The 231,698-nt window shown below is 37.7% G+C and overlaps 6 protein-coding genes, 3 long non-coding RNA genes and 1 pseudogene across 14 annotated transcripts; 4 read left to right on the top strand and 6 right to left on the bottom strand.

Annotated features, from left to right (window-relative positions):
• Positions 1 to 7,796: 7,796 nt before the first annotated feature.
• Positions 7,797 to 9,873, top strand: LOC136257058 (uncharacterized). Its single transcript, XR_010701787.1, has 3 exons — positions 7,797 to 7,887; positions 8,208 to 8,275; positions 9,520 to 9,873. It is a non-coding gene; the product is annotated as an uncharacterized lncRNA (long non-coding RNA).
• A 15,041-nt stretch (positions 9,874 to 24,914) lies between these two features.
• Positions 24,915 to 161,066, top strand: LOC136257055 (broad substrate specificity ATP-binding cassette transporter ABCG2-like). 2 transcript variants are annotated; one of them, XM_066050173.1, is made up of 7 exons: positions 24,915 to 25,106; positions 27,494 to 27,728; positions 28,134 to 28,193; positions 32,184 to 32,298; positions 33,040 to 33,192; positions 33,311 to 33,410; positions 160,971 to 161,066. In XM_066050173.1, the coding sequence occupies exons 2-7, from the start codon at positions 27,505 to 27,507 to the stop codon at positions 161,051 to 161,053; spliced, it is 735 nt and encodes a 244-aa protein (XP_065906245.1). In that variant the 5' UTR covers positions 24,915 to 25,106; positions 27,494 to 27,504; the 3' UTR covers positions 161,054 to 161,066. The 2 variants fall into 2 exon arrangements, with proteins under 2 accessions (XP_065906245.1, XP_065906246.1); XM_066050174.1 differs by lacking the exon at positions 160,971 to 161,066 and having other exon boundaries at positions 33,311 to 33,472.
• On the top strand, positions 34,345 to 47,169 carry LOC136256425 (broad substrate specificity ATP-binding cassette transporter ABCG2-like). The gene is made up of 12 exons (XM_066049380.1): positions 34,345 to 34,361; positions 34,521 to 34,672; positions 35,221 to 35,304; positions 36,902 to 37,071; positions 37,190 to 37,255; positions 39,020 to 39,102; positions 39,149 to 39,238; positions 40,206 to 40,330; positions 43,563 to 43,717; positions 45,021 to 45,110; positions 45,596 to 45,657; positions 46,788 to 47,169. Exons 1-12 carry the CDS (start codon positions 34,345 to 34,347, stop codon positions 46,939 to 46,941), a joined length of 1,248 nt encoding a protein of 415 aa, XP_065905452.1. The 3' UTR covers positions 46,942 to 47,169.
• LOC136257033 (broad substrate specificity ATP-binding cassette transporter ABCG2-like) lies at positions 51,386 to 74,651 on the bottom strand. 4 transcript variants are annotated; one of them, XM_066050133.1, is made up of 17 exons: positions 74,571 to 74,651; positions 72,092 to 72,356; positions 71,547 to 71,606; positions 70,630 to 70,744; positions 70,235 to 70,387; positions 67,683 to 67,840; positions 66,670 to 66,821; positions 60,229 to 60,312; positions 59,864 to 60,042; positions 59,314 to 59,379; positions 58,111 to 58,193; positions 57,968 to 58,057; positions 56,468 to 56,592; positions 56,210 to 56,364; positions 55,153 to 55,242; positions 53,322 to 53,407; positions 51,386 to 51,652 (listed from the first exon to the last, which is right to left on the bottom strand). In XM_066050133.1, exons 2-17 carry the CDS (start codon positions 72,328 to 72,330, stop codon positions 51,502 to 51,504), a joined length of 1,986 nt encoding a protein of 661 aa, XP_065906205.1. In that variant the 5' UTR covers positions 72,331 to 72,356; positions 74,571 to 74,651; the 3' UTR covers positions 51,386 to 51,501. The 4 variants fall into 4 exon arrangements, with proteins under 4 accessions (XP_065906205.1, XP_065906207.1, XP_065906206.1 ...); XM_066050135.1 differs by having other exon boundaries at positions 72,092 to 72,340; positions 74,571 to 74,588; XM_066050134.1 differs by lacking the exon at positions 74,571 to 74,651 and adding an exon at positions 74,262 to 74,482.
• On the bottom strand, positions 79,904 to 98,565 carry LOC136257030 (broad substrate specificity ATP-binding cassette transporter ABCG2-like; annotated as a pseudogene).
• LOC136257056 (broad substrate specificity ATP-binding cassette transporter ABCG2-like) lies at positions 116,549 to 121,156 on the bottom strand. Its single transcript, XM_066050175.1, has 4 exons — positions 120,990 to 121,156; positions 120,802 to 120,891; positions 117,232 to 117,311; positions 116,549 to 116,891 (listed from the first exon to the last, which is right to left on the bottom strand). Exons 1-4 carry the CDS (start codon positions 121,107 to 121,109, stop codon positions 116,738 to 116,740), a joined length of 444 nt encoding a protein of 147 aa, XP_065906247.1. The 5' UTR covers positions 121,110 to 121,156; the 3' UTR covers positions 116,549 to 116,737.
• Positions 121,025 to 157,902, bottom strand: LOC136257051 (broad substrate specificity ATP-binding cassette transporter ABCG2-like). Its single transcript, XM_066050167.1, has 13 exons — positions 157,824 to 157,902; positions 152,869 to 153,113; positions 152,644 to 152,703; positions 151,464 to 151,578; positions 151,133 to 151,285; positions 136,338 to 136,495; positions 135,285 to 135,436; positions 128,179 to 128,262; positions 127,464 to 127,642; positions 126,612 to 126,677; positions 123,019 to 123,101; positions 122,863 to 122,952; positions 121,025 to 121,144 (listed from the first exon to the last, which is right to left on the bottom strand). Exons 2-13 carry the CDS (start codon positions 153,096 to 153,098, stop codon positions 121,138 to 121,140), a joined length of 1,377 nt encoding a protein of 458 aa, XP_065906239.1. The 5' UTR covers positions 153,099 to 153,113; positions 157,824 to 157,902; the 3' UTR covers positions 121,025 to 121,137.
• A 4,525-nt stretch (positions 161,067 to 165,591) lies between the features above and the next one.
• LOC136257057 (uncharacterized) lies at positions 165,592 to 167,749 on the bottom strand. Of its 2 annotated transcripts, none has more exons than XR_010701786.1 (10): positions 167,390 to 167,749; positions 167,205 to 167,248; positions 166,978 to 167,154; positions 166,868 to 166,928; positions 166,629 to 166,816; positions 166,163 to 166,568; positions 166,026 to 166,112; positions 165,885 to 165,974; positions 165,763 to 165,831; positions 165,592 to 165,711 (listed from the first exon to the last, which is right to left on the bottom strand). It is a non-coding gene; the product is annotated as an uncharacterized lncRNA (long non-coding RNA). The 2 variants fall into 2 exon arrangements; XR_010701785.1 differs by having other exon boundaries at positions 166,872 to 166,928.
• A 4,142-nt stretch (positions 167,750 to 171,891) lies between these two features.
• Positions 171,892 to 184,653, top strand: LOC136257061 (uncharacterized). The gene is made up of 3 exons (XR_010701789.1): positions 171,892 to 171,989; positions 184,223 to 184,306; positions 184,507 to 184,653. It is a non-coding gene; the product is annotated as an uncharacterized lncRNA (long non-coding RNA).
• A 6,764-nt stretch (positions 184,654 to 191,417) lies between these two features.
• LOC136257041 (broad substrate specificity ATP-binding cassette transporter ABCG2-like) lies at positions 191,418 to 224,313 on the bottom strand. The gene is made up of 17 exons (XM_066050155.1): positions 224,151 to 224,313; positions 222,004 to 222,238; positions 221,376 to 221,435; positions 221,020 to 221,134; positions 220,099 to 220,251; positions 219,788 to 219,945; positions 218,551 to 218,702; positions 206,994 to 207,077; positions 205,603 to 205,772; positions 205,426 to 205,491; positions 204,226 to 204,308; positions 204,090 to 204,179; positions 200,585 to 200,709; positions 199,206 to 199,360; positions 195,529 to 195,618; positions 192,746 to 192,807; positions 191,418 to 191,692 (listed from the first exon to the last, which is right to left on the bottom strand). Exons 2-17 carry the CDS (start codon positions 222,225 to 222,227, stop codon positions 191,539 to 191,541), a joined length of 1,941 nt encoding a protein of 646 aa, XP_065906227.1. The 5' UTR covers positions 222,228 to 222,238; positions 224,151 to 224,313; the 3' UTR covers positions 191,418 to 191,538.
• Positions 224,314 to 231,698: the final 7,385 nt, after the last annotated feature.

The raw sequence follows: 231,698 nt of genomic DNA, 5'->3' as shown, positions 1-231,698 counted from the left end.
TGTTATGATTCCAAAGCCAACTACGTGTAGCATATGCGAGATCGAGATACTCTAATAGAACAGTCACCCTAATAGAGCATTCAGCTACGTTTATAATTTACTCCATTATAGAATTATATTACATTGCAAGTTATTCTGTAGGGACTTCAGCTACAAACAAGTCACCCTGTAGTCAGATCAGCTAGAAGAAGGTACCTAATAGAGAGTTCAGCTACAAAGAAACCATCATGTAGGGAGTTCAGCTGCAAACAAATCACCCTGTAGAGAATTCAGCTACAAACAAATTGCCCTGCAGAGAGATCAGCTAGAAGAAGTTACCTTGTAGAGAGTTCAGTTGCAAAGAAACCATCGTGTAGAGAGTTCAGCTGCAAACAAATCTCCCACCAGAAGTTCCACTATGAACAGATCACCCTGTAGAGAGTTCAGTTAGAAACAAGTCATCCTGTAGAGAGATCAGCTAGAAGAAGTCACCTTGTAGAGAGTTCAGCTACAAAGAAACCACCTGTAAAGAGTTCAGCTAGAAACAAGTCACCCTGTAGAGAGTTCAGCTAGAAGAATTACATTGTAGAGAGTTCAGCTACAAAGAAACTACCATGTAGAGAGTTCAGCTGCAAACAAATCACCTTGTAGAGAGATCAACTACAAACAAATCACCCTGTAGAGAGATCAGCTAGAAACTAGACACATTGTCAATGTAAGGAGTTCAGCTACAAGCAAATCACCCTGTAGAGAGTTCAGCTAAAACAAATCAACCTGCAGAGAGATCAGCTACAAACAAATCACCTTATATAGAGTTCAGCTACAAACAAATTACCCTGTAGAGAGATCAGCTACACACAAATCAACTTGTAGAAGATCAGCTACAAACAAATTACCCTGTAGAGAGATCAGCTAGAAACTAGACACAATGTAAGGAGTTCAGCTACAAGCAAATCATCCTGTACAGAGTTCAGCTACAAACAAATCAACCTGTAGAGTGATCAGCTAGAAACAAATCGCCCTGAAGTGAGGTCAGCTACAAAAAAATCACCCTGTAGAGAGATCAGCTAGAAACAAATCAACCTGAAGAGAGGTCAGCTACAAAAAACCACATTGTAGAGAGACCAACTACAGACAAAACACTTTACAGAGAGTTCAGCTACAAGCAAATCAACCTTTAGAGCGATCAGCAATAAACAAATCAACTTATAGAGAGATCAGCTAGAAACAATTCAACCTGCAGAGAGATCAGTTACAAACAAATCAGCTTATAGAGAGATTAGTTACACACAAATCAACCTGTAGAGAGATAAGCTAGAAACAAATCACCCTGTAGAGAGTTCAGCTACAAAAAATCACCCTGTGGAGACATCAACTAGAAACTAGACACAATGCAAGGAGTTCAGCTACAAGCAATCACTTTTCAGCTAAAACAAATCAACCTACAGAGAGATCAGCTACAAACAAATCACATTATAGAGAGTTCAGCTACAAACAAATTACCCTGTAGAGAGATTGGCTACAAACAAATCAACCTGCAGAGAGATCAGCTACACACAAATCAACTTGTAGAGAGATCAGCTACAAACAAATCATCCTGTAGAGAGATCAGCTAGAAACTAGACACAATGTAAGGAGTTCAGCTACAAGCAAATCACCCTGTAGAGAGTTCAGCTACAAACAAATCAACCTGTAGAGCGATCAGCTACTAACAAATCACCCTGAAGAGAGGTCAGCTACAAAATATCACCCTGTAGAGAGATCAGCTAGAAACAAATCACACTGAAGAGAGGGCAGCTACAAAAAATCACCTTGTAGAGAGATCAACTATAAACAAAACACTATGCAGAGAGTTCAGCTACAACAAATCAACCTTTAAAGCGATTAGCAACAAACAAATCAACTTGTAGAGAGATTATTTAGAAACAAATCAACCTGCAGAGAGATCAGCTACAAACAAATCAGCTTGTAGAGAGATCAGTTACACACAAATCCACCTGTTGAGAGATAAGCTAGAAACAAACCACCCTGTAGAGAGTTCAGCTAAAAAAAATCACCCTGTAGAGACATCAACTAGAAACTAGACACAATGTAAGGAGTTCAGCTACAAGCAAATCACCCTGTAGAGAGTTCAGCTAAAACAAATCAACCTGCAGAGAGAACGGTTACAAACAAATCACCTTATAGAGAGTTCAGCTACAAACAAATTACCCTGTAGAGAGATCGGCTACAAATAAATCAACCTGCAGAGAGATCAGCTACACACAAATCAACCTGTGGAGAGATCAGCTACAAACAAATCACCCTGTAGAGAGATCAGCTAGAAACTAGACACAATGCAAAGAGTTCAGCTACAAGCAAATCACCCTTTAGTGAGTTCAGCTACAAACAAATCAACCTGCAGTGAGATCACCTACAAAAACACACCTTGTACAGAGTTCAGTTACAAACAAATTACCCTTTAGAGAGATCAGCTAGAAGAATTCACCTTGTAGAGAGTTCAGCAACAAAGAAACCACCATGTAGAGAGTTCAGCTGCAAACAAATCACCCTGTAGAAACTTCAGTTACAAACAAATCACTCAGTAGAAAGATCAGCTAGAAGAAGTTACCTTGTAGAGAGTTCAGCTACAAAGAAACCATCATGTAGAGAGTTCAGCTACAAAGAAATTACCCCGTAGAGAGTTCAGCTAGAAGAAGTCACCTTGTAAAGAGTTCAGCTACAAAGAAACCATTATGTAGAGAGTTTAGCTGCAAAAAATCACCTGTAGAGAGTTCAGCTGCAAACAAATCACCCTGTAAAAACTTCAGTTACAAACAATCACCCAGTAGAAAGATCAGCTAGAAGAAGTTACCTTGTAGAGAGTTCAGCTACAAAGAAACCATCATGTAGAGAGTTCAGCTACAAAGAAATTACCCCGTAGAGAGTTCAGCTAGAAGAAGTCACCTTGTAAAGAGTTCAGCTACAAAGATACCATCATGTAGAGAGTTTAGCTGCAAAAAATCACCTGTAGAGAGTTCAGCTAGAAACAAATCACCCTGTAGAGAGATCAGCTAGAAGAGGTCACCTTGTAGAGAGTTCAGCTACAAAGAAACCACCACATAAAGAGTTCAGCTGCAAATAAATCACTTGTAGAGAGTTCAGCTACAAACAAATCCCCCTGTAAAGGGATCAGCTAGAAGAAGTCATCTTGTAGAGAGTTCAGCTACAAAGAAAGCATCATGTAGAGAGTTCAGCTACAAACAAATCACCCTGTAGAGAGATCAGCTAGAAGAAGTTACCTTGTAGATAGTTCAGCTACAAAGAAACCGCCATGTAGGGAGTTCAGCCTCAAACAAACCACCCTGTAGAGAATTCAACTACAACAAATCACGATGTAGAGAAGAAGTTACCTTGTAGAGAGTTCAGCTACAAAGAAACCATCATGTAGAGAGTTCAGCTACAAAGAAACCACAATGTAGAGAGTTTAGCTACAAACAAATCGCCTGTAGAGAGTTCAGTTAGAAACAAATAACCCCGTAGAGAGATCAGCTGGAAGAAGTAACCTTGTAGAGAGTTCAGCTACAATAAAACTATCATGGAGATAGTTCAGCTGCAAACAAATCACCCTGTAGAGAGTTCAGCTACATAAAAATCACCCTGTAGAGAGTTCAGCTACATGAAGTCATCTTATAGAGAGTTCAGCTACAAAGAAACCACCATTTAGAGAGTTTAGCTGCAAACAAATCACCTGTAGAGAGTTCAGCTAGAAACAAATCATCCTGTAGAGAGACCAGCTAGAAGAGGTCACCTTGTAGAGAGTTCAGCTACAAAGAAACCATCCTGTAGATAGTTCAGCTACATTTCAAGTCACCCAGTAGAGAGATCAGCTGCAAAAAAATATCCTGTGGGGAATTATGGGCATGTAATAAATATATGTATATAATTTGTATAATTACTAATAAAATCAAAAAATAATTGAAGTATGAAAAATCTTCTTTAAGTTCTTTTCTTCTTCCTGTGGTAAAGAAAAAAACACATGGGTTACAAAAGCCCCAACCCCAAAGCCAGCCCATAGGCCGGCTTTGCAGTATACAAATACAAAAAGAAGTGATATCTAATCAAAAACAGCCAAGCTGTAAAAAAAGGTGCAGCCCCCATAAAGGCCATGGTGAAAAAAGATGTGAAATCCAAGGTGGCGGCCAAGAAATGGCTGTGATGGTAGGTTAATGGTTAAATTTTAATAACGACAATTCAGGTGAATTTGGTGCCAAGACCAAGTGGCACAAAATTCACCTGAATTATTGTTATTAAAATTTAACCATTAACCTACCATCACAGCCATTTCTTGGCTGCCACCTTGGATTTCACATCTTTTTTCACCATGGCCTTTATGGGGGCCGCACCTTTTTTTACAGCTTGGCTGTTTTTGATTAGATATATTCATAAGCAATACCATTAATTTCTTTTCTTTTCCCTAGCCATCAAAATGTCAGTGGTTACTACCGTGTCTCTAGCTATTTCCTTGCCAAAGTGTCATGTGACCTTATTCCATTAAGGATCATTCCACTCATCCTGTATGTTATTACATTTTACTGGATGTTAGATAAGCATTGGCATTAGCTCTCAGTACACTAGTACTAGTACTGTATTCCATATAGTGTGATAGCATCTACAAGCAATTTTGTGTAGAGTAACATGTAGAGTTGTGAACCAGTAGCATAGCCAATAGCACTAGCCCTGGTTACTGGAACTCAATCTGCCAGTATAAATTACATAGCCTTGGTGATATAACTGCTGGAAGTCCACCATTGTGAATGATTATTAAACATTTAGACATGGGTTTGATAGGGTGGTCCATTTATGAAATGTGTGTGGATTACAATAATCAGCAGTAAGTACTCTTAAATGATCCTCTCACTGGTTCCATTAAAATTTTCGAATACATGTACACATAGCACAATGCTTTAATACGTAGCTGAGAAGCTATATACATGCTCCTAGGCTTGGCTCCAATTAAAGGCACAGACTTTAGCAGCTCACTAAATTTCCTTTGTATCCCCAGATGAAACAGCTCAATTTTTATAATGTGTAACCATAAGCACATGTACCAGTAATGTTAATGATTCTGAATGCATGTCACACACCTGTATATGGTAAATACCGTATAATTGCCACAGCGTTTATCATCTTTGTTCAAAAAAACCAATGCAGCAACTATTTAAACTCAACCGGTACTTGATGCTCGAAAACAATGTTTAAGCCCTATTTTCAAAATCAATTGTGGCACCACTCAAGTGTGGCTACTATTGAAGGTGTGGCATTTAACAAAGAAAATATGGTATAATGTATTTGTAAGCATGTTTTTGCAAGGTCGCATTTTGTTCCCTCTGGGTACTTTGCTGGCAAAAATAGCTAGCATTTTTCAACTTTTGGGGTGTGATACACCAGATCACAGGCTTCTTTGACATGCTCATTTCAATTGCAGGATTAAATTACTGTTAGCTGGTCTGGGAATCCCACAGAATTTTAGTTTCAACATGTGTCTATGTGTATTCACAGGCTTCATTTAGCCTTCCAGGGGTCCCTAGTGGTTATGATGAGAGGAGGTTTGTCTGCTATAATGTATAGAAAAGTATCTGTTGTGACATGTTTACTACATGTAAGCCTGGAGTCCGATGCTGGCAAATTCTTCTTCTTCATGCTGACACTTGTTCTGATGACATCTTGTGCATCAGCTATCGCCTTTGCCATAAGCTCAGCTGCTCCAGTAGCAGGAATAGCAATAGCTGGAACTGCTTCAGCATTCATCCTACAAGCGGTATGTATTTTATTATAATATGGTGTCAGGCCCCCTGTTTGTTTGTCTGGCAACATTAACTTTTAAATTGCAAACAACTGTCAGTTTGTGTGCTTGAATGAACACAAACAAATCCAAGGTGCATGTGTATGCCTGTTTGGTAACAAATCTTAAACAATGTAACCACATCATGAGATTGTGTGCTTAGCTTTTTATAGGCTCTATCTAAAATCATATTCATTAATATAAACCCTTGATCATTTTATCCCTCAAGCATAGGTACCCGCCTATTATGCTCAAATTATGCTCAAGCTTTATGCCCCATTTCCCATGTTTTGCTAATAAATTTGCAGTTACGACATAATAAGTGGCTGAAGCACATCTTTGCTCTTCAAAATGCTTGTGACAGAAAAGATCGATATACTCTAATAGAACAGTCAGCTATCTATTAGAGTTGTTGACTGTTCTATTAGAGTATATCGATTTTTCTGTGATATTTATTAAGGATTTGTAGTATGGTTCAAATATTCTTCCTATTATGCTAGCATTATGCTCAATGCTTTCAAGCACCTATCATGCTCATAATTATGCCAGCATAATCGGCGGGTCCCTACTCAAGCAAATCAATATGTGAGAACTTCAGCAACTGCAAGTCCTATTGCTGCTCATGTTCTACAAGCACCAATTACTCTTTTAAAAACTATGATCATTCCATATATGATAATAAATTATTACAGTGGCATAGGAAACTGGAGTTTCTGGGATTAAGAAAACCCCTCTAATTTGTACGCTAGTAACCAGAGTACCAAACTATAAAGTTTCATAGCAGAAAGGTACACAAGAGACAATAACAAAAGGGCAGTGTAATATTGCTAAAACAACTTACATCGATTCATCATGAATTGGATAAAGGGAGAACAAGGGTATACATGAAGAAAATCTTTATCATACAGTACAGTAGTACTGTATATCAGGAGGTATATTATATTTTCTCACAAAAATATATTGACCAGAAACCGGCCTCACAATACCATGCACCATAGCAGTATAGGTTAGTTACATTAACTGAAAACCCAAAAGTGTCTTCAGTTCAATCTGAAATGCAGTTACTATGACATTTTTAAACAGTGGAATTTTCCACTGTCTGACTGACTACTTAGCTACTTACTAATACCTTCAGATAAGCATAACTCAATATTAGCTATAAAGCTCATCACTTCAGCCTGATGGTGAACAGCACTATAACAAGTACAAGAAAAATTAATTCGATGAGAAATCATAGAAATAAAGCTACACCTGCAGATATACTAGTGATTCCTACTCAATAGCCATGACCTGCCAGAAGCTTTAACTAAACTAGTATGTATCATTATATCCATGGAACCGTGAATATATATAGTGAACATAAATTCTGAACCATTTATTCTTCAAAATCACCCTCATCACATCTGTGACTACCTGCTAAATCCTTTGAAAAACACATCACTATAATTATAAATAAACTGGTTATGTAAAGTCATAGGATTTGCAATGGTGACATCACTACGGGAAATCCTTGTTACAGGTATGACTTGTCTTGGTTACGAGTCCAGCAGTAAACAGTTTCAGCCTAAGTTCACCAAATATAACCTTCATACATATCTTCAATCATTGTGGACTTTGTTAATGCTGAAACAAATCTCACACCTTGTCTGGGTCCTTAGTAATAGCGCCGCAAAAATTATTGGTGCCATGCCCAGGCAACCATACTGATGAAGTTCAAGATGAACTGGCTGTGATTTGATAATAATACTCAGTCAATATACTAGTGAAAAGGAATCTGTCAAGATAAACTCATAAAGAAACAATGTAGAGATCGCAAAATATGTCCACTCAAAGTCTGTAACTTGACCTGTAGCGACGATTGCCCATACATAAAACTATTAGTCACTATGGGAATGATGTCACCGTTGTGATTCCCTATTTATATATAGTTAATTGCATACTATACAATATGATGTAATGTTCAGCACTTGTGCCAATATTGTCTCTTTTACTAGATGTTTGCAAGATTTTTAAAGAACCTCAATACAATTGATGACTGGATTGCCTGGCTGCAATATCTCAGTATATTTCGCTATTCACTAAATGTATGTGCAAGAGTACTGAATGTCTAGCAATAACAATAAAAATTATAGTGCACACATTGTGGTTTGTGTGTCATTACTGTTTTATACTGTATAGTAATCTAGTAGTCTGTCGCATTTACTTTTTCTCATTGGCCAGAACAAAATAAGGTCAATTATATTGCGTATGTACTTCAAGTCATCAAGTTCCCTTTTCAAACTTTAACTATGCATGCAACCCACATTGTAGTTAATCTGCTTGAAACCTTTGCCTCAATTTCATATATGTTTTAAATGGCACACATTAAGATCCATATTAAGCATAATGTTAATTTATTACACAGGCTGCTGTAGTCAATGAATTGGATGGAAATGAGTACCCGCCTGGATGTGGTAGTGACAATTCCACAAGGTATGCAGCTTTCTGTTATAAACAGAATACTTACATAATATTAATGTTGCCATCTAAACTATCTAAGTATACAATGCTCAATGGTATGAATTGTAGAGCAACTTTAAAGCTTATTTTTTGTACTGGAGGGTAGTTAGGTGGCTCCCATGCAGATCTATTATATATATATGCAGCACAGCCTGACAGATTTTGAATTTTAAAATCTCATTATTGTCAATACAAGTAGGGAGCGTCTATTATGCCAGAATATTAATATAATAGGTAGTGGAAGAATTAGGGAATATTCTGGAATAATTGGATGAGTTCTGGGAATAATTGGTGAAATTTATAAGTTTTGCATGAAGTATAATGGAAAATTCTTCTGAATACACTACAGAAAGAGTGCAAGCATAAAAACAGTTGAAAAGATCAAAATACTCATAGAACAGTCACTTATTCTAATAAAGCAGTCAACTTCGAACCAATTCTATTATAGCAGTCACTTTTATAAACTGTTACCAATATGTTTGCGTTTAGCACAAATTTCTGGAATAAATTTGAGAATAATAGGTGAATAAAAAAATTGCCAGAAAGAAAGAAAAACAATGGAAATTTTAAAAGCATATTAGACTTTCCCCTAAAATTCAAGCTTGATTCCCAATAGCTTGATTCCCAATAGCTTGATTCCCAATAGCTTGGTTCCCAAGTCAGTTTGCTCGCCAGGTATTGTAATGACCCAAATATACTGTATATATCCAAATTCCCCAATTTATTTTTCTAAATTATTCTTACATTTATTAAATTAAATCCATTGTATTCTATTAGAGTAGTTTTGATTGCTCTATTATTAGAGTATCTCAATCTGTATAAAAGCATACCCTTGTTCTCTCTTAATCGATGTAAGTTTCTTATTACAGTGTAGCTATACTACCCTGCCTTATATATATTCCCATTTATTCTGTACATTTGTGCTCCATACTAGGATAGTGTGATGCTTCTGTTACAAGCCCACAAGTTAAAATTCAGAGGGGTTTCTGGAACCCCTCAAAATATCCCTTTGAGCTATGTACTTTCTACATGCATAATGAATAGCTGCAAGAAGTAATAATTGATAAACTCAGAATCTAATATTTCAGAACACATATTAAATATATGTGCAGAATCTTCTAGATCATTGCAGTATGGTTTGGACACTGGTACAAAGTATAAATATTTGTGCTGTATATAGTCAATTGTGCATACATTGTTTTTTGTTGTTGTTACAGCACATTTGATTGTCTAGTTGGAAGGGATTACTTGGACACACTTGGATATTTGGAGTTTGACATTTGGTACAACATACTGGCATTGGCCTGCTTCACTGTTGGCTATCTATTTCTCTCATATTTGATCCTTCGTATCATAAAGAAAGAAAAATAAAGAATACTGTTGCTGCCACTGTATGTATGTCCAACTAATTTACAAATACATTTTACCACATAATTAAATAACTACTGAACTGTAACAATATTATACAAAATTAACCACATAGCTATATCTATCAGTTGAGCTGTATTGAATAATTATTGAATGTATGTGAATTCTTGTAAACTAAACTCGGCCATCTAGCAAAATTGTAGTTTCGGTATAGTTGACAGTCTGATAAGGTTATTATTCCTCCACTGTTGTCTACTACTGTTAAAATCTGTACCAGGTATTTTCATGTGTGTGTGTGCGTGTCTGCATGTGTGTGTGTGTGTGTGTGTGTGTGTGTGTGTGTGTGTGTGTGTGTGTGTGTGTGTGTGTGTGTGTGTGTGTGTGTGTGTGTGTGTGTACTATAAAGCATTAATAAATAAATATTACAATAAACCTTAAAGAAGGGATCACTTGAAATAGCTACAAATAATATTATAAGCCATGCTGGTTTAGCTAAACAGCTACAGCTAGTTGCATAACCTCATGCAAGGAACCTCTTCATACATGTTCTTTGTCTCATAGGTACCCATTAATGCTGTAACTAATAATTTAATTGTATCTGTTATATGTGAATACTGTAATTTGCTTTCTTTTTTGTTGTAAAAATAATCACGAAACTTTTGCAAACTGCAGATCGAAATACTCTAATAGAGCAGTCATGTGTAGAAAGCACAGTGAACCAAGAGAGTACATCTTACATAATATCCACTGCTATAGGAATTTGTGCTTAAGTAGGAAATAAATTTGCTCTAGTATAGCTGTAAGTGTAGGTGGCCACCCTTGTGTCATTACACCTTGTGTCATTACACCTTGTGTCATTACACCTTGTGTCATTACACCTTGTGTCATTACTTTTTATGATCCGATCCCTATTCAAAAGTATTTCCTTATAGTTATAGTAATTATTATGAAATGATGACACATCACTGCATTACAATAAAGAGTAATGTATGTAGCCAACACTATAATCATTGCAGCTGCTACAAAATGGACAGTAACGGTATTAGGTACTTCATAATATCACAACAGGTAGTTGTGAAGACTTGTAAGAAGGTTACCAAATTGAAATATTATGCATGACTTTTTGACCATAGCTATATAGTTACGGATTGTTTTGGGGCCTTTTACTTCAGTAGTGAATAATGATAAAATGAAAATGACACATGTAAATCCCAAATTTTGTGGATAAGAAGTTTGCCTGACCTATATTTATTATATTCTAGCTAGCTAGCTACATCTGCAAAACCATAGCTAGTGGAGTCATATTTATTTAAAGACTTTACAGTGTAAAAAGCAGTGACAGACAAAAGGTGGTACAATGGAATAAACTAACTATATTATGTAAAAATTACACTAATGGAATACTGGCATCCTGTGTCGTTATCCAAAAACAACATTACCTGTAATTATACTTAAACTAAAATTATAATTAAAGTAAAATTATGACTGCTTAACTTAAAAGTTACAGTAACATAATTACTTAGCTTACAATAGTTAAGAAATAGGATGTGACGAGTTGTGATCGGGAGAGGACTAGATATGATCAAAGTTCATGGAGAAGTGGTTGATACAGGAACTACATGGACAGAGGTAGTGGAGTTTATGAGAGTCAGTCGGATTAAAGTTAGCAATAAAATGTTTCCAGAAGAATGATTTAATTTGATTTTTGATGGTTACTGTAGTAGATAGGTCCATGTTGATAATTGGTAGAGAGTTCCACAGTCTACATATTTGGTTAAAATAGAAGTGTATGATGTCATATCCACAAGCATGAGCTCAGGTACACACACAGGTCTGTAGGCTTATGCCTACAGCCAAAAGTAGTAATTATAAAGTGGTAAAAAGATCACATGATAAATTGTCTATAATATCAGCCCCCCAAGGATGAAATTACTGAAATTTGGATTTACATATAGTACCGTTTGACCCACTAAAATCTTTTAATTCAAAATAGACAACATTTCCATTAGCTTACAACAAAGAAATTCTTAAGAAAATGCCGGTCACAATCATTCCAACAAAATTGTACATGGCAATAATTACTGTAGAAAATGGAGTGTGCCAGATGCACTCAAAGTGTGTCTGACACACCAACAAATTTCACAATAGACACACTTTTACATATAGTGTGTATATTCCGACATTTTTGGTGTGTCAGACACACTTCATTTATTACAGCATATATATTTTACAAAACATAAGTAATAGAAGGCTTCAGTGAGTGTTTTAGAGATTGAAGTTGTTTACAGGAAAGTCTTGAATAGTGTAGATTACTAGTTTACTATTACCTGATAAAACTTGATGATAGTATCTTATATTTGACTGATGACAGTATCATAATTCAAGTACAGTCTATATCAAGTGTTTAACCAAATTGAATTACATATATGTCTTTCTACCAGCTATGCTATCCCTCCTTAACTATAGTACCAGTACTATTTAAAGCTAAAGTGCCCAGATCTAACACTATTCCAGTCAGGAATTATACTTGCATGGTAAAAAAAAGAGTATTAACTGAAACAGTTTGTTGTATAATTATAGCGTACAACTGTATCTAATCAAAAACAGCCAAGCTGTAAAAAAAGGTGCGGCCCCCAAAAAAGGCCATGGTGAAAAAAAATGTGAAATCCAAGGTGGCGGCCAAGAAATGGCTGTGATGGTAGATTAATGGCAAAAATTTTAATTATGACAATTCAGGTGAATTTGCATTGCCTCCTCCACTAGGATTCAGCACCAAATTCACCTGAATTGTCGTAATTAAAATTTTTGCCTACGATCACAGCCATTTCTTGGTCTCTACCTTGGATTTCACATCTTTTTTTCACCATGGCCTTTTTTGGGGGCCACACTTTTTATACAGCTTGGCTGTTTTTGATTAGATATCACTTCTTTTTGTATTTGTATATTGCAAAGCCGGCCTATGGCTGGCTTTGGGGCTTTTTTAACCCATCTGTTTCTTTTTTATTTACCACAGGAAGAAGAAAAGAACTTAAAGACAATTTTTAATACTTCAACTATTTTTGATTCTATTATATAGTAATTATACAAATTATATACATACATTTAAATGCCAATTATTCCCCACAGGATAATTTCTTTGCAACTGATCTCTCTACTAGGTGACTTGAAATGTAGCTGAACTACAGGATGGTTTCTTTGTAGCTGACCTCTCTACAAGGTGCCTTGCTTCTAGCTCATCTCTCTATAAAGTGGTTTGTTTGTAGCTGAACTCTCTGCGAAGTAATTTGATTGTAGCCGAGCTTTCTACAGGCTTTTTTCTAGCTAATCTCTATATAGGGTAACTTGTTTGTTGCTGAACTTTCTACAGAGTGGGTTCTTTGGAGCTGAACTCCCTACAAGGTGACTTGTTTTAGCTTATCTCTCTACAAGATGACTTCCTCTAGCTGATCTCTCTACAATGTGACTTGTATCTTGCTGAACTATCTACAGGATGATCTGTTTGTAACTGAAATCTCTACAGGATAACCTGATCTATCTATAGAGTAACATGTTTCTAGCTGAACTCTCTACAGAGTGTGTTCTTTGTAGCTGAACTCTCTACAAGGTGACTTCTTCTAGCTTATCTCTCTATAGGGTGACCTGATCTCTCTGTATGGTGACTTTTATCTAGCTGAACACTCTACAGGGTGATTTGTTTGTAGCTGAACTCTCTACAGGATGGTTTCTTTGTAGCTGAACTCTCTACAAGGTGACTTGCTTCTAGCTGATCTCTCTAGACAGTGCCTTCTTCTAGCTGATCTCTCTACAGGGTGACTTGTATAGCTGAACTATCTACAGGGTGATCTATTCATAGCTGAACTCTCTACAGGGTGATTTGTTTGTAGCTGAACTCTCTACAGCATGGTTTCTTTGTAGCTGGTCTCTACAAGGTGACTTGCTTCTAGCTGATCTCTCTAGCCAGTGCCTTCTTCTAGCTGATCTCTCTACAGGGTGACTTGTATAGCTGAACTATCTACAGGGTGATCTATTCATAGCTGAACTCTCTACAGGGTGATTTGTTTGTAGCTGAACTCTCTACAGGATGGTTTCTTTGTAGCTGGTCTCTACAAGGTGACTTCTGCTACTACAGGGTGACTTGTATCAGCGTTGAAACCGGGTCGGGTCATCCGGGTCATCCGGGTCAACCGGGTCACATTTTCTCCGGGTCATCCGGGTCTGACCCGGTTTACAAATTATCCGGGTCTGACCCGGATTTTTTTTTTTAACCCGGGCTTGATGGACTGCCCTTGCCTACCACCCCCAGCACATAAATGGCCTGTGCTGGACAAACCGGGACTTTCTTAGTCCACGGCAAACTGAGACTCTGCCCGAATCAGCTCCACAATTGGGGGAGTCTTAACATAGTGACCGATGGATGAGCGGGCTCCGCGGATGCATTGTATGGAGGACCGCAAGAGAGAAAAAGATAGACAGCACCTTAACCACCCCATGACAACAGAGTAATCATCACCCCACTTGTTTGAAAGTTGATGAGCCAAGCGTTGATAAAAAACAGAAGCCTCATGAGCTAGACCACCAGAGGCAGACATTACCAGGGGGGTAAAAGAGGCATGTTCCTCCTCACGAATTCTCTGAGCATACGCACGTTTCTTAATGTTCTCATGCCTCCGATAACAGGAGGCCAGTGATGAGGACGCATTAGAAGCAGCCAGAGGGTTGAACACCCGCACATCCACAAAACATCTTTCACTTCTTCCACCCCAAAAACCATTCATGGCGATGTCAAGACGGGCACCAATTGGATCACGTGAGAAACGAAATTGATCGTTTGGCGACGTGGAACCTATAAACGCCAGTCGCGTAGCTCTTTCATGAGCCACGCCCACTTATCGCGTTACAAACATACGCTCAGCCACGCCCATTTATTAGTAAGTGCAGTCTGTAGCATGAAACTGTGTCCGTTTCAGTCTGCAAGCTTACGTGGAGCCCACTAATCGATTAATGTATGAGTTGTATATAGTCCAGGTCTAGTCTTGCAGCAGGATATTAAGTACTTTTGTGAGCCACACCCATTTTAATATATTGGGAAATTGCAATACTAAGTATGTATGAAGCCACACCCAATTGCTGTCTGTAAACTCACAGTAGCTACGTGGAACCAAACCCACTGACTGATTTTAAATTATAAACTTACCGGCTTAGTTATCACATAACTACTCGTTTACTCAACACGAATCGAACGCTCAAAACGTAGTCTCGCTCGCTCGAGAATACCCGAAACATAGCTCCTATCGCGCGCCTCGGCTTAATTTAATCCGGGTCAATCCGGGTCACATCCGGGTCAGTGGGTCATCCGGGTCAGCAGTAGTGACCCGGTTTCAACGCTGACTTATTTTATTATTTTATTTCATTGCTTTACAGATACACAGCAAAATTACAAGGATGGTAGGTACAATAATAAGACAGTATGATTGGAAAGGTGATCTGAAGGACAAATGACAATCAATGCCAGATGCCTATAAAACTAACTACTTATACTTAACTTAATTACCAAAAGCCTATGAAACTAGTTATTACAATAAATGATAGTTACAAGGGTTGGGGAGCTTAGCACAACTACAACAAGGACATGCAAAATGGAAAGTACATTTATTATTTGAATTAAAATTACTTAAAAAATGTTCCCATAAATAGCTCTTTAACTGATGCTTAATTGTGTTGAAGGAGAGGGTAAGGTCAATTACTGGCAGAGAATTCCATAATCTGGGAAGTCTATAAAAATAAGAATTGGCACATATTGAATTACTTAAAATCTTGTGATGTAGTTTGATATTTGATGATCTGGTATTAGAATTATTGAAGGTTACATAATTGAGATGTTAAAACTAGGAGTAGGATACTTTAATGATCTGATGAAAAATAGAATATCTAGTAATTCAAATGTGTACATTAAGGGTAATAGTTTGAGATCCATAAGTCTTTCCTTGTAATCCGAAGTAAAATCGTTTAAAATAAATTTGGTGGCACGTCGCTGAATTCTTTCCAACATCGAAATATCCTTAATGAGATTGGGCCACCACAAAGGAGAGCAATACAATAAGGTTAAGTAAAGAGTTCTTTTGGGTTGGATTGATATAGTGTTTTTGAATGTTCGCCGTATCAGACCAATTGATTTATAAGCCTTAGCTGTAATGGCTTCGTAATGGGATTGCCAAGTTAAGTTTGTTGTAAATATGATGCCAAGATCTTTGTGTTGAGGTACTTTAGATAGTTCAAAATTATCAAGATTGTAAACAGTGATAGCTGAAGTTGATGATGGTAAACACTGTAGGACAACACATTTGTTAACTTTGAAAGAAAGAAGGTTCTCTGTACTCCACTTATATAATAGGTTCAAGTCATGTTGGAGATGAGTGGAGTCCATATGAGTTCTTATAGGTAGATAACACTTGAGGTCATCGGCAAACTTGAATATAGTTGAATGTACTACGACATGAGATAATTCATTTATATAGATTAAAAATAGTAACGGTCCTAGTATACTGCCCTGTGGAACACCAGACTTAACAGGTAGGACATTGGAAAGGCAGCCATTAACAGACACACATTGGTAACGAGAAGTCAAATATGAACGAAACCAAGACCATAAATTGCCGGTGATCCCATTAAACCATAGCTTTGATAACAATTTATTGTGTGGGACACTGTCAAAAGCTTTAGAAAAGTCTAAATAAATACAGTCCTTTTGTGCTTTAGAGGAGCAAAGATCATTAAAATACAGCAGTAATTGTTGTAACGTGGACTTGTTTCTACAAAATCCAAACTGACGATGTGATATTAAGTCAGAATAAACTTCCATTATTTTATTATAAACTATCCGTTCGAGGACCTTTGAGATATTACTTAATAGTGAAATTGGTCGATAATTATTAACACTGGATTTGTCACCAGCTTTGAACACTGGTATAATTGTGTGGTGCTTCCACTGTGAAGGCACCTCACCGTTTCTTAGAGACAAAGAAAAAAGGAAATGTAATGGTTGAGCCAGAGAAGCAGCACAATTCTTTAATACAGAAGGGCCAATATTATCTGCACCAGATGCTTTGTTCAACTGGAGGGCATTTAACACTTCAAATACTTCATTCGGATTGATTGATATATCGGTTATTAAGCTATTTAGCTCAGGCAACATGGGTAAGTCAGAAGTACTATCTGTAAGCATGGAGAAAAAGTAGTTGTTGAACATATCTGCTTTTTCTTTGTCAGTCTCCACTGAGGTGGAGTTGTATTTCAGGACTGTAGGCAATGATCTCGATTTAGACAGACTCTTGATATAGCGAAATAATTTAGGGTCTTTATACTTGGCAAAATTGTCTAATAAACTTTGTTCGTAATTAGATTTAACAGTTTGTAACTCCGATTGTAAGTTATCTTCTGCACAGATCAAGCGATTAAGGGCAGGTATAGAAAAGCGTCGTCTTAACTTTCGTCGTAGTGTTCGGAGACACTTAATTTGGTGTCTTATATGGGCGTTAAACCATTTAGGATATTGAGAGGATCTCAACCTAATTTTTGGAATAAATTGATCCATCCCTGTAATAATTAGTTGCTTGATGAAGGTCCATGCTTCATTGACATCAGTACAGTTATAATAACTAGTAAGGTCATAGCTTAGGAGAAATTGACAAAAGCCATCATAGTCTGCCTTTGAAAAATCATATACATAATTCGATGGTTGCCGATCGGAATGAGTAAAGTTAAATGACATTTTTAAGGTTATTAAATAATAATCAGATATTGTGTTATCCGTATAAACAGAAAATGAATTGATGGCATCATTACAGTTGGTAAAAACAAGGTCGAGTACGTTGCCATGGATATGTGTGGGGCAGTCAATTATCTGCAACAAATTGGACTGGAATACTAAATCACACAGTTGGGATGAAAAACTAGTTGACGCAGTTAAAGTGGCCCAGTTTACATCTGGGACATTAAAATCACCCATTATGACAAGTGGCTTGGGATCAGCAGTAAGTTTCTCAAGATATGTTATTAGGTTTTGTCTATGACTAGTAGTAGTATTTGGAGGGTTATATAGTAAGCAAATTCGAATTGGATTGTTTAGGCCAACATGTACAAGGATTAGTTCTAAGTTCACAGGACAGTCTGCAAGTTGGCTGGGAACAGAATTCCTGATAGCTAGTAGTACTCCTCCACCTCTAGTGTTTCTGTCTGAACGGTATATTGTAAAGCTAGCAGGAAGAATTTCGTTGTCTGCTATCGTAGAATTCAACCACGTTTCAGTTATTCCTATAATATTGTAGTTAAAAGTGTAGACAAAGTTTTGAAATGTTGTCAACTTATTTGCAAGGCTTCTATAATTATGCAAACACAAATATAGATCTTTTTTTGGTCAATTAGAATTATCCGCAGAATCACTGTCCACGGACATAGTTGGTGGACTAGCATTGTCTGTAGAATCACTGTCCACAGACATAGTCGGTGGACTAGCGTTTGCAAGGTGGAAAACTGAATTGGAGACATACCCATGTTTCTTACCCTTAATGTAAATAGAACCCGACCTGATTTTGACATCAGCTTTGTTGACACCAGACTGCAATAGTGGCCACCTTTCTTTAAGTAACAACGCTTCCTTTTGCTTTTCATCTGGGGTCATGTCAGGTTTGATGGAAACCGACTTGTCCTGGTTGGCACCCAGGTTTGAAAGGACTGAAATCACATCAACAGCTCGATTAAGTTTTAATAAAAGTGGACGAGAACGATACTGCTCTTTGTTGTATTTGCCCAATCTTAGGCAGTCCCTGACTGAGTTGGAATTGATGTCATTGTTAATCTTTGATAAAACAGAAACAGACTTGTCTATGTCGTGTTTCATTCTGTCTGGCCGACTGGTTCCATTAGGGCACTCACTAACTCCATATACGACCAAGTTAAATTTACGGTCAGCTGGTTGCACTGTTGTGGTAGCAGTGTTTGGAGGTTGGCTAGCAGGATTTGTGGACATGCGTACAGGTAATTGTACAGCAGAATGTACATTAACAGGTTTCACCGGTGTAAGGGAATTGATTTTGTCAGTGAGCTCGGTGATAACTTGTTTGAGATTAGTTATTTCTGAGTTTTGCTTAGACAAAGTGCAATGAACACAAAAATAAGGTAAGTCTGACTCACCAACTTGCTTGAATTGATGTTTGGTTAGGCTTGCACATTGCCGGTGAATAAACTTCTGACAGTCGCCATCACAGAAAATAGATTCTTTCCCAGGTTCGAAAGCTCGTTCACAGATAGGACAGGACGAGTTGAGATTTTTAGTTCTTTTCGATGTAACAGTGCCATCCGAGGTATCATCTTGAGAGGTCACTGGGATAGGTCTCGTATCTATAGCTGAACTATCTACAGGATGATCTGTTTGTAGCTGAAATCTCTACAGGGTGATTTGTTTGTAGCTGAATTCTCTACAGGGTGATTTGTTTCTAGCTGATCTCTCTATAGGGTCACTTGTTTCTAGCTGAACTCTCTGTTCTTTGTAGCTGAACTCTCTACAAGGTGACTTCTTCTAGCTGACCTCTCTATAGGGTGACCTGATCTCTCTGCAGGGTGACTTTTATCTTGCTGAACTCTCTACAAGGTGATTTGTTTGTATCAAAACTATCTACGGGGTGATTTTTTTATACCTGAACTTTCCACAGGGTGATTTGTTTGTAGCTGAACTCTCTACAGGGTAATCTGATCTCTCTACAGGGGGTGATTTGTTTGTAACTGATATCTCTACAGGTAGATTCAACTCTCTACAAGGTGGTTTGTTTGTAGCTTATTTCTCTACAGGGTAATTTGTTTGTAGCTTAACTCTCCACAAGGTGATTTATTTGTAGCTGAACTCTCTACAGGGTGATGTGTATTTAGCTGATCTCTCTACAGGGTGATTTGTTTGTAGCTGATCTCTCTACAGGGTGATTTGGTTGTAGCTGATCTCTCTACAATGGGTGATTTATTTGTAACTGAAATCTCTACAGGTTGATTTGTTTGTAGCTGAAGTCTCTACAAGGTATTTTGTTTGTAGCTGATCTCTCTACAGAATGGTTTCTTTGTCACTGAACTCTCTACAAGGTGACTTGTTTCTAGCTGATCTCTCTACAAGGTGACCTCCTCTAGCTGATCTCTCTACAGATTGATTTGTTTGTAGCCGAACTCTCTACAGGGTGATTTGCTTGTAACTGAATTCCCTATATTGTGTCTAGTTTCTAGCTAATCTATCTACAGGGTGATTTGTTTGTAACTGAACTCTCTACAGGGTGATTTGTTTGCAGCTGAACTCTCTACAGGGTGATTTGTTTGTAGCTGAACTCTCTACTGGATGGTTTCTTTGTTACTGAACTCTCTACAAGGCAACTTTTTTCTAGCTGATCTCTCTACAAGGTGACTTCCTCTAGCTGATCTCTCTATAGGGTGACTTGTATCTAGCTGAACTATCTACAGGATGATCTGTTTGTTGCTAAAATCTCTACAGGGTGACTTGTTTCTAGCTGATCTCTCTATAGAGTAACTCGTTTCTAGCTGAACTCTCTACAGGGTGATCTGTTCATAGCTGAACTCTCTACAGGTTGATTTGTTTGTAGCTGAAATATCTTGTTTTAAACTGATCTCACTGTAGGGTAACTTGTTTGTAGCTGAACTCTCTACAAGATGGTTTCTTTGTAGCTGAACTCTCTACAGAGTGATTTTTTTTTGTAGCTGAACTGTATATAGGGTGATTTGTTTGTACCTGAACTTTCTACAGGGTGATTTGTATAACTGAACGCTAGCTCTGCAGGGTGATTTGTTTGTAGTTGATCTCTCTACAGGGTTTCTTTGCAGCTGAGATCTCTACAGGGTGACTTCTTCTAGCTGAGCTCTCTCTTGTTTCTAGCTGATCTCTCTACAGAGTAACTTGTTTGTATAGCTGAACTCTTTACAGAGTGGTATTTTGGTTGCTGAACTCTCTACATGGTGACTTGTTTGTAGCAAATTCTTTACAGAGTGACTTGTTTGTAGCTGAATTCTCTACAGAGTGACTTACTTGTAGCTGAACACTGTATAAACTATAAAGTGACTTGTCTGTAGCTGAACTCTCTTCAGGGTTACTTGTTTGCAGGTGATCTCTATAGGGTAACTTGTTTGTATATAGATGAACTCTTTACAGGGTGGTTTCTTTGTAGCTGAACTCTCTCCACAGTGACTTGTTTGTAGCTGAATTCTCTAGAGAGTGTAGCCGAACTCTCTACAGGGTGCATGACTTGTTTATAGCTGAACTCTCTTCAGTGTGACTTGTAATGTTCTGCATCACTACAGTGATATATTTGTAGCTGAACTCTCTATAGGGTGACTTGCTTCTTACTGAACTGTCTATAAGATTAACTGTTTGCATTTGCTACAAGGAGGTGGCTTTCGAATCATAACTCAGTGGTTTGTAATCCGATTCTTCTGTACTACTGCAAGGACTTTCTATGAAGATTATTCCAGCTATACACCGATTTTCAGCTCATTGCTCTAAGCGGTTTGCCTATAGTAGGCGTAAAAACTAATACTTTTTATTCATAAAAATCGATCGCGTAATTGTGACACAGGTTGGGTTTTGTGTCATATCTCCATGGTCTTTATCTCGATTCCTTTCAAACCACCAAAAGGCACTCCTAAGATGGTTACTCCATCTACATAGCAATTTTCAACTCATTCCATGAAGTGGTTTACCCTGTAGGCGTGACAACAAATCGATCTTGTTTTATTATTATTATTATTATTAATGCTTTACAATGCAACATACAATTACAATTATACATGTGTAGGTGGGTATAGATGAAGAAAAAGTTGCATTGATGGTCTGCCAGCAACCTGTGCTGGCAGCCGGGAGTTAATTAAACTTATGTAGTAAAGTTAATTGTCAGTCCAGAATCATAGCACTTGCTGCATCTACAGCAGTAATGATAGGTGCAGGGATTGTCAGGAGAGAAATTTGTGGTGAAGTGTTGCCATAAATAGTTCTGAATAGTAGCTTTGATGACTGGTAGGGACTGGTTGATGTCAATGCAAGGTAATTGGTTCCATATCCTTTTTACGTGAATAATCGGTCATAAATCCTGAACCGTCCATCAGATTTGCACTAAATTTGACAGTAGGATTCGCCTTTGGACTCCCTCTCTGTGTGCCAAACTTCAAGGTGGTCAGAGTACGCGTTTGCGTTTTATAGCAATTTTTGCAAGTGTGCGAAAAGACGAAGAAAAAAAAAATCCAAGACAATAATCGAAAGTTTGGCAGCTCGTATCTCGGAAATGGCTGGAGCGATTTTCTTCAAATTTGGAATGTATACTCCCCTAGCTGGCGGGAAACTCTGTAGAAAATTTGGTTTCAATCGGATAAGGTATCACCGAGATACAAAGGTGTGAAAATGACGTTTTCTTTCTTCCTGTCAATATACTCAGCGCCGGCTTCTTTGGCCGCACGACACACTATCGTGTGTCTTGATCTAAATTAGATTTGGTCACTTTTAAGGGTCGTTTACATAATTAAATTACTTAATTTCTATAAACATTTGTTTTTGTACATTAGGGTTAAATTTTACCCTTAAAGGGCTTTGCTAATTGCCAAATAAAATCAATATGCATGAACTATACTCATGACTGTCATTGATCCAGATCATGCACTTAGAAGAACCTTACAAAAAGATAACTAAGTTGACTAAAGCATGTTATTGTGATATATGCATAAAGGTATATTATATAGGTGAAGGTGAAGGAGAAAAAAATGTGAAGAAAACACTATGAAGGCATGTATATAGGCTATAGCTGTGTAATGATGGTTAACGTATACATATAGCATCAATTTTTGAAACAGGAGGTGCCCAATGAATGCACCCTATATAGACTCATGCGGCCAGACCCTATACTATTTGCACGTGCTTGTAAACTATATATAGAGTCACTATCAGTGACTGTCTCTCCGGGCACATGCAGCTATACACTAATTGTAGCTATAGTATTATAGATGTACATGCAGGGAAAGGAGCCTGAAAAGCTTGACCTTACAAAAATTAATATGATTACAGCACAAAAACTATTCATGCAGCTATAGTACACCGTACAAAGAGCATATAAGGTCTGGCCAAGTGAGACTATAAGCCCTAAACCATTAAGGCAATATAGCTATAGCTATACACAACAAAAATGGTTAGCCTCTTTTTAAGTTATCAGTGCATGGGTGTGCAGAATGGACGATATCCGCAATGCCGGACGAATTTGATGTCATAATTGATAAAATGGCCGTGTTAGTGTGGGGGCTTCAGAGATTTTATCACGCAGTATTCGAAATGAATGTTGTCTGTAGCTTTCTACACTTGGAACCACGAGATAATAAAGGTAAGAAGTAGCCTACACGTACCGTAACGATGCAAAACGCGTTCCAACAAGGAAAGCAGACCGAAAATTTTAAATTCGGACACAACTAGGTTTATCTGTATTGCATTATATACTATTATGCCTCACCTTCGCCCTCTTCGAATTTATAAACGCTATCATAGGGGCATAGGCGGCGGAAAGGGAGGGGGGCTAGGGGGCTAAAGCCCCCCCTCGGTCTGCTGAGGGGGGGGCTTAGCCCCCCCCCCCTCAGAATGATATCACACCGAAATTATCTTTCTTGGAGTGGGGCTGAAAACCGTGATAAGATCGAGATACTCTAATAGAGCAGTCACTCTAATAAAGTAGTCAGTGTGTAGCGAGCTATGAAAGGATTTTTATGTAGTTTATCAGCTAGAAATGGTAGTTGGTGAGGTGGAAAGCTCTTGTCAGTTGGTTGCGACCTTTTTTTTTTTTTTTTTTTTTTTTTTTTTGGTCTCACCTTACCAAACTATAGAAATAAGTCTGGGTCAGCCCAGCCCCCCCTCATATTAACTACTTCCTCCGCCGCTGCATAGGGGTTGGACGATATCCGCAATGACGTTTTCTGGCGTCACAAAATAAAATGGCCGTGCTGGTGTGGGGACTTTGTACAGAGAGGTATTGGGCGAGGTAGTGTTTTGGCTCCTATATGAACATTAACTGCTTAAATCATTAATTTACTGACTGAGTCGGAATGTGTATTAACTTGTTCAAAACCTTAAACAGTATACGTGACTTCTTTCTATGAATTTCAAGTGATGGCCAATCTAATAACATGCTGGTTATAGATCTCCTCCACTGCAAAAAATAAAGTGTGTCTGCATGACACACCAAAAATGTCGCAATATACACACCATGTACAAGTGTATCTATTGCAACATTTTGTGGTGTCAGACACACTCAAACTGATTCAGATGTACAACAATGAATTAACTCCTCTCCATATACCATGCACAACTCGAGGCCATCATTACCGCTATACATGAGACCCTTATATCAATAGATTGTCATCTACACTCCTTCTTCCCATCAGCGATAAAGTTATGGAACAACCATTGATCATGCAGATGGTATGACTCCTGCAGTTGCTTAGTGTGATCATCACACTTCAGACGTATGAGTGTCATACTTTGAAGGTATAACCATCCTAAGTGACTGTATAGGGGTCACATACCATCAATTTATACAGTGTACCCCTGCAGTGATGCAGGAGGAATAACACATGAGAGATTTAAACAGTTGATAAACTTCATATAATTATAGTTTGCAGCTAATCATCCTATATCTATTGTGCATAGCTAACTGTAATTTTCCTGCATGTGCTATTATACTGGCTCCCTGCATGCAGAAGTTTCTAGCTACAAAGTAATAAATACAATACAACCCCCTATATTACTGAAATAGCCTGTATTTAAATTCTCAAAAACCTGTTCATGCAGTGCCTAAAGTTGATAAAATTGTCAGTATAGAATGGGCCCGCACGTCATTTCCATTGCAAAAATATTATGCTCCCGCACAGCAAGAAATATTTCCGGTTAAAATTGCGAGGTCCAATTTTTTGCGAAGCTGCTAAAAAAGCGTTAATTTCTGCGATTGTGAAATCTGCCAGACGCAGAAACGAGTTTAACTTGATTCGCTAATTTCGGGGAAAATGGACTTCGCACACAAAATAAGGTTCCTGCCAATTAAAAAAACGAAACAGCTGCTATACTACACCTAAAATTCTAAGTGCTGTATCGAGCTAATTGTAGCTACAACTAGCTACACTGATTAGCTACTTAACAGAAGTCTCCGAGGAAGTCTCCCAGAAGAAAGAGCATACTGCGTTGTAACGCCACAAGGTTACTGAAAAGTTTCTGTAGCAGCTAGTAAACTTACAAAGGTAACAATTCTTTACAGTAGCTCTATAATCTGGGGGCCAGTATACGGTATTCCGTATTTGAAAATTAAGGACGCGCGACAGTGTTCTTTGAAGTTGCGGACAGGTGGAGCTACAGGTGCCAGAAGGCAAGGTGAGGAACAACTTGTAATTATGTATACTAGAATTGTAAGTGTGCATGCTAATGTACAAAGCACTGTTTAGTCCAGCTACATGTCAGTTTGCGGGATAGCTACAAAAAAAGCGATGTAAATTTATTGAGTCCGGTCTCGTTCACAAGACTCATAAGTTAGTACCCTCTACCGTAGCACAATAACTGATTTGTGCAGTTTTATTTACGCTCACTTTAATTTATAGTTGGCGACATGAATCTAAGTAAGAGTCGGCTTGTATTCAGATTTTGTGAAAGCCTGGTTGCTAGCTAACGGTTGCTAAGCAGGATTTTGTTTAGCAATATGCGTGCCGCTCAGAGTTATGATTATGATTATGATTACTGAAAACACAGTTACAAACTGATATGTTCAGGTAAGGAAAAAACATTACAAATCACATAGATGAGAGTCAGTTATAATTTATCTAAAAATACTTGTAGAGATTGGGATTCTATTGTGTCAGTTGGTAAGTTTTTACACTACTATTCAATTGCACTTTGAATCATGGAGCATTTTATTTCCTGAAAGACAAGATTTTTCATCTCTATTACACATGATGTTTGGATTGTGTAATGGACCAATGCTTTAGTGTGAATTTAGCTACTGGCATGAGTGTGATGATGTGATGAAATTTTTGAAAAATTTCAAGTCAGTACTGTTGTGGGTATCATGAAAGTTATGTCTATAATCCAATAGAAGGGTGTTAAATTTGTAGGCTAGTCAGTTTCTTTTGCTATAATAGCGAGCTACATAGCTGAGATTTCATGGTTAGCATTGCATGCACAAAAAAACAGATATCTGTTCTCCACAGATCACAGTAGCTAAGAGGTGTGAAAATTTAATGTGCAAATGCTTGGCAGTTCAAAGTTAAAGCAGCACTGAACCGATTAACTGCAGATCTAGTTAACTGAACAACATGTTTGTGGTCATGTTCAAATTAATATGGAAATCCATAATACAGACCATAGTGAAGCATCTCAGAGAACTAACTAAAAGTAGCTCTATAGACCACCAATTACTGTTGTTGACACCAAATAACACACATTGCTCTGCTACAACTATATGGAGCGTGCCCTGGCTAGCAATGCAGTCTCCTTTCTCACCAGCCGAATATCTTCAAAATTATGTACCACAGACTATTCAAAGTTGGTAGAGGTATCAGGTAAGCGTTACTCTACAATAGTACACTTTGAATTTTATTATTCGTCCCTGATGCAGACGGTTGTTGAAGTCTACTGGTGTGCATTTTCACTACATTCCGTGCTGTTATCAAACTAAGGCTTAGTGTGGAATTGTTCGAAAAATGGTTAGAACTAAAATAGCTTTGGCCAAGTTCAGTTTAAAAATTCTACTTGAAATTTCAGTTAGGAAGTGAAGGCGTGTTATTTCACGAAGCTTTGTATGCTAAACTACAGCATCACAGGCTTTGTTTTAATTGGTTTAGTGTGTGTCTATCCCACCAAAATTGACTAAGTTACCATCCAGAATTTATTTTATTTTTGCAAACTTTAGAAAAGTTGGAATATGGCTGTGCAACTGATTCTTAATCGGGAGGGTCAGTTGTTGTGGCCAGTTTTCACAGGTGGCCATAAAATAGGATGATGAGGATTAGACAGCTACTGCTTTACCAATAGTAGGTACACCACTGGGGCCAATCACTTGATGTGTTTTTATATAAATAGCACACAAATGAACCAATGATGAGAAACTGAATCAGAAATTATAATAGTGTGTGATGAACATTTTGCTCACATTGGACAATGGAACACTGCATTATCTCATCAAATCACCATGTCAAGCAATAAGAAACATTTAATCAAGAATATATAATAGTAACTAAGAGTATCGAACGGGTGTATTACCCCGTGATTAATGATTGCATAAAGTAACACGGATATTTCAGTAATTGTTTGTTTATATTGCTGTAGCCCAATTTGGCCACTAAACCAAGCGAAAACATGATAGCGTTAAAGGGAATTGCCTAATGTTAAAGTTCTGGCACTGCCAAGCAGATCCATGAAGGCATGGCAACACACTCGTTTGTGCAACCGCTGTGTTAGCGAGCTAGAGTTATCTTGGCCCTTAGTACACTTTCCTTGTACAATAATTGTTGAATGCTTGGTTGAATAACACGGAAAACTGGTGAACAAAGACCTGTTGCCACATACGCATTTCAAATTACCATCTCGCGTAAACGAACAATTACTGAAATATCCGTGTTACTTTACGCAATCATTAATCACGGGCTAATACACTGTTCGACACTCTTGGTTTCTAATTAATAGTCAATTTCAAAAAGATACAATTCATATTATAATGTTTTGTCTATATTATGGGACGTATGTTACACATATACCCACACTATTAGAACACTTTGTCATGTCGGAGACAAAGAGTAATAGTGCAATACCAGAGTTGGATCATGCTGAAGATCAACCAGACAGGGTGAAAAAGTTTTCTTCGGTAGATCTAACATCTTACAGTACACCAAACTTTGATGGAAATAGTGTATCATTTGTCAACATCAGCTACACTGTGCAGCCTAATTCATTCTTGGCTTATTTTAAGAAGATTCCTGAAAAGAAAATTCTTGATAATGTTAGGTGAGTTTCAGAGTTTTGTGAGTTTGTGTGGCTTACATGTGTCTAGTGTATATGGTGTATGTATGTATGAAGTATGTATGTATGTATGTATGTATGTATGTATGTATGTATGTATGTATGTATGTATGTATGTATGTATGTATGTATGTATGTATGTATGTATGTATGTATGTATGTATGTATGTATGTATGTATGTATGTATGTATGTATGTATGTATGTATGTATGTATGTATGTATGTATGTATGTATGTAAGTATGTATGTATGTATGTATGTATGTATGTATGTATGTATGTATGTGCATTTGTGTCAGTGTAGTATGGTGTCTGGCCCACTAGTACTGCTTGTCTGACTTTGACATTGTCATTTTTTTTTTACTTTTCACTGATGGTTATTGATTGTAGTGGATCAATGAATCCTGGTCTGAATGCCATAATGGGACCAAGTGGAGGTGGAAAGACTTCGTAAGTTTTTTCATATGTGGATAGTTTATCTGACAACTCAGATTTTCAAATTAACATTTTAATTACAGGCGTGTTTAATTCAAAGCTTATCATATCCATGTGAACTATCTTGTACATGTAGAAATTTACTTTACGGTTTTGAATTTCCCAATTGGAAATCAAGACTCATGGTAGTGAGTCGCGAGGCCATGAAGCACAAAGCGCACGCCCACAATAATAATAAACACACGACCACTACTGTGAGTCATTTACATGAGGGATCGAATACGCAATCTTTTAAAATCGGCATGGCGAAATCTCAGCCTTACAAAAAGATTCCGCCTTGAAACCAGGGGCATGTAACCTTTGTATATGAGTAACTACCACACGAAAAGTCAGGCGAATTGTTGGAGTAGTTTGTTCCATTGCCCACCCATTTACAATAAATTATTTATTCAAATGTGCATTGTTCTTTTTTTCATTTTCTTCATCATCGCATCCCATTGGAGCGATTTTCTTTCAACCATGAAGTCGTATTGTAAAAAGGCTGCAGCTATCAGCGGCTTTTTACACAATGTATCTGTACATTTAATTTTGCTAAAAGTTGTTCGTTAGTTTATGAGATCGCTTTTGTGTTCTTTCAAGATTCAAACTTGCCGCCATGACATCGAGGTGTGAGGCGCCCGCCTCAATTCCCAAACCCAAACAGTGTGGAAGTGGGCAAGGTCATTAGCCATAGCGAGCTAGCTGAATTGACATTGTGCTGTCAACTCTTGGTTTAATTGTGAGTCCAGTCACTGATTTGTTTTAAATTCGCCACGGTATGCCTCCACTGACTCGTTATAGCGTGACTCCGGCCCATGTAGGGCCGTACATAGCTATAGCCAGCTGTTTCATACCCACTGTAGTGATATAGTTGAAGTAACTTACTGCTACATTACCCGTGCACGTCTTTAATCCCGCCCCAGCCCTTCAGTGTCTGTGAAACTTCAGTGTTCACTTAAAAAGCCAGCATCAGTGCATCACCTTTCAGCACTTAACCCACAATTATAGAAACTCTTTAATGATAGCATGAATATACTGTAATAGTAAACATTTACATTATGATGATCCCATAAAATTACTGCAATAGTACAAGAAGCTAGATACACTAGTGTTTGGCTATGAAGTACCACCAAGAGTTCATAATATAGTAGTGGGGTCTTGGTACCACATATTAATTTTTCTTCACCATTTGCGTGATTTGTCCATTGACCATAAACTCACCCGCCAACAGTCACAACATCAGTATCCACCCTGCATATACAGAAAGGGATACAGTATGGTAAGGCACAGCTAACTAAAAACATGCAATCATATAGTCAAACTAACATGTTAACAAACACTTACTTCCACTATTATGATTATTGTTAAAGTGAGTATCCCACATAGTCATTCCCAAGATGTATTCAGCATACTGCTGCAGTTGATGACCAATTTTGGAATATATTACTTGACTTGTTTTGTGGTTCTCACCTACATTGTTGACATAACAATTTTTGTTGCTAGGAGACATATAAACTAGGAGGGACTAATGGTTATAGCATAATGATAAACAAGTTACACAACAGCAAAGGACATTTTAATAAACTAGCAGTGATTGGATAGTTGATAGATAAAAGTACAAGACAATTTGTAGTTTTTCCAGTCCTGATTGTTTGAGAATAAGCACATTAGCTGCTATAAGCATGAAAAAAGCAAGACAGACTAAATTTTAACACAAGGTTTATGATGCAAACTCATTATGCACCTAACAATGTGTTACCCCACCACCCCCTTGGATGTAAAGCCTGTAAGTGGGGCTTTACAAGGTGAATTGACGTGAAACTGCTGCTTCACTATGGGGCATTTGACAATCATTCATTAAGCACCCAAGTATTTTTTCTACGCTATGTCAAATCCCCCATGTTGCAACTGGAGCCAATGGTGGGAATTTGATACAATAGGTTTGTCCTACCATGGGGCATTTAACATTTGGTTGTGCCCACTATAGCCCTATATATTCCCGAGGGGGAGAGGGGGTTAGTAGGGCAATACATTGATATGTGCATTATATATAATATGGTGCATCTACTAGGGTAAGTAGATTAAGCCTGTACCTTGCGGGCCTAAGCATGTTCCTCTCCTGTTTTGAAAAATACTCTTTTATTGCCTGCTCCTAACTGGAGTTTGCCTGGCACCTTCAACATCACAAAAAGCTATCTAAAATGGTTAATTTAGCTTTAACCATTGGCAAACTACAACACTCAACAACTATATCAGAGTATACATAACTCTATATATCTGCCCAGTTACTATATAGTAGGGTCCATGGTTGTCTCAGATCTGCTTATATTATTATCACATCAATCAATCGATGCATAGTAATTACGGCCTACTGTATGTATGCATTGAGCTGAGTCCTCAAAAATATTAACTCATTTGTAGTATTGACTTACTCGCTAATCATTCAAATGCCTGACACATTATTTATAGCCAAAGTTTTCACCATACATTATAGGAAGCCATAAAAGTATATAGCCTATTAACCTTTCCTGAACTGTTGGTGGAAGCACTTGTTTGCTCTTGACATCTTTGTTGTCATCACCAACCATCTTGGTTGGTTGAAACGTTGAGAAAATATCCTGTTTCATTTTTAGCTGTCTTCTCAGGGTTCAGCTCAACTTGTTCGTGGTCTGACCCACACAGCTAGAACAAGCCAGCTATGGGGTTCTGGCCTACACAAGCATAGTATATAATCCCAGGAAGCTACTATGGCATGGGAGATTCCTGTCTACAATTGCAATGGTAGTTATATAGCCGTTTACAATGACTTAGCTATACACGAACTTACCCAGCAATTTGCTGGGAGAATAGTGTGATGCATTCGGTGCCATCAGGCTTCATGTCCATTCCGGGGCATACATTCAGCAACAACTCGCAGCTGATTCAGCTCCACTTGTCACGCACAGATTTCGACTAGACTAGTTGTATCACCAACCCACTGCTTCAGCAAGAACAGTTAAGACTGTAGCCTTGACTTTGCCGGTTCTTATTTACGTGAAACATCACACGAGATATCATGTGAGTCCTTGCGGGAACTTGAACATTATTTTCAGTTTGAATGAATTTTCTCTTAGCAAGTCACTTATAGTAGTGCTTCTAAACACTGAACTTGGAAGCTTTTGCTACTAATTTAGCTAGCTAATCTGTTGCTGAAGCTGTTATTATGCATGCATGCATGCAGTGTCTCCTATGTAATATAATACCTAACTCTATGTTCTCTATTCAACAAAAAGTAGTGATATCCTGTGCCAAAAACAGCCCAGCTGTAAAAAAAGGCAAGGCCAAGAATGCACAAGCACATGTTCATGGAGTAACCAAAAGACATGATATCAAAATCTGGCCAAGAAAGCATTTACAGTATAGGCACTTTTGTGCATTCATTTTCTATATGCTTCACATTATCACATCCAGCTAGCTGTACATGTGTGCTTGCAGTATAAACAATATTACTGAGACGATAAAAGATGATTACACTGCATTGTTGCCAAAATTAATTTAACTAAAAATTTACAATTGGTTTCTACTTGGCCATCTTTTTATTTTAATATACAGTGCAAAAAGATGGCCAAGTAGAAACCAATTGTAAATTTTTAGTTAAATTAATTTTGGCAACAATGTAGTGTAATCATCTTTTATCGTCTCAGTAGTATTGTTTATACTGCAAGCACACATGTACAGCTAGCTGGATGTGATAATATGAAGCATATAGAAAATGAATGCACAAAAGTGCCTATACTGTAAATGCTTTCTTGGCCAGATTTTGATATCATGTCTTTTGGTTACTCCATGCTTGTGCATTCTTGGCCTTGCCTTTTTCTACAGCTGGGCTGTTTTTGGCACAGGTTTATATATACACATGCAGTAATTCAATGTATAAACCTGCTAAATATTGTAGCTTGTTGAATGGCTGCTCAATTTTATTCACAGATTACTTGATATCCTAGCTGACCGCAAGGCTAAGAAGGGACTATCAGGATATGTTCTTATTAATGGTAGGAGACAACCAAGTAACTTCAAGTGTGCCTCAGCCTACGTAGTCCAGGTTAGTAGTGTGTGCATGCGTGCATGCGCACATGCATTTGTGTGTGAAGCAGCATAGATTGGCTAGAGCATTGGCCTGGTAATCAAAAGGTTCCAGGTTCAATGCCCAGTTACGCCAAATTAGTGTTGTTGTCGTTTCCTTGAGCAAGAAACTTTACTCACATTGCTCCAGTCTACCCAGCTGTTAAAATGGGTAGGTGTCATCTGGGGAAGCAGCCCACCCAGCTGTAATACAATTTGTACCTGATGTAAAGTGGAGAAGCAAATGCCAACTATCCACATCCTGCGTAGTGGGTGAAGGTCCAGGTGGAACTTTGGGTGGCCACGCCTTTATTTGTGAGGCATGGCACAGCCTCCTGCGGGTTACTAGTCCTACCCCACACGGATTTTCCTGCACTGATTCAACACTTGAGTAGCAGGGGTGTCTCAGTGCTAGTCCACTGGGTTGTACTTGCATGGCAGCCAAAGGCTTTGTGTGTGTGTGTGTGTGTGTGTGTGTGTGTGTGTGTGTGTATGTGTGTGTGTGTGTGTGTGCGCACGCCCATGCATGTTATTGTTATTACTGCTTTACAGTGCGTACGTGGGTGTGTGGCATGTGCATGCATGGGTGTGTGCATGCATGTGTGTGGTATCATATTGGTTGGAACAAGTGTTATCCAAGAGGATTTGGTAGGGTTTGATTTACAGTTGTGTCAAAAGCAATTTTGCGTCCGTACTAGTTCTCTTTATATATGTACTATAGGAGGACTTGCTGATGGGTACATTGTCTGTGAGAGAGAATATAGCCTTTTCTGCTGCTCTACGACTACCAACATCAATGACAAAGAAAGAAAGATCTGACAAAGTGGAGAGTGTTATAGCTGAATTGGGTCTCAGTCATGTTGCAAACAGTAAGGTAAGAAATTTTATTTGCATAATGTACATTGCTATATATGAATATATAGGCATACATGTTTATACAAGCTATTGAAGGTCACTACACAACTTTAGGAGCATTTGTTGTACACCCACAGGTTGGAACGGAGCTGATTAGAGGAATATCTGGAGGTCAGAAGAAACGTACCAGTATTGGAATGGAGTTGATCATTTCTCCTGATATTGTATTCCTGGATGAGCCTACTAGTGGATTAGATGCTACAACAGCAGTATCTGTGATTACGTTGTTGAAGCAGTGAGTATATGCAGCCTTACCTATGGGTTGATTAGTAAAATGGTTCTTAACCATATGGTGGTAGTACTGTACATTAAGGATCATGGAGGTTTGCACTTCTTACAAAATAACATTAACCAGAAACCAGAGTCACAATATGTACCTTCATGGGTCCTTGGCAGTGTTTGGTTAGGCAGAATCAAGCCCAAAGGTGTCTTTAGAGCAGTCAAAATGCTTCTAATAAGTTGTTACAGATTTTATTAAAAATATATATTTAACAATTTTCTTCTAACTACCTGCCTGATTCCTTCATACAAGCATAGCCCAATAACAGCTAAGGTTACGGGCTTGATTTTTCACTGTTAGATGTCAGCATACCGCAGTATACACAATGTAGACTTACCTTTGTTCTCCTTGTGACTAATTTCTTTTCGCTGACAGCAGAAGGTGTATAGTAGCTAGTACATTCACTATGTTTGTGATGGAAATTGTTTGTAGTAGCTGGATTGCAAATGATTATAGAGGTGCTCCTCGTAATTTTGTAATTTCATTAATTTTGGAGATTAAAGCATAAGACAACATCACCAATTGGTCCAAGAGTATGTCCCCAATAAGGTGGCCTTACATAGGTGGTGAAGAGAGGCTTGGAGTACCCCCAATACTATAGGTATATTTTGCAATAGTCGTCATGTGAACTTTGCAAAGTTTCCAGAAAAGATCAAGATACTCTAATAGAGCAGTCACCCTTATGCAACAGTCAAGCATATATAATTAGCTAAAACTACTAAAGTGTAATCTCCTGACACTTAAACCAATACTGCCCCTGGATAAATTTTGGGCACTCCCAACTCTAGCGTCTGTGCCTTAGTAATGAGACCATAAAGCATGCCAAATGACATGACTACTACTGAAAGGTGTCATTTTTTAAGATGGTGGTCTTTTAGCAAGGCTGCCTTCATATGAAGCTACAGTATACATACATGTATGTCTTCTCTTTTCCATTCCAGTTTTCCATTTCTAGAAATGTTTTTCTTGCATATGTATAATATGAATTGTCACTTATATTACTACAGATTGAGCTCATCGGGCAAGGTGATCATAATGTCAATACATCAACCACGTTACTCCATTTACAAGTTATTTGATTCACTGACACTGATGTCTCGTGGTCGACTGGTCTATCATGGACCTGCTAACAGAGCCCTGCCTTATTTCTCTGACATAGGTTAGTACATGTCTTACAGTAATGTAGTTTGCTTGGAGGGATTAAAATGCCAACATGTGCTGTAAGGTCAATTATCCACAATTATCAGCCCATACAGTAAAGCTTGTGCAGATGCAGCAAATACAGTACAGTTATGTGGATGAGACAGTATAGTTATGCAAGAAACGATATGAAAACGAATTGTGATCAAGTATGACAGGATCAAACATTTTTTTGCAGAATTTGATATATTCACTCTAAATTTGTAATTACCTGGGGTTATGCAGTTGCACCCCACTTAGTTGTATCAGCCACATATGGTTGCCTTTCTCAGTAAAACAAATCCCTATACACAAAGAAACAAAGAAACATTCATCAAAACATCTACCATAAACATTCCTACCAATAGGAATGGTTGTAGTAAGACAGGTGCTCTGTGCAGCAGTTTGTGTATATATTAATGTACTATTTTAATTATCTATATGTGCTAATTAGCACACAAATTATATATATTATATAGTGTGTTTCTATTGTACATCTTTTTTGTACTATTTATGGGCTCACTGTAGGTTACCAGTGTGAATACCATGATAATCCTGCTGATTTCTATCTTGATGTGGTCATGGAGAATGAAAAGGATAGTGTTCCTCAAGGTGATTTTTCACAAGGTTTAATGTGCAGTGTAAGCATAACTTAGGCCATCATTATTATATTGTTTGCTTCCATCTGTCAGCTGCAGGCAGGCACTGACTACTGAATTGGTACATGTTTCTGACTCCCTGTATTCACAGACATTAAGCCTTCTCACAGGTCCCTAGTGGGATAGCATTCACAGAGATGTATACACATGACTGCTCTATTAGAGTATCTCTATCTTGAAATGTGCATAGACTACATATGCTCTCTGTGAAGCAAAAGTGGAAAGATTCCGACCTACTAGTTACTGTGTTGTTACAGTATGATTATGTGCACAGCAACTTAACACTCGGCCATTCAGTAACTCGTTCTATTATAGAATAGCACATTCACATGATCTCTAGGAGTGTATAATCAAATGATTAAAATTAGATATGAACAACAAGCAATAAAGACCTAAGTGCCCAAAGTTTACAGCAGGCTGGCTATTTATTTATACATGTTCAAACCAGACTTCCTGAAATGTTAAGATTGCTTGCAACTTCAATGTGATGTCAACTAGCAGTGGCGGATTTCTGTGGTTTTGACGAAAACCCCATTTAACTCAGTGGTAGCTTATTACTGCTGTATTGGCAATGCAAAAACCTATATACCACTGTAATACCAGTTTGTCCTTTGTTTTCAGAAGATCTTAGGTAGAATTTCAGCAATGAACAGCGATACTCAATTGGGTACTAGTATGGCTTCTTGTGACTCAGTGCTGCAAAAAAGCTTTATAATGGTACTCATACAGTACTTGTCATACTAACTATTGAGTTCTCGAAGCAGTTATGCCATATACCAATTAGGTGTAAATTGCCATATCGGTAACCAATCCAATTATCAGTACATCTCTGCCCCGGGATCCACAGGGACTCAACTTCTCATGGAATTTTACATACTTCACAATGTTTATACATCCTATACTAGTCTTGTACTACACTGTAGATACCTTAGCTGTGTATAAGTCACAGTGGATAGTCTCACATAGCCATACCACACTTTTTCTGTCACAATGCTTCGAAGCATGATGCCTATATCAATTAGAAATTATAAGCACCTACAAGTCTGGACTACGTAGCAATGTTAGCATAGGCCACTCATTCTTCACACTTCCTGCAATTAATGGTATTAATCAAAGGCATGGTTTCACCTTCATTCATCACATTAATAAGCATAAAGTTTGTTTGTTGAGTTGCTGGTGTAACTTGCAGTGATCACTTCACTGAAGCTATTTTTGTTTACACAAAGCTTAGAGTTTTTGTAGCTATAGACTGGTGCAGTACAAGTGACCCAATGAAGTCAGCTGCAAACTTTTTGAGAGGTGATTTCTATATCAATTAAAGCCATGACCGACTTGCAGAAGTAAATGGTACAAGTATAAACATTGTAGAGCATATAAAACTCCACAGAAAGTTGGGTCTCCACAGGTCCTCAGGTCCACTGTTTATACCAACCCACATTGGAGTAGTCATGCACGCATGTGAAATCATACTTGAGGTCACATTAATGATTAGAACAAGTTTCACTATATTTGGAACAAGTACAAGGGAAAATGTTTCACTATTGCCATAGATAATGACTTGGACAATGCAGGACCCTCAGAAAATCTTAGTCTTGCTGAGTTATTTGAGAAAAGCAGAGAGTTTCGATCACTCAAACAACGCCTTGACATTCAGCTAACAGAAGCTCTTAATGAGCCCCAAGGACTGTCCCCAGAATTTACCACTGGCTTTTTCTGGCAGGTAAAGACTTGTATTAAGTGTTTGTGTGATATATATATATAATATACATGGCAAGAAGTGCATCTTACACTGTGTATATTACTCAATATGTGTATATACTGTACTTATTTTGGTATAGTGCGGTGTGCTTGCAGTCAAGACTCTACGCAATCTTGTCCGTGATAAGTTAACAGCAGGTGTACAGGTATGTGTGTGTTAGGTGTTATTTTATGAATGCAGTTATTGTCGATTGTGTTTTACATACTACCATGTCCAAGATTTTTTCAATTTAGTCTGCTTCACTGTATACAGCAGAAAGTCTATTTAAACACTAGCTCTATGCGTGGCTAGAGAAAGGAAGAGCTAACTTTTTACAAAAGGATTCTTTTAGTACACTAGTATATAAAAATGAAATGAAGTAGGGATCCAAACAATAAAAAGTAGTGAAACAAGAGATGAATGATGGTATTACAGCATAGCTTAGTGGGAAAATCCCTACATTGGCATGTTATAACTAGAGGTGTACTGATAATTGGATCGGCTAAAATATCGGCCACCGATATGGTAATTTTTACCTATATCGGTATCGGAACAGAACAGTAGAAGGACCAATATCGCTACCAATATTTATACAGTAGCAATAGTTTGCACATAAACGGATTATATATTGGTTTTCTACGTTATCCATGTGGCTGTATAGTGCCCGGCAGTGGCTTATTGTTCACTCTACCAACAAGTGCTACGCTACGAGAAGCCATATAAACACACGTGATTCTAGTGTTTGTTTCTGGAAAACTTATCACAGTCTTTAAAAATGAAGCAGTTAAATAGTACCTTTGTAATAAAAAGAAGAGTCACAGGATAACCAAGAAAACATGCTGTACCAGCCTTAGCACAAGTCATTAAAATGCGGAGTAATGCAGAAATATCCGTTTAAGGCTTCATGGGAGCATACATAAAATGTTTGTGGGTGCCTAATTGTCTGGATTGCACAATAGAAACCCAAGCCACTACCACCACAGGCATAGAGTGAGCAATGAGTATATGCACATGCTGTTGTAGAGTGGGTAATGTACACTTTTGCATAGATCATCTATGAATTTTGTTTGTAATGCAAATATCAGATCGGCTATCGGCTTCTTTTGGTGGCATCAATATCGGATATTGGTACAAGCCAAAAATCCATATCGGTACACCTCTAGTTATAACAATGATTTCGTTCAATGCCAAAGTAGGGATTTCCCTACCAAGCTATGCTGCAATACTATCATTCATCTCTTGTTTCACTACTTTTTATTGCTTGGACCCTATTTTATTTTAATAATTATTAATGTACTAGTTTGTTTAGTTTTCTGTTATAGCACACAGCTATACACATGTGACTGTTCTATTAGGGTGACTGCTGTATTAGAGTATCTCAAGTCAGCCAGAGAGTGTGGCATATTTTCATTTTGGTAGCATTATGAATACAGCTAGACCAATAATAACAGGGTGTGTCATCGTGATCAAGTAAATAGATTGTTAAGAGGTGTGGCCTCAGGCAGTGCTTGATCATTATTAATCAACCAAGATCGCATTAATAGGTGTGGTCAAGTGGGAATAGTATTGAATCTATCATGAAGTTACTGGTATCTACCAAATGTACGTACTTAAATTAGTTTGCAACATCTAAATATGCTGCTCAAGGAAAGTGATGATAGGGAAATTTCATTGCATGAAGAAGGCCGAAGACAGCCTGATTGAGGATAAAAGGAAAGACACGACGCAGAGGGCACACACTCGTTGGAGCCCCTAAAGGCACATCCCATTGGTGAGTTTGTTATTGTGGTGTAAAATGGTGGCCATGTGTTACTTTGTTTGGCCTCCAGCCTTGCGACTGTGGTCAGTCAGGCTGGCAGTCATTTATTCTATATCTGGCTGCCTGTGTTTTCTTATTTGTAAAGTTGTTCCTAAACTTATTGCTATTCAGATTTCGATGATGCTTGGGACTGCCTTACTGGTTGGGATAATATTCCTTCAAACTGGTGATGATTTTGGTGGTGTACAAGACAGGTGTGTGCACAGACAACACTTGAGTTTTGTCATACATGATCCACAGACTTGGTGCAATGTTTTTTGGGATTGCCAATGCAGCGTTTATGAATATTTCAGCTGTTGGAGTGTTCTTGAAAGAGAAACAACTATTTGTGTAAGTAACTACATTGTATACAGGGTATCCACACACCCCTAATACACATGAATATACTATGCACCTGTGTGTGTGTGTGTGTGTGTGTGTGTGTGTGTGTGTGTCATACAGTCAAGAAAACTTGCACACCACACAAGTATGATAAAGAAAGGAAATGTAGTTTTCACACATATGACACATATGTAGCTCCATGGCCCTTAATTTATTTTTCTCTGCATAGAATTTTTTTTTGTAATCAGACTGCCCAGATCACACACAAAACTGAGTGAAACACCTCAGCTGTTCCCAAGATAAATATTTTGTGCCATGGTAATTATGTCATGATTTCAGATGTGGTTATATATAGGCAACAGATAACATCTAGGAAACTATAGCTCGGATTAATGATTAATGAAAATAATTGACTGATATCATTCTCCTTTGGCACTTTTTTCTTGTTTGGTTCTCAATTCTTTGTGAACTACAATTTGCGGCACAGCACACTTTGTTTTAAAGCACTGCAGCAGTAACTTGCAGCTGGATCAGGTATTTGATCACTACTGATACCACTTAAACAATATTTGCATTGTAATTATTATGCATAGGCTGAAATACTTAATTGTTTTAGTGGACTGCATTTGCACCACAAAATTAATATCCCATAAATATTTCTTGTCTTACAGTATTCAGTATTGGCTTGTTTGCTATGACTATAACAACTGCACATTGTCTACTATGTTTTGAAATTTAGCGAATTTGTTATCAAAATAATACATATACTTCAATTGGATGGATAACTTAATAAGTTTTGTTTGAGCAATGATGTTAATGATAATAAATTTAATAATGGTTTTTGCATTATTAAAATGTGTTATCATTAACATCATTGCAGCTTTGATTTCACAACTTTTTCACCCAGGCAGCACCATTTTTATACAGCTTGGCTGTTTTTTTGCATGGATAGTGTTATGTAAATTTGTTTCCTCAGACACCAGAACATCAGTGGTTATTACCGAGTCTCTAGTTACTTTCTTACCAAGTTATGTTGTGATCTTATTCCAATAAGAGTTATTCCACTCATCCTATATGTCAACATACTGTACTGGATGGTAGGTAAGTAACTGTATATATATACGTAATATAATTTTGTGGTATTAAATTTTTACATATGATCGTATTATGTGTGCAAATGGTTACTGGGCCTGCAAAAACAGAGCATGTGAGCACATGATTTTGCCTACTTTTTCAAATGTCCTTGACTCATAACTTTTTATACCTATGTGCTATGGCAATGAAATTTTTATCACTTAGTAAGCATTGAATTGGTTTTATGACGCCAGTTACAGAATTCAAATATCCTGTTCCAGTACTGAGATATGGCCTGTAGTATGATGGGGTGTAGTTTGTGCCCACGTGTCCTGTTTTCACAGGCCCGGTTACATATTAAGAAACTATACACTATGCGCAAAGATTCAAGAATATTGAACATACCATAGTTTTATCTTACATGCAAAAGTATAAATGTTTTACAAACAGTGTTGGGACAGTTACTTTTTAAATGTAACTCGTTACATATTACATATTATTTACAACTGAACTATTTAGTTACAGTTACATATTACCCATATAATAAAGTAACTATAATAATATTACATATTATATTACTTTGTGTCCACAGCCTTAAGCTGTCACATGTGAAACTACCACTTTATCACGTGACATGATTGCGTTGTTGGACAATGTGCAAATCTTGGCTATAAGCAAGAAGCTGGTGAATAAGCTTCATTCAGTAGGCTTCGTTACTTTGTAGTGGCTAGGCATTACTCAGTGGATTACTAACGAGATTAGTAACTTCGTTACTTAAAGTAATATTATAACGTAATATTAGACTCGTTACAGTAACTTCATTACTTAGGTAACGCGTTACATTTGCAAGTAAAGTAACTTGAGTTATATTACCTGTTTTACAGCATAATTCGTTATATTATTTCGTTACCACAAAAGTAATAATAATTGCATAACACATTGTGTACTTATGTAACGCATTACCCCCAACACCGTTTACAAACACTAGATACCAGACAGTTGCACATAATATGTGACCCAGTCTGGGAAACTGGTCTTATCGCCTATTTAAAAGTATCGAAAAATGCCGATTTTAAGTATATACAGTATTTAGTGTGTTGTAGCTCGCCAATGGTTGAAGCTATGTGTACCAAATTTTCACACGTTTTACACCAATTCCTTACCTTCCAGAGCATCCACTGTGCAAGTAGCCAACAACTTAGTTTCCCGCCATTTTAGATAGTTTTTAATCCAAGGTTGACTGTATCAGGCGAGCTCCAACAGGGATGGGAGGCGGGGGGGGCCTGGAAGGCAGGTTCAATAATTGAAAAGGAAGACTAGGGATGAATTAGGCCAAGTTTTGGGCCATTCATGGGTCAAAATTGGCTAAAATGAAAGGAAATTCACAGCAGAGGTACTTATTCAACACCACAGAGCTGTACAGCCACATACAGTCATTCCCAGGCTCCATTAAGGCCCCACACAGCACGTACGGATTGCCACTGGGCTTGGGAAAAGCAGCCAGCAAAACCAGACCACTCAAGTCTAGCTGATTTTGATTGTGGAATTAGATAGTTTATTCATGTAGCTTTGTGTCCTGGGTGAAAATCGAATCTGCTGACATGGGTGATAAGACCGGTTTTCCCAGACTGGGTCACATAAGTGTATATATGCTGTAGGAATTTGTTTTGTGTTTCTCATCCATGCAATGTGCAATTTATCATTCAATTAATTTTATTCAACAACATTTTAATTTTGTGTATATAGAGGCAAGGTGCTTTCTTAGATTGTAAAGTGGGTTATTTTCCTAAGGTGCAAATTTCCCCGATTTTCCCAAATGGCTTCACGACTTATGAAAAGTTACTCTGCATTGACTGCTTTAGATTGTGGGATTGAGAGATTCAGGAATAATTGGGCACAAGTGTATTAAAGACAAACACATCAAACAATTTTAGATTTTTTTTTCTAAGAAACTACCTGAAGCTCATTTGCCAGATCTCAGGGGCCCATTAAGCAGCAAAATGCTTCCCCTGTACCATTGTAGCTGCTAACACTGAAGTGATGCATGTCATGGATGCTTACATAGCATGAATTCATTTCAATATCACAAGTGTAATCTTTATAAATGTGGTGAAACAAACTGTTTTAGTTATATAATCTTCTGAAGGTGCCGACATTTCAGTGCATAGGCACAATCCAACAAAATAATACGTCATACGTGTATGGCTGCATGAAACCATAAATAATAGAGTACATAAAAGGGTTACGAAATGCAATAACGTGACGTCACAAAATACGTACATTTCTATTGGAATTCCGTGTATTACGTCACGAACATACTCGTAAAACTCGAAGAAACGACTAAGTGTCTTCCATTTTTACCCAAAAGTAAAAGCCACCTTGCAGTACAAAGCAAGTGTAAAAGACTGTGTTGGTGACACGCCTAGCTTACCACCAGATTCGATAGTGGAACTGGCTATACAAGAAGCGGTATGGACGAGGCATGAAGGAACTATGAACGAAAGTGTAACAATCATGATTAATGCGATACGCTTTGTTACAAAATCTACGGTCTGAATTCTCTCGCCAAAATCTCTCACAAAGGCCTCAATACTTGCTGTAGTCTGTTGGATTACTATTTACGCTGCTTAGAACACTAATTTCCATGCTTGAGCACTAAACTGTTTTGTCCTTTCAAGTCACGCGTAATGGAAATCAAACTGGAAATCGCTTGCGTTCCTATCCCTTTTATGTACTCTATTATCTATGATGAAACATAGCCCCTCTGTGCTTCTGTCTGGATGGACACCTAGCTTTTAGATCATCCTTTGCTTGCCTATGAAAATATAAAAATTCTATGTTAACTATTCAGTTCTTTTATGACTTCTTACGTTGTCCATTGGATTCTTTGTGTGTGTGATAAGATTGATAATTTTAATGACACCCTATCTAATATGAAATGGCATGAATCAAGCAATGTTGTACCAAGTTTGGTGTTTTTGTCAAAAAGAGAACAGTTTTTGCTTAGCTCACCAGATTTGTTGCCGCTGTAAGGTTTGTATACATTTTCTTTGTGACCAAATTTTATTGCCACTGTATGTTTCTGGTCTTCAATCTTGATTGAGCTTTGAGATATTCAGTTGGGTACGTGTTGTGATCATGAATGTCTGCATAAGGTTTACCAATTGGGAAAATTTGCACATAGAAAAATAGCCCATTATGGTAACAAATGAACACTATTAATATAATATAACACTATTAAATATTCATGTATTGACAGGGCTTGAGCCAGATGCTGGAAAGTTTTTCTTCCACTTGCTGACTATGATAGTGTTTGTTATGGCTGCTTGTTCCCTTGCCTTTACCATCAGTGCATGGTCTCCTGTTGAAACCCTAGCAATTGTTGGAATAGCATTTACATTTTTCCCACAAATGGTATGTATGTATATGCATGCGTGTACAGTACATATGTATGTATGTATGTTTGTACATATGTAGGTATGTATGTATGTATGTATGTATGTATGTATGTATGTATGTATGTATGTATGTATGTATGTATGTATGTATGTATGTATGTATGTATGTATGTATGTATGTATGTATGTATGCATGTATGTATGTATGTATGTATGCATGCATGCATGCATGCATGTATGTATGTATGTATGTATGTACATTGTATATGCCCATTTGGTGTTGATGTTGTTGTTTCCTTGAGCAAGAAACTTTGTTCACATTGCTCCAGTCTACCCAGCTGTATATTGGGGACCTGGTGGCCTGGTGTCAACTGGGGAAGCAGCCCACCCATGCAGCTGTAACATCAATGGGTACCTGGTGTTTACTAGAAAAGCAAATACCCAACTGTCCTTGTCTCACTTAGTGGTGTTGGGGTTGATGTGGACCTTGGGTTCCATGATCTCTCTGGACAGTCCTCCTGCTGGTTACCATATATCCCTGGGGATTGCCTGCACAAGGCTCAAAATGCCTGAGCAGTACACAGGAATTCCAATTCATGTGCATGTATATTGGTAGAAGTGGTGCAAAGTTACAAGTGATTTTTGAAGTAAATACGTGCAAAGAAAATGTCAACAAAAATAAACATTTTGAGCCCTAACAATTTATATATTTCAATGCACTTTGTTTTAATAGAGTATCTTGGCACCATGATTAAACACTTGTTTGGTTTTTGCTCCCGGTCTGGTGAAACTCTATACAAATGGTTAACTATTTTATATACATCTATTAAATCGCCTCTTTGTCTTCTACAATACAAAGAAAGTAAGTCAAGATGTTGTAATCTTGTTTCATATGGTAGCTGTGCTAATTCTGGAACTAACTTAGTGGCTCTCTGCTGTATCCGTTCTAGTTTGCCGATGTTTTGTGCTAAAAATGGGTTCCAAATTGAGACAAAATATTCTAGGTGTGGGCGAACGTATGTCTTATATAGTATCAAGAATGATTCTTTAGGCAGGCGGGTAAAAAAATGCCTGCTTATTTATTGGGAATGGCTATAACAAATAGGTGTGTGGTTTTCCTACCTGGTGGGCAGCTATAAGGAAAAATGGTGTGCTTTGGAGAAGGGACCATGGAGCTATGCATGATTATTTAATTTTTCACTGTCCAAATTTTCAAAGGGGGAAACTTTCATGAAAAGCTATTAATTCCTGAAAATCATTAAAAATTTCTCCCACAAAATCTCTGTTATGATAATATGTTGGTTTCAAATCTATTTTAGATGTATATGGGATTTCTGAAGAACCTAAATGAAATTGATGACTGGATTTCCTGGCCGAAGTACCTAAGTATATTTCGCTATGCTCTAAATGTAAGTATGTATTTATATGATTAAGGTGGCAGTCAAGTACATAACGGGCACCCTGGCTTTTTGAAACCTTGTAAACTATAACCCACAAATATGCATGGATAGATTAGCTATGTTATACCAGTATAGCCATAATAGTGCTGTTAATCCTTTTGGAGTGCTTCATGTGTAGAGAATATATATCGTAACAATCCCTCAGTACAAGCTCTTTTAGAATAGAAACTCTCACAGAACACTGTGGTGAACATGCTACTATGAAATCTGCATTGAATATATAACTCATGGAATTGAGTGTACATTTTACCACTACACCTGTAGAACAGGTTTTTCCACAACGGCTAGTCACAACAGGACAATAATTTCGATGCTACATAATTTAACTAAAATCTATCTTAGCAATAATCCTAGTACCCAACTTGCATGTCTATAGGGTGTATTAGACTAGCCATGTACTCTAATATGTGTATTGAAAATTGATATTGTAATAGGCTGTAGTAGTCACTGAAATTGATGGCAATAAATACCCTCCTGGTTGTCCTACTAATGCAAGGTGCAGTGCTGTCAGTTATGTTGTGTTTATAATTTCTTGTTGGTTTGAATATACAGTGTATATGTTATGATGTGAAATAAGTAACTTTGCATGCTTGCTGCTGAGTGCTAATATAGACTTTGGCTTGTTGTGATCATAGTTGTAGAAATATCGGGTGACAAGAACTCACATGATACGTAATTTGTCCATACTTGTATACCTGAGGTGATTATATATTGTAGCTATAAACAGTATATTTATAAAATCATTTTAAAGCAACACACACCAGCTGAAGTTACTGTAAGCTATCCATTTGTGGGTGGTGGTAGGATATGATCACAACCACAGTCCTCCAGCTTCATTCTGTAGATATGATATTATGGTGCCATTAAAATAATCATGATCACTTGAATCATCTCAGGGGTGTTAGAGTAAAAGTGAAAGTGGTAAAGCTCAGTACAGTCTAAAGGCAGCTAGCTAGTGTAGGGGCCGGGGGGAAAGCTCCCCTGGAAAATTCACATCTTGAAACACTATTAGGAGGCAATTTTGGGCTGTATAACTAATACTGTTCTAGCTATCTGACTATTAAAAACTGTTTCTCTTTTATTTTACTGATCCAAAAAGTGGTATATAAGGCTCTGGCCACATTGGTTGCACCTACTCTGATGCCCTTGAATCTACATATTAATATTAAGTGGGCCACTTATTTGGTTTGGTGTATCATTGGCATGCTTATAGTGCTGAGTAGTTAAGTCACATGGTTCATTAGACTGTTTCATATCAAGTGTACATACATTATCTGCATGTCCAACAAGCTTTGAGAACCAAAACCTTTGAGTTTCTGGTCATGGGTGGTCTATCCAAGAGTATCCACAAGGCAATGAAAATTGTACTTGAGAAATAAACTGGAAACTAATAAAGGCATGCCATCAATAATAATTATTTATAGTGGACCTTGTTGGCTCAGCAGAGTAAAAGACGTTAATAGTAATATTACATATAGTTGACTACTTGGTGGCTGTGATGCATATTAAACCAACTTTAGTTCTCAGTGTTATACTACTTAATCTGAAGTTATATAATACCAGTAACTATGTATTGGCTGTGCTACTGTATGGGATTCACTCACTAATAAATTGTTGTTCCTACAGCATACTTGATTGTCTGGATGGGAGTAAGTACTTGGACACACTCGGATATCTGGAGTTTGATGTTTGGTACAACATTTTAGCATTGTTCTGCTTCAATGTTGGCTTTCTGGTATTGGCATATGTGAGCCTGCGACAACTGAAGAAAGAAAAATAAAACCAAGAGTGTTTGTATACCACACCCATGTAGTACTATATCCGCCATTTGTATATGTACATAGTTTATCAGACAGATGATGTATAATATATAACATAGCAGAACTATATACTAGTTGAGTAACAATATAGTAGGTGTTATCACTGTAATTGTACTTCAAACTCAATACAATACAGATGTAGTCATTGATATGGACCGATGGAAACAAGTTACTGTAATCTGTCTTATTTTCACGTAAATAAAAAATCATGATAAAAATTTTTGTGTAGAAGTATTTCATGATTTACGTGAATGACTGCTCTATTAGAGTATCCTGACCTTTTGCAAAAAAAATGTGTAAGAATTTTTGTATATGAAAATTATTTTACAACAACAAAAAGCAAATTACGGTAATTGAAATTTGTGATTGGATTTTGGAAAAATATTGCGCATGTACAACTCATTCACTGTGCTGTACCATAAGGAAGTTATGTACCTGTTGGAATACTACACACAGTTTATTGGTACTGACACATTGATTCTAATGTGCTGATTGAAAGTCTACAGTGCGTTATATATATATATATATATATCATTTAGCTTTATATACAACAATGGACAACTTTTTGTACTATGCAATGAAGCATGCATTTATAGACAAGCTGAAGCTGCAATAATTTTTGAATAAAAAAAAGATTTGCATCTGTAGCTCTATATTGCATTGTACTTTGTCCACTACCATATATGTGACCGGATTTGCGAAAAGGGGTCTTCCACACACATCCAATTTACCAACTTTGACAACTCATAACTTCAGATTGGAAATGGCTATTGATTTGAAGTTTGGTCAGCATTGAGAACCAACATAGCTTAGTGGATGGAGAAAGTTTCAGCTTAATATGTTTCTTGAACATTCAGTTATGGTCTTCTGCGTTTACAGAATTGGATGTGTGTGGAAGACCCCCTTTTCACAAATCCGGTCATATATATGCTTTCAAGTGAATGCTCATGATCAAACATAAAGTTATTGTGAATCAGTTTGTGATCAAAATCAATTTGCTCAAGAGTTGACTGTTTTATTAGAGTGTATAAGTATATTGACTGCTGTATTAGAGTAAGTAAATTCTTTTTCATTAGTGTACTGTACTTTGATTTTGACCGGTAACTGGTAAAGTGCAGTAAATATCATGTGGAATATAGTATTGTATCAACAAAATTAATATATTATGAAACTTGTCCCTATTGTTAGTCTGGCATAATGCTTGATGATTTTGCTAGCCTAATATACCTGCAAAAATTAATTTTGGCAAGCCCAGCTCTGATATCTACTTTTAAGGCATTACACAATACAACTAGTACTAGTGTAGTGTTTTGTGGTATAGCACTTGTTTGATACTTGTACATAATACATGTGTGCTTAGGCTGCAATGAATAATATGAGATATAGGACTGATTATATAGTTATACAAAACCTTTCTTCCCTGTTAGAGGGCACACATGCACACTTATATCAGCTATACAAGATAAATAATGTGATATGTGCACAAGGAGATGCAATGAAAACAATAAACACAACATATATGATAATGTGATCAGATCTGCAAAAAGAGCATTTCCAATTTTACAACTTTGAATAGCTATATATGTGACCGGATTTGCAAAAAGGTACCTTTTCCACACATTTGACATACCAGCAAACAAAATGTCATACCTGTTGACTCCTTGCACCGATTGACTTTCTTTTTGTATCAAAATGTAGCCACATAATCTAGGCACACTCATGGAAAATTACAGATACATGCTTGCAGTGATATGAAAGTTACAAAGTTTGGAAGTTGAAAAAATGGGTAAAATTTTATGTGTGAAAAAGGTACCTTTTCGCAAATCCGGTCACATATATATATATATACAATTTTAATCTATCATCTTTTCCGAGCAATAGTGATATTGTAAGGGTATAAAGTGACCAAATTTCAAGCTGCAGTTGGTATATACCTAATTATACAAAGTCGAATTACAGCTTTTCGCAGATCTAGTCACATGATGTATGGGAAACAAAAAAAATTGTAAACAGTATACAACACAATTACATAAAAATACTGGAACAATAAAATGAGTTCAATCAATTTTCTGAAAGTACTACTGTAGTTTTAAAACCATATAACTGAATTGATATGGAACGGGGGTAGTATCATTAATATTGCTGCCAAATACGACAGCATTTTCCACATCACTATGGTAATATGTAACCAGATTTGTGAAAAGGGGCACATTCAATTTACTCACTATGATTCATAACTTGAATAATGCTGGTTTTTATTATACATTAATGATATTGCAAATACAGTGTCATCTTCAATTCGTCTGTTTGCTCACTTTGCTGATGACAGTATTTTGTACAGAGTTATCAAGTGTGAAAACAATTCTATTATCCTTCAGCGTGATCTTGTCCTATTATCTCAGTGGGCAACACTTTGGCAAATGAAGTTCAACGTATCTAAGTGTGTACGCTCTTGATCACTTGATCCATTTCAACATGACTACCAATTGTATATAATCATATTCTAGATGTAAGAGATGAGCATTTGTATTTGGGTGTCTGTTACACCAATCCCTATCATGGTTTTATCATATTGCTAGAACTACTGCAAAAGCATCACAACTATTCCATAACCGTTCTCCCTCAGTTAAAGCCTCCATACTATTGCAACATCAGTCTGGGATCCATACCAACAAAATGACACCTTATCCCTAGAAAAGGTCCAATGTAGACTCACCACTTTATCCAACCCAGTACACGGTCCAGTTATTATAATTACCAGCATTCTTTTTTTCCAAGAACAATCAAAGATTGGAACAGCTTGCCAATATTTGTTATAGAATCAGAAAACATAGATACATTTACTAATTACTTATTGTCTATCTAATTGTTTGCTGTTTATTTTATGTGTATGTGTGATTTCTTTTGGGGTGTCGATCACCCCCTGGGCGCATCGGCAAAATTAATGCTGTCTGCTCAGTAACAGGTTAACATCTCCCAAGTACTTTTGTTACTCAACTTTAGTGAGTGGTGAACCATCAAACAAAACTGGTGAAACTGCAAAGAACTTCTGAGACATTGAACCACATCACAATAATTATTATATATTGATTTGCTAAAGCTCTTTACCTATAGAAACCTAACTCCTCACAAAGCATCATGTATTTGATCATGAGAAACAGAGTGGTCGTCCCCCAGCAATGCAGATGTTATCTACAGGGCACAGCAGTATCTCTTAAGTCAGTATGATAATAAATTGTCAGAAACTATATAGCTACATACATCACGGTATCATATACATTATCAAAAAAACTTTAATTTCTGAAGTGTGTTATAGCAGTAGGATAATTATTAGACAATACACAACACTAACAAAGGTACTGGTGATATTACCAATCAGATGTCATCAGATATCTTAGCATTTTAAAATCCTCAAATATAGGCTTCAGCCAATTACACTTTGAAAAACAGCCTATTATGCTTTTTGAGCAGTGCTCAAAAATCCAGCCTATTATGCTGAAAATTATACAAGATTATGCTCTACAGTTGGCAGGTATATCAGCCTTCCCTGTATTACAGTAACTGATGGCTCAATTAGAGTATCTCGATCTTATTCTGTGCAGCCAAGAAACAATAAAAATAAGACTACACATTTTCTTGCAGTGTTGCTGTATTTTTGGCACACACATTTAATTAAAAATCTTGTTGGTGCTTTTGCTAGCCTATTATGATCGAAATTATGCCGGCATAATTGGTGCAAGCCTACTCAAATACATTAATAACTGGTGAAATTAATATCAGGACATCTCTCTATCATTACCAAAATATACCTCAATATCCTATATACCTTTTGCTGTACTTGACATCTCCGCAATGAGGTGGTCTTATTAAAGCGGTGAGTGATAAGTGCTTTACTGTAACTATCATTTTTACTTAACTTGTCACTGTAACTTACACTCTACATAGATATGTTTATTATGGACATCTAGTCAGTGACAGCAACAGAACATGTACCACATCAGACATGCTGTGTGTATTTTTGTGCTTGTTTGTGCATATGTTACCAACCTCCTCATGGTAGGCCTGGTAATATGCCACCCTAGTGGCGTGGCCAATGGTAGCACTTCTGACCATGTGGTGGAAACCAGGTAGGGGCAGGGTGCCCTTGCAAGCCAACAGGGTTTACACTATGCACACAGTTCATACATTACATTGAGGATGAAAAGTCTCAGACCGCTACTGCTCATCAGCCCTCCTTGGAGTTCTGGCCTAAATAAATCACTTGTAATTAGGTCACATAACATCTCTTGCCTAGATAGGTGGGTGTCCCCTATGGGGGCTGAAACGAAGAAGATTTCGGGACAGGCAGTCAAGAAATATGTGTGTTGCATTTGTGTCTGTTTGTGTGTGCGCACAACATTGCAGTTACAACTTATAGGTCAAATGATATAGTTCAAAATAATACAACATGACGTAAACATTCTAAACTTTATATATATACAATGCAAGAGCAATATGTCAGAGTAATATGACCAATATATTTACTTGTCTTTCTTTAGTAGTCGAAGATTTACATAAGCCAGTGAAAGAAAACCAACATTGAAGCAGACCAGTGCTAGTATGTTGTACCAGATATCAAAATCCAAATATCCAAGTCTGTCCAAATATTCACTGCCAACCAGACACTCAAAGCTATGAGGGTAAAGGAAATACTACATACACACAACTAGTACTACATGGAAAGTACAATATATCAAAAGGGAAGTAAGAAAGCTTTGTCTCAAAATGACTCTTTAATCAGGACACACTATCTCAGGACAAGTGTCATACGGTCAAGAAAAAGCCAATGCATTTGGGTGCACAATAGTTAAGTATACAGGAACCAAGAAAATGCAATTTTCATGCATTCATACCTCTGTAACAGCTACACATAAATAACCCAATTTTTCTTTGAAACATCCCTTGAGATGGGACAGAGCTAAATCATTCCAGCCATCTTTGAGATAATTTATGTTCCTTCATACTTTTCTTCATCTCCCATTGATTTTTCTTTTTGTACCACGTACAAAAATTGTCATAACTCGCCAAATTTGGAGGGTATATAAAGAGAAGCACATTAATCTTCCAATTTGTGTACTGATTGATAAAGTGGCACAAAGTTACGAACAACTTTCATAGATCACAAGTGCAATTTTTTTTGTCATGCCTGCAGGGTAAACACAAGATAAAAATCAGTATGCAGATGTGTAGGCTGACTGTTGTAGCCAAGGTTGTAGCACAGAAATTTTGTAATTTGAAAGTACTAAGAATGTTGAGATATAAGGCAAAAATCAAACATGTGAAACAAGTGCAATCAAGATACTCAAATAGAACAGTAACCTAGGAGTAAAAAATGTGCACAAGGTGTGGTCGAGAGACAAATATAGCATGAAGCGAAGCCAAGTGCTACATTAGGCTCGAGACCACACCCGAGTACTATGTATGTTTTCCATAGTGCACGAGCATACACGGCATTTTAACTTTAAATGATTTAACATATGAATCTGGAGTTTCGATCAAGAAAAAGGTAACCGTTTATCATGACCTAGAATGCCACAATGGCACTGAGAAAACTAGTGCCTACTTGTGATTAGTTGAAGGTTAATTTGTAGCGATTAAAGGCGAGTTATCAGATGGAAAATATAGCACACTTTGGAAGCACACTTTTCCCGTTGACCTTAGATGGTATCATACATTAAAATCTGAATGTAAAAATTAATTTCAAAATAGTACAAAAATCTAGTTCTTCTGTTTACCTTCAGGACAATTTAAAAGGGCTAGCATAAACAAATACAAAAAGAAATGATATCTAATCCAAAACATCCCAGCTGTGAAAAAGGGTGCGGCCTTCCAAAAATAGGCTAGTATGAAAAAGATATGATATCAAAGGTGGTGGCCAAGAAATGGCAGCAAAGATATGCTGTTGTGGATTAGATACATACTACAGCTAACCTACCTACCTACAGCTATTTGGTGTTCCATAATTATTCTAATATTTTAATGTGATACAGTGGCGGATACAGGGGGGTTACAATGGTTTCAGCTGAAACCCCTCTGAAAATAGTGCGCGCCCCTAATTTATTTACGATGTCGTGTGGGTGATAAAATCACCACGAGCTAAAGATAGTGTAATATATTAGGACTTTTCTACTGGCAAAACTTTATACTTTTGCCTTTGAAATCAGCATTACGGTGTTCAACAGCAGGTTGTGACCTTTTTTTTTTTTTTTTTGGTCTTCAACTTACAACTAGGCTGAAGTTGAGTGGAACCTGAAACCCCCTCTAAAAATTTCTAGATCCGCCACTGTGATACCATTTTTACCTTGAGTTGTTCATATTCATGTTCATTGTTGTATTTCCACATCCAGGAGGGTACTCATTACCATCCAGCTCATTGACTGTTAATGCCTGCAAAAAAAAACAACAACAGTACAGTGCAAGTACATGAAATTCTATGACTAAGTAATAAAATGGCTACTACAGTATTGAGACTGTGGTGTCTTTCAGATTTTGTTCAGGGTTAAGATTTTTACAGCATAAAATTTACCAATCCTAGTATTGGCAACCATTGAGTATATCACAGTGAAGAAATCTATACTGTGGTTAGCCATTACATGTATGCAACCACAACCCAGACAATGGGACCCACCACTATGTCATAAACTAACATTCTGCATTGTATCAGGAAGACACTAATTGCCATATAAGCAGAAATATTGGCGAGCAGAATATTTGGTGCTTGCCGTTTGCTTAATAGTTTGCAAATGGCTGGAGTTTAATTTGACAACATGCATGTCTAATACAGTGGAGTCCCAAGTAGGTTTGTTAGGTCATCACTTCCCCAACTAGTTTGATACCTTTCCACAATTTTTCCATCTGACTGTGGTTGATTTCCCAGCCTTAAGTTACTAGTAAAATATTGATTTAAGTTTGGTGTTTATTAATTGTGTGGGGAGCTGATACTTTCAAATACATTACCAATGTTTATACAGTAGCAATAGTTGAACCAGTTAAGTACTTTAAAATGGTCACAGGACAACCAAGGAAACTTGTTGCACTAGCTTTCTTCACAGTCCATTAAATGCAGAGTAATGGAAAGTAGGCTTCAAGGGAGGATACATTAATATGTTTGTGGCTACCAAATTGTCTGGATTGATTGCACAATAGAAGCCAAACCACTAATACCAAAGAGTATAGCAATGAATACATCCACAAGTTAGTACATGTTACTAAGGTAGGTGAATACACTAAAACCCATATTGGTACACTTCTAACAACATAGTGACTATACAATAAAAGCAATTACAATATTTAAGTTCAATACAAGTAAGATTCAACACAATATTATTAATATATTTCAATATATCGTACACCATTGCTTTCTTATAAGTATGAATCACTAGTGTGGCGCATGATGACTTGAAGTTTGGTTTGTACACAAGTAAACCTGCCTTTTTGTGGTTGAAAAGGAGAAATAACAGATAGGGTTAACCCTTCAAATTTAGGCTTTGATACATGCCTCTATACAAACTAAATAACTTCACAAGTACTGTATTAACGATAGAAAGATCCCATAGCCACTACATTACTCCATGATAAAATGGCACCAAGCATCAATGCAATTGGATAAAACGCCTTTTATCACATCGCTTAGAAAACTGTTCACATGTTATTATAGTACATGAAATGTTTCATTTCATGTATAAGAATATCCGGTTGTACAGTAACAGAAACCTGATGTTCTGCCTATAATATGTACTTACACATTACTCCACGTTCAAAATTAATTCCGGATTTGAAGGGATAATTATTAAAAGGCAATCATGGGATCAAGCTACTCCCTAACAAAGACATCCAGAAATTTTTTAAAAGCCTACAAATGTCACCTACTGTAGGATTCAAACCGCAGACCACCACACCTAAACACCCATACCCTAACCATTGAGCCACTGTTGCATTCATCTCCCTAAGTGAAAGTTCTAGTCTATTTTGTACATAAGGTAAAAAGTTTATAGACTAGCAATGGCTATGTATCACCAAAAAAGTTGAAGTGTTTAGTTTCACTCTTAACAGATGCTCACTTTGACAAAACAGTACAAGTGTCTAGCTTCAAATATGTATAACAATTGTATTATTAAGATTCCAACACTTACATTTAGTGCATAGCGAAATATACTGAGGTACTCCAGCCAGGCAATCCAGTCATCAATTGTCCTCAGATTTTTTAAAAATCCAGCAAACATCTACAGAAATATGCATAGCATACTATACACACACCAAATAAAATTCCTAATGAGAGAGGTAGTGGTCTTAACAATTTTCTATAATGAAGAATTTAAAATCATGACCAGATTTGTAAATACCCATGAAACCAGATTTACGAGAATTAATTAATTAAAATTCCTAGGAAAAATGGTACGTACCATGTATTCTTTCAATGCTATCAAAGAGAGCTAATATATGAGAATTTGTCTGTATTGCATTAGTATCATTGTTCTTCACAGTTTTCACTTTAGTCCTGCTTATATATACAGTACAAAGAAAAGCTATCCTGTATAGAGGATAAATCATACTAAGTAATGATTCACCTACTCAAGTCACAACTATTACAGCCACTTTAATTTTTTTTCCTAATCAACATTGTGCTGTTAGCACTGTAACTCTGAAATTTCTTAGCTGCTCATTCCAAAATTACTTGGAAAACTAGACACACACACAAACATACACACAAATACATACACATACATACAGCAAAATCTCTGACAACCATGCAAAACATAGTTATTGCTGTCCAGCAAACCAGCACTGGGGTACTTGTGTACCTCCAGGTATTTGAGTCAACATAGGAAATCCTCTGGGGACCCACAAGAGAAACCTCCAAGCCTCACAGATAATGGGAACACAAAGATTCAAGACTTCAACACTGCTAAGCTACGTAGACAAGGACAGTTGGGCATCGGCTTCCCCAGTTGACACCAGACTTTTAGGTCCTATTTTACAGCTGGTAGACTGGAGTTATGTTAATTACTTGCTCAAGGAAACAATGGTAACAACAACTGAGCATTACCAAGCATTGAACCTTGGCTGCTTCTCTAGTTGACACCAGGTCACTAGGTCCCCACTAAACAGCTGGGTAGATTGGAACAATGTGTGCACACATACACAAACTACGCACATGCACATACACTTGCATGCATACTATACACATACCACTTGTATAATGAATGATGAAGTGACTCCTACAATGGCTAGGGTGGTCACTGGAGCACGTGCACTGACAGCAAAGGCAAGAGCTGATGCACAAGATGCCATCAGAGCAATTGTCAGCATGTAGAAAAAGAACTTTCCAGCTTCTGGCTCAAAACCTAACAATCACAATGTATTGCAGTATGTGTATAGTCCATCAAACAACATTAATACAGGATCACTACACTAGGAGGTTACAGGGGTACACACATGCACACTTACCAATCATCCAGTATGTTATGGTAGTGTAAAAGACTACAGGGAAGAGTCTTATCGGTAAAAGATCACAAACCACCTTTGCAAAGAAGTAGGCTGAAACTCGGTAGTACCCACTGACATTTTGATGACTAAAACATTAATGGATATACGTACAGTGTTAATACAATCAATACTACTGTTAAACAACAAACAGGAGGATGGCTTTAAAAGTCATAGTCAAAAATGTAAAGGTGGTAGCCAGAAGTGGCTGTAACGAAATAAACTTTTAATAATGACATCTCATACTATCGTGATACATCACAACCTCATAAGGACGTGCATTTAGGGTAATAATTGGGCTTGGTTATACCTAACCAATACTGCCAAGGTGCCAGGATGGTTTATATTGTGGAGCTGGTTTTGGGTGATATTTTTGACCCAAACCTCCTCTATATGACAACAACAATACTAGTGTATCTTCCAGTACAATTCTTTTGCATCAGCATTTACAAATTTTCCTAGCATAAAGTGTATACCGTTCCCCCTCAAAAATGATGTGATATTGTGCAAACATGCTATCAACGGATTGCTACAAAATCTTAACAAAAAATTTATCCAATGGAATTTTCTACTGACTGACTAACTGCCTGCCTGTCTAACTTGATAGCGGCAAAGGCTATGGGCTTGACTCTTTTTTTTACTGTTTCACGTCGCTTCAGCCTGACTGGTGCGTTTTTGTATACCGCAGTACATACAATGTATGCATCATGGACTTGCTCCATTTCTTTTTTTTTGCTGACAGCCCAAGGTGTTGATTCGTGGTAAGCTTCCTACATTTGTAAATGGGAATCATTCACATTTTCATGGTGACTGGATTGATTACAGACTACTGTTCTTTATTTGTAATGCTGTGAAACGCACTGAACATGACTGAAAGCAAAGCATACATGTAATGGCCACTTCACTTTCAAGTCATTAATTGATAGTTGAGGCATGCATCAGTTAGAAACATTACCTCTGGCATTATCCTCTCTTTTGATGCGTTATGAGCAGGTTCTCCAGTCATAACACAATGTTACAAGAAAGTAAACAAAAAAAAGAATTTTAAGTTCAATTAGGGATCATAGAAAAAAGTAGGGAAAGAAGGGAGGTCGCCTACACCTGCAGATATACTAGTGGACATTTAATCCCTAATTCAGTCTACCTACCACGACTGAATTAGGGATCAAATGTCCACTAGTATATCAGCACTTCACTTTCTTTATTACATCCAGGCACATGTATGCATTCCCTTGCAAATTCCCCCACCCTAAAACAAAAAGCAGTCATACTTGCATGTAGTGTAGTTAGCCAATAATTTGGTAGTCTCTAGATATCATCCAACCCAACTTGCAAATACAAAAAGAAGTGATATCTATACCAAACCAGCCGAGTTGTAAAAAGAGTGTTATCTTCAAAAATAGCCAGGGTTAAGAAATTTTAAGTAGGCAGCACTGTTACATAAATAATGACGCACAAACTTACACAAAGAGTGGCCTTTCTTTCAGAAACACTTCTACAGCAGGAACATTGATGAAAGCCATGTTGATTACGATAAAGAACATGGCACCAATCCTGGAAGACAAACAGTTACTTTATCATTCCTTCCAAACACACATTTAACAAACCTGTCTTGTACACCGACAAAATCATCATCAGCTTGTAGAAATATGAGTCCTATTATAATGGATAGGCCAATCAGCATGCCAACCTAGTGAGAAAGTCAAACAATTCCATTACAAAAGTTTGGGTAAAGTAAACATGATACAAAGTTACAACCTAGTACATATAGTAGGTTCTCAAGTACCCAAACAGCTGGGTACTGAGAATTAGTCCATACACAAATTCATGATTAATTTTAACATATCAGCAGGCTTGGGGGATCCTCAGTGACGTTCATTTACTCTAGTAGTTAGAACAAAATATTTTTTGTACAAGTCACTCCTAGAAGTACTACTCAACTATGCATTGCTGTATAGATATACTTAGCATACATAACTACATAGCAACAAATACAGGATTCAGATATCGTAAATAACAAAGTTTGGTGTGACTTAAGTTCGGCAAATCAAAACAAATTTGCCAAATTTACTTTCCAATCAACTACATTGTATTTTTTTTATATTGGTTACATGATAAAATGAGCCAAACTTTTATCTACCAACCTACTTTCTGTGCTGATTCACCAAACATAAGTTGCACCAAACTTTCATGTTTTATGGTAACCACACACCTACTGTACAGGCTGAATGTTGCATAAATTTTTTTTTTGACAAACCAGCACAATATTTACAGAAAAAACAAAGCCGTAGAAAGGCCCAAAAAAGTGGTCAGGCTACACGTAGCATGCCAAACCAGGGGAACTGTCAGCATATCCCCACAGGAACTTTTTTGAAAATTTAGCCCTCTAAGATTGAATTTGGAAGCAACTCTGACTGGAATTATCAATGCAAATTGTAAGACTGGTAACTGAAACCTATTGCTGACTGCTCTATTAGAGTTATTGTGTTGACTGTTCTATTAGAGTATCACACTGACTGCTCTATTAGAGTATCTCGATCTTTAACAAAATTCCAAGTGGCTGAAAAGTAGTCCGGCCAAAACCAGAACAGCTGGACCACTTACTACGGCCCTGAAAAATGGTATTAAGTTGTCTAAGTAAAAATCACACACAGGTAGCCACCTCAGACATTATCTCAGAATCATATACTGATATTACTGTACAACAATCCACCAGCTACCAACTTGTCTAATAACAAATTATCCCAAGAGATAAAAGCTAACTGCTGACAGCTAGGTACTACAGTGTATAGAACATATTTACACATTACCTGTACTCCAGATGTCAGCCTGTTGCGGATAAGATTACGGAAGGTCCTGACAGCCAACACTCCACACTGTGTCAATACAATCACATTATTACAATGTGTGTAATGATGTACGTATAGTTGTATGGTAAATGTATTCACACACTTCAGGTATATGAATCAGAACACAATAAACTATGCAGAATGATTATCAACAACAATGCTAGACTGCCATGAAGATTATTTCCATAGTACAGTGCCTATTGGATCACAAATAGTTGTCTTTTCAACTTGTTTCTTATGTGTGTGTGTGTGTTTTATGACTGCATGCTGTATTTGGGGACAGAAGAATGGTTGCAATGCCCACAATGCCAAACTTCCAAATCAAATCTTCTTAAGCCTTGATTAAACATGAACCCAATGCATGTATGATTTGGATGTTATGTAAAGGCTTATGCCTCTACTCAAAATTTACAATTAAAATTGCAATTACAGTTTTCATAAACTTTATGGCCATGTGGACACCAATGAGCCAAACTGATGTTGCTAAATACTGCTTACACAAAAACCTGACCTGCCAAGGTAAATTAGTTTCAAATTCTGGGGTTTCTGCTTGTGGTTCATTAAGAGCTGTTTTCAGTTTCATATCGAGGTGTTGTTTGATTGTCACAAACTCTTTGCTCTCCTCGAAGATATTGGGAAGACGAGCAGCATCACCAGAAGACTCCACCTTAGACTCAGCCGTACCACCACCTGATAAATCCATACAACACAATCATAAGTGTTGATCAACTGTGATATAACAATATAGGCTGGACAACCAAAAATTGTCGTAAACTTAAGTTAAAGATATCTACAATTGCAATTGATTTTCTAGTGAATTGTATACTTTATGATGTGGAGGAGGAGAGGTAATACTTATACAAAGATATGTTGTACCTTCATGACCGTCACTCTCCTCATTCTCTATGATCACATCAAGGAAGAAGTCAGCAGGATTATTGTGTTGTTCACACTGGTAACCTGTAGGAATCACAAAAATAATAAACAGTACCACACTCAGTGATAGATATGCATGATTCATAAAATACACACTCAACCATAACTGCCTATCATCTCATCCTTACTTCATATTACTATTAAAGCAGAAAATTTGAATATTTGGCAAATTGAACAACATGTCTATTTGACAAATTTAAAATTTGATAGTGCCTCTTGCTCACAGGAGCCCGTGCTATGGACCGCAATCAGGAATTTCACATGGCATCCTGAAATCCCAAGTATAGTTAGGGCAGCTTGAGCAATAATAGCTTCTAGCTGCATCCAAGGCTGAGGTACTTGTACAAAAGTAGCTACAGAGGGGTCATCAGTAGTAGACCCACTTCAGTTGATAGGAGAACACCTTGCAGGTGCCTGTGCTGGGCCTGCACAGAAAAAAATTGAAAAGATACAGAGAAATATCTGGTTGTAGCTGTGGGATCATGCTCAGTAGCTACCAATGTTGGCTAGATTTTCATCAGAATAAGCTGTGTAGGTTCACAGGTCTTCTCTTGGGCTTCTCTGTGTTTTCGATCTCTTTAGCAAGCCAGATATTTGGTGAATATTAAATTTGACGATTTCAGTGAAAATCCACCAACTGCCAAATTTAATTCCATTATGGTGGTAGCTATACTCTTAATCTCATTTCAAAAAAAACAAAAAAAACACCTAGATATACTTATTCATGGGTATGGGCCTGATGCAAAACATATGCTGGGAATAACACATCTAGTAAAGCAATCTCAATTGTAAGCGGTTGTACAAATACAAACAGGGGCTTCAGTAAATCATAAACTCCAGTAAATAGTGGGTTGTTGAGGTACTGCGACAATACTACCTACAGCAGACAAAAGAGCCCAAGCTCAGTGTGCATATTTGGTTGACTGTTTACTTTACCAATAATAGCTGTTCCTCGGTTGCTAGGAGATTAAACATTCAAGCCACTCAAGCTAGGGAGTGACCACAAATGTACCAATGCCAACCCCTCTGCTGTACAGAAACCTCACAAAATCACTTTAATAATGCTATCTTTCAGCACAACAAAACGGCTGCCCACAGCTACATCAGAGAATACCTACTACAGGAACTGTAATAGGCCACCTGTTTCCATACAAAGTGTAAGTATGTCCGGACAAGTTTGGTTTTGTCAGGACATTTTGTCCTGGCACTTAAGAATTCTTATCAGGAGCAAACTCTACTATTGCACATACAAAAGCCCAAGGCACACAACACCATAGCACAGCACTCAAATAGTCCTAACCTCTCTTTTAAGTTTTAAACCTGTAGTTAAGTAAACAGACTTCCTATATATATTCATTATGTGACAAGTAATGAATTTCAACAATCATAGTCACTAGTTCACCCTCAACTAGACACTACTGAGTTATGAATGTCACACCCTGTATTAGCAGCCAACTAAATGAGTTTACACCCTGTAGTGAATTGAATTGAATTGATTATAACTTTACAGTACTACATACAAGTATAGAATAATGGATGTAAAATTAATAGAATCTTTAGGGTAGGGTACAGTAGTGAACAGTTTCATCAGCCAACTAAATCATGTGTTCATAGCAGGGACAGCTGTATACTCTTTTTCATTGGTGTGACCACAGCTGCACATATTATGGTTACAAATGTGTCAATAATCATTTTCCCATAATCAACCTAGTGTGAAAATAGTTTGTAACAATTATGTCCCCATCATCCATTACATATCTAATAAGATCATCCCCTCTATTTCTGACACTTCCTCTAGTGTGTAGCCAGTTCCATCTAGTCAGTCATCAGCAATACAATGTAGCAGAATTATAGCTCAGCTAATCCCATCAGTTGTAATAGGAGTTATAGGACTAATTATTATTTACCATCAAGTTCAACTGCACGAAGCTCCTTGGAAATTGAAAATGGTAAAATTGGAATGATAGCGCAAGCTTTTAGCTTGTGATGTTTCGGAGGTGATGGCACAGTGTATGCCAAGTGGGACCCCTCAGTTAAAAGATATGCCGAGGGATGAGTTTAATCAACTCTAGGTTAATAGCCTCCCATACAGCAGCAGGTCCCATTGTAATTAATAAACTAAAAATATGTTGTAACAACAGCCATACATGTGACTGTTCTATTGGGATATCATACATGGTTAGTATGATTTCTTTACTAGACATATTAAAAATTTAAAATAAGAAATAGGGATCGCTGAAAAAAGCCACAAAACAAGAAGGGATCACTGGGGGTGGTAATGTAAACCACAAATCCCTATTTTGACTCTGTCATAAATTTTTTGTTACATGCTCTGTCAATTTGAAGTGAGTCGAAATAGGAGTTTGTGGTTTACATTACCACTGACAGAGTCAAAATAGGGATTTGTGGTTTACATTACCACCCCCAGTGATCCCTTCTTTGTTTCGTGGCTTTTTTCAGCGATCCCTATTTCTTATTTTAAATTTTTAATATGTCTAGTTTGTGTACTTTTTTCCAAATCCATTTATGGATTATAAGTTAATTGGCACATTAGTGTAGTAAGCTAACAGACATTCCTCAGTTTAAAAGGTTAACTCAATAACTAGATGTCTTAATGCATTATTAATTTTGTATTTATAGAGAGTCAAAATAGGGATTTGTGGTTTACATTACCATTCCAGCAAAATTTTTAATATGTCTAGTTTGTGTACTTTATTCCAAATCCATTTACGGATTATAAGTTAATTGATACATTAGTGTAGTAAGCTAACAGAGATTCCATAGTTTAAAAGGCTAACTCATTAGATATGTTAATGCAATATTAATTTTGTAATCTATGATAAAGACTGTATTTTCATCCTGATTTGTACACACACAAAATATAAAGCAGGATACATTAATTCCCAGTCTATACTCAGTGTTTGAACCATCATCGTCACACTTGGTGCCGTTGCTGAAAACACACTGCTATATGAGCTACCTATCTGTCAGAAGAATTACTGATTGTGCACCTATCATACAGGAGACAGTGTTGATGACAGCACAGGAGACTTGAAGAAGAACAAGATGTCTTAGGTGTTTAACAGAAGGACAAGAATGAAGCTCTATGATACAAGTTATAAGAATGGTAACTGTTAGTGTTATAATTCCTGTAAAGTCCAATTTTTTTTTCAAAAGAGAAGATAAATTTTCACGTGATATAACGATGCATACATCAAGCACGTGCATTATAGGTGTAGAGTTGTCTAGCAGAATAGGTAGTGAAGAGATAGCTATATATATTGCAGCTGTAGTGCTACTATTGTAGCGATGACGCTTTACAACACCTTTGTATAAATGCACGTGTGAACAGGGCTGAATACAGCAGCAACACTGTGAATTGGTATTAATCAAGCAAATAGGAGATGGCTAGGCTTGGCCGAAAAGTCTTCCTATGCCAGTGTCTGCGTGTACAAATCACAATGTCACTACTAGTGGCCAGTGCATGGCATAGCCAGTCTTACATGATTACCAGGGATTTGGCAGTCATTACCCATGCAGGAGTATTTAAGCTGGCATATTGAGTTTTAATTGCCAGGACTTAGACTGGGCTCTAGCCCTGGAAAGCCTAGGTGTAGCCTGCTAGCAGCAGTGTGTCATAAAGTGGAACACCATAGGTATAGTCAGCAAAGTCTGGTTAGCATGTGGTCATAGCTAAATGTTTGCAACTGTCAATGTCACTAGCTGATTGGAGAATGTGCTAAAATAAGTACACAGTAGCTAGTTAGTGACATAAGCACAGTAGCATACAATCCTCCCATATAAGACTGTCAGGCTTCACATTCTGTAAGTTGTAAGTTGTTTATGACATGGATACCATATGGGAGGGTTGTTGATGATATGTGGTTAGACCACAAAATATTTTAAATGGTTGGGTTGTAATGAACACCCCACCCAACCTTTTTTGCGTGTGAAAAGCAGCCATGATATCAGCGCTACCATTTATCTTCCACCTATAATGGACAAACAAAGCACTCACTGTGATGGCTAGGAAGAAGAATAAACTGGATGCCTTGCATGTGCACTTGAACGGCTTCTCGTAGCGAAGACGGGCAGCTCACTAGAGACCCTATTATGGCGATCTTGTAAGGTAAAAGAGTGCTGCACAACTTCAATCTGCCATCTATTAACGTAATAAATACCTAGTCTGGCGGCGCCCGCCCCTTCGCATAGAGTAAGGGTCTGGTATGCTTAGTATAGTGGAGTTGTACTGGATTACCAAAAACTGGTGCAACCAATCAGAACGCTCCACGTTTAATCAGCGCATTTTTGTGTATGTTACGTCAAAAGTAGGAATCAAACGCCCTAACAGTACTGAAGAAACAAAAGGAGTTAGCTAATAAAGAACAAAGAGAAGAAAGTGTTATATCGGGAAGGGCTTTTCGGCTTGTTTGATACGCGAAAAAACCATGTTACGCTCTGATTTCCTAGGTAGGGAGACATGTGTCTTTTATAAAAGTAGACCAATCCACTTTCGCCTGTGTAAAGGCGAAGAAAGTTCAATATCTCTGCCACAGTTTTGGGTGAGGCACTTCCGTTAAGGCCATTTTCGTTACGTCATTACATTCAAATTAAATTCCTCCAGAACAACTCGGTGATACTAAGCATACCAGACCCTTACTCTATGCGAATGGGCGGGCGCCGCCAGACTAATAAATACCATAGTCGAACAACACGCATCCTGAGTACACAAGATCCCGTAATTTTGTTCTTCTACGGCTTCTTCCGTATACGGAACAGCAGGCGATGGCGAAGAAGAACTTAGAAATTTATCGAGGTGGAGGCCGGTTAGCATGGAGTACGGGTTAATTAATGGGTCATGGACATGCGGAAGGACTCAGTGAGTAAGGCTGTGTAGTTTTTATCGCTAAAAAAAATGGAAGCCTTGGGCTGTACATGAGTGAAACAAAATAATAATAATAATATGAACAATTCACGTAAAATTTGCAATTTTTGAATGTTTCCAAATTTCGTCTAGACCATTTTTACTGCTATATCACAATTTTTCTGAGTTCAGTGTTTGATAATAAGCCTTCTGAGGGTTGTTTAATGCTCGAGTCTGTTTTCTAAGGCTGGTTTTAGGTGACTGCTCTATTAGGATTTTCAAAAATTCCATACCTATTATGAACCCACTATCGTGGTTCATGATTAGAGATCTCGCTGCTGATTTTGAGTGAGCTCTAGTACGTGGTCATTGTGATCATTTTACCAGTCGTTATTGGTGCATCATTAAGGGGCATAGTCACTATACTTTTCCTGTTTTTTTTTTTTCTGGCAAAGTGATCAGTCATTATAAGTGTAACTATCTACTACATCCTCTTACAGTAGAGTACTTCAGATTATTTCATGGTATCTTCCCACACTTTTAAAGACAGCTCTGATATGGAAAAATAGGTTTCCTTGCATGACAACTAGTAAGATTGAAAAAGGTAAAGGCAAGGTGCAGACTATAGATACTCGTTGGAATCCCAAAAGGTCACATCCCACAGGTGAGTTGTGTGCCTCTCTTAAAGTGGCAGTCAAGCGGCTGTCAGCAGTCGTCCAGTATTGTTATTAACTTTTTTTGAAATGCTGTATCTTTCTCTTTACACAGAGTTCAGGGGAATTCTGATAAGGAGGCATGGACCTATGTTCCTGCTGTGTAAAGACATTTTCAGTGCTATGTTTTCATAATATTACTTGAAACAAGATGCAAAGCAAAAATCGTCTCTCTTTTTAATTTGGCAACCGGCGAACAGTGTTTATGCTCCTATGTATTATCATCAACACTGGCACTACAGAATGCACAAAACTCACACTAAGCTCGGAAAAAGCAGCTCTACTGCTAAAACACCTAACCGCAGTGTGATGGTTGTATGAGGGAACATCCCTTAACCCTGTCCACGACTAGCATTCCAAATTTTGGGCTGTTACGAGCCATTGAAAAAAACTGTTTAGCAGGTGTAGTGGTAGAATGGGTGTTCGATTGAAATAGAAAGATAGAGAAAAATATTTTGGTACAGGTCTGACTCCATACATTTTTATCCCTGAAAGAAGTAAACTTCTATATTACAGCAAATATCAGTCTAATATTCTGTGTCCCAAAGTGTCTGTTATAGAGAGTTACTACTGTATAATAAAAATGTTAAAATTATTAATTTACAATTGAAGTAGGGATACAAGTGATAAATGGGAGATGGAATTGTAACATATGTAGCGTTGTGGAACTAATTTGGCATTGAACAAAATTAACATGCCAATGTAAGAACTTTCCCATATACATACTACATGAAATTTTTATTGCTTGGATCCAACTTCATTGTACACTTGACATAATATATGATTACACTTTATCAGGCTAACCTATTTGAGAGAAATAATTTAACGCATTGTTAGAAGGTCCATGATAGACCAGTCGACCACGAGACATCAGTGTCATTGAATCAAACAACTTGTAAATGGAGTAACGTGGTTGATGTATTGACATTATGATCACCCTGCCTGATGAACTCAATCTGTAGAGTAATAAATGATAGCCATAACACAATTACATACCCACTGACAAACATTACCACACAATTGTACACACACTGGTGCTTTATAATAATACTCAATATTTTTAAGCCATCTAATGTCCTTTGTCCCGTGTTAATATTTTGAATGTAGAAGACCCCTAAAAGGGCATGGGTAACAAGAAGTGTCTATCTATAGATAATGTATCATTGTATACCAACATGAGGGACCCCTGTCCCTACCACATCTGAGACAAGGGGCTGTCATTGGCCACACTGCAAGCAAATGGTGCACGATTGTCAATACACACACACACGTACATACGTACGTACGTACACTACATACACACACTACACAGAAGTGATGCATCAATTAATACTGCCTTTCACTACCTGATCAGACACCGAAACATTGCAGGTGGGTACTGATTCATTACCAATACTTTGCTGCACTATGAATACAATAATTTCAAAACCAGTTTACTAACACACAGTTGCATGCTACTGTACCTAGCTACTGATCTCCTGGCCACCAATCACCATTGATCAATGACTTCAATGAATCTGGCTTACTATACATTTCATAACTTCAATTTGCTATATACGTACTTATTCCACCATAATAAGAAAGTGATTAAAGATGTCGTACAAAGTATCAGTGATATATAGCCTTATTGATGCCACTAAAAATAGGGTCATCACTGATACTAGTGTATACAGTATTGGTGTTGATGTATCACTATTATTACATGGATGCACGCACGCACGCGCGCGCCCACACACACACACACACACTACACACATATAACACAACACACACATTACACACATATAACACAACACACACACAGTTCACAAACTCACTCCTTCAACAATTTAATAACAGATACTGCTGTTGTAGCATCTAATCCAGTAGTGGGCTCATCCAGGAATACAATACCAGGAGAAATGATCAACTCCATTCCAATACTGGTACGTTTCTTCTGACCTCCAGATATTCCTCTAATCAGCTCTGTTCCAACCTGTGGGAGCAATCAAATGCAACTATTCCTAGCTGGACAGGCAGGCTCTGAATTGTTTACACATACAAATACATGTAGTAACTGGTGGGGTCAACCAGTTCGCTGCACTTGGTTATATCACTGTTGTTATACAGTGGAACCTGTCTAAGCTAGTCGCTTTCTGACTTTTTTGGCCTTATATGCAGGTGGCTGCAATAGACAGGTGAATTAGTGCGTAAGCTTAAAAGCACATTTGGGGAGTTTATAGTTGGCTTATATATAGGGAAGTGGCCTTTCTACACAGGTTGCCTCTAAGACAGGTTCCGCTGTAACTAAATAGCTCTGCAGTCTGATTTCTAATAAGCAAGCTGGTTCATAAGGAAGACTGTTAATTGAAATTCATACTGCTTGACAGGTCAAATATCAGGATATTACACAACACAAACTCTAGCCAAGCTAGCTAAGTATACGAAACTGGGTGCTTGTTTTTTTAGAACTAACAACCTGCTGAATAAATAGAGTGAAATATGTATGTTCATCCCCATGCTAAATAGGGAATTAATGAACCATGTGTACAACATGCTACATGTGTGAATATCATACAGTACAATAGTACTGTATATAGTAGGGACCACAAAAGGAGTGGACGTGGCTCATGAAAATATCACCTAAAACCATCCTTACTTTTCCCTGACGACGATGAAGCAGTATTGGTTAGGTAAACTAAGCCCAAACAAGCCTTCAGATTGACACAAAACACTTTCAATAAGTTGTTAGAATTTTTTTAAAGTTATTAAACGGAATTTTCAACTGAGTAACTGACTGAATAACTGACTGACTGATACCTTCAGACAAGTGTAACTCAATAACCGCTAAGGCTACGGGCTTGATTTTTTCACTGTTCACTGTCACTTCAGCCCAAGAGGTGCCTTTTGGGATACCGCAGTATGTACAATGCATTCTTCATGGACTTACCAGTGTCCTCCTTAGTGTCCCATTCATCTTTGCTGACAGAGAAGTGTCGATTTGGCAGTAGCACATGATGGCTTCCCTTCATAATGGAAATCGCCCATATTTTCATAGTAGCTACTTTGATTGCAGAGGTGTTTTTCGAACAGTTCTTGATTCGTAATGCTGTGTAACGGGTTGAACATAGCTGACAATGAAGCATAATGGATACTTCACTTTTCAGACGATAATTGATAGCTGGGGTGCGCGGCGCCATTCTTTCTTTTGATGCGGCATGCAGCAGGGCTCAACCCAGAATATAAACCTAGAGGGGGCGAAGTAAGTCGCTTTGGATTCTAGGGGGGTCTGGGGGCATGCTCCCCCAGGAAAATTTTGAAAATTTAGGTGTAAATATACTCAATTTTGGTGAAGTTTTACTGTGATGCCATTGAATATTGACCATTGGATTATACAACTTTGGGATCAATTAAACCTTTCCATTTCTCAAGGCTTTAGGTATAAACCTAGGGGGGGGGGGGGGGGGGGCAATAGCTAACCCAGAGGGGGCCTGTGCCCCCCCCTCGATTAACCCCTGATGCATGGGTTCACCAGTCATAGTAACTTTTACAAAATAAGTTAACAAACAAATACACAGAAAATTTGGAATTTTCTACTACAGTAGGGACCATAACACATTGATAAAAAGTACTGAAACAAGCTGGAGTAGTGCACGATATTAAATCACAGTAAAATCATAAGAAGTGTTATATCCCTACTGAGCATATCATAGCACTTCTTATTGTTTTACTGTGATTTAATATCGTGCACTACTCCAGCTTGTTTCAGTACTTTTTATCGATGTGCTATGGTCCCTACTCTAGTTGAAAATTCCAATTTTTTTGGAAACTTGTACATGTATACAACATTGGTAATTTCATGTAATTTATAATCCACTAATTATATTTCATCAAATACAGTAAGCACTGCTAACTCTACTTTAAACATGTAGAATTATCTCTTACAGTTTACAGTGTAAATTAATTAAGACAGTTCTTTATTTTCGTATGCGTGCATACACAAGGGACATGCCCACTTTCAATGTGTTGTATTTCAACCCAGTAAGAAGAAAGCACATCAAAGCGAATGCAGAAATGTGACATGTTCCCTGTACTGGCTGCTTTTACCATTAAATGGATTTGCTCAATGGGTGCGACGGTGCATATGGACACACACACACAATAATGAATGGTTTTAAGGATAAGATGGTTCAAGGATGTGGGCTAAAATGCAAAACTATGATATGGCTTCTCACTGCAAGGAGTTGGTAATCACAAACTCCAGTGTCTGGCAATAACTACATGATGTTATCCAGCAATGCAACATTACAACACTTATGCACTCTGGCTAAAACTGCAATAGAACATGTTCCAATACCTATGGACTAAAACACAAACTATACAACTTTACCTTAGTAGTTGCGACATGACTGAGACCCAATTCAGAGATAACACTCTCCACTTTGTCAGATCTTTCCTTCCTTGTCAATGACATTGGTAGTCGTAGAGCAGCAGAGAAGGCTAAGTTTTCCCTCACAGACAATGTACCCATTAACAAGTCCTCCTACAAGGAGGTATGCACATACAACAGCAAGAATACTACGAGGAGATAATTGTAAGTGAGCTGCTTTGCATATACAGTTCATACCACACATACACACACTACACATGCACGCACATGTACACACACAACACACATACTACACGACACACACACACACACACACTACACCATACCACACAACACACATACACAACACATGACACACACACACAACACACACACAACACACACACACTAATTACCTGGACTACATAGGCTGAAGCACACTTGAAGTTACGTGGTTGTCTCCTACCATTAATAAGAACATGTCCTGATAGTCCCTTCTTAGCCTTGCGGTCAGCTAGGACATCTAATAATCTATAAATTGAATAACACCATTCAATGGTTACCAGTATGCAGTGTACACAGCATGCAAGACCATATATTCTGTTTGAGCAGAGGGAACAGAAATCCTGCAACAGAAACTTTGCTGATAATGTAGCATTGTATGTGACTAGACAAGCAGTGGAGAGAGTAACTGTGACAAGAGTGGAGCCTTATTGCCAATTTAGAAAAGACTTAAGGTAATGTTAATAAAGATAACAGGCTGGAGGATGATGCTGTGGACAACTTCACTTAACTTGGAAGTAGCATTATGCACCAATGACAATGAGATGTGGGTGTGAGATTAGGCAAAGCTGCAAAAGCTTTTTGATGCTCCACTTTTGGTCAGGTACCTTAGTGTACAGATTATAAAATAAGAGAGAAGTACGTGTATCGTACTATGGTGATCATGCAGACATGGTCCACAGAGATGTTGAGGGATCTCGAAATAACAGATGAGATACAATTGGGATTGAAGAGACTGTATAAGACAGACAACAACAATTAACTGATTATGAACATCTCCAGGTGTGGAGGAAGTATGGGCTGCTAACACAGACCCTCCCTAATTTGTTTGTCAATGCAGTGTGTTATGTGTGTGTATGTGTGTGTGTGTGCATGCGTGTGTACGTGTGTGCATGCGTGCGTACGTGTGTGTGCATGCGTGCGTACATGTGTGTGCATGCACGCGCGGGCACTAATGCATGGGAACACACGCATGTGTACATGATGAGTGTGTAGCGTGTATGTTTGCACCAATCTCAACATAAAGTTATGTATGCATCTATAAACTTACGAAGTCTTTCCACTTCCACTTGGTCCCATTATGGCATTTAGACCAGGATTCATTGATCCACTACAATCAACATCAGTAAAAGGTAAAAACGAACAAAAAAAAATATTGTATACTACACACACATACACACCCACACACACACAGAGCTACTCGGGTGCTAGGAGTCAGCGCAAGCAAATCCTGCTGGGGGCAGGGCTAGTAACCTGCAGGAGGCTATACCATGTCTCACAGGTGAAAGTGCGGGGGCACCTGAAATCCCACCTCAGCCTTTACATGCTATACGAGACATAGACAACAGGCATTCACTTCCCTAGTTAACCATTGACACACACACACACACACACACACACACACACACACACACACACACACACACACACACACACACACACACACACACACACACACACACACACACACACACACACACACACACACACACACACACACACACACACACACACACACACACACACACACACACACACACACACACACACACACACACACACACACACACACACACACAAAGCCACCAAACTCACCTAACATTGTCAAGAATTTTCTTTGCAGGGATTTCCTTAAAACGAGCCAAGAATGGTTTAGGTTGTATGGTATAGTTGATGTTGACAAATGACACATTGTTCTCACCACTACCAGAGGTAGTGTTGGCAGATGAGTGTGATGACAAACCCGTCCCTACAAAGGTCGTCTCAACTTTCTTGTTAGCATCTCCATCAGACACTACAACCGTTACAGAAACACTTTCCGCTTGACTTGACATGACAAATCGCCTGATTAAAAGACACTCTACATGAATAAAATGAAGACACTCTACATGAATAAAATGAAGACACACGATTAGATCTCAAGTTGTTTGTAAATGTAAATCAATATTGAGTAATTTGTAGTTTGAAGTGGTTTATTCACATTGCGTTTCCTTAGTAGTGCATACCAACATACGTAGTTAGTAAATAATTAAACACTAAACACTTGTGACTGCTTATTTGAATACTGCGTCATTAGGTGACTGCTTTATTAGGGTATTTTGAGTTTGTTGACAACTGGATCTCGAGTTAGGTTTAGTATATGATAAACTGCTAACCACGGTCATAGTACTTGATTCTTTTGTAGCAACTGTTTGTTTTTAATGAAACTATCACTTCCTTTTATAGTAGCTCAAATAAGTTTGTAGTGCCTATATACAAAAGGTCAATGTATTAGAGGCGTTGCCTCATATAAAATGATGAGAATGAATAAGATTGGATATGAAACAAACTAGAGTGCAAGGCACAAAGGGCAGATATTCATCATAGCCAGAAAGGTACATGCCACACTTGAGCTTGTTATTGTGGTGTAAAATGTGGTTGTGTGCTACATAGTTTAGCCTCTAGCCTTGTGATTGTGTTCAGGATAGTAGACAGATTATTATTATAGATTCAATACTGGCACTTTTCTTATTTTTAATGACATTAGATACACCAAGACTCTTCATAATGGTACCTTTTCTCAGTATTTTGAGAAGCGCCATTCTGTTGGCGGATCCTTAAAAAACACACACAAAGACTTGTCTCAAAGAACATTCAACAAGTTCTTTTTAAAGCCAGCAAAGCAAGTGTCACAAATTAATCCAGGAATCCCAGAGCAACTACATTTATTTGTACTCACTATAAGTCCTTCGATTTTCAGACCCAAAAAGAGGTCTAGCTATCTACACAGTGCCACACAAACAAGTTCATACAAGTAATATGCTCACAGTGTCACGGCTTTCCAAGTTTTTAAAATGCAAAACATTGTACTTGCACAACTGTTTATAACACGTAGCACATACAGGAGCTCCATACATGCAATTTGACATACACACAATGTACATTTAAAGAACTGCACATACAAAAACAGTACTAGGCCACTCCAAATAAATTCTCGTCCAACACCCGCACCTTTTTACTGTCAGCACTAAATGTTCCATTATCCCGATACTGTACAGGCTTAATCAAAAACAATCTTGTACGGGTGTCAGTTTACGTGTCAGTATGCTATCAAATTGGCACAAATTCGCCGATGTGTTACTTCTGCAACTTAAACAATCAGGTACAAGCTTAAGTATACTTTCATGCAACTTGTTATGGTTGTGCCAGGCAAATAATGGCTTCAAAAGCTGTTAATGAAATAATGGAAATGAGCTTCCTACCCGCCCACATGTAAATATGCCTGGGTACAGGATGGAAAACAGAATTTATTTGGAGTGGCCTCACGGAAGTTTGGCAGTGCTCTCCCCTACTTGTGCAACAGGAATTCAAATGTGGTTTCAAATTACGCATGACGTAATAAATTACCTGTTCAGGCTGTTTTAACTTGGTGAAGAAAGCACAAAACTTCATGCTACTCAACATAAGTCTATATGGCATGTGTATCTCGAAGTATCAGCTGCGCTCCAACTATTCCAAATTTGGTCACCACGGTTACTGTGTAATTAATTACTGTGTTATTAATTGCACAAACCACATGTTTTACATCAGAAATACTTAAACTGGATACTGCGATTTGATTGGCTCTACCTAGCAAAGGGGTGGGCACTGCCAGACTAGCCTCATGGCAATTAACATGCCAACGATGTAACTAAACCTCACACTTGTCACATGACAGTATAAAATTAATCAACACCTGACATTGAATAACCTTGGCCCATGGCTTGTGTACCCTCAGGAAGGTTACCTTGTTTACCAACAGTCCTATACGCTTCTGACCACACAGTAAAGTGTTTTTCTGGGTGCAATATCACCTGCTGCTGTACCAGTATCGATATCTACTTGATACGAGTAGCGTCAAGGTAGGCCTACGTTAACCAGTGCGGATTAGCGCTATTTTACTATCTTGTATCCACGCGCCCTTTAAAACAAGACCACCCTGGCTACAACAACGAACAACCCAAGCGACGTGGGTCCAGAGGTCATTTTCACTCGTATTTTAGCCCTAACATATTTTAAAATCAACACTCACACAAGCCATGTAAGATTTACTCACTTCCTTTTGTCGTGGCAGAAGACTCGAGTCGCTAAACTTCACCTCGACTTCATACTCACTTGAAATAAAATACGCGCGCCGTTGCTAATGAATACTTGCATTGTCGAGCCACGTGGCATAATGAGAATCGCTCTTCATCTGTTTACGTCACTTGTTTCTGTACATTGATCAGCGTACACCTGAGAAGTCACCACACCTAGTTCCCTAAGGACTCTTCCCAGTTCTGAGTGAGAGGGACTTCGTGGTATATTATTAAATAATTATTACTAACAGACATGCCAACTCACTCACTCTTTGGCTAGTAATCTCACGCTCTCACGCCTAACCCTGTGTTTCTCACTCTTAGCTTAGTTCTCACGCCTGATCTGCTTCATCATTAGCCCTGTGCTTAAAATTGGACAGCACTGTGCTTATTACTTTGATGCAGCGACCTTTTCTTTTTTTTTTTTTTTGGTCTTCACTACCAAAAATCATGGAGCTGCACTTGAGTCTAGCCCACATTGCTGGTAGTGTTTGAGGTCTCACTCTAAACTTGTTGAGAGGTTGGCATCTCTGGTATATCTGTATGCTGAGTAAGCTGAAGTGACCTGGGCATAGCTAACCCCTGCATGCCCAGAAGAAACTACAGACTCTTGAAAACCTTCATTGTCTCCACCACAGCACTAGAGGAGGTAGTTGGTCACGTGTGGTATAGCCTTATGACGTATTGTTATGTGTAATTGCACTGGCAACCAAAAAACATGGTGCTTAAAATTGGCATGGTAAGTATGCATAATGTAACACTGATTTGTTCTTAGCTTTGGTGGTTGAAAGTAGGGTTCTGGGAGCCATTGTTATTTGAATACTTCATACTGAGGTATCAGGTTGAACTTTTCTTTGAGATCACAAGATGTTAGATGGCATGTGACCAACCTCCTCTGACTATAATACACTGAACATTTTACACATACTTATTCCAGTGATGATTCATAGTAATGTCAGTTGTCATGACACTGGTATAGCTTACCTGATTATAATGCATCATTTAATAAAGTTGCAATCACCTCTTCATTAGTCAAATCCACCCGCCGACAATTAATGTTCAATGAAATCTCTTAGTACCACATATTTTCATCTCAACTGATCATTTGCCTGCAGCCATTACTTTATGGCTGCTTTGTTCACCAAGCAGGATCATCCCCTGCTTCCCTGCAGCTGGGGATTAGCCCATGTTAAGAAATAGAGATATATAGTTCTGATCCAAATTTTGACCCTTATAAGCTTGCTCTTACATCTCTTGCTAATAATGAAATTGTAAGCTATCCATTAGAAGATAACCTTCAAAATATTCCGTCTTTATCTCCTGCCTACCTGGTATTTATGAGCATGTCTATAATATTATACTCTTTGTCAACAAATTTTACAGCGACATACAAATAAGATATACATCGTATAGCATTTCTTGATCTGAAGAATGCTTTTGGTTCAATTCCACATCAATATTATTTGACATTTTGAGAATAGTCTGAATTCCACCTTCAGTTTTGAGTTAGCTATGTTTTATTCAAAGTTGTTTGTAATTGTTACCACATCAATGCTGTAGTGTATTTCAGGGGGTAGCTAACACAATGTTTCCCATTATAATTATGTTTTACTTTTTATTATATAGCATTCGATCCTATAATAATTATTATTACAATTAGCCGCTGGACTTTAGCATAGCCACAGTTAGGTAACCCAATTACCATGCATTGCAAAATTCAGGAAATCTACCAATTATCATCTGAAAAGTGAAGTATCCATTACGCATTGTTGTCAGCTATGTTCAACCCATTATTTACACAGTAGTACAGATCAGGAACTGTTCGAAAAGCACCTCTGCAATCATGGTAGCCACCATGAAAAATACAGATAATTTCTGTTACGAAGGGAAGCCATCATGCGCTACTGCCAAATCGACACCTTTCTCCTGTTAGCAAAAATGAATGGGACACAAAGGAGGACACTGGTGTATACATACTGCAGTAAGCCAAAAGGCACATGTCTGGCTGAAGCGATGTTGAACAGTGAAAAAATTAAGCCTGTAGCCTTAGCCATTATTGAGTTATGCTTGTCTGAAGGCATCGGTCAGTCAGTTACTCAGTCAATCACTAGAAAATTCCAATAAAAAAATCATAGCAACTTGTTGAAAGCATTTTGAGTCAATCTGAAGGCTTGTTTGGTCTTAGTTTTACCTAACCAATACCACTTCATCATTGTCAGGGAAAGGTGAGGCTGATTTTTGGGTGATGTTTTTTCATGGGCAACGCCCAAACCTTTACTATACAGTACTATTGTACTGTATGATAATGACACTAATAGCTATCCAAAACTTAACATCCATCTGTTACCTTTACACAGATGATCATACTTTCTCTTTTTGTCAAGTTCCACACAATGATAGTAGTAGGAAGGTAGATAGCCTATAAACCATATAAGCTGAATTTTGTGTTCTGCACTTTCTCCCAGACTTCAAGCTATTTAAGATCTTCTTGGAGGGTATAATCTATGTACACATCAGACTGATAATCAATGCATTTGCACAGATACAGTGAGAGGTCGAAAGAGGCACTACCTCTCACTAGTTTTCTCATCCTCTGGAGGTGTGGGCCCTACTGCCACCATTGTCTACAGACGTATTGCAACCCTGATTGTGAAAAGAGAAGTAAACTGTTTAGTTGGATACTGTATTGGTTGAGAACTTGAGATGCAAGTTATGTTTTCAGATTGGCCATAATACGTGTGTGTGGATAACGTTCCACCTCCCATGCTCCCATCATATGATGCTATCAACTTGGTCTGCTCTAGGATTCACTGTACTATAATTTTTTGGTCAAATATGTATTCATGTGCTAATTGTATTAATTTGTAATCCACTGTACTACTATCTGATTATTCTCTTCAATTTTTTTTGAGCTACATGTTGTAAAGCAAAATTCTGTCTGATCATTTCAACCTAAAGCACTGCCACAAGAAAGCTAAGACAGATTTGTTTAAATGATGCAGCTATTGTATGGTCACCATAATTATTATACTCAACAGCACATAGAAAAACAACAACATGGAAACATCAATTTTGTACTCAATTTATCGTTAACCCCTACAAGTTTAGTGTTTCCCCGAAATCTATGAGCAAATTGAAATTTATATACCCCCATGACATGCTCCCTACTCTCTAGATCTGTTTTAAAAACATCCCCCAATTGTTTGATTAATGATGCTTAAACAACGTAATTTGTGGTATGTCCTTGGACTCACACAACCACATAATAATGACAAATGCCAAAACTAGGTGTGGCAAGGAAACTAAATTTAAGATACAATCAAGTGTGAATCCATTCTGGACAGTTTTTAGCTAGAAATAATTATCTCCCTCAATGCTGAGATCAAAAATCCCCACCCGCTGCATTGTCGAGAAGTTTCCGACACTGCTTGTACAGTAGACATGATTTGGAGATATTCTTCCTTACATTTGCTTTTGGTCTCTCTAGCAGATTCAAGGTGTTGGAAGAAATCCAGAGGGCAGGTAATTATACATCAATGTCAGAATGGTAATGTGTTATCGAAAAGATTCTTAGTCACAACATCCACATTGACAAATGGAACCATAACGAAGACACAATTATAATTCTGGTAAAGCCAAAGCTTGTATTTTCCACAATTCGGTCAAGTGTTCACAGTCTACAAAAGGTAAGAGCTTTCTTTGCAGTAGTTTTGAGACATATCAATTAATCTCCCCACCTCAAATATTTAATGCTGCCTTCAGTTATTGATCTAGACTCCATGCAGGTAGCTGTATGCTTTCTTTTTGAATTCTATGACCATCAAACCAGTAAGAGATAATTGATACGTATCAAAATGGAACTAAGGTTGAGAATCACAGAAACTGCAATGGAATCTGGAGTACCAACTTGCAGGAATCATCACAATACCAACAGAGTTCATCTTCTTGCCCCACCCACTTTACATAATATACTGCAAGTGTAATATAGCTGGGGCGTACAGCACCATTCTTTCTTTTGATGCGGTATGTGTGGGTTCACCAGTCATAATTTTACAAAAAAAAGTTAACAAACAAGTACACAAAAAATTTGGAATTTTCAACTAGATTAGGGGCCATAGCACATCGATAAAAAGTACTGAAACAAGCTGGAGTAGTGCACAATATTAAATCACAGTAAAACAGCAAGTGTTATATCCCTACTATCAGTAATTGAAATGCACAGTAGGGATGTAACACTTCTTATTGTTTTACTGTGATTTAATATTGTGCACTACTCCAGCTTGTTTCAGTACTTTTTATCAATGTGCTATGGTCCCTATTCTAATTTTTGCATACTTGTAAGGAGCAGGAATAATAGCGGCCCCAAAATGCTGCCCTATGGAACTGGAAAACCACTAGCCACATCAACTGGTTCAGAGGATTGGCCACCACATGCATGCACCTACCCACACATTGCGTGTGGTTAGACAAGAGGGAAGATAGGTAATGCCATAATACTGTAGAAGAAATCAATGAAATACTTTATCAAATGCTTTTAATAAGATAACATCAGTCTGGCCTGTGGCGGTAATTTCACTACCCCACTAGGGACCTATGAAGGCTAGCTAAATCCTGTTACAACAGATTTTGTAGAGGATAATCTACTAGCTGCTACCACCACATGGGGATAGCTAATTTTCTGATACATGTAGGCATCTTGTTTAAGGACATACTGTCCTAGTCTAGTTGAATTCAAATGAAAGAAATAATTTAGTTTTATAGCATTTGTTGTGTAGTAGTTTTAGCACTCATTAGTTGGTAGCTATTGGTTCTAGTTTTTAGTAGATGTAGATAGTGCCACTAACACTAGTACTAAGTACTGAAACAACAAAGGAAGACATCTACGCTATATATACAACAATAGCTTCTATCACTCTTTATCACTGTTAGTACATGTGTATCATAAGTGTATTCTAATTAATTAGTGCACACTCTAGTTTCATGACTTGTAAGGAAGATCAACATCAGCAGTTGTAGCTCGATAGTGGTGTCTCCAGTGTTGCAATCCCCGGATTATTGTGCAAAAGCTCAGTCAGCAAGTCCAGTCCACAAAATATATTACACCATGTAGAAATTGGTTTGATTAGCATTATTAATTTTACTTGATGCTGTAGCTAGCTATGTACAAAAACATTATGTTTTTATATGTTTGGGAAGATAACAACCTTATACCAATTAAGTATTATGACAAATCCTGTCAACTCTATACACCTATAGCTATAGGTACTACCAATGTACACATCTCTGTACAAAAATGTACAATTGGAGTTGTGTTTACAGTTAAGTGAGAGTTGTTAAATGCCACTGTACATAGATAACATTCCAAGTCACACATTAGTGCACAATAAAAAAATATAAATACAACGTAATTATGTAAAGAAAATAGTGGTATTGTAATTGTAATTATTTGTCTTTCTTCAGTAGTCGAAGATTCACATATGCCAGCAAAAGAAAACCAACATTGAAGCAGACCAGTGCTAGTATGTTGTACCAGATATCAAAATCCAAATATCCAAGTCTGTCCAAATATTCACTGCCAACCAGACACTCAGACATGCTGTGGGGAAAATGTTAACAGTACACCATCCACTTAAGGAAATTAACAAAAGGGAAGTTTTGTTTCAAGCAATGACACATCTAGACCATTTGATTTGGTAGGCGGGCACAAGGTACCAAGATCCCTCATACATAGATTTACCATCACAAGAAGGAAAATTAACATATAATTATATTTGACTATATACATTAGAGTATCATGTTAAGAGTCTTTTGTAGGGTCCAGGCACTACCATACCGCACCCATAGGTACGCCACTGGCCCCAAGATAATTCTTAGAAGTACTAGATATAAGTACTGTTGGATTTGTTTACTAAACAGCTGTAATGGACTCATATGGGTGTTGTATCACAATTAGCCACACTATACTACAGTCATGATGATGGCTTTAATCTCTGAAATATTCACTTGATAATGATACATGTATTGTGAAGGTATACGTACCATATATTCTATAGCAGTACAGGATCTGTAGTGATATTTTAATAACCCAATTTACATTAACCATTTAATTGCACAATAGTATAACAAAACATATTGTCTATAACACAGTACAGAGCCTCTACAAATGATTCTATCTGAGTAATAGGAATTCTCTCTGCATGCAACACTGTAATTTGTAGTATACTCTTGTTTTAATCATTACAATTCCTTGTACACTTGACCGAGTAACGGCCGTAGCCACCTTTTGTGGTATAGTATTATAAATCACACAGGGGATTAAATTTACAAACTGTTTTGTGCGTTCTGTAGCAAAATACGCTAGTGTTAAAACTGACATGCCCTGTTTCTGGGATAACCCACCCATCCCGGATTAGTGCTTGATTCATAATTATGTAATTGTGTAACGTGTTTCTTGCTAGAATAGGTGAATTTGATAGTTCTTGTATCACAAAGAAGACACTGTAACAGTTATATATGTTCATTGATGGAGACAGGTGGAGACAACCCTCAATTGTTACATCCCAGGGTGGACACCAGTTAACATGTACATACATGTACAACACAAAAATAGGATAAATCACAAAATATACCAGCCATGAAATAGATTGCACTATATAAAAGAGTTCCGTGGAGTGTAAGACATCTCTTGTAAACAGTTGGTTAGGACAGTTATTTTTCAGTAAACATAGTTGAGTTCCTTATTTTATAGTGAGTATTTATGTAGATCTATGTTTAATAAGTAGTTCTGTATAGAGCAAGGTTAATATGACGTGATGTGGTGATTGGCCAGTGGTTGCCAGGTATTCGGCCATCCATGGGTCATTAATTAAGTAATTAATTAATTAACATGGCTGATGCCGGAATCCTGTGACAGAATCATTTGTACATACTTTGCAAAATTGTGTAAGATATTCTAATCTCCACTATTACCTTGAGTTACTCATCATGTTCATTGTCATATTACTACATCCAGGAGGGTAATCGTTACCATCTAGTTCATTAACTGTTATAGCCTGCACAAACCAGAAATAATGTAAAATGATCAATTCTGGATAGCACAAATGCTAATAATGGTTACTAACTAAGACAGTGCAATGTCCAGTTAGAAATGTACTTAACAGTTATTAATTAACTCTTGCTATGAAAGTGAGATTCCCAGTAGTCTAAACTCTACCATTCATTTCTTATTATGAAAATTCACCAATATCAGGTTATCAGTAGAAATAACTTTATCACTGACTCATGTTCTACATTTGGTCTTGCTGCATTTCTAATTAATTTTACCTCTAATTGGCTAGTAATTAGATGCCTCTTTCAATATTCAGTGTAGGCGGCCAAATTAAAAAGAACAATAATTAGAGGAATACAGCAAGACTGAGTGTACAACACGAGTCACTGATAAAAACTGTTTATTTATGTAGCTAGTTGTATTAACATCCATTCTTGTCCACTCTAGATAGCAGATCACTCACTCTCACAACGGCCATGTGGTGGAACCAATAATAAACATACCATAGTATGTAAAATGCATGCATCATGGACTTACGTTTGTCCTTCTTTAATTGTGTCCCAAATCTTTTTGCTGAAAGGCCAAGGTATTGATTTGAGGTAGCGTGATGCATGGCTTCCCATTTGTAAAAAGGAATTGTCTGTATTTTCTGTGGCAACTGGATTGATTGCAGAGGCACTTCTAATACTGTTCTTCATTTGTAATGCTGTGTAATGGGCTGAAAATAGGTGAAAGTGAAGCGTAATGGCCAATTCACTTTCAAGTCAGTAATTGATAGTTGGGGCACGTGAATTGTCCTTATTTTCATGACTGGATCAATTGCAAAGGCTACTGTTCTTTGTTTGTAGTGCTGTGTAATGGACTGAACATAGCTGAGAGCGAAGCATAATGACCACTTTACTTTGGAGTCAGTAATTGATAGTTGTGGTACGCATTCATACGAAAACATTAACTCTGGCACAATTCTTTCTTTTGATGCAGTATGCATGGGTTCACCAGTCATAATAATGTTACAAAAAAGGTAAACAAACAAGTATAATGAAAAATTAGGAATTTTAGGGATCATAGAAAAAAAAAGTAGGGAGACTGCTTACACACTAGTGAACATTTAATTCCTAATCCAGTAATGAGTATAGACTGAAGTAGGGATTAAATGTTCACTAGTATATCTGCAGGTGTATAGGGGCCCTTGTTTCCCTGCTTTTTTCTATGATCCCTTAAAATTCCTAATTTTTCCTTATAATATTATATGGTTTATAGCAGGAGCTTCTAGCCTTCTACAAATTTGGCAGTTAAGGGATTAATTGCCAGTTTATTATACTATAATTTATTTATACTAGACTCACAACCATAATTCAACTACAGTTAATGTATAAGGATTTCTTCGCTGCTCAATGTTGGTTAGGCCAGAGAGATATCCATTTTTGCCAACCAAAAAACAAACATATGCATGAATCATGGACTTACATACCTTTGTCCTCCTTTGTGCCCCATTTCTTTCTCCACTACCACATAGGTGTTGATTCTTGGGTATAGTGTATCAATAACTTTCTGTGTAGACTATTATGTTTATAAAGGAAATCTGTAATCCCCGTAGTAAAGGGATTGATTGCAGAGACAATTCTCATATTGTAATGGGAAGAAACCAAACATTGCTGAAAACAAAGCAAAACGGCAATGTCCCTTTTCAGTATTTGATAGTTGGGGCATACATTAAGACTTCAATGAGCTTTGTGCATGTCCACCAGTCATAAGCTATGTTGTAAGACAAACAGGTCAAGAAAGTTTAAAATTTGAGTACAGTGGATACTCACTAATCCCAACTCCAATAATCCGAACACTCGCCAATCTGAACAGTACAAATGACTGTTCTATTAGAGTATTTTGCAAACAAGTGTATGTTCTATTAGAGTAATTGAAATAGGTTCTGTATATAATCAATGGGTTCACTAATCCAAACAAATTCACTAACCTGAACAGACCTTTGTCAACTTGTGAACAGAGCTGTTCGGATTAGTGAGGATCCACTGTATAGGGATCACAGAAATAACAAGTAAATATTCTACATAATCTACAGCATTTGACTGAAATAGGAAATAAACATTATATAGCTGCAAATGTAGGGTGAGCCTCTTATATTTGTTTTGATGTCAACTTCATTCGGTTCAGGTTAATTACAATGCTTTTATTAAACAATTATAACAAATGCTTTAGTAAAAAACAATTAAACGTCAAGCTTCCAACACTCACATTTAGTGTGTAGCGAAATATGCTGAGATACTGCAGCCAGGTGAGCCAATCATCAATTGTTTCCAGATTTTTTAAAAATCCTGCAAACATCTATACAGAAATATAACACATATATTTAATGTCTACGTAGTCCTGGTCATGAAGGATCTATATTTGTGACTGGATTTGCAAACCCCAATAGATGAAGTATTTATTATATAAAATAATTTTAAATTCCTGTTCTGTACTGAAAGCTGTTCTGTATGGATGTTGTTTTTGCAATGCTTATATAATTATGACCATCAGTTTAATTTTCTTTATCAACACTATACAAATCATTTAGAATTTGTAGCACTATAACTCTGAAAGTTCTATCCCAAAATTTTATCCGGGAATCACCTTGGCTGTTTAGATGAACATAAGTCAGAAAATTCTCACAATTTCAGTTTTGCATATCCTGTCAGTTTAAAAACGTACACACACTTGACAACGAGGTGTACAAACACACACACACACACACACACACACACACACACACACACACACACACACATACACACACACACACACACACACACACACACGTACCACTTGTACAATGAATGAAACAGCAGTTCCTACAATGGCTATGGTGGTCACTGGAGCACGTGCACTGATAGCAAAGGCAAGAGCTGATGCACCAGATGCCATCAGAGCAATTGAAAGCATGTAGAAAAAGAACTTCTCAGCTTCCGGCTCAAACCCTAACAATCACAATGTATCGTAGTATGTTTATAGTCTAGTGTCAAACATTTACAGATTCACTATACTAGGAGGTCACCAATATGTACCATATTAATTATGGTGAAAAGTGGTAAATGTTCTAAAAAGAGTGCTTGACTATACTTTGGAAAATATTTTCTTATATGCAGGGGCATACCCAGGGGTTTCAGGAAACCCATTTGGATTACACACAGTGTTTGGAACATGGAGAAAATGGTTTCCAGAATTTTGGAGTCATCATGAAACAGGACACTTCACAAATCTTTTATCTTTGTCAAGCAATGTTAATAGTAATATCAGTTCAGTATTAGAATAGCAAGTTTAGTGGAAAAGATCGATATACTTTAATAAAGCAGTCAGGCAATATTATTAACTACTCTAATAGAACAGTCACTTAAACTCCTTTTTCAAAATTCCTGCATACACCCCTGGTATATTTGTTACCATACTGCGCCTTTGCATCAACTGAAGGTAATTTATTTCATAGCAGTGATTATATACCTACATATTAACTAGCTAACATTATAATCAACAGTTTTAGTGAGAAACGATTGTTAAGTCAGGAAGGCAATGGAGCCTGTTGTCAAAGGATTCCTGGGCTTAATACCAGCAAAGTATCCACCTCCATAATGCAGTCTATTAGCAAGAGTTCATAATATGTATATGTACTGAGGAGAGTGTCCTACTCTCATATACCCCTGTAGAAGGGCATATCGTGAAGTTATGATGCAGCACTTCTGAGTTCGCCCATTTTTCGTTGTATAATTAATGATGCCATTAGTTGAACATGATATTGATTGAATGTGTGCCTAACAACATTGCTAGCAACCAAATTAACTCCAGTTCTAAGTTTTTCTTACCAAACTACAATCGTTCCTTCGTGGGTTAAGACTGCTTCGTAGGCATTTCTTGCTAGGCCATTCGCGAATACAGCTATCCTGAGCGTCGCAAGTGTGAAATGGTGCTAACCATTCTTACACTTTTATGGCTGCCCATACGTCACAAACCACAACATCTTGTCGTTACGTCAATACTTCACGATACGCCCTTCTATAGGAGTATATGAGAGTAGGACACTCTCCTCAGTATATATATTATGAACTCTTGCTATTAGCCATTTTCACTTCAATTACACTGTCAGTATCAGTTCTAAAATAATAATGATTGATATATCCAATTCTACAACTACCTGAAAACTATTTTCAAAACATTTTACCTTTCAAAAATTTTCCCCACCAGCTATACAGTACATGTACATGAATAATGTATACACACTTACCAATCATCTAGTATGTTATGGTAGCGTAAAAGAGTACTGGGAAGAGTCTTATTGGTAAAAGATCACAAACCATCTTTGCAAGGAAGTAAGATGAAACTCGGTAGTACCCACTGACATTTTGATGACTAAAAGAATGAAAACACACAGTCTTTAATAGTGCTAATACAAAAGGGACCAGTGGTGTTAACTTTCAAAACCAGGATGAAGAAAGGAAGTGGCCAAAAACAAATGGTTACAGTAGTCAATCATACAGTGACATTGATACTGCAATGTTGTCATTGTTTATGGAATCAAAACCATCGCTTGGCTGCCATCTTAAGAGTTTTATTTGAACCTTGGCTTTTCTTTAAAAGCTATATTCTTTTTTCATGGCTTGGCTGTTTTGGTATCAAACAGTATGGCAGTACTGTATCTAGTTATTTACTTAACAGTACTGAAACAAGATGACCTCACCCCTTATTGGTCTAGCCTAGCTGCACACCCATTTGTTGGCTCGAGATACTCTAATAGAACAGTCACTCTGATACAACAGTCATGTATGATATTCTAATAGAACAGTCACAAGTTACGCTGTAACTAGCTTTGCTGCAATAAAAAACTAAACAACCTAGTATTTAAAAAATTGTTAATTTAAAAATGAAGTAGGGATCTATGCAATAAAAAGTAGTGAAACAAGAGATGAATGATGGTATTACAGCATACCTCGGTGGAAAAGTCCCTACTTTGGCATTAAGCAAAATGTGCCAAAGTATGGACTTTTCCACCGAGCTATGCTGTAATACCATCATTCATCTCTTGTTTCACTACTTTTTATTGCATAGATCCCTACTTCATTTTTAAATTAACAATTTTTTAAATTCTACCTTTTTTTGTATTTGTAAGCAACAACATTGATTTTTTTTCTTTTAAGAATAAAGGACTCAGTGCAGTATGTACATACATATCTGCAAACAGTTACTACAATATATTTATTGACTGCTCTATTAATGTAAACCTAACTTCATAAAGCCTTGACATACTATATGAACAAGGGCTTGACTATTCTTCATCCGTAGGATTATTATACAAAACACAATGACACACAAACTTACACAAAGAGTGGCCTTTCTTTCAGAAACACATCTACAGCAGGAATATTGATGAAAGCCATGTTGATTGTTATAAAGAACATGGCACCAATCCTGGAAGATATATAATATATACATCAAATAGATGAAACAGTTATCTCATTGCTCTTGCTAGACATACACATTTGACACACCTGTCTTGTACACCAACAAAATCATCATCAGCTTGTAGAAATATGAGTCCTAGAACTATGGATAGGCCAATCAACATACCAACCTAGTGAGAGAGAGTTCTATTGGATTTCATACAAAATATTTTTGTTGAGTTAGTCTAGAGGCAAACTTTACACATTACAACTTTGGAGTACGCATGTACAATAGGTTCTCAAACACTAGGATAACAACTCAACAAATTCTCCAAGTGAAAACCTACACTACAGTATGCAATAATTTACAAATGCAACCACCCATCAAGTAAGATTTCACTCATAACAGGTATTGTGTACTAGCAATTGATAACACATTTACCTGTACACCAGAAGTCAGTCTATTGCGGATAAGATTACAGAAAGTCTTGACTGCTAAAATTCCACACTGTAAAAATACATTACACATAAATGAAACATTATAATACTGAAGAATATTTTTGTGTCAAACTTTTTGAGAAAGAAATTTTTGAATAACAAATTCACATACGTACAACATTTGTTTTACAACAAAAAAAGTGAATTATGGTAGTAATATAATGTACGTATAGTGAGTGATATGGGTGTTGGAACAAAGTCTCTAGTAAATCAAGCAAAGTAAAGCACACCAAAATAAGGATATAATTAAAGCTTTAATACTTTGATCAAGCCTTGGGCACAGAAGGATGATTGGGATCATCAGGCAAATATACCTTAATATTATAAGGTACTCACATTTTTGCAACTCGGTATACTTTGCGGACACCAACAATGGAAAAACAAGCTTGGTAGACTGTGTTTACTAACCTGCCAAGGAAAGTTGGTAGCAAATTCTGGGGTTTCTGCCTGCGGTTCATTAAGGGCTGACTTCAGTTGAACATCGAGGTGCTGTTTGATGCTCTGAAACTCTTTACTCTCCTCAAATAATTTGTTAAGATGAGCAGAACCACCTGAAGACTCTAAATCCGTACAAGACAGTCATACATACATTTTTTGACAGCTAAACAAGTGTACAATTTGCAACATATTATGTAGTATATCTGCATGTACAAAAATGTCACCTTATATCAACAATGAGAGATCCATTTATACCATTTTGCCCAACAACAAGTTTATAGGTATAACAGGCCTTTTGGTTAGTGTAATTTTGTAAACTTCAGCAATAATTTCTGTTGATGTGTATAGCTGCTGGTTACTGATTTCTGGTATTATGTGTGTATCACACAAGTGTCCTGAGGGTTGTCACAGCCAATGTCCAATACACTGGACACCAACACAGCACAATTAACACAAAAAATTATTTTACTAATACTACGTCACACATTATGAATTTCCTGAATGAGCATCACTTTGTTTGAAGAACATTTTTACTGCTAGGCCACACAGCTACCATTATCATCCACCATTACTCTATACCCAGTACTTTCAGCCATATCTCCAGCATGCTTCGTCCCACAACATTACACCGAACACCATTAGACTCAGCATGCGATTGTGATTTTATTGGCATTTAAAAGATTATGCGACTACAACATGCATTCCTGATAAACAACAAATGAATTGGAAATTTAGTGAAAATGACATTGCCCATTCATGGCTTCATATCACAAGTAAATTTTATGTAGAAGAAAACTGTTTAGATATTACTGTAGTGTGTAAATTATCCACCATACTTGAAAAATAACATGGTCCTTGAAGGGTTTAATTACCTATTTCTTAATTAATAATTAAATAAGTAGATGTGCTAATTCTAAAATCCAGGCTAGTTAATAAAGCTAAATCAGGACTATATGTCTGTCATGCAATACAGTATATAGTACTGTACATTAGGGGTCAGTAGTACTGTGTATTAGGGGTCAGTAGTACTGTGTATTAGAGATCAGTAGTACTGTGTGTGGGATCAGTAGTACTGTGTGTTAGGGATCAGTAGTACTGTGTATTAGAGATCAGTAGTACTGTGTGTGGGATCAGTAGTACTGTGTGTTAGGGATCAGTAGTACTGTGTGCTAGGGATCAGTAGTACTGTGTGTTAGGGATCAGTAGTACTGTATGTTAGGGATCAGTAGTACTGTGTATTAGGGGTCAGTAGTACTGTGTATTAGAGATCAGTAGTACTGTGTGTGTGATCAGTAGTACTGTGTGTTAGGGATCAGTAGTACTGTGTGCTAGGGATCAGTAGTACTGTGTTAGGGATCAGTAGTACTGTGTGTTAGGGATCAGTAGTACTGTGTGTTAGGGATCAGTAGTACTGTATGTTAGGGATCAGTAGTACTGTGTGTTAGGGATCAGTAGTACTGTGTGTCATAGGCGGCGGAAAGGGGGCTAAAGCCCCCCCTCAGAATGATATCACAACGAAATTATCTTTCTTGGAGTGGGGCTGAAAACCGTGATAAAGATCGAGATACTCTAATAGAGCAGTCACTCTAATAAAGTAGTCAGTGTGTAGCGAGCTATGTAAGGATTTTTATGTAGTTTATCAGCTAGAAATGGTAGCTGGTGAGGTGGAAAGCTCTTGTCAGTTGGTTGTGACCTTTTTTTTTTTTTTTTGGTCTCACCTTACCAAACTATAGCCCAGCCCCCCCTCATATCAACTACTTCCTCCGCCGCTGCTGTGTGTTAGGGATCAGTAGTACTGTGTGTTAGGGATCAGTAGTACTGTACATTAGGGATCAGTAGTACTGTGTTTAGGGATCAGTAGTACTGTACATTAGGGATCAGTAGTACTGTGTGTTAGGGATCAGTAGTACTGTGTATTAGGGATCAGTAGTACTGTGTATTGGAGGTCAGTAGTACTGTGTAATAGAGGTTATGGAGGTTTGCACTTTCTCTAGACATGCACCTAATATGCCAGCAGAATTATAGGTCTCAAATTTTCTAAGCATAATTCCAGAATTACAGAGAAGCATAATATAATTAGGAATCTGCGAGAATAATTGGTGGAAGGGGGCATGAATCATCTCAGTTGACAAACAGGATGGGCTAAGCCTCCTAAGAAAGAGACCTTGCTTCAGCATTGAAACTGTGTTAGGTCAACTGGGTCATCTGGGTCTGACCTGCTTTACAGACTATCTAGGTCTGACTTGGATTGGATCACGGATCACGTGTGAAATTACAGGTAGTTTGATGATGTGGAAGCATATTTAACACATCATAGTCTAGTCCTCAGCTTCGTTCATGAGCCACACTCACTTATTGGGATTGCTGTTTGTATAGGCATACATGTAGCCATGCCCCAAAATATTTGTGATCATAAATCAGAAACTATGCAGTGTATGAGGCTAAAATTGTGTATAGGTGGTACGTATCTATTACTGAACAGTGAAGTAGCCATTATACTTTGTTTTCAGTTACAGTCCATTATACAGGATTACAATACAGAACAGTACAAAAAGTGTCTCTACAATGAATCCAGGTCAAGAAACACATTACAAAGACATGATAGTCAGCACAGATAGCCATTATGTGCTACCGTGAATTGATGTCTTGCAATGTCAGCAAATAAAATTGGGCACAAAGGAGGACAAAGGTAAGTTCATAACGTGTATTGTATGTACTGCAGTATGCCAAAAGGCACCTGGGTCATTCCATGTCAAATCAATAAGGAAATTAGGGTCAACTGTGGGATTTTACAAAACTTGGTGTGATTATAGTACCTGTGGTGCTTAGTTGTGGTGTGCAATCAGATGCAAAACTAATCTTATATGTCTATTCCTTTTGATGCTGTGTGTGTGAGAACACCGCTCATAATAATTACGTATGTTACAAAAAGTATAAACAAACAAGTACAAGAAGTTTAGGAATCATAGAAAGAAAAGTAATGAAATAAGGGTACACCTGCAAATTTCTACCTCATTCTCCAAAACAGTCAAAAAAACTGACAAAAAGTATGCACGGTGATGACATCCCTGCATCAATTTCTTGGTTGCCACACTCTGATATCACATCTTATACAAACTAGCCTGTAGCCCCTGTTGTTTGATGAGCAAAATCTTTTCACAATTTGGCAGTTTTGGATATATAAAATTTGCAATCGTACGTAAATGTAACCCCAAAGCATGCATGTGACTCACTTTGGGGCTTGCTTTTAGTGATGTGTAATATAGGTGTATCATGGTTTGGTTCATGTAAAATAGGGACAGATCCAAGAAGTGTCAAGGGAAGTGGCACACTCAGGCCAGTCAGGAAGAAAAGATCTATGAAGCAAGGAAATTCAAACATAGCACTAGAAACTGTTAACTTCAGACTAGATCAGGTGGTGTGTAGAAACTCTTCACAACTATTACAGTATAGCTACATATCTATACTTAGCATGTAGTTTGTTAAGGAATGAACCAATTTTGTGATGGGATGAAATAATCAAAGGGTAAATAGCTAAAACAATAAGTGTAGTTTTTATAAAGTGGACAGTGAGGGACAAAGGTTTGCACATTTTGACATAGCCAGGGATCTAGGATATCCTCTGCATTAAACTTGTAATTATTTGAATTGTTAGTTAATCACATACAGAAGAGGAAAGTATTATGCATTAGGTGTTCAAACACATATTATTATACATGCAATGTAGTACCTTCAGGACCATCAGTCGCTTCATTCTCTATGATCACATCAAGGAAGAAATCAGCAGGATTATTGTGTTGTTCACACTGGTAACCTGTAGGAATTACAGTATACAACTACAGATTTACTAAGTATAGTGGTATGTGTTATAAACGGATTTGGTAACAATAATATTCATCAACCACAACCAGTTTATCAAAGATTGTTACTTAAGGTCACACACATAATTTCCTTTCATAAACCATCAGTGTTTGGTCAACAGTAGACATCTTAGGTATTTGTGTGTGTGTGCGTGTGTGTATTATCAATAAGTGTAAAGTACTCCTTGAAGCACTGGTCAAGTTCCTGTACGTACATGTCGCCAAAACACAGTAAATACTAACTCTTCATTATCAGTATATAGTATTTTGCATTATGTGAAATATAGAGCACCGGCCACTAATATATACAAGTATTGTGTATATATATAGTAAATTATCTGGTCTCTTTAATAAGTAATCAGTTTGGTAATCCAATGACAAAGCCAACTTAACTTAAAGATATGAAGCTTACAGGAACAAGGCTGGATATACATTACAAGGACATGCACACCTTGAAATCAGAGTTTCTTAGCCTGGTGGCTATATTAGACAGGTGAATAACCATATGTAAATTTGTAGCAAAATAATTAAGATTGGCACTCTTTAAAGGTGGCACCAAAGACGGGTCAGTACTACAGTATAAGCCTTCAGCATAACATATACTGCATACAGTACAATCAAATACATTTTATCATTATCTATATCTAACCTATTTCAGAGAAATAGTTCAAGGCATTGTTAGAAGGTCCATGATAGACTAGTTGACCACGAGACATCAGTGTCAGTGAATCAAATAACTTGTAAATGGAGTAACGTGGTTGATGTATTGACATTATGATCACCCTGCCTGATGTACTCAATCTGTAGAGTGATAAATAACAAAATCACAAATTATATATACACCAACTACTATCACCACACAATAAATAGTATTAATCTCATACACTATTTCAAATGCTGGATCTACAAGCTGAAGTGGTAAGCAACTTTTAAAGACTCATCAGAGAAGCTGGTGTTTTATAATCATGACAATATTACTTGAGTTGTGTATGTCATGTGATCCAGATACCCCATGGACAACAAGAGCTCCACGGAATTGGTCTAGGCACCCTCTCAAGCAGACAAGTTAACTACTACACACACATACACCCACACACACACACACAAACAGACATGTGCATGTACACGCACACATACCACACAACATACACTCACTCCTTCAACAATCTGACAACAGATACTGCTGTTGTAGCATCTAATCCAGTAGTGGGCTCATCCAGGAATACGATACCAGGAGAAATGATCAACTCCATTCCAATACTGGTACGTTTCTTCTGACCTCCAGATATTCCTCTAATCAGCTCTGTTCCAACCTGTGGGAGTGATTAAGTAATAGGCACAAATGTACACTAGTAATTTTTAAAAAATTGCTTAATTTAAAAATGAAATAGGGATCTATGCAATAAAAAGTAGTGAAACAAGAGATGAATGATGGTATTACAGCATAGCTCAGTGGGAAAGTCCCTACTTTGGCATTGAGCAAAATAATTGTTATAGCTAATGTGCCAAAGTAGGGACTTTCCCACTGACGTATGCTGTAATACCATCATTCATCTCTTGTTTTACTACTTTTTATTGCATAGATCCCTATTTCATTTTAAAATTAACAATTAAAAAAAAATTACTAGTTTGTTTAGATCTTTGTTGTAGCGGCACAGCTAGCTACAATGTAACTTGTGACTGTTCTATTAGAATATCATACATGACTGTTGTATTAGAGTATGTCTTGAGTCAGCCAAGGAATGTGCAGCTAGCTAGACCAATAAGGGGTGAGGTCATCTTGTTTACTGATAAGTAAACAGCTAGATTGTTAAGAGGTGTGATTTCCGTACTCTATCATTATTAGTCCACATAGATCTTTAATTGGTGGGCGTGGTCACGAACCTATTGCAAACAGGATCCCAATCACGAACTTGTTTGAACGAACAGGTCCTTTCAGTTGTCTCGAGTAATTGGATGAAGTAATAAAATCTTCTATTCAGAGAAACTATCCACTCGAGTGTTCAGTAGACTATCCAATCGATCTCGTCTGGCGGCAAATGTGTTCAGAGGACCATGCTGTTGAGTATCAGTCCGTCTATTATAAGCAACAAATCTCTTCTTCAATGGCAGTCCAAAGTCAAAGTGACAACCTAGCTGCTCTGTATCAGTAGCTGTAAAGTATCATGTGCAACACTAGACTACGTCGACTAGAAATTATAAGCGCCCCACTCTTTCAGCAGTGTAAGCATTTTCTGAAATAATTTTGTGGCGCCTAAATATGCTACTCAGGGAAAATATGCTACTCAGGGAAAAGTGTTGATACGGACAATTAACGCCTCGATATATGGTTTTGATGCTTGAAGAAGAAGACAACCAACCTGATTGAAGATAAAAGGAAAGATAAGGCACAGAAGGAACACACTCGTCAGAACCCCAAAAGGCACATCCCACCAGTCAGTTTGTTATTGTGGCGTACAATGGTGCTTCGTTTGGCCTCTAAGCTTGCGAACATGGTCAGGCAGTGAGGCAGCCAGTGAGGCAAACTAAATTTTGAGTTTTGCCAATTTAAAAAAAATCTTTATCCGGTCACTGGTAAGTGTTTTCTTGTTTTCAATGCTGTATTTCATGTTAGATGGACTAATATTATTAGGCAAATGTGATTTTTGTTGCATAATATTTCTTTAGCGGTGGCAATATTGGCGGTGCAGGGCAATCCCTACTTAAGCAGTACTAACGTACTGTTTGATATACCAAGGCAGGTATGTAGGCTCTAAATTATCTATAGGTACAGAATAAAGTAGCGAACTAGTAGGGATCAACCAGCTCATGTGCTGCATCTGGTTATGTTATGTGATTTGAGGAATTGTTACATAAGGGAACAAACAGCTGATTGTTAATTGATTAGTGCATCATTTTGGCAAGTGTTAATATTACATACCGTAAAGTCAGGTTGTTAAGCGCATGTGTTTATAATTTTCAGAGAAAACTTTTTGTTAATATCATACTATCTATCAGGCGCATATGCCTAATAAATAATTATGGAAAGTGTAACCATATTATCTATGGTGTATCTCTAGAGTAGTTAATAGTTTGCGCCGGTCACCATGCCAGTCTGTAAGGATATTTTACTCCGTTCCTAGGTGAAATCTTTCGTGATAAACAAGATCATCACTATCCAGATGGCTAATTTGCTGTTTACATAATGAAGGGAGACCTCAAGGGAGACATATGCGCTTGAGAAGACATTAATTTTTCAGTACTTTCAGCTTGCCTTGCCATTTCTTGCTGTATGTAGCTTTATCGTCGCATTTTGGCCATGTCCATGGTTAATTACAAGAAATGTGTATGTGCTTAATAGATATATGTGCTTAACAACCCGACTCTATAGTACTATGACCTCATGGTTATTGGTATGGACTTGACAGGTCAAGAAGCAGCAAGGATATTACACAGCATAAAATCTACACATACACGGGCACACCCACAGAGAGATACACAGAGATACACGCATACTACACTATGCAACACACACACACACACACTTACCTTAGTCTTAGCAACATGACTGAGACCTAATTCAGAGATAACACTCTCCACTTTGTCAGCTCTTTCCTTCCTTGTTGTTGACATGGGTAGTCGTAGAGCAGCAGAGAAGGCTAAGTTCTCCCTCACAGACAATGTACCCATCAACAAATCATCCTACAAGGAGGCAACACCAAGAATACACAACATGTTTTGAGGATATACAGTTCGCAGCTATAACAACACAACACACGCAACACACAAATACACATGATGTATGCACATACACACAGAGCAACACCTTGGCACACAAAACATAAGTAGTGTCATTCTCCTGAGAGCACCTAGATAATATGTGCTACTTATTCTTTTTTAGGCAAGACCATACAGTACGTACGTTTCATGGATAGTACCCAGAAATGGAAAGATTAGACCACATTAACTATACAAGGGATGGACAGTTGGTGCAGCATACAGTATGTGCTTCTTTAGTAAACACCGTGGTGCCAATAAAGTTGATAGAGTAAGTTTTCTTGTTATAGGATACCGTCCGTACACAAGAAAATTTTGAAGTAAGAAATATTTGATGAATTTGACGAATCTGTTTAATTCGTCAAATTTAAATTCATCAAATGCTCTTAAGCACCTTTAAAAGTGCAAGTATTATCTACAATTTTTTGATTTTCGTCAACATTTAATTCATCAAATCTGATGAAGTGTGAATTTGTCAAATTTTTCTTACATCTAAATTTCCTTGCTTACAGCAACAGGCACAAATGTGGGAGCTCATCATTAATTAACATGCAGAATAGCTAATGCTCTAACCTTCTGTCTCAAATAAAGAATGCACATACACGTACTTAATTATGATATACCAATACTACATTTTACCAGCCAATAGATTTTACCGTATGTGAATTATGTACCAATCCAGTACCATTTGCTACACAGGCACATTCACAAGATACGTACATCCAGTAAAGGACAAACCAGCTTACTAAACACATTTTCTAATCTCTATAAAGTATTAGAACTGATCAATTGATCCTACGTTATGGACTACTAACCTGGACTACATAGGCTGAGGCACACTTGAAGTTACGTGGTTGTCTCCTACCATTAATAAGAACATGTCCTGATAGTCCCTTCTTAGCCTTGCGATCAGCCAGAACATCTAATAATCTGTTGATAAAATGACCAGCCTCATTGATTTGTAAACACTGAGTGTGCACTGTGTACAGTATGTGCATGTATGTATGCGTGTACACGTGCGTGTACAATCTGCTACACACACACAACTGTATGTGTGCATAAAACTTACGAGGTCTTTCCACTTCCACTTGGTCCCATTATGGCATTTAAACCAGGATTCATTGATCCACTAAAACCAATAAACACCAATAAAGAGTAACAATACAAAGCTAGAAAAAAAGAAGTAGTGTAAACACCATACAGTGGTGTAAACACCATACAGTGGTGTAAACACCATACAGTGGTGTAGCCAGACTTTTTGCCATGCCAGGGCACTGGGCAGGCAAGCCCTTTAACCATGCAACACACATACACATGCCCATCTTCGTATGGACATCAATACAGCATTTAAAAAATGTGTATGCATGACTATGTATACTTTACCTACACTACTGTATGCATGACTAATGTACGGTAGTGTGGGGCAATTTCATAATTTCAACTTTGCTGGGCTGTAACTTTCCAATGGTTTTATCAAATCAGTCAACATCTATGGTTAAGATATGTTAGGCTATGGGGGTTAATTTGCACTACAGCGGTAGATTCTGGCTTTGCTGGTATTTTTGAAAACACAGTTTGGTTGAGGCAGTGTAGCACGATTTTTCTGCAAAAATTTTATTTCATACCAAAGCTCACTCCAAGTTGATTCTTTTAATCATTAGTGCCATTGTAATACTTCTACCTGCTTAGTTTTAATAATTAGCAGCCACCAATTTCCAAAACCAAGCTTAATTTGTGGTGTATCTCCCTAACAGATATACCGAATCACTTACAATTTGGTATGTATAGAGTGCATAAACACATGGTATTTGTAACCAAGTTTGGTAGCAATTGATTGTGTTGATCACAAGTTATCAACGTGAAAGCAAATCATCTACGAAATTGCTCCACCTTACCTTACTTTAACCTTACTCTAGATGAACACTAGCTATTGGCCTTACTCCACATACACATCTCCGTCTTAATACCAGACTTGGAAGAAACCTTAATTAAAGCACGAGGCGCTTATGGTGCTGTATCACGTGATGACTGTGCTCTGCAAGTGCCACAGCCTAGAAATAAAAAAAGAAAACAATTGCTGACTGAATAAGCATTCTATACCGTTTGAACTATCACTTAGTAGTATCTACGTGGCTAGGCGGGTGCTAATGCCTCAAATATCTCGCCTCTATTCCCCGATTCGAGTTTTGACTGTACCAATAGTTACACAAGTTAATCCAATTGTCAACTGTCCATCCCACTATACTGGAAGAGTTAATAATAATCCTTGTCCTTCACTCCTTGTCACAATGGTGTGCAGTTTTTTTTTGTAATCACATGATCTCGTTTCTATTTATTGCCTCCCATTATTTGTACACAATTGAGTACAAAGGTAAAATCCCTTGGATAATTCCATCTCTGTCCATCGAATAGTCGGAAAGAAAACGAAAATAACTAGTAAGTTATGCTATCTACCGGCATTCTTGTACAATAATAGAGTAGTTAACTTTAATCCGGTCCATGTCTTTAATTGCTCAGGGCTCTGGGTGGTTGATGGTGGGGCAAAATGGTCTGATTCCGGGGCAATGCCCTGGCTTGCCCGGGTTTGGCTACACTGCTGACACCATACTACTATACACAACACACACACACGCACGCACCAACCCCCCCCCCACACACCCTATACAAACACAGATTACGGATTATTCCTAACTCACCTAACATTAACAAGAATTTTCTTTGCAGGGATCTCCTTAAAACGAGCCAAGAATGGTTTAGGTTGTATGGTGTAATTGATGTTGACAAATGACACATTGTTCTCACCACTACCAGAGGTAGTGTTGGCAGATGAGTCTGATGATAAACCTGTCCCTACATTGGTCATCTCAGCTTTCTTAGCACCATCTCCATTAGACCCCATCACTATTACAGAAGCAATTTCTGCTTCAGTTGACATGACGGATCAACCTGAACAGAAGACACCATGCACACTTGATAAGTTATTAAAGGTATCTACGTAGACCCTTAACTTGATGTAAATCAATGTATTACCAGGTCTGTACACATGGAAAACTTCTAAATAGTGTCTCACTTCTGTCCAGTATACTAGTGTATGTCAAGTAGGGATTCATTCACTAAAAATGGTGCAACAAGAGACACAGTAAGGAACTTCTTACTTTGGCATCTAATCTTTCAGTTTGTGGTTATAATTAGAAGATGCAATGTAACTACAGTATAGAGTAGAGCTGTGCGATAATGAAATTCCTGGTATCTCCATAATGCTACTTACATAAACCACAATTACCAATACAAAATACTTTGTTCTCTGTATAAATTTACACTAAGCCAGCTAGCACTAATCACAATGGGAAATCTGGAATTATTATACGAAAAGGGTGATGATAAATGACTGTTGTTCATATACTGTAGGTTGGTTTCCAGCAGTATGCAGAAATTACTATTATCACAATAACACAATAATGAAAACTGTCATGATAACGATATTATTACCTATCTTGATAATCTTATTATCTTAATCATCGCACAGCCCTAGTATACAGTCGTCCCTCCATTATCAAACTCATTCTGCCTTATGTAGCTGCATTTGGATAATGGAAAAGTTTGGATAAACAAAGCCCAATATACTGGGGTTGAGACAAATACTTCAAAGCTTTGTTCAGTTTCATAACATTCAAATAATGCCTTACCTCACCAAAGCTTCATTACCATGGAAGCTCAATGAGAAGATTCACCTTAACTCACTTAGGTTCTTTTTAACCAACTGACAATTATAGTCTCTTAATGAGATATGACAGTTGAGACAAAAAAACAACTCCCCTGCCTTTGTCCATGTTAGTAACAAAGGTCATAAAATGAACAAACTAAGGCAAACAAAGCATTTTTTTCCAACACTAGCCTGAAGGTATTGACTGACCCACTTGGCTTCACTAACCAACTTTGCTCCAGTCTGGTGGTGGATGGTGGATGATTTCTCTACATGGTAAAGGGAACAAGGCCATACTTGGCAGAAGATTGTTGAGAGTCACCTGAGTCACGTTTAACATCTTGGCAGGTACTGTCAGAAGATCACTGTGGTGTTTGATTGCTACAGCAGTTCACCAAAAGATCATGACTACATCTGGCGTACAAAGAACTCCTGATGAGGTGTACAGATCCAACCGAATATGATAGATTTGACACCAAGGGCAAAGTTCCTGGACAACACTCATAACAAGAGTGAATGGAATCATCACCTCCTCTTTTCAGCATTCCAGAAACATCGTAGCTGTGAGACAATAATGCTGACACTTTAATTGTGAAGGCTGCACTGGCTGCTGCTAAGAATGACTCTATTGAGGTCGTGGATAGTTGCAGGTTTGTAATTCTCCAACATTAGTTACTATTTCTTATTATTTTGAGGTGCAGGCAGAAGATGCTGATGTGCTGATACATTATAGCTCATGCACCAATCATCCACTCTTCTTTACTATGTCAAATGTCAGAGGATACAAGAATTTCTGTCTGAAAGACAAACGCGCTACCTGCGCACTAAATTTTTTCATGGCTTTACTGGTTGTGATACTGTTTCTGCCATTGCTGGACATGGGAAAACCACACTATTTGACAGGTTTTGTGCATTGGACATTGATGAACACATGGACATCCTACAGCCTAGTAAGGATGCGGTGATGAGGAATGTTATCATGTTATTTTACCATGCACCAGGTACTGCTTTAGCTATAATTCGATACAGCATGTCCTCACGAAAGGCAGCAGCTGAGCTAACCAAACTAGAAACTCTACTTACAACAGAGGGTGCAGCTGCACAGCATTCTCTTTGTGCCTATTTACAAACCCATGACTGGATGCTGTTGCAGAGCATGTCTTTGGACCCAGTAGCTATGGATGGGGCAGTTGGGAGTGATGGTTATGAGCCAATTTCAACTTTAGACCCTATGGTTCCTGAGGAACTTCTGAAGTTCATAAACTGTGGTTGTAAGCAACCGATGATGCAGCTACTAGAAGAATAACATTAAGTGCATCTCAGCATGTGGAAATTACAAAGGCATTACATGCAAGAATTGTATCGATGATGGAGAATCCGGAGAAGACCAGACTTAGACTCCTGAGGCATTAGACACTGTTAAACTTGCAGCAGGGAGCCTGAGTTACATCAATTATGGAAAACATTGCATTCCAGCAGATTTTATTGGATATATAATCAAAGATTGGCATCCCGCCACCAAAGATGACATAATTATGTGAAGGTATTTTTAAGGATGTAAAGAAAATTTTAATTGCTTGAGCTACAGGCAGTTTAATACCGTGCACCAGTGCAGATTTGAAATCAGCAAAAGATTTGACACATTATTAACTGGAGTAACGAATGACCAGTCTTTTTGTTTTGGAGTGGTGAATCCAATAGCCCTCTTACTGAAAAGAACCCACAATTACAGCTTAATACTTGAAGATGCTGGTGAGAATCCCAATCCTGAGAATAGTCAAAGCCCATCTTTCGTATCACAACAGAGTAGGGCGGATCACATCTGTTAGATTTCAGGTAAAAAGCACAATGACAGAGGCAATTTCATAATGGATAGTCAGTTTGGCATGCCTGCTATGATCACGGAGACTAAAAGCTTGCCCAAGGTGTCTGATAATACTATAGCCCAAACTTTAGGCTATTATACAAAGAGCCGGCCAACTATTGAATTCTTACGCACTACAAGGAATGGCCCTGTTGTTTAATAACAATGAGAAAGATAGGATACAGTGTACTTCAGATAAGACTTACTGTTCCTCTACACTTCAAGTGAAAAACCTGCCGTGGTTAGCAGTCCTTAATGATGCCTCCATAATTATGAAGACACATATTATGACAAATTTATTGAAAGTAAATTCTTACAGTTTTTTTGTAAAGATCACTTCAATCAGCAAAATGAAATTTGATAACTTTACAATGCACTTCTGCATAATTCATTGGGATCAAACCAGGATGTTAGTAACAAAGGATGAACTTCATGCTGCAGAGTTGGAAACAAACAACAAAGAGAAGGAAGAAATGCACCAAAATTATGAAGATCAGTTACAGCAAAAACAGAAATAACAGAAAACTATTGAAAGGAACAAATAACAAGAACTAAGACAAGGAATTGGAGAGTCTAAACATTGTTATATTATTTGAAAAAAAGATATTGTATATTTATAATTCTTAATAAATCTCAAGTTTGGAGGTTACTTGGCTAGGATGTAGCTAGACTTTGTAGCATGCAGGGTCTGGGGGGTAGGAAGCTTATTAGACTCAGTACATCCTGAAGCTGACTCCAAAAATTACTCGTTTCTTTAGACCTCTACCCAGACTCTAGACCACTTAGAATTGGAACAATAAGCAAACCAATGGTGTCCTCTCCAAATTTTAGAATTCTCCACCCAGATTCTAGACCACTTAGAACAAGGGGCAAAATGATAGTATCAGGCACTCCTCTAAATTTTGGATTAACTCAAGAAAGTTTTGTGTAATTGTGACTTATATATTTTTTTAAATTGATAATACTTGCTTCATAGGCAAAAAGTGTTTGCAAGAAGGATGGAGCATATAGGTTTTGCATGGACCACTGGGAATTGGATGCAGTCACAAGAATCCAACAGATACAACTGGCTTTCTGACTGTTTACATTGATGTTGTATTGAACAACACCTAGGACACCTTAGGATAGTGGTGGAAGACATATCCAGACTGGGATAGTGTTGACATGTCAGTACTTCAAACTACCATTCCTGATGACTTTTCTACTCTAGATATGACTCAGAGGATGAAGAATGGGTGGGTATGGTGTGCAATGAAGGTAGCTAGATGAAGTGTACTGAAATATTCGTTTGCAGAAAGTCTAGAGCTGAGATCATGATAATGGGAGGTGAACTGTTCGAGTAGGTGGCTACAGTTAACAAGGATTTTAAGAAGCCAGAAAACCTATAACAGAAACACCTCCACCCTAGATGGAAGAATGGAGTTGGATGTTTACTTTCGGGAGCAAGAAGTTGAAAACCAATGTGTATACATCAAAATGGATGCATATGATTAGAACATATTTGTAGACAGTTGGTAATCTTCGGCAAAGGTGATGTTTGAGCTAGGGGCACTAAAAGAAGGTGAAATTGTTCCTTCAATAATAAACTCATAATTAGACCCTGAACATGCAGGTGGACAATGGTGAGCAGTTAGAAAAATGTATTGTAGTGAATACTGTAACATTAGACCTTGCATTAGACTGCCTGAGAATGAGTAAGGTACATGAGATGTTTTGATAACCTGCACTCATGTGAGCCGGAAAGGATGACATTTTGTCCCTTCCTCATGGATCATACAGCTGCATGTCCACAATTCTGTGGTCTACTTACTTCAGACGGATCCTCCACCTGACTTGGAATAAGTTGTCACAATCGTGGATATACTAGGTCACTGCCACCAAAATTACATCCTGAAGTATTACTCATTTCTTTACGCTATGCGAAATTGTCAGTTGGTTACAAAGTCCACAAGCCTCCTTGCCAGTAAATATGTCACCAGAGGAGAAGAACGTGGCTAGAGGTGTTAGAAAGACAGCATAGTCTAAAAGAAAAGGATATCTATGTAAAGATAATGCTCAAACAACGAAGGAACATTACTGCTCATCCTAAATTCTCAACCCAGACTCTAGACCACTTAGAATTGGTACAAGAAGCAAAACAATGGTGTCAGGAACCTCTCCAAATTCTCTCCACCCAGACTTTAGACCACTTGAAACAAGAGGCAAACAATATTGTTAGGCACTCTTGGATTCACTCAAGAACGCTTTGTGTAATTGTAACTTATTATTATTATTTTTTTAAATTAAATATACAATATATAGACAAAAAAAGTGTTTGTAAGAAGGAAGGCACATATAGGTCTTGTATGGACTACCGGGAATTGAATAGTCACAAGAATCCAACAGATGCAGCTGGCTCTCCAACTATCAATGATACTACCATTAATGATTGGCATTTTTCTTATGTAGCCAACTATTGTTCCACAGACCTCAGTGTAAAGTTGACAACATTAAATCAGAGTGGAAGATATACAGCAAAGAGGAAGCCAATAAACTCTGGTCCTAACTACGCTAGTGAGTCGACCTCAGATGACAGCCCCAAGAGTTAAATGTTGATTACGACTATCACCAGTTTCATAGATGATGAAATCACATTTACAAAGTAGTTTCATTGAACCCAGTTTGATGTTCGACTCCAGTCATACGCTACACAACAGCCACACCAAAAATGAAATCTGAAAGCAAAGGAATGTGTGAAAAGAAGCACTCGGAGAAAAAGCATTGCACCACCTGGGTATTTAGAGGATGCAAAATCTTGCTATAATTCTCCAAGTAAAATTGACACACCTGGACCAGTAGCCATGCTAAACAATTCAAAAAATTCATAGATACTTGATAATTGTCTATTGAGCAACACCTATGGACACCTTAGGACAGTAATCCAGACTGGGTTGAAGTTGAACAAAGTGTTTGTTCGTTTTGAGATAAAGTTAGCTATCTTGGCTATGTATACACAGCCAGTGACCAGCATATAACAGATATGCAAGAGTTCACATGTCAAGAGTGTCAGATAATTTTTTAGGCTTGTTCTATCAAGCGATCATTTGTCATAATTGCAGCTCTGCTTTGAAACTCACTAACTAGCAAGAACATTCATTTCATTTGGACAGAAGAGTGTCAGCAAGCATTCGATTTCTTGAAGCAGGTGACCGATGCTCCAGTTTTAGCTTATCCAAATTGTAATGAAAAATTTATTCTCAGGAAACTGTTTGGCAATGGACCCAAGAAAGCTTCAACGCTGATACATAACCTTTATGGACTTGCTCCCACTGAAAGCATGGGTAAGTTGGAAGTGCAAGTTGCTATTTAGGTGGCAATAGTAAGGAGGTGTGTAGTTGATGACATATTCTCTTGAAGCTTGGACCTAGCCACCTAGCAACGATGATATTATACCAGCAGTATTAGCAATGCAACCGAAGAAGATTAGCATGTTGTTGAGATATCAATTTATATTGAATCAGGGGTCCTGCCAGAGAATAAGCAGTGAGTACCGTATGACAACAAATATTGGCGAAACTAATATTTGGCGATTTGCTATAAAATTGCAGTTGGCGAAATTTTAATTTGGCGAAATGCTCTCACTGAAAATTGGCGAATAGTGTAAGTACGATGCTGTACCGACTCGTTTTAAGAATATTCTTCCATAGATGCCTCTGTATTCAAATATCTGTGCTCCAATTTCTTTCGTGGCCACACTCATTATTAATTTTGCTGTCTGTAACCATACTCGCCCATTTCAATGGCTGCGCATGAATTCATGTCTGCTGCTGTCTACAAGCTTATGTGGAGCCATGCCCACTAATCGAGTACGAGTTCTAGTCTAGTCAGTAAGCCACACCCATTTGCATACATGGAACCACACTAATTTACCAGTTTCAGCAGTATCCACGAAGGTTTGTCAAAAACCTACTTCAACAATTAACTGCTTGACCCAAGGTTTGAAAATAATATTGACGAAATTTAAATTTGGCGGTTTAGTGACGAATCGCCAATTCGCCAAATTTAGTTCACCGCCAAATTTACTCGATATACAGTATAAAACTAGCTAGTTTGGAATTGACACTAACATGTTGTATTACATTGATCCCAAGTGAAATCAAGATAACAAGCATGTAGTGGTTCCAACTTACCTTAAAGAAAAGTTAATCCTGAGTACTCACGATGGCTGGACATATCTTGGTGGTGGGATGGTATGTATGGCAATATTGCCAAGCACTGCAAGAGCTATCCTCAATGCATATTTCCCCTGCAGGTGTTGAATCAACACAGGAGACCTCCCTTAAAAACCAATACCTGTTCAAAGGCCTTTTAAGGTTAGTGTACCGCATTTTTTCACATTTACCAAATACCAAATATTTACCTGTTCCAGTAACCGATATGCTGATATTAACCAATATTCTTCAATTCCTCAGAAAATCATCTGAAGTTTATATGTAATCAAGGTAATTAATTGCATGGGTGACAGATTTTTTTTACATTGTTTACTACAGTTTTGCCACTAACCCCTTTCGTGGAAAAAAAGAAGCCAAGTAGTTATAAAAAAAAGTTATCAAACAGTGTTTATAGAGCGATTCCAGACCCTTTGTGAACAGTGATCAACTAATTGCATGCGAGGCTGACAAATATATACTAAAGTGATTACTCTTACTAATACTTACTTTGGGAAAAAGTATAGCCCTTTTCTGTTAGTATTACTTACTAATACTATACTATAAGTAAGTATTATAAAGTACCATAATTTGATTTGGTAAAGTGTTGGTTACCAAAAGTTATAGTAAGTAGTTAGTACATAACGTAATATATCTAACCAGTTAGTAACAATTATTCTGAATCTGACAGTACAATCTATAGATATTTGTTGTTTCTTTGAATGAATGATCTCTCTGAATTTTTCTGCATTAATCTGTTTCTCTTTCCACTAGTAGCATCCCCCGTGAGTTGAAAAATGCATTCTACAGGGCAGTTGAGGCTGGTACTACTAAAATATCACAGGCAATTGGAACTGATACTAGAAAATGCTTCAGTTTCCCAACCAAATAATCCAACAGATCAATTCTACGCTCTTCAATGGTTGTACTGTAATGTGAATAATATTCATTTAACTCCAACAGTTCCAAACAGTTACAATGAACTCCAGTTACCAAAGTTAACTAAGCCCTATACTACCTTAGACCCTTTTGGTGGTGAATTTGGTGGATTTTGAAGGTGTCTAAGTTACTTAGACCCTTTTCATGTTTACTTAGACCCTTTCATGTTTACTTAGACCCTTTTCATGTTTATTACGCGCACCTGCACTGGTAGCGTTGGCAACGCATCGCCACTTGAAAATTAATTTTAAACCCGTCACTGTTGTTACGGGTGGAGTAATGGCTTGTTTCTACTAATGAACGCTACATTTCTCTGTTACAAGCAGCTGTCAACAATGTTAAGGTACAACAACTACATAAAGGGTCTAAATAACTTAGACTTCAGACCACAGGGGTCTAAGTAATTTAGTAACCCTCAGGCCCTGTAGTAGCGCCTTCGCTTCGCTCAGGTGCCACAACACAGGGCCATCAGGTTACTAAATTACTTAGACCCCTGTGGTCTGAAGTCTAACTATTACTTAATACTGGTAGATAAAATAATATGGGCAAAGTGATTATTGGAACCTCACAGGAAATAAAACACTTTAAGGCTCATATTTAATTTATGCCTATTTGTGGCGTTGATTGAATAAATGAAATCAAGAGCACATAATAAAAATAGGGAGGGAGAGTGTCTAACTAGGACACCTTCAGCCAAAATCACTGAGTATTATAGACAGTCCACGCATTGTTAGAGCAAAAGCTTTACGTTATATTCAACACTTATCAACAGCGCTCAACACCTATCAACAGATCTCTATCATCAGTAAAAGTGTTAATTTGTTCAAAGATCATTGTCTATTCAATAATACCAATACACAGTGATTTTGTACAGGCTGTATTGGCAGTTAGACACTCTCCCTCCCTATTTTTATTAGGGTACTCTTGGTGCCAACTTACACCCACAGCCATTTTTTCATTGAAAATTAATCATTTTTGTCTATATCTCCCTGAGGCATTGTTAAAATATGGTATAAAATTAAAGGTGTTGATCTAAGGATTATATTGACTTTTGTTTGAAGTTAGTGTCTCATTCCACTACAAAGTTAAGATCATTTTTATAAGTCATAAAATTCTTTGCCCTTTGGGTGTAAATTACTAATGGGCCATGGCTAATATAAATGATCATAACTTTAGAATGCAATCACCTATTGACTTCAAATGAAAGCCAAGTAGATCGTTTTAGCAGCATCTTTAATTTGAAACTGTGCAAAATGATGCCTCAGGGAGATAAAGACAAAAACGATAAATTTTCATATAAAAAAATGGCTGTAAAGGTCACCAAAGGTCAAATATGCGATGGCATTACTAGTATATGTGACCGGATCTGCGAAAACCCAACACAATTGTGCATTTTTGAAATTCCTGTTTATTAAATATTTATAATCTACTTAGGGGTCATCCATAATTTTCAGCATTTTCACAAGAGTACAGAGAGTACTCTTTTCCATAACCCCCTCCCCCCACCTAAAAGCGTACTATTAAAAATGTTGATATCAATCATGAATTGTTGTATATATGTATGTGTGTATGTCACATATGAAATTGTTTTTTAAGAGTTATTGTTGCTGTTTTTACACTGTAGGAAATGCAGACAGATCAATCACACAAGAAGTTATTTACATGTGTGAATTTGTGTGACAGTCATATACTTATTTCTTTTTAGGTCTTCCCCTTCCCATTTTGTAATTTTGCTCAGTCTGGTGTTTCTGAAGCTGGTATTTGGTGGGATAAATTTCACCATAAACAAGACATTTTATCTCAACTTTGGACTTCTTTGACTGTGAAGTAGATTCTGATTCCTCTTGTGACCTAGTTCCACTATGTATCCTTGTCAGCTTCACTGGTAAAAACATAACGGAAATGTGCACATCACAGAAATGGCGGCTGTCTTCAATATAATGCATCAAATTATCATCAGTACTACAGCTTGAAACACCTGTACTAACTTGCTGAGTTACAACACTTTGTACATTATCATGAGCTTCAGCACCACTACTGACGTCGTCTTCTACTGCTACAGTTTCTTCATTCACTGTGCTTGTCTGCAAAGAAAACAAGTTATAGGTAGCTGTCGTTCAATACATTGTGCAAGTCACCTATTTGTAAACACTACTTCTATAAATTAAACCGGCTATCTGGCAAGCTACAATCCTGCATGTATGAAATAGTGCTAAACCTATCAATCTAGCTATTTAGTACTGTACAGCTATGTGCTTTTAGTACAGTGAAAACAGTTTTTTACTGAAAGCGATCCTGGCTATTACCTAACATGACCTAGTCATGGCTACCTGCATACCTAATGCACAGCTAGCTACGTGGTTTTATAGCCGGTTTATATATTGTACCTTGAAAAATGAATCAATACGCCTTGTCCTGCTCCACTTCAAGTGTTGTGCAGCTTTTTTCAGTGCTGCCACATAGTGCTCTTTGCTGTAAACAACTCGCTCCTTCCACTCTACTTGCGCGCTTCACAGCATCTGCCCTCTTCATTTTCGTATCGTTCGTCACAACAAAGGTGTTCACGAAATGCTGGTATTGATTAGTTGGTGACTTGTGTACACTATCTGGATGCCTAGCGAGCTCAAGAAGAAACTGCCTTGCCTCGAGCTGCAACTCACATTTCACCATCTTGATACTAAAATTGTATGTGCATGCTAAATTATTTAGAATTATTTTTATATAGCGCTACTAATATCAACATTATTAAAAAACGTACGCATTGGATTTACTCCCTCCCCCCAGCGTACGCTCTGTACGCTTGCGAAAATGCTGAAAATTATGGATGACTCCTTAGCCAAGTGTACCTTCTGGCAAAGTTTCAGCCTCATATGCCAATAACTTCAGGAGTTACAGCCATACAAAGTAGCAACAACAGAAAAATCGATTTGTACAGCAAGTATAGAGAAAATAAATTACAGGCGCTTACAAAAATGGTTGTAACTTAACAACGGATTGAGGTACGGAGCTACACGTTTCACCATCGTGTTCGCCATGAACAGGGGAATGAAGTATTGGGTAAGTTTGTCCTTTACTCACTGTATACAAAGGCAAAATTTGTGAAGACAAATCGATCACGTACAATCGCTTCGACGTGACGTAAACAAACGCTCATAACTTACATATCCTTGGGTCTACTGCAACAAAACAAAGATGTTCTAACTCTTCTTGCACAGGCGAATAAGATGATATCCAGAGTTTTATTGTTAGTCCCTTCCTTCATTAAGAAAGAGGCGTTCAAATATTTTACGAAATTTTTTCAATAATACGCGAGTATTTTACCCAATGTATTCAATGCTTTATACTATAAATTTAGGCTTGCGCGATTGTGTCGGGTTTTCACAGATCCAGTCACATATCACAAAATATCACAAGGACAACTTGTATGGAAAGTTTCACAATTGTGCACAACTAGCGCACTATGCCACTCTACTATTATGAAAATTTACATATCAAAAATAATACTAGTACTAATACTATATTTCTTAACACTGGAACAATACTAATTACTTCATCCCTCAGAAGGCTCTATGAAGCAGCAGCAAAAAGAAAAAAACAATTAAAGCCATTCTCCGGGGTGGTGCTTATCGATTAGAGATTATAAGCGCCCCCTCCGAAAGGGTCTGGTGAAATGCCCATACCATTTTTGTCCAAGAAATCACCACCTCTGACAAGTGATAATTGGTGTTTAATAACTACACAAGAGGTGACAATTTGAGGTAAGCTTTGCTTTTGTAAAATCTGTACTGTGCAGCCATAAAATGATAAATACTGTTTAATCGTCACCTTTTGTAAAGTCTTGTGTGTAGGTATTAAATACCAATTATCACTCGTCAGAGGTGGTGATTTCTTGGACAAAAATGGTATGGGCATTTCACCAGACCCTTTTGGAGGGGGCGCTTATAATCTCTAATCGATAAGCGCCATAAAATGATAAATACTGTTTAATCATCACCTTTTGTAAAATCTTGTGTGTAGGTATTAAACACCAATTATCACTCGCCAGAGTTGGTGATTTCTCGGACAAAAATGGTATGGACATTTCACTAGACCCTTTCGGAGGGGGCACTTATAATCTCTAATCAATAAGCGCCACCCTGGAGAATGGGTCTGTGAGGACGAGACTATACGGTACCTACTACACTGTAATCATGCAATACACAAGTGTTCAAACGGAAGCTAAAAGGTCTGTACCCATGCAGCCTTTGGCGTTTAATTACTCAAAATTTGTTGATGGTTTAGTAAGCCACACCCTAAACAATAACACTGAGGTTGCCACATGTACTATTATTATTATTATTATCAATTTACCACGAGGGAAGGCATACACAAAAGGCAAAGGCCTGTACAAGGTGTCAGCCCAAAATATAACATTACAAAAACAACAAAAACACTAGTACTGAACTACATTCTTTTGGTTAATGGGATTACATACCACTTCATATTAGACCCAGGAGAAGCTAACTATATTACACTGATAATTTCCTGTTACTAATATATAACGTGTATTCAAATTTCAATACATGTACTAGCTGCCAAGCGTTCACGGTACTCAGAACCTCGCCCATAACAGCGTGTTTACACCAGTGACTCGATTCGTGAATTATCGATTCAGATCGATTTGACTTGCTTTCAGAACTTTGTTTACACGAAATAAACTGGTTCGCCTCGTAATGAAAACAATAGAACCCACAATCAATTCTCATACAGTTTTGAGTACAAACCGATTGTGGGTTCTGCTGTTTTATGCAGAAATGTCTTCCTCGATGTCTTTAGCGCTGTCGGCTCTTGCACCGTTCGTTAACAGAAGTAATGGTAGCATAAGGACATCATCAAGGCGAAGGAAAGCTTATGCCAAGTCTAGAAGAAAGGTATTGGTGACTCTGGTTGGGATATTGTTGTCAACAGCAGTCATGGAGTTGTGCAACCGTCAAGACAGGACAATTTGGATGCATCCTCGCTCTTCTAATTGGTGGGAAGATGTGGTGCTGCAAAGCTTTGGATCACGAGATTGGTTGGAAAACTTTAGAGTAAGCCGTGCAACATTCAACTACCTTTGTGAACAATTAAGGCCGTTGATAGAAAAGGAAACCACTGTAATGAGGAGGCCTGTGTCAGTAGAAAGACGTGTAGCTATCACACTTTGGATTTTGGCCACACCATCAGAGTACCGCACAGTAGCCCATCTTTTTGGAATAGCAAGATGCACAGTATGTATCATTGTCAAAGAAACGTGCAAGGCTATTGTGCAGAAGTTGGTACCACTGTACATCCGTTTTCCTACTGGAGAAGGTTTGAAAGAGGTGATAACAGGCTTTAAGGAGAAGTGGGATGTGCCACAATGTGCTGGTTCAGTTGATGGAACCCATATTCCAATCACCCCACCTTTCATGAACCACACTGATTACTATAATCGTAAGGGGTGGTACTCTATTGTTACACAGGCAGTTGTAGATCACAATGGTATCTTCAGAGATGTGTATGTTGGATGGCCAGGAAGCGTGCATGATGCACGAGTGTTCACAAATTCTTCGCTGTATAGAAAGGCCAATAATGGTGAGCTACTGCAAGGTGATACCTTGCCGGTCAGAGGAGGCAACATTCCTATATTTTTAATTGGTGATTCAGCTTACCCACTACTGCCCTGGTTGTTAAAGCCATTTCCATTTTCTATATCGATGCCAACTGATCACAAGACATACAATTATAGGTTGTCACGTGGACGGGTTATTGTTGAGATAGCTTTTGGGAGGCTTAAAGCAAGATGGAGGAGGTTGTCCAAGCAGATAGACATGGATATCAGCAATGTTCCTAATGTAATTTTAGCTTGTTGCACATTGCATAATATCTGTGAGATCCACAATGATTCCTTTAATGATGAGTGGTTACAACAAAGCGACGACTTTGATCAGCCTGATAGCACAGGTGCTCCAGTAAGTACAAGATCCAACACTGGAAATAGAGTCCGAGATTTGTTGGTGACGTACTTCAATTGATGTTGTACTAAACTATGCAAGCAACCATTATACAATTGATGTATACGTGTATGATTCATAGCAATTGATTTATTAACACTTTAAAGAAATATTGTAAACAAAATACTAGTACAGGAGTGTACTGTATAATCATGGCAACATGTACAACATACACGTGTAGTATATCACTGTTTAACAAAAGTTTGAATCAAAGTTTAACTGTTGTCCGAACCATAATAAAACTCACTTGGGGGAGGTGAGGAATAAGGGGAATAACTACAGCTATAACCACTACTATGGCCTCTCTGTGATGCATTGAACATCTGTACCATCCTCAGCTGAAATTCTCTCTCTTGCCTCCTCTGCTCAGCTTCAAATTTCATTCTTCTTTCCTCTAACTCCAGGAACATCCGATCACTGTTCTGCATGCTGTCAGTTACTGATTTCATTACCTTTGTCATCATGTCTTCCATTACTTCCCCTTTGTTTCTCTTTCGTTTTCTACCTGATGAGCACTTACTAGTGGTACTCTTCTCTGTAGATTGTACATCAGTTGATGGTACATTTTCCGCTGAAGATTGTGTAGCATCTATGGTTGTTCCATTATTTGCCTCATTACTTGTGTTACTCTGGTCCTCTTCATCACCATCGTCACGACCACCTGTCAGTTCATGTTCTTCATCTGATACTACTGCTGGTGATTCTGTGTCTGTATTATTGAGCGTGGTACTATCAAGGGTATCAAGAACTACTGGTGGACGTGTAGCAGGTCTTGTAGCAAGAAATTCGTTTAATTTGTCAAAGAATTTCCACTTGGTTCTTCCTTGGCCAGTCTCCTTGTGCTTATCAGCAAGTTTCTTGTACTCTTGACGAAGCTTTTTTACTTTTGTGCGACACTGTTCCCCTGTTTTTTCTATTCCATATATAGCCAAGTCTTCCGCCAGTTGCTCATATACGTGTTTGTTTCTCTTAGCGCCCTCCAACTGCTCTTGTATCCCTTCCTCACTCCAAACTTGAATTAATCGAAAAACTTCGCGTCTGTCCAGTTTGTATAGGCCATTCCTTCGCGCGCAAACCCGCGGTTTTGAACCAACTCACGTGAATAATTCTGAAACCATCTAGAGCGATACGAACATTCGGTTTTCGTTTATACTAGCAAGTGGAGCGAACTAGATCGATTCAGACCCACATCCCTAGTAGCCGCATGTTTATACTGCAGATCGCTCTGGATGAGATCGCTTCAGTGCGATCCAGATCGATTTGTGAGCCCCGTTTATACTATGAAGGTGAGCCCGCTCCAATCTGTAAAAAAACGTAAACCCACAATCATAATTTGCATCGAAGTAAAGGTTGTTGATAGAGATAAAAGGGATTTGTGCTCTCTGAATCGCCAGGTTAGTAGGCATGATAAAGTCTAAAGTGTTGGCTTCGATGTTGGCGACTACTCTCAACTCCGTGTAGTTAGTTACCTATCGATTCGCACGCGTACATGTTTGCTTTGAGCCCTTGTGTTGTTCTTGAAGCTGTGTTTCCTTATCATCGCCTAAATACTTCGCTGTTGCTTCTTATCATCATTACAGTCACCATTTTAGCTGTAACTGTCCGTAGTTTTATTCCGTTTATTAGAGTTAAATCGAACTGCAAGGTCACAACTGTTTACACGCAGATGTGAGTCGAATTGAATCGAACTGGACCACCTCAGGTAGGTAGCCCCATTCGAATTTGCATGGCTCGATTCGGCATGTGTTTACACTGAAGCGCTAATCGGCCCGGATCGAATTACCCCACAATAGCTCGAATTCTACGTCTAGTGTAAACACGCTGTAGGTCTTTTATAGAGCGGTTCGGTGCAGTTCGGTTCGGTACGGTACGCGTTTACACTACCTTTGAAATCGCTTCAGTTCGAGATAGGTCGAACTAAATGCCTAGTGTAAACACGCTGTAACATAGTTTAGCCGCACCCGATCGACCCATGGCGCGCGAGTTTCTAACGCTATTTAGAGACCCAAGGAAGATGGGGTCGGCTACCCACAGACGTAATTACCGAGCCGCAGCAGCCCACATCGTTATCGTGAACCAAGTCGGCTCGTTCTAACTATTAAATACTTAGTCAACACCCATACAAGCCATGTAAGAACTTACCAATCTCCTTTTTATCGCGGTGGAAGACTTGTCTACCTTTATTTCGCCTTGAGAGGTAGCTTACAAGCTGGGACTCTTGAACGCTATCCAATTAGAAATCCATTAAATATTTAGAAATCATACTAATTACTGTGCAGCAATCAAAGCAGATTGCAATGCATACGTAGCTGCATGCACAAGTTTACATTCCATGCAAATCAGTGTTGCAAAACTAATCATAGCAGGGGCTAAAAAAAAGGGGCTAGTTGTGGCCAAAAAGCTAGTTGTAAATGACTTTTGGCTAGTTGTAAATGACTTTTGGCTAGTTGTAAAAGTCAGCAAGCTGCACCACAGAAAAGAGTAAAGTCAAAAATTCCATACATATACTGTGCATGTTTACAGGGATTTGAAAGTACCTCAAGATCCAGTCTTGAGATTGCCATTTTCAAAAAAATTCTGCTAGACTTGTGGTCCAGTAAAATTGCAACTTATAGTTTTCACAGTCCACTACTGATATAAAATAATTGCCTTAAAATCTTATAAAACAATGGTTTGATCTAAATAATTGGCTTGTATGTCACTATAAGTTTGTTTGCTATTTCCTAGTTCCAGGTCTCAGTCACTTATCTCAAATTGCTTCCAGATTCAATCTTGCCACAATAATGTTTCAACTAGGTAAAAATGCTCCCACACCGGCTCCCTTGAAATCCCTTCAATCATTCCCTTCACTGACATTTTGCTACACAACAATTGTGACAATATAGAACACAAAATACAAAATATGTAATTCAAACACAAAGAAAATTTTGTTAATATGTATCATCAGCCACTACCCCCCCTCCCCCCGTCTCAGGTTTGGGCTAGTTGTAAAAAAATAGTTTTTTAAGCCACTGAATCATAGGATGGGGAGTTAGCTACTGCAGTTACAATTATATTGTATTAGCATATCTTGAGGGACTTGCTTAAATGAGTAAAACTATCCGGCAGGTCACTCAGCTGGCAGGCACCTTACATGCTATAAGGTTCATATGCCACAATTAAAATGCTGTCCATATAGCATTAGATGACAGCTGATAGAGAATATTGGGTAAATTTTGAGATCGACTCATGATGACTACGCACAACAATCATACATGCATAGTGGAGAACTGACTCGGCTTCATTGCAACGACTAGAGCACCACTGACTCTATAAGATGGTGTCCAGTGCTGAGTAAGTCTCAGCATGAATTTATAAGTCAAAATAATTATGTACAAATTTGGCAACCACCCACACAATGTGGGGGTGCCCGCTATAAACATATTTAATAGGAAAATGGGTACTACAACTTGAATTTACCTTGAATGTGGCTATTTTTGTTCACACACATAAAATGCACACAGACATATAAACCAGACCCCATTCTTATCGATTAGCAGTCAAACTGATCATGTGATAATACACACCCCCTCAGCAAGCCCTCTGTGGGTGCTTGCCATATTTGTACACATTTTGACTCATAAAATTCATGACATGGTCTGCTGAAGCTTACTCAGTGTAAGGACCTCGATGACTGATACTGGACCCTTAGTTATCAGCACTGCAGACCCCATCTTAAGACTGGTACTAGAGTGGTGCTCTAGTGGCTACAATGAAGTATTTATTTGTGACATATGAACCTTTGCCACGTAAGCCCTGCAATGGATAACACATGTAGCTATGTACCATGTGTATAGTGTGTGTATAGTGTGTGTATAGTGTGTGTATAGTGTGTGTATAGTGTGTGTATAGTGTGTGTATAGTGTGTGTGTGTGTGTGTGTGTGTGTGTGTGTGTGTGTGTGTGTGTGTGTGTGTGTGTGTGTGTGTGTGTGTGTGTGTGTGTGTGTGTGTGTGTGTGTGTGTGTGTCTGGGGAAGCAAATGCTCAACTGTCCATGTCTCATATAGCAGTTAAAGGTCCAGGTGGGACCTTGGGTGCCCACACCTTCAACTGTGAGACATGGTATAGCCTCCTGCGGGTTACTAGTCCTGCCCCAGGAGGGAATGCCTGCGCTGACTCATAGCAACTGAGTAGCGCACAGGTGCCCCAGTGCTGACCATTGGGAAGCATGACCACTTAGCGGCAGCTGAAGTCTTTGCTTTTGCTTTTTGTGTGTCTGTGTGTACATGTGCATGTGCATGTTCGTGTGTGTGTACATGTCCATGTTTGTGTGTGCATGAATATGCAACATTCAAAGCAAAGTACATGTAAACTAAATATCTAATGTACACTGCAAGAGTAACATGTAGAAGAAATATGATAATTGTATTCAGTATTCATTTGTTTTTCTTCAGTAGTCGAAGATTCACATATGCCAGCAAAAGAAAACCAACATTGAAGCAGACCAGTGCTAGTATGTTGTACCAGATATCAAAATCCAAATATCCAAGTCTGTCCAAATATTCACTGCCAACCAGACACTCAAAAGTGCTATGAGGGAAAACAAAAAGGAATTACTGTAGTACACCATCCACATATACGCAACAAGACATGGAAAGTGCAATAAGGAAAGAGAGAGAATATGGTTATGTATGGTGGTTTAAGCAATTGTGCTTGCAATGCTATCAAAGCATGTAACCACTACATGTAGCATGACTCAGTAAATTCAAGAACTAGAATAAAAAGAGGAGTTACAAAAGCTACAGTACTGTAAATCTATGCCTACAGTGCTTGCTAATAGCCATGTCTTTATATCTCTTCTTTCACTACTTTTTATCGCTTGGCCATATAATCTGCTGTATTAACCCCCTATAATACTATAATAATTTACCTTGAGTTGTTCATGTTCATTGTCATATTACTACATCCAGGAGGGTAATCATTACCATCCAGTTCATTGACAGTTATAGCCTGTACAGATCACAAATAACACTATATAATACATTGCAAAGCACTTTACAGTAGCATCCAAAGGCTAAGGAATATAGTGGGTGCTTACTAGCTATATAATTGATACAGCACATAGTAGCTAACCATGCACTATATTCCTTAGCCTTTGAATGCTATCACAGCAAGAGGTACATAAGTCTTTGGATGGGGCAAAACACACTTTACTTATAGAGAAATGTAGTTAGGTACAGTAAATTAAAATATTTGAAACTCAGTGTTGGGACAGTTACTTAAATGTAACTCGTTACATATTATATATTATTTACAACTGAACTATTTAGTTACAGTTACACATTATCATACACTATGATAGTAGTGTATAGTAGGGACCACAAAGGAGTAGGCGTGGCCCACGGGATAAGATCATCCAAAAACCAGCCTCAATTTTCCCTGACGACGATGAGGCAGTATTGATTAGGTAAAACTAAGCCAAACAAGTTTTCAGATTGACCCAAAATGCTTTCAACAAGTTGCTACAGAATTTAAAAAAAATTTATTCAACAAAATTTTCTACTGACTGACTAAGTAACTGACTGATTCCTTCAGACACATAACTCAATAACGGCTAAGGCTACAGGCTTGATTTTTTCACTGTTCAACGTTGCTTTGGCCCGACAGGTGCCTTTTGGCATACCGCAGTACGTACAATGCATTCTTCATGGACTTACCAGTGTCCTCCTTTGTGTCCCATTCATCTTTGCTGACAGCGAAAAGTGTCGATTTGGCATTAGCACATGATGGCTTCCCTTCATAACGGAAACAAGAACGGAAATTGTCTGTATTTATCATAGTGGATAGCAGAGGTGCATTTCAAACAGTTCTCGACTCGTACTGCTGTGTAACGGGTTGAACATAGCCGACAACGAAGCGTAATGGATACTTCACTTTTCAGATGATAATTGATATAACTTTGGCACATGTGACACCATTTCTTTCGGTATGCGTGGATTGCAGAGGTGCTTTTCGAACATTTCTTGATTCGAAATGCTGCGTAACAGGTTGAACAAAGCTGACAATGAAGCGTAATAGATACTTCACTTTTCAGACGTTAATTGGGGCACATGGTGCCATTTCAGATGCAAACGCATGGGTTCACCAGTCATAATAATTATTTACAAAAAAAGTTAACAAACAAGTACACAGAAATGGTATCTTTAATATCTTGTGCTGTGCATTTCCATTATGGTATCAAGATACCATAATGGAAATGCACAGTAGGGATATAACACTTCTTATTGTTTTACTGTGATTTAATATCGTGCACTACTCAAGCTTGTTTCAGTACTTTTTATCGATGTGCTATGGTCCCTACTCTAGTTGAAAATTCCAAGTTTTTCTGTGTACTTGTCCATATAATAAAGTAACTATAATAATATTACATATTATATTACTTTGTGTCCACAGCCTTAAGCTGTCACGTGTGAAACTACCACTTTATCATGTGACACGATTGCGTTGTTGGGCAATGTGCAAATATTGGTTATAAGCAAGAAGCTGGTGAATAAGCTTCATTCAGTAAGCTTCATTACTTCATGGTGACTAGGCGTTACTCAGTGGATTACTAACAAGATCAATAACTTCGTTACTTAAGTATATGTTAAAGCATAGCCGCGAGTGCTATATGAAAGAAGCCTCGTGCTTTATTAGCATCTTGGCCGCGCGCCTCGTACTTTATTTTTCATATAGCACTCGCGGCTATGCTTTAAATGATTTATGGAACTTTCTAGTCGTGTAGCTTTACCATACACTAGGACTCGTAATTAACACGCGTTGCACGAACTATTAGCAGCCTGAACACACACGAACTAGTTTTAAAAAGTAACTCACATGTATTTCACCATAGTTTGGCATGGTAGACATTCATCGCGTATTTTGGCAGGTTTTGCTCGCAACCCACAATCGATTCTATTGTGAGTCACAGTGAAATAATTCCGTGATATCTCCAGGACTTGTCCATTTACATTAACAAAAGTAACAGCAACGTTACCTTCTCCCACCCATCATCGAAGTCTATAAAAGCAATTCAGTGGTAAAACTCGTATTGGCTGGGGTGATTGATCACTCAGCGCGGCGAGGCTATCAGCCTTCACCGGCGTGGGTGATTAGTCGTACTGGCGCGAGCCCTGCAGGCTATTAGCCTGCACTAAGGCATGTAGGCAACTGTGCTTTATTGCCCACAAAGAGTGCTTTATTGCCCACAAAGAGTGCTTTATTGCACCACAAAGAGTGCTTTATTGAACAAATAAAGCACTCTTTGCGGTGCAATAAAGCACTCTTTGTGGTCATGAAGCACTGTTGGCCAGCTGAGAGTGTACTTTATGAAATTTAAAGTATACTTTTTCCTTTGATCTCGCCCACGCAAAGTTCTATAAAGTAATAATATTATGTAATATTAGACTCTTACAGTAACTTCATTACTTAGGTAACGCATTACATTTGCAAGTAAAGTAACTTGAGTTATATTATCTGTTTTTACAGCATATTTCGTTATATTACTTCATTACCATAAAAGTAATAATTATTATGTAACACGTTATGTAACACATTACCCCAACACTGTTGAAACTCTTATGCTATTGTAAGAGAGAGTAAATAGTTACACATATATAGCAATCACTACAGAGCGTGGTAATAATGATCCAGGCGCACTAATAATGATCAGTTTCATGCAGAAAACATGAAGACGTAATGACTATGCTCTTTGATCTATCATGGCTCACTAAAGATGAGCAGAGAAATGAAGATATTCTAATCAAGCAGTCACCCAATACAACTGTCATGTACAGTGGAACCCATATTATCAGGGCAGTCAGATACGCACTATTGTCTATTGTCCGGATCTCAGAAATGTCCGTAACTAAGAAATGCATAAAAATTATGCTGAAATAACTGCTTTAAATACTATGTATTATTGTTATCAGTTTGTACCATAGGTAGAGGGGGAAGTCACTACATAGCATTCTCATCATCATTTTCCTGGGCTGTAAAAGTGTTGCACCTAGCAACCAAGTAGTAGATTATTATTATTAATAGAATAAACAAGTCACCTAACAGGTACACAACAATCTCTAGGCTTCCTTCTTGATCTTTCATTCATTATTGTCAGTAGACTAAAAGCCACATGACTAATCTGGGAGAAGGGAGCTTCTGTTGTGCTGGTCTGAAGACATCAGGAAATTATCCAGCCAGTCAGTAAGAAAATCCACTAAATAAAATTTCATAGCAGCCTATTGGGAACATTTTTGGGTAGTATTGAGATGACTTTTGGGCTTGGTTATGCCTAACCAGTGCTGTGAAGGTGTTGTGAGGCTGGTTTCTGGTCACTATTTTCTGTGAGAAACTCTATGATTAAACTGAGATTTTATCCTGTATACCATGTACAGGTTTGACAATATCAAGTTCTTTCTTCAACAAAAACAATGAGAAATGTTATCAACCTCCCATAACTCACATTTAGTGCATAGCGAAATATACTGAGATACTCCAACCAGGCGAGCCAGTCATCAACTGTCCTCAGATTTTTTAAAAATCCTGCAAACATCTACAGGAATATAGCATTAGTTGTCAGTCTTAATGATTTATAATTTTCTATAATAAGTGATGTAAACAGGTTTGCAAAATCACAACACACACACATACCACTTGTATAAGGAATGATGAAGCAATCCCCATAATGGCTAGGTCGGCCACTGGAGCACGTGCACTGACAGCAAAGGCAAGAGCTGATGCACAAGATGCCATCAGAGCAATTGTGAACATGTAGAAAAAGAACTTTCCAACATCCGGCTCAAAACCTAACAATCGTAATAATTATGATTTTTGCTTCATGTACAAACATTCTACATTAACAAGTTCACTACATTAGGAGATTAATATATATAAACTATTTTAAATACAGAATACATGCACACTTACCAATCATCCAGTATGTTATGGTAGTGTAGAAAACTACTGGGAAGAGTCTTATCGGTAAAAGATCACAAACCACCTTTAAGTTCATGGTTGTAGCGGCACTCTTTACCCTTAGATTGTGTAAAGCATTTTTACTGAGTTTTTCTATGCGGATGCAACGAGAAGGCATCTCTTAAGTGCTCATCATGTGCCTACCAGCACTAATACCAGCTCATGAATTTGATTTTCATAAACCATTTCCCAAAGTCCAAAGTCATGTGGAATATTCGTCTTGTTAGAAGCTAAAATCTAATTATTTGTGGTTGCCATGTTACCATGTAAACACTGGTAATGCATACATAGTCATCATAGGATTATCACTATATGTGACCAGATTTGCAAAAAGGTACCCTTTTCACACATGAAATTTGACCCATTTTTTGAACTTTACATTTTCATAACGTTTTAATCATTACATATAATCATCAGAAATTTTCCATGAGTGTAGCTACAGTAGCTGGCAGTATTTTGATGCAAAGAGCAACTTAATCAGTATAATAAGTAAACAGTTATGACATTTTGTTTGCTGGTATGTAAAATGTGTGGAAAAGGTACCTTTTCGCAAATCCAGTCACATATATTATCCAGCCATCATTTATCTGAATGTTCTGTTATCCTCCAAACTGTGGAAGTGACTTTTCTATTAGAGTATTTTGTCTAAAGTGTATAGTATTTTAACTGAGCTCTGCATATAAATGTATATATGGGGTTCAGTTATCTGAACTTTTCCTTTAACCAAACACACCTAGGACCCAATGAGTTTGGATAATGGAGGGACCACTACTGTAGCAACATGCAGTTATATGTGACTACTGAGTGTGTTATTATTATTCATTGATTTGGGCAACACAAGATCATTGCTAGCCTGTGAAGCACTCACGTCCAAACAGTGTAAACACATGCATAATTATTATATATACAAATAGTGTGGTCTTCCATTACAGTACTAGTCCTCGAAAGTGCATTCTTACACTTAACCATGTACGGAACTTACATTCGCAAGAGCTGTAAACACATTTTAGTATCTGGTGCACTGATATCTGGTGCACTGATACTGATATTTAATAGCCGATATATTGGCTACAGTATTGCCAATTCTGACACCAATATGTTGTCATAATGAGCTGCATCTGAACATGAATAGTTTTAATATGGACAATACAATAAAAGTGGTAAGAAATTAAAGCTAAAAAGGTTACCAAAATCCTTTTGTCTCATGAAAAAAAGGTGGTGATAAATAGGTTTGAGCAAAGAAAACTTGAACCCTTGGATATCACGAAAGTCTGATATCTCAAGGTTTGTGTTTTGCACACCAACAGTGATACAAAGTCAACTACAACTACTTAAGTGAAATATTTGCTAAAAATCAACCCATTACCGATATCCAATATTTCAGATAACGCGATAACAGTACCAAACTGATACTTATACTGGTACACCTCTACACAATAATATCACATTGCAGAGTGTAACAAATGAGATGAGTGCTTCTTTATAGAATTAGTTGACTGTTCTTCATTCATGAGGTTAATATACAAAATACAATGACACACAAACTTACACAAAGAGTGGCCTTTCTTTCAGAAACACATCTACAGCAGGAATGTTGATGAAAGCCATGTTGATTACAACAAAGAACATGGCACCAATCCTGGAAGATACAGTACATAGCAAACACATATTTTTTTTACTCCATCCAGACACATGTTCAACACACCTGTCTTGTACACCAGCAAAATTATCATCAGCTTGTAGAAATATGAGTCCTAGAACTATGGACAGGACAATCAGCATACCAACCTAGTGGAGACAAATCCATTTGAATTTCATATGGGTAAGCTAGTAAACTTATAAGAATCTATAACTTCAAGTATTCAAGCAGCTATATATGTACCTTTCAATCTCACTGCTGAGCAAATAAGTGCAGGAGCATTCAAACACAGTAATTACTCTAATAGAACATACAGTACATTTACTCTATAATCTGATAAAACAGTACTATTTTCAGTATGGTATACAGTGTACATCTCAAGAGTTTCAGTGTTTTTTTCCACTAAGAGGAAAGATGGAACTCTAGTACACAAGTTATATTCATTTACATAACATTGATTGACATAGGTGGATAATGAAAGACATAATATATTCTAAGACTCTAATCTTCTGAGAAAATTTTCAAATTAGATCTCCTAGGTTTGAATTTGAGACCATTTTTGATAGTTATTTAACAAAGTGTATGCTTTGCGAAGTTTTAACCTACAAAATTAGTTATAGCCTATCTGAGATAAACCTATTTGATGGTAAAGTGTGTAATAAGGCAGTATTGTTATAATTTGCAAAATTATCATTTGATGATGACATTAGAATTGTGATTAGAGTAGTGACTGCTCTATTAGAGTATCCTAATCTTTACATAAAAATTTATAAACTCATATTTCTTCCTGTACTAGTGCAGTACAAATTACAATTATAAAATGCATTAATAATATGTTTTTTTCCCTTGGCTTTCTGTACTCCAATACAGGGTGAAAGATTCCCAACTTGTGTTTTGGTGTCAATATAGTCCTATAAGTCTAAAGGGGGCAAGAGAAGGGCCAGCCCCCTTCCTTTGCCCTCTGGGCTCCTCTCAGATCTTCCTATGCCAGTATGCAATTTAATGCTACCACAAGCTGAGTAAGGTTGGCAAATTGTGGCTCAACCAACCCATGACAGTACACCACATGTATATTTGTATGTCTGTATGTATGTATGTATGTATGTATGTATGTATGTATGTATGTATGTATGTATGTATGTATGCATGTATGTATGTATGTATGTATGTATGTATGTATGTATGTGTGTGTGTATGTATGTATGTATGTATGTATGTGTGTGTATGTATGTATGTATGTATGTATGTATGTATGTATGTACGTACGTACGTATGTATATATGTATGTATGTGTATGTATGTACGTACGTACGTACGTACGTACGTATGTATGTATGTATGTATGTATGTATGTATGTATGTGTATGAATGTATGTATGTGTATGAATGTATGTATATGTGTGTGTATGTATGTGTGTGTTTATGTGTGTGTGTATGTATATGTGTGTGTGTGTGTATGTGTGTGTGTATGTATGTATGTGTGTGTGTACATATGTATGTACGTGTGTGTGTGTGTGTGTGTGTGTGTGTATGTATGTATGTATGTATTAGCGTTGTTTTAGTTTTAATTATAACTGTAGATAGAAAAAAGTTTTAGTTAAAGTTTTAGTTTTAGTTACCATCTTCAATACATTTTAGTTATAATTTTAGTTTTAGATTCTAGATTTTTATAGTTTTAGTTAAAGTTTTAGTTTTAGTTGCTATCTTCAATACATTTTAGTTGTAGTTTTAGATCTTAGATTTCAAGAGTTTTAGTTTCAGCTATCCATATGGTAGCATTTAAAACAAATACCATAGTACTAAATATGATCATTTAGTCTTTTCTGGCCAAAAATATCACTGCTGCACGTATACCCACATGGCTTTTGGATTTTGATGCAAATACGTAAGTCAGTTTAAATGTTTGTTGCAATGATGTATTTAAATGGAGTTTAAACAAAGTTAATGTTGGGAGGTATGCAATAATGTTGCTTACTGACAGCTTGTAGTTGATGACCAGGTAGATGCAATAGGGTAAATGGGTTCCACAATGCAAAGTAGGCAGGAAACGGTGAACATTATAATCAGGATAACTCTCAAAAGCATGCATCAGAAAAGAGTGTACAGATGGCAACATGGAAAGTTGGAAAAAGTTTGTCCCCACCCAAAGCCCACCCCTAGATCTAGGAGACTACATACATTCAAAATATGTGTATATTATTGTGAATGTATAAGCAGTGTAAATAATAATAACACAAACAAAAATCATAAGCTAAATTAATACTGAAGTAATAAATAAATAAATAAAAAGATACATGTCAGGCTGGCAGAGGATATGTACCCACATGCAAGTCTCATGGGGTAGACTTTTGCCCCATTCCATGAGTTGCCTCCAACTCAAAGGTTAGCTTAAGGTGTGATAGTGCAAGGTTTCATTAGGATTGGTAGGATGACGTTAGAAATTCCTGAGGCATCAATTATAGGAGAACTGTGGAACCCTGCACAACTTACCAAAACAACCACCATCACTAGACAGTGGTGGACAAGTGCCACATGGCAAACAGTGTTTGTGTTATTACTGAATATTGAGTGATATAAATTACACACCTGCAAATTTAAAAGCATAATATGTTTGCTTGTTTGTTGCAGCAAAATGTATACTAAATGTTTCTGAAAATACAAGATACACAATGTGACAATTAAGGTGCCAAGATAGACGTGGTAAGCACAAGATCAACAGAATGTACTAAGGTACCAAATTCAAAATGATTCGCTGTAGCAAGTGCCAAAACAATTGTAGTAAATATGAAGACCGATTTAGCAGTGCAACCCATCATGTTTAGTTTATGCAATAATGAATGCAGCAGCTTCTTGTAGTTACCTGCATGATTTTTTTTCAAAGAACAAGTGTAATGCAGTGCATATGATTTCACTAATTATAAAAGAACTTTTATTATTAAATTCTGCGATAGTTTAAGTTAGCTACGTCCTGCTTGACAACGTCGCAGTAGTAGCTTTTTTAGCATTAAACCTTGTGATGATCATGAAATATCTTTATAGCAAAACACTTTTAGTTACTTTTATATACGCTGGCAGATAGTACGTGTATAGTGAATAATTAGTTACTACAATATAGCAAGGTACTTTTAGTTTTAGTTTTAAACAATTAACAACTTTTATAATTGTAGGTGGTAAGTACTTTTAGTTTAGTTTTAAATATTTGTATACTTGGCAAGTACTTTTAGTTTTAGTTTCAGTTATTTGTAAACATTAAATGATATTTTAGCTTTAGTATAAGTTTCCGTGTAAAAATTGAGGCACTATTAGTTTTAGTCTTTTGACAAATCAGAAAAACTAAAGTTTCAGTTTTAGTTTCAGATAACTAAAAGCAAAAGTCCTAACTAAAACTACTTTTAGTTTTAGTTAACTAAAACAACACTAGTATGTATGTATGTATGTATGTATGTACGTACGTACGTATGTATGTATGTATGTATGTATGTATGTATGTATGTATGTATGTATGTATGTATGTATGTATGGATGTATGTATGTATGTATGTATGTATGTATGGATGTATGTATGTATGTATGTATGTATGTGTGTATGTGTGCGTGTGTGCGTGCACACATGTGAGTATGTGTGTATGTATGTATGCATATCTGTAAGGCACATTTACCTGTACACCAGTAGTCATCCTACTGCGGATAAGATTACGGAAGGTCCTGACTGCTAAAATCCCAAACTGTAACAAAACAATCAACATGTGTCATTGATCTTGACATGTTTTAATAGTGCTACTGTATTTGTAACAGCGATAAGGGTGTTGGTATAGGGAAATCAAATACAATGCTATTCCGACAATCATTTTTTTTGCTTCCCAACATTTCTTTTACATATTTTCCACCTAGTATGATATTTGCACTATTTTTTCCAACATTTCCAAGTTCCAACTGTGTAGTTATAATTGTCCTGTGTAAAGACTGCTCTATTAGAGTATAACTTTTTTTTTTCAAATATAGAAAATCTGCAAAGTTTACGTTCTGCAGTGTCCACTATACCTATTATGCCCTCAATGCTACTACAGTGGAAGCTCTTTAAGCTGGTTACCTTTGGGCTAAATATTTTTGGCTTTAATATGCAGGTGGTTGCTTTATACAGCTGCATTACTGTGTAATTTATTTCACTAGGAGATTTAAAATTGCCCTTTTTAGTAAGGTGGCCTTTCTATACAGGTAGCCACTAAAACAGATTCCACTGTACTCCCTTATAGTGTCCCCCGAATATTGCTGGCTGCAAAGACCCATCCCTAAGCAAAGCACACCATAAAAGAGCACGCATACATTTACTAGCAAGAAAAGCAGTATATAGTTATTTTTGACCAAGTCTTTGACAGAGGAGGATGACTGGAAATGGTTATCCGAATATCTTTGTAAATGATGTATGTCATAATGTAACACAGTCCTGCATTCACTTTGTATGGATACCAATATATAAGGTAAAGATGACCATGTTAACTGAGTTTACTAACCTGCCAAGGAAAGTTAGTTTCAAATTCAGGGGTTTCTGCTTGTGGTTCATTAAGAGCTGTTTTCAGTTTCATATCAAGGTGTTGTTTGACTGACAGGAACTCTTTGCTATCTTCATAAATATAGGGAAGACGAGCAGCATCACCAGAAGACTCCACCTTACGCTCAGCCGTACCACCATCTGATAAATCCACACAACACAATCACACATATACTACGACAGCCGAACACAAAGATGTGTCCAACATAAGATGTTATGTTAGTATATTATGTGAGCCAATAAACAGTAATAAGTTTGTATATGTTGTGCTACTTTCTAACTAAAAACCAGGTACTCGTTTAATCTCAAATAATTGCTCAGGCACTTAAGCAACTTTTCACACTGGCCAATAAACAGGACCACCAATAGGAATCAACTTCCTATGTCTGAGTTGTATTCTCCTTGACAAAAGGAAAGACACAAACCACTTTTCCTTTGCTGTTACAAATAGTGTCATTTGTTGCACTAAACACGATTGTCTGCACTAGGTATTCATTTGAGACCCAACATTTATTTGAAACTTGGAGTTTGTTTCTGTTGTAAGGCTCTATATACCCTGGGTGTTTTATATGGGACTAACTTATAGTGGCTGTAGAACCGGTATCTAAGTACCAAGAGTATTTGTAGTATTTACACTGCATGTATATCAGTCCCATAATATACATGTAATGTAGTACCTTCAGGACCATCAGCCTCCTCATTCTCTATGATCACATCAAGGAAGAAATCAGCAGGATTATTGTGTTGTTCACACTGGTAACCTGTAGGAATTGCATTTTTTTTAAAATTCATACATTTGGCATATTCCCAAGTAATGGGCAACACAGTATGTGTGTACAAGCATATTTGGTAACAACTCATGATACACACTTAATCACAACTGATTTCCCATCAGAGATTGCTGTTTTAAGGTCACATGAAAAAGTGCCAACTACCTGTACTGTTAGGTCAATAGTACACACCTTGTACCTGGGGACCAGTCACCAGACGTTCAAATAACTTAATCCAGGAGGGGATGTGGAATTGTTGCAAAACATATTACGTGTCTGAAGTGCCAATAGTGGTGTGTACTTATTGGGTGTAGCTTGTCTTGTACCTGTTATATGTGGCATAATAATTCAGAGCATTAATAGCAAGAGTTTATAATAGTGTAGGTTATAAACTCTTGTTAATAAGCATTAAGTATTATTTCAGTAAACGTATGTATGTAACAGAAATAAATTAAAAGGTGAAATCTGAGGAGGTCAGAAGCAATTAAGCACTTTTAGAAATCAATTACGCAGAAAGCCGATTTTCTGGGATAAAATAAAATGTGTGGACAATGTAATGGAGTGTGACATTATTGTTTTGCTCACTAGAATATACATACCTCAACAGTGCTAAAAGATATAAAGTTATATAATTGTTGCCTCGAAATCTATATAGGGGCTTTTACAAAGCAGACTACATTACCCCAATGCTTATATGAAACACAATCTAAATATCTGATGAGCCCCATTAAGCCCCACCATTTGCCAATTTTTGTATTGTGACTATGAGCTTTATCCGAAATTACATCACAGACATAAAAATGGCCACTGTAGTGCGGAGACGTTCGTAAAATTTGTATGGGCGACTATTTTGAATGGCAATATCTCAGCCAAGAAGGAAGATATCAAACTCTAATTACTAGCAGGTATGGCTATAAGACGTTACAATAAGTACTAAAAGCAATTTTCGGTTGATTTTCAAAACAATGCTAGATTCCTATTCTTTCAGCTAATTTATAAACATACCTGCTGGTTAGAGCTCAATATCTTCCATCTTAGCTGAGATATTGCCATTCAAAAATTTCTTCCCATAGTCACCCATACAAATTTTACGAACGTCCCCACACTACAGCGGCCATTTTTACGTCTGTGACATAATTTTGGATAAAGTCCATTGAGGCTCATGTGAAATTTCAAGCCAAAAATTAATATTAACATAATATTTCAAAGTAGCACTTGAAGCACTTCAAATCTCCTCTAAGGTGGAATGATGTGCTCAAAATGAACACATACCATGCAACAGAAAATTTCGATGAAAAATAAGTTGATGAATTTGATGAATCAGTTAAATTCATCAAGTTTTAATTCATGAGACATCTATAAGCACCTCTATCAAGACACACGGTAGTGTGTCATGTGGCCCAAGAAGCCGGCATGCAACACCCGTGAGTATATTGACAGGAAGAAAGAAAACGCAATTTTTGCACCTCCGTAGCTCTGTGCTGCCTTGATGAAACAAGACAATTTTTGCTGTGGACACGCCCGCCAACTTCAATACTTCACATTCTAAATTTGAGTGAAATCGCTTCAAGCGTTTCCAAGATGTGCAACTTTAAAAATTGGCTTAGTTTCTTGTTTTTTTTTCTTCTGCTTCTTATTTTTCTTCCTCTTTTCGCACACTTACAAAAACTGACATAAAATGCGAACGCATTATCCGATTGCCTTGAAATTTTGCACACAGAAGGGAGGTATAAAGGCGCATCGTGGTACCACGTTTGGCTGGAATACAGTAAACAGCCAAGGACTTATTAGTGATTATTCACGAAAATAACACCAATATGTTGTCACGCCTACGGGGTAAACCACTTATGGGAAGATGCTGAAAATCGGTGCGTGGATAGGTTAACTATTGAACCTCAAACCTTTTGTCAACACACCTTTTCTCCGGAACAGAATCCCTTATAACATCATATCTACTTCCTTGGCCATGTCTTTTAAATTAAAACTTTGTCGATTCTTACTTTCTATGTAATTGTACTGCTTTGTCTTGTTTTTGTATTTATGTTTATTGTACGGTTTCTTTTTGTTTGGTTGGGGACCACCTTGTACAGGCACTTAGCCCTGTCATTGACGAAATTGATAATAAATAATTTGTGGATTGAAAGAAATCGAGCTAAAAACCACGAAAATACAGTGAAAAGACCAACACTGTGTAGCAATTACGCAATCGAGATTAGCTAATTTTAAAAAAACGACCACTTGCCATGCCTACTGCTTGGAGTAATGCTTTGAAAATCGCTGTACAGATGGAGTAATCATCTTAGAAAGGTTCTTCAATGATGTAGAAGAATCAGACTTAAAGCCACAGAGTTATAACACAAACTCCAACTTAGTGTAGGAAGTGCGAAATTGAAATGCTCTAATAGAGCAGTCACCCTGTAGAGAGATCGGATAGAAAGAAATAACCCGTATAGAGATCAGCTACAAACAAATAACCTAGTAGAAATATGTGTTGGAAACAAATCACCATGTAGAGAGATCAGTTAGGAACAAGTCACCCAGTAGAGAGTTCAGCTATAGAAACAAGTCACCCTGTAGAGAGATCAGCTACAAACAAGTTACCCTATAGAGAGAGATCAGATACAAACAAAAATCACCCAGTAGAAATATGTGCAGAAAAACAAATCACCATGTAGAGAGATCAGTTAGGAACAAGTCACCCGGTAGAGATCTAGAGTTCAGCTAGAAACAACTCACCCTGTAGAGAGATCAGCTAGAAACAAATCACATTGTAGAAGGATCAGCTGGAAACAAGTCACTCTGTAGAGATATCAGCTAGAAACAAGTTACCCTATAGAGAGATCAGCTACAAACAAATCGCCCTGTAGAAATACGTGCTAGAAACAGATCACCATGTAGAGAGATCAGCAAGAAACAAGTCACACTGAAAAGAGTTCAAACTACAAACAATGAATATTTCACCTACAGTTCAGTTATGTAAGAAATCACCTTATTACATGTGATATCATTCAGTGTAAAATATACAAATATTGAATCAGACAAAAAGGTATACACATAATTGCTTCTGGCTTTTGTTCCACGATTCCTGCAATGAAGAAAAAACAAAAAACCAGTTAAAAGGAAGCACCAAAGCTGGTTGATGCCCGGCTTTGTGGCTTGCAATACAAAAAGAAGTGATATCTAAACCAAAACAGCCATGCCCCCAAAAATTCCAGGATGAAAAAAGATGTGAAATCCAAGGTTGCGGCCAAGAAATGGCTGTGATGGTACGTTAATGGCAAAAATTTTAATAACGACAATTCATGTGAATTTGGTACTGAATCCTAGTGAAACATGGAGGAGGCAATGCAAATTCAGCTGAATTGTCGTTATTAAAATTTTTGCCATTAACCTACCATCACAGCCATTTCTTGCCGCAACCTTGGATTTCACATCTTTTTTCAACCTGGCCTTTTTGGGGGCCACACTCTTTTTTTTACAGTTTGGCTGTTTTGGTTTAGATAATAAGTACATGTATGATTTCTTGATTTTTGTCAATAATTATGTCGTCAATACTGATGAAGAGTGGATTTTTCATCATACGGTACACTTTTTACTGTGAAATTCATATTTAAAAACATGTATCAAGACACACGGTAGTGTGTCGTGCGGCCCAAGAAGCCGGCGCGTAACACCCGTGAGTATATTGACAGGAAGAAAGAAAACGCAATTTTCGCACCTCCGTAACTCTGTGCTTCCTTGATGAAACAAGACGATTTTTGCTGTGGACATTCCCTCCAACTGCAGCACTCCACATTCCAAATTTGAGCAAAATCGCTTCGCGCGTTCCCGAGATATGCGACTTCAAAAATTGGCTCAGTTTCTTCGTTTTTTTTTCTTCTTATTTTTCTTTTTCTTGTCGCACACTTACAAAAACTGCTATAAAACGCGAACGCGTTATCCGATTGCCTTGAAATTTGGCACACAGAAGGGGGATATAAAGGCGCATCTCGGTACCAACTTTGGCTGGAATACGATAAACAGGCAAAGAGTTATGAGCGATTATTCACGAAAAATAACACCAATATGTTGTCACGCCTACAGGGTAAACCGCGTATGGGAAGAAGCTGAAAATCGGTGGGTGAATAGGTTAACTATTGAACCTCAAACCTTTTGTGGTTTGAAAGAAATCGAGCTAAAAACCAGGAAGATACAACGAAAAAACCAACAGTGTGTAACAATTACGCAATCGAGATCAGCTAATAAAAAAAACGACTGCTTGCCACGCCTACCAGATAAACCGCCTATGGTAATGCTTTGAAAATCGTTGCACAGATGGAGTAATCATCTTAGAAAGGCTCATCAATGGTGTAGAAGAATCAGACTTAAAGCCACGGAGTTATAACACGAAATCCAACTTGGTGTAGCAAGTGCGAGATCGAGATACTCTAATAGAGCAGTCATCCTAATAGAGCAGTCACCCTGAAGAGAATTCAAGAGATCAGCTAGAAATAAGAAACCTGTATAGAGATCAGCTACACACAAGTCACCCTGTAGAGAGATCAGCTAGAAGAAGTTACCTTGTAGGGAGTTCATGCAACTATGAAAAGAGATAGTTCAGCTAGAAAAAATCACCTTGTAGAGTTCAGCTACAAAGAAACCACCATGTAGAGAGTTGAGCTACAAACAAATCGCCCTGTGGAGAGATCAATAGAAGAAGTTACCTTGCAAAGAGTTCAGCTACAAAGAAACCATCATGTAGAGAGTTCAGCTACAAACAAATCTCCCTGTAGAGAGATTAGCTAGAAGAAGTTACCTTGTAGAGAGTTCAGCTACAAAGAAACCATCATGTAGAGAGTTCAGCTACAAACAAATCTCCCTGTAGAGAGATTAGCTAGAAGAAGTTACCTTGTAGAGAGTTCAGCTACAAAGAAACCACCATGTAGAGAGCTCAGCTACAAACTAGTGACCTTGTAGAGACATCAGCTAGAAGAAGGTACCTTGTACAGAGTTCAGCTACAAAGAAACCATTCTTTAAAGAGCTCAGCTGCAAACAAATCACCTGTAAAGAATTCAGCTACAAATAAATCACTCTGTAGAAAGATGAGCTAGAAAAAGTTACCTTGTAGAGAGTTCAGTTACAAAGAAACCACCATGTAGAGAATTCAGCTACAAACTAGTGACCCTGTAAAGACATCAGCTAGAAGAAGTTACCTTGAGAGAGTTCAGCTACAAAGAAACCATTATTTAAAGAGCTCAGCTGCAAACAAATCACCTGTACAGAATTCAGCTACAAACAAATCACCCTGTAGAGAGATCAGCTAGAAGAAATTACCTTGCAGATAGTTCAGCTACAAACAAATCTCCCTGTAGAGAGATCAGCTAGAAGAAATTACCTAGTAGAGAGTTCAGCTACAAAGAAACCATTCTGTAAAGAGCTCAGCTGCAAACAAATCACCTGTACAGAATTCAGCTACAAACAAATCGCCCTGTAGAGAGATCAGCTAGAAGATATTACCTTGTAGATAGTTCAGCTACAAACAAATCACCCTGTAGAAAAATCAGTTAGAAGAAGTTACCTTTTAGAGAGTTCAGCTACAAAGAAACCATTTTGTAAAGAGCTCAGCTGCAAACAAATCACCTGTACAGAATTCAGCTACAAATAAATCACCCTGTACAGAGATCAGCTAGAAGAAATTACCTTGTAGATAGTTCAGCTACAAACAAATCACGCTGTAGAAAGATCAGTTAGAAGAAGTTACTTTGTAGAGAGTTCAGCTACAAAGAAACCATTTTGTAAAGAGCTCAGCTGCAAACACATCGCCTGTACAGAATTCGGCTACAAACAAATCACCCTGTAGAGAGATCAGCTAGAAGAAGTTACCTTGTAGATAGTTCAGCTACAAACAAATCTCCCTGTAGAGAGATCAGCTAGAAGAAATTGCCTTTATAGAGAGTTCAGCTACAAAGAAACCATCATGTGGAGAGTTCAGCTGCAAAGAAATCACCACTGCCCAAATTTCAAGGCAATAGCTCTTTCCAATCTGAAGTTATCAATTGTCAAAGTTGGCAAATTGGATGTGTGTGGAAGGCCCCTTTTTGCAAATCCGGTCACATATGTATTATATATATAATTTGTACATTTACTGATAAAATATTTAAATTATATCTACTTCATCTTTACTTCTTCCTGTAGTAAAGAAAAAAAACATAGGTTAAAAAAGTCCCAAAGCTGGCCATAGGCCGGCTTTGGGGTATACAAATACAAAAAGAAATGAAATCTAATCCAAAACAGCCAAGCTGTAAAAAAAGTGTGCGGCCCTCAGAAAGGCTATGGTGAAAAAAGATGTGAAATCCAAGGTGGCGGCCAAGAAATGGCTGTGATGGTAGGTTAATGGTAAAAATTTTAATAATGACAATTCAGGTAAATTTTGTGAAGCGGCACAAAAATTCACCTGAATTGTCGTTATTAAAATTTTTACCATTAACCTACCATCACAGCCATTTCTTGGCCGCCACCTTGGATTTCACATCTTTTTTCACCATAGCCTTTCTGAGGGCCGCACACTTTTTTTACAGCTTGGCTGTTTTGGATTAGATTATCTACTGGCTACACTTCACACCAAAAAATCAAGACATTTTAATAGAGCAGTCATGTGCTCCAGTACTAGCTAGACACATTCAAGGATGCATGCACATTTAAGAGTGACACAGTCTTAGCCAGTAGTAAGCTACAATAATAATCAGCATTGTTTCAATATTTGTAGTCACTGAGCTGTTGTAAACAAAGTCATTTCACTAAGAATATTTGGGTGCTGAAAACAACAGAAACTGCACTGCCGCAATATCAAAGTATACATATACTAGTAAAAAGTTTCAACAACTAACTGTTTCAGCTGCATTAGATGGGTTAATAACTGTATGTAGAATAGCGTTCTTTACATGGCAACTAAGACAGGTCAGTAATTTTTATGAAAAACTCTTCTTCAAAACAGCAATTCATGACGTATATGAATACACTTTATCAGACTAACCTAATTCAGAGAAATAGTTCAAGGCATTGTTAGCAGGTCCATGATAGACCAGTCGACCACGAGACATCAGTGTCAGTGAATCAAACAACTTGTAAATGGAGTAACGTGGTTGATGTATTGACATTATGATCACCCTGCCTGATGAACTCAATCTGTAGAGTGATAAATAACAAAACACAATTACATACCCACTGACTACCATTACTACACAGTAGATGCTATGATTTCTATTAGTGTTGTTCCAGTATCAGCTAGTTATTACAGTTCTAGTTCTAGTTTTGGAACCACAATCTTTATAATTACAGTTCTAGTTCTACTTCTGGAACCACTAACATTTAGAATTACAGTTCTAGTTCCAGTTCTGGAACCATAACCTTTAGAATTACGGCAAAACTGTATGGTTATGACCAATTCCAATTCCAGTATTAGTTCCAGTACTCGATAAAATTTCTTTATAGTTCTAGTTCTAGTTCTAGTTCCAGTTTTGAAGAAAGTAAAATTATAGTTCTAGTTCCAGTTCCAGTCTTAAGAAAAGCAAAATTATTGAGTTCTAGAACTGGAACTAGAACTGGAATAAAAAGGGCAGAAACTGGAACTATTTTAGTTCCAGTACTGAGAACTGGAACAACACTAATTTCTATGTATTCTTTCAAATGCTTGATCTATAAATCGAAGTGATATGTAACTTCAAAACTCATCATGTGAACTAGTGCTCTATAATAACACACTGTTACACACATACTGCCTGTGATGTTCTTTGTCCATAATGCGTTCTTGAATTTAAACTGAGTGACAGATTAAGGGCATGGACAGTAAGGAAGAACTTGAGTCTAGAGAATTAGGTTTCTGAAAAACTTATTGTGCAAATACTGTATCTACACATAAGCACTACAAGACCACCCCTAACCCTATTTTATGTTACGGGGGGGGGGGGGGAGGGCTGTTACTGACCATCAGGAACACACCACTAGTGAGTGATGTGTCGCTGACACACACTACACTACATCACACTATACTCACAGCACATGTGTACACAACCCAACACACACTCACTCCTTCAACAATCTGACAACAGATACTGCTGTTGTAGCATCTAATCCAGTAGTGGGCTCATCCAGGAATACAATACCAGGAGAAATGATCAACTCCATTCCAATACTGGTACGTTTCTTCTGACCTCCAGATATTCCTCTAATCAGTTCTGTTCCAACCTGTGGGAGTGATCAAGTGCAACAGTTGCATAGCTGGACAAGCTGAATTATTTGTTGGTATAAATACATGTATATACTGTAGCATACCAGCAATAGTCAAGGGAGTATGGAAAACCCGGAATGCTGGAACAACCCAAATCAGTTGTGATCGCAGTCACATGCAAATACTACGTAACTTTCATGCTATAGATTATCAGTAACGTGTCTATACTATTTCACCAGTACTTTTATATATGTTTGACAGCATTTATGCCTTTGTACAGTTGCATGCTTTGCAAGGTGCATAACACTGAGATAACAACAATAGACGAAGTGTTCATAAAAGTATAAAAGAACAATCTTTCTTTGTCAGCACAACTTTTAGCATATATATATATAAGTATGCACTTGAAGTCAAATGGCTTCTGGAGCATGAAAATTAATTACCTAGTAAGGAAGCCTATATCAGTACAATTATCTTTCTATACGATTGCATAATAGTGTTTGTATGTATATCTGTGAAACCTTTTGTCATCTCCTTAAGTTGCTGTCAATAATTGTCAAGGTTGATTAGCTAAACTTTGTTGTGGTAGTGGTAGTTATATACTACAAGTGTGCACATTACAAGCTAGCTAGCCTATAGCTCTGCACACTCGTGGATGATCCCTTCAAGATGTAAGTTTTTCAACATTCTCTGTCAACAGTGCACAGACATAAAGTTACCAGCTGGACCATAGGCGGCGGAAGAGGGGGGCGCTGGGGGTGCTCCAGCACCCCCAACTATTTTACTGGGGGTGCTGAGCACCCCCAACTCAAAGCTGTATTGTGCAACAGTCGTCACGTGAATTTCCAGAAACTTGTCAATCACGATCGAAATACTCTAATAGAGCAGTCACCCTAATACAACAGTCAAGCACGTATTAAAATAGCAATTTCAGACCATTTTTAATAATTGCATACTTTGAATATTTTAGATTCCAGATTTACATTCCACTAAGCAAGATATGTGAAGAAATTATTTTAATATCTTTTTTCGTTATCGTTTTATGACTCAAAATGTCTGACAGAGTAAAGAATTTTCTGTACGGACTTGCCCATTGAAAATATGGCACCGCTACAATAAGTGGCTATAACTTGAGTATACAACAACATAATGTGCATGAATTTTTTACTGTAGTGAAATGAACAAGTGTACACATTGAAAATGTAATTACAAACCATGTTTGCTCACTATAACACTGTAATGATTGCTAATTTGTATACTGCTTTGGTACATATTGAATCCCTAGTTAGGAACCAATGTAAATTAGAACAATAAAAATGCATTTATTCATTGCTTTTGATTTCATATCAACTATTAGGTATGCCATGAATCTCATCTATATTAAATATTGCACTTTGACCCTTGTATCGTCAGCACACAGCCAAATCACCAAATCACTATTATCAAGACACACGATAGTGTGTCGTGCGGCCCAAGAAGCTGGCGCGCCACACCGTGAGTATATTAACAGGAAGAAAGAAAACGCAATTTTCACACCTATGTAGCTCTGTGATCCCTTATCCGATTGGAACGAAATTAGCTAGAGACGTGCCGCCCAGTTAGGGGAGTCTACATACCAAATTTGAAGAAAATCGCTACAGCCATTTCCGAGATACGAGCGAACAAACTTTCGTTTTAATTTCTTCGTTTTTCTTCTTCTTCATCTTCTTCATTTCGCACACTTCGCAAAATTCGCCATAAAACACGAATGCGTGCTCGGATTGGGCTGAAATTTGGCACACTTAAAGGGCTCATTAAGGCGGATCTCCGTACCAACTTTGTTAGGAATCCGATGAACATTCACGGAGTTATGACCGATTATTTTCGTAAAATAATGTCGAAGGTCTGTCACGCCTACAGGGTAACCCCTTGGAGGAATCAGTTGAAAATTGATATGTAGATGGAGCAACTATCGTAGGAGTGCCTTTTTGTGGTTTGAAAGGAATTGAGATAAAGACCATGGAGATATGATACAAAACCCAACCTGTGTCAAAATTACGCGATCGATTTTTATGAATAAAAAAAAATTATTAGTTTTCGTGTCTACCAGACAAACCGCTTAGAGCAACGAGCTGAAAATCTATATGTAGCTGGAATAATCATCATAGAAAGTTCTTGCAGTAGTACAGAAGAATCGGATTACAAATCACTGAGTTATGATTCGAAAGGCAACTACGTGCAGCAAATGCGAGATCGAGATACTCTAATAGAACAGTCACCCTAATAAAGCATTCAGTTGCATGTATAATTTACTCAGTTATATTACATTGCAAGTTATTCTGTAGGGAATTCAGCTACAAACAAGTCACCCTGTAGTCAGATCAGCTAGAAGAAGGTACCTAATAGAGAGTTCATCTATAAAGAAGCCATCATGTAGAGAGTTCAGCTCAAATAAATCACCCTGTAGAGAATTCAGCTACAAACAAATTGCCCTGTAGAGAGATCAGCTAGAAGAAGTTATCTTGTAGAGAGTTCAGTTACAAAGAAACAATCATGCAAAGAGTTTAGCTACAAACAAATCACCCAGTAGAAAGTTCCGCTATGAACAGATCACACTGTAGAGAGTTCAGTTAGAAACAAGTCATCCTGTAGAGAGATCAGCTAGAAGAAGTTACCTTGTAGAGAGTTCAGTTACAAAGAAACAATCATGCAAAGAGTTTAGCTGCAAACAAATCACCCAGTAGAAAGTTCACGCTATGAACAGATCACACTGTAAAGAGTTCAGTTAGAAACAAGTCATCCTGTAGATAGATCAGCTAGAAGAAGTCACTTTGTAGAGAGTTCGGCTACAAAGAAACCACCATGTAAGAGAGTTCAGTTGCAAACAAACCACTCTGTACAGACTTCAGCTACGAACAGATCACCCTGTAGAGAGATCAGCTAGAAACAAGTCATCCTGTAGAGAGTTCAGCTAGAAGAAGTTACATTGTAGAGAGTTCAGTTACAAAGAAACCACCATGTAAGAGAGTTCAGCTGCAAACAAATCACCTGTAGAGAGTTCAGCTAGGAACAAGTCACCCTGTACAAAGATCAGCTAGAAACAAGTCATCCTGTAGAGAGTTCAGCTAGAAGAAGTTACATTGTAGAGAGTTCAGCTACAAAGAAACCACCATGTAAGAGAGTTCAGCTGCAAACAAATCACCCTGTACAGAGTTCAGCTAGGAACAAGTCACCCTGTACAGAGATCAGCTAGAAACAAGTCATCCTGTAGAGAGTTCAGCTAGAAGAAGTTACATTGTAGAGAGTTCAGCTACAAAGAAACTACCATGTAGAGAGTTCAGCTGCAAACAATCGCCCTGTAGAGAATTCAGCTACAAACAAATCACCCTGTAGAAAGAAGAAGTTACCTTGTAGAGAGTTCAGCTACAAACAAATTACCCTGTAGAGAGTTCAGCTAGAAACAACTCACCCTGTAGAGAGATCAGCTAGAAACAAGTCACCTGTAGAGAGTTCAGCTAGAAGAAGTTACATTGTAGAGAGTTCAGCTAAAAAGAAACTACCATGTAGAGAGTTCAGCAGCAAACAAATCGCGCTGTAGAGAATTCAGCTACAAACAAATCACCCGGTAGAAAGATCAGCTAGAAGAAGTTACCTTGTAGAGAGTTCAGCTACAAACAAATCACCCTGTAGAGGGTTCAGCTACAAACAAGTCACCCTGTAGAGAGTTCAGCTAGAAGAAGTTACATTGTAGAGAGTTCAGCTACAAAGAAACTACCATGTAGAGAGTTCAGCAGCAAACAAATTGCCCTGTAGAGAATTCAGCTACAGACAAATCACCTTCTAGAAAAATCAGCTAGAAGAAGTTACCTTGTAGAGAGTTCAGCTACAAACAAATTACCCTGCAGAGAGTTCAGCTAGAAACAAGTCACCCTGTAGAGAGATCAGCTAGAAACAAGTCACCATGTAGAGAGTTCAGCTAGAAGAAGTTACATTGTAGAAAGTTCAGCTACAAAGAAACTACCATGTACAGAGTTCAGCTGCAAACAAATTGCCCTGTAGAGAGATCAGCTAGAAGAAGTTACATTGTAGAGAGTTCAGCTACAAAGAAACTACCATGTAGAGAGTTCAGCTGCAAACAAATTGCCCTGTAGAGAATTCAGCTACAAACAAATCACCCTGTAGAGAGTTCAGCTAGAAACAAGTCACCCTGTAGAGAGTTCAGCTAGAAGAAGTCACATTGTAGAGAGTTCAGCTGCAAAGAAACTACCATGTAGAGAGTTCAGCTGCAAACAAATTGCCCTGTAGAGAATTCAGCTACAAACAAATCACCCTGTAGAAAGATCAGCTAGAAGAAGTTACCTTGTAGAGAATTCAGCTACAAACAAATCACCCTGTAGAGAGTTCAGCTAGAAACAAGTTACACTGTAGAGAGATCAGCTAGAAACAAGTCACCCTGTAAAGAGTTCAGCTAGAAGAAGTTACATTGTGGAGAGTTCAGCTACAAAGAAACTACCATGTAGAGAGTTCAGCTGCAAACAAATTGCCCTGTAGAGAATTCAGCTACAAACAAATCACCCTGTAGAAAGATCAGCTAGAAGAAGTTACCTTGTAGAGAATTCAGCTACAAACAAATCACCCTGTAGAGAGTTCAGCTAGAAACAAGTCACCCTGTAGAGAGATCAGCTAGAAACAAGCCACCCTTAGAGAGTTCAGCTAGAAGAAGTTACATTGTAGAGAGTTCAGCAGCAAACGAATCACCCTGTAGAGAATTCAGCTACAAACAAATTACCCTGTAGAAAGATCAGCTAGAAGAAGTTACCTTGTAGAGAGTTCAGCTACAAACAAATCACCCTGTTGAGAGTTCAGCTACAAACAAGTCATCCGGTAGAGAGATCAGCTAGAAGGATCACCTTGCAGAGAGGTCAGCTACAAAGAAATCACTCTGCTTCATCTTTTCTTCTTCCTGTAGTAAAGAAAAAATGACAGGTTACAAATCCCTAAAGCCGGCCATAGGCCGGCTTTGGGGTATACAAATACAAAAAGAAGTGAAATCTAATCCAAAACAGCCAAGCTGTAAAAAAAGAGTGCAGCCCTGAGAAAGGCTATAGTGAAAAAAGATGTGAAATCCAAGGTGGCGGCCAAGAAATGGCTGTGATGGTAGGTTAATGGTAAAAAATTTAATAACAACAATTCAGGTGAATTTGGTGCCGCTTGGTCTTGGCACAAAATTCACCTGAATTGTCGTTATTAAAATTTTTACCATTAATCTACCATCACAGCCATTTCTTGGTCGCCACCTTGGATTTCACATCTTTTTTCACTATAGCCTTTCTCAGGGCCGCACTCTTTTTTTACAGCTTGGCTGTTTTGGATTAGATATCACTTTACGCACATATTAAGAACTTATTTTGGTGATTTTAGCCACCATAATCACTTCAATGCAACTTCAATTAGTGTGTAAAGCACATTAATTATATTAAGCAGTATTGAATGGCATCACCCTTAAGCTGTGGCACATAGGTATACTAATACAGCATAAATCTTTGATTAAGTAGACAGTGAAAAACAACCATTTAAGCATTCTTACATGAATATATCTACCAGACACTATTCATGCAACAAAATAGATGAGTGTATTGCTAGCAGCAATACCATAATTAGCAGCCCTAAGCTTATCACAGATACAAAACCATGTCTATAAAACTCAAAACCCGCTAATACCCGCAGCAAATAACTATCAAAATACGTGTTCAGCATTGACAGAAGGTTACACTACAACATAAAATCCATGTTACAAGAGCGTACCTCTGGATTCCAGTACAGTTAGTGTCGGAAAAGTCGGCAAAACCGTACTCAAATGCACAAATCACCATCATATTTGGATTCAGCGCCCCAGATTACCCTATAGGGCTACTGAAACTGGCAGTAAAAGTGCTGGTAAGGCCATGATTCGCATAATAATAGTGGTGCCACTTCTCCCATTCAATAATCTGTACGAAATGATTCCTATTAGAAATGTATGGAGAAAATAATTACGTAAACTTTAATTTACGATATCTTTATGATGACTTCACGTAATTTTACGAGGTAAAGATTAAAACGTGTGTATATAAGTTAGGGTCCGCAATGAAAAAAATCGATAGTCACGAAATTACTCCCCTACTATTTCAACCTGTAGGGCATATCAAAGTATTTTTCTACGTACCAATAAATCTGATTTATCTTTCTTACAGGAACATGGCTTTGCACTGCATAAGTCCATGTTTCATGATGCCGTGGCACTATGTTATGGGTGGTCTCCTCAGCGGACTCCTGCTCACTGTGCATGTGGGACTTGCTTTTCAGTGGAGCATGCTTTATCCTGTCCCAAGGGTGGCTTGCCTTCTATCCGACACAATGAGATCAGAGATCTAACTGCTACCCTGTTGACTGAAGTATGCTCTCAGGTAGCTGTTGAACCAGAGCTCCAGCTGGTTTCACAGCAGGACTACCCTGCTTCTGCCAATATCCAAGATGGTGCCCGTCTTGACATCGCCATGAATGGTTTTTGGGGTGGAAGAAGTGAAAGATGTTTTGTGGATGTGCGGGTGTTCAACCCTCTGGCTGCTTCTAATGTGTCCTCATCACTGGCCTCCTGTTATCGGAGGCACGAGAACATTAAGAAATGCGCGTATGCTCAGAGAATTCGTGAGGAGGAGCATGCCTCTTTTACCCCCCTGGTAATGTCTGCCTCTGGTGGTCTGGCTCATGAGGCTTCTGTTTTTTATCAACGCTTGGCTCGTCAACTTTCAAATAAGTGGGGCGATGATTACTCTGTTGTCATGAGGTGGTTAAGGTGCTGTCTATCTTTTTCTCTCTTGCGGTCCTCCATACAATGCATCCGCGGAGCCCACTCTTCCATCGGTCACTATGTTAAGACTCCCCCAATTGTGGAGCTGATTCGGGCAGAGTCTCAGTTTGCCGTGGACTAAGAAAGTCCCGGTTTGTCCAGCACAGGCCATTTATGTGCTGGGGGTGGTAGGCAAGGGCAGTCCATCAAGCCCGGGAAAAAAAAAAATTACCTTTCTCCATACGACGGGAATCGCAATTGTTTTGTGCTGGAAATCGTGAAAAATTGCGCACTCTCCGGATGAAGCATGAGTTCCTTCCCATACTTGGCATATATAGTCCAGGTCTATACCCGATTATAACCCACAGCAGAAATAAATCGATTTGCTACTGTGGATTTGGTACGGAGCTACTCTTTGCCGAAAATCGGCCGTATTTTTGGATTCGGAGCAACCCAGCAATCAACAAAAGGAAAGCCCACAAACCTTCACTATACAGCAATATAGTTTGGGTATCACTTCATGCACAGCGCAAGTTTCATATGGATCTGAGCTTTCCTTCCATCAAACTAAGCGGCATGAAAGTTCTTCCTAGCGCGTATGAGACTATATGGTAGGCGTGGCTGCAATAACTCCAAGTTTTAGTTTCTCCAGCAAGTTATTTAGGCTTCAAAATTATGCTGTGACCATCTAATGGTATTAGGTTCCTGCAGACAGCTGACAAAGAGTATTGCATATTATATATATATTTTTAGAACCAACAAAAATCATTTACATCAGTGGTATAATATAGAAGTTTAGCTAGTTTGCACTTAATTTCTCCTTAAAAGTAAGGGTGGTATGTCCTCAATCTTATTTTTTACAGCAGGCTGCAGGCAGTTACTCTGTGCTATATTATATATATATATGAACCTTTAACAAACAAGAAATTTTAGGTTTGTCACCCATAGCTGAAGGGTATTACTTTTTTTGGCTTTTTCGTGAGAAACCGCACCAAAGGCCTGTTGGATAGCTGTTATACCAACAGCCACAATGTACCAAGTGCTCTATAATATATGTATAACATGCACTTTATAGAGCTGTCTATGCATGTGTATAGCCATTCCTGAATTTATGTGAGGTTTATAAGTCATTGAAGAAAATCACACGCATGTACTTTAGAAATCACATTTTAGGTCACATTTATAAGGTATAGATCCATAGTGGGAAGACATAGGCCATTAAAACTGCATGTTATACCGAGTATCATAAGTCCTTAAACTTATGACTAATAATAAAAAGGATATCTATAGTAAATGTCTACATCTCACACATGCAATATGTTACCAAGTATATACCATACACAGTCTATAGTTCTACATAAAATTGCATGCACATCCTACAAGCAAAACAGAAATTTAAAAGCTTGCAAAGTTAATTAAAATATATATAGTTATGCATTTGTACCATTAAAATTATAATTATTATATATATATATATTGTGTTGTATTTATTACTGTGCAGAACCTCCATCAGGGAGTATAAGGCACAGGAAAATTACAATTTTGCACAATAAATTTATATTTCTACCATTAAAATTTGACAGCCAGTTTGTGTGATGAATTTTTGCTTAGCAATATGCTAGAAGGACCTATACAAATCATTACAATTGTTGAATGTTCAAAACTTACAGTTGCAGTTTAGTATGAAGGTGTAGCTAATTAATCAAAAGTGTGTGTTGTGCAAATTAGTAGTGCAAGGTGGCCAATTATTCATACCAATATTTATTTTTGAAATACCCCTGCACCTATATAGAATCATTACTGTAGTGAACTGAAACTCTAGCAGCATAATTATTCTTATTAGCTAATTTTGTCTCTATAAATATTGCCTCTGGGTATAGCCATGCACTCATAATGTGTATTCATTTATGGTGTGCCCCCAACCAGTAATCTGATACTGTTGAGGTTTCTTTCCAATTGCACTTTTACCCTGATATTTAACTCTTTCCGTTTATATATTCCGCTTTCTTACTAAAGAGAACAGAATAGTACAGAGACTGGAGACTGTTTGCATGACTGCTCTATTAGAGTATCTTGATCCTTGATCTTACATACAAACAAGCCTGCCATTTTTGGTAGGACCCGAGTTTTACTATGACTAACTCTATGCTTCACCAGTGGTGTCTCAGTCAAATGTTGATAAAATACTAGTGAAATTTTACCTGGACAATACCACTACATAGCTAACCATGTATAGCTATAATGCGCGCGAAAAATCAATCCATAATCATGTGATACATTTCTGGTTGGAAACTAATACCATTAGGTGGTCACAGCATAATTTTGAAGCCTAAATAACTTACTGGAGAAACTAAAACTTGGAGATATAGCAGCCACGCCTCCCATTTTAGTCTCAGACGCGCTAGGAAGAAATTTCATGCCGCTTAGTTTGATGGAAGGAAAGCTCAGATCCATATGAAACTTGCGCTGTGCATGAAGTGATAACCAGACTATATTGCTATATAGTGAAGGTTTGTGGGCTTTCCTTCTGTTGATTGCTGGGTTGCTCCGAATCCAAAAATATGCGATTTTCGGCCGATTTTCGGCAAAGAGTAGTTCCGTACCAAATCCACAGTAGCAAATCGATTTATTTCTGCTGTGGGTTATAATCAGGTATAGACCTGGACTATATATGCCAAGTATGGGAAGGAACCCATGCTTCATCCGGAGAGTGCGCAATTTTTCACGATTTCCAGCACAAAACAATCGCGATTCCCGTCGTATGGAGAAAGATAAATCAAATTTATTGGTACGCAGAAGAATACTTTGATATGACCTACAGGTTGAAATAGTAGGGGAGTAATTTCGTGATTATCGATTTTTACATTGCAGACCCTATGTAAGTGACTGCAGATTGACACCACGGGTATGGATAACAATTTCAGTAAGTTTATAATTGTTACTTGTACAGTATAATTGACAGTGTAAAATTTGGGAGGTCTGAAATCGCTAATTAAAATAAAAGTAATAGTACTAGTATTTGATTAACAGCTAAAACCAAAAATGCCTCCAAATTCAATCTCCTGACACCTAATTTTCAAAATTTTCTTGGGGGGCATGCCCCCAGCCCCCCCTAGAATTACCATGCTTCGCATGCTTGGTGTGCTTCGTACACCTACTACTACCACCGTAAATTTTGGGCACCCCCAACTGTAGCATCCTTCCGCCGCCTATGTGGACTAATTAAGAAATTGCTTTGATGATATTAAAGTATGTGCAACACAAGGATGCATGTATTCCAGGATATACGTGTTGATGGGCAGTGCAGTGGACTACCAATCTACTGATATTGAAGGTTGTGGAGTACACACATAGCTCGGATGGCATTATGTCCTGTTAAATTTCAGACAACTAAATTCAATGTGTTTCTGACACCAGAGTTAATTGATTACTATATTATCTCAACTCTGCACAATAGAGCGGATATACGTACCTGTTCCACCTCATGCTTCAGTTATTTTTGCAATTATACAAAGCATGTTCTATACCTGGGGCTAAAGGTTATTTTTAAATTCCATCATTTATAAGAAATACATAAATACCCAGACTTCAATAAGTATACTGATGAATACACTGTAAGGTACATGTATGTATAAACACAGTTAGACAAATTGCATATTGATTGATTTGATTGATTGATTTTTATTAATTTGTGAAAATTCACAGGGGAGAGTAAAAGGCTAAAGAGCCTATAAGAACACCCCCAAACAAATAGTAACGACACAACACAAACTACAAAAATATTTACATAACGCAAAAAAACAAACAAGAAGTTACATACATGCAAAATGATTAAGTATTGGGACAAAGCCCCAATGTTTCCCTTACAGTATATATGTATGGCTGGAAAAGTTGGTTTAGTCTATTCAGTCTATGGTTTGTTAAACACATGCATATCAAGACACACGATAGTGTGTCGTGCGGCCCAAGAAGCCGGCGCGCCACACCGTGGGTATATTGACAGGAAGAAAACGTCATTTCACACCTTTGTATCTCGTTGATTCCTTATCCGATTGTAACCACATTTGCTGCAGAGTTGCCTGCCAACTAGGGGAGTCCACATTCCAACTTTGAAGGAAATCGATCAAGCCATTTCCGAGATACGAGCAGCCAAAGTTTCGATATTTCTTCTTCGTCTTTTTGCACACTTGCAAAAATTACTATAAAACGCAAGCGCGTACTCCAATTGCCTTGAAATTTGACACACAGAAAGGGAGTCCAAAGGCGAATCCAATTATCAACTTTGGTGGAAATCCTATGAACGGTTCAGGATTTATGACCAATTATTCGTGTAAAACAAGATCGATTTGTTGTCAGGCCTACAAGGTAAACCGCTTCATGGAATGAGCTGAAAATCGGTTTGTGGATAGATCAATTATTGTAGGAGTGCCTTTTGGTGGTTTGAAAGCAATTGAAATAAAGATCACAGAGATGTGACACGAAACCGAAGGTGTGTAACAATTGCGTGATCGAGATTTGTGAATAAAAATACCAAGAATTTGCACGTCTACCAGGCAAACCGCTTAGAGCAGTGAGCTGAAAATCGGTATTTAGCTGGAATACTCATCCTAGAAAGTCCTTGCAGTAGTACAGAAGAATCGGATTACAAACCACTGAGTTATGATTCGAAAGCCAAGTCAGTAAGTCAAGTCATTAGGTCTAAGTCCCTGAAATTAGGTTAGGTAATCCTAAGGCTGCAGCACATGTTACTGTCAGACCTTCAGTGCTGGTCACTGTAAAGTGCTAATAATAAAAAATAAATAAAAAACTCCGTGTAGCAAATGCGAGATCGAGATACTCTAATAGAACAGTCACCCTAATAGAGCATTCAGCTTACTCCATTATAGAGTTCTATTACACTGCAAGTTATTCTGTAGGGAGTTCAGCTGCAAACAGTTACTCTTATAAACAGTTCAACTGGAAGCAAGTCACCCTGTGGAGAGTTAAGCTACAAATATATCACTGTACAGATTCAGAACATTACAAGTCACACTGAAGAGAGTCCAGCTACAATTAAGTGACTCTCTAGAGAATTCAGCTACACACAAGTCACTGTGGAGAGAGTTCAGCTACAAATAAATTACCCTGTAGAGAGATCAGCTACAAACAAAACACTTTGTAGAGAGATCAGCTAGAAACAAATCAACCTGCAGAGAGATCAGCTACAAACAAATCAGCTTGTAGAGAGATTAGTTATACACAAATCACCCTGTAGAGAATTCAGCTACAAACAAATCACCCTGTAGAGACATCGGGTAGAAACTAGACACAATGTAAGGAGTTCAGCTACAAGCAAATTACCCTGTAGAGAGTTCAGCTAAAACAAATCAACCTGCAGAGAGATCAGCTAAAGAGTTCAGCTAAAACAAGTCATGCGCCCTGTAGAGAGTTCAGATACAATTAAGTCACTCTCTAGAGAATTCAGCTATACAGAAGTCATTGTGGAGAGATATCAGCTACAAACAAATTACCCTGTAGAGAGATCAGCTAAAACAAAACACTTTGTAGACAGTTCAGTTACAAACAAATCAACCTGTAGAACGATTAGCAACAAACAAATCAACTTGTAGAGAGATCAACTAGAAAATAATCAACCTGCAGAGAGATCAGCTACAAATAAATCAACTTGTAGAGAGATCAGTTAGACACAAATCAACTTGTAGAGAGATCAGTTAGACACAAATCAACCTGTAGAGAAATAAGCTAGAAACAAATCACCCTGTAGAGAGTTCAGCTACAAAAAATCATCCTGTAGTGACATCAGCTAGAAACTAGACACAATGTAAGGAGTTCAGCTACAAGCAAATCACCCTGTAGAGAGTTCAGCTAAAACAAATCAACCTGCAGAGAGATCAGCTAAAAAAAAAACCACCTTGTAGAGAGTTCAGCTACAAACAAACTACCCTGTAGAGAGATCGGCTACAAACAAATCAACCTGCAGAGAGATCAGCTACACACAAATCAACTTGTAGAGAGATCAGCTACAAACTAAACACAATGTAAGGAGTTCAGCTACAAGCAAATCACCCTGTAGAGAGTTCAGCTACAAACAAATCAACCTGTAGAGTGATCAGCTAGAAACAAATCACCCTGAAGAGAGGTCAGCTACAAAAAATCACCCTGTAAAGAGATTAACTACAAAAAATCACCCTGTAGAGAGATTAGCTACAAAAAATCACCCTGTAGAGAGATCAGCTAGAAACAAATCACCCTGTAGAGAGTTCAGCTACAAACAAATCAACCTGCAGAGAGATCAGCTAGAAACAAATCACCTTGTAGAGAGATCAGCTAGAAACAAATCACCCTGTAGAGAGATCAGCTAGAAACTAGACACAATGTAAGGAGTTCAACTACAAGCAAATCACCCTTTAGAGAGTTCAGCTACAAACAAATCAACCTGCAGAGAGATCAGCTACAAAAAAGCACCTTGTACAGAGTTTAGTTACAAACAAATTACCCTGTAGAGAGATCAGCTAGAAGAATTCACCTTGTAGAGAGTTCAGCTACAAAGAAACCACCATGTAGAGAGTTCAGCTGCAAACAAATCACCCTATAGAAAATTCAGTTACAAAAAAATCACCCTGTAGAAAGATCAGCTAGAAGAAGTTACCTTGTAGAGAGTTCAACTACAAAGAAACCATTTTGTAAAGAGCTCAGCTGTAAACAAATCACCTGTACAGAATTCAGCTACAAACAATTCACCCTGTACAGAGATCAGTTAGAAGAAGTTTCCTTGTAGAGAGTTCAGCTACAAACAAATCACCCTGTAGAAAGATCAGCTAGAAGAAGTCACCTCGTAGAGATTTCAGCTACAAAGAAACCACCATGTAAAGAGTTCAGCTGCAAACAAATCACCCTGTAGAAAATTCAGCTACAAACAAATCACCCTGTAGAAAGATCAGTTAGAAGAAGTTACCTTGTAGAGGGTTCAGCTACAAAGAAACCATTCTGTAAAGAGCTCAGCTGCAAACAAATCACCTGTACACAATTCAGCTACAAATAAATCACCCTGTAGAGAGATCAGCTAGAAGAAGTTACCTTGTAGATAGTTCAGCTACAAACAATTCACACTGTAGAGAGATCAGCTAGAAGAAGTCACCTTGTATAGTGTTAAGTTACAAAGAAACCACCATGCAGAGAGTTCTGTAATAAATAAGATATAATTTGTACATTTACTGATAAATTCAGAAATATTTAAGTATTTAACATCTACTTCATCCTTTCTTCTTCCTGTGGTAAAGAAAAAAAGATAGGTTAAAAAAGCCCCAAAGCCAGCCATGCAGTAGGTCAGCTTTGGGGTATACAAATACAAAAAGAGGGGAAATCTAATCCAAAACAGCCAAGCTGTAAAAAAAGAGTGCGACCCTCAAAAAGGCTATGGTGAAAAAAGATGTGAAATCCAAGGTGGCGGCAAAGAAATGGCTGTGATGTTAGGTTAATAGTAAAAATTTTATTAATGACAATTCAGGTGAATTTTGTGCCAAGACCAAGCGGTACCAAAATTCACCTGAATTGTCGTTATTAAAATTTTTACCATTAACCTACCATCACAGCCATTTCTTAGCTGCCACCTTGGATTTCACATCTTTTTTCACCATAGCCTTTTTGAGGGCCATACTCTTTTTTTACAGCTTGGCTGTTTTGGATCAGATACTAGTTACCAGTACATATACATGCATTTTAACTTGACCCTAGGCCTGGTAAACAAGTTGCATAGAATACATCGTATTGATATACGTACAAGTATGGTACTCATGATCACACACACAACAAACACACACACACACACACACACATGCACTCTTACCTTAGTGTTTGCGACATGACTGAGACCCAATTCAGAGATAACACTCTCCACTTTGTTTAATCTTTCCGTCCTTGTCAATGACATTGGTAGTCGTAGAGCAGCAGAGAAGGCTAAGTTCTCCCTCACAGACAATGTACCCATCAACAAGTCCTCCTACAAGGAAGTATACACATACAACAGCAAGAATATTTCAGCAAAGTTTCTTGCACAAGGAAACGACAACAACACCAAAACGGCATAACTGGGTAGAACCTTTCGATTACCAGGCTGACGCTCTAGGTATAATGCTGCCTCAAACACAAACACACACACATACACACACACTACTAACCTGGACTACATAGGCTGAGGCACACTTGAAGTTACGTGGTTGTCTCCTACCATTAATAAGAACATGTCCTGATAGTCCCTTCTTAGCCTTGCGGTCAGCCAGAATATCTAATAATCTGTTGATAACAGTATCATTGAATTGTAAGTCATGTGTAGTACATGACTGTACGTGCTTGTGCTACGATTGACTGGCTAGCAATGCATAACTTATCTAGGGTTTACCATCGCAAGGCCAGACTGCTGTATCCCACAGGGCAGTGGCTAAAAAACTATTTTTTTACAACTAGCCCTAACTTGAGACCAGGAGGTGGGGGTTAAACATAAACAAAATTTGCTTTTGTGTTTGAAGTTCGTATTTTGCGCTCTTTATTGTCATGATTACTGTGTAGCAAAGTGTCAGTGAAGGGAATGATTCTTACTAACTTGGGGAGGTCTAGGGACATATACTTACCCTTGAAACATAACTGTGGAAAGATTGAACTTGGAAACTTTTTGAGAGAAATCTGGAAATAGGATCTGGAAATAGCAAACAAATTTAAAAATATATAATTTATATACAGTGACTTACAAGCCAATTCTTGAATTTTATTATATCTTAAGGCAATCGTTTATATCAATAGTAGACTGTACAAGAAGACCATAACTATAAGTTGAATTGTAAGGCTGGACCACAAATGGAAAACTTTTGAAAATGGCTCACAAGATTGGATCCTGAGGAAATCCCTACAGTAGACTGTAAAAGAGTGTTAACATGCACAGCACATAATTAATTGTGATTTTATTCTTTACTGTGGTGCAGCTTGCTATTTTATTCTGACTTTTACAACTAGCCAGAAAAAGTCATTTACAACTGTCCTTTTTTAGCTCCTACTACAGGGTATACATCCAGCTAATGCACACCACATCATCCCATTCAGGTATATCACGTGTATTCTAACAAATTAGCATGCAACAAAGCATGGGATTAATTGGTTTGCTTGCTGGTACAAGGAGAATGAAAACAAGTACATTATTCCACCTACTGGAGCATGAGATTGGTTTGTTAGCTAGTAGATATAAGTCATGTAAACATAATTGATAGGTACATTATGGTCTCCTTAAGTGCATAACTGTGGTACAGGGTGTACAAGAGTACCTGTTGCTACTGGTACTGTAGCTATGTATGTATCTATAAAACTTACGAGGTCTTTCCACTTCCACTTGGTCCCATTATGGCATTTAGACCAGGATTCATTGATCCACTACAGTCAACAAAAGTAAACACAAAAAAACAATCTCAAAGCTAGAGAAAAGCTTTGCCTACCGTGCTAACACACACACACACACACACACATACACACACACACACACGCACGCACGTGCATCCTATGAATGCAGATTCCCATCAAAGTAGCAACCCAACTCACCTAACATTATCTAGAATTTTCTTTGCAGGGATCTCCTTAAAATGAGCCAAGAATGGTTTAGGTTGTATGGTGTAACTAATGTTGACAAATGACAAATTGTTCCCACCTCTACCATAGGTAGTTATGATAGATGAGTCTGATGATAAACTCAACCCTCGAAATGTTGTCTCAATTTTTTTGTCATCATATCCTACCTCCGGTAGAAATCCATTTTCTGATCTAAATGACATGATGAATCAACCTGACTAGAAAAAATTCTACATGATAAATTAACATGAGTTGAAGGCATGCGCACCCATGCACACTAAAGTTGCTTGTAAATCAATAACCTGTTTGTAAAATCAGTGTTGCCAATACTGATAATGTCTGTCAGCAATTGACACTTTTAATTATGCTTGTACAGACACACAAAGTCTTGTCTTGTGTAAATAGGCTAGTCGTAGCTATGTAAAAGATGTTTTTGTCAATGATCATGAACCATGCTGATCTGTGTTGTTGTCACTCAGAAATTCTTTCGCCATATTATACATAGTACATCTGTTTGGTGGAATAACTTACTGTGCTACCATTGCCAGTTTCAAGCCCATATTCAATGCACTTTTTCATCATAGCTTTACTTTGACAACCATCTCCTCACTGATGATGCCAGTGCTGTTGGTTCACTCTCTTCACTGCTGATTTGGTGTACGCAACTTTCATCTTATGGCCCAGCCTATGGCTATTTTACAAATGCTGTTAAAACTATTCTAATTGTCAAGCCAGAACACCTCACTCAAGCACAAAAGTTTTTGCTGAAACCAACATTCTTATAACTGCTCGTGGCCAAAGACATCTTGGTGCCATGCTGGGATCAAGAGAGTTCGCAGAGGAATATGTAGCCAACAAAGTGCAGTCCTGGGTCTCTGAGGTTACGGCCTTGGCTGGGATTGCAAACAGTCGTCCACATGCTGCTTATAGTGCCTTCACTCATGGATTGATTGGACGATGGGTTTATTTGATGAGAACAATCCCAGACATAAGCTCTTTTTTAAAACCACTAAAGGATGTCATATGAATGCAACTTCTTCCTTCTATTTCTGGACACCCTGGTTGCTCTGCTGATGAACGGGACCTGCTCTCTCTTCCTTGCCGTTTTGGTGGTTTAGGGCTTATAAATCCCGCAAAGGTTTCTGATTCTCAGTTTGATGCATCACTACTGATTACTGCCTCCCTGAAAGATCTGATTATCAAGCAGTCAGTTTGTGCTCGGCCCCATGATGTTTGTTCTGTAAAGGCCCAGGTTCATCTTAATCGGCAAAGAACTGCAAAAGAACTCGCAATGAATGTAAGAGGTCGTTCTTTCTTCCCAACTTCAAAGGGCGGTTGATTTGAACAGTGAATCCAGTGCATCTTCCTGGTTACTGGCCCTGCCATTACAGGAGCAGGGTTTCCATCTTAACAAACAAGAGTTCTGGGATGCTGTCCATCTGTGCTACGGATGGAAGTTACTGAATGTTCCCAGTCACTGTGTCTGTGGGGATTCTTTTACCATCAACCATGGCATGGTCAACATGGGGGCTTAACCTTTGTGCGACAGTTACATATTACATATTACTTGCAACTGAACTATCTAGTTACAGTTACATATTACCCATAAAATAAAGTAACTATAATAATATTACATATTATATTACTTTGTATCCACAGCCTTAGCTGTCACGTGTGAAACTACCACTTTATCATGTGACATGATTGCGTTGTTGGACAATGTGCAAATCCTGGTTATAAGTAAGAAGCTGGTGAATAAGCTTCATTCATTAGGCTTCGTTACTTCGTTGTGGCTAGGCGTTACTCAGAGAACAACTAACAAGATTAGTAACTTCGTTACTTGTAGTAGAGATTTCCAACTAAATTAAATAATTAACATTCCATACATTCATTGGTATGACAAATATTGTGCATTTTGTCAGGGTCATTTTAGTGTAAACCCCACCTCAATCAGTGGTTCCTATCAAAATATATAAGGAAAAGAAGTTGAAAGTGTGATGATTTTTGTGTACAGCATCTCAATGCTTTTTATGTATATTGCATGGCACCAAACACAATATTCAAAGTGTCATAAATCTAGGTAGGAAACTAATAACGACATGAAATTTTCACCACATATCTATTTTATGAAGAACAGCATATTACTAAGTAAAACCTCTCAAAGTGACCACTTCTTTGTAGACTGACCACTCAGAATATTACATGAATAAAGAATAAAGCAAGTGATTCAAAATAAAACTATGTGTATTGTGTAATACTAAGTATACACAGGTACCTAATGCATTTTCAAGGATAACTAACTAGAAAAATCAGTAATATTTTATAAATGGCAAATACTGGCATCACAAGTCACAATTAACACGTACTTCGGAAACATGACAATCAGATAACACAATGTAAGAGCAACATTATTTTTAAAATAGATTTGTTTGGACACTGCTCAGCTTCATTTGTCACATTGTAAGCACTAAGGATGATAATTATTATATAACACAATGACATCACTATACTACAAAGAGAAAATATAAATAGTTTCTGATCAAAATTACAATCACTGAAGCTGTTACAAAATGGATCAAAACAGCAATAAATACGCCAGAATATAACAACAGGTAAGTGTGAAGCCATGTAAGGTTAGTATGACATGCCAGTCTCCACTTTTGAAAAGACTATGCCGGCTCAACCTTGAACCGGCCTTATTTTGCAATTCCGCGCAAGACAACAAACTCCTCACCTTCAAACTATACTTGCATCGATGCAGGGGGATGCCTTGAAGTCCAGGGTGATTGTAATGCTGAATTCTGAGCAGTGTTAGATGGCGATTTACCTTTAAAAAGACCATATTTCCATCGTAATCCAACATCAATCGTCCTCCAATCAAAAAACACATGGAAAATCGAAATCAGCATATACGGTTTGCCCAGAACCACTTTCTTCGTCCTCATCAGCAGCAGATTCACGCGGAAACAATCGGAAACTTCGGCTATCACAGGTGCCACATTCTTCCAATTAGAATTACGTACGCAATTATTTGTATGGGCTCCCTATGGGGATTTTATTTCTCAAACTTTGATTTGCTGTATTTCAATAAATACCGCATGGATTTTAATCCAGTAAAGTGCAATACAAAGTACGAAGCATTGGCTACCATTTACTGGAACGGCAGCTTGTGAAACGTTTATTGAAGATGTATACTTTAAGTAGCAAAAATATGTGTTAAAAATTGGTAGGTTGGAAATCGCTACCTGTAGTAATAATATTACGTAATATTAGACTCGTTATATAGTAACTATATTACTTAGGTAACGCGTTACATTTGTAAGTAAAGTAACTTGAGTTATATTACCCGTTTTTATAGCGTATTTCGTTATATTTAGTTACCACAAAAGTAATAATATTCGACAGGATGATGCCAGGGCGGATATTCATGCACGCGGTTTCTGGGGACGGAGACAAAGTGCCTTTCTTGACGTAAAGGTGTTCTACCCGATGCACCAAGACGTGTCCAAGTTACCGTAACTCCAGCATACCATCTGTATACCGTCGTCATGAATTACAGAAGAAGCGAAAGTATGGCGAACGTGTCCGGGAGGTGGAACAGGCTTCCTTTACCCCTTTATTATTTTCCACAACCGGTGGAATGGGAAGAGAAGCACTAACATTCTATCGTCGTCTGGCCGACATGCTTTCTCGCCACAGCTCAACAATATATAGTGGCACTCTGGCGTGGATTCGCTGCACGTTCACGGTCCTTTTCATTGCTTCGTTCTGCTACAATGTGCATCAGGGGAACACGATCCATCCTTCATCGTTCCAACAATGCTTCCCCAGAGATGGGCCATATTGCTGGCCCTAGGGACTTTTAGCTGTCCCCCTTTCAGGTTGTCCAGCACACTTGCTCCTTAGTGCTGGGGGTGGTAGGCAAGGGCGCAGTATATCTAAATAACATATAATATAAATCTAGCCCGGGAAAAAAAATCTCAGTAATTTCTAGCTACATGTTGCAGGGGCGGATCTAGAAATCTTCAGAGGGGTTTCAGCTCGGGTTTCAAGTTCTCTGGAATTGCAACTTCAGCCTAGCTGTAAGTAAAAGACCAAAAAAAAAGGTCACTATCTAGCGCCGTGCTTTTGAACGCTGTGAGGGTGATTTCAAAGGCAATAGTATGAAGTTTTGCCAATAGAAAAAAGCCATAATATACTACAGTATGTACAACTCCTTGTAATTTTTTATCACCCAGACGAATCGAAGGGGCGCGCGCTATTTTAGAAAGAAACCCCAAAACCGCCCCTGTGTTGTATAGCTAATTATTGTATTGCATGAATGTGTACTCACATGTAAAAGTTGCTTTGCAGTATAGTTGTGTGTTTTTGTTTTGTAGTCTAACTAGAGTAGCTACAAAATGGGGCAACTGAATGTACAGTCTGTGAACTGAATGTACAGTCTTTGAAGAAGTTACGCATAATACTTTCAGTGCTGGTCACTGTAAAGTGTTAATAATAAATACTTTAGCTTTAAGGAAGAAAATCCATCTCTCCTGGAGGAAGACTGAGTGTGGCCCCGACTAGACATTGGGTGACCTGCAGTTCGAATCCTGGGGTTGGAGGGATTTTTTCCTTACTTTGGCCCCTTTTCTGTTACACCTTATCAGTCACTAAGTCAAGTCATTAAGTTTAAGTCCTTGAAATTAGGTTAGGTAATCCAAAGGCTGCAGTACATGTTGCTGACAGACTTTCAGTGCTGGTCACTGTAAAGTGTTAATAATAATAATAATAATAATAATAGGAATACGATGTAATAAAAGAATGGTAGCCATCATCCACAACTGCTGATCACGCCAACTGAGATTGAGCTTTAATTTATAGGACCCATGTAGTCTATAGACTCCATACCTAGCTAGCTAGCTAACAATTATAATCATTTCACTTACTAGTCTCCTGTCTAGGCGGAAGATACTGATGAGACCGGCAATAAACTTCACTTCAACTGCACAACCGATTGCACCTGCGTGGGAACTCATGGCAATGAAGGACCACAAGCATTTATAGTTTTCAGTAACGCGCTCGCTGATCACGGGAGAAACTTACTACAGCAATTACGTAACTCGCGTTAGTAGCGACTCCAATCTAGCTCTCTCACGGACGTAGCAACCCGTTGCATGCAGAGAGTTATAATTACTTGACTTGCCGCAGAGGGCCATCTATTTATTCTTATTTATTTATTTATTAAGGCTTTACAGCACAAGTGCTGAAGGTTTGTAGGACACCTGGTCCTAGTACAGCCTGCTTTAAAGTTGTTACAGAAAATGTGTTTGAAAAGGTGGAGAAATCTACCAGTTCACTAACATTCCCTGGGCTTCTGTAGGTTCTTTTAGGTGTCTTTTCTGTAGGTAAATTCTTTCTTTTTCCCTTTTTATGTTTTTCTTCTAGCTAGTTTTCCACAGAGATGTGTGGGTGGAAGGGAGTGCCATTAGGGCCGAAGAAAAAATAATTAAATTACTAGACATTGGGTGGCCTGCAGTTTGAATCCTGGGGTAGGAGGGATTTTTTCCCCCTTTCTTTGGCCCTTTTCTGTTTTCACCTTATTGTTAGCTAAGTTAAGTAATCATTACAAAAGTCTCCAGTTCCTGTTAGGTTAGGATTAGGCACCGGCCGATTATGCCGGCATAATTTAAAGCATAATAGGTGGCCAAAAGCATCAAGCATAATGCCAGCATAATAAAGTGGGAGTAGGGACGATATTTGAAAATTTAACTAAAACGCACAGTACGCGCGCCTGAAAGAAAGCAAATATTCACTGCCAACAGTATTATTAGTGGATTTCATGTTTAAAACCACGTAATATAACTTATTAAACCGTTTCTTGTTGGTTATTCACACTTTGCAGAAATAAGATCGAAATACTCTAATACAGCAGTCACTTACTCTAATACAGCAGCCAGCAAAGGCTGATATACTCTAATAAAACAGTCAGTACTAGAGCACAATCTTGATTTTGAAAGCATAATTTTCAGCATAATAGGCTTAATTTTTGGGCAGTGCTCAAAAGCATAATAGGTAAAATTTTGGGCATAATAGGCCGGAGCCTAGTTAGGATAATCCAAAGGCTGCAGCACATGTTGCTGTCAGACCTTCAGTGCTGGACACTGTAAAGTACCAAGAATAAGAATACTCATCCTCTACAATTTTCTTGTGATATGCAATGCTTGTCTGGCCATGCATGGTTCCCACCAAGTCCACTTCCACACAATCTAAACAGCCCTGGATAACCAACAATGTCAAACGCTTAAGTAGGAAGAAGCAACATGCCTACAATCGTGCACGTACTTCTGACTCCCCTTTAGACTGGTCCAAATATCATGACCTTAAAAGGCAATGCCAAAGAGAATGTCTTTAACAACTACATCTCTTCCCTGATAGACCCTGATAGCAACAAAGTTACCAAAAGATTATGGTCATTCATCAAAAGCAGAAAACAAGACAATACTGGAATTGGTCCTCTTATCCACCAAGGAACTACGTTTACTGATTCTAAGGATAAAGATAATGTGCTGGCTGATTACTTTTCATCTGTTTTCACATGCAACAACACTTCCTTCTTACCTGAAGTAAATGACATCCCTTTGCCTAGCATATCAACAGTCCATGTTGAAGGAGTGGCCCTATTACTAACTGACATCCAACCACACAAAGCTAGTGGACCAGACAATTTACCTGCTTGTTTCCTCAAGGAAGTTGCTAATGAGATTGCTCCTGTTTTAACAATTGTTTTCCAAGCATCGTTAGACCAAGGTCACTTACCAAATATTTGGAGAACTGCTGCAGTCACTCCGATATATAAAAAAGGAAGTAAAACTGAGCCAAGCAATTACAGACCAGTATCCCTTACTTGTATTTGTTCCAAAATTCTAGAACACATTGTTTATTCTGCCATATCCAAGCACTTAGAACACCACCAAACACTTTGTGATGAACAGCATGGATTTTGTAAGAGAAGAAGTTGTGAAACTCAATTGATTTCCACAGTGAATCATTTTGCCGACTGTCTGAATCAAAGGGGACAATGCGACATCCTTCTACTAGATTTCAGTAAGGCTTTTGAATCAAAGTAATTACTATGAAAAATACAGACGTTTTCGCTGTCAGCAAAGATGAATGGAACACAAAGGAGGACACTGGTAAGTCCATGAAGAATGCATTGTATGTGCTGCTGTATGCCAAAAGACAACCCTTGGGCTGACCAATCAAATGGCGAACAGTGAAAAAGTCAAGCCTGTAGCCTTAGCCATTATCAAGTTACACTTGTCTGAAGGCGTCAGTCAGTCAGTTCTTCAGTCAGTTACTCATCAGTCAGTTGAAAATTCCGTTTAATAAAAAAAATTTATAACAACTTGTTGAAAGCATTTCAGGTCAATCTGAAGGCTTTAGTTTTACCTAACCAATATGAACCAGCTTGTTCATCAGAAATCAGCCTGCAGAGCTATATTTAGTTACAGTAGAACCTGTCTTAGAGGCAACCTGTGTAGAAAGGTCGCTTCCATATGTGACCGAATTTTGGAAAATCACCCATATGGGTGCATTTGACACCTAAAATATTGATCAAAATACAAACTTTATAGTGCAAATCTACTTGTTACCTTAAATTACAAGAAAATTCTTGAAATATTTTCAAACCTGTGCCCTGTTCTTACTATAGCAACACACTAAACATTAAAATTCTAATTATTTCACACGCACCCATATGGGTGATTTTCCAAAATTCAGTCACATACATAGAAACCAACTATAAACTCCCCAAATTTAAGCTTACACACTAATTCACCTGTCTGTTGCAGCCATCTGCATATAAAGTCAAAAAAGTCTGAAAGCAACTAGCTTAGACAGGTTCCACTGTACAACAACAGTGATATAACCAAGTGCAGCGAACTGGTTGACCCCACCAGTTACTACATGTATTTGTATGTGTAAACAATTCAGAGCCTGCCTGTCCAGCTAGGAATAGTTCGCTCCCACAGGTTGGAATGGAGCTAATTAGAGGAATATCTGGAGGTCAGAAGAAACGTACCAGTATTGGAATGGAGTTGATCATTTCTCCTGGTATTGTATTCCTGAATGCGCCCACTACTGGATTAGATGCTACAACAGCAGTATCTGTTATTAAATTTTTGAAGGAGTGAGTGTGTGTTGTGAAGTGTGTGTTGCTTGGTGTTGTGTTGTGGATTGTGTTATATGTATGTGTGTAGTATAGTGTAGTGCACGTGCGTGCGTGTGTGCATCCATATAGTAATAGTAGTAATAGTGATGCATCAACACAATATTGTATACACTAGTATCAGTGATGACCTTATTTTGGTGACATCAATGAGGCTATATATCACCGATACTTTGTATGATATTTTTGATTACTTTCCTATTATGGTGGAATAAGTACATATATATATATATAGCAAATTGAAGTGATGAAATATGCAGTAAGCCTTGAAGTCAGATTCATTGAAGTCATTGATCAATGGTGATTGGTGGCCAGGAGATCAGTAGCTAGGTACATGCAACTGTGGTTTTGAAATTATTGTATTCATAGTGCAGCAATGTTTCAGTGTCTGATCATGCAGCTAGTGAAAAGCAGTATTGATTGATGCATCACTTCTGTGTAGTGTGTGTGCATGTGTGCGTGTGTGTACGTGCGTGCGTGCGTGTGTGTGTGTGTGTGTGTGTGTGTGTTGGAATTTGTGCATCATTTGCTTGCAGTGTGGCCAATGTCAGCCCCCTTTCTCAGATATGGTAGGGACAGGTGTCCTTCATGTTGGTCTTGTAGGCTAACACAGTATGATACATTATCTATAGATAGACACTTCATGTTACCCATTCCCTTCTAGGGGTATTCTAAATTCAAAATATTGACACAGGACAAAGGACATTTAATGGCTTAAAATATGAGTATTATTATAAAGCACCAGTATGTGTACAATCATGTGGTGATGGTTGTCAGTGGGTGTGTAATTGTGTTGTTGCTATTTATCACTTTTTACAGACTGAGTTCATCAGGCAGGATGATCATAATGTCAATACATCAACCATGTTTTACTCCATTTACAGGTTGTTTGATTCACTGACACTGATGTCTCATGGTTGACTAGTTTATCATGGACCTGCTAACAATGCATTAAATTATTTCTCTCAAATAGGTTAGTCTGATAAAGTGTAATCATATATGTCAGGTGTATAATGAAGTAGGATCCGAGCAATAAAAAATTCATGTAGTATGTATATGGGAAAATTCCTACATTGGCATGTTAATTTTGTTCAATGCCAAATTAGTTCCACAAAGCTGCGTATGCTACAAATTCCATCTCCTATTTATCACTTGTATCCCTACTTCAATTTTAAATTAAAATTTTAAAAATATACTACATTTTTATTCTATAGGGACTCAGAATTTTAGGCTGATATTTGCTGTAATATAGAGGTTTACTTCTTTCAGAGATAAAACTATATGGAGTCAGACCTGTTGGCACCAAAATATTTGTGCCTTGTACTAGTGTAGTTACGACTGTGGTGATAATCCTTGCTGAGGTGCTTCATGTCTAGAGAATGCATTGTAGCAACCCCTCACTACAAGCTCTTGTAGACTAGAAATCCTCACAGAATGCTAAGTTGAACACGTCACTGAAATCTGCATTGATTACATAACGAAATGTAATTTGTGCAATCGAACACCCGTTCTACCACTACACCAGCTAAGCAGTTTTTTCAACAACTCATGACAGGCCAAAATTTGGAATGCTAGTCATGGACAGGTTAAGGAATGTTCCCTTGTATAACATTGCACAGCGGTTAGGTGTTTTAGTAGTAGAGCTGCTTTTTCCGAGCTTAGTGTGAGTTTTGTGCATTCTGTAGTGCCAGTATTGACGATAATACATAGGAGCATGAACACTGTTAAGAATTACTGGTTGTACAGGAGGCTATTAACCTAGAGTTGATTAAACTCATCCCTTGGCAAATCTTTTAACTGAGGGGCCTCACTTGGCGTACACTGTGCCATCACCTCCGTGCCAAAGAAAGCATCACAAGCTAAAAGCTTGTACTATCATTCCAATTTTACCATTTCCAAGTTACAAGGTGTAGTAATATGTGGTTGTAGTTGTATGTTATATTATGTGGTTGTTAATGTGTGGTTGTAGCTGTATAGTTTCCTAATGTATTATGGTTTGTTGTAAAGGTTTCATATTGTTCTATTGTTGTAGCTGATCTATATCTATTGTATGTATGCTATTGTTTGATTAGTTATTGTCTAAGTAAAGCTGAGAGAAGTCGCGTGTAGCTAGCTAGGCATCACATAGCCAGATATTACATGGTGTCAGAAGTGGGATCCGTAGGATGGCCACATTTCAAGTAGGTTTACCCACTAGCTTCAACTTCGCTAGGCCAGAAGAGTGGCCTAAGTGGCTTAAACGTTTTGAGCGGTTTAAACATACTTCAGGACTCGTAGAGAAGTCAGAAGAAAGTCAAATCAATACATTGATCTATACAATGGGCTCCAAAGCAGATGACATTTTTCAATCCTTCAACTTGTCGACTGAGGATCAGAAAAAAGTATGACACTGTTGTTACCCATTTCCAAGATCATTTTATTGCTCACCGAAATGTTATTTTTGAGAGAGCTAAATTTAACTCTTGCATACAAGAAGAAGGAGAATCAGCAGACTCTTTATTATTTTATTATTATTATTTATTACAGGTAAATTTGTAAGGCTAAACAGCCTGTTACACCTGATCAACAGGTAAAAAAATACAAGAAAATAATTACATACATATACATAGTGTTAGATGAATAGTGATCAATCAATTTCTTAAAATCATCAACTGATGCTGCACAGACTACTTCTTGGGGTAAACTCTTCTTGTAAAAAAATATTTCCTGGCATCTGTTCTTGAAAAAGATTTGAATAACTTAAATGTGTGACCTCTGGTATGGGTAATGGGTGAAAAGTAAAAAAAGTCAGAATAGTCTATCGCTGTGAAAAAAAGCTCAGAATAATAAGGTCTATAACAGTCTTATTATGTTAGCATTAGAATGAAATAGTACATCATATATTATTAGATTAGGACTTTACTATAACAAGCTTATTGAATACATTTAAGACAGTCATATATTAGAGATTAAATCACTAGTATAGTGCGGTGTATTTTCAGACTATACTAAGCCTATTTAAACTACCACGCTGTTTCTGCCTGTACTAAATCCAGTGGCGTAGCCAAACCCAGGCAAGCCAGGGCATTGCCCGGGCATCAGACTTCTTTGCCCCACCATCAGCTCCTAGAGTAATTGTAAAGACGTGGGCTGGATAGCTCGAGATTTTGCTAAAGTTACTTAACTAGTCACTGTACAAGAATAAGTATAGCACAACTTATACAACACTCACCGTGCCATTTTCGCCGATGGTTTCCTTCTTTTTGGCTAAACAGAGATGGGGTTATCCAAGGGATTTTCCCTACGAGTAACTTGATTGTGCACAAATAGAGGAGGCAATAAATAGAAGCAAGATCACGTGATTACAAAAAACCGAGCAGCATTGTGGCAAGGAGTGAAGGACAAAGAATTGGTTTCACTATAGTGGGCTGGACGGTTTACATTTGGATTAAGTGATCACGGTAGCTATTGGTGTGGTAAAAACTGGGGAGGCAAAGCAGTCTAGAGGTATTTGTGAAATTAGCACCCATCTATCCGTGTGGATACTGCTCAGTTCAAACGGTATGGAGTATTTGTTCAGTCAGCAATTGTTTTCTTTTTGTTTCCACTTTTCTAGGCTAACAACTGTAGTGGCAGAGCATAGTCATCACGTGATAGAGCGCCTCGTGCTTTAATTCAAGAATCTTTGTAGTCTGGTATTAAGACACATGTAGCTAGATGTATGTAATTTTAGAAGGCCAATAGCTAGCTAGGCGTTCGCTTCTATTAGTCATCTTGCATGCAGTAGTGTAGGATGATACATAATGCATTTTAAAAATGTTATATTGATGTCCATATGAAGATGGGCATGTGTACGTGTGTTGCATGGGAAATGGCTTGCCCACCCATTGCCCAGGCATGGCGAAAAGTCTGGCTACGCCACTGACTAAATCAAGCAACTTTACTGCGCAACATTTAACATAATTATTATTTTACACAACAAAACATAGGTATCACTGCTGGTAACTATACCCATCATAACTTTACAAACATGCATGCTATAGCTACTCCCATACAATTTGTACCTATATAATTAGCTAGCAAAATACCCACCTATACCTACTCAGCTATACATTATAATTATTCTTTAGATCAGCTAAACTTTTATGCCTTCACTATTTCTGAGCCTGCATAATAAATAAATTTTAAAGCACTCAGCAAACGCCACAACATCAAATACACAAGACACAACCATAATTGTAATTATTTTATGATGCATATACAGTATATCCTAATTATTCATTACTTAGTCTTGCTAATTACTAGCTAGCTAACTATTATGAAAACTCAGGCTCGCCCCAACATGCTTTAGCATCTGTCTAGTAGAGATTAAATCACTAGTATAGTACAGTGTATTTTCAGACTATACTAAGCCTATTTCAACCATATATTGGCTACTATACTACTGTACTTTTTACTTTCCTATAATCTGTGGCTACCTTAATTAAATAATTTCTATAATATTATATTTGTAATGAATTTAATTCTGTAAATATGTTAAAACCACAATAGGTACAGCTAGTAAAATCAATGTCTCCTTGGCCATGACAGTATCAAATCAATTTCATCATTTATTAGTCTTTATCCAACTGCAGCAGGTAAGACAGTAAACACAATTCACAAGTTCCATTACTAATTACCTGTATTATCATTACCATGTAGAACTCTGTGACAATCTGTTACTCGTCTGGTAGAACTGTCCCACGGCTCTAATACAAAGATGGCAAATATAATGTGTATTCTGGACAATCGTTGGACTTACAGTTTGTGACAATAAGAATCTCATAAAACCGAGACCTTGTCTGGAAACCTATAGTATTACCATGCAGAACGGCGGCTAGGTCCCACTACTCTATTAAAGATGGTAAATATAATGCGTATACTGAACAATCATTGTACTTACAGTTTGTAACAATCTTGTAAAACTGAGACTGAGTCTGACAATCCATGTAGAACTAAGACAAGTCTGATAAGACCAGGTTTCACAACCCTAAATGGAGGCAAACATAATTCACATTCTGGATTACTTGGTGTACTTACAGTTGTTATCAGTGAGTCTAACCAGACATAAAATGGCCACTTAGTATTTGACTTTGTTGGGCTAATACCAGACAAAGATTTTTGAATGGACATATCTCAGCCAGGAACAATGATATCAAGCTGTAACTAGCAGGTATGGTTATAAAGTGTTAAAATAAGTACATTCAAGCATTGATTTATGTTAAATCCCTATTCTTTTGGCTAATGTATAAGCATACCTGCTAGTTAGAGTTTGATATATTTGCTCTCGGCTGAGATATAACCATTCAAAAATCTTCATCTGACATTCGCCCGTACCCAAAACTCACAAAAATACTCCTACCACGTGGCCATTTTTATGTCTGTTACGTAAGCTCACAAGAAGCATCTGATACATTGATAACCAAGTCCAAGAATCTTGTAATCACTAAGTACAATTGAAACAAGACTAAATATAATATAATTTGTATACTCTCAATGGACTTACTTTTGCCAATACAAGCATGGTCAGTGAAATAAGGACAAACAAGATGGAACAGGTTCTTGAAAGCACTCAATTCATTTACAGTGCCAGTCGTACATGAGGTAGCAGCCGTCAGCTGTTGATGAAAAGTAGTGGAAAACATGAAGAAATGAGACCGGTTCCCAGAAGAAATGAGACCAGTTTCCATAAACCTAAATGAAGGTAAATATAAATTGTATATTGGACACTCTCAGTGTACTTACTTACAGATGTTAGCAATAAGGAGAATCTCCTAGAACTGAGACTAAGTCTGTAATTCCTACCCTATTGAAAAGAAAATGAATAAAAACACAATCAGGCTTAATGCACTTACAGCTGTAAGTAATTAGAAGATGAGGTTGAACAACTCCATGAAAAAAGAACAAAACTGTCCACATATGGTTGCTACCAGATTCTGTAAAGGAAGCAGCTGCCATTAAGGGAAACTAACACTGCAGATGTTGTACACTGACAACCTGGAGAACTAAGAGGTCCAACAAGAAATGTACCTCTGAAGAGATAATATACAAAATCATAAGAGTAGACTATGCATACTCTTACCATTGATGGCTGGTGAACTGTGTCCACTCGTCATCCACCATAAGCTGAGATAGAACAGGTTATAAAATATGTACACAGCAACACCAAAGTTGAATTATTTGCAGGCCATTGTCATACAATACACAATAAACAATTTAATACGGTTAAACCTATCGTACAAGCTATCATTTTAGTCTACTACTTACTCATCTAGAGCTGTTTTTGATCACTGCCATCGTAGGAATTGTCTACCACGCCGCTACTTCACCACTACAGCCAGCAGGGATGTACAGTTTGTGGTCATCGTGCGGAGCATGGCTCATTGGACGATGGCGCCGATTGCGCACACTCTCTCCGCGAGATACACCGTCATGATCACTCACATTTACAACCTCTGATACAACAATAGCGACAGATGGCATCTGCTACGCATGCACACACCACTGACCCTTCAATTTTAAACAAGCATTACTACGAACTTTTGCAGGTGTGCTAACTGTGCAAGAAAATCTGGATTTGTATGACTCTTAGAAAGAATTGATTGAATAATTAATTTTTCTGGTATTATATGCATGCTTTGCCGTATGAAAATGTGAAATTATCTCAACAAAGCTAGCTATATATATAGTGATTAACATAAGTGTACTTATTGTAAAATCATCATGACTTTGTTTGATACAGTAAAAAAAAATCTTAAGTCACGTACTGTCTGTATAAACACAAGTGAGATGAAGCTAAAGTTATCACATTTAGTTAAGTACAGTGGCGTAGCCAGGCCTCCACGGATGGGTGGGCACACTCACCCCATGCAACTAACATAAAATGTGAGTCCATACTTAGTGGACTCTTCATACATTTGATTTTAAAACTGTTTCAAAAGTGCATAAATGTATCTAGCTAGCTAATAATACGCTACGCTGCTGTTCCTGCAGCTTATTTCACTAGTTTAATGCTACTGCATGAATGATATAGAAGCTGGAAATTAAAACTAACTTATTACACCTCCTTGTCTGGTCTCCTTTAATTCATCTGTACTTGTACACAACTCTTTATACTCCAGCCTGACTCTTGAGATAATCGCATGGCTTAATTCAGCCACCAATTGCAATTATTCTCCTCCAACCGATCATTTTAGTCTATCAGTATCACTTTAGGACGCCAAAAAAAGAACATCTGTGCTGTTGCTCACAATTCAATATTCCAGATGTGAAAAAATACTCTGGATTCCTCCTTCCTCGTGTTCCTCTTTCCTCGTGTTCCTCTCTTCCCCGCCTAAATTTTGGATCACGTGATGATGTGCATTAAATAGAAAACACTGAAACTACACGGACCACGTGATGTAATTATTGAACTTATTTTAATATCAACTGCTGATTTACAACGAAAATATCGCGCTACCAAGGTATGCACCATTTGTCTCTTGTTTGTAAGAATAAAAGCGAGCGGGCGCCGCTCTCCTAGGGAAATTTGGGTGGGCACGTGCCCACCCAGGCCCACCCTTAGCTACGCCACTGGTTAAGTAAACAAGCCATACAAAGAATGTGTATTAAACTAAAGTATAATCTGTTTCCCACAATATAAGATGGGGTTTATACTAAAGTATAAGATAGTTAGTATAAGGCCCCTATTTGGTGATTATTAGTTTCTCATCCACCGCCCGCATCCTTCTTAGGCTACCGCATGGTAAGCCATTATTTACTCTGCGCATGCTCAGAAGAACACGTGATACCAAACTGTTTTAATTTTTGTTGATGAACGCTACAATGCGCTATATATCACCAGGAGAACTGTTGTTTTCCTTAGTAAATTGCTGCAGTGCCAGTTGCAATCGTGCTCTATCGACTTCATCAAAACAGGCTTTCAGTTGACTGTCGAAAAGCAGTTGGCGATCACGAAATGTAGAATCAGCTGGTGAAGGAAATGTTTGTAGTAAGAAAGAAAGACAATTTGGACAAGGTCTGTACATCAGTGTATTAATATAAAATAATGGCATAATGGTAATACCCTCCCGCCCACATCATAATAATTAGAAAGGCTGGATGAGAAACTAATAATCACCGAATAGGGGCCTAATGACTATACTGAGATTATTTGTATAGTTTAAGCCATTAGATATACCATCTTATATTCCTCTTTTTTCACAGTGTATATCATACTTATCATGTAGCATATTGTAGACAGCAATCATGTCACCTCTGTAACATTACCAGAAATTTAGTACATTTTTTGGTCGTGTGCATAAGTGTAGGCAACCTGTGTAAAATATTCATATAATACAATCACTTTTGAATGCGATGTTTTTAAAGCTATGCGTATGTTGGAATAAATGTCTAATGATTCAAACCAACACATTCCAAAGGGCTTGAAGCCAGTTAGTCTCTAACCACAATATTATCTTGCACTAACCTCAAAATTTGCTTCCACTTAGTATACACTTCAAAGCCATACTGTGTATGTAGGTAGGTGTGTGTGTGTGTGTGTGTGTGTGTATGTGTGTGTGTGTCTGTGTCTGTGTATGGTTTAATCTAAGGCTGAAACGAATAGTACGAATATTCGTTATTTGTTCGTTAAAAAATATTCGTATTCGTTAAGAAATATTCGTTATTCGTTAAGTATTTGTTAATCGGATAATGTACACGTTTAACCTTGAAAACATTTTGACAACTGAAAACTGTCATTTTAAAATATAATTTTTCATCTTAATAATACATGTAAAGGACTTTTCTTTTTTAACATTTAAAGTTTTAGTAGTAATCAAAGTGATTTTGTTCCTTTCAAGCACCTAATTATACAGAAAATTCTTAAAGAATAATTCGTTAATTCGTTCATTAATTTGAAGAATATTCGAATACCTAAAATTTAATATTTGTTTCACCCCTAGTTTAATCATACCTCATAAATTTGAGTGTTAACCACATCAAAAGGATACTCGAAATAACTGTTTGTGTGCTTTAACTTTCTCAGTTAAGGAACATTCTGTGAGATATAAACTGTTTGTTTGTTTCTTTCTTTCTTTAAAAAAAAATTTCTGTTGTAATTTACAAGTACATGTTCCTTTATAGCCTGCAGCTCGTCTATACAAAACCATTCATCAGGAAGCCACAAGTCACCAACTAAACTGACGATTGTTTATAATGTGCATGCATGTGTGCGTGTTATTGCATTTTTTAATTAATTGATTTGATTGACTATAATGTAGTCTGTATCACAACATGTACGCCATTAGTGTCTTGTCCTGTAGGAAGCTGATCTATTACATCATACTTCAGTCATCTTGCTTTGTTATTATCGCTAGCGTAACTAGTCAAACAATTTTTGGTTCAAATTTACGCCAGATTTAACCTCAGATGGGTAAATTCTCAAAAACTCTTCTGTGGGCCAGACCTTCTGTGGGGGCATGCCCCCAGACCCCCCTAGATGAGAGCATGGTTTGCACTGTGTACGTGCATGCTCAAAACTCCTTAGTTTTAAACAACACCCATCATAATCTGCTGATTTTATTACAAGAATTTTTCTAGTTCGATGTGTGTGATTTTAATATACCCTGAAAAGTAGGCTATCTCATTTGGCGCCAGTTTCAGCTAGCTACTACTTTCGTAGTTTACTTGAGGGAGAAAACAGAACACCTATAATTAGTTGGATTGAGCTTTCTAAGTAAGGTCAGTGCTGGATTTGCCTATTAATGACGAATGACGTAGGCAATGCGTCAAAGACTGAAGCAGTTTCTAATTTGTTGGAGCATCGCTGGACATTTATGGACGACCTGGAACCACAAGTAGGCATTCCAGCCCAATTTTTAAATTTTGGAAAAATGGGCTTTTTATATGCTCAATAGATAGAGTACTGATTGCCGATCTCAGAAATATATAGTTTGTTGGGCTGGAATTAGCTACTTTGGCATGCACAGTGCTTAAAAACTGAAAAAAGGTACATTTTTTCTCCAGGGCTCCCCATACATTTTAAAGGGAAAAATGGCACAATTAAATCAGGAAGCCATCTAGCAATCTGGACTATCTTGAAACTGCAGTTGCTTCTAGCTGCAAGTTTGTACATGTAATGAGAGTAACTTCAGATTGTATCAGATCTCAGCGATCTTTGCATGCTTTGTGGTAAGCAAATATGTTTCACCTACTGCACACTTCTTCAATACAATGGTGTATGCCTATAGGCAAGAGGCTATGTCAAGTAAGCAAAAACATCAAGTTAACAACTTATAAAGGTAAACAACTAAAGTGGAGGTGTCACAATGATGCAACAATACCTAAGGTGGAGTTGCGGTTTTAATTATGGCATTGTTATGCCGACTTTGAAGTAGTTTATACTTTTGAGATGACGACACAGCCATCAGAAAATTGCTCTGGAGCTGAAAATCGCTAACCAGAGCGAAGTAACTACGCACTTTAAAGTAAGCACCAGTGACTACCTTCTACCCGACAGTACGTTTTTTAAAGTTTTAAAGTATTCTACATACATTACAAGGCTTGAAAAGATTACAAAACAACACAAAACTTACTTATATGTAACGCGCACGATAAAACTAAGATTTTCATGATGATCAGCGTGTGGACAAACCCCACAGCGATTTTCATCCTCATTGGAGCTCGGACGACGGAGCAATCCCAAGTTAAACACGAGTTGTTATTTTGTGCCAGGGTTCTATTGGGGAATATACGGAGAATGTTTTTATTTAAAAATCTCGGATACTGGAATGCCTACCACAAGTAGATGGCTGTGTTTAGCTTAGCCTATACGTTAATAATCAGGTGAAAACGATTGGTTACATACAGATTCAACCGACTTCGTAGGGTGAGTGAGTCTATTGTATGTTAAACCCATACATTTGGGCCTACTGAACCATAGTCTGTATTGCCACATGTAGACGGACTTCAATCCTACCAAATGGGTGATTTAGCCTCTATTTATACATATTTCATTACCTTCACTACAAAGCGGACATTGTACACAGCTATTTGAGATGTATTGCCAATCAAACATTGTATGTCAATTTAATTTTTAATCAGTAGGCCCATGACCTCAAATTTCTGGTATTGATGTCTATAATGTAATGAAGGCAAGTTAAGTACTTTCAAACGTTCCTTGTAGTCAAGATTTCTTTTACATTTGATCATTCTAGTGGCTTTCTGCTGGATTTTTTTCTAATTTTTGGATGTCAGTTTTATAGTAAGGTCCCCAAACCAAGTTACCATATTCTAAAATAGGACATACTAATGATTTGTATAGACATGTAAATGAATCTGCAGAAATATTTGAAAAGGTCTGTTTAAATAAGGCCAAGAAGTCTATTAGCTTACTTTCTTGTATGGACTAGCAGAACACTGTGGGTTTGGTACACTACATGACGAACTAATTCGTGATCATATTGTTGTGGGAATCAGAGACACTAGTCTGTCAGAGAAGCTACAAATAGATCCCAAACTCAATTTACAGAAAGCAGTTAATGCTGTTCGCCAGAGTGAAGCTGTAAAATCGCAGCAAGCCACAGTAAGGGGTGTGGCTAAGTCCTCTGATGACGCCATTGATGTTTTACAAAAAGGCAGATGCCCGCAGAAGGGGCAGGGCTACAAAGTCTGCAAGCAGTTTAGCAGCTATAGCGACAAACTACCAGTGCACAAACCTCTCAGCAAGTTTCATAGTAAGCCACCGAACAATTACAATTGTTCTCACTGTGGACAATCACCAATGCATCCACGACAGCAATGTCCAGCCAGAGATGCTATCTGTCACCGTTGCTCTAAAAAAGGACACTTTAAGTCAGTATGCCGATCTAAGGCTGTGGATGACATTTCAGACAATAACTCCGACGTTACCTCAAGCACCAGAAAACTATCCTTCCTTGATACAGTTTCTTCAGAATTTTCCGTTGTACATGGAGGAAGCCAACCATGGACTGTTGTACTTGGTCTGAACAGTAGTCAGACAGAATTTAAAATTGACACTGGAGCAGATATATATGTTACAGTCGTACCACAGGGTATACCAGAACATGTTCACAACGAGTCTAAAGATGGACCTTTGAGCTCCTCAGACAGAATACTCTGTGGCCCAAGCAAACGCTCTCTACAAGTATTGGGCAAGTTTCTAGCAATTTTACAGAAGGATCAATCCAAAACACAAGAGCAAATCTATGTTGTCAGAGAGCTACAGAAAGCACTTCTAGGAAGACCTGCAATTGAATCATCAGGGCTACTAATTCGTGTTGTCACGTAAAACAGTTGTTGTTTCCAAATTTCCTCATCTTTTCACAGGCTTAACACAAAGGAGCTTACCACATTGATCTCAGACCTGATGCTACTCCATTTGCTTTCACAGTACCTTGTAGAGTAGCTCTCATGGAGAAAGTCAAAACTGAACTACAACGAATGGAGAAGGTGGGAGTCATCTCTCGGGTCTCAGAACCAACTGACTGGTGTGCTGGTATGGTAGTTGTCCCCAAGCCTGATGGGAGAGTCAGAATTTGTGTAGACCTCACCAATTTGAAACTAAACCAGAGTGTGTGACGCGAGCAACACATACTACCATCTGTTGAGCAAACTCTAGCTCAGTTGGGGGGAGCTACAATGTTTTCAAAACTGGATGCAAATTCAGGCTTCTGGCAAATTGAACTGACCAAAGAATCAGCACTGTTGACGACTTTCATAACTTCTTATGGCAGATATTGTTTCAATCGCCTCCCACTTGGGATTACTTCTACTCCTGAACACTTTCAGAGACGTATGTCAGATATTTTACAAGGCCTTGAAGGTGTTGTTTGCCTTATTGACGGCATTTTAGTTTATGGAAAAACCCAGGAAGAACATGACAAACACTTGACTGTTCTTTTACGAAAAGTTGCTGTTGCAGGCATTACACTCTATCCAGCCAAATGTGAGTTTTCCTGCAAAGAAATAAGATTCCTGGGACATTTGGTTGATACACAAGGCGTCCCCAGCAAAGTCAAAGCCGTATAACAGATGAAAGAGCCTAAAGACATTTCTGAGTTACGCAGAGTTCTAGAGTTCTCAACCAACTAGGCAAGTTCACACCAAATTTGGCAGAGAACACTAAACCTCTTCGTGATCTACTGAGTACTAAAAATCAGTGGACTTGACAACAAGAGGCATTCAAACAGCTACAAAGCCTGGTGAGCTCAAACTGTGTACTTACCTTGTTTGATCCTTGCAGGAAAACCTGCACAGGAAAAATCGTGCTACCGGGCGGTGCCTGTTCTACTGCAAAACGAGCACCGTAAGGGCGATTAAGCCGGTATCTTTGCGGAATCTGCCATGTATACGAGACTGATTCCGCCTGGCATACGTTCTGAGACATCCTACACGGACTTATCCGCATGTACACCCGCCTAATTTACCGTATTAGCACTGCTCCATCAGCTCCAACACCCGCCTAAATGCCGCATCTGTGCAGACTACCGCCTTCAATCCCCTTTCCGTAAACGCATATAGATCTGCTTATTTAGTCCGGTAACTATACTTTAAAACGTTTACAACTGACACAAAACACAACATTGAGTACACATGCAAAAAAAATCATCCAGTTAGCAATCCACAATGATGAAACTTCATGATCATGAACTATGAAGACTGACAGTCTGAAGTCTTCAATCACAGTTATCGCACTCCTTGTAACAATCACTATTAAAATAGAACATAAAAATACAGTTCATACTCACTCCATGCTGCCAAGATTACCGACGATGTACGATAGTGAAGTCTCCTATTTCAACTATCAATTTGTATCGACCCCTGTAACATTACAAATTAGAACACAAAAATACAGTTCACACTCACTTCATGATATACATCTAAAGTCTCTAATTTCAATAAACAAATACACATTCCTGTAACAATTATTATTAAAATAGAACATAAAATTAATACTGTTCATGCTCACTTCATAGACGGAAGATGTACGGCAGTCATAACTCTTCAATTCCACAATTAAGTAGCCACATGCCTGTAACAATCACTATTAAAATAGAATACAAAAATACATTTCATACTCACTCCATGCTGCCAAGATGATGGAAGATGTACAACAGTGAAGAGTCTCTTATTTCAACGATCAAAAGTTATCACACTCCTGTAACAACGACTATTAAAATAGAGTACAAAAATACAGTTCATACTCACTCCATGCTGCCAGGATAACAGAAGATGTATGACAGTGAAAAGTCTCTTATTTCAACAATCAAAAGTTATCACACTCCTGTAACAATGACTGTTAAAATAGAATACAAGAATACATTTCATACTCACTCCATGCTGCCAAGATGACGGAAGATGTACGACAGTGAAAAGTCTCTTATTTCAATGATCAAAAGTTATCACACTCCTGTAACAATGACTGTTAAAATACAGTACAAAAATACAGTTCATACTCACTCCATGCTGTCAAGATGACTGAAGACGTACGACAGTGAAAAGTCTCTTATTTCAATGATCGAAAGTTATCACCTTCCTGTAACAATCACTATTAAAATAGAATACCAAAAAACAGTTCGTACTCACTCCATGCTGCCAAGATGACTGAAGATGTACAACAGTGAAGTCTCATATTTCAGTGATCAAAAGTTATCACATTCCTGTAACAATGTGAATGACTATTAAAATAGAGTACAAAAGTACAGTTCATACTCACTCCATGCTGCCAAGATGACTGAATATGTATGACAGTGAAAAGTCTTTTATTTCAATGATCATCTGTTATCACCTTCCTGTAACAATCACTATTAAAATAGAATACAAAAATACATTTCATACTCACTCCATGCTGTCAAGATGACAGAAGATGTACGACAGTGAAAAGTCTCCATCAAAAGTTATCACACTCCTGTAACAATGACTATTAAAATAGAGTACAAAAATACAGTTCATATACTCACTCCATGCTGCCAGGATGACGGAAGATGTACGACAGTGAAAAGTCTCTTATTTCAACGATCAAAAGTCATCACCTTCCTGTAACAATCACTATAAAACTAGAATACAAAAAGTTCATACTCACTCCATGCAGCCAAGATGACTGAAGATGTATGACAGTGAAAAGTCTCTTATTTCAACGATCAAAAGTTATCACACTCCTGTAACAATGACTATTAAAATAGAGTACAAAAATACAGTTCATACTCACTCCATGCTGCCAAGATAACTGAAGATGTATGACAATGAAAAATCCCTTATTTCAACCATCAAAAGTTATAAACTTCCTGTAACAATGACTATTAAAATAGAATACAAAAATACTCACTCCATGCTACCAAGATGACAGAAGACGTACGACAATGAAAAGTCTCCTATTTCAACAATCAAAATCACTCCATGCTGCCAAGATGATCGAAGATGTACGTACTTCAGTGAAAAGTCTCCTATTTCAACAATCAAGTTATCACACCCCAGTGGCAATCACAAATAAATTAGAATACAATATATACATTTTGCACTTACATTCTGATGACAAGTAGACACAAGACAAAACAGTCTAATGTGGCCAAATCCAACAATCACAATCCTGTAACAACCATGAATAAAGTAAAATACAAATCACTAGAGCCTCTACAAATCACTACACTTTATGGTGCCAATGAGCGAAGGATTAAGTATGACAAAATACCATAACAACATCTGAAACGACACGACCTGTTACAACACAACCACCAGAATGAGACATGACACAACAACAATAGTCTCAAACGACATGACCAGCTAAAGCACAATCGCCAGAACGAGATGACACAACAAGAATGACAACAACAGACAGTCTCAAACAACATGACCAGCTAAAGCACGGTCGCCAGAATGAGATGTCGCAACACAATGACAACAACAAACAGTCGCAAACGACATGACCAGCTAAAGCACGATCGCCATAATGAAATGACACAACAATTACAACAACAAAAGCATGGTCACCAGAATGAGATGTCACAACAACAGTGACAACAACAGTCTCAAATGACATGACCAGCTAAAGCACGGTCGCCAGAATGAGATGACACAACAACAATGACAACAACAAACAGTCTCAAATGACATGACCAGCTAAAGCACGGTCGCCAGAATGAGATGACACAACAACAATGACAACAAAAAAACAGTCTCAAACGACATGACCAGCTAAAGCACGGTCGCCAGAATGAGATGACACAACAACAATGACAACAACAAACAGTCTCAAACGACATGACCAGCTAAAGCACGATCGCCAGAAAGAGATGACACAACAACAATGACAACAACAAACAGTCTCAAATGACATGACCAGCTAAAGCACGATCGCCAGAATGAGATGACACGACAACAATGACAACAAACAGTCTCAAACGATATGGCCAGCTAAAGCACGATTGCCAGAATGAGATGACACAACAATGACAACAAACAGTACAACAATTGTAACAACAGTCTCAAACAACATGACCAGCTAAAGCAAGGCCAGAATGAAACATGAGAACCACAAGGCAGGTATACAGCAATAAGTACCTTTCTTGTTTCTTCTCCATTCCCACAAGCTAAATGTTATCGGGCTTTAGTCTACAAAATGCACCAAATAAACCTAATTATTGCACACTATATAACTCCTACTATTAGATTACAAATATACGAACAGTACTAATCTAAGTACATGGTTAAAGACGACTATACCTAAATTAAAACACCAGATTGTTCGGCGACAGCTGCTGCGTGATAAGCATGACACAAGGCATGCACAGGCATTAATTGCAATCAATAAGCACAGGCGCTTATTACTAGCTAAGAATTATACGAGCAATTATATTCTCTACTGTAGCACACACGACCATAGGGATCAGCGGTCTCTTCAATTATCCGTACGTATTATGGTTAAATGCGTAGGCCACTAAGACCAGCTCACCTTCGAATGAGCGCCTTCACTTCTTACCTGCTGTTCCAGTTCGCTTAATTTTACATTGTCTGCTGGCATTAAACAGCTCTGATAATCTTTAACTGTTGATGTTGAGGAAATTTGAGCGATTCTTTTGAATATTCCTAATTCATTTCCTACACAGACATCATGCCCGGATATCCGTGCACTGCACCATATGATGGCCGGATGCATGAACGGAATCTTTCTTTTATCCGTGCTAGTAGTAACTCCGAGCAAATACGTGTTGACACCGCCACCAATATACACCCGGTATTCCGTGCAGTACACGTTATGAAGCGCGATTTTTCCTGTGCTGTGTAAGTGCAGATGCATCCTCGTTTGGCCTGGGGGCCGTGTTGACTCAACAGCAACCATCAGGCGAGTGGAGGCCAGTTGCTTACATTTCAAGATCTATGACTCCAACAGAACAGCATCATGCCCAGATTGAAAAGGAAGCTTTGGCAGTGACATGGGCATGTGAAAAGTTTAGAGATTACTTAATTGGTCTTTCTTTTCACATACAGAGTGATCATAAACCCCTTGTGCCGTTGTTCACCTCCAAAGGCTTAGATGAACTTCCTGTTCGTGTTCAACGTTTTCGTCTTCGTCTGATGCATTTCAACTTCACTGTATCACATGTACCTGGTAAAGACCTTGTAGTGGCAGATACGCTCTCAAGGGCACGAGTTACTGATGATGAAGAGTTTCAACAAGAAGCTAGAAGCTTATATCAATCTCACTGTGCAACAGTTACCAGCTTCTGAACACAGACTGAAAGAGATTATGGCTAGACACCAAGATGACACATGTAAAACACTGATCAAATACTGTCATGATAATTGGCCACATCGCAGCCATATTACAAGTTGTGCTAAGCCTTACCTTTCAGTAGCAGCTGAACTTTCTGTGTGCAATGGCCTACTACTCAGAGGTGACTGAATTGTTATTCCTCAATCACTGTAGCCAGAAATTTTTGGGAAGTTACATTGTGGACATCAGGGAATATCTAAGTGCCGTGAGAGAGCTCCTCAATCTGTTTGGTGGCCTGGGGTCAACAAAGACATAGAAGTCATGATCTCCAAATGCCTGATTTGCTGTAAGCACAAGCAGCAAAACACAGAGCCATTGAAACCAACTCCATTTCCAGAATATCCCTGGCAAAAGGTGGCCACTGATCTGTTTGAGTGGAAGAAAACCACGTATGTTTTAGCAGTTGATTACTATTCATGATACATTGAGGTGTGTTCCCTCAGAAGTACTAGTTCTGCAAGTGTTATTCACAAGCTTAAAACTGTCTTTGCTTGTCATGGTATTCCAGAGAACTTAATGTCAGACAATGGTCCACAATTCTCTTCACAAGAGTTTTCCAACTTTTCCAAGGATTATGGTTTTGATCATGTCACCAGTAGTCCCAACTATCCACAGACCAACGGAGAAGCAGAACGAGCAGTGCCAACTATTAAAACTTTACTGTCTAAAAATGATGATTCACTATTGGCACTACTAACATACCATTCAACTCCTTTGCAAAATGGATATAGTCCAGCTGAATTGTTAATGGGTCGAAAACTCAGAACTACTTTATCTACTATCTCACAAACTCTCCAACCAAAGTCACCAAACAAGAGAATTTTACAAAGTACGGAGGATGATATGAGAAATAAACAGAAAGCCAATTACAATTATCAACACAGAGCAAGAAACTTAGAACCACTACTTCCAGGAGAAACAGTGTGGTTGCCAGATCGTGAGTCTAGTGGAACAGTAGTCGAAGAATCTACGTAGTCCAAGGTCTTATACAGTTCAAACCCCCAATGGACAGTTTCGACAAAATCGCAGACATATCATTCCAACTCCAAGTAACTCAACATCAGAGTTACCACCCAGTGCTGAAACCATTCCAACTAACAATGATTTACCTACCAACAGTAACAACCAACAAGATTCAACACACACTCGTACTAGAAGTGGCAGAGTGTCTAAACCACCAGATCGATTTATTTCTAGCAGACTTATTTGAACTGGTTTGTTAATTTTTGTATGTTTTAGTTTTATTTATGCCAGAAGAGGAGATGTAGTAATATGTGGTTGTAGTTGTATGTTATATTATGTGGTTGTTTTTAATGTGTGGTTGTAGCTGTATAGCTTCCTAATGTGTTGTAAAGGTTTCACATTGTTCTATTGTAGCTGATCTATATCTATTGTACGTATGCTATTGTTTGATTAGTTATTGTCTAAGTAAAGCTGATGAGAGAAGTTGCGTGTAGCTAGCTAGGCATCACATAGCCAGATATTACACAAGGAGCTTCGTGCAATTGAACTTGATGGTAAATAATTAGTCCTATTACAACTGATGGGATTAGCTGAGCTATAATTCTGCTACAATTGACAGAGATTAGTTGTGATGCTGATGACTGACTAGATGGAACTGGCTACACACTAGAGGAAGTGACTTGTCTCATCAGATATTGAGGGGATGATCTTATTGGATATGTAATGGATAGTGGGGACATAATTGTTACACACTAGGTCGATTATGAGAGAATGATTATTGACACATTTGTAACTATTATATGTGCAGCTGTGGTCACACCAATGAAAAATAGAGTATACAGCTGTCCCTGCTATGAACACATGATTTAGTTAGCTGCTGAAACTGTTCACTACAGGGTGTAAACTCATTTAGTTGGCTGCTGAAACTGTTCACTACAGGGTGTAAACTCAATTAGTTGGCTGCTGAAACTGTTCACTACAGGGTGTAAACTCATTTAGTTGGTTGCTGATGCAGGGTGTGATATTTATAACCCAGTATTAATTTTGTTTATGTATTTATTAAGACTTTACAGCACAAGTGCTGAAGGTCTGTAGGACACCTGGTCCTACAGCCTATTTAAAGTTGTTACAGAAAGTATTATTATTAGCACTTTACAGTGACCAGCACTGAAGGTCTGACAGCAACATGTGCTGCAGTCTTAGGATTACCTAACCTAATTTCAAGGACTTAGACCTAATGACAGACCTAATGACTTCACTTAGTGGCTGAAAAGGTGTAACAGAAAAGGGGCCAAACTAAGGAAAAAAATCCCTTTAACCCCAGGATTCGAACTGCAGGTCACCCAATGTCTAATCGGGGCCACACTCAGTCCTCCTCCAGAAGGGATGGATTTTCTTCCTTAAACCTAAAGTATTTATTATTAGCACTTTACAGTGACAAGTACTGAAGGTCTGACAGCAACATGTGCTGCAGCCCTAGGATTACCTAATGACTTCACTTAGTGACTGAAAAGGTGTAACAGAAAAGGGGCCAAACTAAGGAAAAAAATCCCTCCAACCCCAGGATTTGAACTGCAGGTCACCCAATGTCTAGTCGGGGCCACACTCAGTCCTCCTCCAGGAGGGATGGATTTTCTTCCTTAAACCTAAAGTATTTATTATTAGCACTTTACAGTGACCAGGACTGAAGGTCTGACAGCAACATGTGCTGCAGCCTTAGGATTACCTAACCTAATTTCAAGGACTTAGACCTAATGACTTCACTTAGTGACTGAAAAGGTGTAACAGAAAAGGGGCCAAACTAAGGAAAAAATCCCTCCAACCCCAGGATTCGAACTGCAGGTCACCCAATGTCTAGTTGGGGCCACACTCAGTCCTCCTCCAGGAGGGATGGATTTTCTTCCTTAAACCTAAAGTATTTATTATTAGCACTATACAGTGACCAGCACTGAAGGTCTGACAGCAACATGTGCTGCAGCCTTAGGATTACCTAACCTAATTTCAAGGACTTAGACCTATGTTTGAAAAGGTGAAAGTAGTGTCTAGTTAAGGTGAACTGGTGACTATGGATATCATTATTAGTTGTAATTCATTACTTATCACATTATGAATATGTAGGAACTCTGTATAATTGAACTACAGGTTTAAAACTTAAAAGAGAGGTTGGGACTATTTGAGTGCTGTGCTATGGTGTCGTGTGCCTTGGGCTTTTGTATGTATTTAAGCACAGTGCTACATGTACTTTAGTGTAAAGAAGACAGGAACCTTGTCATTATCTGTATGAAGTGTGTCCTTCACTGTAGTCCCTCCCAGTGTGCAAAATAACTTTTTAGACATCTGCTGACACACGGCTGTCAGGACAACATGAAAGTTGAGTGGACATAAATCAATTTGTCCGGATGTTTACATTTTTTGTGTTTCTCCTTTTCTGCAATAAGACTATGTGTTTTGCCAAATTATTTGTTTCAAGCATTGGGGTCACCAATATACTGCACAACTGATTACTACTCATCCACTCACTAAGAGTGACAGATCAGACAAACACAGCATATTAGGATTCTGGTCACATATAAGAGCTCCCATAAATTCAGTGCTGTTACAGGAGCATTTGTAGGAAAGGAGTCATTAGGAAAAATTACCTCATAGCTATGTAGTCAAACTTTACTATTGCTGTTATGAAATAATGCCTCACATGAATTGTAAAAAATGGACTTCATTCTAGCTCAAAATACAAGTTAAGGGTACAGATGAATACCACAAGTAAAAGCTATATAGTGATGGCTAACAAGTTATAAGTACATTTGCCAAGTAAACTATGTCAAATAGGTTGGCACAACATGTGTACTGTAATCTTGGGCTTGGCTTTGTGGCCACACCACAAACCATAAACACATAACTCAATTACATGCAATGTTACTATGTCTGGCCTCCTAATATCGCACTGTGCTAAACCTTGAAAGGACTCTATTTCCGGACAAATTCAATTATGGCCTGACAACTAGTGTAATCGACTGGAAATTGTCAGATTCTGGACTGTTATTTCGCACGCTGCCCTCCTCTTACTCAGGTTCAGGGTACAGTGATTGCATTATGGTAATGGAATTAATGTGGTTACTGAATTAATGTGGTTACTGATTCCGTTCAAGTAGTAGTAGTTTGGGTAGGCATAGCCTCCCTTGTCTCTGGTATTGGACAGGTCTGGTTTGACCTTGCTATAAATAGTGCTGCTATGGTAGAGTAGTGTCGTAGTGCTAACTTGTTGATTTTTCTCACCACCCACGTTTCAGGCTGGTTTAGAGTTTGGGCCAGTTAATGTGACATTGGGTTGGTGTTGTGTTTTTTTAGTTTTCAATGTCTTAGCACAAACATCCCTGGAATACAGGCAGGAAAATTATCTGCTTGCATTGTGAGTGTACTCTACCCATCACTGCAGCAGATAATAAGAACACAACTCACGTGTTTTACTGATTTGATCACGTGACCACAAATTGTTTCACTCTACCTGCTGTGGGTAGTATTGTCGCAGTACCCCAACAACCCACTATTTACTGGTGTTTATGATTTACTGAAACCTGTTTCTACTTGTACAACCGCTTACAATTGAGATTGCATTATTAGATGTGTTATTCCCGGCATATGTTTACATCAGGCCCACACCCATAATTTAGGTGTTTTTAAAAAAAAATGATGTTAGAATATAGCTACCACCATAATGGAATTAAATTTGGCAGTTGGTGGATTTTCGCTGAAATCGTCAAATTTAATATTTGCCAAATATCTGGCTAGCTCAAGAGATCAGAAACACAGAGAAATCCAAGAGAAGACCTATGAACCTACACAGCTTATTCTGATGAAAATCTAGCCAACATTGGAAGATATACTAACTATATACTGAGCATGATCCCACAGTTACAGCCTGACATTTCTCTGTATCTTTTCAATTTTTTTCTGTGCAGGCATCTGCAAGGTGTTCTCCTACCAACTGAAGTGAGTCTGCTACTGATGACCCCACTGTAGCTACTTTTGTACATGTACCTTGGCCTTGGATGCAGCTAGAAGCTATTATTGCTCAAGCTGCCATAAGTATACTTGGGCTTTCATCACGCCATGTGAAATTCCTGATTGCAGTCCATGTATGATTAGCACGGGCTCCTGTGAGCAAGAGGAACTGCTAAATTTGTCAAATAGACATGTTGTTCAATTTGCCAAATATTTTCCCGACAAATTTTCTGCTTTTATAGTAATATGAAGTAATAATCAGATGATAGGCAGTTATGGTTGAGTGTGTATTTTATGAGTTGTTTCCAAATCTACTTACATACTACATACCTAGCACTGAGTGTGGTGTATTCTTGTGATTCCTACAGGTTACCAGTGTGAGCAACACAATAATCCTGCTGATTTCTTCCTTGATGTGATCATAGAGAATGAGGAGGCTGATGGTCCTAAAGGTACAGCACCATATCTTTGTTCAAATATTATCTCTCTTCCTCCACATCATAAAGTGCACAATTCACTAGAAAATCAACTGCAATTGTAGATATCTTAAAACAAATATACCTTTAAGTTTATGACAATTTTTGGTTGTCCAACCCATATAGTTATATCACAGTTGACCAGCTCTTATGATTGTGTTGTATGGATTTATCAGATGGTGGTATGGCTGAGTTGAAGGTGGAGTCTTCTGGTGGTGCTGCTCATCTTCCCTATATTTTTGAGGAGAGCAAAGAGTTTGTGACAATCAAACAACACCTTGATATGAAACTGAAAACAGTTCTTAATGAACCACAAGCAGAAACCCCAGAATTTGCAACTAACTTCCCTTGGCAGGTCAGGTTTTTGTGTAAGCAGTATTAAGCAACATCAATTTAACACCATTGGTGTCCATATACCAGAAAGTTCATGAAATATACATTTAATGCAGACTTAAAAACAGATTGATCAATTTGATTTGAAAGTTTGGGAGTGTAAGCATCCATCGCAGCCCATTCTTCCATCTCCTAATTAGCTACAGCATACAGGCATAAACAAATAAAATATGTACCGTATGCACATAAGAAACAAGTCTCACAATAATTTGTACAAGTGTCTCCAGTAGGCACTGTACTATAGGAAAATGAAGCATAATCTTCATAGCAGTCTAGTGTTGTTGTTAATAATCATTGTTCTTAGTTCAGTACATAAAGTGTGATTACATAAAATTATTCTATGTATACATCATTACACTTGTTGTAATAGTGTAATTGTATTGACATAGTGTGGAGTGTTGGTTGTGAGGACCTTCCATAATCTTATCCGCAACACTGGAGTACAGGTAATGTATAAGTAGACTGGTAGTACCTAGCTGTCAGCAGTTAATTTTTACTTCTTGGAATAATTTTTCGATATTGTTAGACAAGATGGATTATTGTACAGTAATATGAGTACATGATTCCGCATACACTACGAGATGAAATGTTGTTTGGGGCGGCTGCCTGTGTGGGTTTTAATGAAAGCACTTAGACACAATTTAATTACTTCCGTGAATACTGTGCAGGTTTGTCAAAAAAAAATTATGCAACATCCATCCTATACAGTGGGTGTGTGGTTACCATAAACGATAAAAGTTTGGTGCAACTTGTAAATCAGCACACAAAGTAGGTTTGTGGATAAAAGTTTGGCTAATATACCATGTAGCCAATAGTGAACAATATAAAATAGCCGATTGGCAAATAAAATTTGACAAATTTGTCTTGATTCGCCAAACTTAAGTCACACCAAACTTTGTCATTTACGGTATCTTATTTGTTGCTACATAGTTATGTTTAGTATATTTTTGTATATCTATACAACAATGCACAGTTTAGTAGTACTTTTAGGAGTAAGAATATTTTTATCTAGAGTGATTGAACGTCACTCTATCAAACAAGTAGGGTTTGCATCAAAAGTGGCGCGCGCCACCTAAAAAGGAGCCTTTAAAAATCATCCTAGAGACATCATACGCCACGAAAATCACCTTTAGAGAATACTATTAGTCTATCTAACATGAAACACAGCATTAAAAACAAGAAAACACTAGTAACCATTAGGGAGAACACATTAGCATGCCGTAAATTATTGTGTAATTGACACGTGAGTCACTAGTTTGAATTTTGGCGCAAATCTCTAAAGCGCGAGCTAGTTTGGTGCTGAGATGGCGAGATTCTTACCATGGTGTGTTTTGAAATAATGGCTTGATATGATGCTATAGGTGGGAGTAGCAATGTCGGAAAACCAATGTGATGAAGGGGAAAACCGAAGTGGCCTGAACTGTGCCGGAAATGAGTGTGTGATAGAGTCTGTAGGTTCCTCATTCTGCTGCAAATATTGTGACAAAGTATTCCAGCATCCTAGTTCATTGAGTAGACATGTGAAATCCAAACACTGCTCAGAAGCTTCATCCTCCCATGCGTATTGTTGTCACGAATGCTCAGAAAAGTAAGCATGACGAACATTATAATCAATTATTATGCATTAATGCCTTGCATATGAATCCCGGCATTTATATTATGAGGAAGAGTGTCTAACTTGCAAAGCAACAACTCAGTCTTTTCTCAGATCAAAGGCTTTGCCCTCATTAACACCAGTTGACAGCTCTCTATCCCCAGCAGAGAAGATGCTGATTTGAGTGAAAGGTGAACTTTACTCAGGGTGTTTCTACAGGCCACGTTCAGAGAGTTAGACACTCTCCCCATATATAATTGTTATGAACTCTTGATTAAAGTAATTACATTCTTGCAGGGTTAAGGACATTAAAGACTTGTTAAATGATATTCAAAAAGGGCACAGTATCAAAACAAACAGCTCTGTGCATAAATTTAATCCAACTGCTGCATTTGAAAAATGGAAAGAAGAGGAGGAAATTTCAAGCAGGTCACACTTCGTTACTAAGAGAGCAGCAAGGATTACTTTAAACACTAAAAATGTGTACTATTGCAACAGGTAATTAATTGCTAACTAGATAATAGTTGTTAGCTCTCAGGGGTGGTGGAACAGGTGGTCAAACTGCAGTGATGACCCTTCAATGTGAAATGTTACTAACTGCAGGACAATTTCTGGCCAAATTAAGTTGGGTAGGCCCCCTGGGGTTTTTGGTATGCAATATGTTTGTCATGCTCCAGCTAGGGGGAATGATGCCATGATATACTGGATCCACTGAGTAAGCATTCCTTATACATTACATAGTATCCATACCAGACGTGTTGGCCAGTTGTACATGTGACATATATATAGTTATGAACATTGCACAAACTTGTATATGTGACCCAGTCTGGGAAAACTGGTCTTATCACCTATTTTAAAGTATCGAGAAATGTCAGTTTTAAGTATTTAGTGTGTTGTAGCTCACCAATGGTTGAGTGTACCAAATTTTCACATGTTTTACACCAATCCCTTGCCTTCCAGAGCATCCACTGTGCAAGTAGCCAACAATTAAGTTTCCCATCATTTTAGATAGTTTTTTAAAACTGAGGTTGACTGTATCAGACAACTCCAAAGGGGAAGGCCTAAATGGCCCATAACTTGGCTTAATTCATCCCTACGTCTTCCTTTTCAATTTTTAAACAGTCTTCTGGATCCCACCTCCCTCAAAACTAGCTTAAATGAAATGAATTTCACAGCACAGGTCTTTATTCAATACCACATAGCTGTACAGCCACATACAGCCATCCCCAGGCTGAACACAGCCCCCACCGCACATACAGATCTCCACTGGGTTTGGGAAAAGCAGCTAGCAAAAGCAGACCACTTTAGTCTAGTTGATTTTGATTGTGAAATTAGATAGTTTATTCATGTAACTTAGTGTTCTTGGTGAAAAATTGAATCTGCTGACATGGGTGATAAGACCAGTTTTCCCAGATCCAGTCATATATCTTTACTGTCTGTGTGTATGTTTGTAACTATACGTGTTTGTATGCTGTGTGTTAATTGAATAGTATTCATGTGATCGACCACTCTAAGTTATACTATTTACAAGTTTGAGGGTAAGTTTCACTTAACAAAGCAGCAGACTCACATGCAAGTTATTGGGTTTCTTATGTGCACTAATTAAGATGAGTTTAGTTTTGAAAAAATCGGGGTGCATAGCCTACTCACTCCCCCTCCAAAGCTGGCGTTGAACTGTAGAGCAAACCCTTGTTTGATTCCTTTATTAGAATAGTCACTTGACTGCTTTATTAGAGTATTTCCATCACTCATGAAATGGAAGGTCAAAGTAAACACTGCATAATTAATGGTAACTGCATTCATAGTGCTAAATTGTATGGTTTTTTGCTGTGGTAACTTGCCAGCGCAGCAATAACATGTGACTGAGCTAGCAGCACTACATTTAAAGAGGGGGGACTGAGCTACAGAACTTTGATTAAATCTGCCACCGAGGGTTGACTTTGGCAATGAGTGTTATATGTTATGATGTAGTATACTTTATTCCTTTTCATTGTGCATATTAAATAGCTAATTACCAAAATATAGAAAACTGATTGTTTTATTAAAGTAGTTGACTGCTTTCTTTACTGTTACAAACGTTGACCAATAGAGTTATGAGGACTCTAGCACCCCATCTTCCTATGTTAAGAATATATACATAATAAACAATACTGTATCTTTACCTAGCTCCATGACTTGTTCATTACTTTTATGTTTAGGTCAGGTTCTTTTAATAGCCGTGGTGCAGGAAAGCGACAGATTAAAACCCAAGGATCATCGAAGATTGACAACATATGCACTGCACGTATGAAAGTCAAAGAAGATATTCTTAGTACTGAAATAATAGTTATGTGCATCTCCATTAACTGGAATCATGAGATGAATCTGGCACATTTGCCAATTCCAAAACCAGTTGTATTGAATATTGCATCACAATTACATCAAGGTGTGCCAGTCCAGACTATACTGGACAAAATTCGGGATGGTGATATTGATGGTGACTGCTTCGGGCATGAGCATTTGATCAACCCTCAACAAATTTACAACATACGAAGACAGCTAAATTTACGTGCAGTCGAGAAACACAAGCTTGATCCCGCCAGCGTATTACACTGGGTAACGGAACTACAACAACAAGACTACAACCCAGTACTTTATTACAAAGCACAAGGTGAAGAGGCAGACAACTTGAATGGTGATGATTTTCTCCTTGGTAAGTATATTCAATAAATATGTATTGTTAGGCTGTTGAGTCGTTCTTGAAATTGTATTCATATGTAACCAAATTTTTGAAACTTGTCAGTCTTCACACAATTTTGGCTTTGTACTGTGAATAGAGTGCACTATATACACATTTACGCCATAGCCATATCACTGAATTCTCTCATACTGCTTTTCTCTCTCTCTCTCTCTCTCTCACACACACACACACACACACACACACACACACACACACACACACACACACACACACACACACACACACACACACACACACACACACACACACGCACACATGTGTGTGTGCTCATGTGCTCATGTGCACATTGCTCCAGTCCACCCAGCTGTTTAATGGGGACCTGGTGTCAGCTAGAAAAGCAGCCAAGGTTCCAGGTTGAATGCCCAGTTGTTGTTGCCATTGTTTCCTTTAGCAAGTAATTTAACACCAGTCTACCCAGCGGGACCTGGTGGTCTGGTGTCAACTGGGGAAGCCAATGCCCAACTGTCCTTGTTTACATTGCTTAGCAGCATTGGAGTCTTGAATCTTTGTGTTCCATGGTCGTTACGTGTGAGACTTGGCTGCGGATCCTCAGGAGGATTTCCTGTGCTGACTTGAGTACCTGGATACCCCAATGCTGGTTTTGCTGGACAGCAATAACTGTGTTTTGCATGGTTACCAGAGACTTTGCTGATTGTGTATGCACTTGTGCAGATGTGTGTGTGTGCGTGTGTGTATGTGTGGTGTGTGTGTGTAGTGTGTGTGTGTGTGTGTGTAGTGCGCATGTGTGTGTGCATGTGTGTCTAGTTATCCAAGTAACGCTCAGGGAAAATTTTGGGATGAGTAGCTAAGAAATTTCAGAGTTACAGTGTTAACAGTGCAGGAATCCATTACATCGTAATTTATCCCCTACAGCTCTTTTGTACTGTATATATGAGCAGGACTAAAGTGGAACTGGGAAAAACAATGATAGTCAAAAGATCAGCTAGAAGAAGTTACCTTGTAGATAGTTCAGCTACAAAGAAACCATCATATAGAGAGTTTAGCTGCACAAATCACCCTGTAGAGAGTTCAACTATGAACAGATCACGTGCACCCTGTAGAGAGTTCAGCTACAAACAAATCACCCTGTAGAGAGTTCAGCTACAAAGAAACCACCATGTAGAATTAACCTGCAAACAAATCACCCTGTAAAGAGATCAGCTGCAACCAAGTTATCCATAGGGAATAATTGACATGTAATAAATAATAAAAATTATATGTATTATATATATAATTTGTACAGTTACTGATAAAATCAGAAATAGTTAAAGTATTTAAAATCTGCTTCATCTTTTTCTTCTTCCTGTGGTAAAGAAACAAAGATAGGTTAAGAAAGCCCCAAAGGCCGACTTTGAGGTATACAAATACAAAAAGAAGTGAAATCTAATCCAAAACAGCCAAGCTGTAAAACAAAAAAAAGAGTGCAGCCCTCAAAAAGGATATGGTGAAAAATGGTCTTGGATTTCACATCTTTTTTCACCATATCCTTTTTGAGGGCTGCACTCTTTTTTTTTACAGTTTGGCAGTTTTGGATTAGATAATTACAAAATCAAAGTACACTAATAAAAAAAGAACTTACTCTCGTACACCAGTCAGTATACTGATACACTCCAATAAAACAGTCAACTCGGGAGCAAATTAATTTTGATTACAATAACCTTGATGTTTGATCATGATCATTTACTTGAAGAGTGCAGAAAACACAATGCAACATAGAGCTACTGATGCAGACCTTTTTTAATTCAAAAATTATTGCAGCTTCAGCTTGCCTATATATGCATGCTTCCTTGCATATAGTACAATAGGTTGTTCATTGCTGCATATAAAGCTAAATGATGCACGCACTGCAGACTTTCAATCAGTATTAGAATCAATGTGTCTGTATACCGTGAATTACAATAAACTGTGTGTAATATTCCAACAGGTACATAATTTCCTTATGGTACAGCACAGTGAATCAGTTGTAAAATTGTTTCATGTGCAACATTAAAAATGGTTTCCCAAAATCTGGTTACAAATTTCAATTGCTGTAATTTGTTTTTGTCATCATAAATAATTTTCGTATACAAAAATGCTTACACATTTTATTACATATATTTTTTGTAAAAGGTCGGGATACTCTGCTGTAATAGAGCAGTCAGTCAGGATACTCTGCTGTTATGCAGTCATTCATGTAAATCATGAAAATATTTTTACATGAAATTTTTATAAGAATTTTTTGCGTGAAAATAAAAACAAATTACGGTAACTTGTTTCCATCAGTCCATATCCATGATTACACCTCTATATATTGTATTGAGTTTGAAGTACAATTAAAGTGATGTATTGACAACACCTACTATATTGCTACTCAACTCAGTATATAGTTCGATATATGTTATGTATTATGCATCATCTGATAAACTATGTACATGATAATACAAGCTATAGATACAAATGGCAGATATAGTACTACGTGGGTGTGGTATACACTCTGGGTTTTTATTTTTCTTTCTTCAGTAGTCGCAGGCTCACATATGCCAATACCAGAAAGCCAACATTGAAGCAGAACAATGCTAAAATGTTGTACCAAACATCAAACTCCAGATATCCGAGTTTGTCCAAGTACTCACTCCCATCCAGACAATCAAGTATGCTGTAGGAACGACAATTTATTTGTGAGTGAATCCCATACAGTAGCACAGCCAGTACATAGTTACTGGTATTATATAACTTCAGATAGCCACCAGGTAGTCAACTATATGTAATACTACTATTAACATCTTTTACTCTGCTGAGCCAACAAGGTCCACTATAAAAAATTATTATTGATGGGATGACTTTATTAGTTTCCAGTTTATTTTTCAAGTGCTATTTTCATTGCCTTGTGGATATTCTGGGATAGACCACCCATGACCAGAAACTCAAAGGTTTGCCACACTAAAGCTTGTTGGACATGCAGATAATGTATGTACACTTGATATGAAACAGTTTAATGAACCATGTGACTTAACTACTCAGCACTATAAACATACCAATGATACACCAAACCAAATAAGTGACCCACTTAATATGTAGGGCATCAGAGTAGGCGCAACCAGTGAGGCCAGAGCCTCACCACTTTTTGGATCAGTAAAATAAAAGAGAAACAGTTTTCAATAGTCAGATAGCTAGAACAGTACTAGTTACAGCCCAAAATTGCCTCCTAATAATGTTTCAAGATGTGAATTTTCTAGGGGAGCTTTTCCCCTGGCCCCTACACTAGCTGCCTTTAGACTGTACTGAACTTTACCACTTTTACTTTTACTCTGACACTCCTGAGATGACTCAAGTAATCACAATATTTAATGGCACCATAATATCATATCTGCAGACTGAAGCTGGAGGACTGTGGTTGTGATCATATTCTACCACAACCCACACATGGATAGCTTACAGTAACTTCAGCTGGTGTGTGGTGCTTTAAAATGGTTTTATAAATATGCTGTATATAGGTACAGTATAATAATCACCTCAGGTATACAAGTATGCACAAATTATCATGTGAGTTCTTGTCACCTGACATTTCTACAACTATGATCAAAACAAGCCAAAGTCTATTAGCTCTCAGCAGCAAGCATGCAAAGTTACTTATTCCACATCATAACATATATACTGTATATTCAAAACAAAAAGAATATATAACACAACATAACTGACAGCACTGCACCTTGCGTTAGTAGGACAACCAGGAGGGTATTTATTGCCATCAATTTCAGTGACTACTACAGCCTGTTACAATATCAATTTTCAATACTTCAATACACATATCAGAGTACATGGCTAGTCTAATACACCCTACAGACATGCAAGTTGGGGTACTAGAGTTATTGCTAAGATAGATTTTAGTTAAATTAGGTAATTTCTGCACAGCAATATAGAATGGATGTGATCATTTAGTCTGCATTAAAAGTTTGTATTTCTTTTGGTGTATTGTGTATGACTTATGTACTTGTGTAACACTGGAGTGCACTGCCAAGTGGATAATTTAAAAATAACATAACTCATTCTCCCATATTAATAAAACTGCTGTTTATACAACTTATATATCAACTTAAGGTGGTGGTCAAGTGACTGCTAGATGGTTGCCCACTATTGTAATCAAGTTTTTTTAATGCAATATCTTTCTTTCTGTACAGAGTTCAGGGGAATTCTAACAACAATGAGATTGTGTTCCTGCACTGTTAAAATTCAGGTGTAACCAAAGCACCTTTAGGGGTGTCCAGTTGCATGCTTAAAAACAACTCCCTTCAGGTGTTAGAAAAGGTGCTGTAATGACACTTGGAGGGTGTGAAAGAAGAGTGCTAAGGTGCTGCAAGAAATATAACACCAGAATGTAAAGGTGCTACAGGAGGTGTAAATTCAGGGTGTGTGTGGTGGGGTACACTGCCTTCATTTTAATTTCCGACACTTTTGTGGAGGGGGTGGACTTTTGTGGAGGGGGTGGAGCTCCTCTTATCCCTTCATTTTCATTAATGGTTTATTCAGGAAACACATAATTATGACTTGTGAAATACAGTAATTCAACAGGATTACAAATACACTTACTTGCTTGTCTTTCTACACTTTATATGTAAGTTGCAATTTGTACTTATAATGTAACTACCAAAGAAACTTTTAATTGTGGGATTTCATTCACAGAAACACCCTTGTAGGTTGCAAAGGGTGTTCCCATCAATGACATGTAGTTGCATTGATTATCAATACCGCTTACATGCAGAAGTGCAGCACTTCATACATAGTAAACAAGTTTCCTTTAGCACAATGGAAAAGCATTTATACACTATTGTTTGGAAAACTGATCAAAATCACACATTAGAAGTTTTGAGAGAAATGGTTTAGATTAAAACTATTGTAACTTGCCAAGGCACGCATATGAAATTTATACCAGAAATGTATCAATTTAAATTATTACCTTTCAGATACTTGTAGAGTTCCTGCCAAATAAGAATGAAAATCTGATGAATTTAATGAGCAAGCTAGCTCACTACAATAAAATGCATAATATTTGTGCATATGTGATGAGCTCTAAATGTGATATGCATAAAATGTGTTAGGGGGTATAAGGTGTAGGAGATGATAGTTCTCATTTGCTATTTAATGAGGCAAATGAGAACTATCATCTCCTACACATCACATACACCACAGGAATACATGCTAACACATTTAGAGCATATCACGTACACACAATACACTTTTTATTGTAGCAGAGGTAGTATCATTGCTCCTCACAAAGGGGTGGAAGGTGGGATGTAAAGGAGTGGGAAAAATATAGACCACAATTGAAATCCAGACATACATGAGGTTACAGAGCTGTGCTGGTTCCTTAGTGCCCGGTATATATGCAGCAAAATCAACACTGAATATTAAAATAGGCCATCCCCCATTTCTTGTCAACCAAAGACAATCAACCTTAACAAGGCCAGAAATTGCCATTAAGCGTTTAACACCACCTGCACCATTAAAACCAACCTCAAGTAGTTTGAGCTCAAAACCATGCACTATAATGGTAGTGTGGCTACCCTCTGGTGGCATCTGATTTTGCCTGATGTGCAATTTGTAACAGTTGTAAAATCTGACATGGTTGTAACTGTTATGTTCACTTTAAACTGCAGGTGTTTATCTTGCATGATAGTTCAGGACAGGTGCTGTTGTATGAGGGCCGATAAATCACTTGGCCTATAAATTAATTGCATTCAAGTGTTTCTGCCACACTTCTAAGAGTGTTAGTAATTGTATGCAGTTACAGTCATAATATTACACCCTATCATGAGGTGTAAGACCTCTGTTTGGGGTGTTCCAGTGAACAATTAAGGGTGATTACAAAATAGTAACACCCAATGGGTGTGACTATAATCCTCTTAAGGTGGTTATTATTTTCAAGGGTGTTGCAACAACACCCCCTTGATTTTTAGAAAATTATGGTAGCACCTAATTTTAACAGTGTGCTGTGTAAAGAAGACCATTTCATCTTTGGCGCTATTCTATAAGACTGTTTCATAATATTACTTGAAGCAAGTTTATAAACAGACTCAAAGCGATAATTGTCCCCCTTTGGGTAACCAGTGATTCTTAACAGTGCTCATATTCCTATCTATTATAGTCACTATAGAATGCACAAGCTTGGAAAAAGCAGCTCTACTACTAAAATGCCAAACCACTGTGTGATGGTTGTACCATATTAAATGCAGATTTCACAGTAGCATGTTCACTACAGTGTTCTGTGAGAGTTTCTATTCTAAAAGAGCTTGTACTGAGGGATTGTTACAATGTATATATATATTCTCTATACATGAAGCACTTCAAAAGGATTAACAGCACTATCATGACTATACTGGTATAGCATAGCTAATCTAACCGTGCATATTTGTGGGTTATAGGTTACAAGGTTTCAAAGCGTCAGGGTGCCCATTATGTGCTTGACTGCCACCTTAATCATATAAATATACTTACATTTAGAGCATAGCGAAATATACTTAGGTACTTCGGCCAGGAAATCCAGTCATCCATTTCATTGAGGTTCTTCAGAAATCCCATAAACATCTAAAATAGATTTGAAACCAAAATATTATCATTACAGAGATTTTGTGGGGGAAAATTTTAATGATTTTCAGGAATTAATAACTTTTCTCCTTCAAAATAATTATGATGTGCAAAGTGTCCTCCTTAAAAATAAGAAAAAGAGTAATTTATGAAAGTTTCCCTCTTATAGACCTTGAGGTACTTTCAATAATATCCCAGTAAAAAAAGAATACACATACAGTATAGCTTTAACTGTTCTGTGGTTCACCTTGCTGAGTTTTACTCATAACAATTTACAATTAGCCAAAAGTCACTTATAGTCTTTTGGACACAACTAGCCCCTTTTAGCCCCTGAATCCAGCTGTTATATAACCCATCCAACAACAAGTAGTGTATACAACTTCAGTTTCTGGTAGCTACCATAGCAAGTATTTACACCTGCTTAACTACCACTGCACAAAATGTAATGGTAATTATGTTTATATACAAACAAATGTCTAAAAAGTTTATGTATTGTCCATCACAGTTTTCAACCTGTTCCACCCAAAGTCTACATATATAGATATATTAAATATCTGTAGGTGACTAACTAAAACACTATAGAAATCACTGCTACCTTTAAACACACGTACACCACATGACATTACAAGGCTGGGTTAACAAAATCCATAAGAATGACTCACAAAAGGAAAGCTAGCTAATAATGGACAATGGTTAAGGTCATTATCAGCAGCAGTGTTGGGGGTAATGCGTTACATAAGTAACGCATAAAAATATTACATATTATATTACTTTGTATCCACAACCTTAAGATGTCGCGTGTGAAATTACCACTTTATCACGTGACATGATTGCATTGTTGAACAATGTGCAAATTTTGGTTATAAGGTGAATAAGCTTCGGCTTCGTTACTTCATAGTGGCTAGGCATTACTCAGTGGATAAGTAACGCATTACATAATAATTATTACTTTTGTGGTAACAAAGTAATATAACAAAATATGCTGTAAAAACAGGTAATATAACTCAAGTTACTTTACTTGCAAAAGCTAACGTGCTACCTAAGTAATGAAGTTACTGTAACAAGTCTAATATTACATAATATTATTACTTTAAGTAACGAAGTTACTAATCTTGTTAGTAATCCACTGAGTAATTCCTAGCCACTATGAAGTAACGAAGCCGAAGCTTATTCACCTTATAACCAAAATTTGCACATTGTTCAACAATGCAATCATGTCACGTGATAAAGTGGTAATTTCACACGCGACATCTTAAGGTTGTGGATACAAAGTAATATAATATGTAATATTTTTATAGTTAGTTTATTTTATGGGTAATATGTACATACCAATTTTGAAATTATTCCCTTACTTGTTTACCTTGTAGCCATGACAAAAGTGCGGTCATGTATATGTCCATAACACCATGACAAATTTGTTTTTGCGTCAACATTTAAAGCAATCGAGTTGTTTGCATTTCATAACAGTTTTTGCAAGTTAAGTGTACAAAAGATGAAAAATGTTGGCCCAGAAGAAAATGCCTGCTTATTTATTGGGAAAGGTTATAACAAATTCGGTCATATCAAGGTGTGTGGTTTTCCCTACCTAGTGGGCAGCTATAAGGAAAAATGGTGTGCTTTGGAGAAGGGACCATGAAGCTATGCATGATTGTTTAAATTTTCACTATCCAAATTTTCACAGGCCAACCATTGCAGCAGTGTACAACTACAGAGCAAAAACCAAAAAGGGGTTAATCATGGTGCCAAGATACTTTAATAGAACATTTTTAAAAAAGTGGATTGAAATAAATTGTTAGGGTTCAAAATGTTTTTGTTTTTTTACATTTTTCTCACATGCTTTTACTTCTCATTCTATTACAGCATCTCAATTGTGTTTGTTTCACGTGTTTGGTTTTTGCTTTATAGCTATGTATCTCCTTAGCTAATAGTTTTAGTGCTTTCAAATCACAAAAGTCCACACTACGATGGTTAGCCTATCTGCATACCAATTTTTAACTTGTTTATATCTGTAGTTTACCCTGAAGTTGTGACAAAATATCGCGTTTGTAATTTTCAAAAATCACTTGTAACTTTGCACCACTTCTACATATATATACATGCACATGAATTGGGATGCCTGTGCACTGCCCAGGCGTTTGAGCCTTGTGCAGGCAAATCCTCCAGGGATAGTAACCAGCAGGAAGAATGTCCAGGTCTCACAGAGAGAGACCATGGAACCTGAAGTTCCACAACGACCCCAACACCACTAAGTGAGACAAGGACAGTTAGGCATTTGCTTTTCTAGTGAACACCAGGTACCCATTGATGTTACAGCTGGGTGGGCCAGATGACACCAGGCCATCAAGTCCCCAATATACAGCTGGGTAGACTGGAGCAATGTGAGCAAAGTTTCTTGCTCAAGGAAACAACAACAACAACAACACCAAATTGGCATATCCAAGCATTGAACCTGGAACCTTTTGATTATACCAGGCTGATGCTCTAGCCCCTTGGCTATGCTGCCTCACATACATACATACATACATACATACATACATACATACATACATACATACATACATACATACATACATACATACATACATACATACATACATACATACATACATACATACATACATACATACATACATACATACATACATACATACATACATACATACATACATACATACATACATACATACATACATACATACATACATACATACATACATACATACATACATACATACATACATACATACATACATACATACATACATACATACATACATACATACATACATACATACATACATACATACATACATACATACATACATACATACATACATACATACATACATACATACATACATACATACATACATACATACATACATACATACATACATACATACATACATACATACATACATACATACATACATACATACATACATACATACATACATACATACATACATACATACATACATACATACATACATACATACATACATACATACATACATACATACATACATACATACATACATACATACATACATACATACATACATACATACATACATACATACATACATACATACATACATACATACATACATACATACATACATACATACATACATACATACATACATACATACATACATACATACATACATACATACATACATACATACATACATACATACATACATACATACATACATACATACATACATACATACATACATACATACATACATACATACATACATACATACATACATACATACATACATACATACATACATACATACATACATACATACATACATACATACATACATACATACATACATACATACATACATACATACATACATACATACATACATACATACATACATACATACATACATACATACATACATACATACATACATACATACATACATACATACATACATACATACATACATACATACATACATACATACATACATACATACATACATACATACATACATTACATACATACATACATACATACATATATACATATGTACTGTACATGCATGCGTATATGTACATACCATTTGTGGGAAAAATGTAAATGCTATTCCAACAATTGCTAGGGTTTCAACAGGAGACCATGCACTGATGGTAAAGGCAAGGGAACAAGCAGCCATAACAAACACTATCATAGTCAGCAAGTGGAAGAAAAACTTTCCAGCATCTGGCTCAAACCCTGTCAATACATGAAAATTTAATAGTGATATAGTGGTCAATGGTTACCATAATAGGCTATTTTTCTAGGTGCAAATTACCCCAATTAGTACCTTACATAGAAATTCATGATCACAATACGTACCCAACTGAATATCTCAAGGCTCAATCAAGATTAAGACCAGAAACATACAGTAGTAATAAAATTTGGTGGTAATGCTTTAGTCAGTGAAGATACTACACAAATAAAATGCATATAAAACCCTCCAGCAGCAACAAATCTGGTGAGCTAAGCAAAAACTGTTCTCTTTTTGACAAAAACACCAAACTTGGTACAACATTGCTTGATTCATGCCATTTCATATTAGATAGGGTGCCATTAAAATTATCAATCTTATCACACACAAAGAATCCAATGGACAATGTAAGAAGTCATAAAAACATTGAATAGAGGATTTTGTATTTTCATAGGCAAGCAAAGGATGATCCAAAAACTAGGCGTCCATCCAGAAGCATAGAGGGGCTATGTTTCATGAAGCCATACACGTACTATTTTTGTTGGATTGTACCTATGCACTGGAATGTTGACACCTTCACAAGAGTCACTAAAACAGTTTGTTTCCCCCACATTTTTAAAGATTCACTTGTAATATTGAAATGAATTCATGCTATGTAAGCATCCATGACATGCATCACTTCAGTGTTAGCAGCTACAATGGTACAGGGGAAGCATTTTGCTGCTTAATGGGTCTTTGGGAGCTGGCAAATGAGGTTTCTTAGAGAGAAAATCTAAAATTGATTTGTCTTTAATACACTTGTATCAAATTCCTGAATCTCTCAATCCTACAATTCTAAAGCAGTCAATGCAGACTAACTTTTTATGAGTCGTGAAGCCATTTGGGAAAATCGGGGAAATTTGCACCTTAGGAAAATAACCCACTTTACAACCTAAGAAAGCACCTTGCCTCTATATATGCAAATTAAATAAAATTAATTGAATCATAAATTGCATATTGCATAGACAAAACAAATCCATACAGCATTTATACACATTATGTGTAACTGTGTGGTATCTAGTGTTTGTACAGCATTTATACTTTTGCATGTAAGATAAAACTATGGTATCTTCAATATTCTTAAATCTTTGCGCATAGTTTCTTAATGTAACCGTTTGCATACATAATATGATCATATGTAAAAATTTAATACCACAAAATTTTATGTACGTATATATATAGTTACTTACCTACCATCCAGTACAGTATGTTGACATATAGGATGAGTGGAATAACTCTTATTGGAATAAGATCACAACATAACTTGGTAAGAAAGTAACTAGAGACTCGGTAATAACCACTGATGTTCTGGTGTCTGAGGAAACAAATTTATATAATACTAGCATTGGTACCTGCCCTATGTGCAGGACCACATTATACATAATAACAACCAAGCATTAAACATCAGTGTCATTCTTGCCCTGCAGCATGCATGGTGGTATCATTTTTAATACCAACATCTTGCAAAGTATACCGAAATCATGGGAAGCATGCAGGTACTCCTGAACCTACAGAACTGCAGTAGCTAAACTACTGTAGTAATATGTATGCTTATAACAAACAGGCGTGAATAATGTGGATGGTTCTAGTAGTGCCTGTCTTATTATGCAGGCTATATCTGCAAGTAGCATCATTTGATAAAAGATTGACCACAAAAGACATTAATTTATTGGTACCTGCCCTACAATGTAGAAGTTGCCATATTGCGTATTATATTGTGGGCACATAATGTAATGGAAACCCGCATGCATTAAAATTCATGTAACTATATTGCATGTATAATGAATGTCACTTTTAAAGACCATCTGGCCATCCGCTGCAAGTACACTGGAATGATGTGAGCATACAGATAATTTTAAACAGCAGAGCTGTGTATATCTACATAAGCAAAGACAACTGTATTATTGTACTACCTGTCCATACCTATAATATTATGTCTACCATACAGGCACAAACTACATATTATGTGATATTAGTATATATAGTACCTGTCAGGTATGCCATACATATGACATTTAACTTACTGACAACAAAAAGAAACTACATAATGGTAAGATGCAGTATAAGCCTACAGTGCAGGCTGAGCTTTGTATGTTAACAATACTACAACATTCCCTCCTGTTCCCTTTACTATACACTACAACCTATTGTCATCATCTCTAACCTCCATTTACAGTACTGTATGAGTAAGCTACTACTGACTATTATCACCTATTGTCATCACCTTTGTGCAGTAAAATTAGCTACCACAAAGTATTATCAACCAATACAGTGGAACCTGTTAATCAGGACACTTGAAAATAAGGACACCTACATAATGTGGACACTTGGTAATGCTCCTAAAGTATCCCTTAGCATGTAACTGAACTGAAAATTCAGGAAACCTTGATAATCAGGACACTTTTGCTCAGTCCCTAATACACAGCCTTCACTGTAGAGTGAGAAAAACCTGTTACCAAAAAGGCTGCCAAAATGAAAAAAAAAGTTGTAGCAAAAAAGATTGTTAAAGAAAAGTTGTAACCAAAAGGTTCGGAAAAAGAAAAAAAAAGTGATACAACTGGGATTTGAACTCCCAACCTACCAGTTTCCAGCCTAACGTTCTAACATATGGACTAAATGTCACCTGTGGTTACAGAGTTTTTAAAAGTTGTTTATAAAGGCATGCTTAAGTTGAATGGAATAGGTGTTTACTTGCGGTTTGCATGCGGTTTACAGAAAGAATTCGAGCAAATTTTTGTCTGCACCCTTGCACTAATCGCGCTGTAAATGACGAACGACGGCGGTTAGAAGCTTCATTTAAAAGCGAGGTAATTCTTAGATGGTGAGCGCTTAGTTTGGCACAAAAAATGCTTCGATACGTGCATCAGCTGGCGAGAAAATCGTTGGACACCATCGGAATTGTAGACGGACAGATGGACAGACAGCTTTTCAGCTTTATATGTATATATAAGATAGATAGATTATCCATGCAAAAACAGCCAAACTGTATAAAAATGGTGCTGCCTGGGTGAAAAAAGTTGTGAAATCAAAGTTGGCAGCCATAAAATGGCTGTAATGATGTTAATAATACATTTTAATAATGCACAGATCCATTGCTAAATTTATTATATTAACATCATTGCTCAAACAAAACTTTCTAAGTTATCCATCAAATTGAAGTTTATTTATTATTTGATAACAAATTAGCCAAACTTTTAGAACCAAGACATAATAGACAATGTGTAGTTGTTGTAGTCATAACAAATAAGCCAATATTGAATACTGAATGACAATAAATATTTGTGGGATATTAATTTTGTGAGTCAACTAAAACAAATTACGTATTTCAGCCTCTGCATAACCTCAGTTATCTGGACCCCACTTATCCGGATTCTCGGTTAACCGAACCACAGAAATGACTGTTCTATCAGAGTAGTGACTGTTTTATTAGGGCAGTTGGTAATACTGAAATGTTTAAAATGTTCTTTATGTTATTTTAAGGTTATTTATACACAGTTTCAGAGATATGGACTTTTCATATTTATGGACCACCCCTGTCCAGAAGTGGTTCGGATAACTGAGGTTCCACTGTACAATGCAAATATTGTTTAAGTGGTATCAGTAGTGATCAAATACCTGATCTGACTGCAAGTTACTGCTGCAGTACTTTAAAACAAAATGTGCAGTGCTGCAAATTGTAGTTCACAAAGAATTGAGAACCAAACAAGACAAAATGTCAAAGGAAAATGATATCAGCCAATTATTTTTATTAATCATTAATCCCAAGTCAACCAGCTATAGTTTCCTAGATGTTATCTGTTGCCTATATACTGTATACTTGTTTATCTGAACCCGCTGGGGCCAAGCCCTGTTCATAACTTTGGATAATCCGTAACTTTGAATCATCCATTAGTGCATGCATAAATGCAGTCACTTATTCACTATATACCTGTTAAATGATGCTACTAATGGTCAACACTGCAATAAGAGCACTTAGCACTTCAATACAAGTAGGTTACCCCACTGTCTGCTAGGGTTTGGTCTGTGGTCACCACCAAACTATCAACAAATTAACCAATGTTTACCACCAAACCATCATCTAATTACATGCCAATGTCTTTGAATGGCTGCCCTTCAGCTGTTAAGCCAATAACTGCCTTCAATTATTAGTCACGTGCAGTACTTCAGACCCGTTCGGTTAACCGAGTGTCTGGATGTTTGGGATCCAGATAAACGAGGTCCTACTGTAACCACACCTGAATATTTATTATTATTAACACTTTACAGTGACCAGCACTGAAGGTCTGACAGCAACATGTGCTGCAGCCTTAGGATTACCTAACCTAATTCATGACATAATTACCATGGCATAATGTATTTATCTTGGGAACAGCTGAGGTGTTTCACTCAATTTTGTGTGTGATTTGGGTAGTCTCATTACAAAAAAATATTCTATACAGAGAAAAAAAATAAGGACCATGGAGCTACATATGTGTCACATCATGATGTGTGAAAATTACATTTCCTTTCTTTATCATGCTTGTGTGGTGTGCCAGTATTCTTGACCATATGACACACACACACACACACACACACACACACACACACACACACACACACACACACACACACACACACACACATGTACAGATGCATAGCATTTTCATGTGTATTAGGGGTGTGTGGATACACTGTATACAATATGTAGTTACTTACACAAATAGTTGCTTCTCTTTCAAGAACACTCCAATAGCTGAAATATTCATAAACGCTGCATTGGCAATTGCAAAAAACATTGCACCAAGTCTGTGGATCATGTATGACAAAACTCAAATGTTTTCTGTACACATACCTGTCTTGTACACCACCAAAATCATCACCAGCTTGAAGAAATATTATCCCAACCAGTAAGGCAGTCCCAAGCATCATCGAAATCTGAATAGCAACAAGTTCAGGAACAACTTTGCAAATAAGAAAACACAGGCGGCCAGATATAGAATTTTAAAAAATCACTGAAACTTGAGGTTTCATTTGACTGCCAGCCTGCCTGACCACAGTCGCAAGGCTGGAGGCCAAACAAAGTAGCGCATGGCCAACATTTTACATCACAATAACAAACTCACCAGTGAGGTGTGCCTTTTGGGGTTCCAACAAGTGTGTGCCCTCTGCGCCTTGTCTTTCCTTTTATCTTCAATCAGGCTGTCTTCAACCTTCTTCATGCAATGAAACCATTTTAAGTTGTTAATTTTCCCTATCAAAACTTTCCTTTAGCAGTATATTTAGATGCCGCAAACTAATTTAAGTGCTTACGCTTGGTAGATATCAGTAACTTCATGATAGGTTCAATACCATGCCCACTCGAACACGCCTATTAATGTGATCTTGGTTGATTAATAATGATCAAGCACTGCCTGAGGGCCACACCTCTTAACAACCTATTTACTTGATCACGATGATACATCCTGTTATTATTGGTCTGGCTGTATTCATAATGTTACCAAAATGAAAATATACCACACCTTTTGGCTGACTTGGAATACTCTAATACAGCAGTCACCCTAATAGAACAGTCACACATGTATAGGTGTGTGCTATAACAGAAAACTAAACAAACTACTATATTAAAAATTATTAGGGTCTAAGTAATAAAAAGTAGTGAAACAAAAGGTGAATGATGGTATCACAACATAGCTCGGTGGGAAAATCCCTACTTTGGCATTGAACAAAATTATTGTTATAACATGCCAATGTATGGATTTTCCCACTGAGCTATGCTGTAATACCATCATTCATCTCTTGCTACACGAATTTTTACTGCTTGGATCACTACTTCATTTCATTTTTATATACTAGTGTGCTAAATGAATCCTTTTGTAAAAAGTGAGCTCTTCCTTTCTCTAGCCACGCATAGAGCTAGAGTTTTAAATAGACTTTCTGCTGTATACAGCAAAGCAGACTAAATTGAAAAAATCTAGGACATGGTAGTATGTAAAACACAATCGACAATAATATTAATGCTGCATTCATAAAATAACACCTAACACACACATACCTGTACACCTGCTGTTAACTTATCACGGACAAGATTGCGAAGAGTCTTGACTGCAAGCACACCGCACTATACCAAAATAAGTATATGCACATAATGAGTAATATACACAGTGTAAGATGCACTACTTGCCACGTACATTATATATATATCACACAAACACTTATTACAAGTCTTTACCTGCCAGAAAAAGCCAGTGGTAAATTCTGGGGACAGTCCTTGGGGCTCATTAAGAGCTTCTGTTAGCTGAATGTCAAGACGTTGTTTGAGTGATTGAAACTCTCTGCTCTTCTCAAATAACTCAGCAAGACTAAGATTTTTTGAGGGTCCTACATTGTCCAAGTCATTATCTATGGCAATAGTGAAACATTTTCCCTTGTACTTGTTCCCAATACAGTGAAACCTGTTCTAATCATTTATAATTGATAATGCGACCTCAAGTATGATTTCATATGTGTGCAATGACCACTCTAATGTGGGTTGGTATAAACAGTGGACCTGAGGAGATCCAATTGCAACTTTCTGTGGAGTTTTATATGCTCTACAATGTTTATACTTATACTATTTACTTCAGTGAGTCAGTCAAGGCTTCAATTGTTGCTTATATAAAAATTACAAGTACCTCTCAAAAGGTTTGCAGCTGACTTCATTGGGTCACTCGTGATGCACTAGTCTATAGCTACTAAAACTCAGAAACTTTGTACAAACAGAAATAGCTTCAGTGAAGTGATCACTGCAAGTTACACCAGCAACTAAACAAGCAAACTTCATGCTTAATGTGACGAATGAAGGTGAAACCATACCTCTAATTAATACCATTAGTTGTGGGAAGTGTGAAGAATGAGTGGATTGCTATGCAGTCCAGACTTGTAGGGGCTTATAATTTCTAATTGATATAGGCATCATGTTTCAAAGCAATGTGACTGAGAAAATGTGGTATGGCTATGCGAGACTATCCACTGTGACTTATACAAAGCTAAGGTATCTACAGTGTAGTACAAGACAAATATAGGATGTATAAACATTGTGAAGTATGTAAAATTCCACAAGAAGTCGAGTCCCTGTGGTTCCCGGGTAGAGTGATAATTGGATTGGTTACTGATATGGCAATTTATACCTAATTGGTATATGGGATAACTGCTTCAAGTTAGCATGGCAAGTTCTGTCTGTATGAGTACTAGAAATTATGTGAATGTGCTATTCTATAATAGAGAACGAGTTACCAAATGACTGAGTGTTAAGTAGCTGTGCACATAATCATACTGTAACAACACAGTAACTAGTAGGTTGGAATCTTTCCACTTTTGCTTCACAGAGAGCATATGTAGTCTATGCACATTTCAAGATAGAGATACTCTAATAGAACAGTCATGTATAACTGAGTATATAAATCTCTGCTATCCCACTAGAAACCTGTGAGAAGGCTTGAAGTCTGTGAATACAGAGACTCAGAAACATATACCACTTCAGTAGTCAGTGTCTGCCTGCAGCTGACAGATGGGAAGCAAACAATATAATAATGATGGCCTAAGTTATGCTTACACTGCACATTAAACCATGTGAAAAATCACCTTGAGGAACACTATCCTTTTCATTCTCCATGATCACATCAAGATAGAAATCAGCAGGATTATCATGGTATTCGCACTGGTAACCTACAGTGAGCCCATATATAGTACAAAAAAGATGTACAATAGAAGCACACTATATCAAGACACACGGTAGTGTGTCGTGCGGCCCAAGAAGCCGACTCGCCACACCGTGAGTATATTAACAGGAAGTGATTTTCACACCTTTGTAACTCCGTGATTCCTTAAACCAAAGTTGCTACAGAAGTGCCGGCTAGGTAGGGGAGCCCACATTCCAAATTTGAAGCAAATCGCTCCAGCCATTTCCGAGATACGAGCGGCATGAGCAGCCAAAGTTAGGGTTTTTTTTCTTCATTTTTTTCTTCTTCTATACTTCTTCTTTTCGCACACTTCGTAAAATCCGCCATAAAACACGAATTCGTACTCCAATCGGGCTGAAATATGGCACACTTAAAGGGCTCATTAAGGCGAATCTCAGTACCAAGTTTGGTAGGAATCCGATGAACATTCACGGAGGTATGACCGATTATTTGCGTAAAATAAGGTCAAAGGTCTGTCACGCCCACAGGGTAAACCACTTGAAGGAATGAGCTGAAAATTGCTATGTAGATGGAGTAACTATCGTAGGAGTGCCTTTTTGTGGTTTGAAAGGAATCCAGTTAAAGGCCATCGAGATATGGCACAAAACCCAACCTGTGTCACAATTACGCGATCGATTTTTATGAATAAGAAAACTATTAGTTTTCACGCCTACCAGGCAAACTGCTTAGAGAAATGAGCTAAAAATCGGTGTGTAGCTGGAATAATTATCACAGAAAGTCCTTGCAGTAGTACAGAAGAATCGGATTACAAACCACTGAGTTATGATTCCAAAGCCAACTGCGTGTAGCATATGCGAGATCGAGAGAGAGATAAACATCATAATAATTGACAATTACATGAACAAATAATTACAAGGGGTCAGGAGTCCAGTCTCAGGGTTACCAAGTTATTACTAATAAGTATGGAGCCCTGGCAAGACCAAAAAAAAAAAAACTACATACAAAACTAAACAATTATACATGGCTTCTCAACAGGTAAACAGATCAACTACATCCCAAGTAGTGGAAGCACGGGAATTAAAGATCCTATATGAACAGGAGATTGCAACACGAGCTGCTTGCTGAAGAATACAACGAATAATATTCTTCGGTAGATGGCATACATCGCTTAGTTTAGAGACAGTCTGTGGCATGAAATGGCCCAAACAGCCAACCTCAATTGTCACAAGATTATACTCTAATAGAACAGTCACCCTAATAGACTAGAGCATTCAGCTACGTTTATAATTTACTCCATTATAGAATTATATTACATTGCAAGTTATTCTGTAGGGAGTTCAGCTACAAAAAGTTAATCTTATAGACAATTCAGCTACAAGCAAGTCACCCTGTAGAGAGTTCAGCTACAAATATGTTGCTGTAGTGATTCAGAACATTATAAGTCACACCGAAGAGAATTCAGCTATAAACAAGTCACCCTGTAGAGAGTTCAGCTACAACAAGTCACTCTGTAGAGAATTCAGCTACAAACAAGTCACTGCATAGAGGGTTCAGCTACAAAAAAGCTACCAAGTAGAGAGTTCATCTGGATCAGCTACAAACAAGTTACTTTATACAATGTTCAGCTACAAGTAAGTCACTCTGTAGAGAGTTCAGCTACAAACAAGTCACTCTGTAGTACAAACAACTCACCGTGTAGCTGGAGAGTTCAGCAACCAATCAAAATACCACTCTGTAAAGAGTTCAGCTATACAAACATGTTATAACTCTATAGAGAGATCAGCTAGAAACAAGTCATCCAGTAGAGAAATCAGCTAGAAGACATCACCTTATAGACAGGTCAGTTACAAAGAAACTACCATGTAGAGAGTTCAGCTGCAAACAAATCACCCTGCAGAGAGTTCAGCTATGCACAGATTACCCTGTAGAGAGTTCAGCTAGAAAAAGTCATCCTGTAGAGAGATCAGCTAGAAGGATCACCTTGTAGAGAGTTCAAATCACCCTGCAGATAGTTCAGCTACGAACAGATCACCATGTAGAGAGATCAGCTAGAAGAAATCACCTTGTAGAGAGTTCAGCTACAAAGAAACCGCCATGTAGAGAGTTCAGCTGCAAATAAATCATCTGTATAGAGTTCAGCCAGAAACAAGTTCACCCTGTAGAGAGATCAGCTAGAAACAAGTCACCCCGTAGAGAGATCAGCTACAAAGAAACCATCCTGTAGAAAGTTCAATTACAAACAGATAACCCTATAGAGAGTTCAGCTACAAACGAGTTACTGTGTAGAGAGATCAGCTAGAAACAAGTCATCCAGAGATCAGCTAGAAACAAATCACCCTGTAGAGAGATCAGCTAGAAAGAAGTCACCTTGTAGAGAGATCAGCTACAAAGAAACCATCATGTAGAGAGTTTAATTACAAACAGAAAACCCTATAGAGAGCTCAGCTAGAAACAAGTCGCCATGTAGAGCTAGAAGCAAGTCACCCAGAGATCAGCTAGAAACAAGTCACCCTGTAGAGAGATCAGCTAGAAACAAGTCACCCTGTAGAAAGATCAGCTACAAAGAAACCATCCTGTAGAGCAATCAAGTTACACTATAGAGAGATCAGCTAGAAACAAATCATCTTGTAGAGAGTTCAGTTGCAAACAAATCACCCTGTAGAGAGTTCAGCCACCCTGTAGAGAGTTCAGCTAGAACAAGTCACCTTGTAGAGAGTTCAGCTACAAAGAAACCACCATGTAGAGAGTTCAGCTGCAAACAAATCACCCTGCAGAGAGTTCAGCTAGAAACAAATCATCCTGTAGAGAATTCAGCTAGAAAAAAATCACCCTGAAAAGAGAGTTCAGCTACAAACAATGAGAGTTTCAGCTACAGTTCAGTTATGTAAGAAGTCACCTTATTAACTACAGTATGTGATAATCATCATTCAATGTTAAATATACAAATATTTCCTCAGACAAAAGCTATACACACAATTACTTCCTTTGTTCCACAATTCTTGCAGTAAAGAAAAAAAAAACAAGTTAAAAGGAAGCAACAAAGCCATATGGTCAGCTTTGTGGCTTGCAATACAAAAAGAAGTGATATCTAAACCAAATCAGCCAAGCTGGTAAAAAAGAGTGCGGGCCCCCCAAAAGGCCAAGGTGAAAAAAGATGTGAAATCCAAGGTGGCGGCCAAGAAATGGCTGTGATGGTAGGTTAATGGCAAAAATTTTAATTACGACAATTAAGGTGAATTTGGTGCTGAATCCTAGTGGAGGAGGCAACACAAATTCACCTGAATTGTCGTAATTAAAATTTTTGCCATTAGGCCAGTCCAAATAAATTTTCTGTTTCCCGTCCACCGCCCGCATCTGGTTACTGCCAGCTCTAAATATTCCATTATTCCGTATTCTTCCATTATTTTCCGGTTATTCTTGCGTACTGATAGGCTCAGTAAAAGCTATCTTGAAACAGTGTCAGCTCACGTGTCAGCAGTGTTATCAAGTCAGCACAAACTTCACGTTTGTGTTATTTTTGCAACTTACAAAGGAAGGAACAAGCTTAAGCATGCTTTTATGCAGCCTTTTTGCTGGACAGTGCCAGGCAAATAATGGCTTGAAAAGCTAGCCAATCTTATAATGACATAATGGAAATGGACCGCCCGCCCGCATGCAAATATTCCTGAGTCCAGGACGGGAAACAGAGAATTTATTTGGAGTGGCCTTAACCTACCATCACAGCCATTTCTTGGCCACCACCTTGGATTTCACATCTTTTTTCACCTTGGCCTTTTTTGGGGGGGGGGGGGGGGGCACTCTTTTTTTACAGCTTGGCTGTTTTGGTTTAGATCAAGACACACGATAGTGTGTCGTGCGGCCCAAGAAGCCGGCGCGCCACACCGTGGGTATATTGACAGGAAGAAAGAAAACGTCATTTTCACACCTATGTATCTCGGTGATACCTTATCCGATTGGAACCAAATTTGTTGCAGAGTTGCTCGCCAGCTAGGCGAGTCCACATTCCAAATTTGAAGGAAATCGCTCAAACCATTTCCGAGATACGAGTAGCCAAAGTTTCGTTTTTTTCTTCGTTTTTTTTTCTTATTCTTCTTTGTGTTTTCGCACACTTGAAAAAATTGCTATAAAATGAAAACGCGCACTCCGATCGCCCTGAAATTTCGTACACAGAAAGGTAGTCCAAAGGCGAATCCTAGTATCAAAGTTGGTGCAAATCCGATGAATGGTTAAGGATTTATGACCAATTATTCGCGTAAAACAAGATCGATTTGTTATCACGTCGACAGGGTAAACCGCTTCATGGAATGAGTTGAAAATCGTTTTGTGGATAGATCAACCATTGTAGGAGTGCCTTGTAGTGGTTTGAAAGCAATCGAAATAAAGATCAAGGAGATATGACACGAAACCGAAGGTGTGTAACAATTGCGCGATCGAGATTCGTGAATAAAAATACCAATAATTTTCACGCCTACCAGGCAAACCGTATAAAGCAGTGAGCTGAAAATGGGTATGTAGCTGGAATAGTCATCGTAGAAAGTCCTTGCAGTAGTACAGAACAATCGGATTACAAACCACTGAGTTATGATTCCAAAGCCAACTCCGTGTAGCAAATGCGAGATCGAGATACTCTAATAGAACAGTCACCCTAATAGGGCATTCAGCTAGTTCATGACTTACTCCATTACAGATTTCTATTACATTGCAAGTTATGCTGTAGGGAGTTCAGCAACAACCACTTAATATTGTAGACAGTTCAACTACAAGCAAGTCACCCTGTAGAGAGTTCAGCTACAAATAATTATATTGCTGTAAAATTATTACAAGTCACAGTGAAGAGAGTTCAGCTATCAACAAGTCATACACCCTGTAGAGAGTTCAACTACAAACAATTCGCTCTGTAGAGAATTTTGCTACAAAAAAGTCTTCATGCAGAGAGTTTAACAATCAAAATCCACCCTGTAAAGAGTTCAACTTTACTAATTATAACAAGCTACTCTTTAGAGAGATCAGCTAGAAACAAGAGTGAACTCAGCTAGAAAATGTAACCTTGTAGAGAGTTCAGCTACAAACAAATCACTCTGTAGAGAATTTAGCTAGAAACAAATCATGCTGTAGAGAGTTCAGCTACAAAGAAACCATCCTGTAGAGAGTTCAGCTACAAATCACCCTGCAGAGAGTTCAGCTACAAAGAAACCATCATGTAGAGAGTTCAGCAGCAAACAAATCATCCTGTAGAGAGTTCAGCTACAAAAACATCACCCTGTAGAGAGTTCAGCTAGAAGTTACCTTGTAAAGAATTCAGCTACAAAGAAACCATCATGTAGAGTTCAGCAGCAAACAAATCATCCTGTAGAGAGTTCAGCTACAAAAAGATCACCCTGTAGAGAGTTCAGCTAGAAGAAGTTACCTTGTAGAGAGTTCAGCTACAAAGAAACCATCGTGTAAAGAGTTCAGCTGCAAACAAATCACCTGTAGAGAGTTCAGCTACAAACAAATCACCCTGTAGAAAGATCAGCTAGAAAAGGTCACCTTGTAGAGAGTTCAGCTACAAAGAAACTGTCGCGTAAGCAGCAAACAAATCACCTGTATAGAGTTCAGCTACAAACAAATCACCCTGTAGAGAGATCAGCTAGAAGAGGTCACCTTGTAGAGAGTTCAGCTACAAAGAAACCCATGTAGAGAGTTCAGCTGCAAAAAAATCACCTGTAGAGAATTTAGCTACAAACAAATCACCCTGTAGAGAGATCAGCTATAGAAGAGGTCACCTTGTAGAGAGTTCAGCTACATAGAAACCATCCTGTAGAGAGTTCAGCTACAAACAAATTGCCCTATAGAGAGATCGGCTAGAAACAAATCATCTTGTAGAGAGTTCAGCTACGAACAAATCACCCTGTAGAGAGTTCAATTACAAACAGATAACCCGGTAGAGAGATCAGCTAGAAGGATCACCTTGTAGAGAGTTTAACTACAAGCAAATCATCCTGCAGATAGTTCAGCTACAAAAAAGTCACCCTGTAGAGAGATCAGCCAGAAGAAGTTACCTTGTAGAGAGTTCAGCTACAAAGAAACCATCATGTAAAGAGTTCAGCTGCAAACAAATTACTCTGTAGAGAGATCAGCTAGAAGAAGTTAACTTGTAGAGAGTTCAGCTAGAAGAAGTTACCTTGTATAGAGTTCAGCTACAAACAAATCACCCAGAAGAGAATTCAGCTACAAAGAAATCAAGATGTAGAGAGTTCAGCTACAAACAAGTCACCCTGTAGAGAGTTCACTGCTTGAATTTTCTTAGATTACTTGAGTGGTGTATCCCCAGTATATGGAACAGTTAATTGTTTGTTATTTTAGTAGTTTTTTCAGTAAACCCGCATTCACCGATGTTTTACTGAGAATTCAAAACTTAGTAAAACAATTATGTTCCATATACTTAAAGTTACTGACACTTTACTATCAGTATAACTGGGTACAACTACAGTAAAGCATCTTAACAAATTAGTAAACTAAGAACCTTCAAGCAGTGGTTCAGCTACTGTATAAACAAGTTACCCTGTATAGAGATCGGCTACATATCAAGTCACCCAGTAGAGAGATCAGCTGCAAACAAGTTATCCGTAGGGAATAATTGATATGTAATAAATATATTTATTATATATAATTTGTACATTTACTGATAAAATCAGAAATAGTAAAATCTTCTTTATCTTTTTCTTCCTCCTGTGGTAAAGAAAAAAAGATAAGTTTAAAAAGTCCCAAAGCCGGTCATAGGCTGGCTTTGGGATATACAAATACAAAAAGAAGTGAAATCTAATCCAAAACAGCTAAGCTGTAAAAAAATGAGTGCGGCCCTGAGAAAGGTTATGGTGAAAAAAGATGTGAAATCCAAGGTGGCGGCCAAGAAATGGCTGTGATGGTAGGTTAATGATAAAATGACAATTCAGGTGAATTTTGTGCCAAGACCTAGCGGCACCAAATTCACCTGAATTGTTGTTATTAAAATTTTTACCATTAACCTACCATCACAGCCATTTCTTGGCCACCACCTTGGATTTCACATCATTTTTCACCATAGCCTTTCTCAGGGCCGCACTCATTTTTTTACAACTTGGCTGTTTTGGATTAGATATATATACCACACAAAAATAGCCAAGCTGTGAAAAAGTGGTGCGGCGTTAAAAAGCCTGGGTGAAAAAAGTTGTGAAATCAAAGGTGGTGGCCAAGAAATCGCTGCAATGATGTTAATGCTAATAAACTTTAACAATGCACAAAGCAATTTTTAAAATTTTTAGCATTAATATCATTGCAGCCATTTCTTGGCTGCCACCTTTGATTTCACAACTTTTTTCACCCAGGCTTTTTAAAGCCGCACCACTTTTTTACAGCTTGGATGTTTTTGCGTGGATTTCACTTCTTTTTGTACTTTATAAGGCCCCAAAACCAGCCTATGTCTGACTTTGAGGTTTGCTTTTACTCACATTTCTTCTTTTCTATGTAGATACAATGAAGATTATTGAAGACAGACTTATAAATGTATTTCATTGCATGATTTAATTCAATATTTGATAATATTATTGTAATACTCTAATAGAGTATACATTTTTTGAGGAATTCTAATAGAACATACATAGAATGTTCTAGAACAATCTAGTACTTCTATTGGTAGATCTATAAAATTACAAATGTTTGATTACAAGCAGATTTCAACTAGAAATTTCATTTATAAAGCAGAAATTAAGTGAGGGGATCAGCCAAGGTAGCAGTGGTACAGTGGTTAAGGATGCAGGTGTTAGATATGGAGGTCCCTGGTTCGAACTCTGGTAATTTTATGCATACCTTTTTTACCCCGCGGTGACTGCTCTATTAGAGTATCTCGATCCTGCGATTTTACACTTGCTTGGTTTTTGCTTTATAACTTTGTCGCTGTAACTCTATTACTATTCAAACTATCAAAAGGCACTGCTACAATGATCAGCCTATCTACACACCAATTTTCAAGTTATTTCTATACTCGGTTTACCCTGTAGCCGTGACAGAAGTTTGATCTTTTTTTACGTGAATAAACGCTCATAACTCCTTGAATATTCCTCAGATTCACAGCAAACTTGGTACGTGAATCCACCGTCACACGCTCTTCATTTGTGCCAAAAGATCGAGGCAATCGAGTTACATGTTTGTATTTTATAGCAATTTTTGCAAAGTATGCGAAAAGAAATCGAAGCCCCCGTAGCCGAAAAAAACGAAGAAATCCAAAAAAAATTTTTTTTGAACGCCCATATCTCGCAAATGGCTGTTGCGACTTTAATCAAATTTGCTGTGTGGAGTACCCTACCTGGGGGACAGCTATAATGCAAAAATGGTGTGCTTTAGAGAAGGGGCTATGGAGCTATGTACGCATGAAAAGGCTGTTTTCTTTCTTCCTGTCAATATACTCACGGTGTGGTCGCCGGCTTTCTTGGCCACACGACACACTACCATGTGTCTTGATATATATGCAGTGTGTGAAATAACTTTTTAGACATGTGCTGACACACTGTCAGGACAACATGAAAGTTAAGTGGACATAAAACAATTTGTCCGGACATTTACATTTTTTGTGTTTCTCCTTTCCTGTAATAAGACTATGTGTTTTACCAAATTATTTGTTTCAAGCATTGGGGTCACCAATATACTGTACAACTGATTACTACTCATCCACTCACTAAGCGTGACAGATCAGACAAACACAGCATTTTAGGATTCTGGTCACATATAAGAGCTCCTATAAATTCAGTGCTGTTACAGGAGCATTTGTAGGAAAGGAGTCATTAGGAAAAATTACCTCAGTAGTACTAGTCAAGCTTTACTATTGCTGTTATGAAATAGTGCCTCACATGAATTGTAATGGACTTCATTCTAGCTCAAAATACAAGTTAAGTGTACAGATGAATACCACAAGTAAAAGCTAGTAATGGCTAACAAGCTATAAGTACATTTACCAAGTAAATAGGCTTGTGCTAATTATGCCGGCATAATTTTGAGCATAATAGGCTAGCAAAAGTATCAAGCATTATGCCAAGATAATAGGACGATTTTCAAGAATTTTAATAAAACGTGCAATGCACGTACCAAAAATACTGCACAACATGAACACACTACACATTATTACTGCATTTCATATCAAAAACCTTGCAGTGTTATTATTTTTGCTATTTCTTGACTGATTATTCACACCTTACGGAAATAAGATCGAGATACTCTAATACAGCAGTCACTCTAATACAGCAGTGAAAAATGTAGATATACTCTAATGAAACAGTCAGCTCTCAAGCATAATTTTGAGCATAATAGGCTGGATTTTTGAGCACTGCTCAAAAGCATAATAGGAAAGTTTCAAAGCATAATTGGCTCAAGCATATAGTATGTTCACGTTGAGCTGAATCCTCAAAAACATTTAATAACTCATGGATGCAATTACACACGATCTTGAAATTTGGCTCACTTGTAGTACTGCTTGACCTGCTAAAAATATTTCAAAATCTTGTTGTTCAAATGTTTGACATAATATTTACGGCCAATCAAAATTTTCACAATACATTTCCTATGGGGAAGCCATATAAGCACATTGTCCATTACAGCCCTTTCCCGAACTTGTAATGGAGCCAAATCGTACGTGTGTGTTGTTGACACCTTTACTGTTACCAATAATCATCTGGTTGGCTGAAATGTTAACTCTGTTGAGAAAAAATCCACTTTTTAATGTTTAGTTGTTTTTCAGGATTCAGCTCAACGTGAACATACTATACAAGTGAACTATGTCACAACATGTGTACTGTAACCTGTTGGTCTCTTGGGCTAGGCTTTGTGGCCACACCACAAACCATAAATACATAACTCAATTACATGCCAATGTCACTATGTCTGGCCTCCCACCTAGCCTAATATCACACTGTGCTAAACCTTGAAAGGACTCTATTTCCGGACAAATTCAATTGTGGCCTGACAACTAGTGTAATTGACCAGAAATTGTCAGTGTCCAGATTGTTATTTCGCACACTGATATATATATATATAATTTGTGTGGTAATTAGCACATATAGATATAATAATGCATTAATATATGTGACCCAGTCTGGGAAAACCGGTCTTATCACCCATCTGAAAGTATCGAGAAACGCCAGCTTTAAATATTCAGAGTGTTGTAGCTTGCCAATGGTGGTAGCTACATGTATCAAATTTTCACACGTTTTACAACAATTTATTAGCTTCCAGATCATCCACTGAAAAAGTAGTCAAAAGCTCAGTTTTCTGCCATTTTAGATAGTTATTTTTAAAACAAGGTTGGCTGCATCAGGCGAGCTCCAAAAGGGGTGCAGAGATGCCAACCTCTCAACAATTTTAGGAGCGATACCTCAAACACTACCAGCAATGTGGACTAAGCTCAAGTACAGCTCCAGGATTTTTTATAGTGAAGACCAAAAAAAAATAAATAAATAAAAAGGTCGCTGCATGCTCAAAGTACATACATAAGCACAAGGCTGTCCAATTTTAAGCACAGAGCTAATTATAAAGCAGATCAGGCATGAGAAATGCGTGAAAACTAAGTTGAAAGAGTGAGAAACAGAGGGTTAGGTGTGAGAGCATGACATTACTAGCCAAAGAGTGAGACTCACGCCTAATGCATGAGAGTTGGCATGTCTGGCGGTGGGAGGCAGGGGGGCTGGAAGGCAGGAAAGATGCTGTTTAAAAATTGAAGAGGAATGTTTTGGGATGAATTAGGCCAAGTTATGGGCCATTCAGGTCTCAAAACTGGCTAAAATAAAAGGAAATTCACAGCAGATGTATTTATTCAACACCACAAAGCTGTACAGCTACATACAGCCATTCCCAGGCTGACCAGAGCTCCATTAAGGCCCCACACCTCCATTAAGGCCCGACACCGCACATACGGATCACCACTGGGCTTGGGAAAAGCAGCCAGCAAAACCAGACCACTCAAGTCTAGCTGATTTTGATTGTGAAATTAGATAGTTTATTCATGTAGCGTTCTGGGTGAAAAATCGAATCTGCTGACATGGGCGATAAGACCAGTGTTCCCAGTCTGGGTCACAGAGCACTTGTCTTACCACAACCATTCCTACTGGTAGGAATTGCTTATGGTAGATGTTTTGATGAATGTTTCTTTGTTTCTTTGTGTATAGGGATTTGTTTTACTGAGAAAGGCAACCATATGTGGCTGATACAACTAAGTGGGGTGCAACTGCATAACCCCAGGTAATTACAAATTTAGAGTGATTATATCAAATTCTGCAAAAAAAAATGTTTGATCCCGTCATACTTGATCACAATTCGTTTTCATATCGTTTCTTGCATAACTATACTGTCTCATCCACATAACTGTACTGTATTTGCTGCATCTGCGCAAACATTACTGTATGGGCTGATAAATGTGGATAATTGACCTTACAGCACATGTTGGCATTTTGATCCCTCCAAGCAAAGCACACTATTGTATGATATGTACTAACCTATGTCAGAGAAATAAGGCAGGGCTTTATTAGCAGGTCCATGATAGACCAGTCGACCACGAGACATCAGTGTCAGTGAATCAAATAACTTGTAAATGGAGTAACGTGGTTGATGTATTGACATTATGATCACCTTGCCTGATGAGCTCAATCTGTAGTAATATAAGTGACAATTCATATTATACACATGCAAGAAAAACATTTCTAGAAATGGAAAACTGGGAATGGAAAAGAGAAGACATACATGTATGTATATTGTAGCTTCATTTGAAGGCAGCCTTGTTACAAGGCCACCATTTTAAAAAATGACACCAGTAGCCATGTCATTTTGTATGCTTTATGGACTCATTACTAAGGCACAGACGCTAGAGTTGGGAGTGCCCAAAATGTATCCAGAGGCAGTATTGGTGTGTCATGTCCCCACAGGAAAATTTTGAAATTTAAGTGTCAGGAGATTGAACTTTAGTGGTTTCAGCTAATTAAACACTAATATATGTTAGATTGTTGCATAAGGGTGACTGCTCTATTAGAGTATCTTGATCTTTTCTAGAAACTTTGCAAGAGTTCACATGACAACTATTGCAAAATACACCTATAGTATTGGGGATGCTCCAAGCCTCCCTTCCACCACCTATGTAAGGCCATCTTATTGGGGGCATACTCGTGGACCAATTGGTACTGCCGTTGTATGCTTTAATCTCCAAGATTACCGAAATTATGAAATTCCAAAATTACGAGGAGCGCCTCTATAATCAATTGCAATCCAGTTACTACAAACAATTCCCATTACAAACATAGTGCATGCACTAGCTACTATGAATTGACACCTTCTGCTGTCAGCAAAAAGAAATTAGACACAAGCAGAACAAAGGTAAGTCTACATTGTATATACTGCAGTATGCCGACATCTAACAGTGAAAAATCAAGCCCATAACCTTAGCTGTTATTGGGCTATGCTTGTATGAAGGAACCAGGAAGGTAGTTAGAAGAAAATTGCTAAATATATTTTATAAAATCTGTAACAACTTATTAGAAGCATTTTTGACTGCTCTAAGATACCTTTGAGCTTGATTCTTCCCAACCAAACACTGCCAAGGAGCCATTACGTACATATTGTGACTCTGGTTTTTGGTTAATGTTATTTTGTAAGAAGTGCAAACCTTAACGTACAGTACTACCACCATATGGTTAAGAAACTATTTTACTAATCAACCCATAGGTAAGGCTATATACTCACTGCTTCAACAATTTAATAACAGATACTGCTGTTGTAGCATCTAATCCACTAGTAGGCTCATCCAGGAATACAATATCAGGAGAAATGATCAACTCCATTCCAATACTGGTACATTTCTTCTGGCCTCCAGATATTCCTCTAATCAGCTCCGTTCCAACCTGTGGTTGTACAAAAAATGCAATAAATACAGCCATTAGACCTCCTAATGTTGTGTACACTGTATAAGTGACATTCAATAGCTTGGATAAACATGTATTCCTACATATTCATATAATTATAGCAATGCACATTATGCAAATAAAATTTCTTACCTTAGTGTTTGCAACATGACTGAGACCCAATTCAGCTATAACACTCTCCACTTTGTCAGATCTTTCTTTCTTTGTCATTGACGTTGGTAGTCGTAGAGCAGCAGAAAAGGCTATATTCTCTCTCACAGACAATGTACCCATCAGCAAGTCCTCCTATAGTATATAAACATCAGAGAACTAGTACTGGTGAAGTTGGGTGCAAAATTGCTTTTGACACAACTGTAAATCAAACCCTACCAAATCCTCTTGGAAAACACTTGTTCCAACCAATATGATACCACACACATGCATGTATGCACCCATGCATACACCTATGCATGCACATTCCACACACCCATGTACGCACTGTAAAGCAGTAATAACAATAACATGCACTTGCACACGCACGCACACAAAGCCATGCAACCAGTGGACTAGCACTGGGACACCTCTGCTACTCAAGTGTTGAATCAGTGCAGGAAAATCCTCCTGGGGCAGGACTAGTAACCCACAATAGGCTGTGCCATGCCTCACAGACAAAGGTGTGGCCACCTGAAGTTCCACCTGGACCTTCACCCACTACGCAGGATGTGGATAGTTGGCATTTGCTTCTCCACTTTACACCAGATACCCATTATGATACAACTGGGTGGGCTGCTTCCCCAGATGACACCAGGCCACCAGGTACCCATTTTAACAGCTGGGTAGACTGGAGCAATGTGAGTAAAGTTTCTTGCTCAAGGAAACGACAACAGCACCAATTTGGCATAACTGGGCATTGAACCTGGAACCGTTTGATTACCAGGCCAATGTTCTAGCCAATCTATGCTGCTTCACACACAAATGCATGTGCGCATGCATGCACACACACACACACACACACACACATACACACACACACACACACAAACACACACACGCGTATGCACACACACCATTAACCTGGACTACGTAGGCTGAGGCACACTTGAAGTTACCTGGTTGTCTCCTACCATTAATAAGAACATGTCCTGATAGTCCCTTCTTAGCCTTGCGGTCAGCTAGGATATCAAGTAATCTGTGAATAAATTGAGCAGTCATTCAACAAGCTACAATATTTAGCAGGTTTATACATTGAATTACTGCATGTGTATATATAAATTTCTAATAGGGAAATTCAAAACCGTAAAGTAAATTTCTACATGTACAAGATAGTTCACATGGATATGATAAGCTTTGAATTAAACACACCTGTAATTAAAATGTTAATTTGAAAATCTGAGTAGTCAGATGAACTACGCACATATGAAAAAACTTACGAGGTCTTTCCACTTCCACTTGGTCCCATTATGGCATTCAGACCAGGATTCATTGATCCACTACAATCAATAACCATCAGTAAAAAGTAAAAAAATGACAATGTCAAAGTCAGACAAGCAGTACTAGTGGGCCAGACACCATACTATACTGACACAAATGCACATACGTATGTACGTACATACATACATACATACGTACATACATACATACATACATACGTACATACATACATACGTACGTACATACATACATACGTACATACATACATACGTACATACATACATACGTACGTACATACATACGTACGTACATACATACGTACGTACATACATACGTACGTACATACATACGTACGTACATACATACGTACGTACATACATACGTACGTACATACATACGTACGTACATACATACGTACGTACATACATACGTACGTACATACATACGTACGTACATACATACATACGTACATACATACATACATACATACATACATACATACGTACATACATACATACATACATACATACATACATACATACATACTTCATACATGCATACAAACACATACACATAGAGATATAGACACATGTAAGCCACACAGACTCACAAAACTCTGAAACTCACCTAACATTATCAAGAATTTTCTTTACAGGAATCTTCTTAAAATAAGCCAAGAATGAATTAGGCTGCACAGTGTAGCTGATGTTGACAAATGATACACTGTTTCCATCAAAGTTTGGTGTACTGTAAGATGTTAGATCTACCAAAGAAAACTTTTTCACCCTGTCTGGTTGATCTTCAGCATGATCCAACTCTGTTATTGCACTATTACTCTCTGTCTCCGACATGACAAAGTGTTCTAATAGTGTGGGTATATGTGTATATGTAGACAACATACGTCCCATAATATAGACAAAACATTTATGAATTGTATCTTTTTAAAATTGATAAATATTTCAGCTTTATTGCTTGACATGGTGATTTGATGAGGTAATGCAGTGTTCCATTGTCCAATGTGAGCAAAATGCTCCACACACTATTATAATTTTTGATTCAGTTCCTCATCATTGGTTCATTTGTGTGCTATTTATATAAAAACACATCAAGTGATTGGTCCCAGTGGTGTACCTACTATTGGTAAAGCAGTAGCTGTCTAATCCTCAACATCCGATTTTATGGCCACCTGTGAAAACTGGCCACAACAACTGATCCTCCCAATTAAGAATCAGTTGCACAACCATATTCCAACTTCTCTAAAGTTTGCAAAAATAAAATAAAATCTGGATGGTAACTTAGTCAATTTTGGTGGGACTAGACACATGCTAAACCAATTAAGACAAAGCCTGTGATGCTGTAGTTTAGCATATAAAGCTTCGTAAAATAACACGCCTTCACTTCCTACCTATAACTAACTGAGTCGATTTTTTTAAACTGAACTTGGCCAATAAACAACCTAGCATTAAGCTATTTCAGTTCTAACTATTTCTTGAACAATTCCATACTAAGCCTTAATTTTTACTGATAACAGCACGGAATGTAGTGAAAATGCACACCAGTAGACTTCAACAACCGTCTGCACCAGGGACGAATAACAAAATTCAAAGTGTACTATTGTAGAGTAACGCTTACCTGATACCTCTACCAACTTTGAACAGTCTGTGGTGCTTAATGTTGAAGTTATTGAATGAGAAAGGAGACTGTGTTGCTAGCCAGGGCATGCTCCGTATAGTTGTAGCAGAGCAATGTGTGTTAGTTAGTATCAACAACAGTACTACGTACCTTGCTTGGGTCTATAAATAAGCATCACCCAGATGAAGCTGCAGCCCCAACTGCTGGAGTTGGGGGTCTCCAGATGTGCTGATGCAAGACAGGAGACTTAACTTGGCCTCTCTGGACACCACTGAGGCCAAGTTACAGCAAGTCTCCTGTCTTGCATCAGTACAAGACAGGAGACTTAACTTGGCCTCAGTGGTGTCCAAAGAGGCCAAGTTAAGTCTTCTGTCTTGCATCAGCACATCTGGAGACCCCTAACTACCAATAATTGACTTATCTCAATCTTTAGAAGTAAAGCTGAAGAAATTTCTATGGAATTATTTTCTAGCCTATTTTGACAATACTCCCTGTAGATTTCATTGCCTGTGCCTTTGTTCTCGATGCTCCATGACTCCTGCACCAAGCAATTGTACGTATTTGTAAGCTATGTTAGATAATTGTAATTAGATATAGCTAGTTAGTTAACTACATAGGCTACCAGAGCTGGTGTCTGATAGACCCTCGGAATTGTAGCTAGCTACAGTATGTCCCTTGCAAGCCAAAGTTTTCTGTATGTGTAGCTGTACCACAATTCTGTAAAGCAATATATTATCATTATTATTATTAACTCAGGAAATAAAATGCTCCATGATTATATTCAAAGTGCAATTGAACAGTAGTGTAAAAATTTTGAACGGCGCGCCTATAGCTAAACTAAATTCTGCTTACTAACCGTTAGCTAGCAACCAAAGGCAAAGTCTCTCACAAAGTCTGTATACAAGTCGACTCAGTCTCATGTCGCTAACTATAAAGTGAACGCAAATAAACTGCACAAATCGGTTCTTGTGCTACGGTAGAGGGTAATAACTTATGAGTCCTGTGAACGAGACCATGCAGACTCGATAATTTCTTGTAGTTATCCCGCAAACTGACACGTAGCTGGACTGAGCAGTGCTTTGTACATAAACAATAAACATGCACATTAATTCCAGTACACACAATTATAAGTTGTTCCTCACCTTGCCTTCTGGCACCTGTAGCTCCACCTACAAAGAACACTGTTGCGCGTCCCGGCTTAGTTTTCAAATACGGAATACCGTATACAGGCCCCCAGATATGATTTTAAAGAGTTTTCGTTGCCTTTGTAAGCTTACTAGCTGCTACAGCAACTTTCAGTAACCTTGTGGCGTTACAAGGCAGTATGCTTCTTCTTCTGGGAGACTTCTGTTAAGTATAGCTAATCAGTGTAGCCATAGATAATGTGGGGTGCGGAGCGCCCCATATATATATACATAATTATGCTATGCTAGTGCTATGCTACACATATACATATGCTATGCATATGCTATGTGCAATGCACTAGAAGCCTCTGTCAATTGCCAATTCAACTATACCAATTAAGATGTATACCAGTGACATAGCCGTATAATTGAGGTAACTCAAGTCAACTGCCTCAGTAAAAATAAGACACCAAGTTTTTTTTTATGAAAAGAAGCCATGCAGTAGAGTAAAAGATTGAGGTATTCTAACAAGCAGTCGAAATTAGACGCACAATTACAACACCCATATCTTTATAATAAACTATAGCCATGAGTACTATTTTTCTCCCCTTGTGTGCATCTTCTTTGCTTATAAAAATAGACAACATTTCCATACTGAAGCTTACAACAAAGAGCATTCTTAAGAAAATGCCTGTCACAATTAGCTATATCAACAAAACTGTATATGGCAATATTATTTTACAAAACATTAGTATAGAAGGCTTCATGCATGTGAGTGCTTTATAGAGATTGAAGTTGTTTATAGGAAAGTCTTAAATAGTAGATTGCTAGTTTATAGTATTACCTGTTAAAACTTGATATGATAGTATCTTATAGTTGACTGATGACAGTATCATAATTCAAGTACAGACTATATCAAGTGTTTAATAACCAAATTTAATTACATATGTCTTTCTACCAGCTATACCATCCCTAACTATAGTACCACGGCTAATTATACTATTTAAAGCTATAAACTGCCCAGATCTATATAACACTATTCCAGCTAGTCAGGAATTATACTTGCATGGTAAAAAGAGTATTATAACTGAAACAGTTTGTTGTAGCATACAACTGTATCTAAATTAGATTTGGTCACTTTTAAGGATCGTTTACATTATTTAATTTCTTAATTTCTATAAACATATTTTGTTTATGTACATTAGCATTAAATTTTACCCTTAAAAACTTTGCTAATTACCAAATAAATAAATAAAATCAATATAATTTATATGAACTACTCACGACTGTCCAGACCATGGACTTGATAACTATAAGTTGACTAAAGCATGTTATTGTGATATAGGTATATAGGTGAAGGTGAAGAGAAAAAAATGTGAAGAAACCAAGATGAACTTTAAATTAAGGCATGCATATATGTGTATGTTTGAATATTATTATTTAGGGCACAGTACTGCTGGAGGAGTGATTACTGTTAGAGTTTCTCGCATGTACTTTTGAATGACCACTGATTGATTGATTGATTGATTATAAATCAATCAATGGTATAGAAAGCACAAACCATATACCCCCTTAATTGTCTGATCAGCAGCTTTGGTTTGTGATATGTGTCTGTATAGATACTGATGTCAATTAAGGTTTATAAAGAAACGATTGCAATTTGGACAACTGTGATTTGCTTTATCATACAGTATTATTGTACTATGTATTTTAGGGATCATGCACTTTCTCACAAAAATATATTGACCAGAAAGCCTCACAATACCTTCATGGTACCATAATATGACTGCAAGCACTCCATTAGGTTGCTACTGTATGTATGATAACCACTCCATTAGGTTGCTACTGTATGTATGATAACCACTCCATTAGGTTGCTACTGTATGTATGATAACCACTCCATTAGGTTGCTACTGTATGTATGATTTTACCCCTAATCGAACTTATAATTCATAACTTTTCCTTGTGCTTATTTGTTTTTTTTTGCAACATTATTAACTCTAACTATGACTGATGAACCATTACACACTGCATCAAAAGAAAGAATGAAACCAGACTTGAGAACATGTACCTCAAGTATCAATTACTGAAGCCACTACGCTTAGTTTTCAGGTATGCCAGCCATTGTGCAGCATTACACAATTTACAGTACGAGAAGCACCTCTATTCAGTCACTACATAAAATGCTAATGATTTCTGTTACAAACGTAGGGAAGCCTTCAGGTGTTACCATGAGTATACACCTTTCACTGTCAGCAATGAGAAATGGAACACAAAGACAGTCACGTAGTCAGACCCGGGCAATTGCCAGGGCATCAAGTCACTTTGCTCTACCATCAGCTACCCAGAATAATTAAGGAGGTGGGCTGAATTCACTGATGAACAATCACTTTATTATTATTTATTAAACACAGTATACATAAAAATGCAACTAGTAGCTATAAACTGTCCAACTCGGATCTATCCTAGATCTGAGAGTTGAGGAGTTCTGCAAAGTATTGCAGCAGTTCCCAAGATGGCAGATTTCTGAAGAATATAGGGGTTAGGCTTTTGTACGTAGCTGGAGGTCCTTAAGAAATCTGCTAAACCGCTTTGAAATAGCTCCTAGTACACCAATAACTATTGGTATAACTCTAGTCTTCTTATTCCATAATCACTCAATCTCAATCCTTAAGTCCTGATACTTTTCAATCTTTTTATTCTCCTTATCAGTTACTCTCCTGTCAGCTGGGACAGCCACATCAATAAAGGTTACCAAATTATTTAGTTTGTCAATGACAGTGATGTCAGGTCTTCTGGCATAAATAACCTTGTCAGTGTAAATATTGAAGTCCCATAGCAATTTCACCTTTTCATTTTCCTAAACTGAAAATGGTGAGGGTCTCCACCAGACTGCATCACGTTCCAATTCGTACTTCCCACATAACAGCCAGTGCAAATACTTGGCTACTTCATCATGTCGATGCTTGTACTGAAGACCGGCCAGATAAGTGCAGCCACAAACCAAATGTTCAACAGTCTCAGGATGTTCTGAACATAACCTACACATTGACGAAGTTTCTGTGTCATATATATGACACATAGCTCTGACTGCTCCTGTGCTGCAAGTATGAAACCTTCAGACTCCAAAGATAAATCACCCTTCACCAACCAATAAAAACTCATCTTCTTGTCAATGGTATCACCACAATTCCTAATATAGTAACCATGTAAAGGCTTTGAAACATAACTTTCAATTCGTTCATTAAGCTGCCTTGAAATAAACTCTTGTTTACCTTCAGATGCCTGCAATACATCTGCATTCTTGACCTCATGAATTAAAGCATCTCTCCCTTTATTGACATATGCTATACCAGTAATGAGATACAGTGCAGGAATTGTTAAATGGCCATCTAGTTTTCTACAATAGTTGGATTGTCAAACTAGAAAATTACTTACAGTTTCACGTGGAAGACACCCCAGATCTGATGTAGACCGACTGTACATTCCAAGAAAATTAGGAGGGCGTGGGGCTGTGGGCTTTGTTCCATTGAGGATGTGATACATGGTGAGGAGTGTTCTCTGTTTGCATATGTAGAATTAATTGCTTTAATCATGTTGTTGCTAGTCAGCTCAGAAGACAAAATAAGTCTAACTCTTCACTTGTATTCTTTCTCTATACATTGTCTGACTAACCCATGCTTAACATCTGAGTTTTGTAAAACACCTAGATATTTTTAGGTCTCACCTCATGCAAGGCTCCTCAATGACAATCCATCAGGTAAATTAATTCCTTCAGTAGAGCATATCTTTCCATGCTTCAAACCTAAGTGTGCACATTTAGCAGCACAGAAGGACATGCCAATATCAGGTGCACTAAAAAGGTTATCTCACTCTTTGATCTTCCATATACCTTTAAGTCATCCATATACAAAAGATGGCTGACAATTGTGCCACTCCGTAATTTCTAACCCACTGAAGTATTACATAAAAGGAAAGAAAGGGGGATTAGGGAGATAATGAACAACAATGGAGAAAAACTATCACCTAGAAAAATTCCCTGTCTTATGTTAACAGTATCCAAGGGATTGCCAGCAAAAGTTAATTCAGTTCTCCATTGCTTCATAGATAATTTTAAAAATTGTTGCAAGGATAGATGTAGCTTGAACATATGAAGGCATTCTAGAAGCCAGTTGTGTGACACAGAGTCATAACTGAGCTTTGCGGTAGTCTACCCAAACCATTTCCAAGTTTTTATGACGGCACTTTGCTTCTTGTAAAATCATAGTATGAATTAACAGTTGAGCCCATAGAACCCTTAAAGCACCCCTTCTGTTCAGAAGGGAGCAGGTTTTCCTTGTACAAATGAGCATACACTTCATCAGACAATATAGATGATAAGAATTTCCACATAGTTGGCCAACATGTTATAGGGCGAAAGTTGGATGGAACAGGCCCCTTGGTTGCATCTTTCAGTAGTAAAACAGTTATTATTATTAATGATTAAAACAGTTTTACAATACTGGTATAAAGATAGCTAATAGCCAACAACAGTTCAGGCTTAGCCAAAGCCAGAGAGCTGAAGTGTTTGTCTTAAAATCTTGGCCGTTCCTAACAAAGCTGTCTTCTGCAGTAGTGGAATTATCCAATTTGGTATATTAAGTTGACTAGTGTGGTGTCTAAAATGTGTAGACACAACTCCCAAAGCACCAACCACAATTGGGATCACAATTGTTCTTATTGTTATCATCAAAACACAGTTACATACAACTATAAAACAATATATGAAATATAGCTAACTGGAGTATTTAAGACATGATCAGCTTGAGTCGCTACCAGTACTTGAGAGCTGAAGAACCCTCCTCAAAATTGTAACAGTTGCAAGAATAGCTGTTTTCTGCAACACATATTGATTTACACTGTGTAAGTCAAGCTGTTTAATAAAGTCATGAAAATGATTAGACATTGCACCAAGTGCTCCAATGACAACAGGGATTATTCTTGTCTTCTTGTTCCATAGGTATTCCAATTCTGTTCTTAAGTCCTGATACTTTGTAATTTTTTCTTGTTCCTTCTCAAGAATTCTTTTGTCAGCAGGTATTGCAACATCAACCAGTGTGACCAGATTTTTAGTTTTCTCTACAATAGTGAGGTCAGGCCGACGTGCACTGATAAATATGTCACAATAGATATTGAAATCCCACAATATCTTCACCTGGTGGTTTTCTACAACCTGGGCAGGTACATGACACCACCACTTTGGACAACACTCCATAGAATACTTCTTGCACAACAACCAGTGAAGATAAATGAGGACACGATCATGTCAATACTTGTATGATTGACTAGCAAGCTTAGGACAACCAGAGATCAGATGTTCAACTGTTTCAGGGTGTTCACCACATAAACGACACAAAGCAGAAAGACAAGTCTCATGTATTCGAATCATTACTCTGGTTGGCAAAGACTGCTCCTGAGCAGCCATTAGAAAACCTTCAGATTCAGTTGATAGATCACCTTTATTCAAGCAGTAAAAGGTAGAGGCTTGGTTTATCACATCACCACAAACTCTCTCATAGTTTGTATCTCTCTAATCTTTCACGTAATTTCTCAGATCTAAATTCATTAGCAGTTTGACACTCACGAAGCAATCCAGATTTCTTCACTTCAATGGTTAGTTCATCACTGCTTTGCTGAACAAAGTGAAACAAGCTGCAGTGTTCTTCATGCACAATATCTTCACAAGAAAGAAGCCCACGTCCACCCAATTTTCGTGGCAAATTATTATTATTATTATTACTAGGCTCGGGGCAAATACAACCAAGTACAATTACCAACGGGACAATCTAGTAATGGGGCATGTACAAATAGTACATGGCCAACACAGTGTGTGCAGATCATGTAGAAAAGATGCACAGGAAATGATACATAATACATATGTACACAGTCAAGGGAGTTTAACTGGCATCAGAAAACCACAATACTAAAGCACAACTGACACAAAAACCAAGTTACGTTAGCTATATTGAAAGTTTATATTTTAGGTGTGACGTGTCTCTGAAAATGACTCAGCAGTGAAGTGAGGCTATGCAGAACAAGGGACGTGGTGATGGCACAATTAGCAAATGATCCCAATCAAGCCAATATGGCACAACAGACTCTATTGTAACTAGAGGCCACTGGTGATGTGCCAGTATATCAGCGGTGTGGCATTGGCACTAGTTGGCACAGTGATCAGACTATAATATTATGCATACAGCCATGCACAACATACAGGAGATAGTTACACATTGTTGTATATGCAGCAATGCATCTTCTTGTTTATTGCAGACTCACAGTAGTAGAGTAGTGGCTAGTTAAGCCAGGTGGAAAATAATTCCAGCCGCTAGCAAACCAGATGAAGGACGAAGATGTATAATACAACTACAAGTATTACATTACTCATTACCTTGTTGTTCATGAGTAAATCTTTATTCTTTATTATTAATTACTAAGCAGGCAGCACAGCTGATTTGCCTAGGATGTACAATCACACAATATTACAGTACATTAATGTGTTACAATTACAAATTATACAGTATTATATTACACAGATTACAGATAGTAAGTTACTATGTTACAATTAGGCTTAAGTCTATTATGCTCCAATCTTTCTGGCACTTCTTTTTTTATTCACCTATTACGCTCAAATTTATTCCTGAGTCTACCTATTATTCTCAAAATTATTCCCAAATATGTGTGCCAAATTAGTAATTCTGTTAGGATTTTTAAACAAGTGACTGCTCTATTAGAATTATGGACTCGACGTTGACTGCTCTATTAGAGTAAGTGACTGCTCTATTAGAGTATCTCGATCGTTTTCACCAATTTTATGCTTGCACTGTTTTGGTAGTAAATCTAAAAGATTTTTACACTGCACCACAACAAAAGCTTATAATTTTGTACCAATTATTCTTAGAATTCATCCGATTATTCCGGAATATTCCCCAATGCTTTTCAGTACCTAGCTATTATTCCCGAAATTATTCCGGCATAATAGACGCATGCCTAGCTACAATTACAAATTATACATTACAGATACTAAATATAAACAATTAGTAAATAATTACATAGTTGGTTAGAAAAACTATTTACAGTGCTTGCTTCGATGGCAGAAATAGGTAAAGAGTTCCAATCACGCACAGTTTTTGGAAAATAGCTATTATGATAGTAATTAGTTCTGGCAGTTGGTATGTTAAAATGAAAAGGATTCTGAAATCTTGTTAAGTGGGTGGTGGTGGTGGTAGTTGTTATATAGGTAGGTATTTCCAATGTAATTAAATCATGTAGATCTTTATACAGTATTGTAAGTCTTGAGATGGTTCTGCGGATATGTAATTCTGGCCACTGCAGCTCAGAAAGCATGGTTGATACACTGTTCTCCCAGTTATAGTTTGATTTCACCCATCTTGCTGCGATTCTTTGTGCTCTTTCAATGGCATTGATGTCTTTTGATATAGGTATGGATCCCAAACTGCAGATGCATACTCCAATTTTGGGCGAATTATTCCAAGGTAAACAGCAGACTTTACAGACTCTTCACAATTA

The sequence above is a fragment of the Dysidea avara genome, chromosome 5 (genome assembly GCF_963678975.1).
Source record: "Dysidea avara chromosome 5, odDysAvar1.4, whole genome shotgun sequence".
In the NCBI taxonomy this organism is placed as follows: domain Eukaryota; kingdom Metazoa; phylum Porifera; class Demospongiae; order Dictyoceratida; family Dysideidae; genus Dysidea; species Dysidea avara.
The sequence above is the reverse complement of the archived record's forward strand: the minus strand, read 5'-3'. Positions and strand labels throughout refer to the sequence as shown.

What these genes read in the sequence shown, in the direction of transcription:
- LOC136257055 (XM_066050173.1), top strand. Translation starts at nt 27,505, where the DNA reads ATGTCGGAGACAAAGAGTAATAGTGCAATACCAGAGTTGGATCATGCT. An exon ending in AAAATTCTTGATAATGTTAG is followed by an intron (nt 27,729 to 28,133) that starts GTGAGTTTCAGA and finishes TATTGATTGTAG; the next exon opens with TGGATCAATGAATCCTGGTC. An exon ending in AGTGGAGGTGGAAAGACTTC is followed by an intron (nt 28,194 to 32,183) that starts GTAAGTTTTTTC and finishes TTTTATTCACAG; the next exon opens with ATTACTTGATATCCTAGCTG.
- LOC136256425 (XM_066049380.1), top strand. An exon ending in CCACTGGCTTTTTCTGGCAG is followed by an intron (nt 37,072 to 37,189) that starts GTAAAGACTTGT and finishes ATTTTGGTATAG; the next exon opens with TGCGGTGTGCTTGCAGTCAA. An exon ending in TATTTCGCTATGCTCTAAAT is followed by an intron (nt 45,111 to 45,595) that starts GTAAGTATGTAT and finishes ATATTGTAATAG; the next exon opens with GCTGTAGTAGTCACTGAAAT.
- LOC136257033 (XM_066050132.1), bottom strand. An exon ending in AAAATTCTTGACAATGTTAG is followed by an intron (nt 71,607 to 72,091) that starts GTGAGTTTGGTG and finishes TGTTGATTGTAG; the next exon opens with TGGATCAATGAATCCTGGTC. An exon ending in GTCATGTCGCAACTACTAAG is followed by an intron (nt 67,841 to 70,234) that starts GTAAAGTTGTAT and finishes TTGCTCCCACAG; the next exon opens with GTTGGAACAGAGCTGATTAG.
- LOC136257056 (XM_066050175.1), bottom strand. Translation starts at nt 121,109, where the DNA reads ATGTTCACAATTGCTCTGATGGCATCTTGTGCATCAGCTCTTGCCTTT. An exon ending in TATTTCGCTATGCACTAAAT is followed by an intron (nt 117,312 to 120,801) that starts GTGAGTTATGGG and finishes TGATCTGTACAG; the next exon opens with GCTATAACTGTCAATGAACT. An exon ending in ATGAACATGAACAACTCAAG is followed by an intron (nt 116,892 to 117,231) that starts GTAAATTATTAT and finishes TTTCCCTCATAG; the next exon opens with CACTTTTGAGTGTCTGGTTG.
- LOC136257051 (XM_066050167.1), bottom strand. Translation starts at nt 153,098, where the DNA reads ATGTCATTTAGATCAGAAAATGGATTTCTACCGGAGGTAGGATATGAT. An exon ending in GTTGTCAGATTGTTGAAGGA is followed by an intron (nt 135,437 to 136,337) that starts GTGAGTGTGTGT and finishes ATCACTCTACAG; the next exon opens with ATTGAGTTCATCAGGCAGGG. An exon ending in AAACTAACTTTCCTTGGCAG is followed by an intron (nt 126,678 to 127,463) that starts GTTAGTAAACTC and finishes GTTTTGTTACAG; the next exon opens with TTTGGGATTTTAGCAGTCAG.
- LOC136257041 (XM_066050155.1), bottom strand. Translation starts at nt 222,227, where the DNA reads ATGTCGGAGACAGAGAGTAATAGTGCAATAACAGAGTTGGATCATGCT. An exon ending in AAAATTCTTGATAATGTTAG is followed by an intron (nt 221,436 to 222,003) that starts GTGAGTTTCAGA and finishes TATTGATTGTAG; the next exon opens with TGGATCAATGAATCCTGGTC. An exon ending in GCCTTATTTCTCTGACATAG is followed by an intron (nt 207,078 to 218,550) that starts GTTAGTACATAT and finishes GGCTCACTGTAG; the next exon opens with GTTACCAGTGCGAATACCAT.